Genomic DNA, 288,358 nt, shown 5'->3' on the forward strand with positions numbered 1-288,358 from the left:
CTCGAATGGGTAACCAACAAGGACCCACTGTATAGCACAGGGAACTCTACTCAATACCCTATAATGACCTATATGGGAAAAGAATCTAAGAAAGAGTGGATATATTTGTATGTATAACTGATTCACTTTGCTGTGCAGCAGAAACTAACACAACATTGTAAATCAACTATATTCCAATAAAAATTAATTTTAAAAAATTTAAACCTTTTAAAACTTTTGACTTAAAAAAATAATAAGGGAAGAGGGCAAGGGAGCCCCTGGGGAAAAGGGAATCAGAGAGAGGCTTACATGTCTCCGTGATGTCACTCAGCCTCAAAGTGGGTAGCCTCTGGGTCAAAGACTTCCAAGGGGCAACAAGGTTTTCGTTCTTCTATAGCCCCAGGGGTTTGTCTTATCTATAACTGGCAGATAAATCAGTGCAGTCCCACAGTCCCACAGCGCAGTTAAGAAGGCAACCAGTCTCTAAATGGCTATAAATATCGTTACTTGGGCTATGTTTAAAGCAATTGGATGTGTAAAAACTTGAGTCTGGCGCTGGCAAAATTTGAGCTAATGACCCTAGCCTGCTGGGAAGAAGTAACACCACAGGAGCCGATATCGGGGGCCATCTTAACTCATTTATAGAACACACATGGATGGATTTACACACACATCCGAGATGCAAATTGTCCTCCTAATATCCTGTTCTGGTTAGTTTTCATTTGTTGCCTGGATTTATTCTCCACCCTTTTCGGCCATCCTTTGTCCCGAGGAAGATGACCACCATAGAGAGTGTGCCCCAGCCTTCCTCGTTCTCTGGTTTATATTTAGCACTAGCAGAAGATTAAGGGTGGGAGGAAAGAAAGATTGGGATATAGCTTCTTTTTGCTCCTTATTGCCGCACTGTTTCTGGCATGGGCTGCTTTCTACAGTTAGAGCTGTTGTCCTTGCCTTGCCTCCATGATAGCTCCACCCCTTTACCCTTCCAATGGGACCCAGCAGCAGGGGTGCTAGTCCCTCAGTGCCTCACTATCCTCTGTCCAGTACCTTAAATCAACGGTCCCCAACCTTTTTGGCACCAGGGACCAATTTCGTGGAAGACAATCTTTCCACGGATTGGGAGGGGGATGGTTCAGGCGGTAATGTGAGCGCTGGGGAGCGGCAGATGAAGCTTCGCTCGCTGGCCGGTCGCTCACCTTCTGCTGGGCGGCCACTTCCTAACAGGCCACAGACCGGTATCGGTCCACAGCCCGGGGGTTGGGGACCCCTGCCTTAAATCGGCACATCTCTACTCGTGGTCCTTTCATCTCACAACTCGAGCTCCAGTTATCAGATCAGACCAAATAATATCTCTGTTATTGGTGGGCAAATATTTTTCTACTTAGCATTGCAAGCCATATATATGGGTTTAAGATTTTACAAAAATGTTTAAATAGTTATGTTCATATGGCTCAAAAAAAATCAAAAAACTATAAAAGATAACAACAACAAAAAAAGTTTCTTTCTTTCCAACCCAGTCCTTTATCTAGCCAGAACCTCCTTGCCTTCCACATAGAAATCTCTACTCTTAGATTCTATAGATCTTTCCAGAGTTATGCATATTCAATAAGGTAGAAATATAGATTTTTATTTTTTCTTATTTTATACAAAATATATATTATACCTACTCTTCTGACATATTTTCCCCACAATATAATTCCTAGGATTTGTTTTTAACAGGTACATAGTTCTCCACCATAAAAGTAAGCCATAATTTATTTAGCCATTCCCTATTGATGGATTTTTTTAGTTGATTCTAACCATTTACTATTATGCAAAAATGTTACTATGAATAGATTTGAACCTATAGCATTGAGCATATATATACAAGTAAATCTATAGACTAAATCACAAAAATCAAATTGCTGGGTCAAAAGCTATATGCATTTGCAATTTTGATAAATGTCAAATTGTCTAAAGGTCACACTAATTCACACTCATTTCAGCAATGAAGAGTGATTGCTTCCCTACGGATTTGCCAAAGGAGAATGTCGTCAAACTCCCTTCTCCTATGGATCTCTCCAGCATCATCTCAAACTCCAGATGCTGGGGCAAGAGGTTTACACACAATCGTAGGTAGCAAGCAAAAAAGCAGTCAAGGTAAAAAATATATATAATTAGCTTTAATTTAATAAGCTCACTTAAGTATTTGATACAGAAAAGGAGTTATAAATCACCCTTTTAATTGATTCCCACTACGTTGTCTTGATATTCTGCTTAATATTACATCCTTAGTCCCCCCCAAATATTTCATTTTCTTACCGTCCAAAGAGTGACAGCCAGTGAGGCAGAATTTTTTTTAAGTACCTTTTCCTTTTTTGATGAGTAAGACAAGCTCAAAGGGACATAACAAACTTATGAGTCCTTGGAGAAAACATGTAGCAGTCTCTTTCCTTGGCTATCTCTCAAAAAGATTAGTCACAAAACAAATTTATTTCTCTAGCTCAGAGCTGAAATATCTGGCTAGTGTTGCTGGTGGTCCCATGAGAGTTGTTGCAAAACATGAATAGAGGAAGAACAATTCCTTCCCTGTTCTAATGTGTTCACTGATTAACTTCCTGGTTGTGATTATAATGTTAGTGAAACATACTAAATTTGTCCCTACCATGATCTCTAGACTGGCCAGCATTAATATAGCAAACTATTAAAAAGATTGTGTTAATATGAGGCAGAAGTGCACTGGTAAATGTTTACAACATACTCTCCAGGGCCCACATTTTAGTATATGTCAACTTCCAACATTTATATATTTCTTCCATGACGAGTTTTAAGCTACCAATGTAACATCACAAAATACAGAACTGGGAAGAGAGGCACAGTAGCTCACCATTATATAGGCGTCCATTATATATTATTTCTACCTGTGATATTGTGATTTATAATAAAAAATACACATTTGGCCTTCTTCAGTTTCTGCCACAGAGCTCCTAAAACCCTTGGAATTTCATAACGGCTGAGAACCATAAAGGTGTCTCTTGTCACGTTAATGAAGTGACTTTTGGACCTCCAGTAAGGATGAGGGCTGGTTGCCAGAAGAACCAACCCTGTGATTAGAGGGTTGAAACTTTCAGATCCATCCCCTCACTTCTTACCCCCCACCCTCGCCACCTCTGGAGGGAGAGAGGACCTAGAGGTTGAATAAATCACAAATGGCCAATGATTTAATCAGTTAGGACTCTATAATGAAGCTTCCACAAAACCCCAAAAGGACTGGGTTCAGAGAGTTTCTGGCTTAGTGAACATGTGGCAATTCAAGGAGGGTGGTGCCCTAGGAAAGGGCATAGAAGTTCCAAGTCTTATCCCCATCCCTTGCCATATGCACCTCTTCCATCTTGGCTGCTCTAAATGAGATCCTGTTATAATAACCTGGTAATCTAGTAAGTAAAATGTTTATTTGAGTTTTGTGAGCCTCTCTAGCAAATTAATCAAACCCAAGGAGGGGGTTGTGGGAACCTCTGATGTATAACCAATTAGTCAGAATCACAGGTAATAACCTGGGTTGTGGCTGGCATCTGGAGTAGGGGGCTGGAAAGGGGCTGTCTTGTAGGACTGAGCCTTAACTTGTGTAATCTGATGCCGTCTCAAGGTAGATAGCGTCAGAATTGTGTTGAACTGGAGGACACCATACTAGTGTCGGAGAATTGGTGGTGGTGTGGGAAACCACACGCCCCTGCGTTAGAAAATGGGTCTCAGAACAACAGGTATCACCATAGATACAATGGATGTACATAACCTCAAGGGCATGGATGATAGTCAATTACAGTAAAATAATTAGAAATTTATCTGTTTTAAGTATTTATTAGCCTTGTTTCTAAGATAATTAATTTAATTCTGTTTATATTATTTAATTTTTAATAATGGCTGTTTAATTACCAGCTTGCAAAATGCTTGAAAATTTATCAGTTGGCCCTTGCAAGCTGACTCTAATGCATTACTAAAAGGGAAATATTGTAGTCACACAGAGAAGCAAACCACTGCAAAAGGACACATTTATTCTTGGACCTCCCAATAGTTATAGTCATAATAATAACAGTGAGAAAGACTGCTGGTTGTCTATCCAAATCCAATATTCCTCTTTTTTCTTAAGAACAGAATTTTAATTTTGTTAGGTTTGGCAATGCCTCCAGTTAAAGTATACTTCCCATCTCCCCTTAAAGAAAAGGGAAAGCGTGTGACTGCATTTAGGCCAGTGATGTTTGAGCAACAGTTATTGGTTGGGACTCTGGAAGAAATGGCATGGATTCAGCTGGCCTTCACCATTTTGCACAACCAGCTTTTTTCCTTCTTCTCCCTGTATGTGGTAGGTAGGATCATGGCAGTCATATTGTGAGCATGAGGTAGTTCTGAGGATGTGAGCTTCTGCTAAGAAGAGCAAAGCAGAAAATAGAAGCATTCTAAGATATTGATAATATGAAGAAGTCAATATGCCGGCCTTGAACAGCCCACCTCTCAACTCCATTGTGCGTGAGAGAAAATTTAATGTATTTTTAAGCCACTTATTGTTAGGTCTTTGTGATGCACAATCAAATACTACTTCTAAATGATGATTATAGTTAAGGTTTATTGAGTGTCTGCCATGTGCCAAAACACCATGTTAAGTAATTTATAAGTGTTACTCCTAGAAAGATAACACCTTTCTGTGCTTAATCATGCTAGTTTATGATACTTAGAATTATTTGTCCTACGAAGGATTGATTAACTTTAGATTTATAAATGTTCACACTTTCCCTTCAGCAGAATATACGTGTTCTGAGTCAAATTTATCCCTTCATGCTACGAGGGGTATTTACTCAATTTCTTCTCAAAGAGGTATTAACAATATAAAGAATTGTATTACATTTGAATTGCACGTGCTAGTCTAATGCTCAGTCCATTGTTTGCAATAGTAAAGGTCTATTCAGAATCACAAGAAGTTAAGTAAGACTGAATATAGAAAGCACTGTTCTGATGTTCAAGCTCTCTTATAAAGATTTGAGGTAACTCTACTCCATTTCTCCATACAGTTCCAAAAATTTCTAAAAATCATATTATTAAGTTAGACATAATATTCAGACATAGAATCCCTGCTGGAATTGCAGACAGAAGGAGCTAACATTTCTAGTTCCTTCCAATGAGTCTATGACAGCACCTCAAAATAACAACTCATTGAAATCAGCTCCCGGAAGGAACAGTTGATAATCAGCTAGAAGAATAAAGCCTTGGCATGCTAGTCAATCATATCTATTGTTGCATCCTATGAAGGAAGGTAATCAATTCTGAGTGGCATCTCTTAAGGAGGAAACCTGCTTTTATTACAATAAGGCTTTTCCTGAAATTTAACTTTTGAAAAACATCTCGATCCTTCTTTTCTGAAATACTAAGAGGACCATTTGAGGATTATTGTACTTTATTTTACAGTTCAGATTATACTCTATCTTTTTTTTTAATTCTGAAATTAAAATTGAGGGGGGTTTGTTTTGGTTTTGTTTGTTTAAGTCCTCAGAATGGAGCCGTTAATAGTTATTGGCGCCAAACAACTTTCACCGAATCTTTCTTGATGTCCTCGCCTTCACCCAGTCCCATCTCTCTTTTATAGCAGCAACAATGCATCCTCAACAAAGTCAGAATTCCTGGGGAAGATGTGGAGACTTATTCCAAGATTTATACTCCTTTTTTGAACCACCGTGAAATGTTTTTTAAAGGTAATCTTTCCTAAAATACCTCCATTTATTTCTTCAGTGTGTTATAATTAAAGGGAAAAAAAACTCCATGACTGACTTACACATTTTCTCCTTTGTATTTCTCCTTCACTGAATTATCTGTGAGAATTCCAAGGAAATAAGTAAATACCATGTATACACAAGGATTTAGGTAATGGGTTTTACTCCTGTTGTGTGCCAAAAATTTGTCTGGAAATTCCAGACATGTACGAGTTAACTACTTTTTAAAAAAATTATTGAAGTAGAGTTAATTTACAATGTTGTGTTATTTTCAAGTGTACAGCAAAGTGATTCAGTTATATACATAACTGAATATATATAAAGAATATGTATATACCCTTTTCAGATTCTTTTGCATTATAGGTTATTACAAGATAGTGAGCATAGTTCCCTTTGCTATACAGTAGGTCCTTTTTGTTTACCTATTTTATATATAGTAGTGTGTATATGTAATTTAGGAATTTACTTTTTAAAGTGACCTGTTGCTTTTCTGGTGTCTGTTCATAGACAAGGAAAGTTTGGAAGTTGGGGGCAGAGCTCCATGGGGTCTAGGGCTGTATGGACCTTTTTTGTTTTCCTGTGTCTTCACAAAATGCTTTATCCAGAGCCTGCCCTAGGTAATAAGTGACAGATAAGGCATACTGGGTCCTTAACTCCACACTAGGTACCACACTGAGCAGTTGACATGTGTGATTTCCCTTAGACCTCACAGCCAGCCTAAGAGTTAGTCAATGTTATTATATTTATTTCACAGATGAGGACATAGAAGCTCAGTCACAGCTTTGGCACAGCCTGAACTCAATCAGTTTGTCTGCCTCCAGGGTCTTTGAACTTAAATTCTGGTGCCCTATTGAGAACCTTAGCAGATATTCACTGCATGTGTGAAGATCGCATAGGGGAACTAAAGGCCTGCAATAAACACATCCCTTTCAAAGTACTCTGCCTCGAAAATATTTCCCCACTTAGTCCATTGATTAGTTGTACTTAGTTCATCAAACCTTACACTGCACAGGTTAAGACTTTTACCCTCAGAGTGAATTACTTTAATCCCATGGTCTCCTACCTGCTAAAGATAAGCACTTTTTGGTAATAACCATTTTGATCTTAGGGGAAGAAAGAAAGTAAGTGAAGAATGGAATAATTTTAGAGTGATGTTGACTTTATGCATGGCAGACCCTGTGTTGAGCTGTGAGGTCGCTCAGAGGCAAAGAAGGATACAGAAGAGAGAGTGAGAAGGCAACAGGAGTATATTTATTTTAGTTTGTAAATGTGCCTAAGGCCCTTTTGGCTGAAACAGATTCGCGTGCCACTGACTGTCACATCTGGTTTCTCAGCCACAGATTACTAATATTTGTTCTGGGCCTTGATGGATTGAAAGCTTTAAAATAATTGAAATGTAATAACAATACTATATATACTAAACCAAAACAATGCTGAAGATCATATTTTTAAGTCCATGATTCAAAACACACTGTATCTCAGATCGGATCTTACTGGATCTCAGAATAAATATTCTGAAAGCTATTACAAATATTCTCGTTATATATGACTTTTGGTTGTTTGCAGATACTCAGATCTACACAACAGAAGGACAGTGAAGGGGTCTTACTGCACGTTTTCTGCAAGAGAGGCTACTCTAGAGCCTGAAGTCTGTGCACACGAGCAGCCTTTCTAGCAGCCTCTTGGCAGATGTAGAGTCCCATGGCTTCATGGATGCTGTATTCGTTTCCTATTGCCTCCATAGCAAACTGCCACAAATGTAGTGGTTTGAAACCACAAAATTATATATCATACAGTTCTAGAAATCAGAAATCTGACACAGGTCTCACTGAGCTAAAATAAAGATGGTGCTCGGGCTGCTTTCTTTGCTTTCTCTAGAGGAGAACTCATTTCCACATCTTTTCCAGCTTCTAGAGGTGCCCATATTCCTTGGCTCAAGACCCCCTTCCACCATCTTCAAAGATGATAATATTGCACCTCTCCAACTTTTCTTTTGACCTCTCACCTCTGACAGCAGTTGAGAAGTGTTCTCAGCTCTTAGGGCACATGTGATTAGATCGGGTCCACCCGGCTAATCTCCCTACCTCAGGGCTGTTAACATCACATCGGCAAAAGTCTCTTTTTGCCATGGAAGGTAACATATCCATAGGTTCCACAGATTAGAGCCTGGGGATCTTTGGGACCCCTTATGCTGCCTACCACAGATGGCCTAACTGGAATATTTTGACTAGGACTGCAGCGGTCACCCTCCACGGGGCACCAAGGAAGGTCACTGTGCAGAGAGCCTGGCAGAGCCTCATCCTCAGAGTGACTCAAAGGTTAATCCTCTCATGGCAACCTCAGTGACAGCAAGTTCAAAAACAATTAAAACCTGCCAGGAGACTCCAGCTGTGAGCAAATTTTGTAGTACTGGGAGGAATAAAATTGGACAAATTAGCTTGGCTGATTTAACTTGAAAATTTTTTAATACACATTTAGAATATTCCTGATTTGGAGGTGAGGATAGAGTCAAATAAGTCATCAATTTAAATCAGAGAATCCCAGATTGGGATGAGATATCACCTTTTACTGTCCGGTGCTATAGTCCCCTCTACCACGTTCCTGACCTGTGAATGATATCTAAGCATAGCAAGGGCTGGTAACTCACTGCTCATTTGAATTTTGCACAGCTGTAATTGTTTAAAGGTTCTTCCCACCACTATGCTGAAATAAGCCCATCTGTCATGTTCACATATGGCTCTCTGTTCTCTCTTTTGGAACCACACAGCAAAAATCTAATTCAGCTCCTACTTGCTAACTGGTTTCTAAGAGGGCATATAGATCCATTGTAGGCCACTGTATAGATTAAAGAAACTGATAGTGACTTCCCTGGTGGTGCAGTGGTTGAGACTCTGAGCTCCCAATGCATGGGGCCTGGGTTCGATCCCTGGTCACGGAACTAGATCCCACATGCATGCCACAACTAAGAGTTTGCATGCCACAACTAAGGATCCGGTGAGCTGCAACTAAGACCCAGCACAACCAAATAAAGAAAGAAAGAAAAATAAATATTTTTTAAAAAGAAAAGAAAATGATAAAGGTTTCCTATTTTACAATTTGAGTCAAGAAAACAAACAAAAAAATCTAGCTTGTGCCATAAGTAATCACTTGTAAAAACAGTTAAAAGATGTATTATAAATCCATTAAACAGTTTTTAGTCCATATTATAATCTCCTTGTTCAAATTTGTTACAAGGGAAAAAAAATTCTACAATGGACTTTTAGCCAGACAGTTCCGACTTGACATTTATCTCCAAAATACTAAAAATCACTTCAGTCACTAAGACTAGAAAAACAATCTTTCATTTTCTTTATGAAACATATGAAATTTCTATTTCACTTTAAAATCATCTAAATAACATTGCCCATGCTCTCTTTTAAGACAATTTTACTTTATCAACAAAAAGAGAGAATTTGAAGATTGAAAATTTCAAGGAACGGAATAGATAAGGGTCAGCAATTTCCAGGCAGCTGTTAAATAGATGTTTCTGTATTCAGAGGAACTGTTCATGAAAAGCAATTAAGTACTGCGCCTTTTAGTGTATCTCTTATTTTTTTGGGTCATGTTTTTCTTGGTGTATTTCAAAAAAATTTTAAATCAATATTAGTAAATATATAATAAAAGTTAATGAAATTCACTCAAGTTTAAATAAACTGGCTTTGCTGCTTAAAATTTTTTAAAAAGAAATAATTCTGTCTAGTTCTTAAAGCTTATTTGTGTTTATAAGCAGTCAAGTAAAAAAAATAAATCCAACAAAAGACCATTTATTAGTGTTTTTTAAAAAGTAATAGTGAAAAACACAGGAAGTTAGGGGGGAGAGATTTTTAAATGGGGGGATAATCTTAATCATAGGAATGTCAACTTTTTGAAGTGACAAAAAGCAACATGTTCAGAAACGGAACATTTGATTGACAGACGAGAGTCTGCACAAAAGCTTTGAGAGTTTGATCCTGGTGTCTTTTGTGGAGTATTTGAATTATAAAAATAATGAACATACCATGTTGTTCTGAGGTATTTTTGTAATTGAAGTGTTATTTGGTTCAAAATTTCTTTCTGTGTTTGTTAAATATAATTGGTGTTAAAATATCCTTTATGTGTATTGGTCTATAGCTTAAAACTGAACTTCAAAATGAATACACTGCAAATGAAATTCAAATTTGCCATTAGAGCTCTGATTCTGCCTGGATGAATCTATATTCATTGAAATATTTCTAAATAAGATATAGTTTAGTTGAACGCTCTTTTTTCACCAGTATTTTTGGATAGTTTTAATAAATAATGTAAATAATATCAAATTCAATTGTACCATAGTAGTTCTATTACCTTTTTTTAACTTAAAACACTTTATTTATGAATATTCACTTTTGTGAGACATTTGTGGCTTAAGTTGTGCTCCCTGAAAAATAGATTCTGAGATGGAGATTTGGGTGTCAGAGGTTCAGGACTGCTTCTGGGAATACTTCTGAAGAGTAAGGGAAGAGAATTGAGCAAAAGGAGAGGTTGAACTGTGATACATTTGTGCAAGCGTGTTCTCAAATTGAGGCCAAGGTTCTAGGCCTTATTATCTTTCTTACACTGACATGTCATTGGATGTAACACACATAGGGGAAGGGATGTGCAAGGGATGTCCTTCAAAGGAAGGGCAATTCCCCAAATATAATGCAACTATGAACTCTAATCACCCAACACTCTCAGCAGCAGTGGAAATGAGTGCCCCTTCCTCCTAAAGGCAATGGGTACATTACACTATTTTTTCAAACTAAAACAAAATTCTTCCAGTATACCATTGGCATCATGACCACGATATCATTAGTATTAAAATTTAGACCTTAATAGAATATTTGTCATGATCAACCCCAACCCTCTCAAAGCACTAAGGAGGAAACAATGTAGATGATACCCTACACATCAAACCACTTCTAAGACTTTGGGCTAATGCATTCAGCTGAATTCCAACTCATATATCCACCTGCCTACTCAATATTCTCCTTTGAATGCCTAAATGGCACATTAAAATAAAAATCAAGCATTTGATTTTCCCCTGCATAAGTGTGCTCCTCCCCCAAGATTCCTCACTTGAGTAAGTGGCACAGTCATTCTTCCAAGTGTTCAAGATAAAATAATCTAATTCATTACATTTTGCTCCTTTTGGCACATGGAATCCATTAGGACATCATGTAGGCTCTTCCGACAAAACATAACTAGAGGGACTTCCCTGGTGGTCCAGTGGTTAAGACTCTGCAGGTCCACTGCACGGGGCACGGGCTCGATCCCCGGTTGGGGAACTAAGATCCCGCACATCACGCGGTGCGGCTGGAAAAAAAAAAAAACCATAACTAGAATCAGACCACTTACATGCTATTATTATCTTAGCATAATCCAATATCTCCACTTGGCTATGGAAGCAGCCTCCTGTGTGGTCTCTGCTTCCCCCTTACCTGACAGTATGTTCTCCACACATCAGACAGCGATGCTTTTAAAACTAAGATCATGTCACTCCTTTTCTTAAAACCTTTCAAAGACTCCATATCACCCTCGCAGTCCCACTCACTATCCATCTTAACCACCCACCATTTCCCCTCCCTCACTCTGTTCTGGCTACGCTAGTCTTGTTAGTCCCTGAACACAACCACCAAACACATACCCTCCCCCAGTGGCCCTTTCCCTTCCTGTTTTTTCTGCCTTGGATTCTGAGCAGATAGTTAGATATCTACATGTCCCCTCACTTCCCTCAGATCTCTGCTCAAATTTTGTCCATCAAAATTTTCTTCCTGCCCCTCCCTGACGCATCATCCCTTATCCATTTCCCTGACTTAGGTAGTTCTTTAGTGAGCTTTTCAACACTTTTGCCATACTGCTCTGAAATTAAACTTTGTTCTAATATGGCTGTCGATACTGATGGCAGCTTACTTTGTCTAAGGTAAATACCTATCACACAAACATGGTAGATGGAGAGAACAAAAAGATGATGACGGGGAAGGTAAATGTTGTGGCTTTGCTCACGAGAAGAGTGTTCTTAGTGACAGCTGGAGGGAACTGACACAAGAGGTGATTAGTTTCCAGTTTCTGGAGGGTGTCCTCAAGATGCTAGAGAATCACCTCCTGGTGGTTATATTCACAGAACTGGATTCTAAGTTGGTCAAATGAATCTCAATATCTCTTACATATCTGAGTTCATATGATTTCATTAGAATTTTAAAGACCGACCATTGTGTTTTACTGTTTTATGGACCCTTGAGATATTTTTATTCATGTTCAGATTTGACTAGGCGATCCATCTCAACGTGCTCATGGTTAGCCATAAAGATGACTCTTCTTGTAAACAAGGCAAAAAAACAAATTCCTCTTGCAGGATTCATTATGCATATGAGCACTTGATTAGAAATTTGGCAACGAGAAATAAATAATCTCTTGAAAGTTCATTACTAAATGATGCTATCATATTCTAAATAAGCACAGCGTGAATTTCAAACTGGTTCATTAATCATTAGAAGATAACTCTAATCAGTGGAATGTTTAGTGTAAAGTCTAACTTTACGGCAATTGTACTTGATTGAAGATAGCTGCCAATTAAGAAAAAAAATGCAAATGATTGGCAAGAAGGAAAAAGAGAACCTTAAAACCTTAGACATAATGACTCCACTGATTGCTAAAAATTGAATTGTTTAAAACCCTCAGATTGTTATAGCTGCCCTGAATTAATCCTGCACTATGCAGATTAGAGAAGTCATTTCTAGGTAGAGTAGAGACAGTTTTCATTCTCTCCTTCCTTAGTTTCGAGCCCCAGTTATATCTACAATGCATTCATGTAATGGACTACGTTTCCAGCCAACCACCTGTATGGTTAGCTGACAAAATTCTGGATAATGGGATGTAATTTAAAGTGTCTGGGGAAAATTCTGGAGAGACTATTTTATTGGGAGCTGACTCAGCTGGGAAGTATGTTTTTGTGCCTTCTCCCTTCCCCTTTCCTACTGCTTGAAAAATCAGATTTGAAGGATGAACTTCCAGAAGCCATCTCAAAGGTGATTTTGAAGAGGGAGGCCACCTAACTGCAAAACAGCCCTGGACATCTCTCTCTTTTATGCGAGAAGGAAATAAACTTTGATCTTCCTTAAGCCACTGTTTTGCGTTTTCAGATACACATAGCCAAATTGAATGTGATAATACTCTGCTGCATGATGTTATATTAGGTTCAGTGGACGTGCTCTCTGGAGCACAACAAAGTAGCAAATGCACTGAGTATGGTAGTTATCTGTCATAATTTCCTGCCCAGCATCTATTCCTTTTCTGTAATGTGATCTCAGCTTCTGTGGAGCCATCCTTCCATTACTGAAGGTTCTTTCGGTGAGACTATAAAACAAGATGCCCTCTTCCCTGAGCAAGAGGTACCCATTATCCAACCATGAATGATGGGATTCCATGTGCCCTAATCTTGAAGCTTGAGTGACAAAAAGGTGAAATCGCTGGAGCTGAGTCTTCTACCATCATCCTGAAGAGACTGCCCTTTGTTTCTAGCCAAATAGATACTGAGAACCTCTAGTTACTGTCCTTTCTTAGCCCTAGTTATTTATCTTTTTCTTCAATGCTATATTTCCTTTCTATATATATTTCATCTTTGCTTTCCTTTTGAGGGGTGTTGAGGCGGGGGTGGGGAGAGAGTGCTGTATTTTCTTTTGTTTTTGATTCAGTAAACAGAAGTGGTTTTTTGTATTCCAAGTTGTACTTAACACATGACCAAAATTGGTCTCATGATGGGTCAGTCAAACCCAACATAAATGATACTGATTAAACCTGAAGCTCATGTCCACTGCAGCTGTCTCATAGACTTAGACTGTTCTGATGCCAGATGACCACTAGGACTTCTGAGAGTCTAGCATTTGTCCCTGGTCTGCATGGGATCTTAGGTCACTATTACTTAAAGCAATTGGTTACTGTATAGTTTCTTTTTTTTTCCCCCAGGATGAAAATTTTATTACTTTATTTTTATACCTTATTATTAAAATGAAGATGACTATCCTCATATGCATATTTCTTTGGCATTTGAAGTTACATCATTGTAGACACAGTTAAAATTTATAATGCAAGATTAAACAGGACAAGGACAAAAGATGAAACAAGTAAAATAGGAAATGATGATATTTTTACAGCAATTTTTCAAAAGGCTCAAGGATTAAAGAAAGGATTTCACTTCATTCTTAAACATCTTTTGGGATTAGCTGAAAACTTTTTTCCTTGGGTATCTGGCAATAGACCTGGAAGAAATGATAGGCCTTCATAGTACCTGAACTCTGAGTGTGTGTAACACCAGTACACCAGCAAGGTAATGGAAAAATAGATCATATTACTATAGGAAAACCCTTCCGTTACCAAGTAAGATAAAATAATAATAATTTACATTTGTATGCTAGTTTTCAAGTTTCAAATATTTTCCAAAGTATCTCCAGAAACCTAAACTTCTAGAGAATAAACAATCTTCTGAAGCATAAAGGAGAAAATTTTAAATGACTATGTTTTATGACTCTGGAATGTACCCTTAGTCACAGCTAACCGTGTCATAGATGATGTCAGTGACTAACAGCATTATTTGGAGTGGATAAATTCATCCCCACTCCTAGAACACAGCAAATCAAAAATCACATAACGTAGATGCTAACATAGTGACTTTTGAACACATTTAGTACAACTCCAACTTAGTGCCATAGAGCATGATTACTGTGGCTAAAACTTCCAAAACTATGTTGAATAAGAGTGGAGACAATGGGCAACCTTGTCTTGTTCCTGATCTTAGGGGAAATGCTTTCAGTTTTTCATCATTGAGGACAATGTTGGCTGTGGGTTTGTCATATATGGCCTTTATTATGTTGAGGAGTGTTCCCTCTATGTCTACTTTCTACAGAGCTTTTATCACAAATGGGTGTTGAATTTTGTCGAAAGCTTTCTCTGCATCTATTGAGATGATCATATGGTTTTTCTCCTTCAATTTGTTAATATGGTGTATCACGTTGATTGATTTGCGTATATTGAAGAATCCTTGCATTCCTGGAATAAACGCCACTTGATCATGGTGTATGATCCGTTTAATGTGCCATTGGATTCTGTTTGCTAGTATTTTGTTGAGGATTTTTGCATCTATGCTCATCAGTGATATTGGCCTGTAGTTTTCTTTCTTTGTGACATCTTTGTCTGGTTTTGGTATCAGGGTGATGGTGGCCTCGTAGAATGAGTTTGGGAGTGTTCCTCCCTCTGCTATATTTTGGAAGAGTTTGAGAAGGATGGGTGTTAGCTCTTCTCTAAATGTTTGATAGAATTCGCCTGTGAAGCCATCTGGTCCTGGGCTTTTGTTTGTTGGAAGATTTTTAATCACAGTTTCAATTTCAGTGCGTGTGATTGGCCTGTTCACATTTTCTATTTCTTCCTGATTCAGTCTTGGCACATTGTGCATTTCTAAGAATTTGTCCATTTCTTCCAGGTTGTCCATTTTATTGGCATAGAGTTGCTTGTAGTAATCTCTCATGATCTTTTGTATTTCTGCAGTGTCAGTTGTTACTTCTCCTTTTTCATTTCTAATTCTATTGATTTGAGTCTTCTCCCTTTTTTTCTTGAGGAGTCTGGCTAATGGTTTATCAATTTTGTTTATCTTCACAAAGAACCATCTTTTAGTTTTATTGATCTTTGCTATCGTTTCCTTCATTTCTTTTTCATTTATTTCTGATCTGATTTTTATGATTTGTTTCCTTCTGCTAACTTAGGGGTTTTTTTGTTCTTCTTTCTCTAATTGCTTTAGCTGCAAGGTTAGGTTGTTTATTCGAGATGTTTCCTGTTTCTTGAGGTAGGATTGTATTGCTATAAACTTCTCTCTTAGAACTGCTTTTGCTGCATCCCATAGGTTTTGGGTAGTCGTGTCTCCATTGTCATTTGTTTCTAGGTATTTTTGTATTCCCTCTTTGATTTCTTCACTGATCAGTTCGTTATTAAGTAGTGTATTGTTTAGCCTCCATGTGTTGGTATTTTTTACAGATCTTTTCCTGTAATTGATATCTAGTCTCATAGCGTTGTGGTCGGAAAAGATACTTGATACAATTTCAATTTTCTTAAATTCACCAAGGCTTGATTTGTGACCCAAGATATGATCTATCCTGGAGAATGTTCCATGAGCACGTGAGAAAAATATGTATTATGTTGTTTTTGGATGGAATGTCCTATAAATATCAATTAAGTCCATCTTGTTTAATGTATCATTTAAAGCTTGTGTTTCCTTATTTATTTTCATTTTGGATGATCTGTACATTGGTGAAAGTGGGGTGTTAAAGTCCCCTACTATGAATGTGTTACTGTCGATTTCCCCTTTTATGGCTGTTAGTATTTGCCTTATGTATTGAGGTGCTCCTATGTTGGGTGCATAAATATTTACAATTGTTATATCTTCTTCTTGGATCGATCCCTTGATCATTATGTAGTGTCCTTCTTTTTCTCTTCTATTAGTCTTTATTTTAAAGTCTATTTTGTCTGATATGAGAATTGCTACTCCAGCTTACTTTTGGTTTCCATTTGATTGGAATATCTTCTTCCATTCCCTTACTTTCAGTCTGTATGTGTCTCTAGGTCTGAAGTGGGTCTCTTGTAGACAGCATATATATGGGTCTTGTTTTTGTATCCATTCAGCCAATCTGTGTCTTTTGGTGGGAGCATTTAGTTCATTTACATTTAAGGTAATTATCGATATGTATGTTCCTATTCCCATTTTCTTAATTGTTTTGGGTTTGTTATTGTAGGTCTTTTCCTTCTCTTGTGTTTCTTGCCTAGAGAAGTTCCTTTAGCAGTTGTTGTAGAGCTGGTTTGGTGGTGCTGAACTCTCTCAGCTTTTGCTTGTCTGTAAAGGTTTTAATTTCTCCATCAAATCTGAATGAGATCCTTGCTGGGTAGAGTAATCTTGGTTGCAGGTTTTTCTCCTTCATCACTTTCAGTATGTCCTGCCAGTCCCTTCTGGCTTGCAGAGTTTCTGCTGAAAGATCAGCTGTTAACCTTATGGGGATTCCCTTGTGTGTTATTTGTTGTTTTTCCCTTGCTGCTTTTAATATGTTTTCTTTGCATTTAATTTTTGACAGTTTGATTAATATGTGTCTTAGCGTATTTCTCCTTGGATTTGTCCTGTATGGGACTCTCTGTGCTTCCTGGACTTGATTAACTATTTCCTTTCCCATATTAGGGAAATTTTCAACTATAATCTCTTCAAATATCTTCTCAGTCCCTTTCTTTTTCTCTTCTTCTTCTGGAACCCCTCTAATTCGAATGTTGGTGCGTTTAATGTTGTCCCAGAGGTCTCTGAGACTGTCCTCAGTTCTTTTCATTCTTTTTTCTTTATTCTGCTCTGCAGTAGTTATTTCCACTATTTTATCTTCCAGGTCACTTATCCGTTCTTCTGCCTCAGTTATTCTGCTATTGATCCCATCTAGAGTATTTTTCATTTCATTTATTGTGTTGTTCATCGTTGCTTGTTTCATCTTTAGTTCTTCTAGGTCCTTGTTAAATGTTTCTTGCATTTTGTCTATTCTATTTCCAAGAGTTTGCATCATCTTTACTATCATTATTCTGAATTCTTTTTCAGGTAGACTGCCTATTTCCTCTTCATTTGTTAGGTCTGGTGCATTTTTATCTTGCTCCTTCATCTGCTGTGTGTTTTTCTGTCTTCTCATTTTGCTTATCTTACTGCATTTGGGGTCTCCTTTTTGCAGGCTGCAGGTTCGTAGTTCCCGTTGTTTTTGTTGTTTGTCCGCAGTGGCTAAGGTTGGTTCAGTGGGTTGTTTAGGCTTCCTGGTGGAGGGGACTAGTGCCTGTGTTCTGGTGGATGAGGCTGGATCTTGTCTCTCTGGTGGGCAGGTCCATGTCTGGTGGTGTGTTTTGGGGTGTCTGTGGACTTGTTATGATTTTAGGCAGCCTCTCTGCTAATGGGTGGGGTTGTGTTCCTGTCTTGCTAGTTGTTTGGCATAGGATGTCCAGCACTGTAGCTTGCTGGTCGTTGAGTGAAGCTGGGTGCTGGCCTCGAGATGGAGATCTCTGGGAGATTTTCGCCGTTTGATATTATGTGGAGCTGGGAGGTCTCTTGTGGACCAGTGTCCTGAAGTTGGCTCTCCCACCTCAGAGGCACAGCAGTGACTACTGGCTGTAGCACCAAGAGCCTTTCATCCACACAGCTCAGAATAAAAGGGAGAAAAAGTAGAAAGAAAGAATTAGTAGAAGTAGAAACAGAGAAAGAAAGAAAGAAAGAGAGAACAAAGAATGGAGGGAGGGAGGGAGGGAGGAAGGAAGGAGGGAAGAAAAAAAAAGAAAGGAGATAAAGTAAAATAAAATAAAGTAAGATAAAATATAAAGTTACTAAAATAAAAAAATAATTATTAATAGAAAAAAATTAAAAACAAAGTCGGACGGATAGAACCCTCGGACAAATGGCGGAAGCAAAGCTATACAGACAAAATCTCACACAGAAGCATACACATACACACTCACAAAAAGAGGAAAAGGGGAAAAAATAATAAATCTTGCTCTCAAGTCCACCTCCTTAATTTGGGATGATTCGTTGTCTATTCATGTATTCCACACATGCAGGGTACATCAAGTTGATTGTGGAGCTTTAATCGGCTGCTCATGAGGCTGCTGGGAGAGATTTCCCTTTCTCTTCTTTGTTCTCACAGCTCCCGGGGCTCAGCTTTGGATTCGGCCCCGCCTCTGCGTGTAGGTCGCCGGAGGGCGTCTGTTCTTCGCTCAGACAGGACGGGGTTAAAGGAGCCGCTCATCCGGGGCCTCTGGCTCACTCAGGCCGGAGGGAGGGAGGGGCAAGGAGTGCAGGGCGGGCCTGCGGCGGCAGAGGCCGCCATGACGTTGCACCAGCCTGAGGCGCGCCGTGCGTTCTCCCGGGGAAGTTGTCCCTGGATCCTGGGACCCTGGCAGTGGCGGGCTGCACAGGCTCCCCGGAAGTGGGGTGTGGATAGTGACCTGTGCTCGCACACAGGCTTCTTGGTGGCGGCAGCAGCAGCCTTAGCGTCTCATGCCCGTCTCTGGGGTCCGCGCTGTTAGCCGCGGCCTGCGCCCGTCTCTGGAGCTCCTTTAAGCAGCGCTCTTAATCCCCTCTCCTCGCGCAGCAGGAAACAAAGAGGTAAGAAAAAGTCTCTTGCCTCTTCGGCAGCTCCAGACTTTTTCCCGGCCTCCCTCCCGGCTAGCTGTGGCGCACTAGCCCCTTCAGGCCGTGTTCACGCAGCCAACCCCAGTCCTCTCCCTGCGCTCGGACCGAAACCCGAGCCTCAGCTCGCAGCCCCGCCCGCCCCGGCGGTTGAGCAGACAAGCCTCTCGGGCTGGTGAGTGCTGGTGGGCACCGATCCTCTGTGCGGGAATCTCTCCGCTTTGCCCTCCACACCCCTGTTGCTGTGCTCTCCTCCGCGGCTCCGAAGCTTCCCCCGTCCGCCACCCGCAGTCTCCGCCCGCGAAGGGGCTTCCTAGTGTGTGGGAACCTTTCCTCCTTCACAGCTCCCTCCCAGAGGTGCAGGTCCCGTCCCTATTCTTTTGTCTCTGTTTATTCTTTTTTCTTTTGCCCTACCCAGGTACGTGAGGAGTTTCTTGCCTTTTGGGAGGTCTGAGGTCTTCTGCCAGCGTTCAGTAGGTGTTGTGTAGGAGTTGTTCCACATGTAGATGTATTTTTGGTGTATGTGTGGGGAGGAAGGTGATCTCCGCGTCTTACTCTTCTGCCAGCTTCCCGGAAGCCTCACTAATTAGGTTTAAATGTTTTTCATTCTTTTTTTATATTGTCTTTTGAAAATTGTCTTTTTATATTCTTAGTCCTTAGGAATGAGCTCTTTATAGGTTTCTCTAGTGCTTAAGCAACGAAGAAATATTTGTAATCATTTTTGAATAATCAAGTGATCAACTTTTTAAAGCCCTTGTAATCTTCTGTTCAGCAGTCCTACTTGTTTTGCTCATAGAAACTAGCTTTTTACTTCTAGTTGCTGAACATAAGTTGAGCACATAGTAGAGATGACAGTTTACACTCACTACCTCATATAATTCTTTTTGTCAGTCCTGTGAAGTAGGAACCATTATTATTACCAGGTTAGAGGTGATTGGAGAGAACGGTAAATTGCAAAGGTCAGACAGCTTGTTAGAGCTGAAGCCCAAACTAGAGCCCGCACCCCACACGCTTTAACCACTGCAAGCCACCAAACACAGGAAGTGTTTATAAAAACAACTTGTCACATGGGAGCTGTCAGAGAATGACCTGATTCATACTGTCATATTTCTGACCTTTAGCTTTAGTCTTGTGACCAAAAAACACCCCCCAAATGGTATAAAGTTTAGCTTCCAACATGACTGAAGAGTGGGAATTATAGAGCTATTTTCATCTTCATCCATGTGAAATGACAAAAGGCACAGTGATGGTGTGAGAGCTGGGTCTTCCATTAATCCTCAGTCTCCCACTAACCCCCTGAGTGACCGTAGGAAGTTATTTAAGCTCCCAGAGTCACGATGTCCTCTTCTCTAGAAATTATCTTCATACAGCTTTCCTTGGATTCAGTGGGACTGTATATGTAATGGACCAGACAGAGTGCTTGGTACATAATAGATGCTCAATAGATGTTATTTTTGTGTTTGGTTTCCGAGGTTTGATTTGGATGTGTAGGTGTCAAATGTCTGCAAATGATTTGCTCCAGGCTCTGTCACTCCTGAGAGTTGCTAAACTAGTTAATTCTTGCCAAGACTTTAATCGGAAGAAAATAATCCATTTTAGAACTTCTAACAAGTACTTACACATTGGAAACTTTCCAGTGTAGACTAAATTACTCTTAGCACATCTCTGGACAATTCCATGTCCTCCAAAATCTCTGTACCTTGACTATATTCATAGTGTAAATTCCTGAAACAGGTTTAAATAACTGATTGAGGAAAAGAAGAAAGAACGTCATACCATTATCAAGATTGGATTCAGACTCCCACAAGCCTAATTACCTCCTTGAAAAGTACTCTTCTGTACTTTTTGGCTCCAGCCTCTTAACACAATTAGCTACAGCCTTGATTTTTGTCTCTGCTCATTACCTGTATGTTCTATCTTCAAACGAGGTATGCACGGTGGATTATTACTTTTTCATCTAACACTGATACAGGCACAATTATATGATATTAACACTTCCTCTTCAGAAGAAGTTTGTTTTGTAGAGGTCTTGATAATCAATTGTTCCTCATTTCATGATTTCGTTTAAGGACAGGCCCAATGAAACACATTTCTATTCTCCTGTTTTTTCAGTCTGTTGATTGCTGCAGGTGCATTGTAAGCCATTAGGTCCTTCTCACATAATCACAATCTTTCTCTTGGTATAACTGAAGTTACTGCATTTGTTACCTTCAAGAACAGTATAATTTTCAAAATGCATCACACTCAGTAGCTAGAATGATTTTAATTTCTTTTATTCACTGAGAGATGGCAGAAAGAATATTTGGGGTATGTAGAGACTAAGTGGGTTAACTACATATAATTAAGGCTGAGATTTTTGAATGACACAATGATTTTATTATTTTAAAATGCTTTGCAGTGCCTCCTCTATTGTAGTTATTGTCTGTTTGGGCTTTTAAAATATCCAATGCTCACCTGATTAAAATGGCAGTGCTAATTCTTATTCAGGCTGTTTGGTATTTCTGTTTCTACTGTGATGGATAAATCATTTAGAGGACATAACCCTTAATAACCTTTTTCTGTGTTTGTTTGCGGTACAAGGGCCTCTCACTGTTGTGGCCTCTCCCGTTGCGGAGCACAGGCTCCGGACGCGCAGGCTCAGCGGCCATGGCTCACGGGCCCAGCCGCTCCGCGGCATGTGGGATCTTCCCCGACCGGGACACGAACCCGTGTCCTCTGCATCGGCAGGTGGGCTCTCAACCACTGCGCCACCAGGGAAGCCCGCTTAATAACCTTTAACAAGATCTCAGACTGTAATCTGTCAGAATTATTCCCTGAGTACAGTTCTTCCTTCTGCTGAACATTTATACAGCAAAGAAATGTTAATAACTCCTAAGAGAGCTGGTAGGATTTTATTATATTTTAGAAGGAACAATTATTTCTCTGAGAGCCCAAATTGGGTTGTCTATCCAAGGATCTCAACCTCAGAGACTTCTCTAGAAGTAGAATGATCCAGAAAAGCCACTTTGGATAGGCTTTCAAATTTTCATCTTTTCTAGAGAAACTACATTGATACTGATGACATAAAAATGATGGGAAGTGTACCTTTCTTGACTGTCCTGTATAAAACAGGTGACTTCCCTGCATTTCCTCACTTATCACCCCACAAAACCCACATGTCTTTTTTCTTGGCCATCGTGTGATTATATGTCATAGTGCATCTGATCATAATACTTTGCCCATAAAATCTATCTACCTTGCACTAGAGTTAACAGAGGTAACCCTTAGGATTTCCATCTATAATAGTGCCAAGCTCAGTTTTGGTGTATAGATTTCAACATTAGATTTTATCTCATCTGTCTATTTCTGTTCTCAATTCGATGCTGATTAGAGACCCACAAGTGCAAGAACTTATGTTAGTCCTGCCTCAGTCCTCTAAGACTGCACTTTGTAGCAATGGGTAGGGCTTTAAAATCCCACTGAAACTTAAAAGAAAGGGAAAAACTCATGTGCTAAGTGCTATTTTAAAAGTAATTACCTCTTTTCTCAGAAGCTCCTTAATTTCCAAAATGATGTTTAGTTGCTTGGCTATTTACTATTTACTCAATGTGTGTCTTTTTCTTTAAATTTTTATTGGCGTATAGTTGCTTTACAATGTTGTGTTAGTTTCTACTGCACAGCATCGATGTGTGTCTTAAACGTGGACATGGGACAGTTATTTTGATTACTCAGATCTCCTTTCCTTTCACATGAGTTTTGAGATCTCTTTCTGATAGTAGAATTACAAGAAAATGTCCTCCATATAAATTCAATCCAAATCTAAAATCTAAATATATGTATACACTCAAATGTATATTCATGTGTGTTTTGGTCACTTGATAGAGGGAGAGGGACCTACACCCGGTATTTGGTTTGAATGTTGAGACTGATGATGCCACACAAGCACCAAGAGAATCGAAAAATCTTGTGAAATAATGAGGCTTTGGGGAGAGAGCAGGGTGCCTCCCAAGCAGTTCCAAAAGTCACTTGGGAGTGTAGGGAAAGGAGACTAGCTTGCGAGTTTTATGGTGGTTAAGAGGTGGGGCTGCTGTGGGAATTCCTGTGTATGGCTTGAACTTCCCGCAGGAGCCACAAGAGGGAGCACCAGCCTTGCTTGCCGTCTTGCCCAGCTGCGGGGCAAAAGGGGGAAAAAGAGGGGAGAGCCTTAGAAGCTGTCAGCAGGCAATCTCAAAAAATAGGGTCAGGGCATCCCTGGTGGCGCAGTGGTTGAGAGTCCGCCTGCCGATGCAGGGGACACGGGTTCGTGCCCCGGTCCGGGAGGATCCCACATGCCGCGGAGCGGCTGGGCCCGTGAGCCATGGCCGCTGAGCCTGCGCGTCCGGAGCCTGTGCTCCGCAACGGGAGAGGCCACAACAGTGAGAGGCCCGCGTACAGCAAAAAAAAAAAAAAAAAAAATAGGGTCAGTCTCTTACTACAGTATTACACGTGCATAAACACATAGCACAGACTTGAGTACACCTACCTACCCCTGCAGTCTCCTTTGCCTTATCTTCCCGTAAGATTTCTGTGCATTGCAAGGACTTACGTTCCTGTGATCACACTTGGCTCGTAATTCCTTCTCCCTTGCGATTCTGACTTGCATCTCATCTCCCAAGGCTATTGGTGTCTTTCCACTTGGGTTGATCAAGATGCAGAATTCAGACCTTCTACGTGACTGAAACAACAGCTAAAAGAAAAATGTCCCACTTCCACAAGACATTTGCCTTTGTGTCATACTATTGTAAAAGTTTGATATTTCAAAAGTTTTCTCTCAAGAAAAGAGAGTAATTGGTAGATTGCTATCCCCCCATTGGTGGGAATTCGCCACACCTCTAAGAAGGCAGAAGTGCCTGTGTGAATTTTTTCTCTATGACATAAAAAAAAGCTGTCCCCCTTTGATTATATGAGGTTATAAATCTAAGTAATCTAGTAAACACACACACACACACACACACCAGCACACGCAGACAAATGCTGACACATGGTCTGCTGGTCTTGTTTGTTTCCTTGATGCTAAATGAGGAAACTTCACACAAAGTTGTCTTAGACTCAGGAGACTCAGAAATTCCGATAGTCTCCTCTGGAAAATGAAGACAAAAATCACAAAAGATCTCTCTAAATTAAATGTTATCATTTGTATAAAATTCATAAAGTGGAGTTCTAACAGAAGGTACCCAAATTCTCTTTTCCTCTAAACTTCTTTTCTCAGGGGAAAAAAAAAACAGAACCATTTCTGTTTATTCCTACAACATGTATTCACATCTCACTTTCCCTAATGAAATGTGGAACTGAGAGGTAAATGACTTTAAGTACGTGTCAACTTAGCATTATGAGTTGAATTAATCCGTAAACATTAAGCTTCTGCTCCTCACTTGTAAGGGTGTCATTGCTGAGCATTTACCATGAGTGACAGGTCTGGAAGTTTCAGACGGCTGCTTCCTCCCCTAATCTAACTCCCAACAAGATTCCTACTGAAGAGGACAGGCTGATAAATGTACTGGCTTGAGCTTTGTCTTAGTTAGAATATAAATAATTTGGATGATTCAAATATAAATTTCAAGGTTTATTTTTCCCCAATTTTAGGACATATGGTTTTAGAAATAGCTTATCCATCTTTTATGGAAGCAAATAAATATTTTGCATGATGAAGCAGCTTCATAGTTCCTTCTAGAAAATATTCAAGGTTAAAATGAGCCTGCCTCACCCAAATTTGCCAAAATATTAGGAAATGACTTTATAGGAAAAAAGGTATAAACATCAGTTTCACATGTTAAATATAAAAATCAAAAATGTTACCTTGAGCTTAAAATAGTATATGTCAGTGATTAATGATGGATCTGTTTTCTCTTTTATTATTCTTTGTAAGTAATTTTTTCAGTTGATAACAATTAAATGACTAGAAGTGGTTTATTGCAAAATGTTCTCAAGGATCCAAATGAATCAATGAATCTTTATAATTAAGCATTTTACTTGCTCTCTGCCTGAAAAAGAAAAAATGATATTAAAACAGATTTTACATCCTGTTATGTCCTTTAACCCAAACTAATGCTGACTGGATAAACCAGCTGCATAATTTCTGTAAGAGTTTTTGTGGATTTAAATAATTGTGAACAAATTTATATTTAAAAAATAATAAAGAGTTATAAAATTGGCTAACCAGAATTTGAAATTGACTAAGACCAGTGGTATTTCTCTTGAGCATCCCAAGGTTTTCTCAAGGTCACCAGAGTCAGAAAGACCTCTTTTGAATTCTTGGTTAATTATTAAAGCTCTATTTGGCAATGTATTGTCCTCTCTGTGCCTCAGTTTCCTCGCCTCCCAAATGGACATAAAAATGCCTACTTCAATAGTTTAGTTGTGAGAATTAACTATAATAAAATGATTTTAAGAAAAAAGCAGAGCACAGTGCCTAGTTCACTGTGGCACTTAGTACATAGTACCTATTATCATTGTGGTATAATTGCATTTTCCGGCTGATACTAAAACTACAGGATATTTTTTCTTCACTTCTAAAAGTACACATCTTCTGAACTAATTATCAGCTTGATAGCAAGACAACTTTTAAGACTCTTTGGTTTGTACATGTCTGAAATATATCCTTTATACTTTATACGTACAGTATTCTCTCTTTCTCTCCTTTTAATGCTCAAATGCACATAATACAAAGAAGCTCTCACACACACAAAAAGAAAAGAATATCTCTTCTTCCTGTTCTGAGAATTTTTCATTGCAGGTAATAAAAGATTTTACAGAGAATTTATGTTATATATAAGTTGCAAAGCTTTTATCCCAAAAGATAAGCCAAATATAATTGAATTTGAGAAAGTTCCCCTCTTACGAAAGCTCCTGCAAACGTGAGTGAGGTTATCCTCACAACTTCACCAGGTTCTAGGCCAATTTTAACAAATGAATACGGTGGAATAATAATTTGAGATGTTCCTTTGGTCTAAGAGATATGATGAAGGGACGTCTGAAATTGAGGAGAGATCAAGAGGGAAACTCCTTAGCTCTTTGATACAACTTATCATCAAAGTTTGACAGGCTAATTTAGGAAGTGACCAGTTATCAGCCAGAGCTAGTTTTTCCTACTTCCATCCTGTTCCAGACCAGACAGGGGGTATATGCTCTATTTGGCAATGTATTGTCCTCTCTGTGCCTCAGTTTCCTCGCCTCCCAAATGGACATAAAAATGCCTACTTCAATATACCCATATACCCATATACCCTCTGTCATCACACATACACAGCTTGTATAAAGTGAGGAGGGAAATTGAGAGTATTTTGACATTGGTGGTTCTCTATGCCTTTCTTCCCATCTTCACCCCAGGATGTGTCTGTGTGGACTTTGGATTAGCAGTAGAACATCTCAGAACCACTTGAGGATGATCCAAGAGCTGAGGAGGACTGTGAATCATCAGTCCCTTATGGACTCTGGTGATTGCCAGCCTTGCTGATGTCCTCCCACCCAATGGTGTGAAAGCTAGAATCCAGAAGTCTGCGAGGAGTGTTGGAAACAAGTTGTAGCTTCAGAGCACCACAGAGGGGTGTGCGAGAGTCCCCAAGACTTCTCTGTGTTCAAGAGAAAGTGTCCGTACCTGAAACTAACACAAAATTGTCAATCAACTATATTTCAATAAAAATTAAAAAGAAGAGAAAGCGTACCCAAGGTGAATGAGAGAGAGAATAATTAATGTAAGCATGGAGTTGGTTCCTTCAGCCAAGATGAGAGGCTGTGTAGCAGGAAATGTGTGCAAAGCTGTCCTTGCCAGGCAGCACTGGTTGGGAATCCAGTCATCACAAAGGGATGCCAGTGTGGACTGGGCAGTGAAAGCTCAACCACTAAATTGACTATGTTTTTTTGGGAGCGACTAGACTTAGGTAGGTTTTATGTATTTTACATCAAGCAGAATGAGTGCTTCTTTCTTTCTTTCTTTCTTTCTTTCTTTCTTTCTTTCTTTCTTTCTTTCTTTCTTTCTTTCTTTCCTTCCTTCCTTCCTTCCTTCCTTCCTTCCTTCCTTCCTTCCTTCCTTCCTTTCTTCCTTTCTTTCTTTCTTTCTTTCTTTCTTTCTTTCCTTTCTTTCCTTTCTTTCCTTTCTTTCTTTCCTTTCTTTCTTTCTTTCCTTTCTTTCTTTCTTTCTTTCTTTCTTTCTTTCTTTCTTTTTCTTTCTTCTTCCCGTCCCATCCCTTCCTTTCTTTAGGACTTTGAATAAAGAAAGTTAATTTGTAGGAAAAATAGAGGTATATTTTTGCACATATGCTATTTGAAGAAGGTTAGTGGTACCTGGGCAAAAGAAGCCAGGATCCTTACCCAGGTCTTTGAACCCAGAGCCAAGGGTAGGAAAGGCAAGGTAAATCCCATATTTTCCATCCCCAAATTATACCAATTTTCAGAACTGAGGCTCCGAATAATTTAACTTCTGTTATTATTTTTCTGTATTCTCCAAGTTGAATGATTTCACCTACCAAACAAGTTACATATGTCAAGTAATCATTAATTCATATTTCAAATTTTAAACCAAAAGGTATATAGCTAATTTTCAGTGCTTCTCAACAGTGTGAGTTGATTGACTCCTTCCAGGGCCAATGAAACTTATTTGTGTTCACATCTTTCACCTTATCATGGCAAAGGAAAGATGATTTTCTCTTGGAACATTACTAGACTCCTAAAATTCCAACCACATTCTCATTTTGAATGTGAAGGAATGGTGAAAGGCTCATATGGTGGATAGATGGTACATAGCCAAAAGGAGGAGAGGTAAAGAGGCTCGATTACTCTCATTGTCAATAATTAGAATTTGAACGTAAGAAAAGAATTCAAACGTGTATTTAAAACTTTGCAGAACTGTCTTACTTATCCAAATACACATAAAGTAATAAAACAGGTAGGAAAACTGTGAAACGATTGTTGGGAATTTTTTTTTTTTAAGATTTAATTTTATTTATTTTTGGCCGCATTGGGTCCTCGCTGCTGAGCGCGGGCTTTCTCTAGTTGAGGCAAGCGGGGGTTACTCTTAGTTGCAGTGCACGGGCTTCTCCTTGTGGTGGCTTCTCTTGTTGCAGAGCACAGGTTCTAGGCATGAGGGCTTCAGTAGTGGTGGCGCACAGGCTCCATAGTTGTGGCACACGGGCTTAGTTGCTCTGCGGCATGTGGGATCTTCCTGAAGCAGGGATCGAACCCATGTCCCCTGCATTGACAGGCGAATTCTTATCGACTGTGCCACCAGGGAAGTCCCTGAGAATATTTTTAATTACATAACTCATTGTTCCCTATACAATATCTTATTTGACAAAATTTCTCTTCTGTAAAACCTTGGCTTTCTTTAGGTCACTGCTTTGTTTCTCTCTCTCCTTTTTTTTTTTTTGCGGTACGCGGGCCTCTCACTGTTGTGGCCTCTCCCGTTGTGGAGCACAGGCTCCGGACGCGCAGGCTCAGCGGCCGCGGCTCACGGGCCCAGCCGCTCCGCGGCATGTGGGATCCTCCTGGACCGGGGCATGAACCCATGTCCCGTGCATTGGCAGGTGGACTCTCAACCACTGTGCCACCAGAGAAGCCCTCTCTCTTTTTTTAAAGAGCAATTTTAGATTCACAGAAAAATTGAGAGGAGTATACAGAGGTTCCCATATACCCTCTGTCGCCACACATACACAGCTTCCTCCATTTTCAATATTATTCACCAAAGTGGTACATTTGTTACCAAAGATGAACCTACATTGACACATCATAATCACCCAAAAGTCCATAGTTTACTTGAGTTTCACTCTTAGAGTTGTATGTTCTTTTGGTTCGGACGAATGTATAATGACATATCCATCATTATGCTATCATACAGAGTATTTTCACTGCTTTAAAAAATCCTCCGTGCTCTGCCTATTCATCCTTTCCCACCCTCTACCCTGACAGCCACTAATCTTTTTATTGTCTCCATGTGTGTCATATGGTAAGAGAATGACATTATGGAAAAGGCAGAAGTATGGTAAGACTATGTTTAGTTTTGTAAGAAACCACCAAACTGTCTTCCAAAGTGACAGCCATTTTGCATTCCCACCAGCAATGGATGAGAGTTCCCATTGCTCCACACACTCACCAGCATTTGTTGTTGTCATTGTTCTGGATTTTGGACATTCTAATAGGTGTGTAGTGTATCTCACTGTTGCCTTAATTTGCATTTCCCTGATGACATATAATGTGGAACACTTTTTTCGTATATTTATTTGCTATCTATATCTCTTCTTCAGTGAGGCATTTGTTAAGGTCTTTAGCCCATTTTTTAATTGGGTTGTTTGTCTTGTCATTGTTGAGTTTTAAGCATTCTTTGAATAGTTTGAAGATCAGTCCTTTATAAGATGTGTCTTTTGCAAATATTTTCTTCCAGTCTGTGACCTGTCTTTTCTATTTCTTGGCATTGCCTTTCATTAAGCAGAAGTTTTTAATTTTAGAGAAGTCCAGCTTATCAATTATTTCTTTCATGTATTGTGTCTTTGATGTTATATCTAAAAAGGCATCACCATACCCTGGGTCATCTAGGTTTTCTTCTATGTTGTCTTCTAGGAGGTTTATAGTTTTGCATTTTATAGTTAAGTCTATGATTCATTTTAAGTTAATTTTTGTGAAAGTTGTGAGGTCTGTGACTAGATTCTTTTTTTCTTTCTTTGTCTTCTTGCATATTGATGTCCAGTTGTTTCAGCAGCACTTGTTGAAGAGGCTGTCTTTGCTCCATTGTATTGCCTTTGCTTCTTTGTCAAAGATCAGGTGACTGTATTTATGTGGGTCTGTTTCTGGGTTCTATTCTGTTCCACAGGTCTATTCTTTTACTGTAGCTTTATGGTAAGTCTTGAAGTCGAGTAGTATTAGTCCTTCCATTGTGCTCTTCTTCAATATTGTGTTGGCTATTCTCGGTCTTTTGCCTCTCCAAGTAAACTTTAGAATCAGGTTGTCTATACGTGTTTCTCTTTTCATGTGAGTAATTCAACTCGTTCAACCTTTTCACCTTGGTTGCCTGGAAAAAATCAATGTAAGGTATATTTGCTTATTCACTGGAATTCTGTTCATCCTTATGGGTGGAATTTGATTTTCTTCTCTAAGTCTTGTTTTTCCCCTTTCACTTATGTTTATTTTCTGAGTCATAATGAAATAAATATAAACATGAATCACAGAGTCAACCCAACTTTAATAAGCCCATCATTTACCTTCCTTACAGTGAGGAAGGCCCCCGAGTCAATCAACTTGGGAGCTAAGGGTCTGATTCCTGTTCTGTCCTTAAACCGCACTTCATTCTTAGTTGTTCTCACTTAGGAAAGGAGTCGGTCTTCTTCGCAAGATAAGAGGGAAAACAGACTGCTGGGTGATCAGCCTTTTTAAGTGGGATGTTGCCTTACGGGCTCATATTGACGAAATCCTCAGTAACCCTGATTTTCCCTGCATGAGCACTATTGTTGCACTGGAGAGATTCCTCACACTCTGCTCTTTGTCTGCCTTTCTCTTGGTGTGCTCTTGAACCTGAGTTGGTCCTTCACTGATAACATGTAAATATGATCCAAAACCACACAGTAAGACGTGCAGAACAGACAACTGCTTGAAATGCCTGTTTTGATATGGTCTCTATACTAAAGGACAAAGTTAATCTGCACAAATATCAAACACTGGTGACCTATTGGTAAACAAACAAACAAAGAAAGATTGGTTCACTTATTTTCCCAGTGAAAGACTGAGTGCCTCTACTCAGTGTCTACTTTCTTGTATATTTCCTCAAATTCCTAATGAGATAAAAGAGCTACTAATCATAGCTAACATTTTGAGCACTTACTATGTGCCACATACTGTACTATGTACTTTATATTTATTTCACTAGATATTCTTAACAATTCAGTGAAGTGTCGGTATCATTAACTCATTTTCAGATGACAAAACTGATTCAAAAGAATATTAACATTTTTCCCTAAATTATAATCTAATATTTGAAAAGCAAGGATTTGAATCTAGGTAGACTCTAAACTCTTAAGTTTGTGTTCTTAATCACTTATTAAAATGGCCTCTAGCCCCAAACTATTCTTAACTACTTGAATATACTTCACATAGTCCTCAAAGAATCAAGACTATGCTCTAAAATCACTAGTATTGAAATCATATGCATGACCAACATTCATTAACATTTCGCATGTTAATTATTCTCCGAAAACCTTTCCCTTGAAGGCTTATGTTCATCCTTCAAGGCTCCAAATTCCTTCCTCAATGAAGCCTCCCTGACTTCCTCCAGATAGTATCTGTTGCCCTGTCTTCTGTGCTTAGTAGCTTGTTCAAACCTTGTGATAGAACTTAACCCCATAATTACAAGACTTTCTTTAAGGCAGCTAGGCTGTTCTATTTCTTTGGTACCTGGTAAGTGCTAGATAGATTTTTCTAATATAAACACATTGAAATTCTTCAAGCCAAAAAAAAAAAAATCATCCTTCTGGGAAGGAATTCAGAGAGAAGAATAGATAGTGAATATACTTTTTGGAGCAAGAAAAAGAATAAATACATATAATTTATGTATAACTAAAACAGGTTAAATCTCAAAAAGATGGAAGAATACGGTTGAATTCAATATCTATTTCCTAACCTACAGCAACATACTTCCCACAAAATATCTCACAAAAGAGTAGAATTCTCCAGAATACCTCTCGGCTCTTCACAAGAACTGAGGAGCTGCACAGTACTCTCTTCATCTTCAAGGTCAGGCCCCAGGTTTGGAGGACTTCCTAGATCGCATCAAACACCAACACTGACGTCTGCTGGAAATGCACTCTGCCCATATTTCCTGCAGTTGGTTAAAAAGGAAAAAAAAAAGTGCACAGAAACAAACATAAGAAACTACCTAAAAAAATACCCCTGAACCTAAACAAAAAACTAATTTACCAAGAAAATGTAAGTTTGAACAATCTGGGGTATTTCTTTTACTGAGACTATACTCTTGACAGAAAATTTTTGGAGTAACATAGCCATAGATTTATGACTCTGGATTACTAATTCTTATATACACATCCTTTAGCTTGGCCTCCAAAATGTATTTAATATTTTTTTAAAAAAGAAAAATAAGATGCATATCTCTGCAATTAATTTCTACCTCACTTTTCATAAATAGCATGGTTCATGCTCTCTGGATCATAGAAAATACTAAATCATTTTGCAGCCTCAGTTTTCATGGATATGGAGAACGTAGTTTAGGCGAATAGTTTGTTGCTGTGGTTTATAGCATTCTAGCTGTTCTCCTAAGTTTTCTTTCTGCTGTGTCACTTGTGATACTAATTAGGTATTTGGGAAATAGTCAAACTGAAGAAGAATATACTTTCCTCCATTTATTTATTTATAAATTTAAAGTTAATCAGATGTGAAGTATTTCTTTCTACACTTATTTTTCCTATTTATTAAAACATTTTGGTAAGAGAAAAAATTCTGCAACTCAAAAAAATTATTTTGTTTTATTTTTCAGGAAAGAAATTCCAAAAACCTGTATGTTTAAAATTGGTTACCTATAAAAATTAAATCCTAGCTTTCTAGCATGAATCTTCCATGTTAAAAGATGTTCATGTTTTCTTCTAAATTTACCTCCTAAGTTCCTTTCTGGGGAAGTAAGGTACTTATTTTGTCCCTTTTTTGCTTTTCAGCTTTTTATCTCTATTGTAAGATATGATGAATATACAGAAAAAGCGTATAAAACACAAGGGTACAGCTTAACGCCTTATAATAAAATGAGCACTCACGCAACTCTCACTCAGCTCAGGAAATAAAACATGACCAACACGTTTACAAAAACCCTAGCTGCCCCTTCTCGGTTACAATCCACACCCTGCTTTTCTTTACATTTTAACTCCTAAATATACATCTCTAAACACTACAGTGTTGCTGGGATTTTAATTTTGTGTAAATGGGATCAGAGTGCACGTTGGCTTTTATGTTGGCTTCATTCAGTCAACATTCTGTGAGTTTTATCCATGTTGTTGCACGTAGCTGAGATTTGTTTATCTTTACTGCTCAACGTTATTCCATTTTACTAATATATCACCAATTGCTCATCCAGTCTATTGTTGGTGGATATTGGGGTCATTTCTGACTTGAGGCTGTTTCTGATTCTAATGCTTCTAAAAGCATTCCTATGTCTTGTGATGCATTTACAGGCATTTCTGTTAGATACAAACCTAAGAGTGGATTTGCTGGGTCATAGGGTATATGGGTCTTCAACTTCCATACGTAACCAAATCTTTTATTAAAGTGGTTGTACCGATTTGTATTCTACCCAGCAGTATATGAGTGTTTCATTTACTTCACGTCCTTGCCAACACCTGATAGGGTCAGACTTTCTCATTTTAGCCATTGGGGAGGGTTTGTAGTAGTATCTCATTTTGTTTTTAACTTGCATTCAATATCCTTTTTTAAATAAATTACCTACAGAAGTCCATTGCTCATTTTCCTAATGGAAATTTCTTTTTTCTTAGAAATTTCTAGAAGTGTCAGAACAACCTGGCAGCCTTGCAGCCGAAGTTGGACCACTGTGCAGTCCTGTGCACCTGCAGCTTCCTGGTCCAGCACCTGCCAGGCGACATCAAGGCACTCTTCTGCAAGCCCAGCAAGGTGAGTACAGCGAGGCCGTCCTCTTCCTGAGGGCAGCCCTGAAGCTGGAATCTTCCAACAAGACCATCCACACCAAGCTCTCAAAGCTAGTGAGGAAGCACGCCAACCAGCAGAGCACAGAGACCACCTTATACCCAGAAATGCTGGGCAACCCCACACAGCTGACTACCAAGTATCCTGCCAAGGGGGCCTGGTCCATCCCATGCAGGAGGCTTTTTGGGGGGAATGCTGTTGCCCTTGGGGGCGTGGCTCTCTCTGTGGTCATCGCTGCCAGGAACTGACTGCCCAGGTGGCTGCCACCTGCCACCGCCTCCTTGCACTGTGGACCCCACCCCATGCTCCCTAACTCTCCCAGGCTCCCTGTCCACTGCTCTCTCTGACCTGACTCCCTCCTCCAGTTTGGAGGCAGTAAAGTTTGGGGATCCCCTGGTCCAGAGCGCAGAAGGGACTGAGACCCTATAGGAGGAAAGTGAAGCAGAGCAGAACCTCACGTCCAGCTTGGAGGGAAGGGACCCTCAATCCTCCAGACACAATTCCCACCCCGACCCCATCCACCTGGGCATCTGTTTTCTAGAAGGCCCTAAGAATTCATTATCTTAATTCTAACCATCATGATGTCTCATCACCATAGCTGGTTTTCCTGTTGCTAGTTTTGCCTTCCCAAATCTTCTGCCAGTGGCAACCAGAATGCGCCGTCTGTCCATAACTGCACTCTGAAAGTAGAAACACTTTACTGAGGTTTCTACGACCCCATTCCGGCCTATCTCTCCAGCTTTCCCATTGTCTCTGTTCACATTTCATGTGATAATGACTTCAGGTCTGTTTGAAGCCTTTCGACTCATGCCTTGTCTTATCTCCTCTGTGCCTTAGCTAAGGTGGCCTTTTCTGCCTGGGATGTTCTTCCAGCCTCTTTGCCTAGATGCAATGGCTCATCGCTTGGCACCTCCCCTAGAGAACTTCCCAGAACACCCCAAGCTAGATTTTGTGCCTGATGCCACCAATCGCCCTATGCCTTAAATGTTCCTAGGTCTTACGTTACTGCCTTTGTACCTTTCTCCCCAACTGAACGGTCCTCCATCAGGGCGGGAATAGTGCCTCACTCGTTCGTCTCCATGTGCTTAGTGCTAGCACATGCTTAGCCTAGAGGAATCATTGGGTAAATATTTGGTTTTTTAATTGAAAATGTTAAACCCTTGTATTTCGTTACTTTACCATCCTGAGAAACTCTTAAAGTACGAAATAATTGATTCCTCTGTGCAAGTGTTTTGCAGTTATTAGAGGACACGTTATTTGTAATTCGGGGACTGACACAGGTAAAGCTGCGGCTGCCCAGAGTTTTCATCATTTTAGGATTATGGGAACTTCCAACAGAGGGTGAGCCAGAGAAGGAAAATAAGATTAAATCAAAACCAATCCATTTTCTAAGATAAGAACATTAGAGAAATAAAGAAGAATAAATAAATTGTTGAGACTAATGACTGAATTGATGTTTGAATTTTGTGGAGAGCTGGTTTACTCTTTCACCCATTCATATTTGAAATAAGACATAATCAAGCCTGCCTTTCAGAGTTTTGGAAAAATGCAAAGAGTTAAGCATTTAAATAATTTCTCTTACATGTATTTTAAAAATATTATCACGTTTACCCACGCCTGTGGTGAGTATGCACTTGATATTGGCAAATCAGAGAATTAAAGAGATATCCATCCACATTTATGCCAACACATCAATCAATTCAAGTTAAAGGAACAGTATCATTTGCTGGGGCCAAAACGTAGGGGGTCACATTTTGGACTCAACACACTGAAGGTTTGGGTATTGTGCAATTACAGAAGGCAAATAGTAGTATTCTTCTGTATCTCACGAGCATGATAGAGCTTGTAGAGAGGGGCACTTTTTAGAAAGTGGGAAAACTGGAAAATTGGGGAAGTTAGTGTTCCATAGACTCATCTTCTGGGCTCCTTCTCTACCATTGCTCCTTAGAGATCAGCGACCTTGCCCTCTCCTTTCCCATAGCAGTCTGCATAGTCCTCTAGTGTATCAATCATCAGTTTGAACTGCAGCGTTTTGTTGGCACAAATATCCTGCCAACTCTTCTTTGGGGTCTTTGAGCATGGAGACGGATTCAGATTAATAGTATTGTCCTCAGTGACTATCACAGAACAGGACACAGATTAGCATTCTCTAAATTCTTACAAAAGAAAGAACAGGGGAAAAAAAGATGAAGAAAGGATGTGAGAGAGAGAGGAAAGAAAGAAAGTAACATGAATTTAAGTCATTTTTCCCACAAAGTCTCTAAAGTATTTAAATCATCATTAACTATGGAATGAAAAATTTTATCTCTTATTCAGGGGTTGGTAATTAAAAGTGAAAAGGTGGGAAAATTGTAGGGGAATGAAGCAGCTTCCCAGACCCTTTTAAGTCACATCAGATGAAATAATTGTTCACTACACCTTTTCATAAGGAGGGTTCTGCTGGGAGCTGAGAGCAACAAAAATAGTGATCGGAGTTCAGTGCCTTGTGAAATAATGTAGAGGGAAGAGGGAGGAAGAAAAAGAGCCAACTAATTAAAACAAGATAAATATATTAAAGAGTATTCAGGCTGGAGGTGTATATTCTGTACAAATCAATTTCCACTGCAATTCTTATAACTTGTTTACAAGCAAATGGCTTATGTTCCTCCTATGTGCCCCTGTTGTTGCTAATTAACACAGGCTTGAGATGCCTGGGAAAAGAAACAAATACATAAATAAAAACCGTTCTGCGGATGATAGGGAAAGGCATCTGCATGCAAGGCAACAGACTCTCAGTTAGAAATATTTTAAAGGGTGTACAAAGACTATAAATGTATGTTCTCTCTTTCACCAAGATCCCTTATCAGAGTATGCTCATAAGCTATCCCACCCTACCAGAATATTACTTCCTACAGTCTCCTCTCCATAGGTAATGAGTTAGGTAATCACATTTTTGTATTCAAGGAGGGAGGAAAGCTTTAAACAAACACATTCTAAATTACTCTCTTTAGTGGAACAGTTCAAGGAGTTTAGAGTGGGCTGTGGGCTGGGAAATACCAGCTCATTTCTCCAGACAATTTTTCAAACAATGGAAGACATTGAAATGCCATCAATCTTTCTAGATACTCAGTGGTTGCATTGTTTTCATGACCTGAAAAGCAGAGTTAGGTAGAATGTTCCTGATCTGCATTTTCAGCGAGGATAGGAGATACATTTAATTAAAATTCAAGTAAACAAACCTTCAACCAGCACCTCCTAAATACAAAGCTAGTGCTAGGCACTGAATGCCACACACAGATGAGTAAGACTGGCTGGCTAATCCTGGTGAGAAAATGCCTTTCTTTGGGCAGATTCCAAGTTGTGATAGTCTTCCTGTAATATCAGGAAGAGTAAGTACTGAAGTGGAGGTAAAAGCAATCAGCCCTGAGAAAGTAAAGCAAGAAATAACTAATGTGTCTTTCATGTTGTCAGAAAGGAAGAGAAGAATGCTTCTAAAGGAAGTGGCATTTAATTAAGCAGAAAGGATGAGTCAGCATTCAATGCGAGAGATGGCTGGAAAGGATATGCCTCCAAGGTAAGAGGATGCTGCCTTACTCCATTCAGGTCTCTGCTCCAATGTCACCTCCTTGGAGAGTACTTTGCCTTAATCTCCTAGCTTAATATACTTACTTTGCTAGCAAATCTTCCTAAGGTATGTTCTGCACACTTACTTGTCTTTTCCACTAAATTATAATAAATATATATGAAACAATTTTGATGATTTAGAGTATTCTGAGGACAGGGAAGGTGAGGAAAACACCTAAATAAATTGATTGATTGGTTTAAAATAGAAATTTGTGCCATAAATAAAATGTAAATAGCGAATGATATAATCACCCAGAAACTAGTTATAATCTTGGAGAATTAAGACCAAAGATTATACAAGATTATGCTAAGAGTCTTCCCTAAAATAACATACATATTTCACTGATTCAGCAAGATATTTTATACAACTTTCAACTAACAGTGATAGATAAGTGCATGTTTTAGATAACACATTTTAATACTCTGAATTTGGCAAAAAAACTCAAATGGGTGCCTGCTCTAAGAAACAATTTAAATGAAGTTATCATAAACAGTAAAGGAAAAAATATGAAGCAATTTAAATGAAAAGCAATAAATGTTTACTAAAACGCTTAGAAAATTTGAAAACCCAGAAAATTTAAAAATAATAATCCTATAATCCTACCACTAAAGTTACTTTCCTATGTGACCAAATCATTTTTGAAAAAATCCTTTTTAAATACAAAACACTCCCTAATACTTTACTTAGTCATTTCCTAAGTACTGAAACAAAGACTGCTCTTGGTTTTTAATATTATGAAAAAATGCTACAGTGAACATATTTACTCATAAATATTTTTTCAATACTCAGATTACTTTTTTTTTAACATCTTTATTGGGGTATAATTGCTTTACAAGGTGTGTTAGTTTCTGCTTTATAACAAAGTGAATCAGTTATACATATACATATGTTCCCATATCTCTTCCCTCTTGCGTCTCCCTCCCTCCCACCCTCTCTATCCCACCCCTCCAGGCAGTCACAAAGCACCGAGCTGATATCCCTGCGCTATGCAGCTGCTTCCCACTAGCTATCTACCTTACGTTTGGTAATGTGTATATGTCCATGCCCCTCTGTCGCTTTGTCACAGCTCACCCTTCCCCCTCCCCATATCCTCAAGTCTGTTCTCCAGTAGGTCTGTGTCTTTATTCCTGTCTTACCCCTAGGTTCTTCATGACATTTTTTTTTTAAATTCCATATATATGTGTTAGCATACAGTATTTGTCTTTCTCTTTCTGACTTACTTCACTCTGTATGACAGACTCTAGGTCCATCCACCTCATTACAAATAGCTCAATTTCGTTTCTTTTTATGGCTGAGTAATATTCCATTGTATATATGTGCCACATCTTCTTTATCCATTCGTCCGATGATGGGCACTTAGGTTGTTTCCATCACCGGGCTATTGTAAATAGAGCTGCAATGAACATTTTGGTACATGACTCTTTTTGAATTATGATTTTCTCAGGGTATATGCCCAGTAGTGGGATTGCTGGGTCATATGGTAGTTCTACTTGTAGTTTTTTAAGGAACCTCCATACTGTTCTCCATAGTGGCTGTACCAATTCACATTCCCACCAGCAGTGCAGGAGTGTTCCCTTTTCTCCACACCCTCTGCAGCATTTATTGTTTCTAGATTTTTTGATGATGGCCATTCTGACTGGTGTGAGATGATATCTCATTGTAGTTTTGATTTGCATTTCCCTAATGATTAATGATGTTGAGCATTCTTTCATGTGTTTGTTGGCAGTCTGTATATCTTCTTTGGAGAAATGTCTATTTAGGTCTTCTGCCCATTTTTGGATTGGGTTGTTTGTTTTTTTATTATTGACCTGCATGAGCTGCTTATAAATTTTGGAGATTAATCCTTTGTCAGTTGCTTCATTTGCAAATATTTTCTCCCATTCTGAGGGTTGTCTTTTCGTCTTGTTTATGGCTTCCTTTGCTGTGCAAAAGCTTTGAAGTTTCATTAGGTCTCATTTGTTTATTTTTGTTTTTATTTCCATTTCTCTAGGAGGTGGGTCAAAAAAGATCTTGCTGTGCTTTATGTCATAGAGTGTTCTGCCTATGTTTTCCTCTAAGAGTTTGATAGTTTCTGGCCTTACATTTAGGTCTTTAATCCATTTTGAGCTTCTTTTTGTGTATGGTGTTAGGGAGTGCTCTAATCTCATACTTTTACATGAAGCTGTCCAGTTTTCCCAGCACCACTTATTGAAGAGGCTGTCCCTTCTCCACTGTACATTCCTGCCTCCTTTATCAAAGATAAGGTGACCATATGTGCATGGGTTTACCTCTGGGCTTTCTATCCTGTTCCATTGATCTATATTTCTTTTTTTGTGCCAGTACCATACTGTCTTGATTACTGTAGCTTTGTAGTATAGTCTGAGGTCAGGGAGCCTGATTGCTCCAGCTCCGTTTTTCATTCTCAAGATTGCTTTGGCTATTCGGGGTCTTTTGTGTTTCCATACAAATTGTGAAATTTTTTGTTCTAATTCTGTGAAAAATGCCAGTGGTAGTTTGATAGGGATTGCATTGAATCTGTAGATTGCTTTGGGTAGTAGAGTCATTTTCACAATGTTGATTCTTCCAATCCAAGAACATGGTATATCTCTCCATCTATTTGTATCATCTTTAATTTCTTTCTTCAGTGTCTTATAATTTTCTGCATACAAGTCTTTTGTCTCCTTAGGTACGTTTATTCCTAGATATTTTATTCTTTTTGTTGTAATGGTAAATGGGAGTGTTTTCTTGATTTCACTTTCAGATTTTTCATCATTAGTGTATAGGAATGCAAGAGATTTCTGTGCATTAATTTTGTATCCTGTTACTTTACCAAATTCATTGATTAGCTCTAGTAGTTTTCTGGTAGCATCTTTAGGATTCTCTCTGTATAGTATCATGTCATCTGCAAACAGTGACAGCTTGACTTCTTCTTTTCAGATTTGGATTCCTTTTATTTCCTTTTCTTCTCTGATTGCTGTGGCTAAAACTTCCAAAACTATATTGAATAAGAGTTGTGAGAGTGGGCAACCTTGTCTTGTTCCTGATCTTAGTGGAAATGCTTTCAGTTTTTCACCATTGAGGAGGATTTTGGCTGTGGGTTTGTCATATATGGCCTTTATTATGTTGAGGAAAGTTCCCTCTGTGTCTACTTTCTGCAGGGTTTTTATCATAAATGGGTGTTGAATTTTGTTGAAAGCTTTCTCTGCATCTATTGAGATGATCATATGGTTTTTCTCCTTCAATTTGTTAATATGGTTTATCACATTGATTGATCTGCGTATATTGAAGAATCCTTGCATTCCTGGAATAAACCCCACTTGATCATGGTGTATGATCCTTTTAATGTGCTGCTGTATTCTGTTTGCTAGTATTTTGTTGAGGATTTTTGCATCTATGCTCATCAGTGATATTGGCCTGTAGTTTTCTTTCTTTGTGACATCCTTATCTGGTTTTGGTATCAAGGTGATGGTGGTCTCGTAGAATGAATTTGGAAGTGTTCCTCCCTCTGCTATATTTTGGAGGAGTTTGAGAAGGATAGGTGTTAGCTCTTCTCTAAATGTTTGATAGAATTCGCCTGTGAAGCCATCTGGTCCTGGGCTTTTGTTTGTTGGAAGATTTTAAATCACAGTTTCAATTTCAGTGCTTGTGATTGGTCTGTTCATATTTTCTATTTCTTCCTGATTCAGTCTTGGCAGGTTGTGCATTTCGAATCATTTGTCCATTTCTTCCAGGTTGTCCATTTTATTGGCATAGAGTTGCTTGTAGTAATCTCTCATGATCTTTTGTATTTCTGCAGTGTCAGTTGTTACTTCTCTGTTTTCATTTCTAATTGTATTGATTTAAGTCTTCTCCCTTCTTTTTTTGATGAGTCTGGCTAATGGTTTATCAATTTTGTTTATCTTCACAAAGAACCAGCTTTTAGTTTTATTGATCTTTGCTATTGTTTCCTTCATTTCTTTTTCATTTATTTCTGATCTGATTTTTATGATTTCTTTCCTTCTGCTAACTTTGGGGGTTTTTTGTTCTTCTTTCTCTAATTGCTTTAGGTGCAAGGTTAGGTTGTTTATTCGAGATGTTTCCTATTTCTTAAGGTGGGCTTATATTGCTATAAACTTCCCTCTTAGAACTGCTTTTGCTGCATGCCATAGGTTTTGGGTCATTGTGTTGTCATTGTCATTTGTTTCTAGGTATTTTTTGATTTCCTCTGTGATTTCTTCAGTGATCTCTTGGCTATTAAGTAGTGTGTTGTTTAGCCTCCATGTGTTTGTATTCCTTACAGATATTTTCCTGTAATTGATATCTAGTCTCATAGCATTGTATTCGGAAAAGATAATTGATACGATTTCAATTTTCTTAAATTTACCAAGGCTTGATTTGTGACCCAAGATATGATCTGTCCTGTAGAATGTTCCATGAGCACTTGAGAAAAATCTGTATTTTGTTGTTTTTGGAAGGAGTGTCCTATAAATATCAATTAAGTCCATCTTGTTAAATGTCTCATTTAAAGCTTGTGTGTCCTTATTTATTTTCATTTTGGATGATCTGTCCATGGGTGAAAGTGGGGTGTTAAAGTCCCCTACTATGAATGTGTTACTGTGGATTTCCCCTTTTATGGCTGTTAGTATTTGCCTTATGTATTGAGGTGCTCCTATGTTGGGTGCATAAATATTTACAATTGTTATATCTTCTTCTTGGATCGATCGCTTGATCATTATGTAGTGTCCTTCTTTGTCTCTTCTAATAGTCTTTATTTTAAAGTCTATTTTGTCTGATATGAGAATTGCTACTCCAGCTTACTTTTGGTTTCCATTTGATTGGAATATCTTCTTCCATCCCCTTACTTTCAGTCTGTATGTGTTTCTAGATCTGAAGTGGGTCTCTTGTAGACAGCATATATATGGGTCTTGTTTTTGTATCCATTCAGCCAATCTGTATCTTTTGGTGGGAGCATTTAGTCTATTTACATTTAAGGTAATTATCGATATGTATGTTCCTATTCCCATTTTCTTAATTGTTTTGGGTTCGTTATTGTAGGTCTTTTCCTTCTCTTGTGTTTCTTGCCTAGAGAAGTTCCTTTAGCATTTGTTATAAAGCTGGTTTGGTGGTGCTGAACTCTCTCAGCTTTTGCTTGTCTGTAAAGGTTTTAATTTCTCCATCAACTCTGAATGAGATCCTTGCTGGGTAGAGTAATCTTGGTTGCAGGTTTTTCTCCTTCATCACTTTCAGTATGTCCTGCCAGTCCCTTCTGGCTTGCAGAGTTTCTGCTGAAAGATCAGCTGTTAACCTTATGGGGATTCCCTTGTGTGTTATTTGTTGTTTTCCCCTTGCTGCTTTTAACTTTTAATATGTTTTCTTTGTATTTAATTTTTGACAGTTTGATTAATATGTGTCTTGGCGTATTTCTCCTTGGATTTATCTTGTATGGAACTCTCTGTGCTTCCTGGACTTGATTAACTGTTTCCTTTCCCATATTAGGGAAGTTTTCAACTATAATCTCTTCAAATATCTTCTCAGTCCCTTTCTTTTTCTCTTCTTCTTCTGGAACCCCTCTAATTCGAATGTTGGTGCATTTAATGTTGTCCAGAGGTCTCTGAGATTGTCCTCAGTTCTTTTCATTCTTTTTTCTTTATTCTGCTCTGCAGTAGTTATTTCCACTATTTTATCTTCCAGGTCACTTATCCGTTCTTCTGCCTCAGTTATTGTGCTATTGATCCCATCTAGAGTATTTTTAATTTCATTTATTGTGTTGTTCATCATTGCTTGTTTCCTCTTTGTTCTTCTAGGTCCTTGTTAAATGTTTCTTGCATTTTGTCTATTCTGTTTCCAAGATTTGGCATCATCTTTACTATCATTATTCTGAATTCTTTTTCAGGTAGACTGCCTATTTCCTCTTCATTTGTTAGGTCTGGTGCATTTTTATCTTGCTCCTTCATCTGCTGTGTGTTTTTCTGTCTTCTCATTTTGCTTATCTTACTGTGTTTGGGGTCTCCTTTTTGCAGGCTGCAGGTTCGTAGTTCCCGTTGTTTTTGATGTCTGTCCCCAGTGGCTAAGGTTGGTTCAGTGGGTTGTGTAGGCTTCCTGGTGGAGGGGACTAGTGCCTGTGTTCTGGTGGATGAGGCTGGATCTTGTCTCTCTGGTGGGCAGGTCCATGTCTGGTGGTGTGTTTTGGGGTGTCTGTGGACTTCTTATGATTTTAGGCAGCCTCTCTGCTAATGGGTGGGGTTGTGTTCCTGTTTTGCTAGTTGTTTGGCATAGGGTGTCCAGCACTGTAGCTTGCTGGTCATTGAGTGAAGTTGGGTGCTGGTGTTGAGATGGAGATCACTGGGAGATTTTCGCCGTTTGATATTATGTGGAGCTGGGAGGTCTCTTGTGGACCAGTGGCCTGAATTTGGCTCTCCCACCTCAGAGGCACAGCACTGACTCCTGGCTGTAGCACCAAGAGCCTTTCATCCACACGGCTCAGAATAAAAGGGAGAAAAAATAGAGAGAAAGAATTAGTAGAAGTAGGAAGAAAGAAAGAAAGAAAGAAGAAAGAAAGAAGGGAAGGCAGGAAGGAAGGAAGAAAGAAAGAAGAAAAGAAGGAAGGAAAGAAAGAAAGGAGGGAGGGCGGGACGGTGTGAGGAATGAAGGGAGGAGGGAAGCAAGGAAAGAAAGAAAGAAGATAAAGTAAAATATAATAAAGTTATTAAATTAAAAAATAATTATTAAGAAAAAAAAACGGACGGATAGAACCCTAGGACAAATGGTGGAAGCAAAGCTGTACAGACAAAATCTCACACAGAAGCATACACATACACACTCACAAAAAGAGGAAGAGTAGAAAATCATAAATCTTGCTCTCAAAGTCTACCTCCTCAATTTGGGACGATTCGTTGTCTATTCATGTATTCCACAGATGCAGGGTACATCTAGTTGATTGTGGAGCTTTAATCCGCTGCTCATGAGGCTGCTGGGAGAGATTTCCCTTTCTCTTGTTTGTTCTCACATCTCCCAGGGGCTCAGCTTTGGATTTGGCTTCTCCTCTGTGTGTAGGTCGCCGGAGGGCGTCTGTTCTTCACTCAGGATGGGGTTAAAGGAGCCGCTGATCCGGGGCCTCTGGCTCACTCAGGCCAGGGGAGGGAGGGGCACGGAGTGCGGGGCGAGCCTGCGGCGGCAGAGGCCAGCATGACGTTGCACCAGCCTGAGGCGCACTGTGTGTGTTCTCCCGGGGGAGTTGTCCCTGGATCCCGGGACCCTGGCAGTGGCGGGCTGCACAGGCTCCCCGGAAGGGGGGTGTGGATAGTGACCTGTGCTCGCACACAGGCTTCTTGGTGGCGGCAGCAGCAGCCTTAGCGTCTCCCGCCCGTCTCTGGGGTCCGCGCTTTTAGCCGTGGCTCGCGCCCGTCTCTGGGGTCCGCGCTTTTAGCCGCGGCTCGCGCCCGTCTCTGGAGCTCCTTTAAGCAGCGCTCTTAATCCCCTCTCCTCGTGCACCAGGAAACAAAGAGGTAAGAAAAAGTCTCTTGCCTCTTCGGCAGGCCCAGACGTTTTCCCGGACTCCCTCCCGGCTAGCCGTGGTGCACTAACCCCTTCAGGCTGTGTTCACACCACCAGTCCTCTCCCTGCACTCCGACCAAAGCCTGAGCCTCAGCTCGAAGCCCCGCCCACCCCAGCAGGTGAGCAGACAGGCTGGTGAGTGCCGGTCGGCACAGATCCTCTGTGCGGGAATCTCCCCGCTTTGCCCTCCGCACCCCTGTTGCTGTGGTCTCCTCCACAGGTCCGAAGCTATCCCCCTCCGCCACCCGCTGTCTCCGCCCGCGAAGGGGCTTCCTAGTGTGTGGAAACCTTTCGTCCTTCACAGCCCCCTCCCACTGGTGCAGGTCCCGTCCCTATTCTTTTGTCTCTGTTTATTCTTTTTCCTTTTGTCCTGCCCAGGTACGTGGGGGCGTTTCTTGCCTTTTGGGAGGTCTGAGGTCTTCTAACAGCATTCAGTAGGTGTTCTGTAGGAGTTGCTCCACGTGTAGATGTATTTCTGGTGTATCTGTGGGGAGGAAGGTGGTCTCCGCGTCTTACTCTTCCGCCATCTTCCCCTCCGCCCCTCAGATTACTTTTTAAGGATAAAATGAGTTGGATAATGAATAGAGTAGTCATAGTATTGTATTCGAGAAGAGAGGGTGGTTTTCATTTAACCTATTCTAATCTATTTTGTGGTTCAGTTAAGGGCTTGGAGCAGGAGTGGAGGTAGGAAATACTAGATCCGTGTGTATGCAGTTGCCTATATGTCTTGTTTTAGTCATTGCCCTGTGAGGTTCTTGCCTTTCAACCTTGCATCTCAAGCCCAGCATGGTGCCTGGCTAGATTCTTTTGTTTGTTTGTTTTTGAATTTTATTTATTTTTTCATACAGCAAGTTTTTATTAGTTATCCATTTTATATATATTAGTGTATATATGTCAATCCCAATCTCCCAATTCTGGCTAGATTCTTATGTGTGTTTATGGAGCTGAGTCAGTGCTAATTTAAGCATCTAAACTAAACCTATGATGAAATATGATAACTATAGTAGTGCCACTCAAATGTAATTAGAAATATTTTGATAAATATAATAAAAACACTTTTAATATATTAATGACACTGTTTTCATGATCATTAAGGCATCCATTCTATGATTTGATCTTGAGCATGATTTAAGTAAAGGGGGAATTCAAATAGTTGAGTTTAGGTACGTCTAAAGGGTCGCTTTCAAATTGACATGGTTAAGTATGGTCTGTGATCATATCATGCTGGCTCATGAATTTAAAATATTCAGTGAGTCAGAAAGCACTTGATTCTAGTTTTGAAATGTTTGCTGTATTTGCAACAATGAGCAGGACCTGTTGTGGTGGTAAATAACAGGAAGATAGAGTTTCACTTCTGAACAGGAAGGATAGAATTAGAGATGACACAAATAGAGTATGTCCATGGCTGCTTTGAAAGGGATGTGTAACCTAAGAACTAGGATGAAAATTAAAGATTACGTGGAGTCATTGGAAAAATGGATAATGATAAAATAGCAATCATTGTCACCATGTATCCATTTCTTGCTGTATGCCAGGCACTGTTCTAAGCATTTTATATACATTAACCCAGTAGTTGCCTCCATAGCAATTACATCAGAATGTCTGGTGGAAGGGACCAAGCATCAATACTTTTTTAACGATGCCCCAGGTAATTCAGTCTGGAAACCATTCAGCAACCCTGCAAGGTAAATATTCTCATTGCTCTTTCTATCTTACGAAGGTGGAAACTTGAGTCCCAGAGAGGTGATGTGGCTCCGCCAAGGTCAAAGAACTGAAAAATTGAGACATGAGTCCAGGTGGACTGATTGCAGAGCCCTTGATCTTAACCACTTGCAGTGCCTCCCCCAGTGCTTTAATGCCATTTCTAATGAGTAGCTTTGATTTTTATGAGTTTAAGGAAGCTTCCAATGCATGTCTTAACAATAATCATTTCAGGAGGTTATACTCTTTTCCTGTGGTGTGACCAGCATCTGTGTTGTTGGTGGCCCTGGGTAGCACCCACCACTAACATGCACAAGGTTGTCAAAAGTGCCCTTCTCTCTGTCTCATTCCTTAACCCTCCAGATATTACTACTTATATCTATCTTCAGAGTCCACCTAAGCCCACATCTGGGAATTGGTTGCATTTGTGAAAGGAAGAGGCAGTGCCTCCCAGTGCCAAGGCAAAGCAGGGCAAGTGCTGACGTTCTTCCTGTTACTGAAGCCCCATTCACCGTGTCCAGATTTCGACTGTTAATTTGCTAGTTGTCCATTTCAAAGGCTTCTTTTGTTCAGCCTCTGCTGCAGGCTTCTAGTTCCTCAGATGTCTTTCTGCTTTCATCCGAAACCTAAAGTCAAGCTCCTCAGATGTCCTTCTACTTTCATCCGAAACCTAAAGTCCTGTTATATTATGCGACTTCAGGGGTCTCTCACCATAAGACTTTAGTCAAGAGGCTTATAATACTCTCTTCTAGACTAGTGTACTGTGTGCCGTTCTAAATAGATTTTGGAGATCTGCTTGACTAACTTTCTGGTTCTTTGGCACGGCATTGCTTTACATTTAAGTTCAAGCATGGACTTCTTCTGCAGACTGCTCACTGAGGTCCAGACCTCGAAAGGCACCACCACCACTATTTCTATACCCCTTGTGAACACGGTGTTCTCCTGTGAATGGATCCTGTCTGCATGGGTAATTTCGGTCACAGCTAACCTGGTCCAAGCAATTGCCTTTCAGCTATAGCTTGGGGGGTATATTTCATTATTTAATTCCCCTATAGCAACTGTATATCTAGTGTCAGAACAGATTTAATAAGCGAGGCACTTGGGGGTCTGAGGACTCATCCAGATGTGGAACACTTCTATGGAAGTGTTCTATGCTTTTTTATTTCCTAGATAAATTCATGACCTCAGCACACGCAGTGGTTGCAATAGTTAAAATTTCCCTCCAGTGAAATTGTGCCCTTTGCAGTGGAATCATACAAGCCCACCTGAAGCCGCAGTTGAACGCAGCCACCAGGCTCTGCTAAATTCCAAGGGCAGGGATTCAACAGCCCAGGCTCCACCAAGAGGCACCTGTGACCAACAGCAGCGGTCAGGATTCACATAACAACCCGGTGGCTCCCCTCCACCATGAACGAACCTTCAGGTTTATTCTCTACCTGTTAGAAATTCTGTCTTGTCATTATGAAACCCAATCAGGGAGAAAGAAACTGACCGCACTTGCTTCAGTAAATTTTTTCTGAAAAACCTAAATAGGTCACTAATAGTAACAGATTTTGTCTGTGTTCTAATCTGCCACTGCTCTTTTCTCCTAAAATGGTACACTCAAGGGCAGGCTATATTTTTTTCCCCAACATTTAATTAGCAAAAGAAAAATATCACATGAATAAAGAAAAAGCTCATACGACAAAAAAGGAAGAGAACCGAGGGGGCTGCTTCCTAAGACAAAAAGGAGTAGCTCTGACCCCCTTGGTTGCCTCAGCCCCCTGGTGGAGGACAGGTAAAGGGTAGGACAGGGCAGTTGAGGATGCCAGGTGTCCGGGGCAAGTGCCAGCTCTGAGGGAGTTTGGCTACAGGGCTTGGAGGAAGGAGAGTTCTCCAGCATCTCCATCGGCCCCAGCACACATCTAGATTTTGCTCTTCGGGAGTTCAGAACACACAGGGCCCTTTGAGATCCTAGAGTCCAACTCATAAGAAGTCTGGAGTTGTGAGCTGTGGCCCGGTGTGGCCTCACACAGCTACAGTCTGAGGGTAGCTTCAGATTTACTGCCCACCCCAAGTGCTGCATAGCTGGGACCAACCATAGCGAGGGCCGTATGCTGGAGGCTGGGCTGAGGCCAGCCGTAGCACAAGGCCACTTTCTAGTCACTTCAGGGAGGTTCAGTGTTTTTGAAAGGTCAAGAAAAGTCAAAACAAATCCTTTAACATTTAATTCTCCAACTTTTGCATTTTGTATCCCTTCATATTAATACGCGGACTTTGAACATTAAAGTGGATGTGTTCTAGGCTGTAAAAAGTTTCCAAATCTTGAACATTATAATTTTTCTCCAGAACATATAGTAGACTGTCTCAAATAGTAAAGTGACTGCCTCAGACTCATCAGTGAGTGGAGTAAAAACAAGTAGAAAGGGCTTCCCTGGTGGCGCAGTGGTTGAGAGTCCGCCTGCCGATGCAGGGGACACGGGTTCGTGCCCCGGTCCGGGAAGATCCCACATACCGCGGAGGGACTGGGCCCGTGAGCCATGGCCGCTGAGCCTGCGCGTCCGGAGCCTGTGCTCTGCAACGGAAGAGGCCACAACAGTGAAGAGGCCCGCGTACCGCAAAAAAAAAAAAAGTAGAATAATAGCAAAATCTCGTTGCTGACTGTCCCACAGGTTCACTCCCATGTTGAGTGACTATTTCCTGTATGAAGGTGCGCCTCAGTCAAATTTAGATTGTCACTGATCTTCAGGGTCATTCCAAGGTGTAAACTCCGTGAATGTCAAGGGTCTGTAATGAAATAAGAAACCAGACTTCTAAGACAGGGCCCCATCCTGTGAGCTGAGGACCCCTAGTGGTCCCTGCAGTAATAACTCCTTCTGAACAATAAGCATTGTCTGGAGAATGAGTATCTCAAATGACTGTTTTTCAGATGCATGTATATGTTGTTGTGATTAACAAAAACGTTACAATTGCTATTTGTTACCGTATTTTTTCAGTTAAAAGTTACCCAAAAGTACTATCACTAATTGGAGAGGAGCCAGATGTTTTGATGTTACTCAAAAAGGCTGTGAACCCCTGCTTTAGATAATCTCCCCCAGGGCAGCTACTCTCTGGGGCGCAGCACCTTGAATAGTTGAGTCCACTGAAAACAACAGAAGTGTTCCACAGAACTCAGCCAATAACAGAACTGTATTAATCATAAGTAATGCAGTTATTTTTATTGCAGTACGTTTTGGAAAACAAGCATTGACCTACAAAGGAGAATTTGTAGGCTCTGACCAAATAAATGTCAAGTGACACAGTCACACAGAGTAGCACTAAATGAGCAAATTTCTTCACATTGGAACTCTGGCTTTCACTGACTATCCGAGAAAACTGCAAAATGCAAAGCCATGTGGGATACCAGGCTTCACTTCAACAGAATTTTTAATTCACCATTTAAAAAACTCACACACACACACGCACACACACATAACCAAGAGTCATGTCATGGCTTGGTTCAGCTGTGTGTGTGCATAAACCTTTATCCCTCTGAATCAAGTGTCATCATTACTGCATTTATTGAAATATTCTCTCAGATTGCCTGATACCCAGTGCCAGTCTCCTGGGGCAGTCAGGCAAATAAAATTTCGTTTACAGAAAGAATTGATGAGAATTTCCTTTTTTCCCTTAGAATTTTCCCCGCCAGCATCTAAAATATATCAAACAGCACTTAAAGTGTCAGAGGAAAGGAGGAAGAGATTTTTCAGAGAACACTGGGCAGTGGGTGGCAATACCTCATGATTCAGATTCTCCCTCTTGGTCTGAGAGGCTAGTGGGGAAGATAGTCAGTGCCTTACTTGCCATCAGTTAACACCTTATATTGAATTTCTACATCATGATGTTCGTCAAGACAGACATGCATGGATGCTTGAAACGCACAAAAATAATTTACTCTTCAATCTCAGATACACAAATATACTTAAGAAAGAGAAGTTTTATTAGGGCAATTTCACTTTATTTTTCCATACAGCAAAGTCAACTACTGCAGTAATAATAAAATAAGCATAAAACAAATTGCAGCCCAAGACAAAATACATAATTTTAAGCAACTACAAGCAGAAAGTAAGTTGTGATTACATAATAGTAAAACCAAGCACATCTGTCCTTTCAGCAGATGAAAGCGTAGGGTTGCTGGTAAGTGCAACACCATAACCAGCTGGAGTGAAGGCTGGATACACTAATTCATTAAACAAGTGCCCATTATCACATTTGCTTTTTTGAGTGCTTCTGAGTTGAAAATTAAAACCATGAAATTTGAACTGTGTTTTATCTTTTTCACCTGCTGAAAGAACAGGATCCTACAGCAATTAAAAAACAATCACATAACAACTATAGCTACTGTGTGCTGTTTGGTTTGCCTGTTTATGGTTGAAATTTTGTGAAAGTCAATACTTGTTTTGAAGATTTTTTTCTTTTTTTTTTTTTGTGAACAATAAACCACTGAAATTGGCAGAAACTGATTTGAATAGTATATGTCCTTAGTATAGTTCTGTCTCTTTTTTGTTTTGTTGAAGTTTTAAACATGCAGTAGTTTTGAAAAATGTAAGGAATATTTGATCCATGATTTCACCTTAATGGTTGAAGTACCTGCTAGTTTTGGTAATGATCTTCAGGCAGATTTGGCCCAATGGAGTTTTTGTCAGTCATGAGATCTCGGAAGGATGGCATATCTTTCCAGCTGAAAAAATCCTGGCAAACTACAAGCTGTCCACAAAAAGCAAAGCAACATGTTTGAAGGGGTATGGAGTGCTAACTCTGTGCCACTTTTGCAAGCAATTTTGCTCAGTCTGTCATTGTATTAGCCTTAACAAAACTCCTTGTAATTATAGACGTTTTTATTCAAAATAAGATCTTACTATTATACAGGTTTCTCTCTTTTGACTATATACAGAAGTGCAAAAAGTCAACCTTCTCTCTAGACGTTCCAACATGCTAAATTGCAGCATAATCAACCCTCAAGAGTTTGCACACACGCTATAATTCTCATTACGTAAACTTTGAGTATTTGGATTATCAACAAAAAGTCCCTTGTTCTATTTATTGATTATGCAGCTTATTTATAACAAGGCCTGATATTCAGGGATTTCAAAAATATTAAACAATACTTTAACATTTGAAATGGATACAGTAGAAAATAAATTTTATTCTAATATCTAGGATCTAGATCTTCTTATAATAACTAATTACAAACAAAATAAATCATCAAAATATTACTCAATTGTCTGCCAGGATTGTTGCGATAGCAACAACTTAACTTCTTACTTAGCAATGATTATATATTTATAAGATATCCATATAAAAGATCTTTGTTCTTTTAATGAAAACTAGACAAGAACTAACAATGACTGACATTCTTACACTTTAATATTAAATCAGTAAAATATAAATCATTTAGTTAACAATAATACGAATATTCATATGACACTACATGTAATTCAAAACTGAGTATGTTATGAAGGAAAAACTACTTTAATTTTTTTTTGTATTTTGAAAAATTCATCGGTAAAATCTAATAAAACAAGAGTCTATAAACTGAAATGGTATTCAATTGTTAATAGAAAATGAAATCTAATAAATGTAGGAAATGAAAAACTACAGTTTAACAAGAAAAATAAGTAATATTCTATAATGTAACTAACTACAATAACATATGGAGTCACCATTACTCTCTTAACACGATTGAAATTACATTGGTATGGGTTCCAACCCGTAATGTAATAATCTAAGGCTTTAATAGATGTACAGTACAATCAGTAAAATCAACACATCAGTCTTATATTAGAAAGCATCTCTCTCAAGCATAAAAACTTGCAGTAAACTTGGAAGTATGGAAAGTTCTAGAACTGAACTTTCACTTCTCCCATTCCATACTAGAACTACCAGTGACCTGGCCCCTACTTCAGCAATTTTTAGAACTGCTGAACAGAGCAAAAATATCCTTTACTAGCTGCAACATCCAAACCACAAAAAAGGAATTCCTTTGGATGAATCCATTCTTAAAAACTGAATGCACATCTATTTTTTTTTTAATTTTGTAAAAGGCTTTCTAAGGCTATAAGCAGTAAATCTGAACAAAACAAAACAAAACAAATCACATATAAAATTCACCCATGTACTTAACCCACCCAGTGACTAGGTTAATTAAACATTTCCCATTTTCATATTTTGGTTTATCATGCATCTGATGAGTGCTGCTTTCTTCTTTGTTTAGAGTCACTATTTTAAATGTGACTGTGATGAAGCCTTTAAGCAAATGTGAAACCATTTTTGCAAAGCATTTAGAGTCTTCTGACTTTTGACAGAGCTATAAATAGAAGCAAAATAATTTCCTCCAACTTTTTTTTTTGTTATCGTGTCTCAGAAATGGCATATCCCTTTTGAATAACATGTTATACAGTATAGTATGCATAAATATTACACTACAATGCATTAAAATAATTTTATATATATATATCTATTATATATATCTCCAGTATGTGTGAGTTTATCTGTATTGAGAGAGTTTGTATTGTGCTGTCTATTTTGTTACTGTAAAGTTAAATCGGCCATTTCTGAGACAGCTTTGGTTTCCAAAAAAACAAAGGAAAAACAAAAGAATGGTGCCCTTTGACTGATTAGTACTAGCAAATAAGCAACAAAATGTGGCTCCGAAAACAATAACACTGAAGAAATAATACTCTAGTTTGATGTACAGTCTATGGCACTTCATGAGAATCCTTAACAACATGGTACTTAAAGCCATGATGTGCTTTAAAAGATACACAGTTGTGGTTTTGCTTGGCACATTCATCTCTGTCAGATCCCTCCCTCACCACATCTTAAAATCTACTACATTAAAAATATTACTCTTAAACAAAAATGACTGTGCATGCACGCTCTCATCTATAATGGCAATTTTAAATACAAGGTGCACCTTTGTTATTTGTAAACCTTGAAAGAAATAAACTTATTTTTAAAAAATTATATCTTGGTCTACAGACGTACCAATACATAATAGAATCATGGTTACACCATAGTCTGTCTTTTCAAGATGGCATGAATATATAGGAAACTAATTAGGTCTGCATATTTGAATGCATCACTCTGTGCTAGAAAAGAAAGACAATGTTGTTCTTTTAGACAGGAATATCACCTCAGCACAAATATCAATTAAATGTACAAAGTGTATAGGCAACAGTGTGCAGTGGATTTCCATGTTGTCTTGTCTTCTGGTTAACATGCAATATGCGGATGTCTTGTGGCTGAGGGGTTTTTGTGTGTGTTGCTTGACGGTATATACACTATGGCTAATGACCTCGTCCTTTACTCTAACCAAGCACACTGTCCTTTCCTCCTTAGCATGATCTGCAAGGGAAAAAGAGATAATCTTCGTTAAAACAGCCAATATCTAACAGCAGCTTCCAATATGCATTCAACATGAAAACTGTATTTCTTGGTTTAAAGAGTGAACACGTGTATATTGTATCTTCATGTAAAAACAAAAAACCCTTCACAAGTACAAAGGACCTACATTTGTTTATCATTTCTTCGAGAATAAAATGACATGCACAGCTTAATAAAACTGTAGCCTCTGAACAAATACCACCCAACACCAAGCTCAAAGTATAAAATACATTTGTCGAATCAAGGGGCATAATGTAGTAGAGCTCTTTTTACCACTGTCATTGTGGGGCAGAACTTACAACTCATTTTACTTCTAAAGGTTGATAGGTTTCAAGAGTAATGGTTTGGCCCACGAAATTAAAATCCATGCAACAATCCTGTTAAACACAATTTGCTCTCTTTGGGTGCTTGATCGGCACAGTATGTGTTTGGAAAAAAATAAAAGAACGATACTCTACACGACTGTTCTGGATAAAGTTTGGATTTTTCCCACTAAAGCAAGCAAATGAAAATTGTTCCTTATGCTCCTGACAAATTAAGGTTGAACTGATATTACAATGCACCTGTGAACTGAGTTCCAGTTTTTACATGAAATTTGTTCCCAGAGAATCTTTACATATTAAAATATGCTTTAGCACACAACCTAGAGAATGAAAGAAATCACGATTTTGCTGCACTCACTCAAAAACCAGTTTAAATATTGTAACTCCTCATGAAAATGAGTAATCATTTGTTAAACAGAACATTAAAGAGCCTAAGTTTCAATACACACAAATCCACTGTTTTGCTAATTGATGAACTTACGGCCATTTGCTATCATTTTTTTTCAACCTGGATTATTGCTAAGAAATAGAACGTAGTTACAGATATACATATCAAACACACCCAACTGACTATAAAAGCTTGAAACAGTTTTCTTTTAACATGTCAAAAAGACAACTCTATTTCCAAACCTACAGACCACAAAGCGATGTGCTTATTCAAAATGTGGCTATTGTTCAGAATAATAAACATTATCAGAACTGCATTGAGAGAACTTACGAAACACAAAAATCAGTTTCAGTCATTTAATTCAGGATTGCAGCATGTCTCTGGTAGTACTTCTCAGATTGAGTCTATTTCTTTCTTAAACAGCTCTCAGATTTCATCTATACACTTCTCCTACATGGGTTCACCCTTTGACCAGCTGTTGCTATGCTCAAGGGCCTCTGAACTGCCCCATCTCCTGACTCAACACCCCTGTCCCTTCTTCTGTAAGGCCCTGACATCTCCCTTCACTCTGTAACAATCTTGATTGTCCAAATTCAGTTAATTTCTGACTCTGTTAGGAAGAGCTGCTCCCTCATCTTTGCTCCAAGAGAAATGTGTTCACACCTCTCTTATTTTAATGTAGAGTGCTGAAAGTTACATCATTATCTCATCATCTACTCATCTTTATTTCCTGGACCTGGTAATTAACACACAGCAGCACCAAAAAATCATTTGTAAATATGTTAATGAACAGATAAATGAATGAAAGGAAGCAACAAAGAATGATCACCCCTCTTATTTACCAGACTCAGTTTTAAGCATTATGGCTCTTTCTAAATATAAAAATAGATACTTAATACACTTCTGAGCATGTAGATAACTTGAACACATGCATACTGAATAAAACATATGCTCTATGGATGAAAAATGGTCATCTTTGCAAGTATCTAGGTCAATGTGTCTGAAAGTAAACCACAAGACTTTCAAATCATTTGAGAAACGACAACATCTTTAGAATTATATGATCCTCCAGGGTGACTATTCTGAAGTACCTAAAGTTTACCTGGATATATAGGGGTGTGTGTGTGTGTGTACACGTGCACATACGTCCGTGTGTGAATATATTTATTTAAATCAGACTCTTCATATTCTAATGACCCTGTGTGTGGCGAAGCACGGGGTAAAGTGGGTACATGTTCTCATTTAGGATTTAGCAAAGCAATTTTTGAATAAAATAAATGCTGACCTACACCAGGGATCAGCAAACTACTGCCTGTGAGCCAAATCTGGCCTGCTGCCTGTTTTTGTAAATAAAGTTTTATTGGGACACAGCACACCTTTTAGTTTACACGTTGTCTCTGGCTGCTTTTGTGCGACAGTGGCAGAGTGGAGCAGCTGTAACACAAACGCTATGGCCCACACAGCCAAAAATATTTACTATCTCATCTCTCAAGAAAAAGTTTGCCAGCCTCTGATCTATGCCTTCTATTTAGTTTTAAGTTGCCTTTTTTCTTCACCATTGTGTTTATTTCTAATATGAAATAAAAACAAAATTAATATATCCTAAGTATTACACATATTTAAGTGACATCAACATATTTATTATGAATTCACATGATAAAATTCCTCATAACCCATCTAAGATAAAATTGTGAGCTCTATATAAATACTTTCTTTGAAATTTTATAAAATTTTCTTAAGTGCATTACACAATTGTTATCTTAAAAAAAAAAAAAACTACCACGGATATACACTCTATATTACACAATGAACTTACTGTGTAGTGATGAAAATTCTACATCTGGGTAACATACTTGTGGCTAGTCAGATGTTCGGCAGATATTATGGGTATCTAGCAAATAAAAAATTATTTAATGAATGACCCATGCAAGCAAGCCAACAACCAAGAGATGAAAACATTTTAATATTAAATTTTTTAAGAAAAGTGAAATTCAGCTGTGAGGTGACAGTCCTTATCTGGTCAACATAACAGTAAGTTAATGTAAACTTAATGCCAAAGTAGCAACTCATTTTTAAAAATCTTTGTGTTAAATACTATTCTATAAATGTTATCAGTTTTTAGGAAGAGAAGTAAAACTATCAAAAATTCATGCAGAGCAGTAATTGAAAGAAGCCCTTTTTGTTGGCCTACACACACACACCTGTGGTTTCAGTTATTCAGTAATCCAAAAAGTAAAGTAAGAAATGTCTTGCCTATTTTTGTGCAACCAGTTTCTACATTTTCATTCAACTGATGGTGTCTAACTTTTTTTCCAAGTTAAAAGTACCAGGTAAGAATTATAAAGGAGTATTTCAAAAGAACTGGATAACAGTGTTAAATCTACTTCAGAACCCATTTCTGAATCCCAATTGCACATTTTACTGTATTTTAAATGGGCAAGAGAATTACAAAACTTGAGAGAAAATACAATAAGGAAATACAATAAGGAATATAGAGGTGACTTGTTTCAATCATCCCAAAAGCCAAGATCTTCCAGTTTGTAGCCTGATTCTCCTCCAACCCAGAAGTATGACTGCTATCCTGGGAGACAGATGTATGACATCTATCCTATAGATGAAGACGATCAGAGGAGTGAAAGCACGGGTTCTAACACTAGTGATCCATCTCCCGGTGTGTAACCTTGAGCAAAGCACTTACTCTATGCTTAGGTTTCCTCATCTCTAAAATGGCCCGAATCCCATTTCGGCAAGGTTGATGGGAGAACAGTAACATCACATACATGAAGGCATTTTGTTGTTGTTTCGATTTAGTTGTCCTAGACCAATTCAACATATTACAGTCCACAGTCTGGAGTGTAAATTAATTATGTCTCTATTTTATTTCCATTTCTCAGATGATATCTTTACACAATTCTACAGCATTGGCAAATGGCACGAAAATGTGCTCCAAGCATAATGAAGCTTCTCATACCATTTTTCCTGCTGCTGCAGGACAGGATGTTGCACCCAACAGTGTAGAAGCATCAAGGATGGGGCTGTCGAAACATACCAAGGACCTTCAACACCAATCGATGCAGATGAAGGGCCAGCTATAAACTTCTGCATGCATGCAGGCTGCATTTTGTGGCATCAGCTATTTCCAGCATTGCTACTGTACTGTAGGCATATACATATGTATGTATATGTAGATATAATATATGTGTGTATATATATATCCATTCCCTTTTCTTTCTTTTGGTTGTGAAACAGTATGAAGACCCAAGATTATGCATGAAATGGTCACAGCACAATGCAAAAAGTAAAGTGTCCCCTACAACCAAGGTGGCCAGGGCATGTTGAAATTTGCTTTGCTGTACTTCTGCTTACACCAGCAATTCTATAGTCATACATGGTACACACAAGAGAGTTCAACATCATTAATCTGCACCATCAACGGATTGCATTGACTCCATTAAGAAATTTCTACCATAGATTACTTACTAACATGCCACAGATGCACAATCTAGCATTCTTGTAAATGAGTCTGATGTGTGAGCATAAATCCAGGGCTATTTTGACAAGCTTCGGAAAAACTAACGATTCTTTGCCAAGAAATGTTTCAAGCTTGTCTGAAACTTTAAAATACATCCATTTTGGCATGCTGCTTTTGAAAGTTTTTAATGGCTATACTAATAGCTTATAGTTCTTCTTCAGCAGTACACGGTGCGCTACAGAAACAAGGGTGGCTACTCCTTATAGCAATAACTGCGAATTCGGATGGTACTTAATTGTTCTTCTTTTCCCAAAGGGGCAACATGTTGATTCCCATCTGATACTGGTTCGTCTGAGAATCATTTGGCTACATTTAACCTTGGTCTGGGGGTTATCCGAAACTTGATTTGCCTCTAGATTTTTTCATATGCTATTAACCCTACTGAACTTTACGTTCATAACAAACATATCTATATATTCAAGCCCAAACCTACTTTACATAAATTTGACTTTGATTCAACCAGTATTTTCTAGAACATAATTTTAAATAGGAGCAGAAAACGCTGGTTGAATCCATGCAAATTTTAAAATGTAAATATTTTAATAATCAATTTCTTTTGAATACTCACATCATAAAGTTTAAATTTCTGAAAGAGATTCCTTCCACTTAAAAATATCCTGTGTATCTGTCACTCCATAAACTTGTATGGAACATAGAATGACTCAGTTTGCCATACTGGATGCCTTTTTTTTTCCTTCATAACCCTCCAACGTTTATGCTGAGTAGTTACAGAAATAAGAGCACTTAGGAATTTTATTTTTTCCCTTAAATCATTGAGAATCAAAACTTGGACACAAATTTAACTTATTTTGAATATGCAATCTGCTTATTGAATAAAACTATAATGAATTTATAACAAACTCTATTTACAAGAGTGGTCATTTGTGGCATAGATAACACATTTAAATATTTTGCTTTTTATGAAGAATTTGGGCAAGAACTAAGAAATTGTATGTATCAAATGCTTATAACAAAAACCTTAAAATCACCTGTATTTTTAAAATGGTAAGTTTCAGGTGTGCCGCATTGTAGTTCAACACCTGTATACACTACCCTATATAATTTCGATTGGTCGAAACACCTGCGTGATGGATTGAGCCCAACTGAGAATTGCTTGTGTAAATATCATTTTAGTAGCTTTAGAAATGGAGCTGCGACAACTTTGGAGCACTTATAAATGGCATAAAAGCATTCTGCCGCTCATCAGAGAGAATGTGTAGGCCAACAAGAGGTATCTTTGAAACCCCATGCTCTTAAAGCACCCTCTACAGCCCTCACAGACACGCGACTCCCACGGACCTCAGTGGGAAATCCACGTGCGTCAGGGCTGTTGGACTGAGCCCTACGAGAGTTGGTTTTTAAGAAACAAAGCTGTAAATTAGCAAACCTGGTTGGCTGTGGCGGTTGCAGCGAAGGGAACACTTGTGGCAGATGTTGTTGCTGCGGACACAGTGGCTGGCGTAGCACCGTGCACCATGGGAACTTTCGGAGGGAAAATCATATAAGCAAACATACAGAAGAGTGTAGCAATATGGAAACCATGGCAACATGGAGGAGATAATTGGGCATGGTATTTATCACAGCAACAAGCCGTGTGACGGGGCATCATCACCAGTGAGTGACATGCAATCACAGCGCAAAGCAGGACAACATTCCAAGGAGAGAAGGGGAAGGGGGATGAAAGAGAAAAAAAAGGGGAAAAAAAGCTTGTTACCATCAAATCAAGAAAATTGACACAAACAGGCTTAATTTGCTAAGTCAAAAACAAGAATTTTATATAGTGTTCATAGTCAGACATTCAAAATCTAAGTCAAAATACAGGTATTTACTTCATATATACAATTATCTGTTTGAATAAAAGTATATTTTCTTATTTACTATTGTAAAAATATACAATATATTACTTTTATGAGATAGTTTTTTTTTTTCTTACACACCAGAACTCATAGTCCAATCAAAATCCACTAAAGGTGACTAAAGGAAACTTGTGTGTAAAGAAAACATTTATGTGAGTCCATGTCAATTAAATAGAAAATGGCATTTAATTGACAGGTGTTAGTAAAAAGGAAATGGACTTGCCCAATAGATATAAGTTAAACTTAGCAGTGGATTTTGAGGGGCTGTGAGGTGCACCATAGGTTTAAGATAATCAAGAAACAAAGCTGGCACCTACCAACACTTGTAGCGGGTGTCATGCACAATATTGAGCCTGCCCATCATGCATTGCAACAGGAAGGTGGATTTGAAAAGGGAAAAGAATTAAAACATCCCATCACACGTGTAATTAGGAAATTCATTTGAACAAAGAAGAAAAATTGTTATTATGGGAACAGTGGCATGTAACTGTCAGCACAATCAAATCATACAATAGCATAGTGATCAATTAGAACTAGTCTCAAGTGAAGAATAAAAGCCAGTTTAACTGTGTGCTGGTACACGTTGTTTCTCCTAATTGCTGCCTACAAATAAAAGTATTTTGAAAAAAATTGAAACCTGCTTAATTCTTTTAAAAATAATACTGCAATTTGTTTTGTTTTAATCTGGTTACTAGCCATCTGGTAGCTTTGCTATTTCTGACTTTAACCTATGAACTGAGCACATGTTAAATCATTAGGGAAATTTATTATTAAGATGCTAAATAATTCAACGCACAAAACTGACTTAACAATGTAATGAAACCAAAACATTCATTTTCATTCCTTTGGTCTTATTTATTTCCCTGTTCACTGTAGCGACAACAACACAGGCATGGAAGGGGTTGTGATCATTCATACAGGAATTTTATTTGGAGGGGTACCAAGCAATAAATTATGCATAAAGCGAAAGTGAACTTCTGCATTGCCTTAGTTGGGAATTTAAATGTAAGGAAAACATTGAGATGGGATATACTTTCGTATAAGTCTCGAACTGATTTACTTAGTAGGTATCTGGGAAAACTGACTGGTTTTCACTGCTGGTTTAGACCCTCAGGACTTCTTGGAATAGCAAGTGTTCTACAAAATTTCACATCCAAAAAATGGTTGATTAGATTTCAGTAAAAACCCTGAATGGGAGATAACGAAGATATATACATCGCATATGGGGTGTTAGCACTGATGTTCACAATGGCTCCACCATGACGTTAAAATAAATATTACGTATATAGTCCCTGTTCTCCTTGACATATAAACATTGAAAAATCTAACTTGTTTTACCAAGTACAGGGCCCTTTCCCACATACTGAATTACTGTTCTTTCTATGAGATTAGTTTAGGCTTCTAGGTTTTAAAATATCAAATGATTTTATGTTTCTATCTGAATCTTGGTGCATCCTATTTAAATACTAGCAGCATCTGGGATGAACATTTGTTAGAAAAGTATCTGCCAATTTCGTCTCGTCAGAGATGGCCCTGTAAAACAAAGCTGCCATTGAGAAGCACAGATTACTTAACTGGCATCCTTGTAACAGCTGCAATTAGACTGTTATCACAATTAGACGGTGGGCACAATGATCAGTGATTAAACTAGGTAATGGAGCTAGGGAGGCATCCTCTCAGGTGGAGTACTATTACATTGATAGGCATTATTTAAGACGCTTGAAGATCTCTGTCATTTGCTACCACTACTGAGTCAAAGACTTGTGAAAGACAACAAAAACAAACCAGTAATAACAAAGACGGTAATTTGAGACAGTAGAGCAAGCAAAATTTAATACTCTAGATCTTATGAAATCATTATCCTATAATAGTGGGGTGGGAAGACTGAGAAAGAGAGGATGAAAAGATGAATGAAAAAGAATGTGCAATTTGATAAACAGTCGTTTTAAATACTGTACAGGTTATAGGTTTTAAATTTATTATTTATTATTATGCTGCAATTTGCCTATTGTATTTCATCCCATGCATAATTGAGGCTGCACATGCTGAAAATGAGTTAAATTTACCCTATCTCTCTAAAACTCTAAAGCATTTATGATTTGCATTTCAGTTTGAGTTATCTTCCTCATTAACATTATAACCAATGCACACAGTTTTGAGAGGGGTTTGCAGCAAATAAACATAAGGCAGCAATGAAAATACTAGCCAGGGTGCAATAACTCACGAATATGAAGACATAATGCTGTAGGACCCACTTACCAAAAACAAAAAATCACTTTTGAAATGACCATAATATCCATCTTTACATCAGATGGGTTGATTTATTAATAATGATTGTACAAGTAGCCAATTAAAATTTTTTTCTTCAGTTTTCAGCACAAGGCAACATTTAAGTGAATGTATTTGTCAATTTCGAATTTCCCCTACAAAGGTATTTGCAGAGCAGAATGGTGTGTTTCTGAGGAATGCAATACTTTAATTACATGATATTCATATTAAAATTTTAAATTGATCTGTATGAAGGTGCAGAAAAAATTACTAGGAAGGTAAGTTACAAATGAGACGTATGTGTAGGTAAAATCAGTTCAAGGAGAAAGGAAGGAAGTAGAGAGAAAAAGAATTATAATGGAGATTTGGTTGGAGGTTTGAATTTAGATATGGTAATTCAAGCCTATTTAGGTAGATTATGATAGAAGTATAAAGCTGATTTAAAGTCTTCTAAAAATAATTTATATCATTTCAAACTAAAAGTTCACAATCAGTTGAATTATTCTCAAAATCGATATCTAAAGAAGCAACAGCTCCATAGAATTTATTTCTGTTTCTATTCAATCAATCGAATTCTATTTTATTGCACTACTGAGTTGGGAAATAATAAATAAAACTCAGTGCTTACTACATTCCAGGCTTTATTCCAGACTCTTAGACTTGTCTATAAAAGTGCTTTAAGAAAATGTTTTTATCAAATATGTTTAGAACTCACTTAAACACAACTCTGAAATAATTACTACTATTATCCCCATTTTATAGATGAAAAAAATGAAAGTATAGGGAAATTATATCTTGTGGTACAGCTGTATTTAAACTTCCAAACCAGATTTGTAATCACTATGCTAAGTTTCAGGTAAACCGTCTGCATTAATTTCATTAAGTATAATGAAAGTGATAAGCTGGAAATCTTTGTTTTTCTATTCTTTCTGTTAAAACAACCCCATCCCTCTGCAACTCCCCTCTCACTCCAACCCCTCAGGAAAGTTTCTTGGCCTTTTGTTTCCTTATTTCTGGTAGTGTTGCCACGCATGGCGAAGCTGAAGCCGTTTACAGGAAACTTATTTTTAGGTCTTTTGAAATCATAAACCTAAACTGACTGAGGGCAATATGCCAGGTCAGGAGAGAAGAGAGATGTGCTTCTGAGGATCGCATGTAGGCAAAAACTGTGAAGGAGGGCAGAGAGAAAAGTTCCTCCAGACCCTGGAGAGGAGGCGGGCAGTGTGCAGCGTCCCTGGGTAGTTAGGCATGTGGCGTGTTCTTTCACAGCAGCCCTGCAGGCAGCAGGCTTTCCAAGGAATGGGCTGCTAAGGGAGGGAGGCTAAGGGGCTCAGGCAAGGATGCTTGTACCCAAGGCAGGCATAGAAGCCCTGGAGTACCTGCCTTCAAGAGATCTTGTGGGCTTCCCTGGTGGCGCAGTGGTTGAGAGTCCGCCTGCCGATGCAGGGGACACGGGTTCGTGCCCCGGTCAGGGAAGATCCCACATGCCGCGGAACGGCTGGGCCCGTGAGCCATGGCCGCTGAGCCTGCGCGTCCGGAGCCTGTGCTCCGCAACGGGAGAGGCCACAACAGTGAGAGGCCCGCATACCGAAAAAAAAAAAAAAAAAAGAGATCTTGTAAACATGGACATTGAGGATATCAGCAGTGACCAGTGCTGACTGAGGAATGGAGAATGGGTCGCCTGTCTGAGACTATTGGACTGCACAGGACCTCTATTTGAGTAGAGACAGAAAGAAGAGGAGATGTGAGGAGGGGGTTCTGGAATCCCAGTGACGCCGCCTGATATTTCTATCCAACACAGTGAAATTGGAGTTTAGAATTGGACTTAATTTCAGTTCAGGAAAATAAATCTGATGTAAATAAAAGTGTTATTTCTTACACACTCTAATTTCAGGGGTGAAATTTACAACTACAACATAAGTAGACCCTAGGTTATGCATAATCTGTATAAATAGTGAATTTAGTTTTAAAGGGTAAAGGTTAAAAAAAAAAAGGACTATATATCTAAAAAAAAAAAAAAAAACACCAAAGCTTCAATGTGAACTTAATCCAAATTACTTGTATTTATCTTTAAGTGAGATGGACGGTGTAAAAACAAAAGGCCAGAAAACTTTCTGGGGGTGGGTGGGAGGGAGATGCAGTGGGATGGGGTTGATTGAATGAATGGAAAGATGGATGAATGGACGAATGGATAAGTAGACGGATAGGTGGATGGAAAACAGGGAAGGAACAGAAGAAAGAGAGGAAGGGAAGGAGGTAGGGTGAGAGAGAAGAATAGATAGATGGTTAGAAGGATGGATGGATAAATGGCTAGATGAATGCATACACGGATGGATGATGGATAGATGGGTACAGGCCACGTAAGTCCCAGTTTGTTCTTAAAAGTTACGGTATATACTAATTTTTCTTAGCTAGCTAGCTGGTTTGCCACTGAACCCTGATATTTTGCTAGCAACTTACTCTGTATACAGAGTTACCTGCTCTAAAGATTTAGCCAACCATGCTTCATTGTAACTTCAATGAAATAGACCTGCGTGTCCCTGAAGTTATGATTGAAGCAACAGACTACAGAGCTCTAAGACTCTAAACTGCAAAAAATAAATGACTTCCTTTTTCTAATCAGTTCCAATAAAGTCTTCAGAATATAACTTCCAAATTATAATACTGTGGTTAGATAGGATGCTCTGATCATATAATTCTTCTATATGTCTGCAGAATAACCTAGACTTTGGAAAATGACTTTTTCTCCCAGGCGTTATACATAAGATGACATACGAATTTGTGGTAGGATGGATTTTCTGTAGTTCTCAAAGTATATTTAAAAACTTAAATGAGTTGAAAATATTTCAAAATTGAGAGATTTCACATATGAACCTCCAAATGTCCAGAATATCTGGAAAAAAAATCATAAGATCTGGCAACACTGGACACCAGGGCCGCTGCATTAGGTTGCACAAGTTTGTATACAACCAACCCTGGGAGGAACAGACACAACCACCCCTTGTTCACGAAGACTCTGACGTACATGGAACCACAAAGGGTACCGTGCAGTGCACCATACCCACTAGGCAGACAGTCCTCTAAGGCAGCAAAGGGCTAAGTCTGAACATTGACCGACCCCTTTAGACTGGGCCTGTGCTCTCCAGTGCCTCCCAGACCCCACAGCTCCTACTTTATTTCTTGCTCACTTATTCACGTTTCCTGCCTGGCCCTGAAGGCATTTGGGTTTCACATTCTCTGCCTTAGATTTCTTTCCTTTCTGGTTGTCTGATAAAGTGGTTTGGCAGAAGTATAAATGGGCTATCCATTTTCACTTTTTAATGCCATACTGGCATGCAGGTACATATGACAATGAAAATTTTATTTTTGGCTGCGCAATGCGTGGCATGCAGGATCTCAGTTCCCTGACTAGGGATCGAACCTGTGCCCCCTGCAGTGGAAGCGTGGAGTACAAACCACTGGACCGCCAGGGAAAGTCCCGACAATGAAAATATTTTTAAGGAATGATGGAGGCAGTACTTACTTCTGATTATGTGACTAATAAAGGTTAACCTGAAGCTTAAGCTCTTTAAAACTGGGTTACAAATAACTCTTATTTGATATTACTATTGCAATAATTTCATAGCATGTTGACTACAAATATCAAGAACAGAATATTTCTGATGCAAATTCATCATAAAAATGCAAATGCATCTTAAAAATTTCAGCATATTTCAATATATTGTGGCACACTTTATTTAAATTAACAATGCTTAGTTTCTAGAACAGAGAGATAAGTATGATTCTGACTTATGAAGGTATTTATTGTTTTTCTCTGACTTGACCTTACCTATCATCTTTTGCTCTATCCTATCCACAGACTAAAAACCATTCCAGGGAGAGACTATTGTCATAAGTCAGAGTCATGCATATCATGCAATTAATGATTATACTTATTTAGAAAAATCTTCAGTCATTTGAATGTTTTTGGAGAAACTGATGCAAAACCCATTTGATAAAACAGATTATTTTAGGTTTCTTTAAATAATTTATGGAAGAAGTTAGATTTGTTTTTATTTTTAGATTTTTAAATAGGGAAACTGTCATTTCTAGTAGTAAGGTTTTATTCAATGAAATAAACTGACAAAAATAATTTTTAATTTCTTCAAAGAGATTATGGCAGTTACCTACTTGAAACTTTGAAACTTTGTTTGAATCCCCTGAAACTTTGTCTACTGATCTGACTATAGAAAAATTGATAGATTATCTGTTGGAGACAGCATAAATCCAGGGGCGTGGCAATTTATACTAAAGCAAAAAGATCCATTTCTGGAAATCTCTGAAAAACTGTATACGTTGAGAAGAAATTTTTTAATCTTATAAAACTTAAAACAAATGTGACTTTTCCCTCAGAATGCAACAAATACCCTACAGATCAACATGATTTAATTTCTGTTCTAAAATGGACACACTGCAACTTGATAGACACTATTTCATGAGTAAATATCATTTTATCTGTGGTTCTAGGACAGGCTATTTCAATTAGTGGAATATTCTAGTTCATTGAATGTTACTACATATTCTACATAGGGATGGCTAGTTTTCAAAGATGCGCTGTATATAAAGTTGTGCTTAGCAGTAAAAACTAATGTGACTATAATTTATTCTCATTATTCAAAAACAAATTATCACATTCCCTCATGGCATTTTGAACGTAATGCCCTGTAAATACTGTTAACATAGTATTATATACTAATGGGGCTGGATCTCTGACATACACATCTAGTCATAAATTTATCAATTTAATTAATAAAATTATTGTATTAAATAAATCTCTTAACACATGGTAATTTTTTAGAAAGATTAAGAGGTAAAGAGGAAAATAAGATTAGAGTCTCTGGTTAGTTGAATTCCAGATTACAAGAAGTGTAATATGTATTTTTCTGAAGTAAATGATGAGTGAGCAAAAATAATGAATTTCTAGGTAACTAATTTTCTGATTATTTATGTTTTTAAATTATATATCTTTGTGTATAGTTCTAGAGTATATTTATTTGACTAAGTTGTAATCAACTGAAACCACAAATGTATAACTCAACAATAAATGTTAACTTCACTGGGCACTTAGGGCTACTTCAATATTAGCTCAGGAGCAACAATTTTAAGTGATATATACTGATTGGTACTGATAAGAGCACTTTTTAAGAGCTCTGGAACACAAAGTCAGTTTTTTATTCTCCACCTTGAAAACAAAAAGGCTGAAAAATAAAAATCAAGACTGAAAAGTGTCATTTCATATAATTCAAATGAACTCTATGGAATCATGAAGGCAAAGGGGTCTTACAGCAGGAAAGGGTCATAAAATAGCTTGACAGACATATAATGGTGTAGAGGAAAGAGGAAAAAAAAAGAAAAGAACTCTATTTCAATTCCAAATTACACAAACAAAAATAAATATATAAAACATCAATGATGTCTAATCCATCTTTCATTAAGCTAAAATTCTTAGTTTTTAAGGAAAACCATAGGAGATACCTCAGACAAGTTTCCATCTTACCTTCCACCTGCTCTATGCCTAAAAACAACTGGGGGTGTGGCTTATCTGCTCTACCAGTAGCACTCTACAGGGATCATCAGATTCATTTATTAATAAACTCAAACCCCTTACCTGGTGGGAGAAATGCTGTATGCTGTTGTAACTGCATGTTGGCTAGAGCCTGTTGGTATTGGAAAATACCAGTGTTAAAGACTGCGGTGGCACCGTTGGTTTTTTCAAGAGCAGGCCTCTTTGGTAATGGGGGAAGTACAGCTTGAGGAATTCCCTGTTTAGTGAATGAGTATAAAAAACAAATACCAGTAAAAAGAGAAAAAGAAAAAAGAAAAATCAGTTGAGGGCTAAAATTGTTAGGAAGCATGAGCAAGCAAGCAGCAGAGCACTTAACTACCCAAGGGGAAAAAACATCCAATAAACAAAAATTTAAAGGGAAAAAAAAAAAGCAAGATAAAAGCTTTAAAGGAAGCATTATTTTTGTCTTGGGGGCGGGGGGAAAAACCCACTAGTATGAGAGCACATGTTATAATGTGTTAAAGTGTTTTAAGTCCCATAATGCTTCAGGCTTTCTGGGAGAAGCCATTGATTTGGGAAAAGAAGAAAAGCTGCACTGCGAGCTCCATGAGGACTGACAAGTATAAGCAATGTTAATAGTTAATTGTACGGAGTGACCGAAACAGGTAAAATAAATATCAGTCCCACTCTGCCCCTCCCCCATGTCTACCTAAACATGCACATGTCCCAGAGCATGCAAGTTTTTTTTTTTCTTAAAACACTGAACTAGAAATATTAAAAAGTCAATAATTCTATCACTAAAGCCATGCTAACCAAACAGGTACATAAATATACAGTCCAAAAATACATTTTTAATGTCCTTCAAGTATTCCATTAGAATATTCTACAACGTAGTTAAACTGAATGTGGACTGCTGGGCTTTCGGAATCTTTCATTGTATGATATCCGTCCAGGGACTTGTATTACGGTCTTTCCGCTAATTTTGTCAGGAAACCACACTCAGTTTTTCATTGTACTTTACAACTTTATAACAGAAAAAGGAATATATATTTTTAAATAGATTAAAAAAAAAAAACTTGTATCTACAATAAAGCTACATGCCAAGCTAAAAGGTGAAAGGTCATAGTACCAGGTCAAAGGTTGCCTCGAGGGGTCGCTTCAGTGATTTGACAGCCGACTGAGTCTTAATTAGCAGGCAGCGAGCACATGATGGCAATGGGCCAGTGGGGTTCAAGCGCATTAACATAAACAGCAAGCAGAGGTGCATCATGGGGGCAGCAGTGCATTTTTGGGTAGGTGAGAAAAAACAAATAAAAAAACAAATCATCGGAATGCCATATACAACGAATAACAAGACTAAGCATGCACAATAAAGGCACTACTGAGTTGTTATTGGGAGGATAACTCCTCTTTGTAGTTAATTACAAACAAGATACTCTAACAGAAAAAAAAAAAAGAGTGAAAGGAAGAGAGGAGGAGAGAGTCTGCCTTCTGTATTTTTGCTCAAGTATCCATAAACAAACACAGAAAAGACCTCTCTCGTGATTATTTTACTGTGCTATGAAATACCACAGTGTTTTTTATGAATATTTTAAAGATTACGTCATATATTTATGTAAAAAAAAAAGGACAACATTACAACAGCTAAGCAAAGAACAAAAATGGACTCATTAAAATCAGCTATTAGATCACATTAAAATTTACCTTAAGTGTATAGGTATCTGTTCTAAATGATCCAATTTCTAACTCCTCCTTGAGTACTGCTTTCGCCTTTCTACATAATGGCATAGGCAAGCTTCTCTAGTTTTACAGTTCTGTTTATGCCACAATATTGCTTAAGATTATCTAGATAGCAAACTGTTCAAAATCTTGTAGCTAATCCTAAAAACAATTTTGTTGAAGCAATTCTCCTAAATAGTTCCAGATTCTCTTATGGTTAAAAGCAAGATAATGTAGAGAAGAGCCTTGATGTGCGAAAGAACACACCGAAGGAAAACAATGGCTGATTAGGTGGCACACAGAAATAAGAGGACCGAAACGGCAGTATCGTTAAACCGAAAAGGAGACAGGTGTTCTGTACGAAGCAGAAATTTCAGAAACCCTATATCCAGAATAAGACACAGTATTAAGAGCTAGGCCGAGGGAAGGAGCAATCTGAACCATTTGAGGAGTTACTCTCACTTCTCTGAATGGTAACTTCATTAGGTATTGTCTGGGATACCTGAACAAACATATCTTAAGCAAAAATTTTTTTTAAAAAGGTTAATAAATGAATAGCTTGTCGTCAGATATAGTTGTTCACTTTGCTTTTTTGACGGTTAACGAGGATTGATCTGAGGTCTCTAACTCACCATGGCAGCTGCGGTGGCTGCAGCCTGTGCTGCAGCAGCCTGGTTGACCTGGTATTGGGCAGCCTTGATCTTGGCTTGCAGATGTGCGGGAGGATGAAAGTATTTGCACTTTTCCCTAGAGCATCTCCCTTTGATGTAATCCATACACACGGTGACTGTGTTGTCATTGGTGTCAATCATTGTGCTGTCAGCAGGATGGGCAAACCGACAATCGTTTTCTCCTCTGTTGCAATTGCCACGCTGGTACTCTCGACATACCTGTGGGGTCATTAAGTGCACAGGGGTCAGTCCACATGGACAAGTAGAAACTTTCCGAAGATTTTAACTTAAAGTGCAAGACTGGTGATAGAAGCCAACAAATGAAAGGGGAAAAGATAATTTGCAGAGGAAGCACAAAATAACTTGAAAACATTCTTAGTTCGGTATACAAATTATAATCCCATTTCAGTAAAATGTCCATGAGAAAGAAAACACATTTATGATACTAATTATGGTAAAATATCTAATTTAAATTATGTTGATATATTTATTCATTACCAAGGGGGAAAACAGTAACTTTATATAGTGAAGAACCCTGGAGACACCGCTTTAATCAAACAAAGTTAATATCACCAGTAATAAAGACATAATGACATCATGTACCTACTGATATGATGCACTGAAAAAAGGATACAACATTACATTTGTTGTATTACTGCTGAGAACGCATAACCTGAATTTATTTAATCATGAGGAAACATCAGACAAACTAAAATGGTAGGATGTTTTACAAAATGACTGATCAGTACTCTTCCAAAGTGTCAAGGTCATGAAAGACAAAGAAAGATTGAGACACTGTCACAGACTGAATGATCCTGGAGTCAGAGAAAGGAGGTTGGTAGGACAACTGGTGAAATCTGATTGAGGTCTGTAGATTGGCTAATAGCAGCTTATCAAGGCTAATTTTCTGGTTTTGTGAGTGGTAACATGGCTATGTAAGCTGTCTATTTAGGTAAGCAGGGTGAAGGATAGGCAGGAACTCTTGGTTCTATTTTTGCAACTTTTATGCTAATCAGAAATTATTTAAGAAAGTGTAAAAAGTAAAATGATAGCTTTTTCATAAAATGTTTCGAAGAGCTAAGTTTTTGATCATTAGAGATTTACCTGGTAGGTATAAAAAGCAGATGGAAAAAGATTAGCTTTTGTTACTGTTTCTTTATTTTTATTTTTTTGCGGTACACGGGCCTCTCACTGCTGTGGCCTCTCCCGTTGCGGAGCACAGGCTCCGGACGCTCAGGCTCAGCGGCCATGGCTCACGGGCCCAGCCGCTCCGCGGCATGTGGGATCTTCCAGGACCGGGGCACGAACCCGCGTCCTCTGCATCGGCAGGCGGACTCTCAACCACTGCGCCACCAGGGAAGCCCTACTGTTTGTTTTATATCTATTAATTTTGGATGGGGTCCCTGGGGAAAGGTGAAAATGGGTTATTTTTCATTCATCTGCTCGATTTTGACTCTTACTATTAAAGTTTGTCATGGTGCTTGCTCTAATCAAGAGGTTGCCAGCGCTGTCTTCAGTCAGAATAGTTTGACCTTTTTACCACAAGAGGGCCATCTAAACACAGAATGTCCTTATATTTTTATGCTCTTACTTCATGCTTCAAGGATGTTTCCGTTTTGTTTTTCACAAATCTTTTTACAAACTGAGCGAATGCAGACCCTGAACACTCAATTTTGGAATTCATCAAGGGGAAAAAAGGGGGGCAACCCCATTGTGATTTAAAAAAACAAAGATTTTCTTGGATTTAAATACATGAAATGATCACATTTAATTCTAGGCATTTCCCCCTTTTACATCCATATCCCATTATTGAGGAAAGTGCTTCCTTTTAAAAAGGTCTCTATAATTTGTATCGTGGTATATCTTAGAAATAGCATTATAAACGACATCTTGCACCATTTGGAAACCTCAAGCTAGCTAAAGCATTGCAGTCCACATAGCAATGAGCCAACTCTATTCATCACCTCAATTTATGTAATTTTTAAAAATTATTAAATAACTACTCTGTGCCAGACACTCTGAGAGATATTAGGAACACAAAGATGACTTAGGAAGTTACAGAAGATCCTTTTTTTTTTTATCATTGCATTTATCTTCTTGAACAAAAGAAAACAAGGATATCCAGGAGTTTATAATTTGAAAAGCAAAAGTGGTAAAGCTGTTATCCACAACTATTGTCCTCCACTCTCACTGAGGACTGGAGTCAGCTGTGTGGCTTTCTACACCACAAATCCCCACTTACTAAATTAGGCTCATCAAAATAGGAAGAGAGGAACACTTAAATGAGGATAAAAACTCTTCACGTATGTATGCAAAATTATGCTAAACTTATACCACAGCATAAACAAAAAAGTTACTTTTCTGTTCAAACAAATCTGTGTCAATGCAGCCTCATCCAATAGGAAACCATCTGTGTTCGGACACTACTGCTGTTAGCTCTTCAGTAATTCCTGCTTTCTCGAATATGCTCGCAAAGAAACTGGCAGCAGCTGAACCAACACTCTGTTTTCCAATTTCTCTCGCTCTTTGCCACACTGACAAGAAAGAAGATCTGAAGGCAGTCTATCTGTAGGATCTTGAATCACTATCAAAATCAAAGATTTGCAATTTTTCAAAAACAATTATGCCAGTGCTGAGTGCCAGGCTGATCTTGACTTTTTTATTTCTCTGTCCATCTCAACGTTCTTTTTATTTTCAGGGATGTGAGCTTAAAATCAGGTTGCATAAAGATGATCACTCTAAGACCCCTTCTCGTCCCTCTCCGTTTGCTTTATGCATGTGTCAGTGTGGTTTGTATAGGTTAATAATTGGTTTATTACAGTTTTGTACTCTTTACTGCCTTGCAGGATGCATTGGGGGAGAATTCTAAAAAACATTTAAGCAGAGCTGATAACTAGCAGTTAGCTCAGAATTTTGTTCCTAAATCCAGCCTTTTCTGATGTTCCAAGAACTTAGGTAACTGTTTCTGCATGATATACATTTTTGACTGTTTTATTTTTTTTTCCAACTTAAGGTTCCTCCTGACAAGAGAAATGGAACAGAAGAAATATACTGAAATAGCTGTTCTCCTATTATTCTTGCCTTTGAAAAAGATAGAGAAGAAACTGAAAATCTCTTGTGAAAACTTGTACTGGTGAGAGCTACAAGGCTAGAGGGGCTAGAGAAGTTTGCCAAGCTTTGCTTGTATATATGGATTGCTGGGTACCTATCTGAACAGAACAAACTTCCCAAAGCTTTTCAAACAGATTTTTCTCTACTAATGACCATCAATAAAATGGGATCTATCCCTTGACTGCTGAATATGGGTTTGGCCTGATAAACTCAAGCAAACTTTAGACTGTGTTGCTTCCCCAAAAGAAATCTCTTAGTTGTATGTAGTATTGTGTTACCAAATTATAGTTGACAGACAAAATTTCAACAAATCTAACCTTATAATTCAAATCAGGATAAGAAATCGCACAATTTACCACACAGAGAATTTGGAACAAAGAAGATAAAATTAGGATTTGAAAATCCTAACAACATTATGGCTCTTTTTTCTATTCTCATCCAATCTTCTGCACGAACATATTTTTCAAATAGTTGTAACTATAGTATGGCTATTACTTGGTGATCTGTTTTTGCTCAACAATGTAGCATAAGCTTTTTGTTTGTTTGTTTTACTTAATAGTGTCCAGAGTCATCATTTTTGCTGGCTGCATCAAATTCCATAAAACAGATGTGTATAATATAGGTAACTCTTTCAGAGAACATCTAGATTATTTCCAATATTCCCATATTACAAATAATGTTGCAAAGAGTATATTCATGACCACACTCTTTAAAAAAACCATTCTCTAAGGATAAATGTGCAGAAATGGCATTAGTGGGTCAACATATATAAGTACTTTTTACAGTTTGGTAAGTGGTTTTCAAACCTAGATGAAAATAATTCCATCTATTGATATTAGCTAAACACATAATGTGCTTCAATCAAAAAGAATGTTTGTAAGTATAAGTACTTATATGTACTATAAGTATTAAGGCAGTTGACCTATACACACTACTATATATAAAATAGATAATTAATAAGGACCTACTGTATAGCACAGGGAACTCTACTCAATACTCTGTAATGGCCTATATGGGAAAAGAATCTAAAAATGAGTGGATATATGTATACATATAACTGAGTCACTTTGCTGTACACCTGAAACTAACACAACACTGTAAATCAACTATACTCGATTAAAAAAAAAAAGTATTAAGGCAGGATTTGCTTTGGAAATCAGGTAAGTTTTGTAAACTTTCATACAAAATGGATAAGAGGTTGCTTTTACAGTAAAAACCGTCATTTCAATAAAAATATTCACTGAAAATTCCATTTCCAGAAAAACACCTTTGGCATATAAACTTTAAATAATCAAAAGAAAAAGCAATCAGAAAAACTTCCCAAGGAAATCTAAATTAATTCTTCATAAACCTTCTTTTGTTAATTAAATAGCAGTAGTAGGGTGGAAAGAGAATAGAGTTTGAAATCAGAAATTTTCGCTTCTATCTAGTGTTTATATTTACTAGCTCTGGAATCATGAATACTGAATAAGACAATATACAGATAGCTTAAAACACACTATACAAATCTGATTAAACAGTTGTTATTCGATCTCAATTTCTATAAACATGACAAACATATTTCAAAATGGTCAAAATAATAATAGGTTGTATAAGTAGTATTAAATTCATCATTACTCTGCAAGTTAAGGCTTGAGAGTCTAAGGAAATTAAGGTCAATGGATGAACTTATTCAAAACTAAACAGCCATTTGCATGTTCTTTAAGAGACATTCTATGTTTTGTGCTTAACATAGTTAGTCATCTTTAAAGACTAACATTCAAAGCAGGAAGAGAGGGCTAACTATAACAGGGAAGAGGGACTCTCAGGGTACTTTTTTTTTTTTTTTTTGCCGTACACGGGCCTCTCACTGTTGTGGCCTCTCCCGTTGCGGAGCACAGGCTCCGGACGCGCAGGCTCAGCGGCCATGGCTCACGGGCCCAGCCGCTCCGCGGCATGTGGGATCTTCCCTGACCGGGGCACGAACCTGTGTCCCCTGCATCGGCAGGCGGACTCTCAACCACTGCGCCACCAGGGAAGCCCATCTCAGGGTACTTTAATACTCTGGGAAGTCAATTTAAACCTAATGACCAATATTAAGGAGCTTATTCAAAGACACATACATACCCGTTGTTCAACAGTAAGCAACATGGACTTTATTAAGTTTGAGCTAACACAACACTTTAAAAAAGAAATACTGGATAATCAATTTTATCAAAGAACCCGAAGCATTACAGGTCATGAATATACAATCTAATACAAAGAAATTACCTGTGTTTTCAATTCAAAAAGAATTCAAATATCCACATCTTAAAATTCTGGTGATTAGGGGAAATGATCTTAGTTAATTGTTTGTAAAATTACATTCCCAAGATAAATATCTGATGATGCGATATCTAGTTTCAGTCTGTTATTTGATAATTGTACAGATTTGGTCTACCTGAACCTCATTTTTTAAAAACTGAAGAAAAAGACATCTACTTTAGCTACCTCAGAGAATTTCTGTTAAGATCAACTGGGAGTTTTCTTTGAAATCTAAAAGGTGGAACCTATCATTACCACCAGGCCAGTGAAGACAAGCATATTTCTATAGATGATATAGCTAAGAATTTGTCATTTGACCTTATGTAATTAAAAAAATCAAATCTGAATATACAGGAATGACCAACTAAATAAAACTTCCCATTAAATACACTGCCAGATTTTCATTTACTCATTTCTATGCATGACAGGACATCTGAAACAAGCTCATCAATATGCCAAATGTTCAGATCTATAGTTACCTTTATTACTCCTTCTAAATAACTGCAAAGACAGGGGCATTTTAGCTTTAATTTGTATGAAGAAATTGGTGGAAAAACAGCAAATATGAGTTGGCTGAGCCAGGATTAGCAATTCCCTTATTTTAAACAGTGTACAACTCTATCATCTCTAAAACAAAACTCAAACTAATCACAGACAGTAATAATCGACAGAGACTAGATGTTTTAAATGGGGGGTGTGACCACATTTTAGAGAGTCATTCTAAAGCCTTATTACAATTTAAAAAAATGTAGACTACATAGACCTGTGTGCATAAAACTCAATATTTCTTGGTACTTTTCTAAAGAAATTAAAATATCATACAAGCAATAGCCAAACACTCTCTACAAAAATACGGAAGTAAAATAATTCTATCAGTAAGCCTTTCTTATATTATTAAAAGCATTTGCTTTTCTAATCTTATTTTGAATTGCATCTTTTATATGCAATAGATCATGACAAATCCATTCAATGCCTATAATAATGTCATGTAGGAATGCCTTTCACTATCACTTGAATCCACATTTATCTTTAAATGCTCTTTTTTGTGTAGGCAGTAGGTATCATATGTTTTTATGTCTATATGAAAAAAGTCACTAGACTCTTCTGTGTCAGTAAGTAGTGGAAGCATTCAGTATCCAGTGGTCTGAATTAGAAATTCATGTCATGATTACCTCAGTAGAATAAAACTTTCGGCACATGAATACTTTATTTTAAAACAAACTTTAACTGAAAAGTATCAGAAGCCTAGTGGTTTGCTCTCCTTCCCTGGAATATGTCATATGTTTTTGTCATACAGACTATTGATATAAAAATGATGTAGTTCACAAAATGGCAATCTAATGTCTCCATCAGCATATGAAATATGTGGCCACTGGTTTGTCTTTTGTTTGGTTAATGCTGTTATGCAGTATAAATTACCCTAAAAATTATCACCAATTGCTTAAAATATTTCATAATGCTGTACATTGTGTTCTCAGCAATTTCACAAAATGTAGAATGCTAAATGCATTGGAGGAGGAAGATTTTTGTATACAAGTAACTGTACATGAGGTAAATGATGAAAATTAAGACTTAAATGACAGGTGCTGGCATCCCTGGAATAGGTATTTTATAGACCATTTGCATTTAGAATCACCTGGCAGATCTGTGCAAAGGATTTCAGAGACCCGCTAAAGACCCACTGAATCAGTCTGTGGGGATGAGGCCCTGCATTAAAATTTTTTTTTTTTAGTTTTTAATTTTTTTTTTTTTTTTTGGGCTGTGCTGTGTGGCTTGTGGGATCTTAGTTCCCTGACCAGGGACAGAACCCAGGCCCTGGGCAGTGAAAGCCCCAGTCCTAACCATTGGACCGCCAGGGAATTCCCAGGCCCTGCGTTTTTCACAACCGTCCCAAGTGATTCTAATCACATTAAAGCTTGAAAACCATTGCTCTAGGACTAGGGGCATGAACTAGATGCCACATTTTGTAGCTGGAATGTTCAAAATGTAAACATGTTCTCAAGAAGAATGCTAACACATGTTTAAAATGTGTCATATTTTATCTCTTCTGTTACATTACCCTAAGCTCTGAATAAGGGCATGTATCGTTCTGTGATTAATTAATTGATTAACTGGCTGACTGACGCATTTATTCCTTCACTGGCTAAGTTACTGGGCATCATTTATGAGCTTGGCACTATTCTGGTGGACCTTTGCTTGTTGTTAATAACACAGCTGATAACCTTATAAGGCTTCAAGATATGCCTTCCAACAGTTTTTACGTGTAAGATGTTCAACAGTTCTTCATTGGATATTGTTGAATAAACGAGAGTATAAATGCATTCATGGATCCTTCTTGCACCATAAAAAAATTATTGTGTGTCGTGAAAATAAGTCAAACAGTGATTTCCTTAATTACCAACTCTTTGTAATGAAGCAAAGATATGACTAAAAACCTCAGTCCTTTCCAGTACCTACAGATTTTTAACAATTTCTTAAAATAATCATTGAAAATGACCGCTACTTGAAAATTACACAAGGGCATCCCAAGGTCACAAAATGGAATTTTGAAAGCCTCATTTCAGTGACTGATATTCGGGAGACTTGCTCCTCTTTAGAGAAAACCATGAAGACTGAATTTTACAGCACAGAAAGTATGCAGCTACAAGGTCTTTTAAAAGATATCCAACAAAGAATGGACTATATGAATAGTGATAGAAAGCTTAGGGGTGTGTGCGTGTTATTTATGTGTTAAATACCTTTACAGTAGTTTGTGGCTGGCATTAAACACAGGAAAATGACCTAAATTTCACCTAGAATGTCCTAACTGGAGGTGATCTTAGAGATTGTCTGGTATATTCCCCTAATTTAATATGTGTGGAATATGAAGCTCGGAAAATATCAAAAACTTGACCTATGCTTACTCACCTAACTAGCAAAATCACCAGCACTAATCCTTGGATTCGATTCCTGTTTTTCAATTTAACATTTTTTGTAGTATCACACTGGGTGCTATAAATATAAATATGTGTTAGTTCCTCTAAACAGAACCAGAAGGCTGATAATCTACCATGTTTTTAACTTCTTCATTGTCTATTTTGTAGCCAAAGAGAGAAAGAAGTGGCAAGAAGAATTGGCCAATATTTTAACTGATTCAAAATCTGTTCACCTCAAAAGGAACTCAAAATTCTAAAATGTACTTGGGAGTTCCATGAGTTAAAAATAGAGTATAGATTTAAACCCCAAATAACTAAATGTGTAAATTAAGTGTGTGCACTTACTGCCATGTCTTTTAGACTCCAAGATGTAGTGCAATTAGCATGAGAGGAAATACCCTGAAGATAGGAGTGTCTAAAATCACAAGTGCTAGGAGAAAGGTGCCCCTTAGCTTCACATTGCAACATCCTAACAGGTTGTAACTGTGACATTGAGTCAGATCCTGTGCAGGAGAATAAGGAAGCTGCCCTACCATCAGGCATTTAGATAAGTGGAATTCAGGTTAAAAGGAAATGACAGTCATTGCAACAGTAGCCATTTGTTGTGACTATGGGAAAGGAAGACAGACAAAATACTCAAAGTAGCTTCTTGCAAAAGAAAAACAAAACAAAACAAAAAGACAGAAGTCTTCATTTTAACTAAACACCATACAAAATATAACCAATTACAGACTACCTAAAATTGTGGGAGGATTAGTTTAAAAGAGTTCTGACCACACAATCAGCCTTTTAAAGAGATTCTTTGACAGAGATTTAAATAGAGACGTTCTCAGCTTTAGGAATATTATCTATTAATAATTAATTCCATCAAGTTATCTCAGACTGCCTATTTGGTTCCCATTAAACAATCAACAATTACACATTATGAACCCAGGGTTTGCTTCAGAAAGGTCGGTGGGTGGGGGGGGGGGAGGAGGGATGATTCATACGTTGAGCACATCTAATAATTTTTAAATATTTAACATTTCTTAAATTTCCTCCCAGTTTATCTGCAAACAGCATTAGTTAATCAATGAGCAAGAACAATTGTGCAATGACGAACCACCCACAAGTCAAGGTGTTATCTCTAGCACACAGCAGAGTCCTTGGTGCATAGAGGGCGTGCAATTAAGTCTCAATATCCTTCCTGAGTTCTCCTTGTGGAACTCTCGTAATTAGTAGCTTTTCCCAAAACGTTCAATGAAAGGTAAAAAACAAGCCTAAAATAAACAAACGAATGAAAACTCTAAAGGGAACACACAAGCCAAAATTTACTGCCTCCTCTTTGTACTATCACCTGTATGGGAAGGGAGAGTAATATACTAGTGTTTAAAAATGTAGTTCTGAGTTCATTCCCCACCAGAACATCCTACCCACGTGACCCTGAATAAGTTACGTTACATCTCTCTCCATAAATTTATCACCCTGTTAAATGGAGTTAATGATAGTATCTTCCTCATAAGATTGTTTTGGGGATTAAATGTGTTGCATATGAAGGGGTAACGCTGTGATTGGTAGATAGTAAATATCCAATAAATATCAACTATTGTTATTACCGTCAAAAAGATGGTGGCAGTTATAACTATCTGAGATCCTTTGTAATGCGTGCAATGAAACTTAATAAACAAAAAATTGGTGCTTATTAAATAAATTCCTGCTAAACTGATTAGAGTCAATTATGTTCACACAATGGCCTTGTTTTTCCGCTTTCTCAGTAATTAAGACATGTAAACGTTCTCAGCACTAAGTACTGCCTCATGCTAACCAGGAAACAGAGGAAGAGCTCATTTGCTCTTTATATGGACACCAATGCTAGATTTGAGAGCTTCAATGTACAGTAATGTTGCCATTTTTCCCCTTCATCTAGAGTTTACCAAGTTCACTAATTTACAGCCATGCTAAAATTCTCAACAACCACTTCAACGTAAGATTTATATCTTTAATTTCTTTTCCATGTAGCAATAGCAAAGTATATACATCTGATCATCCTTGACTCTAAGACTGAGAGCATCACCCAATTTACAATTTAAAAACTTATAATCACATTTCACAAACAAGGCTGCCTTGCTATTCCGACCAAAATATTATGAGGCTTATGAGGAAACTTGCAACGATAAATTTCAAAACAGTTTGTAGAGAGTAACTGAATAACATCTTTATGAGGACCAGGTACCAGGGGATTGACAGAATTTGTTAATAGCAACAATAACAAGAAACATTTAGGAAGCTTCTGCTGTGTGCCAGACACTGACTAATTCTTTGAGGTAAATGCCATAGGTTTCCCCAATTTGAAGATGAGGAAACTGAGGCACAGTGAAGTAATAAGCCGTCTGATCCCAGAGTCCAAGTTCTTACCCATTATTCTACATGCGGATGCTGTGGCTTCTATAAATGTTACATTCATCAAGTATAGCATATCTATATTCTAGACAAACGCTCCAAACACTAAACCAAAATCTCTGCTTTGAATTGTTTTTAACCTTTATGGCCATGGAAGAAATAAACAAAGAGCACACTTTGAAATTTAGAATGGAACACAGAAAGACACCAGTGAATCACTCCTACCTCAAGTCTGTCTGTCCGCATTAATTTCTGTGCAGCAGCTGCAGCAGCTGCAGGTACAGGGACCCCAGGATTCCCTGTAACCAACATTGGTGCAGTCGGCAAGATCTCTGCTGGAACCAGGCTTGGGGAAACAGGTCCCAGGTAGGGATTAAAGGCTGCTGATGCATTGGTGGCTAAGCTTGGTGCAACTGAAAACATTGGCTGCAAAATAAAATACAAAGCAAAATTTAATCGGCAGGTCTTGGTTCAAAGTTGATATCCTGCATTATATATCTATCCTCCATCCATGTATCCATGCATTCATTCATAACCCATTCTCCCTTTGCTTCCTCCTTCCCTCCCTCCCTCTCTCCATTTAACTGTATGTTTATTTACTCTCATTTAGGATAAGAATGTTTCTTAAAACAAGCATTCATCAAATCAACGTTTTTCTAAAATAGAATGGGTAATTATCCATTAAATTTTCCACTGGGATTTTGAAGCTTGGGGTCTATAATACTTGCAATTTCTTTTTGAAAAATAGCTCAACCATTCAATACAGAAACTTCTTGTGGTTACCTAATCTCCACCTTTGTCCTGATTTAATCCTGGAAACTTGTCTAAGAAATACATTTCATAATTGCTATGTCAGATGTACTTAAAAGATCTGCTTACAACTGTTAATAGGTTGCAAGTGTCCTATTATCTAGAATAAATAAAGCAGAACTCACATGGACAGCAGAATTTCACAGTCAATGTAAACTGTGAATAAATCTTATGGGATACGTGAAAGGTGACGATGACACCATTTCTTTTGAGCATATAAGATAAAGTATTTGGCATATTTGTTGCAGGTTTTCCTGGGGAAATTATAAATCTCCCACCAGCCTATTACACCTTCGTGAGGCACTTAACAAATTCAGCTTACTAGGGAGAAACTATTCTGAAATGTGAAGTCTGAAAAAGAACACTTCTAAAGAAATGCATTATGATTGTTCAAGGAAATACATATAGTAGCACTGAATAAAATGCTACAAGATAGATTTTTTTTTTGCCAGGAATGCTTTCATGAATATATGAAAATAGTTTCTATTTGTTGATATGAAAATTTTCATATCAGGAAATACGTGTTTTTGAGTAAAATTAAATAATTTACCTGAAATCTATTTTAACAACGTGCTTTTCCAGTTTTCAGAAGCTAACCTAGCACAATTTTCCACCTTATTGGTGGTAAATTTTCAACTTCCTAATTCAATGGAGTTTTCATTCTTGATGTTTAATGCTGTGTGTGATAATGTTTGTTTCCAAAACACAAAAACAAATGGACAAAATGGATCCTGTTCATTAAGGTAATTTTAAACAATTTGTTATCTTTACCCTGTAGTAAGGAACAGAATCACAGAAATTTCTTTTAGAAAGAAAGGGACATGAGAATGTAGATAATTCTTCCCTCTGACAGCAATAAGAAGTTAGATGACCCCAGAGTTTATTTAGTATTCAAGAGAGTTTTGGTGTAAGGTTTTATGCAATCAAGATGTATATGTTACAAAAGTAATTCTTATAGCTCAGAAGAAATATCTTAAAAAAAATAAAATCTATCCTTTATCTAATTTGGCCCTGACTCATCCTGTATTTAGAAGAGTAAAACAGATTTCAAGTATACCTTTTTTCTTAGGGCAGTGGTTCTCAATTATGGGTGATTTTGCTTCGCAGGGGACATTCTGCAATATCAGGGGACATTTTTGGTTGTCACAGCTGGGGATACCAGCTGCATCTAGTGGGTCGAGGCTGCTAAGTGTCCTATAACACAGAACAGTCCCTCGTAACAAAGACTTATCCAGCCCCAAATGTCAATAGTGCTGGGGTTGAAAATGCCTATCCTAAAGGATACAGCCTTCTCGTGACTTCACAAATTGTTTTAGGACAAAATATTTGCAGCTAGCATATCCAGTCTTACTAAGAAGACCATGTAATACAGAGTATTTAATACATAATTTGATTCACTTGGGTGAATAAACAATATACCATGGATTCCATCGATATTTTCAAATTAAAATAATTATTGTTCCTAATGTGTTGGTTTGAATGCCATGGTTAGTTGCCCTGCCTGGTTCATGGCTCTTGATGAAGTTGCCTAAAGTAATACCTCCAGTCCCCAGTTCCATCCCTGCCCAAGGCAGCTACCCACGCACAATAGGAAACTATTGGGGGTTCCAGATATTAACAATCAATAACCTGTCAGAAACTGGGGCCCAGAGCAATCTCCATCTATCAACAGTTACTTATTCAAACAGCAGCTGATCTGTTACTGCTTCACTGACTACTGGTTGCCAAGGCAGCAGCAACACAAGAGTTGCCCTGTATAGTAAATACATGTTGAACTTGGATCTCTATTCAGAAATATTCAGGTTAAACTTACACTGTTACATACTGTCGGACACAATATGTGACATTTCAGCCAGAAAAACACCCTAATTTTTCTCTTATTTAAGAATTATAAGAAATTTAGCACAGAAGACTAAAAGACTAGTTTAGAATATGGAGAACAGAGCTGGTCAATGTTAATTCTTGCTATGAATTAATATGTATTTCCAGAGAGGGCATTTTAAATGTATACTTCAGAAAGTTATTGAGATGTTTGTGTCACTCTGCACAACCTACTATAATTATTTAGAAGCAGAGGTCCAACTGACAAACTGATGGAGGGAAGAAAAGCATTCTTATTTTAAGAAAATAAGATCAGTGCCCAGTAAAATTCAGCTTTGCTAAGTATCACCGAATAAAATAAATTTATAATCTGCAATGCATACAGTGTAGCAGTTGCATATTACAGATAAAAGAATACTTTTATGAGACAAAAATACTCATCTTATTAACTGGAAACAATTTTTCCACTAGATTGTTTCTACAGAGTCGTCACATGAATTAATTTTCTGACAATTCAGCAGAACAAATTCAAATCTGAAGAACTTTAGGGCACTGTCCCCAAGTAAAATCTGTAGCAGCTTCTAAAATTCTAAAACATCAACTATTCAACAAACATTATCTCAAACTGCTCCCTCTCCAGATAAAGAGTTATTTGCTAAACAGGCAGACAATCGATAATAATAGCTCTGTACTTTGAAACTGGATTCCAGTAGCTGCCCAAAAAACCCACTGAAGTGCAGCATTCCTTCATTTCTTTTGAATTTCTGTAAATTTGTTATATCCCTTTTTCAAAGAGCACCTTGCTAGAGGTAGGTCATTGCCAGCCCCATCAGAGTGCTCTAATCAGATTAGTGAAGCACGTGAACTGTGGTACTGCCAATTCTCTATTCCAAATGCCATCCGAAAGAGGATTCAGCAGAATCACAAAGACGGATATTAATACAATGGTATTATCAAGCAGTATCCTATTTTCTCCGAAGTAACCACAGGATAACATAGAACTATGTAATTGGTGTATTTGATACTGACTATATCCTTGTAATAATGATTTACAGATACCTTTGTTCCCAGAAGGCATAAGGAAGGTTGGTTTATGATTGCCTTTTTGCCAGTGACCATCCTAAGCAGAGAAAAACAAATTGCAATCTCACTAATGCTGGTGCATTTATGGGCTAACCACTTGTTTGTTTTAAATGAGACATTTGATTCCATTAAGGTAATCAGGCTTTATTATGAATGAAAATGTTATTCAATTTCACATTATGACCCTCGTTAACTGTGTGCCAACATGACTATTACAATAATTCTATTTATTGTGTGCCAGGCATTGTGCTAAGTGCTTTACCTATGTTATTATATTTAATCCTCATAATAGAGTATAAACTCCTTGGAGCAAACGAAAGCAAAAACTCCACTGCTTTTGTTACAAGGAGGAGGGGATACATGTTTAGTTCACTACTAAATTCCCAGAACTGAGAATGATGCCTGGCACACAGTAGGCCCTCAATAAATATACACTGAATACGTGAGTGAGTGAATGAATGAATGAGAGTGTGAATAAATTACAGCCTTGTCAGGTGGATATTATTAGTTTCATTTTGCAGATAAGGGAAAGGGCTCACAGAGATTATGTGCCCATGGTCACAAATGAGTGCATGGAAGACCTAGGAGTTAGACATTGGTGTGTTTAATTCCAGGTGGTTCTAAAACCAGTGGTTCTCAGTGCTGGCTGTCCAGCAGAATCACCTGGACGACTTGAAGCCCGGAACTCCCTGGCACTCTCTACTCATCAGAATCTCTAGGCAGCAGTAGTTTCTAAGGCTCCTGGGGAAATGCTATTCCATATACTATGTGGTCTTCTACTATTTAAATACAGAAATAGGTCCAGTTTTCAGGTTCTATGTGAGGTCTCTAAGTATTTGTGCCTCCTGTGGCTCTCTGCTTTTGAACATGGTTTTCCCTCCACGGTGAAGGTTGCTCCTGTCCAGCCCAACTGTTTAATTCCTAATTAGGCTTCAAAAATCAGGACTCTTTCTCAAAGTTTGCCCTGATCCACGCACACCTCCAACTATGAAGGCGCTTTTCCTACCCTCTGTTCCTACGTTAATTCTTCGTCACTGGAGTTCAGCATTGATCACCAGGTGTGTTTACTTAACCATCTCTTCTACTTGGGCTCTCAGAGTGCAGTCTCAGGCACTGTGCTTTGTCCATTTTGCACATCCTGCACTTGGCATCTACACAGGTCCTCTACAAACATTTGCTTAAAAATGTATTTATGGATTTGCTGTTTTTCTCTGCCACAGAAACTAACTAGCAAATATAGTAAATATTTTCTAGTATACATATTTGAACATTAAAAAAGATTTAGTGTTATTTCCTCTGAATCTCAAATTTTAATCATTAATTTCTTTAGTATGCTTATTTAAAATTTAATTTATTTTATCTCTGATTGTCACTTTTTTCATATTGAACTAAGTTTCATTAACATACTATTACCATGCTGTAATCTTGCAAATATCATAGGGATTCTAATTTATTTGAAAACACTGTGTGAAACAGTGTTTGTTTTGCATATAATGTTCGCCATTTTTAATAAAATAGAGGGCGTATATAAAACAAATAATATATACTCAGTATGTGCTGGGATTTACAGAACACAAATTTTAAGTCAGACTTTTCTAGATTTTACCTCTGTGTGTGTGTGTGGCGGGGGGTGGTGTGTTTGTGATGGTCAAACGTGTAAACAGGGAAAAATTAAGCTTTCTAAAAAAATTTACAGCACAAAATCAAGGTATATAAAACCATGTTTCTGGGTAAGCACAGCCCTGTACAAGAGCTATAAACAGTCTCTGTAAACAATTATTTTGAATATAAACATAGAGCCAAAAGCTAACGGGAATTATCAACAAATTTACATTACAGTGTCTTTTCTTCTAAGAAGGTAGCCCATGACTGGAATAAAATGAGAAATACTGTTTTAAACTCTGCTTCTAGACTGGCTTGCTGACTGGGCAAATCAAATGACCACTTACTTTATTCTTAATTTCACATTATACTTCAAGTGACTTTTAATGAAGTAATAAACATTTAAATAAAGAAGACTCACTTCTAGCCCTCCAAGAAGAAAGGTATCAACAAATATGGCCTGGTGCCTAAGATTCAGGGCCCATTCTCATGCTGCTTGAGGAAGTAGAGGTTCCTTGACAGAAGCAGGCAGTAAGATGGGCAGGATGGATGAAATAAGATTCAGAGTGACTGACCTGGAAACATTTTTACCAGAAACACTTGGGGATAAAGCAGCCTTATCTCAACCACTAGTTGGATAAACTGGAATGTAAAGCACTAAAAAACAATTTAAGAATTCTAGGTGTTCCTGGAAGTGTGACAAATGATGACTTCAAAGCTTTCAGGAACCAACTGCCCAAAAAATGCTTGGATATGAAGTGACAGCAAAGGCAAGGCGACAGGAGCAGCAAAGGAGCTCCTAAGACTTTAGCTAAATCCAGTAACTTCGAATTTCTCTATCCCTAGCCTACTTCAAGTTCACGAAATGCATAGGGAATTCGACATGAGTTTTGTACCTCGAAGTAGCTAGTGTGTGTACCTTCAGGGCAGCTGCCTTGGGAAATTATGGATGGCCAAGGCCAACCTTTGGGCACACAGGGAAAGGCATGGGAGGGCACTGCTAGGGGACCTCCAGAGCTCAGATACACTCTTCAAAACACTGCTTACGCAGACCTCTTCAAGGGCAACGCCGAGAACCTGGAATCAACAGGGTTTCTGAAAAACATCTTTCTGGGATGGACCAAAGAAATACACCAGATGCCTCTAAGTTGTGAGCCCCTAGATGCAGTGTATCGTTGGTTATTTAGTAATTTCTTGTTAGATTACCTTTGCATCAGATAGTGTATGGCAAAATAATAGTACTTTTTTCAGTACTACCTAGAAAAAAAATCCAGAAATTTTATTCTTTTAATTTGGATAATTAAATACTATAGGTCCTCTATTTATCTTCAAAGATCATACAATAAAGCAAAAAATGCTCTTTTGCATTTTTATTAGTGGTTTAGAAATGATAATAGAACTAACACCAATTACTTGATAATTTACTATGCTAAATTTTAGGAAGTAGACATATAAATTCAATTATTTATTTTCAACTACTTATTTTCTTATCTTATGAAACTAGAATAATTATAAGATTGGTAGGACCTTTCAAATAATATATCTTAAAGTTTTCACTATATGCTGAAGAAGGTCAGGGTTTTTAAATGAATCCACCAAAGACCCAGAGTTGGTTGGTGGCACGTCTCCATTTAGTGTTTCCACAGCATGGACGCCAGAACCTGAACGGCCTGGGTGAAAATCCTGGCCCTGCTAACTCACTAGCTATGTAACTTGGGCAAACTAGTTACTCTCTGAACCTCTGAGTCTTCATCTCTAAAGCTGGATAATATTCCCTACTTTTATAGGACGGTTGTGAGGATTTATGACATAAAATGTGCTGAGTGCCTTCAATGCCCTCAGAGTACTGTAATTACCCCCCAAATGTTATGTTCTTTTTCAGATTCCTGGCTTGGTACATTTCATTACAACATAATCAAGTCCATGAAAACAAGAAATTCGCCTATAAATCCCTGCATTTCCCAGACCAGCCCAGTGTTATGTTCTGGAGATCTTAAATTTATAGACCCGGTCTCTCAAAATTTATGAGAAGATGAGAACCCAAACTGGGCGGCATGATAGCTATTTCCTGGTCCCAACAGTACCCTCATCAAGTCCCTGGCTGCCTCTGCTAACAGTCTACTAATAGGTATCCACCTGTACTCCCCATTCGATGCTGCAGTCTATAATTGGGCTTGTGCTCTGGTTCCAGTTATAATTCCTTTGGACTCTGGCACGGGTAAACTACCCTGAACCTCTGCCTGTTCGGGAAACTCTTTGCTTCATTCTTTCTTTCACTTATCAAGCAATTTTTAAAATCTCTGCTACATGCCAGGCATAATGCTAGATGCTTCTGAATTTGATTAGACCTCACTAGCCTCTTCCCCTCTTCATGTTTCCTCCAGTTATGGTCTGGGGGCCAAACTGGCTGGTCCTAGAGAACTAAGATGCTTTACTTACTTGACTAAAAGTCCAGTCACTGCTCAGATATTCCTGATACTGCTGAGGTTATGAATCTGCTCACAGTATTATCTCCTTTGCTATCACTACTACCTGGGTTGGATCCAAGTTTATACCACGTCTTCAAACACCACCATCTATTCTAGTGGCCATCCTCCTCTGAGTGGCAACCCTTTTCCATATTAGTCACCTGGCTGTGTTATAATCCCTCTCTGTAGGCCCAGCACTAAAGTTCCAGTAAACAGCTGGTTATGACCATCTCGTTTATTTCTGAATTTATATTCTGATATGAATATACATTTCCATATCATTATCCTCATCAAAACAGGGCTGACTACAAAAAGGATCGAAAAGTCTCAGGTGGGGTTTTGAAGGCAAATTTCCTGGATTAAAGCCTTCTCTACAGTCATTAAAACCCTAAATGCTTTAAAATTGAATAATTAAAATGACTTCTATACTCAGTACAAAAACGTCACTCTGAATGGAGTCTACTTTTAGACTATGATCTCAGGATGCCTTTAGCAGAAGGGTAATTCCACATTCAAATCTAGACATATCAGGGAAAATTAACATAAAGCCTGAATGGGCTCACAACTAATAAAAATAAATGCTCCGTCTAAGCAGAGGATTTTCCAACAATAACACCAGAAAATGAGGTAATTTTTCTGATGGTTTCAGAAATCTGTGACTTGTTGATTTTTTTTTAAACAACACATATTTGTTACTAGCATTTCAAACACATGAGCATAAATGGTGTTTAGAGTTTGTCCCAGGATTACACATACGATGACCCTGAAATGGCCTTGAGAGTAAAACTCAAGGACTAACTGAGGAGATGGGCCAAGACTTCACAGTGAGGAACTCACTGTCATGACCTGTTCTCTGCCATCTGGGAACCACACTTGCTGATCTCAGAGGTTCTCCCAGTCACCCAGAGGGTAGAGTCTGCCGGTCAGCACGCTTTAAATGTTTAAGTGGAACAAAGTGTCTCACATCAAGGAGAGATATTATATTGACTATCGTAGTAGCCGCCCCAAGGATTTATCAGATCTTTGAAACCATATGTGAGAGTCGAGTGTAAAAGAGAACTCTTGTCCTATATTTTACGCTAGAGACAATGATTAAACTTTTTTTTAAACCAAATGGAAATCTTCATGCTATCCCAACACAGACATGTGAAATTAACAGGTGTCACAGAAATAAATTTAAGATATCATATTTTTAACTGAGTCCCCAATAATGGAAAAAATATATCAAGTTAAAACAGACAGAATTATAATATTCTCTCACCTCAACTGTATAGTATTGATAATTGGTATCACTGCCGATTGGATTTGGAGATCCCTCCCACCTCGAAATGCAATCCCCCCCTCTTTTTTGGAATGATTGGTTCATTAAGTTCTAAGAGAGAATAATAATTACATTGAGTTCAGGGGTTAAAATGTATCAGGAAAAAAATTAGTTAGCATACATGCTACAGTTAGCTATCAGAAAAATGTGGGTCTTCACGTTTCCATGACCCCATAATATTGCATATAAGTCAGTGACAGGAATATTCCGATCATTGCAAATTTCAACATGCATTTAAATACAGAATTACTATATCACAATTAACATCAGAACATTTTTTGTAACCTAAAATTAGTTACGATATTAATCTCTCACATTTTTGTGGATAAATGTGAGTAAAGGTTATTAAAGTCATTTGTCACATACACCCTCCTCCCAAATCCAAACAAACAAACAAACAAATAAATAAATAAATATGCTCAGAATCAAAGGTTACGTACATACATGGCTCAGTAAACATTAAATCCATATGACCACCTACAGTTTATAAAATTTTGCTCTTTTCTTAAAAGCTCGTGGAGTTTCTGCCTCTCCTGATTAGGTCTCCTTTGATGAGACTTCGAGGTCCGTGATATGGATTCGTCACTGTCAGAATTTTCCTAGCATTTGTAACTATAAACTAGTTTCAATTTAAGTTTAAAAGAATAACGAAGGCTCCTTTTCAAGAAAGAGAACTGTATAGATTCTCTTTAAGGAGAGAGGAAAGGGAAACATTTTCTCAACATTAAAGATGATATACACCAATTTTTAAAATGACTATTACTGCTAAAGGTAGCCTGAAAATGCACCTTGACTATACTGATGAGTTTAACGACCATTTAAAAAAAGACCATTTAACGTCTGCAAGTCACAGGATTTAATTTGAAGGGAGTTTTGAGGGACAAACATGCTGTAATGTAAATTTCCACATGATTTAGCCAGAAGATGAGTAACTTTACGGTGTGAAAATTGTTTCCAGGGTTTGACTGCTAGTTTGGCTAGAAAATGCTAGGTAACTGATACTGTTACCTATGTTCAGTTGATCTAGTGCAATCACCACTTTAACACTGAAAGTGAGCACTCAGAATGACAAACTTCAGGAACGAGAACTGAGGACACGCTTACCACGGGTTGCAATGGGGCACCGGGCATCATGGCGTTGGCTAGTTGCATTTGCTGGGCCAACATGGCCATGTTCTTCTGCTGAATCAAGTTATTGCGCCCATTTATCTCCAATTGCGTTTTTAAGTGGGGGGGTGGGTGAAGATATTTGCAGTTCTCCCTGGAGCAACGACCCTAAGAAACAAAAGCAGAAAGTATCACCTTAAAAAAATAATAAAATCCACAAATCTTAAGAAAATCATAATGACGCAAACCCGTCACTTGAATCTACTGTGGGTCTTTCACACAATGAAAAAAGTCCAAATCACTTTATTATACATTTCGAGTAAATGATGAATTCACTCTAGTGTATTATCAAAATGAGATATTAAGACATGTGAAAAAAGTTTCAAGCTTAAAGAAGCTCCTGTATTTTAATATTAGCACTAATATTTCTAGTTCCAAGTTCAAAAATCTACAAACTGCCAGGGGAATATTAAAACACAGAATTATCAAATAAAATGTTAGGCTCCTTCCATAACATCTTCTGGTTAACTTTAATGAACCCAAAAGAATGATGAAGTTTTACCATCTATTTTTACTTGTACTGAGTCGTAAGGGAATGAAATTAGAGGACTCAAGGCACACTGTTATCTTCAGTAAAACACCTTTACATGTATCTCACAAGAAGTAACATTAAAATTACTACTAAGCGTTATAAGCCAATATATTAAGAAATGTACAGATGAAAAGAAGAAGATTTCCACACATTCCTCACTGTGTATAGAGATTAGTAAGTATAGTGAAATATTGGTGAAAAATGTAGCCTTTAACCTTCCAGTGGTAAATCTAGTCTACATCACCCAAGAATTATACAACAATAGAAACAGACATATTTACCCTCCAAAAAACTTAGAGTATAAAATGGAGAAAAAAAATAAGTTACTATAAAACAAGAAATGTGAATATACCTTTCTTTTGGGATGATTCTTCTCATCAAAATATATTTATTAAAGTCTGTATTATGCAATATTGTCAGGGATTGACCCATATTATTATTGACCCATATTATTATTGTCAAATCATATTGATAGTAACTTATCTCATGAATTACCACCTTGACAACTTCTTTCACCAATAAATCTAATTAGAGCTGTTTGTGAGGGTAAAAGAAAGATTTAATTGAAGCCATCAACCACCTTCTTGAGCTTTCTTTGATTTTTCTAAGAAAAATCTATTTACCATAATTTGACCTTGTACTGCAAATGGACGCAGAAAACTTATGTTTATATTTGTGAGAAAATCTGTCACAATTCTAACTTGAATGATTTATTTCTGGCTCGTTTTGATTAAGCTTTTTAGGAATAAGTTCATAAGTTTATATCACAGGATACTGCCTTTTATTTTAACAAGCTTTATGTAATAAAGCTTTACTAATAATATTTTAAGTCAGGAGGCAGTAGAGAACAGTGGTCAATAGCAAGGATCTTACAGGCCTCAGGACCTGGGGTAGAGGCCTAGCTCTCTCACTCATCAGCTGCATGAATTGCATAAAAAACTAACTTCTTTAAGCCTCAGGGTTTTCATTCATTTCAAAATTGCTATATAACCTACAAAAGAATAAGTTTATTTTTAAGATTAAAGAAGATAATGTCTATGTCACACCCTCGGTACTGCCTGGCACTCTCCAAGGAGCAGAGGAAGGTCAGAAGCTGCTATTACCACCACTCCCAGAGCATTTTAAATTGTATACACAGTAAGAGAAAAACAAAATATTGGCATGAAGGTAACTTTTATAATATTTATTAGCTATGGCTATTGATAAATTCACAAGTAAAGTAACATTTACATATCTATGACCTATTCCATCTGAAATCATCATGCTTGTCATCTGTTGAGATCGTGATTATATTAGCGTAAAAGCATCTGGATGCAAAACAACTTTCATAAAAACAACACTTCGAGTCACAAGATAAACCACAGGGGATGACTGGCCAACATAAATAACTCATGGATGACACATGGTCTGATTTCAGGGATATCCAGTTGGGGTCTTTTAAAGAAAACCTGCTTTTTCAGTACAAAGAACAACTTGTCTCTAAGAGAAATTCTGCTTCTCAGTATCTCCACATCACATTTCTTACTAAGATTGGATTTATTTAAGTGCAGATAAGCAGGGTTATATCCACTCTGAAGATTCAGTTACTGTCCATTGACTCAGATCAGTTTCTAGAGTTCCATAAATAACACAGAGACAGCCCTGGGCCCTGAACCCTGCTTTGTCAACACTAACACTGGTCTTCCTCGCACTTCATTCTAGTGCCTCCCTTGAACATAAACCACCAGGGCTCTCCTGCCTAGGAATACAGCCTGGATTGAAATAACGAAGGAGAGAAACCACGTGCAAACCACCATATATTCTGCATCCCCGCATCTCAAAACTTTTCATAGAAACTCGGACCTTGGGTTTTCGTTTTGTCTTTACTACATCTACTCAGGAAAAATGCCATTCTGCTACACTTCCTACATAGGCCACATTTCCATGCTTAGCTTGATCTGACTGGATTGCAGCCTCACTTTCAAAAAGCTATGTTGCTAAGAATCATCAACTGAGGACATTTTGTGGCAAAGTACACAGACTACCAAGCCTCCTCCACAGAGTTTGTGGCAATAGGTCTGGGGCCCAGGGATCTACATTTAACGGTATTCCAGGTTATTCTGATATAGCAGAAAACACTACAGAACACAATTATGCAAAGCCACGTGAATTTTTCATTGACACGTATGGAAAAAATAACTGAGTAGCCTCCGCAATTGATATTAGATAAACTTAGCTTCTTAGGAAGGTCAAAACGTGTTTAATGCTTACTATGCTGCTGAATAGTTGTGGTTTGACAAATAAAAAGGTCAAAAGCAAGTTAGAATAAACATCCTCTTCCAGAGAATTGCCTAAGCTCTGAGGAAAACCACCAGTAGCAACCCTTCTAGAGAGTTCAGGTAAATACGACATTGGTACCTCTCCACATTCATCCATCTCTTGAGTTCCCAGCACTGTACCTCAATAAGCATTTGCAGAATGAATGAATGAACACTTCTTACTAAATGCTTAAAGATGAATTCTACTGTAAATCCAGTCTGGAGACAATGAAGATAACAGAATAAAAACTAGATCTAATACCAAGTTTGGACTCTGAGTTGTACTAACCTAAGGATGCTTTTATTCAGAGGCCAGAAATTTGAACACAGAATTAAATAAAGCCTGCCACAATAAAAGGAGAAAAAGTAACATGAGGCCTGCAAGTTTCACTAGGGAGGAAGATTTGTGTAGGGATTCAATGTACTTGGCATTTTAAAATCTATACAGTGACAATACATTCTAAAAAATCTAAAAACAGAAATTCAATCAGTATCTTGTACTCACATATGCAGATTTTTGTATAGGAGCTACTACTCTACATCATCAGAGATTTCACCCCAAGATACAATAAACTGGGTTGCTAGGATTAATGCAAAAACATGAAGAAGTTTCTATTCAGTTTTGATTGCTACATGCAGTTCCCCTTATTGCCATATAATCGTACATCTGACCAAACACAGCTTGGTTCAAACAACAGCTTTGTTACTTACTTGCCGTGTGACCTTATGGAAGTTAGTTAACTTCTCAGAGTGACCATAGCTTTCCTGTAAATAGTAACAATACCATTGACCTCACGGGTGATGTATGAGGATTGAGCGAGATAGTGGGCCAGCCTCATACATGGCTCCTGGTATAACAGCCTGGCAATAAATATTAATAATTTCTCTCTCTTTCCGTAAGTTCTCAAGCTAATAACAAGCAGCAGTTGCTTAACCTAGGACCCTATCTGTTAACGGTACTAAAAATAATACAAGTAGCAAAACTCAGTGACAGTACATGTCAACCATCAATAACATAAGCTTTCCCCTTAATCATCATTTTCTATTTGCGACATCCACTAAGGGAAAATGCCCTTCGAATACATTTCTCACAATGTTATGCTTCTGCGGTTTACTTCTGTTGATCGCACCTGAATCTTATTTTCAGTGAGCTGGCCAGCTGACTAGCAGGCCACACTATACTGCCTATACCACAAATATCTTAGACTCCATTCAAGGAGGCCTTTTATAAGTTAACACAACACAGATTCCAAAGACATCATTGTAATGCATATACTGTATATTTTAAGGAAACGGAGGAAGTTCAATAAAATATTGATCCAGAATGAGTCCATTTTTCTCTAATAATTTTTCTACCATCTTTAAATATAAGTAACCTGCCCAGAAAAGTAAAAAATGTCCCCTTGTAGACCATTTGAGGCTAATGAGAGATTAAGTCATCAAATCCTCAATTTCTGAGGTTACAAACTGTTAAGTTGTGAATTGAAGGATTTTCTCATTAGCCTTTGAAATTGGTACAAAGCATGTGATTCTAACAAGGGAAGATGTACATTTAGATTAGTTGAGTCTCAAAATAAATGCCTGATTAATTTTTAAATATTATAGTGTAATTAAGTGTACTTTAAAGTGATTACACACATAGTACAAGCATATATAATATATATCTAAAATGATATGTATGTGATGTATATAGTGAAGTATAAATTGTAGAATAAAGATAAAAACTGAATGAAACTAGAGATGGCAATTTAGACACATAAGAAACTATTTCTCTGCTATTTCTAATATTTATTTAAGAACTAGCTAGCAATCAAAAATAAAACATCTTACTTAGAAGTTGGCCAAACTTAGTAAGACAAAAAAAAAATCAACATTATATTTGAAAACTGGAAACACTAATTTCCCATTTTTAATTACACTTCTTCCATCTAAAATAAAAGGACTATAGTGACCTATGAGGTCAGAATGTAAAAAGTCACCTTATTAAGTTGCCAATGGTAACTATGTGGTAGGATGAAAATTACTGAGTCACATTTGCATAGACTCTGAAAAGAAAGGGGCAATAAAAAAATTATAGGGGTACCAGCTAATACGCATATGTCTTTTCCAACTTTCATTGGAAGTACTGGTTTTCTGGTAGACTGTTCAAACTGCAACCATTTATTTCAATTGTTAAAACTAATATTTCCTATGGAACAGCTGATATATGCAAATGTTTTGAAGCACTTTCTGAAGATATTCACTGCTCAGATATTGGCCAGAAGCTCTGGCAAAGGAAGCTGGGAGCTTCCTGTTGAAAATTGCTACTGGATTGGTTGGTTTTGGGGGTTTTTTCCTGCTAAGATAATACAACTATCTCAGAAAAATTTTGCCAAAGGGGGAAAGAAACCCTTTGCAGTCAAGAAATAGTTTCACGCTTTTCCAAAATGATTTTTTTTATGGTTCTGCCATGCTTGCAAATGATCAATTCTAAGGCAAGGGTGAGTAAATTTACATATATATTTATTTGAAAAGTATAAGTACCTAGTGGTAGGAAATGTACGGCAGTTTAAAAGGTGATTAAGAAAAAATTATATTTTATACACACACAAATATGCACACACATGCATATATGCTCAAATGTTTTGTTTTCATTTAGGGAATGATATAAGTTTAATTAGCTCTAGGAATTACAGCTTATTGGCTTTTGCAAATATTGAAAACAAATTAATTGCATCTAACACACAGGATATTGTAGCTCTTAAATGTATATATCTCCTTATGATTCACTTGTTTCCATAAAGGACTTGTGTCAGCTTAAATTATTTTATTATATTTATTTATTTTAAACATTTTATTTATTTTTTGGATGCTTTGGGTCTTCGTTGCTACACGTGGGCTTTCTCTAGTTGCGGCGAGCAGGGGCTACTCTTTGTTGCGGTGTGCAGGCTTCTCACTGCGGTGGCTTCTCTTGTTGTGGAGCTCGGGCTCTAGGCACGTGGGCTCAGTAGTTGTGGTGCACGGGCTTAGTTGCTCCACGGCATGTGGGATCTTCCCGGACCAGGGATCGAACCCGCGTCCCCTGTACCGGCGGGGTGATTCTTAACCACTGCGCCACCAGGGAAGCCCCTTGTCAGCTTAAAGAACATACACATCCTAAAAAGAAGTTCAAGGTTTCTCAACCTCAGCACTATTGACACTTGGGTGGCTATCTTGCCATTGCCATTTCGGTGGCCTAGTCTCTGTCGTGGGGCCGTTCTTGGCCTTGGAGGGTGTTTAGCAGCAGGCCTGGTCTGCTAGATGCAGACAGCACTCCTGCAGTCCGTGATGACGGTCAAAATTATTTCTTGATATTGCCAAAACATCCCTGGGGGTCAGGGGCAGGCAAAACCATCTCCAGCTGAGAGTTATCCACTGCTTTATACCTAATGGACTTTAATGAAGGCCGTATTAGTCTGCTCAGGCTGCCATAACAAAATACCATAGACTGGGTGGTTTCAACAACATAAACGTATTTTCTCACGGTTCTGGAAGTTAGAAGTCCAAGAATAAGGTTCTGGACAATTTGGTTTCCAGTAAGAGCTCTCTTCTTGGCTTGCAGACAATCCCCTTATTATTTCCTCACATAGCCTTTCCTTGGTGCATGCACGCAGAGAGCTCGCTCGCTTGCTGGTGCCTCTTATAAAGACACCAATTCTGTCAGATCAGGACCCCACATCCAGGACCCTAACCTTAACTACTTTAACGTTCATTATTTCCTTAGAGGCCCCATCTCCAAATATAGCCACACTGAAGACAGGATTTCAACATACACATTTTATGGGGACACAAACAGTCAGTAAAAGGGGCACACATAATTTAAAACCTGCTAACCTGAAGTTTTTTGTAAGTAGCTTTAAATATTTTCATTCTTACATTTAAATGGTATGATCCTTTATTCTGGGAATTTCCTCAAACATAAGATAATGGATTTGTACTATAAAACCTGGCTCTAAAGGAGTGGGTGGTTGACCAGTTATTCCTTCCAATTTTGCAAAATTCTAATAGCTGCAGCTTCCAAAAACTTTCAAAGTAGGAATATGTGAAGTTCAGTAGTTGTTTGTTTTGGTTTTAAATAAAATTATTTTATTTAAAATAAAAACAAAGACTGTGGTATATCAAAGGCTAAATAATTAAATTCCAAAATCATATCAATAGCTCCATTCACTTGTTAACTAGAATACTGAAGAAACTGACTTTTTTAAGGGCAAGCAACATTTTCTTGATTTCCCAGAAAGTCTTTTCAGGAAAACTAAAAGTTAGACATGTACCCCCTCCTTTGAAAAAGAAGCTATTGAGAAAGATAAATTAAGTAGCCAGAGAACCCAGAAAAATAAAGCTTTCTGACTGCCAAAATAAAGATTTCTGACTGCCAACTGCCAACTGGAATTCTGGTGGACCCATTGCATAGTGTAGTTTTTAATCATATGTAAATGGATACATGTGTACATATGTAATTATGCATATACACACCATATATGTTCACCCCAACTGTATACCTATTTCTAAGATCAGTGTATGCACTACAAACTCAGACTTTGCTTTTGTTGCAAATTTAAGAAACTTAAGATATATGACTAAAATTTTTATTTCATCCTTTATTTGAGAAAACACATGAGGACTTTTAGGAACCTATAGAATAAAACCTAAAAAGAGGGCTTCCCTGGTGGCGCAGTGGTTGAGAGTCCGCCTGCCGATGCAGGGGACATGGGTTTGTGCCCCGGTCCAGGAAGATCCCACACGCTGCGGAGCGGCTGGGGCCGTGAGCCATGGCCGCTGAGCCTGCGCGTCCGGAGCCTGTGCTCCGCAAGGGAGAGGCCACAACAGTGAGAGGCCCGCGTACCGCAAAAAAAAAAAAAAAAAACCTAAAGGAACGCTGTACTATCATTTAGTCGAAATTCTTAAAGTAGTGAAAACAGATATCTTCATTTTTTTTCTTAGAAAGTCTCCAGGGGGATTTCACTGGTTTGATGTTATTGTTTGTTTGTTTTGTTTTGTCTTACAAATAGTATTCTATAGTATATCACAAATGAGATGACGCTTGAACAATGCAGTGGGCCGGGATGGGGGGTTGGTTGTTAGGGACACCAATCCTCACGCAGTTGAAAATCCAAATATAATCATATGGTTGGCCCTCGTTATGGGAGGTTCAACATCTGTAGTTCAAGCAACCTCAGAGAGTGTGGCATTGTTGCAGTATTTATTGAAAAAAAATCTGCATATAAGTGGGCCCGCACAGTTCAAACCCATGTTGTTCAAGGGTCAACTGCAGTATACACATTGTTAATATGTCAAAACTATCTATTTACTATTTTTAAATAGTATGGTATACTACATAGTAAATAGATAGTATTGACATATTAACAGGAATTTTTTTTTTTTTTGAGCTACATTTTTGGTTTGTTTGTTTTAATTTGGCTACATTGGGTCTTTGTTGTGGCAGGCAGGCTCTCTAGCTGCAGCATGTGGGCTTAGTTGCCCTGTGGCATGTGGGATCTTAGTTCCCCAACCTGAGGTTGAACCCACGTTCCCTGCATTGGAAGGTGGGTTCTTGACAACCGGACCACCAGGGAAGTCCCTATTCATTTTTTATTCTCAAATATTATGCCTCTTTAAGCCAGATTATAAGTGCACCCTTGTACTTATTTCAGAGTTTTACCATCTAAAAATGCTACAAAATACTCTTTAAAACAAACACAATTTCTGTTTTAATTTCCTCATTGGACTTTCAGGTAACACCAGGAACAAATGCTTAGCATCCCCATAGAACAACGGAGAAAGGAGTCATTTCTCCTCTTATTTTGCTGGGCAGTTAATCTCTAGTCTCCTAAACTTAACATGAAGTAAATACAGCAACATTAATCAATATTTAAAGCTTAACTTTCTAGGTGTAAATTGCTATTTCTTCATCCAATCAACATAAGGACAAATGCTTGGAACTCAGGTCAACGTAAGACCTGAGAGAATTTTCTCCTATCAGTAAGAGAAAAAAGAAGCAGAAATTTATAAATGTATTTTCACTGAAATATTCCCTATTTCTTTATTTTATTTTACTACCGATCTGAAGTGCTTTCAAATGAAATGCAATATAATGCAAATTTTGATTTTTTTCCTTTTCCTGACCCCATAAAAAGTTCATCTTTACATATAAACTGTGGCTTAACAACTATTGAGACTGCCAGGAAAAGAAAGAAAAGTACTAACACACATACACATCCATACACACAATCTATTGAGTTTAAATTTGTAATTTTACCATGGCCTGAAAGGATATAAAGGAATGTAACAGACACTGTTTCCTGGGCATTAAACTTTTTCACATCCAAGTCTAATCTGATTTTAGGGAAGCGATTCTTGGTTAGACTTTTCTAGCTATTTAAAGAGGCCTCTCCAGTATTCAAATGTTCTAGGCACTATTTTATAGAACATTCCTAAGTTTGATGACGACGATTCTTGGACACGAAAACCAACAGTGACATTTACAAGACTCCAAAATATCCTCAATGCTGACGCAATATCAACGCACTCTAACTCAAACATCGGGATACTATGACTTTTTTCCCAGAGAACTTAGGAGCTTTAATTGCACAACTTCCATTAATCATCTTGAAAATGGCATAACTGAAACTCTACACGTCTAGATAAGTATTACGTAATGCAAGAGAGTCGGGTTAGCTGCTGCCGAGGAGGTGGAGAAAGGGAAAAAGGCAACAAATCACACACACATTCTTGTTACAAAAATACCACTCCTTTCTCCAGCAGCTTTTGTCTGTGAGAGATCAGATATACATACAACTGTGACAGCAACAGTTATATCAGCACACAATTTTAGCTGATACTCATCTGAAGAAATCTTAGCCTCCTCAGAGAGGGCCCACAGGGATCTTATATTTAGAGTTGCTTTTGATGGGATGCTGTAAGAAGAAACGGTCTCACTTTTTCCTTCTACTCCTGGCCTCCTCTATGCCACAGAATCCCACAACAGCGTGTAGCCATCTATGAAGTGCTATAAAGGGTTTAGCTGGCACCTATGGTCTGCCACTCTTCCAGTCTTCCTGGGCTCCAAAGATGGGTCTGGCCAGCATCCCTAAGCCAAACCAGAGTCTCCAATGACCTTGTGAAAGCCCAGTGACATTTGGTAGGTGCCAGTATCATTAAACAGTCCAACATTTGTTGGCTGCTTTTTTATAGCGTCATAAAATTGGAAATGCCAGATCACTATGTTTCTATTGTTTTTTTAAATTGCTTCATTATTTTTTTCGGTACAGCAACTGTCAGACTTCTAAACTGTTTGGAGCAGAAAGACTTCTGAAGTTTTATGGTATCCAAATCAGACAGTCTTCAATCTTGGCTAATAATTAAAAGCCCTAACATTTACATAATAAAATTTAGAGCTCTATTTGTAGCGCATGCCTTTCAATTGAGAAATACAAAATGTTTTACAGATAGTACCCCATTCATCATCATACCATTATTAGGTGGCTTACAGCATGACTGTCTATATTATATTTCTAGGGCTTTCCTGAAGGTAAAAAGGAGGTAAACTTCTTAAGTCAAAAGTACATAATTTTTTCCTCAACAATCTCTTGGAAGACTTGTTTAAGCAGTTCTTTATAGAACTATTCTAGCTCTTAGTGCACTGATAAAGCAAAAGCTCTCCATCTTTAAATACCTCTCCAAAGGAGAAGGAAAGGGGTCCTCACCCAAGTACACATAACTGAACCCAGACAGCCCAACTACGAAGCTGGAACTCTTCGCCATTACACTAGAGGTAATGGTAACCATTACACCATCACTTGATCATCGTTACATGTGCGTGCTTTTCTAATCACTGCTCACACCAAACACAGAAGACTTTATCCACAATAGGTCAGAACCAAACGGATGCTTCAACCCCCTTGAGTTCTGCAAAGCAAAAGATGTTTCACAATATAAGCAACTAATCTTGGAGAAGATTAATCCACATAGTATTTCCGAAGTGTAATGAAAAAACTTAGAATAACTTCCAGTTTCTCTGTCATTCTTTTTTTTTTCCCCCCTCAGCAGAACCTGTACTATAGGATCAACAGCAGAAAAGAAAATAATTGAACACCATAAAGTTAAATTTCTGCTTCACATTATCCATTTCAACAAGAGCCCTAGTGAGTCAAGAGGTTCTTGGACTATCTATGGATTCCACTGACCTGGCCTCTGTGATTTAGACAGATCACAAGTAAAGAAAAGGTGATTTTATACAGAAAAAGAGAATACATTATATATATTAAAAATAGGGCTTCCTGGTGGCACAGTGGTTGAGAGTCTTCCTGCCGATGCAGGGGACACGGGTTCATGCCCCGGTCCGGGAAGATCCCACATGCCGCGGAGCGGCTGGGCCCGTGAGCCATGGCTGCTGAGCCTGCGCGTCCGGAGCCTGTGCTCCGCAACGGGAGAGGCCACAACAGTGAGAGGCCCGTGTACCGCAAAAAAAATAATAATAATTAAAAATAAAAAACAAAATTAGACAATATAGAGAGGCTTTAAGGGGCAAGTCTTTCATTCAGCAACAGAAAAGAAAGTAATGGAAATCAAAGAGGTAAAACATTTTGATGACGTCAGCTCAAGAATAATAACACCATTGCTTTTTATTTACATGAAGCATTTGCTATATTTATACCTTCTAGATCCTACACATGCCTACAAATATAGGAAAGTAAACCCTATTTTTACATCTCTAAAGTAACATTTATTATTGGTTATGATAAACCTTTAAGTATAATATCATGCAATGTTTTCAAGGTCCCATTTCAATATTTCCCTTGTAAATCTCCCATCAAAACCCACTAGATTGGATAGTGTATATTATGCATATGACTGGTGCTTAAATAGTTTTCTAAACTATAACAGATGTCCAAAATTTTGGCTATCAGTTTTATATAGAAATTATTAAATTACACTGCTCTCCAATCTTTTAGCGACATCACTGACTTTGCCAAATAACAAAGACCCTTCCTTTTCCCCAATTTTTCATTCCAAGTCCTCTGTAAACCTCTGAGATTCCCTAACTGAAGACACACACTGTCACTAGCTTCCTGACCTCACAGATTCTGCCTCAAGTCCAGCCATTAAACACTACTGCTTCACGTAAACAATGACAGAGCACAAGGCAAAAGTGAGGTGACAGAGGTCCGCACTACTGCTGACCACTGTCTCCTTCAGGCAGATCAACTTCGTACTTGAACAAAATGTGCTCAATGCCACTGGCACTGCCCCCGTAGGGAAAGCACTCCCCTCCCCCCATCCCCATGACAATTTGCTAAAATTGTGCACAGTCATCAGCTCGCTCTCTCTCTCAGACTTCAGGCTGCAGCGAGGAGAAAGACAATTGGCTCCCGGGCCCAGAACACGTCTCTATTGGATGCTGACTGCAGCAGCATAGGCGGTAGGGTGAAAAACAATCTCTTGAAGTAAAAAAAAAAAAGGCATCACAACACAGGTTATCTGAGCCTGTCTCCTCCTCTGCCCCCACCCCCATCCCCAGAGACTTCCACTGGCTTTCTCAGGCAGGTTCCCAAACATCTAAAGGAGTGACCGTGAACAGAAGTTACTTGAAAATTATCTCTGGGAATAAAACAGGAAAGTCTCCAAATTTTGAGAAAGAGTTCATATATTTCTGCTATTCTGGAATAGCTTTCTGGAAAATGATCCACTTTAACAATAAACAAATAAAAAGAGATGCCTGTGAGCTATGGAACTCTTTCAAAACATCTATATGATGAGTCTCTTAAGGCAGAAGGGTACTGAAGTGACTTAAACAGAGGCATTTGAAAAGCTTAATCATTACAAGGTGTTCTGTTCTAAACAGCAATCAGAAGCTGCGGATGTATTCTTAAGTGCTTATTTAAGATGAAAAGTATGGAGATGTTGGGCCTCACGGGAACCTCAGCCATGGCAACACTTTTATAATAAGTCAGAATGCGAACGTAAGAGGGAAAAGCACAGGCGGCTGTCACATGGTGTTTTTCTCCTGCTATCACATCAAAAACATTTAGGCTGAAAGCCCGGATCTGCTCAACACCGGGCTTGGGTGTATTAAGTGAGTAAAGCGACGTATCTGTGAATTTTACACTCTCTACCTCTGGCTAAAGCAGGTGGCTGTTAGCAGACATAGTTGTTTCACGTTCCTTGGCACTCTGCACATGCCTTCCTCCCAGCAGGGCCACAGGGCTTTACTGCGCACTAATTTCTTGTCTTCCTCCCGTGCTGATGGCCTCCAGAAGGAGGCTGTGCCTCAACCTTGTGCCCACAGCGCAGCCCAGGCCAATAAGCCTAATAAACGTTTGCCAAGTGAGTGAGTCCTGACTTTATTTCAGAATACAAAATATTCCGTCCAGAGAAAGAGAAATATAGTATGACATCACTTACATGTGGAGGCTAAAAAAAAAAAAACGATACAAATGAACTTATTTACAAAACAGAAACAGACTCACAGACTTAGAGAACAAACCGGGGGAAGGGTGGGGGGGAGGGATAGATTGGGAGTTTGGGATTGACATGTACACACTGCTATATTTAAAATAGATTGGGCTCCCCTGGTGGCGCAGTGGTTAAGAATCGCCTGCCAATACAGGGGACACGGGTTCGAGCCCTGGTCCGGGAAGATCCCACATGCCACGGAGCAACTAAGCCCGTGCGCCACAATTACTGAGCCTGTGAGCCACAACTACTGAAGCCCGCGTGCCTAGAGCCTGTGCTCCTCGACAAGAGAAGCCACCGCAATGAGAAGCCCGCACACCGCAATGAAGAGTAGCCCCCCCTCGCCGCAACTAGAGAAAGCCCGCGTGCAGCAACGAAGACCCAACGCAGCCAAATAAATAAATTTATTTTTAAACTTTTAAATAAATAAAATAGATAACCAACAAGGACCTACTATATAGCACAGGGAACTCTGTTCACTATTATGTAACAACCTAAATGGGAAAAGAATTTGAAAAAGAATAGATACATGTATATGTATAATTGAATCACTGCTGTACACCTGAAACTAACACGTTGTTAATCAACTATACTCCAATATAAGAAGTTAAAAAATAAACTTACAATAAAAAAACCTTCAGACACAAAAAAGAAATTAACACATTATAAATCAACTATACTTCCATTAAAAAATAAATATTAAAAAAAATTCTGTCCGATAAAGTAGTTCTCAAAAATATTCCTTGTGCATCTTCACCCAGACCTCTGTCAACTCACACACTGTGGCCTCATCTTCTCTCAATTCAATTGTATTTTCCTTCTCCCCTAGTCTCCTCCCATTTGCTCCATTTCCTGGTAACTTCTTACTACCATCATCCAGCCACAACTTTGTACTCTGACCCAAATAAGCAATATGGCCACTTGCTGGATTTCTCTGTGCCTTGAGCGTGTAACCTTCTCCTCTAGAGGTCTTGGTGATTTTCACACAGGAACTGTCCCAGGACTTGACATAAAAAAGCAAGGTCAGGACTTCCCTGGTGGCGCAGTGGTTGAGAGTCCGCCTGCCGATGCAGGGGACACGGGTTCGTGCCCCGGGCCGCGAAGATCCCACGTGCCGCGGAGCGGCTGGGTCCGTGAGCCATGGCCCCTGAGCCTTCGCGTCCAGAGCCTGTGCTCTGCAACGGGAGAGGTCACAGCAGTGAGAGGCCCGCGTACCACAAAAAAAAAAAAAAAAAAAAAAAAAAAGAATACCATCCTAGGGATGGAGTGACTGTTAGGTGAAGGCAGGAATAATGGCCCTTGATTATGCTCTGGTACTCAGGGGACGGACAGCCCTGGGTCCCTCTCACTCTCCTAGCACATTCTTCACATCTCTGGAACCTTGCAACCCCTGCTTCCTGTCACACAGTCCCACATCTCTGGTCACGCTTGAAAGCGTTCCTTCTCCTTTTCCTTCAGCCCCTGTTTGACAGTCCTTCAGTTCACGGTCAAGTTAGAATCTCTTTTAATGAACTACTAACTCCCACTAAGCCTCTAGTGGCCAAGGATGGCAAATTTCCAGTCCAGGGGAAAAAACACTTCTCCAGGAGCCAGGGAGCCCTGGCTTCACTACAGCTCTTTCAGCCACTAGCTTTGTGGCATCATACAGGTGCTCACCTCCTAGCCCAAACAGTGCCTTCATTTGTGAAACTGTAGCCAAGTAACGCAACTCCTGAGTGGCTGTGAGAAAGCTTTCCCAGTGCCCAAAGGCTGAATCAACTAATGCTCATTTCTCTGACCATAAGGAAACTGGGCATCTGTATTTTAAAAGGGGTTGATAATAAAGAGGAATCATTTTCCTAGGTTAAATTTGATGATGAGAGGCGGCCCTTTTCAAGTGTCACTTTCCTTCGATATTTCCTCTTTCCCTTTCCCCCCTTCCTTCTCTTTCTTGTCAGGTAGGATAAACTCACAGTGGTGAACTCAGCACCAATCAAACTGTATTACAGGTAATTTTTACAAGTCTGTCTATCCCTCGAGATTAAGAACTTGTTAAAAACAGGACAAACTCTTAACTTAGCAACCTAAGTACTTTTAGTTAATGTTTGTAGAATGAATAAGCAATTTAGGAGACAGGAGGGCATTTCTGGGGTCCCAGCTATCACACCACTGAGACACCCCTGTAAGGTTTAAGCCAATGGTCCTTAATCATGGCTGTACATTATAAATTAAAAATTCCTATACCCAGCCTCCATTCCCAGAAATTCTGCTTTAATTGATTTTGGCTGGGTCCCAGGAAAGCTCTCAGACAATTCTAATGACTGCTACTCTGAGGACCATTGGTTAGTCTCTATATACTAATGCACATTCTCATTTACACGTCAATCACAGCCCTTTCCATAGTTCTTTTAAACCCAGTGTTTGCCAGTGACTTCAAGATAACCACTAATGTTATCTGTCAGTTAACTGATACTTGTGTTTCTAAACGGTCTCCTCACAGCTCCTTTCCTGGACAGTGGGAGAAAGGGCACTCAGGGCAAGGGCGGGCACAAAAAGAGCCACTGCCTTTTGTTCCCTTGGGCATGTCATCTTGGGCACACACGCAGGCAAAAGAGAAAGCAGAATGGAACAACGATTCATTGTCTCCTCATCTAACCCAAAAAACAAGCTAGAAGATAGGAAATGAATGGATGAGGCCAACAAGTAAAATAAAATAGGCGGTTTTGCCTTAAATATGCTTTATGCCAAGTCTTAATATCTTCTAGAATAACTTATTTATACATTTATCTACTTGGTGAGACTACTCATGTGCTGAGTGCTGCAGGACCGCGGAGACACAACACGAACCGGACACGTAGTTTGCAAAGGGGAATAAGGCATGCACATAAACGGCTAGAATACACGGACAGAAGACAAAAAGGGTCATAAGGTCAAAAAGACATTCCGCTTAGAAAAATCAGATAATAGCTTTGAAGAAGAGGTAGAATTTATACATGAGCGGTTACAAAAGATATCCAGGTAGAGGAAATAATCTAATTTGAAGCATCAGTGACAAGTAATAAGTCTGTAATAAGAGGAGTGGGAAATAAAGTTTGCAAAGTATGCTGAGTCTCGCTTGGGGACAGTTTTAAAAACTGAGTTAAAGACTGTCTACTTTTCTGTAGGCCAGGGAGAGCCACTGAAGGGAACCAGGGATGACAACAGCAAAGCCCTTGTTTCATGATTTCATCAGACAGGAGCACAAGGGGGCCTGACACGGCTGACAGCCTGGGGAGGAGAGACCAATTAAGTAATTATTTTAATAGTCCAGGCAAGAACTAACACAGACCTGACCATTCTCCACATCATTATCCCATCTTTGTCACAATCTCCCACTCCACCCCTATTCTAATGCACACTCACATACTCATTCTCTCTCCCTTTTCCTTTCTCTCTCTCTCCCCAGCCATACTAAACTAAACTACATTCAATCCCGTGTACAAGACACTGCTTTGTCCGTGTAGATCCAGTTCTTCAAAGAGTTCGCCTTCCCCCCATCTTTTTTGTTTGGCCTGACTAATTTCCAGTCAGTCTCCAGTTAAATGTTGCCACCTCCAGGAAGTTTGCTTTAAACTTCAAGCCTTTGTTTAATGCTCTGTTAGTTGGTTCCAGAGCATTCGTTACACTTTATCATAATTGCTTGCCAGTTGCCTGTTTCTTTCACTAGACCAGGAATGAGGCTTGAAAACCACGACTGTTTATTTTCCAGCTGTATTCCCCAAACAAGAACATCCAGAATAGTGTCAGGATCATAACAGGTATTAACTCACTGAAGGAGCAAATAAGTAGTCTTTTAAAGCAGAATGTATATTGAATAATATACATATATACTAGACATGTAATACACACTCATATATTAACTGTATATCTAACTTTTAAAACACAACTAGAACAGGGCTTTTTCAAAACCTACTAACGGGGATTCCCTGGTGGCGCAGTGGTTGAGAGTCCGCCTGCCGATGCAGGGGACACGGGTTCGTGCCCCGGTCCAGGAAGATCCCACATGCCGCGGAGCGGCTGGGCCCGTGAGCCATGGCCGCTGGGCCTGCGCATCCGGAGCCTGTGCTCCGCAACGGGAGAGGCCACAACAGTGAGACGCCCGCGTACCGCAAAAAAAAAACAAAACAAAAAACAAAAAAAACCTACGAATGTTTTGAGAATGTACTTAATTGATTATCTGCCACATTAAGCTTGATCATTTTCCAATTTCTTGCTACTTAGTAACAAATTTCTGGTTCAATCATTAGTCTGTTATTCTATGTTCCACTGTTTCCTTAATACCAAGATAAAAACTGGCCTCCACACTACAGTCCAATCAGAAAACAGTAAATAGTAACTGTAATCTGGATTACTCAGATTAGAAAATGTTACTTAGAAGTGTCAATATGGTAGGTAGCTTGGCCAAAATTCTGAGGCATTGCTCAAGGGATATACCAATAAAATGAAACTAAAAATGTTTTGGTTTTTTTCCTGTTGTCATAGTTCTTGTTAGAATAGCAAGAAAAGTGGTTGATAATCAAATGGACTGATTATGCAAACAAAAAGTAACTCCTCCTAAAACCAGTATTCCATGTTATAAACTGGCAGGGTTTTGCTAAAGCATACCGGCTTCCGTGGGGTGGGGGGTGAGATTACCAGAGCACACCTAACACACAGCAAGAAAAGATTTACAATGTATTAGTCAAGGAGTTTATTTTAGGGAGAGATTAAACGGAGAAGCACGTAAGGACTAAGAAATACTTTAAACAGATTCAAGTAAAAGTTTACAAATTATCCATCGCCTTATTATTTACACTTAAAACATGTTATCAGTCATTTGAGTCTGCGCGGTCCTCAGAATACCAATGTTCTTATCTCCCGGATTTTCTGAAGTGGGGGAACTTTCAGACGACACCCTCCGTTTTTAACACATACAGTCCTGCCAGCTCACTTGCTGTGGATTTGCTTTCTGTCATCTCTCCTTTTGTTTTTTCCAGTAATATACTCAAAAATAAGCTATACCCCCTGTGTTTTTCTTTAATATATGTCTATGGGTCCACTATGTAAAAACATCTGTTAATTCACCACAGGCCATTTCTTATACCTCACTTTTCATAAATAAAACACTTTGCTCACACAAATGAACAGACAGTTCATTAAAATAAACGGGTAATCCCCAAACTTTCTTTGGAGAATTTTAACCTACATCTTTCTCTTATCGGATTACCTAACGAAAAAGAAAAGAAAAAACAGAGTGAGGCAGACCATAAATCATAACATAGGGTAAATTTTAGAAAACAGATAATCAATACTATGGAGTGTCCTGTGACACCAAGGGGGAGCAAGTGCAGAGGAAAAAAAGACCATTTTCAATCAACCTCACAATGACCATATGAGCAACTGGCATTAACTCCATTAGGCTGACGGGGAAATTAAGGCCCCCAGAGGTTTAATGACTTGCCCAAAAGACCATTTTCAATCAACCTCACAATGACCATATGAGCAACTGGCATTAACTCCATTAGGCTGACGGGGAAATTAAGGCCCCCAGAGGTTTAATGACTTGCCCAAGATCACAGAAGTAGCAAATAAAGTTTAAATCTAAAATCGAGGTCTGATACTAAGTCTCAGGATTATGTCCTCTAGAGCGCAGCTGGCTTCTCAGGAATCCAAAAAGCCAGGAGGTTCTACTAGGTAAAACGGTAGCAAGTAACGCCACACAGGTGGGAACTTCAGGCTGTCCAAAAGACAAGAGATAAACCAACCTGGCTGGAACGAGGGCTTTGTTCAGGAGAGGTAAATTCAGAGAGTTAAGGCGAAGTAAGTGGAAGTAACTAAATACCTGGTTAAGAAATCTAAATATAAGCAAAGAAAACCCATCCATTGAGTGCCTTTGCGGAGACCAACCTGAATTTCAGGAAGATACTGCATAGTGAAAATAGCCCAAGTCATAAGGATGTAGAAAGACTGCACTCATTAAGTTCAAGTGGAATGACTGTCTGGTTATATTGTTCCTAACAACGTAAGACAAAACAGTTGCACTAAAATGTTTAAGTGGGTTAGCATGTCAAGCTAGCACACACATGTCCTCTGTGAAATGTGTTACATACCAAAATGGCAGAGAAGAGAAACTAGACTTAAATGATGATCAGGACTATTATTTGATATTTGAGTTTAAAATAATTTACATGACCCTATGAAGAAATGAAAAGGTACCTAGTCACTCTATTAACCCTGAAGAAATAAGATGCTTGCTTCGCAATCTTAGATTTAAAAACAAAAACATTTCTCACAAAATAAAAACTACTTATCTATATCTTTTTAAAAAAATTATGAACAGTTTAATACAAGGTAAGGAAATTAACCATGGATGATGAGGGGAAAAAACTTTACCATGTATTTATTGTTTGTGCTCTTCCAGAGAGAACAGTGGACATAATCAACTCAACTAAAGTCCTCCTAGAGCCAGGCTCCACCTGACACCGCTTCTGTTTATTCTCTTCACAGCACTGGTCATACCTGCAACTACGCTGCTTATTTATGTGTTTCCTTACTGACTGACAGGCTGCACTAGGGACCTAAGATCCATGAAGGCAGGGCTTGTTTCCCAGAGCTTGGAGTGAGTCACAGTGTGGAATAAAGGAAAGAATAGATCTCACGTAATCCTCCCCACAATTCTATGATGGGAGTACTGCAATCTCCACCCCCATGACCCGGTGAGGATCAGGGATCCTGTGAAATTAAATGATTTGCACAAAGTCACAGAACAATTAAAGCCACAGAGACCCATCTGCCTGATTCATATGTACTACCGTACAAACAAGTTTGGCAGACTATGTTTAGAACTAAGACAATATCAAGTTGAAATTCAAATAGTCAGTGTTTAAAATGTAGCAATGAAAAAAGAACGATCTCCAGAGGACTCTTTTCATGGTATATAAGCGCAGTCAGACGTACTTCTCATAGCTGTCACCACAGTACACATTTAGTTATACTATGGATTTCACACAAATTGATATGACATTTTGCAAATCATAAACAAAGTTGTTGATGTCACCCTTTGGGAAAAAACTCAATTTTGCTCCAAAGTATTTGTGTTGCCACTACAAAGGTCTCAGTGGTTCTCACTTGGGAGAAAATTGTGAAGAAAATCTAGCTGATAATCTTATTTTTAAAAGCTGTAGGTTCATCCTGGAAAACCATGTAGGATGAACTGAATGTCAGTGATAAAAATAGATTCATACTAAATTGGTTACTCTCAATAACTGTTAAAAAAGCTCTATAAATTAGACACCATTTTTCAGTGAAATTCTTAGAAAAAAATTATTTAAAATACTTTCATACCTCCTACTAAAAGTGATAATATCCATAAGGACTGAGAAATGACTCTTTTGAGAAAACAATTTCTACAAACAACTGGTGAACTATATATAATATTCAAATTCACTTAGCCAACTACTGCACATACACAGGAAAGAGGAAACTGTACCCACAATTTTGCTAATAACCTATTTTTTACATCTATCTATTAATAAATATATATTGGGTGTCTATTAGCTTATCCTTATGCTGGATGACACAGGATAGAAAAAGAAAGATAAAATGTATCTCTAATTAGTAAAGAGAGTCAGATGTAGGAGACATGAGTGGAAGCTGTCTTCATGGGAAACATCCTCAAGATGAGGTATGAATAAAGTTGGACTAAAATGGTCGAAGGACATTGTCTCAGCCCTGACAGGCTTCATGCTCCACCCTCCCATTCATTCTCTAGATAAGGTGCTTTCTTACCTACTAGTTCACTAGGGTTCCAGAGACTTCTGGCTCATTGCTCACCATTTTGTGGTGGTTAAATCTCAGAAGGTGAAAGGGCTGGGATTATCATGCCCATTAAAAGTACTCTGGATTGCTTCCATGTCTTGGTTATTCTAAGTAGTGCTGCTCTGAACACTGGAGTACAACAAAAATGTCCACCGACAGATGAATGGTAAAGAAGATGTGGTATATATATAGGATATATATATACACAAGCATACATACACAATGGACTATTACTCAGCCATAAAAATGAATGAAACAATGCCATTTGAGCAACACGGATGGACCTAGAGATTATCATGCTAAGTGAAGTAACTCTGAAAGAGAAAGACAAATATCATATGACATCACTTATATGTGGAATCTAAAAAAAAGAATGATACAAATGAACTTATTTACAAAGCAGAAATAGACTCACAGAGATAGAAAACAAACTTATGGTTACCAAAGGGGGAAGGGGGGAGGGATAATTTAGGAACTTGGGATTAACAGATAAACCTATCTACTATATATAAAATAGATAAACAACAAGGAACTACTGTGTAGCACAGAGAACTATACTCAATATCTTGTAATAACCTATAATGGAAAATAATCTGGAAAAGAATATATATAACTGAATCACTTTGCTGTACACCTGAAACATTGTAAATCAACTATACTTTAATTTAAAAAACAAATAAGGGAAGGGGAAACAAACAAACAAAAAAGCACTCTGGAACCTGGGATCAGTTTTGGATATCAAAAAATCCTCTAGGATAGATTCTAGCCGCAAGATAATTTGTGATTCTAACCTACACAGCAGATTTAAAAGCCATGCAATGGCCATGAGCCCCTCCTATGTGAATTCTAGTGGGAATGCAATGTTGCCACTTTCTTGGATCTCAGAGCTATACAGGCACACATGGGGAAGGGATTTGAGGGAGGGATGACATAAGACAGGGAGACAGACCAGTAAGTGTTAGGTGGGAAGGATAGGGATGTTTATGTGTAGGAGTTCTGTTACCCTCCTATGGCATCTAGGCAAGAGATGTGGACCCCTTTTAGGAGGTACCTCAAAGAGATACGACAGAACCACTCTAGAAACTTAGGATCTAAGGCAATAAATTATATACTGCATTAACATGCTGGAAAATTCAACAGACCATCTGCATAGGCATGTTTCCTGTTAAAAACAGAAAAAAGGGGCTTTGGGATTTTCTACTCAAATGAATTCTCAGGAATATTTTTACATCTTTTATGAAGTTTCCCTTACATTACTGCAAAAAATGAGAGTAGCTACCTTTCAAAAGAATGTGATGGTACTGGCAGAGCACTGAAATATTCTGAATGGCTACTTTTATAATGTATGCTCTTTCTTCATGTGTATCTTTCCCACCCTGAGATTATGGCTCACCCAGTTAAGGCTATTACATAATTGTGACAAAAATAGAAAGGGATTAGTTAAGAAGAAATGCTAAAGAAGACATATATTATTCAAAAATTAAAGATTAACACTTTGAATGCTTTGTACTTCTTGTTGCTACTTAACCAATGCAGAAATTCTGCGGCAGTTGTTTATTCAAAGAGGCAGAAGTAGGAGAAGTATGCCGATTTTCAAAAGCATTCCATTCATTTTTTGAGTTTTGAAATGGCACATGAAATGTAAATATGTACAAAAGGCTCAATTTGTTGAACTCTGTTCCCATTAACACCACTGCAATGGGTCTCATATCAATTTTAGTTCCCAGACAGATGCTCTGAAGTTTTTAATAGAAGCATTATGTAGCAATAAGAAGTGGACTGCATATTAACATGGATACAATATTACCCAAGTACTAAGAAAAAAATAAGGCCCATCTTTAGGGACCTCTTGTTGATATTTCTGTTTATATTGCATTATATGAAGAAAAAAGAAGTCTTTATGCCAGTACTTGCTAGTTATAAATCTCAACTGCCTCTCCACAATGTAAATTTCTTTTTCCAAAAATGACAAGACTGAATGATGTTCCCTGTACTTGTAACCCATGCTCAGTAGAAGAAACTCTTAAAAACTCCGCAATACATTCAGATGATAGAAGCTAAGGGAGTGCCAATACTTTATTAGCAATTCCTTGAAAACTCAGCCTTTCCCCCCAGAGTAGAATTGGAAACCATTCATAAGAATGTTTAAGGGCTTCCCTGGTGGCGCAGTGGTTGAGAGTCCGCCTGTCGATGCAGGGGACGCGGGTTCGTGCCCCGGTCCAGGAAGATCCCACATGCCGCGGAGCGGCTGGGCCCGTGAGCCATGGCCGCTGGGCCTGTGCGTCTGGAGCCTGTGCTCCGCAACGGGAGAGGCCACAACAGTGAGAGACCCACATACCGCAAAAAAAAAAAAGAATGTTTAAAATGGGCTTCCCTATGAGTTGGGGTGGGAAGAGGATAGACACACAGATACTGCATGCTTGTATGTTACTTCTCACTGCTACCAATTAGGATGTCAGCACTTTGCTGATCAAATCTGATTTTTCATCTCTGATGTATACTCCGTTTTTCATCTTGAATTATGCTAAGGTGTTCGGTATAGGAAGTAGCACTGCGATAATGCCTGACATATGTTTAGCAGAAGGCTGCACAAACAAAACCACGGCAGGCAGGAGCTAGATGCACCGAGGGTGAGGAAGCATGCAAAATTAAGCCCCCAAATAGGGTCAGCTTTCCTCCCCAAAGTCTTCTGGAGCTTCAAGAAGCATTTTGGTTCCCCATGTGATTTTCAGGCAAGTTGTGTGAACCAAGTTTTCAAATGCAAATGACAAGGTCAAAAGAAGGAAGGTTTACAGGTATGAGGATCTGGAAGAAGCAGTGGAAATGTGGGAAGAAGGTCAGGAATTTGAAGGGTAATGTCAGAGATCTGTGAAGGGAAGCTGAAGCAGTTACATAACACATCTGCTCCTAGCTGTGAAGACTTCACACTTCAGACTTGGGATCGTCATTATCCATTCTAGGAAAGGTTTACATTTCTCCAAGTAAGTTCACCTTTATGTGTAATATTATGCTGTGAAGTTCCTTTAAAACTGATAAAGGAGACAGTGTTTAAAGGTGGGAGCTCCAAAAGGGAACGGATATCTGTATGTGTGTGGCCGATTCATTTTGTTGTGCAGTGGAGGCTAACACAACATTGTAAAGCAACCCTACTCCAGTAAAAATTAATTAAAAAAAAAAAAAAAGCGGGAGCTCAAAAAGCAAAAAGATACATTCAGGTTGAAATCCCAACCCTGCTACTTACCAGCCCTATGACCTTGTGCATACGGTTTCTCATCAATAAAATGGGAATAACTATACTATCTACCTGATAATGTGATTTAAGAGAATTCAAATGAAAATTTATGTAAAGCCAATACCTAGCACCTAGAAAACACCAGTAGAGTGTAGTTGTTTTTCTTATTTTAAGTTTATCTTGATTCGTTAGATGAAAGTTTTCTAGTCTCTCTCTACTCTGAGTTCATTTTGAAGGCCTAGGTTCATTGTTCTGGTAAGTAGGGCCTTTCTACAAAGGTCTCTGCCACTCCAGACTGCAGGACAAGGGCATTCTTGCCTGTGCCCTGTGACCCCTCTCGGAATCAAGTATCCTAGTATTAATATTCCTGCTACCTGGGTGTGCTTCTCCACTACAAGAAAGCAGGCATAGCATTTTATTTCCAAAAACTTGATCTCAGGGCTTCCCTGGTGGCACAGTGGTTGAGAGTCTGCCTGCCAGTGCAGGGGACACGGGTTCATGCCCCGGTCCAGGAAGATCCCACATGCCACGGAGAGGCTAGGCCCGTGAGCCATGGCCGCTAAGCCTGCGCGTCCGGAGCCTGTGCTCCGTAACGGGAGAGGCCACAACAGTGAGAGGCCCGCGTACTGCAAAAAAAAAACAAAAAACAAAAACAAAGAAAACTTGATCTCAGACTAATTCACCTTTTGTGTGTAGAAAGAGAGTTACACATACGAGATAGATGAATATACATACATATATATGGGGTATGTGTATATACAGAGAGATCCATACACACATAAAAGGCATATATGGAGATAAATCCCCTTTCAAGATCTATGGAATACTTCATGTGAACTTGGCAGGATTAAATAAAAGTAAATTAGGCTCTAACCAGAAAAAGTCCATTATTAACCTTTATTAACAATATCCACATTCATCTTCTCCAGTAATCCAGATATTATTCCACCAAAACCTCACCTTCCTTCCTTGCCCTTATTTTAGAGCATGATTCATGTAATAAAGATTTCTTTCAGTTAGTGAGTTAATTTACCTATATACCTGTGTAATAATTTACATGTACAACATCAGATATGCTTAGTGGATACCTACGAAATACCATCCATGAAGTTTCTGCATTTCCAGCTCTAACTTTCAACTGCTAGGTCCCTGAACCAGAATCATTGGCCTTTTTCCAGAAAATTCTGTGCCTCCTCTGTCCTACCATTTCCCCCTAGTGTATCTAGTCATACACCTTCAAAGTCATAAACCCTGGACTGGATGCAGGTAGGCAGACAAAAGAACTGAACTCCAAATCAGGAGCACCCATGACCAAAACAGATGCTCTTAGTATAGGAATTGAGGGTAGAACGGAGATAGAAGAAGACTATTCCTCCACTCAATTATGAGATTGGAACTTCGAGAATTATAAAACCTGAAGATCTGAAAATGATAACGAATCTTTGTTACATTTTTTCCACTTTTAAAATTCTATTTGTACAGCCCTGATATGAAAAGACCCTTAATATTTTAAAGCTCGAATATGCCCCCATTTCATCAGAGCCCCTGTTTATGTGAAGTCAGCAAGGACATACTGAGGCAGGTGGCCGACTAGGTGCCCTCTCCAGCTGAGGTGTCAAGCCCACTTAAAGCACGTGACTTACATTTCCTCCCAAGAACCAACACAATCAATTACATGTCATGAATCTTTGGGATTGTTCCCAAACAGTCAAACACTGCAAGAATATATAGGGTCTAGTGAAATCCAGTTGGCCCACAAAACAGTGTTCCAGGGCCTGTGGCTCAAAGAACAGAGCATCGTACAGGGAGCTGTAGACCACCTAATTTCTGTTTTTACTTTTTACTTTTCTTGTTCATTTATGGAATGGCCTTGGTAAGCTGATTTATCACTCTTTATATAAGTTAATAATACCCTTTTGATCACTTTTCTTAGGCTACTGGAGACAAATGAGATACAGTCAAATCTATCTACAAAGCATGTATGTATGTGTGTATACATATATGTATATATACATATATGTATATATATACACACACACACCATACATATAGACAGATAGCAAATATATATAATTTGTTTTCTATCTAAATGTAATTATAAAATTATGAGAATCATATCTGCTCAGGAAACAGACATGGATTAGAAGGGTAGACCGGCACTTTAGCAAGGTAAGTCTGAACTACTCAGAAATAAATGCTTCCTGTGACTTCTGATGAAAAGAACAAAGTCATCTGTTAACCAAAAATGCAATGACAACAATTTTAAGAGACAAAGATGGTATATGAGAAAGGAACACTTTCACAGAAAATCTGCAATAGTGGAGAATAATTAAAAAGAGTGACTAAACATATTTTAGTTCTTGACTGTATGAAATCACAGCTTTGAAGGAGGAAATATACAGCATCATTTACTCTTTTCACATTTTAATTTTTAGAAGACAAATTTAATATTGCAAGTCTTCAATGTAGACAATTTCTTTCCAAGGATCTGCTTTGTTAGCTTTCGTTTAATAACAGTTTTCACATTCAACACCAACTGCATTACTGTCTTGTGCCTGGTGCAGGGTTATGCTACTGCAGTGATATAAAAATAGCAAAGGCAAAAAAAAAAAAATACACAGCAGACTGGAATAGCTTAAAAATTGAAGCTTTTGGATAAAGCTCTCTGAAATAATTATAATAGATACAGCACCTGATCCTTTGCTATAAAATAGATCTTCCTTCATTATATAATATTAAAATTACTTAGGGATTCATATTTCTTTCTCTCTAGACCTATAAACGATTAAAGTTATACTGGGTTTCAGAAGAGTTCAAAATCCAAGCTGCACTGGCCTGCTGTGTCTGTTTACTTAATCTATTTTTATAACACTGCAGTAGCCAAATCCAACTTACCAAATACCTGCTTGTGCACCACATTGATTCAAGAGATAAAATTTATGAGAAGCTAGCTGCAAACTATGTTTATTTCTAATAAATCAATCTACTCTATACTATTAAATTCAAGGCCGTAAGGAACCACAGATACACTGCTTTGAAGTCTGAAACACGGTCCAAAAGGATTTAAATTTTTTTTCAAACTGTTTGTTCGGCCAGGTAAGATAGTTGCCTACTTCACCTGTGTGAAATAACACAAGTTGCTATTCTTAGTTTGCAAATCTGAGTTTCTGTACCAATCCTCGGCAGGTTTTTTGACACCTAACTGGGTGTTGGGATAGATATATCATCTCTACAGCAACCTACTACACAAGTATATTATAGCTAAATTATTTAATAAAATAAATCCTCGACCTTGAACATCTTTCATGCCAAAGAACAATGCCAAATCTAACTTACTCTGTGAAGCATTTCTAACAATTCAATGTACCCAAGAAAAATAAGCTTGAGAGTACTGACAGAATGGGATTTGCCAATTAAAAGTTGTTGCCATAGAAACAGGCTTTAATATGTTCTATGAAAAAAAATGAACATGTTATGCTTTCTCTTGAGTCATTTACATTTGAACATAAAATGTGAAAAACACAATTACAGAGAAGGGTGTAGCTCCCTAAGGGAGCACCGAACGTATTCTCTTGTTCGTGAAAAAATAAAAGTTCCTTTTCTTAACCAAAAATGAACACACACTCTGTTTTCTTGAATTTTTCATAGGTTATTTGACTAATATATCACTTCGGTGTGCGGGGTGATTTTCTTTCTAGAACTGTGCCTTTTTTTTTTCCCAAAGTACTCTACTAGATTTATATTTTCTGAAAGTCTTCAAACACTGTGCTCTTTGAAAAATAACTTTAAAAATATCTTTTGAACTACTCAAGGGGGAGATCATTACAAAGGATCCTTTGACATTCTAAAGACTCTAAATACCACATGCTAAAAAGTATTTTAAGTACATCATTGAATGTTCCTGACTGTTTACTCAAGGGATTAATATGGGTTAGACTCTAGCCAGATGACCATAACCAGCTACAGGATATAAAATAGTGAACTACTCTATCACTTTTATTACTGTTTTACTAACACAGCCCATGACAAGAATTCAGGACATGGTGCTATCAGTCTTCAGGTGGTGACCCACAAGATAAATATTAATGTTTTGTAGAAATTCTATCAAGCAGTTCCCAGACTGTACCGATTTCAATACCACTCTAAAAAGCAAATGACACATTTAAAATTTGTTTTTTGAAAGGATCAATCTATTATGATGTGACTTGATTCGTTATATATAAAAAGAAATCATCCTATGACCGATGAAAATTTTAAAGTCTATATACCTTCATCAGTTGAAGGTAGAATGATCTGCTATGTGGAAAAGACACTGAATAGAATACTTAATTAATACATTAATATTGTGTACCAGTGATTATCCAGAATTAGTATGATTAGATACCATTGAAGTGGATGAAGATTTTAATGTAGTATACTTAAGATGAAAGAAAGTAGTTGTTAAGAAAGAGGACGATATTTTAATTATAGAAGAACTGAACCGAAACATTAAAACGTACATGACAGAACCAGTCCTCTACATTCCCTCCTTCCTCCCCTGTGGGCATTCTCTCTGCCCTCAAAGAGGACTAGAGAGCACTTTGCTTATTTAAGGCCACAATGGCTCTTAAAGAACTTAACTTAAAAAAGGTCTAAATACAAGAAGGAGATATATTCTCGAAAGAAAGCATATATATAAAAATACCTTACAACTCATTTTTTAAAAACCTTAAGCTATTTGTCTTTCAAACTGCAACAAAGATGCAAATCACATCTCAAAACGAAGTATTGTTACCAAATAGAGTTCTCTTTCTGTGATTTCTACTACAGATGTGCAACCTCTCTTGCATTACCTAAAAAGTATAAATAATTCTGAAAATGACACCATCGCTATTTGATCTTCCTTTCAGGCCTGAAGAGTAAATAATAATTATCCAAACAAGTTCTATGAGAACATGCGCACTAAAGAAGTAAATCTGCCAGATAAACAACTGGCCAACTGTGGACAACAGCTTATCTTAATGGTACAAAGTTTGGAATTATAATAAACTCCTGACAGCACTGGTTTATACAATTAGACATTTCCAAAGCAACACAAAAGGATGTCTGTTTGATCAAGCAAGAATGTCCTTTGCAGATTTAGATTTCAAGTTTCAGAATCGAAAGTTGGAAAGCAAACATCATAACGAACTCCACACCTGCCAGCGAACGTTGCAAAGGACTTGCTTCGGTGCCCTTCCTTCTGATTTGGTTCAACAACTAGCACAGTATCAGGCTGCCTGAAAGGATGCTAAATTACTATGACTGTAATCTATTTGTTGTTTAGTTTCTTTTTCTAAAATATGTTGTTCAGAGAGTAATGTCAGGACGTTTTATGGTTTTTAAATTGACGATGAGATGTGTTTTCAAAAAATGTAACTTTAAAAAATCAATTTGAATTCAGTCTGGATTCTTTTCAAACTGTCCATTTCATTTGCAGTGATTTTTCTATGATCCTCTAGCCAGGCAAAAACCCAGCAGCAATATTCTCTGGGGATAAAGGGTTATTTGATATATGAAAAAGACTTTTTAAAAAGTTTTTAATATACCCTAAAAATGGATAAAAAGTATAATGATTAGTAACTTCTCCAAGAAGTATTTCCTCTAGGCAGAGTTTGCTATAGCTTAACTCCATCTACCACCCTCTCCCAAATGTAACTCTTCTTAAAATAAAACATTATAAACTTCTGCTGTACACTAAGCATATGGGGTCTGTAATCATTCAAATACAAATTATTTAAATTTTACATTTTGAAAAGTAACGTGGAAATGTTAGTCACTTTGTTACCGAAGTAACAGGTTACAAACTCTCATTTAATCTAAATATATAATAAAGCTAATAAACAGTAAATCTCAAACTCCCTTTAACTGTACAGATTTTACTTAGAGGCTAGAGATCTGCTGAATGCCCATGACATACAAAGGGGAATCTGAGGCGAGTGAAGGTGAACTCACTAATTCTCTTAGTCAGAGATTAAAGGTACACTCTCCAAATTCATCATTTTTGTTAGGTGTTATTTTTCCAACATGACAGCAATACAGTTTTCAAGGCAAAAGGACCCTGAAATATACCACAACACATCTACATTCTGAAAAGTGTTCATGTCGCTGCCTCAGTATCAATACAATGCAGAACTGCCCAGAGGATTCCTCCAAAAACAACCGGAATAGGGTCACTTGGGAATTAGCTCCATGGCAGCTATTCCACAGGGATAACAAACCTTTGTTGATCTTGTTACAATGGCTCCTTTACACCAGCTCATCTAATCTAATTTAATGTATTCTCTATCCATGAAACAGTATTGCTCTATAACCAAAGTTTTCAGATCTTTGCTATTTTCAGAATACTTTCTGGCTCTGTACAGGGGCATATAAACAGCTCTTAAGCTGTGGAGGCTCAGAGACATCCCTGTATGCTATGGGCTCACTCTTCAGGAAACCGCACATGAAGAATTAACATAAAATATTAGGGCCTCTGAATGTCTCCATTGAAACTGTGAACTCCTTCAGGAGCTCTGTGAACTCTGTAGACTTCCTGATTTAAGGTAGAATTCCAAGCTCCACCCGTTGTAATAGCTGTTACAGACTACAGAAAATAGGACTCATCTAAGCACACAAAAGCAAGTCCATGTGCACAAAATCGTTCTCTGCAAGCTGTCTGATGGAGAGGCTTTTAGTGGGTAATAGAAGGAAATTCTAGAGAAATTTTGGTAGAAACTTTTATCAAAGCAAAATGCTAATAACACCTTAAAGGACAGCCCTTGTCTCCTGGGCCCCTTGAGTCCAGAGGTGGGATCGGGCAGGTCTTCCCTTTTCCTAGTTTTGAGACTGGAAGGATGGCCCCACTCTCTCTCAGGTGAGAACCACTCCTTGAAAGAGATGTTAACAGGAGACCAATAATACGCGGAAACACCCTGATTAAGTATGGAATGGGAATGATAAACAAAGCAGCTATGGAACTAAGAATGCTATGACAAAAAAAACCTGAAACCCAAAAAAACAAATCACCACCACCACCACCACCAAAATAGCAACAAAAAAAACAAACAAAACGAAGTTGCAGAAAGTGTTAGGATAACAAAAACTGAATTTAAAAGGTAAGAAAAATAAGAGATCACCCCTGCCCGATGTAATAAGAAGAGAGGACAGAACAGAAGGACACCTATCCAACTCCTACTTACATTCTGTCATTAAGGACAAGTATCTTTATTTTTTTATTTTTTTTGGTCTCACCATACAGCTTGCAGGATCTTAGTTCCCAGACCAGGGATTGAACCTGGGGCCAGGGCAGTGAAAACACCGAGTCCTAACCATTGGACCACCTGGAAATTCCCAAGTATCTCTAAACTGAAAAATATGAAAGCTATAACGCACTCTGCCTTCTTGCCTGGGATACGTACCCGGCAACATTCATGGACAGGAGAAGTACTAGAAAAATGAAAAAGAGCCTCTAGAAAAACACATTTTCCCATTTATTTTGGATTTCCAAAGTTTTATTTTCTGTTTCACACTTCGAATTACTTGAAGCTTTAGGGAAAGGGCAGGATAAGTCTTACTTTCATTATCTCTCTAGTTCCTCTTACTAACACAATGTATGACTTCTCCAGCTTTTGTGCCTTCTTAAAAATGTTATGTGGCCTAACATACAGCAAGGGACAAAGATTCTATCATAGATTCATAATGTCCTCATACTTATGCGTCTCCATAATGATTTTAGGAAAGAAAAATGTTTCTTTTCCCTTAATCAGTCATTGTCTGAGGGGCATTACACTTAACTAATGCATAAGACAAACAGGGTAAGAGTAATCAGCTAGTTTTCCATTTGACTCTTACTACTGCCAAGTGGGTTTAAAGGCAAACTATTTCATACTTATATCTGCTTACTTGATTAAACATTACCGCCTCTGCTTACTAAACAAGTCTAAATATACCCTCCTTGGGGTAACTAAGGAGTGTGTTATGACTTAGTGGAACTGTAACTTAGTTACACTAAGGTTGTTTCTAAATCAATTGACAGATATCCCAAACACCTAATATGTCCCTGGCCTCAAAAAATATGATTCCTGTACTGAAGCAGGTTAGGGTGTCAAAAAAAAAACAGTTAAAAAACAAAGTAATAAGTCAATCAAACAATTACTTGACATCAAATAACTAACCCGTTCAAACTTTTTGACTGGGTTGATTATGTTGAAACAAAGGTAAGCATTTTAGAGGAATGCAAATTTTAGTCTTTTCTCACCCTACTGAGTTACAATGCTAAACTAGATAACATTTAACCAGAGAAGTAAAAAACACACCTTTTATAGAACAACTTGTGAAAATGAACATATGTGAATAGAAAGAATAATTATTTGTATATTAACTTAAGAGCAACTTTCATAAAAATATGGATGTGGGAAAGTAAAATAAAATTAAATTTTGCTACACTATACTACATTGTCTCTGAAGTGAATTTTCTGATAAGTGATTTTCTAGTAAACAACACTGAACGTATTTCCCTATTCTGCTATAATATTTCAATAAGTAACCCATCAAATGTCTTCACCTTTTCATGTTGTATTAAAATTCTAAATATCAGGGCTTCCCTGATGGCGCAGTGGTTGAGACTCTGCCTGCCGATGCAGGGGACGCGGGTTCGTGCCCCGGTCCAGGAGGATCCCGCGTGCTGCGGAGCGGCTGGGCCCGTGAGCCATGGCCGCTGAGCCTGCGCGTCCGGAGCTTGTGCTCCGCAGCGGGAGAGGCCACAACAGTGAGAGGCCCACGTACCGCAAAAAAAAAAAAAAAAGAAAAAAATCTAAATATCAAACTATAAACAGGAATTTTTCTTAAGAAAATAGTGTGCATTTATGGGTAGAATTTGTTTTTATTTTTATTTTCTAACAAGTTAGGATACATACTAACACAATATGCCCTGGGCTTTTTCTATGTCCAGCCTGAAGTTTAGGGTATACATAAAGTACATAGTTATAGTAAGGAAAACTATAAACTTCTGCTACCTTCACATATAACCATATTTGTACACACTTCCCCGAATCCAGACATGTTCATCTTTCAATCCCAGCTTTGTTACAAATAATTCTGAATATGGGCAGAATTTATGACTTTTACTTAATTGTAATATAAGAATAAAACTTGTTATAATAAAAACATCTATTATAAAATCTTAGTTTGGGGAAAGATGTATGATTTTTGCCATTCGGATTTGTCCAAAAACAAGGAATTATTTTCTGACACAAAGCCAGATTATTCTATCTCACCCCCTGGCCTTGTTTTATTTACTGTGTACTTCTCAAATGCTATGGTATAAGAACTTGCCATATTTAAAAAAATCTTAACTTGTAATTGGCTTATGACTGTCTTGAGCATTCGGAGTTTTCCTGTATAATGCCAAACAAAAGCATGGGAAAAAACAGTCACCCAATGCTTAGAGAAATAATGCAGTGGAATATATACACACTTAGAGCACATAAACACTCATAAATTATTAAAAACTAAACCCAGAGCAGGAAAATGTGTAAAAGCCATATTAAAATATAGCATGTGAAAATGTAAATGAAAAGTTCCATATGAAGGGCTTAACATAATGTACTAAGGTATCAGAAATATTACTTATTCAAGCTCACAATACTCAGGATATATTTAGCCAAGCCTTTGGGGACAAGCATGATAAGGCAAAAGCTATAAACCCTCTTGCAAAACCTCTTTAGAGGCTTATACCTAGTAATCGATTAATAATCTGAATGTTCTTTCATCCATGTTCTTGTTTTTCTGTCCATTGCCCTTATCTTCTCTTTCTCTCCTTTCTATCTGGCTCAGTGCCAGTTAGACTTGAAGACCTGAAGAGTTCATACAAATGAAAAGTGTCTGATTTGAGCAATTTGGAAGGTAAGGAGTGTCAGATTCTTAAATTATCCCACTTTCTTCCTCTAATAATTTCAGGCACTGTATTTTAGGCATTCAAGGACCAATATGTTCTACAACTGTTAATTGGTGAATTATGTGAGCACATCCTATTTTTATACTTTCTGACGCATCTTTTAAACTTCAAATCTGTAGCAAAAGGAGACCTCTCAACCACAGAAAACATAGTAAGAGATGAATAGTGAAGGAAAATTTCTTGATCTCAAGGTTATAGAGCCTGAAATGTATGACTGAACAATAGTATAAAAATCTTCATACCTAGAAATCTCTAAGAAGAGACCTTTGTGGTTTAGAATATAAACTCCTCATCCAGGCTGGGAATAGCTGTCTGTGGTTTTAAGCTGTTTTACTTTTAGAAATTATACCTCTTGTGAAGGTCTTTAATTGCCTTCTAGTCTAAGCATCCTATGTCATTAGCCTCATGTATCTTAAGGAAACTGGAGTCCTTCACCAATTCAGGTGGAGCAGAGGCAGGGTACTTTAAACCATCTTCATCTGAATCTTTGACCAAAAAAAAAAAAAGAAAGAAAGAAAAAGCCAAAATAAAACAAATTTTAAAAACCTCAAAACAAACAATCAGAAAACAAAATAAACAAAAAACCCCCAACAATCCTACTACAACCTCCTGGTTCTTCTCTGCTTATTTGTAGCAATTATTAAAATGTCATTTAGAAAATCTGTGTTCCAGTAAATTTAATGAAGACAATTCTGAGCAATCTGGAATGATCCCAGGAAAGGAAACTACATCTTGCCAAAAATATAAAGTACAATCAAAACAATAGTTTGAAAGAAAAGCTGCAATGATTTAAATATTTAAGCCTCCAAGAAAAGCTACTAAGCCTCCTCAGTTGGTTTCTGTGCAAGGCAACATGCTGTAATTACCCAATATTAATGATTACTAGTTGGCAAAAAATGAGATATTCTGATAGAAGTTTTCAGAAATAACCATATTCGCAGTGAGGAGAGAGCTACATGTACAGGAATTCCTGCTTAAGTGTTCTGTCAATTTGCTATGGTCATCAATGAAAAACTCAAGGTTAATTGTCAGAAATATCAGTGGCAACCTCCCATCCAAGTTTTTATATTTAATTGCTACTGTTTCCAACCTAGATTTAAGTTATTCAGCATGTGTTAAACATGCAGGATAATCAAATTATAAATCAAAAGAAGAGTTGATATTCAGTCTACTACAAACACACAGTTTTAAAACTACTCAAACAATGATGTAACATAATATATTGGGTATGAGTTCTTGATATAATTGGAATTATAAGAAGATTCCAAATTTTTCAAAGAAGAAACCTTTCATAGGAAAAAGCAATGATATAGGCACATTTTACAACAATAGTTTTGAAAAAAACTGTCTAGTTATTATATAAATATCAGGAAGGCATATGCTATTAAATATTTATATAAATTTGGAGAGGTAACAGCATTAAAAACAAGCATTATATTATACCTATTTCCTAGTAGTAAAATGTGAGTTTAGCTCTCATAAAACAGAACAAGTAAAACTGATAAATATTATAGGCACACGTGCACTCCTACATCTCATTTGGATAGCAAGAACAGATGAAATAGTCTTAAAACACTCTGTCCTGGTTCCCAGAATTTGACAGCTGTATGTTTTATCAAACAATTAACTAATGTGATAGCTCTGATTTTAAAAGAAATTTAAGGCACTATAGAAGATACTTAATTTACTCAATGTTAAATAATTCTAAACAAGTAACTGCCCAAAATTCTGAATCATGAATGTGACCTCCAAATATATTGATGTATATCAGAGCATACATTTTATTTCCATCAACAATTTGTCTTTGGACACATAATGACAACTAACATTTATCAACATATAATGTGTGCTAAGCACCGTTCTAAGTGCTTTGTATGTATTCACTCTTTTAAGCCCTTACAATCTTATTCAGTAGGCACTATTAATATCCCCAGATAAAAGACGAGGAAACTGAAACACAAACAGGTTAAGTAATTAGCTAATAGTCATGTGGCTGACAAGTGGAGGTGTCAGGGTTTGCACTTCTTAGCTTGGGATCTCTAACCACTCTGCCAGCTACAGTGTGTCTTCTACACTAGCTACAAGTTCAAGTCTCTGCAGATGGTCTCTTGCCGTACCGAGCAGCAGAGGAGTATGTACTTTTAAATCAACCCAGATTCAAAGGCCCACATAAAAACAAAGACCCGGCCAATCTAATGTTTAAAAGCATCATATCTGAGCACAATTCTATTAAAAATAGTAAATGTCATCTTAGCAAAAAAGGAAGACACCTTTGAAGAAAGGAATGAATATAACCATTATTAATAGCTTCTTACTCACAACGCAAACCTTTCAACTACCTGGCAGAGACTCACTGTTATTGCTGTATTTTTCTCACTGCCATGGCTTTGGGGTTTCGTATTAAAGTAGCAGGAAGTTGGCATGTGAATCACCCACCACAACCCCTACCCCAAATCACATTTTGAGTATGAGGAAAGAGAGGAAAAGGGAAGGTAAGAGAAAAGAGGAAGTGAGGAAAAGGGAAACACAACCAGGAGAAAATGGGGAACCGAACTGGCATGCAGACCCCGAGGTGAAAGAGCAGAATCAGAGTTCTCCAAGAAGACATATAGGGCTGCACCGCTCAGATCATCTGCTAGGAGATGTAACTGGAACAAATCACATGAGGTTTCTGTTGTGAAGTATTCTTCACAACACGCTCTTATTCCTAAAAACACACCATTTGCCAACAAAGTGTTATTTTAGATTCCTTGGTTTTTGGCTCTCCTCTCAGCTAGATCTAATATATGATCATCTACATAACAATTTGACAAATGGTAAGTATCCAACAACTATTAGTCAGCAAGTCTTATCTACCATAAACATTTCATTCTGCTTCTAAAACAGCTTCATATTTCAGGTGTGAACCACAAATAACAAGAGCACTTTCAAAGACTCTCTAATTTAAGGGATTCCAACTGAAAAGCTAGAACTGTATCACTGTATTAAACGAAAGAGTGCAACAGTAGAGATAAATAAAGTGCAGTTCAATTTATATGCTTTCAAGACAATATGTGAGAATATTTTCTAAGACATCCGAGTCAAATATTTGTATTATCTGAACAGTTTAACAGAAGAGTCCTACGGAAAAAAAAAAACCTATACTTCTAGTTTTAAATATTTCAGTCATTAATTTAAAAATTATTTTTGAAATTTAAAAGACTTTTGTAAAATGTAATTCATATTACATTTCAAACTATTAATCTATAAATATGTTGATGTGTCCTGTAGCAAGAATATAAAAATATGTAGAAATTTCTCTAGGAAACAAAGGGTTGATATCTAAATTTAGATTTTCTAAAGTCTAAAGGGAAATAAATGTGGCTAACATTGCATTGCAAATACTTCTTACCCTTGTTAAAATTATACCATAGTATTAACTCGTAGGAAAATACTCCTTTCAGCATTTGAGAACTACATGGAAATTTGAGTACTATGTCTCTATTATTATAATTATTATTTATTTTTATGAATTCATTACCCAGGATGTTGTAAATATTTATATGCAAAATTCAGCGGTAATCAGTGGTGTTTATCTTGACTAACTGATAATCTACAGACTGCAGTGCATTTATGATTTCAATGGAATTAATCTTCAATTCTCTTCACTTCATTGTGAGAAGAGCTATAAACAGATTGCCAAGAGGAGGCTTTTAGCATCGAAGCTTTACTTGAGGAAGAAAAGCAATTCCTTTGGGAGCAAACCCATCTTTATTCACTGCAGAGTACAAGTACTCTCAAAAGGAGCTAATAACCTCAACTCCTTATAATATACATATTTAAAAGATATTTTCTTTGTCCAAGATATAAGAATAATAGACACGTTCCAAGAAATAACATGATGAAGTCAATTCTACTTTGTCCAAGGGAAAGAGGATTACTCCCACTTCACAACTCCTCTTTTGACCTAAGAGAACACAAAGGATCTGTGGGCAGTGGGCAGGAGATGATGGGGTGGCAATCTGCCTTGCTAACATCCAACATCCCTGAAGCCCTCCTCTATTTTTCCAATTATTTTTCCATGTTCAAATCCACACTGAACACTTCATTCTTGTTTGGTAAATTTTATGTAGATTATTCCACAAGGAATACATCAATTTCACTTTCCTGGCAATCACACCCTGCCCATTTTCAGCTGGCTTCCTCTGACTCCAATTTGATACCCTGGATTGAATGGTCATGCCACGTAAGGGAAATGCCAAGGCAAATCTGTCAGCTCTGTGGGTTAAAGCCACTGTAGTGTGGCTACTTAATGATTTATAATAGAGCTGGGAAGTAGTCACTTGCAGTGCTGCTGGGAGATGCTGGTGGCTGACACCAATCACAGAAAGTGGTACAGATGTTTTCCAGCTGAAGATGCCTCAGAGCATTTTGTTTTTGTCAGATCACTGCATATACCCATTATCCAAAAACTGAAAGTGACCCTTCTCTATCCAACCCTCTCCTCTCACTGCACACACACACACACACACACGCACACACACACACACACACACACAACACTAAAACTAAAAATGTCTTTCATTGGACAAATATTGGATAATTTTCAAATAATAAATCACTGTACATAGTAAATTTAAAATAAAAGCTGATTTCATAAGTGCTCTTTCTATAGCTGAGCTATTCTTCTCTAATTTACAGTTATCTTTAAACTTAAATGTTTCTACAGAAGAAGAGATATAAGAGATCCTCATCTTTTAAAGTCTTTATATGTAAAAGATTAAAGCATTTACACAAAAAGTGATATGCCATTTAGAATTTGCTTTAAAACATTAGAGCCCACTGCCTATCCCCCCTCCAAAAGCGGAAGGATAGAAGCAACAAGATTAACAAATATTGAAAATTGCTGACACAAAGATTACAGTATATTATTCTCTCCACTTCTGTATGTGTTTGAAAATCTTCACTTAAAAAACTTATTTAGAAATAAACACGGAGTTTTGCATTAAATCACCACTTTTCCTAAATCAATCAAATCATTTTAGTATCATTTTAGTCCATCTTTGCTACCTCAAAATATTAATGTCTAATAATCTGCAAACTATTACTTGACCATTAATTAAGGACAAATGCGATGATCTGTAAAGAACATCTGTTTTAATTCACTATCCAAAATAACTGACATTACTAAGCACTTATTTTGATGTCCCTCATTTTCATAAGGAAAGGTAAAACAACAAAGGATGACTGACATTCAAAAGCTTGCTCACCTTCCTACTTGGCTGTGATATTTGTTTCTTCATTATGCCTACGTATTTAAATTTCAGTCTTGCACCTGTCACAATCTATCCTCCCAAAGCATCGGGTTGCTACATTTCCAAAATATAATAATAAACTGAAAGATTCTTTCATCAATCTTCCAACATGGACCACTTAAAAGTAAGTGAAGCATTATAGCCTAATTCAGTTAAATTTTCCATAGCATCTACATTCAAATGGAAATGTATCTGCCAGCTTATTAGGTGCTGAGGATATTACACTATACTCTGCAGAGCTTGGCAAGATGACTCACACAGCAAAATAAGAAGAAAAATGGATTGAAACGGAATAAAATTAAGTGCTATAAAAATCAACTGGTAAAAAGTACACGTGGTAAGAGATGTGTGCTTTCTCTAAAAATTATGTTTTTAAATCAGAGATATATTGGTCTTTTAAGACCAGAATAAGATGCTTCTGATGGTAACTAAATTCAGGGTTGGAAAGTTGTTACTCAGTATTCAAATAGCAACAAATCCTCTGGCTAGGATTATAAACCTAGTTAACAGCTTTTATACTCCACTGTGATCACTGAGACTACTCTTCTTTTTTTTTTTTAATTTTGTGGTTAATAAATAATTGTGGAATCTTAGAGTTGCAATAGAATTTAGAAATAGCATTAAGTCAACCGCCTGATTTTGTAGATAAAGAAATGAAGGTTTGCTCATGGAATGTCAGTCTTGCCTTCCTCCTAGGTTGTAGCAAATTTAGCATTCTTTTACATGTTTGTCCTGACACAGGCTGCTTTGTTATGCTTTTGTCCAAAAATTTACCTTCCTCCCTCCTCCCCCACCGCCCCACTGTCTCTCTCTATATATACACATACATGTATATCATATATATGTGATGAAGATATCTTCCTCTTTTAAGCTAATAGAATATCTCAGAAGAAAAAAAGTCCCTTGAAACTATCTTGGAATTTCCAGGGGAAAAAACTGCATACATTTTCAGCCTTTTAAAAGATGTTTAACAGAATTGTATAATTAAAATGATGTAGCTCTGTTATGCCAACCTCAAGGCTATATCAGTTGTTCACAAACTGTTCTTAAGACAAAGTAAAATTAGGCAAAGGTTTCTCAATTCTATCTTCAAATTCTATTTCCTTTTAAAAAAATTAACTGCTTAACATCACCAACTTAATCTCTAATAATATATCTTTTTAGCTATCTCTATTTTGGGGAAGATAATCTGAGCCTAAAGGCTCAATTACGTTCATCCAATTTGCGGTATCAAAAGGTATCAAAATTTGAAAATGAAAGGCTTTAAGACATCAGAGAACGAAGGATGACAGTCTTAATACATACATGAGTTGTTTTGCCTTATCATGAAGCAACGTGGGAATAGCAAACATTCAACCATTTTATCTCTTTGTTTGCTGGGACTTGAGAAAAGTTAAGTCATCCAGTAATTTTTCACTAGTTAACCAAGTGATTAAAGGAACTACGAATCTATAGAATTTATCAGAAAATTGTTTGAGCTACATACCCATTTTACTTTCAAAATTTACAAACTGTCAAACAGTACAGTTTTCGGATCACTCTTCAGAAAATTTATCTCAATACACATTTTACAGGTGTTAAGTTCATTAAAGATATGACATGCGTGTATTTCAAATCTCTAGCATAGTTAAATGCTTTCTAAATAAGCCACAACCATCCTAAATTGGGTGGTATAGATTTCGTGACTGGTATCATCTAAAGAGCTTCCCAAAAGAGAGGCTTAGTTATAAAAGGCTGAACTCAGAGTGATGAAAGATAGCTCAGTGTTCGGACAGAGCAGTCCATTTCCATGGAGCTGCTAGCACATTTGTAGCCAAGGTCCTAACACGGTCTGCCCTTGATCTTTACTTACAGCTTCATTATGCCAAGAAAAAGGTAGGACAAGACACAAAATAACAAATTGGATTCCTTTTCATCACTGTAGTAACAGATCTACTTTCTGTTCTTTTGCAATCTCTCTCACCGTGTCTGACTGACTTTTTTTTCCCCAAGTTGGAGGCTTTTGTCAAAACTAGAAGTAACTGATTTAAAATATTTTATGGGAAACTAAATCATGTTGGCAGGACTGGGTTTGGAAAATAGTCTAAAGTTATAAATATGTTCTGAATAAAATGTTTTAAAGATACTTAGGTTTTTAAATTGAAGTCTGTTCACTAATGGGTCATTCTGGGTCATAAATATATAATGCAGTTAAAGCTTTTGTTTCACAATTTAGAGGACATACCTGGTTAATGTATCATCTGGGATGTCAGATAGGTTTCAACTTACACATCAGTTCTGAGTGGGTGAGTTTCTGGAGTGGTAGCAGGCATGTAATGAATTTATCCTTCGTGACCTCTGCCATGCTGTACATATGCTAGACATGTCAAAGCGTGCAGTGTTTTACTAGAAATGACAAGGGGTACATTGTCCCCTTGCAAGTGATCTCTTACTGAGATAACAAAAACACAAAGTTATTGTAAGCCACACTATAGCTATATTGTACACAGATGTCTCTTGTTATAAGGAATTTTAAATATAAAAGATGCAGGCACTGCTACACAATGATGATGCTATAGTCTCTACCGATTATATAACTTAAGTGATCAAATTAGAGAAAGAAGGTACTCTATTCCAGGAGTTGTACATGAAGAATAAGGGCATCTTTAATTTATAATATATTGTGGGAACAAAAAATTCACTTCACAGATATTCTCTTTACTGAAAAGGTTTTGATGCAATGTAGTTACTGGATCAACACAGGTTATGTCCCCCTGGGGGCATCAACTGTGTGATGGACGAGTCTCATTACTGACTATGATTCAGAAAAAGCATGAAAAAGAATGAAACGTGAGGGCGATCTGATGAAGACTATTATCTGTAAAAGGGCAGGATGTGACATGTTTTCTTCAGCAGAGAGTATCTGGCACTTTAGGTATTTCAGGTGCTCGTTGAATATATTCGGTTAAAAACGGGTTGTAGCATATAGGCCCAATCTCTGGTTCTGATATTAACCAACTACATGATGTGCACTCAAGCATTTCATTCTTAAGTTTTCTCATCTCTAAAATGGGACTATCAATACTTGCCTCAGTGAGCAGTTTTACAGAATGAATGAAATCATGTAAGTGTAGTCACCTAGCTTGGCACCACGATGCCTGACATATAGTCAGCACTCGGTAAAAAATTGTTTTTAAAAAATGCTATAAATAGTTTAATAGTGGGCTTATTCCTGTATCTACTTCCTTCATCCTCCTTTCCTTTGAAACTTATTGGTCTCCTATGAATATAGCTAGAAGAATTCTAACACCTCTGTTCAACTTATTGATAGTGGCACATCCCTACTAAATCCTTACCTCAACACCCTCTACCCTGTATCTTGTGGCTCAATCTATAAACTTAACATTGAGTTCTTAACATTTTAATAAAGATTAGGCTCTTAAAATGGACTTGAGGACATGGGGAGGGGAAAGGCTAAGCTGGACGAAGTGAGAGAGTGGCATGGACATATATACACTACCGAATGTCAACTAGATAGCTAGTGGGAAGGGAGATCAGCTCGGTGCTTTGTGACCACCTAGAGGGGTGGGATAGGGAGGGTGGGAGGGAGACGCAAGAGGGAGGATATGGGGATATATGTATACGTATAGCTGATTCACTTTGTTATAAAGCAGAAACTAACACACCATTGTAAAGCAATTATACTCCAATAAAGATGTGAAAAAAAAAATTAGGCCCTTTGTGTATAAGGTATGTGTAAATTTCCATAATAATTTAAATTTATATCTCTCAATTCTACTACTAGCATTGAGTAGTAATATTAGTAATAACATATTTCAAAGTGAAGAAATACTAAATTTGTACACAGAAATGAAATCCTAAAACAAATGTATAACTCCAATATTGTAAACCATGACTGAAAAGGACTATCTTTTGTGGTTATGTTCTTACAGATTTAATCCTAATTCTGCTATTATTGCATAAAAATATAGAACTTGTTATGGAACTTTGTCTATATAATTTGATACAAATTTCTACGGTTGTTTCCTTTCTCTCCCCATTAATTTTTAAAATATGGGAACCACACACATATATTAATTTAGACAATTCTACAGATTTGTTCATCCTATGAAATATTCTCTAAATAAGCACTCAGCAAAGCGCCAAAACATAATATTTACACATTTACCTACATCTATATAAAGGTAGCAATCTACATTTGAGAAATGAATAAATGCAATTAGCCCATGAGAAGGTTCACTGAACTACTTTTTAAAAAAATTGTAACCCTTAAGTGTCTACATCTATGGCTCTGAAGCAAGGACAATTTTGCCCACCTGGGGACATTTGACAGTTCGGTTGTCAGAACTGTTTGGTTGTTTGGGGGAAAGTGCTACTGGCATCTAGTGGGTAGAGTCCAGGGATGCTGCGAAGCACCCCACAATACACAGGACAGCCTCAGCCACAAATACTTATCAGATCCAAATTGGTGGTAATGCAGAGGCTGAGAAACTCTGGTCTGCATAAAAGTCAATTAAATAACATGCCCTTCAGAAATCAAGTTGATGTACTCTTTTGTGGCATTACCCTTGAAGGGAGAATTATGCTTTCTGCCTGTAGGAGTTTAAAACAAATGCAATGTGCGATTTTAAACGAATACAGCTAAGTAAGTTTCTTGAATCTAGGTCATAGACTTGAAACATCTGCACAAGCGATCCCTAGTAACGCAATCTTGAGGCCCGTTGATCCTGCAGTGGATCTGTGGTGCAGGGCGCACTGGGAAGTGAAATGTGAATGATGGGTGCTTGGTCAGGGCTGCTGAAATCTGCAAGTCAACCATGTGGAACGGGCCCAATAAACAAAAACATTACATCAATTATAAAACCTCCAGAATCACTGTCATGTTTTCATTGATTAATTCCCACTCATTTACTCAACTGAAAGAGTTTTGCAGCAAGGAATAAAATGCTTTAAATGATATCCAGTCCCCTGCAAAGCCAGGTGTCTAATTATCGTGACTCATCCTTTCTGCTCTCTCTCTCTCCCTCTGTCTCTTTCTCTCTGTTACGCAGCAATATTAGCTGGAGAGACTACTAACTCTTTGCTGTAAGAAATACATTTAAAAAAAATTTTAGATGTCCGTTATCTTAGGAGAGAATGTCTGAAAGAAAATAAAATTGGCTCTCGGCTAAGAGACACTGGTTGAGGTATAAATAATTTGGTTAACTTCTTAAATGCACAATAATTACATACCCTGCCATTCATTCACTTTTACTCTTTGGGTTAGCTCCTCTAACAGCAATATCTAGTATCCCCAAATTAAAAATATTAAGATCTATCCTTATCATAGTCTTTTTCAGGACAAAATTACTAAAACACAAATCTGGTATCACTATCCCACCTAAGTTATTCAATAGCTGGCCCTAGCTCTTTTTTTTTTTTTTTTTTTTTTTTTTTTTGGTAGTACGCGGGCTTCTCACTGCCGTGGCCTCTCCCGTTGCGGAGCACAGGCTCTGGACGCGCAGGCTCAGCGGCCATGGCTCACGGGCCCAGCCGCTCCGCGGCATGTGGGATCTCCCCGGACCGGGGCACGAACCCGTGTCCCCTGCATCGGCAGGCGGACTCTCAACCACTGCGCCACCGGGGAAGACCGGCCCTAGCTCTTAAGTGAAGATTCAACTCTTCCACTGAACTCACAAAGTCCTTCATAACCTGGGTTTTAGCATTCGGCCCTGTGCCTTCCCTTTTCTCATAACTGCCCGTTGGCAACTGCCACAGCAGTTACACCAAACTGCTAGCAGTTCCTGGAACATCCCATATTTTTTCATGTTTCTTTGACTCGAAATATACTGATGCTTTGGTCTCAAATGTGCTTTCTCTCTTTTCATCTGCCTCATTTACTCCTTGTCATCCTTCAAATCACTACTGAAGCATAGCTGGAACTCCTTAGGAAGCCTGCCCTGCCCACCCCCCCCCCCCCCGGATACGATGGACCCGTACTATGGATACAGGTCCATAGTGCCCTGAGGACCTCCATCAGGGGCATATTCCACTGCGTCTGATGATCTTTTCTGTCTCCTATGTGAGACTGGATCCTTTAAAGATAAGAAGTGTCCTCTGTGAACACTCAGAGCCCCTGGCAATGCCTGGCATAGAACAGACAATAAATGTCGGTGACTCAATAACTGGTGTCAATGAATGGATGAATGATGGTAAAGTTCATAGATCTGGGTATATGGGTTCCTTTCTCCACTTACAATAGTAACATTTTATCCTCTCCTTATAATCTAACCATCCTCAATTGTACACATCTTCTATAGTCAAGCTATCTCCTCATTGAAACCTTCAAAGTTCACCTTCAAAGTTCATCTGCTACCTAGTAGCTGTTTCATAAATATCTGATTCATGAACAAATCAAGAAATAAATCTTTTAAAATGATTAAGTAAAATTAGTCCAAGGACAGGAGGATTTCAGTAAGGGCTGACCAACAAAAGGAGTGGATATGTGCAACTTATCTCCTTCTGGATTCAAGGGAAAAATGTGTATGAATACATAAACCTATTTGGGAAATCTGCTTGAATGGCATATGGGTATCTATGACACTGGTATTGCAATTTCTGTTGGGTCTAAACTTTTTCAAAATAAAATTTGGGGTGGAAAATGCCAGCAATTATAATAAATGTAGAAGTACTTACAGAAGGGTCAACAGAGTGCTATGGAAGCCCCAAGGAGAACAAGAGAGGAAACCTAGTTAGGTCTGGGAGCAGAGAAGCCTACTTAGAGAAAACTTCACAGAAAGGGTGATTCCTGAGATGAATCTTGAAGGACAGAGAGGGAGAAGGAAAGGGAGAAGGAAAGGAGATTCCAGGATGAGTGAATGACCTAGATGTCATAAGCAAGGAAGGATTTGTTTATATTGGATCCTATCGATTTTAAAAAGTTTAAAATGTGTATCAACATTACCACAGATAATTACTGGATGGGTGTACGATTTTCAGCTATCACTAACTGTAACCATCAACTGTAACCATCACTAACTGTAACCATCAGGGCCGGGATACGGACGTGGGGTCTTGTTGTGGTTTGTCATGTTATGGTGTAACACCGGAGCTGCCTTCGCTTCACATAAATGTGGAAGATATACTGGAGGAGGGGAGACAAGTAACGGAATGCTAATCTGACTATAGGCATAGGCCAAGGACCTATTCAAGAAGTGTTAGGGCAAAGATACTAAAAAAAAAAAAATGACAGAATAAGCATATCAGAAACTAGGGAGAATTCAACATTTGGAAATCATTAGGGCCCAAGCCCAGGTACTTGGTTGCCATGACAAAGCCAAAAGAATCAACTGAAAATTTGACAAGAAGGTATCCTGGGAGAAGCTGAACAAAGAGGGAAAAGGCCAATGTTTTCAAGAGGCAATAAGATTATAATTTTCTATCTCTCTCGGGAATATGCTCTGAGTATCATTCTGCTTTGAGTCTTAGAGCGTGAGTCTGATCTGACTGCAAATGAAGCAAAGGTAGGTAACCAGGGATGATATATTTAATGTCCGAACCCTCTTCTAGCTTTTTAAATTCACCGTGAATCACTGAGGAATTTGCTATTTGTATAAAAGAAGGAGTCTGGAGCAAATAGCTACGCTCACGTGTAGCATCGCACTCACTAATACCAGTAGAGATGTCTAGAGCCATCCTTTATCTTTCATTTCATGCCTCCCTCAAATTTTAGAATGGAAATTTTGGTTTTGTGGAATGCTGACCCCTCCAGGGGTGAGCTGGTCCCTGCTTGCACTGGCCAGCCCTAGCTGACTGTGTACTTCTCTTCTATAATCTACATTCAGTGACCTCACAATGGTGCTTGAAATCAGTCATGGCATTAGTATTTCTACCACAGAAAACAGCAAACAGGACAAATCAAGGTGGCTTGTTGCTTTTTCCCCTCTCAGGGGGCAAATTATTAAACATTTACCAGGATACCACTGGATCCATACATCCAATCTAGACAGTCAGAAACCAACTAAGCATCTCATGATAAATAATAACTGAAAAAAACGGAATATTATTTTAAATAAAAAATACATGAGACATGGAGAAAATTTTTGAAATTCACTTCAGTAATCTGTTAGCAAGCAATCAGTTGGGATTGCTCTACGAAAACAAATGATTTGAAACTTTCAGTGTCATCTCTCCTCCCCAAGTGATGAGGTCAAGATATATACGGTTCCTGCTAATGCCAACTAAGAAGGAAGCAACCATCATGTCTTGCTTATACATGTAGCTGAAGTCAAATGATAGAACATGTGGACGAGTTTAAATTGTGTTATTCTGGGGAGATAAAGTTTGAATCTCCAGCGGAATAATTAGTCTTTGTTTATAAGTACCAAATGCAGCTTTTGAAAGAGTCAACATATTTTCCTTTCAAGGAAAATTAACAAATACAAGGTATTTGTTAATGTACGCTTAAGCGACTGATATCTTTCCATAAAATATGTATGCAGTTCTTTAAAAACCAGATGATACCTTTTATAATTCAGAGATTAACCAATATGGATCACTCAGTTCCTTTGATAGAAAAGACAGCTAAACTAGTGCTTTCTTCTGCAATCCATAAACAGAAAAGAAGCAAAATGTGTTCTATCACTATGAATAGAAGGAAAAATGAAAAAAGAAGAATGCCATCACTTAGATATTTCAATTAATTCTCTTCATTCCTGAGAGCAAAGGAAAGATATCTATTTAAGAAGAAAACTAATTGAACTTGGATATTTAAAAGTGAATTACATGTATATTTTTTTCAAATAGCTTTTGCTGTCTTTTCTATCCTTTATTCTGATAAGTCACTTAAATCCCAAAAGGTAATTTTCAACTCTACTTTTCTCTTTAATCATTTGTCTTTTTTTTTCCCCATAAAACAGGCTTACACAATTCTTTTTTTGTTTTGTTTTGGCTAAGCAACATATGGGACCTTAATTCCCCGACCAGGGATCTTACCCGTATCCCCTGTGTTCAAAGTGTGGAGTCTTAACTACTGGACTGCCAGGGAAGTCCCAAGGCTTATACAGTTCTTAAGAAGCCAGTGGTTGAACGCTACACTTACTATCTTCAACACATCTATGTTTAAATATGAATAAATTTAAAAATATCTTTAATAAAATAGATCAGTAATAGATCAATGATAATGACACATTTATATATCATGAATAACCTTACATATGACTTTAAAGCTCCTTGAATCATAATTTGTTTTTTAATAATGCTTTCTTTATACACACGTTGACTCTTCATGACATGCCAGAAACTCACTGATTTTCTGGCATCCCATGCCACTCATTGATGTGGCATATGAAATTTAATACTCTAAAGCTAACAAATCCTTTTCTTTCTTAAATACAGCCTACATAAATACTCATTCCTTAATTAACACACATGCGCGCACACACATACACACCTCTACCTTCACTTTTAACTTCTCAAGTGTTCTCTGCTCTGTGGACCCTGGGGATCCCCATATTTCTAATTTCACTATGAATTCTCTTTGTTCCTCTGCCATCACCCATATCTGGACATGCTGACCATTGGCCAACCTTTTTTTTTTTTTTGCGGTACGCGGGCCTCTCACTGTTGTGGCCTCTCCCGTTGCGGAGCACAGGCTCTGGACACGCAGGCTCAGCGGCCATGGCTCACGGGCCCAGCCGCTCCGCGGCATGTGGGATCTTCCCGGACCGGGGCACGACCCCGTGTCCCCTGCATCGGCAGGCGAAGTCTCAACCACTGCACCACCAGGGAAGCCCCCCAACCTTATTTTTAACTCTGCATCTCATTGCTTTCTTCATTTTATGTGATCTTGTTGCAGCTCAGATTACCCTGATCAGTAATGTCACTCATTCATATGTCTATAACCAGGACCCACGGGAGTAGTAACATACAGAGGCAAGAAGAAGGTGGGAAAATGAAAGGCACCATTTGAGATTCAATTTCTCTGACACTGTTCTCTACATACCCTTCTCCTGTTCCACACGCCCACCCCCGCCAAGAAAACACCACACATACCCTGAGAAACCCTCATGATCACATTACTGAAACAAAAGTAGTCTTAAAGCATTCCTCCCACAGTCACTCTGGGTGACTTCCCTGCTCCTCCAAGGCTCCCTCTCAGAGACGGGAACTTAGTACCAAAGACAGTATGTAAAAACTACCACTGTTTATGTTTATAGAACAATTATTATTTTCCATAGTCCTCACAATGGTCACTTGACATCAAGGCAGATGCCACTACCTTATTTTAAAGGTAAGGAAACCAGCTTTGAGATGTGAAATGCCTGGCCAAGGATCACAGAATTAATGGGTAGCAGTGGTTTTGATGACAATCAGGGCTTCTGAAAACTGACCAGCCTCCTTCCTTGTATCACTTTTCAGGATATAAGATAATATCGCTAATCACATCTACCATTCCTGAGGGCCTCTGTGAGCAAAGAGTTGTACTGGGCTCTCTACGAGCACATTCTCCCAGCAGCTTGCAAAGATACACAAGGCATACTGTGTAATTCAGGACTGCATGATCCCTACTTAGAAAATGTGGAAAATGAAGCCCAAAAGCCACATCAATAGTAGATGGTGAATCTGGGGATAGAACCAGGCCTTCTCATTCCTTGTCTGTCTCCCTACCATAGCAGTGACTACTCTGGGATTGCGAGCATGGTAATGTTACAGGGAAAATGTAGGACTCTGCGTTAAAACATATTGGGGGAAATGTAAGAGCATACACATGCGCGCACACATACACACACATACAATACACACATACGTACATATACACACCTACTGTGGGATGGAGAACAAAAATAATTGTATTTTTATAATTTTTAAAAACTAAGAAGAAAATCATTTCTGCAACCAAGTTAATGTTCGGAAGGTTAGAGTAACATTACTGTATTCCACATAATTAATTTCGATTTTCCAGGTAGCATACACTTCCAGACACACGCCCTGTTGGATGGCTCCAGTTCTACCAGAGGAGGTTATCATGAACAGCTGAACTTCTGACCCTTAAGAATCACAGGGAAAAGATGAGAGGTATCTGTATCTTTTAAGGATGTCCTTCGTCAGGCAAACCTGGATTACTAGTAGCTTCCTTAGCTGGCATAGCTTCTACGGATATTCTAGGATTCCACTGTTTCTTTTAAGGAGCAGATACTGGCAAAGTTATCTTATAAAGGGTAAGAGGCTTACCTCAGAACAGCTCAATGCTGTTGATGACACATAAAAACTGAGAAGGACATTAAGTCTAATCAACCTCAGAAAAGAACAGAGTAATAAATTCTTTGGACAGTCTTTATATATAGCAAGTGTGCTGGGATATCTGATTATTTTAGTTCGAGACTATAAAAACTGCATCTGAGCATAATAAAACATAAGTCAGGGAGACTGTTATCTTTCTTAGCACCCATTTTAATGAATCAGAAAATGGTTTCACAAAACCACGAAAACGGATGCTTGCCTCATGATTATCACCAACCCACGCTGTTCTGCTGTACCAGATTACAAGGTGTATCATTCAACTGAAAGCAAAAAGTCTTTCCACTTCACACAATTCTGGAATTCTTGCTGCTTCTCATGAGACACAAGTGTCATGAAATTGAAGCCAGAAGCAGTTTTGTATATATTTAAAAAAAAAAAAAAGGCAGACTCTTCTTGTGCTTTGGTAGCTGTGTGGCCATAATGGTCACTCTTATTATTGCTGTTTATCAGTTCACACGGGTACAGGTACTATGTTAAAGGAACAGCTCCGTGGTGACTCCCCCGTATCTGGGGATGACTCAAGCCAACACATGGCAAAAATACATGATATCGCTGCTTCTCCACTCTGTGCTTTTGATTAAATCTATCAGAATACTGAAATCACCTGGAAGCCGACTAAATTCTTAGAAATAAAGTCATGTTAGTGAATAATTTCCATATTAAATTGGTTTTGAAATATACATTCTTTAACAGAACAGTAGGTGAATACTCACATTCAGTATATTAGTCTAAATTTTGGACTATATCTAATAACATAGGTATTAGCCTGGCAGTGTCCCATCCTCTGCTCATTAATTAATGATGGCATTTTTCTAACTGAATGCTCATTTGACAAGGAAAGAAAATTAAACCGGGAAGAAAAGTCTAATTCTATAGTCTTATAAACTTGTTTTTAAACTTCAAATTACCTTAAATAAGTTTGCACTTAAATATTTTATGCTAAAACTAAAATGTGAATTTAGTCTCAATTTCTAGGATTATCAAATGCATAGTAATAAGCCAAAGTTTAAAATATTTTGCTTCCTTTTATTCAGTGTCAAATGATATTCACTCTCTAATTGTTATCTTAGTAAAAAATTTAAATATTTATGTCCTAATCACATAATCCTTGTGGTTTAAATTTATAAAGCAAAATTAAACTGGACATAGGCTCTGCTCCAGGCATTTGCATATACAAACTCATTTAATCCTCACATGAACACTATAAGATAAGGAATGTTATTGCCAAGTTCCCTGATGTAGTGTGAGGTCAAGCTAGTACTTGAACCAAGGAAAGTCTCTATGATGCTATTTTGCCTCTCAGACACTTGCGCAGGGATGGAGTGTCATTCTTTTATTTTTTTTTAATACTTTCATTTTGTTATTTGCTCATTCCTTCACTGAGTAAACATGTACTGAGCACCCAAACAAGTGCCAGGCTCTGGAGGAATAATAATAAATAATATAGAATTTATGCTTTTCAGTTATGTTCCAAGTCTGGTGAGACTGGAGAGCAGACTTTTGATGAAATAATTAAAATCTACTCAGAAAAATGCTAAAATGACAGGTAAAAAATTTCTATAGAAGCAAAGACTTGGAGAGAACCATTTAAACAGTCTGATTCTCAATGTCTGCGTCTGAAAAATGGGTATGAACAAGTATTTCTTTCTGAAAAGAAATAATTCTAAAACCATGAGTAAATTATGTGTCAACTTGATACTAACTTACACAGTATACACATGCCCTGCTTCACTCTATAAATGAAGGACTTTGAGGCATTTACTTTCCATATGGTAAAAAGAGGTGAAATTACAGTGAAGCAGTTGAGAATATAAAACTCCAAATTAAGAGGTTTGCTTTATAAAGAATGAAGGGACCGTGAGTAGCGAATTAAGCTATGGAAATCTCTTTTAGTCTTTTCATTAATCTGTATGGTCCTCAGACTCAAGTATATACTTTAATAGAAAAACACTGACTTCTCTGTAATGCAACCATAAAAAAAACTGACAATTTTAATCCATTTTTCTTTTTTCATTTTAAATTTTTATTTATTTATTTAGGGCTGTGTTGGGTCTTTGTTGCTGCGCGCGGGCTTTCTCTAGTTGTGGCGAGCGGGGGCTACTCTGCTGTGGTGTGTGGGCTTCTCACTGCAGTGGCTTCTCTTTGTTACAGAGCACGGGTCCTAGAGCACATGGGTTTCAGTAGTTGTGGCTCGCAGGCTCAGTAGTTGTGGCGCACAGGCTCAGTTGCTCTGGTGGCACGTGGGATCTTCCCGGACCAGGGCTCAAACCCATGTCCCCTGCATTGGCAGGCAGGTTTTTAACCACTGCGCCACCAGGGAAGTCCCCCATTTTTTAATAAAGCCTCATATAGGACAAACTGGCAAGAGACACCATGAATAAAAGGAATTTGCATTCCCCATCAGCTGCCTGACTCTCAAGCATGCTCTTATCAACAATTCTATCTACTGTCGCATCTCTCTCCTTGAATGAATCTATATCTAGGTAGCAACCAAATCAGCTCCTCCATTCAACCTGAGGGACTAAAGCTTTAATTTTAAAAGGTTCCTAGTATTCACCTAAGGCAGGAAAAATTTACGTTTGTGCTGATTTCTCACCTTCTCCAATACTTCACTCATCAGTGAGTGCTGTCCGGGCACTCTCAACACTGAGAGGACGATGATGGGTGGGCTGCAGAGATTTCATGAACCCCTGAATGTGCCTGCCTGATTTTAGGGTTAAGTGCTGATGTGCACTGTATCATAACTTTCATCAGATTCTCAAAATGGACCACCAGCCAAAAAAATTGAGGATCTATTGAGATAGACTCTTCCTCAGAAATGAATACACATGAGATGTAACAAGTACTCAATAAAGAGCTGTGGAATTAGTGTTTGACACTTGAATTCACCCAAGGGTGTCTACCTCTTACCCATCTATCCATTCCATCATGCCCAACCCAAAAAAATAGGAACATAAAAGACAAAGCAAAACACAAAGCAGCTTGGTCAACTTCTATGCACTGTTGTCTCTAAGTACCCCAAAAGGCTAGCTTTCCCAGCCTCTGTTGCAATTAAGTTGTGCCATATAACTAACTCTAGCCCAGGAGTCACACGGAGGAAAATGGAGCAAACTTAGATCCCTGAGTCACTGGATGAAGGGCCGCACCACTGACTTTACAAGAGCAAGAAATAACTCTTTGTTGAGATAAGCCACTGAGATTGGGGTGGTCTGTTGTTGTTGTTTGTTGCTGTTGTTGATAATCACAGCCTATCTTCACATCCTCAAATTTAAGATAAAAAGTCTATCAGACACAGTTTAAATCTCTCTATGCATTTTTTTTTTTTTTTTCGGTACGCGGGCCTCTCACTGTTGTGGCCTCTCCCGTCGCGGAGCACAGGCTCTGGACGCGCAGGCTCAGCGGCCATGGCTCACGGGCCCAGCCGCTCCGCGGCATGTGGGATCTTCCCGGACCGGGGCACGACCCCGTGTCCCCTGCATCGGCAGGCGGACTCTCAACCACTGCGCCACCAGGGAAGCCCTAGCAACTTTTTACTTTGCACATTTTGATCTTTTCAAAATTATTTTCTTTTTCAAATGTTTCCACTTTCTATAATGAATATGGTTAAAATTTTTATCTAGCTTTGAAGGTATCTATTTCTGGGCTCTAAGTTATGTCTTATTATGTTGTAACTTTCTAACCAGGAGGGGGAAAAGAGTATCATATTAATAACCTGTCCCATTCATTTGAAACTGAGGATTTGTTTTAGAAACAGCTTTTGAGGTTCACATAGGTAGCTAAATTAGCCCTGTATTATGATGCACAGTCCAGGCTGCAAAACCATTCCCCTGATAGCATTGGCTTTGGGGATTACTGAAATACATTAGGGACCACATGAAAAGGGAGCTTATTAAGAAATTTATATGCGGTTATTAAACAATATACACTTTTCTGCCCTCACAAAATTTACAGTCAAGGTTGGACTATAAGGCAAGAAGAGTTAAACTAAAGGATTTAAAACACATTACATAATCGTGAGTGTGAACAAGGCAGTGAAACATCCAGACAACAAACAAGATGCAACTGAAGGTACAGAGGGGATGCTAGGAGAGTAGTCTCCCTGGCTGAGCACCTCCTCTTTGAATCTGACTCTCTGAACTCGGAAGTGCTTGGTACATCTTCCTTTCTAAGGTCAACCTCCCTACCCACTTTTTTGACCCTTTCTCAGCTTCTCTGATATATAGCACTCCCCATTATCTTTATTGTAATGAGTATTCATCTTTTCCTCTCCAATGACTCCTGTATCTTCCTTTAGCGGGAAAAACATGCTTCCATTGGACCCTCCACTCTTCTACAACGATCTCTCTTCTCTGAACTCTCCAGCTGACACTCACTTCCCTTCATTTTATTACCGAATTTCTTTATAGAGTTGTCTAAACTTGTTGAGTTCTCATACATATCTTCCAGTGACTCATCTTCGTGGAATCTGGTTTGCAATGAGGATTCCACCTCCTCCCTCCCAGCCCTACTCAAACTGCCTTCTCAAAGGTTACTGGTGCCCATTTAACTGCCAGAATCAGTGTCCTTTTCTCATTTCTTGTCCTCTCTCTAGCATCTGGCACCACTAACTACTTCCTTCTTTTCTCTTTTGCCTTTCTTGATAATGTACCATTCTCCCTCCTTTTCCCACAGTTTATTAATCTGCTTGTTCTCTGTCACTTTATTTGATTTTTCTCTCTTCTGACTGCTGATTATAGAGAGATGCACTAAGACTGTCTTTATATCCCTTCTTCCTACAGTACATTCCCTCTCTGAATTCAGCACAGCATTCTCTTGTAACACCGCACTATCAGTTCTATATGAATGATTTTCAGATGCTTTTTCTGTAAATTCAACCATCCCCAACCAAATCGGTTATCTGCTCCCTGCTTATTCTCCCTAAAAAAAAAGAGAACACATCAATTCTAACACCTATATTTCTTAACTTGGCTAATGGCAATGCCTCATCCCTAAACATCCAAACGATAAATGTCAAGGTCATTTTCAGCTAACTTTCCTAGATACACATGGAGAAATAAGTGATAAACAGTAGCATAATGCAAAACATTTACTGTGTCTCCTTTTAAGTACAATATTTTTTCAAAGCATCACATCCATTTTCCTGAAATATCTTTGAGTGGGCTCTGTGATTTTTATTGTTCAAGATGGACCACTATGAAAAATATGAACTAATAAATAATTTCCCATTATTAGGATGACTAAGAGATTAGTCAGAAATGATATTCAGCTTTTCTAGTTCAGTGATTTCCTCTAGGCTTTGTAGAAATAGTAAAAACGTTCTCCACTAAGGCTCAGATAAAATCAAAAGCTAGTGTTTTGATAAGCTGTTCATTCAGAAGTCCAAGTTTCTATTCTTTCTCTTTTTTTTTTTCATTTTTCAACATGCCATGAATATAATGTTACATTCAACTATTCATTTACAAAATAATAAGAAATAAGTTTCCAGCTGTTTTATTCACTGACTAAAGCCACTGATGTTTGCATTTTTCTTAAATGTTGTTTATGTACTTTTTCAAATGATGAAACAAGACGCTGTAGGTAACACAAGTCAAATACTAGCTCTATAAATTGGTACTAAGATAAATAAATGCAACAGCTATAAATAATTACATAGTAACCCCTGAAGAACTGTTATTCCAGCATTTCTAAACGTCTACAGTGTGTGTTTACATAAGTACTCTCCGTAGCACAAGGGATACATTCCTGGGGAAGGAGCCCCAGGACAGGCATGGTAGCCAGTACTTATGCTGATGTGAGCTCGCTTCTCTATCAGCCAAGGCTCTTCCTCTCTCTTCAAATTCTCAGCTCAGTTTATTTCTGCAACCACTCTTTCTGTTCCCATGCTGTAGGAAGGCTCATTATGCTGTCCATAATGTCCCAAGACTTGTGAAAAGCCTTAACTTCATACTGATATTGAATGTTTCCCCTACCTTTTTCTCCAACAGTTAAAAACCTGCCATGATAGTATCAAGCTCACTGCTTTTTTTTTTTTTTTAATTCTTTATACTTTTGGGTGTTACTGCTGCTGACTAAATGTTTAAAAATACATAGTGCATGGTGTTCCTTTAACACAATTACTGTCAAAGCTAAATAAAAATAGGGATAGAAAAAACCCTAAATTCTTCTAAACCACTGTAATTTTCTTAATCCATTTCTATTTATCTTATTTAGGAAGTAATTACATGGATGAATGTCTATTTTTAGAACAGTAGGAACTGCCCTTTTGCTTATTTGTGTTTTCTCCTCTACTGATTCCCAAAAGCCGTATAAATGCAGGTAGGGTAATTCAACCTGCATAAACAATATCTTATAACCTAAAAGTTCTCACAGTACTGTAATGACTGGCTGTTATCACAAGAGAAAATGAGGAATTTCACCCAATTACTTTCAATGAATTCTTTATAGTACTTTAAAATAAGTATTGTTTTCTAAAAATAATAAACAGGAAGAAGAATGTGTTACCACTAAGTTTATCCATTCATTCAACCACTAACTCTTTTTTCACTAACACACTGATTTATTCAATAAATACATGTTGGCTTATCCAGCTCTTTGAGGATATAATATATTTGATGATATAGCAAATTTTATATTCTCTAGTGTTTGTTAAAAATTCATTTTCTCCTTGAGGGCAGATGCTTGTTTTCTATACCTGAACTCTCACCATTATATTCACCTTCTCTTTTGTAAAATTATTTTGGGCAACAGAAACAAGTCTCAAAACTGCAGAAGAGGGTGGCGCGGTGGTTGAGAGTCCGCCTGCCGATGCAGGGGACACGGGTTTGTGCCCCGGTCCGGGAAGATCCCACGTGCCGCAGAGCGGCTGGGCCCGTGAGCCATGGCCGCTGAGCCTGCGCGTCCAGAGCCTGTGCTCCGCGACGGGAGAGGCCACAACAGGGAGAGGCCCGCGTACCACAAAAAAAAAAAAAAAAAAAAAACGAAACAAAACTGTAGAAGAAATTTTAAATGTGACCTTGACTTTTTCAATGTATGACTTAGCTTTAAGGAAAAGAAGAGTTTGGACTCTTTTTCCTCCCACCTCACAATTCTTCAAAATAGATTAAAATTTGTACTACCAATTGTATTATAAAAACAATAATTATGTTTTCAGTTTTAGGGTTCACGAGAGCAATATACAAGTGCATCCATCATTAGTGGTCAGATTTCAGGAAAATATTTACTACTCACAGTATACTTTTGAACTTGCATTTATATTACTTTTCAGATAAATGAATTCTTTCCCAAACAAGATGAAGCCGAGTTTACAAAAGGTGCTGGGCTATGCATCATCCCTATCAGATCTCATGTGGTCCAGGGAGGAAACATGGTGGGTATGCTTCCAAGGACACATGATACACACAAGGTAAAATGGTGATTAAATGGGGACCTGTCACAAGAAACTAAAAAGCCAGTGCTTCGTCCCAGTCTTACATGATTTGTAGTCTTCTTTGTTGTAAAGCTCCTGACTTCCATTAAAAATGCCAAAAGCAAAACAAACTTATGGTTGCCAAAGGGGAAGGGGGAGAGGATAAATGGGGAGTATAGGATTAACAGACGCACGCTACCATATGTAAAACAGATAATCAACAAGGATTTAATGTATAGCACAGGGAACCATACGCAATATCTTATAGTAACCGATAATGGAAAAGAATTTTTAAAAGAACATATATATATACACACATATAACTGAATCACTTTGCTATAATCTGAAACTAACACAATATTGTAAATCAACTATACTTTAATTAAAGGGAAGAAAGAAAAAAAACACCAAAAACTTACAAACATGAAGTAGAAACTGACCTGATTTCCATAAGGACTGGTATATTTGAGTTACAGGTAGAAAATGGTCTATTGGAAGACTTAACCATGAAATCTAATTTTAAGATAGCTCTGGAATGGAAATTCATAACAAAAATAACTAAAGGATAATTTTAACTCAATTTGAGGTTCTGTTATTAAAAATAAAGTGTCAACTGAATTAGTATTTTTTAAATAATTAACTTTATTTTTCGATATGTTACTTTGCAACCCTTGTAAAGATATTTTAAAATAATTTTGGTTGCAAATGAACCTAAAATTAAACTTTCCTCTGAGTTGAGACGTCCTTTTTAAAGAGGTCTATTTCCATGTAGCAACCTTAATATAGCACATTTTAGGTATCCTTTGTTGTATGAAATGTTTGCAAATTTGTCAACACGGTTTGTCAACACATGTTTGCAAATTTGTCAACACGGTTCCAAAATCATAAATACATAAAAGAAAGTACAAGCTCAATCCCTCAACCCTAGACTTTGGAAGTACAATATAGATTACTTATTTTCTAAAATTAAAGTGATTGTGTTTAGAGATCTGGTGTAGGGCCTCGGACAGTGTCACCACAACCTTTGTGATAGATGGGTCATGAGAAGTTTCGAACACTTTTGTGATTCCTGATGGGTCAGGAATCACGAAAACGGCTTCTGAAGTCTTTGTTATTTTAATGTTTTTAATTGGAGGTGCTCTGTACTCTCCTCTTGGGCAACCTTGACTTTCTGCTGTAGATGATAATGGTGGCTTTAATTAGCCTAGGCAAACTTGGAAAACAAAACCACAGGCCTGTATTTTCCTTCCTTCAGAACAGTAATGCAAAGTCTAATAGAAAAACTGAAATGGGAACTGTCCCAGGAAAATGTGGTTATGCTGCAGTACAGCATCCTTCTGAGGGTCATCAGGTTTAGTCCATAAAATACTATCTTGCATTAATCCCTGTAAAATAAACTCTTCTCAGGAGAATGATGGGACAATATGGAGAAAATCAAGAAGAAAGGAAGGGAAACAATGAAAGTTAAAAAAAATCATAAACCTAACCTATTTATGTGAAAGGTATGAATTTTTTTAAATAAGGAAACTGGTTTAAATGGATATTGGTAAAAATTTCTCACTATAAGACACTGAAATGCAGAACTGATGCCGACACATTTGAGGATTGTTCTCTAAGTCTTCCAAAAGGGCACTATCGCCAAGCCCCACCTCCCAATGACATAACTTCAGATTATTCTGAAGTGTAGCTCCCTCCCATCAATCATCCGTAAGTTTTCTAAGTTTTGGACCCCACACTACCACATGAATTTGTCCTCTGGCAGCTGACCTCTTGGCTAGAAAACACTCTCGCGGACTCTCAGTTTTACCTTTTTCTCACATTGTCAGTTCCCATCAGCCCTACATCGTAAAACAGGAGGCTAGATAACCACTTCTGTTAGAAACTAGTCACAAAACAGTACAGCAAAATAATAACAACAGCTTATTGAATATCTAGTGTGTGCCAGGCACTGCTCTAAATGGTTTAAATTTATTAATTTATTTAATCCTCAAAACAATCCTACAGTCCCATTATTATCTCCATTATAAAGATGGGGTATCTGACGCTCAGAGAGGTCCAATAACTTATCCAAGGAAACTTACTTATCCAAGTAAGTGGTGGAGCTGGGGTTTGAGCCCAAGTTATCTGTTATCTGGCTCCAGAGCCAATGCTCCTAACCTCCAAGCTATACCAGCATAATTGCAATTCTACTTAGAAATGGTGTGAGAGTACCTGCAAATTACGTCTAATAAATTATACATATACATATATATACATACATAGTGGTTTAACTATACAGCTGTCCATCTTAATAAAAACAGTGTTTTTAAAATATTTGTTTGGCTTGTACCATACAGCAAATTTCTTTTTAATTACAAAAGTCTTTAAAAAAATTCATACATCAAAGGCCAACTGCCAGATAGGAAATCAAGAGTGACAACTGCTGACGATTACCAAGCACCGTTCACTTTATTTACATTTTCTCTCTTAGCGTTGACACTTCTACATCCAACGGCAAAACTCTCCTCAGGAAGAGATACCACTAATTTTATTTGTACCACTCACTGCCTCTTATGTTATGAAACGGGTAAAACAGAACAGATTAAATTGCCAAGAACACATCCGGGGCAAAGGTTGGGAGGAGAAAACTGATACTCAGGTATCTAAGTTATTTCATGTGTAAAGGATTTTATGATGAGCTTAACTTTTGTTGTTTACTACATACGGTTTCAATAATATCTCAAACTTACTACCTAATTAAAACTCACATGATGAATTGACGAAATAAACTAAAAGCAGGCATCAGGAAATGAAAAACAGAAAAAAAAAAAAAAGGCACTGCCAGGGTGTTTCCTCATATAAACAGTATGCTACACCCAGATATAATTCAGTGATGCATGGCCATAAAAGCAAAGCAAATGACTGAAGAGAATTACAGAGATAACATCTTGCAATTTGTGTTCTGGTGTAAATCTTTTATGGTATAGGCTAAAGTAAGTGTGTGTGTGTGTGTGTGTGTGTGTGTGTGTGTGTGTGTGTGTGTGTGTGTGTGTGTGTGTGTGTGTGTGTGTGTGTGTGTATTGCTATCTCTATGTATACATCTCTGTATATGTCTCTATGTATTCAGAGAGAAACTGGGAAGAGAGGGTGAGTTTACACAGACACATTTGAAAATAAAAGCAGGGAAGGACCCTACTTTCCACAAAATAACGTACTTGTGTTAGTGATGATTTTTCCATTTTCGGACTCAATTTTTTGTTTACCTTCACATCAGTGTGTGTTTTCCAAAGCAAAATTTTTTAAATGTGAAATGACTTCGCTCTTGATTTAAAAGTTTGTTCTTGAGATACCCTGGAAAGTTCCACACTATCTTAATATTATAGAAGTACTGCTGCAGCATATGGTCTTTTTCAAATTAAAGAGACACAAATGTTCATGGAAACATTTGATCTGATTTTAACTCTCAGCTGAAGTTTTCTAAACAGCCATCCTTCAGGCGCCAGCACACAACATCCTGGGTGTGAATGGAAGAAGCAAATGTGTCTAGCCTACATATATCATGCCGAATAATGGGCATACCTGTTTGGTTTACCTAGAAACACCTTTATGGCAACTTAAGTATCAACATAAATTGTTAGGCTTAACGCTAAGCAGAGTTAATTTTCTTTTTAATATGTTTTATGTTCTTAATGCAAACTTTGATTGAAAAATGCTTTCATCTTATTATTTTGGAGAACACACATCAAAAGAGGAGTTAAATTTATAATAAAACCCCAAAGTTTTGCCAACCATCCCCCACAAATATTTCAGCTTTCATAATTACACTCTGACTTCTCACATCATCTGCATAGGCTCTTCATTTTACTCATAAATTACGAATTACAATTTTATAATATTACGTATTTAAAAACATATTTTGATAACTTCTTTATGTAAGGGTATATACATTAATGATGTATTTACATCAGATATATTTTTCTTCCAGTCTCTGGCACCAAAATTGAGTTTTTAATGCCAGAAATATCATTTTTAACTGTATGAAAAATGAATGTAAATAGATTCCAGTAGCTTTTAATTCTTTAAATATGTCCTTGCTTGAAAAGTTTTATAAACAGTTTAGAATATTTTATTCCCACATTCATTAATCAGGCTACATTAACAACTTCAATTCTGCTAGGTCACCAAACCTGTCATTACAAAGATTATATACATTCAGCTCCCTGGCCCACCTCTAGGATGTGCTTTAACCCTTCTCTGTCCCTGAGGGAGCCCCAGGACAGCCTAGGCTTTCTGCACTGTAGACTTGCTTTCCAATCCCTTTGGCGACCATGATATCCTTAAATGAGTTCTTCTGTCCCATTTCCAAAACTTCTAGTCTTTTATTTAATTGTCAAACATGCATTGAGTGTCCACTATTTCTGAGACCCTGTGCAAGGCAATGCAAGTAAATACAATAAACATCCCCAACCTCAAGGAGTTGAGAATCTAGTAAAGGAGGCTAGACAGGTTAAGCAGCAAGAATTCAAGAAGTCCCTGTTCTGACTAGTGTTCAAGGCTAACCTCTGATACTCAGCTCAGTCCAAGTTAACTCTCTCTCTCCAGAACTTAACCCCACCTGCTGGTTTGGGTTCTGTTTCAAAAGGGAAAGAATACAAGAATGATAATAGTACCTACCATCTGCTTAACCAGGACCATTCCCACCATCTGGTGACCATGATGCCTGTCACTGACACTGCCCAACTGAGAGAAGTTCACCCACCTTCCTGATGGCAAAACCACCCCAAATTTGGGTCAATTCTGATCTTTGATAACTTTTCCCCACCTTTCTCTACTGGCCTGCGACTGAGGAAAAATAGCTTTGACAGGCAAATCATATCAGTTCTTGGAGAATGGAAGATCATTTAATCACCAAGATCCTGTCCATCTCTGATTTTCATAAGCCATGCATCTCATTCTGTGAACATACTATATTTTAAAAGAAATATGTACATCTCAATCAATTATTAATAAAAGTCATTTATTGGAGGAGCTCTTTAATCATTTACTGTCCATAATAACCCAATATAATGGAATAATGATATAATTATGAGCTTTACATATAGGTAAAGAACTGTAGAGGGGTTATGTAACTTGCCTAATATCAAACAGTTTGCAAGAAATGGAGCTAGAATTCCAATTTTTGGAAGCCTTTCTTTTAGAGTTCCCCTGAACCACTAAACTATGCTACTTTTCCCAGCAGCGTACGTGACATCTTGATTTATTCATCATAAAAGGTATGGTTAGGGATGAGAGAGTGTCGGAGTGCAGAGAAAGCATGAGTTTTTGCTTTGTGGTTACTGTTGTTATTGCTGTTGTTTTGTGGAAAGTGTATATGCGTGTATATGTTCCTGTTTTGTTTAGTTTTCCAGTCAGACAGACTTAGGTCTGAATTCTAGTTGTATGAACTTGAGAAAGTTACATAATAGCATCAACAATTTATTGGCTATTTTCTATATGCTAGCCACTCGGCTAAGTGCTTGGCATACTCTGGCTTGTTAAATTAAGTTAAATTAAATTAAATCTTCATAAAAAGACAAGGAGATCTTACTCATATTTCAGAGCGCGTGTGACTATGGCTGAAAGAGGATAGTATGTAACGTTTTCAAGGTCAACTAGCCAGTGATGAACATAGACCAGACTGAGTTGGGAGGAGGTTTAGAAGAGAGCGCTTTGATGGCACTGGGTCATGAAAAGAGGCAGCACTGAATTTAGAAACTAACACTCACTGCCAGAATTGACAAGTAATAGGACCTCTGAGTGTGGACACTGGAGCCATACAACCTGTGTTTGAATCCTTGGATTCAGTTGTGACATCTTGGGCAGGTTATTCAACTTCTCTCAGCCTAATTTGTAAAGGTAAAATAATAACACTACACACCTCCAGGTATTTTTGGGAAGAATAAATGAGATAATTATTGTAATGGCACTGGAGGTAGTAGGTAATCAATAAATTACAATTAACGAAAGAGATACAACTTAATCTTGAATGATTCTGATGCGATAAACTTTAATTTCCACACAACAAAATGAGTAATGAACAGTGTAAAACTCCCCTAAAGGATCAAAAATGTTAGTATTGGGGATCATTCCCTAGATTTGTCCCTTCTTTTAGTTGCTCAAACCAAGTGCATCTTTTCTATATGGGTACGTCTAATGAGGCTGTGAACTTTGATTTATTTGTTACAACCATGGAAATATATCATAAAAGGCTCACATTTGACATTTCTCAATGTCGTTTATAAATGTTCTGCTCATAGCCCACCAGTCTGAACAACTCTCATACTCTCCAAGAAGGGACAAGGAATAGATGGGAAACAGGAACCAGTGGGAATTGAGAGGTATGAGTCGTACGAGCTGAGTGATGGTAGAAATACTTAGGGATTGTTACGACTTGGATTAAACAGACCTTATTTTGCGAACTAGCCCAAGACTTCTAAGACTTGCAGTGAATAAGTACTTCGTATTTTTTTCTAAAGTTAAGTTTTGCAAACTCCCGTTCCAAAACTACTCCAATCCTTAAGTATTTTTCAAATTGAACTTTCTAAAAAGAGAATTCAGAGTTTATATTCTTAGTTTTGTACACATTTTTCTCCTAGGTCCATCTTGGTTAGTGAGCATCTTGGGCAACAAGCAAAGGGACTGGATTACAATTATACCTCCCCAAGAACCACATTAAAGGAGCCTAAGCATGGTCTTATTAAGTGATGATAGCTATATGGTAAAGTCAAGGAGAATTTGGATTTTGAAGTAATAATTCCAAGTCAGACAACCAGAATGCATTTAATTAATGAATATATCAAATAATTTCACACAAATATAATTATTGTATTACAGAGAACGTGCATTCTTTCCACTTTTATGATACCACAAATAAACAGGTATCTTTAAAAATACAAGTTGAGGAATTTTTTAATTTTGGAAACAATGAAAGCCAATTAAAATTTTTGCTTAGAAGCAGAAAATATACTGCCTATCCTTGAACAATCTTTTCAACTCTAAGAATTTAAATTTTCAGAAAATTGCCAAATTTACATAATCATAAACTGAAATAAATGGCATGTCAGAAGTTCTATACTTTCATCAAACAAAAATATTTTAATGATCCTTCCAATGTACTTTTCAAAATCCTAATATACTGAAAGCCACACTAAATAAGACAAGAAATAAAAAAGAAATTCTAAAGGCCTCAATCATGCTACATTGTGGAAGTGAGCCCAATGTTTATCAGCCATGCTCAGAAACTCTTAATACTGAAGAAAATCTCTTCAATTCCTAGAATCCATTCATTGCTCTGCTGACATTGGCAAATTGGCCCCTCAAATGTACTGCAAGTTTAAGAAACAGAATCACATAGAGGCAAATGCACTGGGTTAGAATTCAGTGACTTGGGTTCTGGTCTTGGCTCTGGGCTTAAGAAACTGTGAATTAGCGGTCCTCTGTTTCCTTATCGCCAAAAAAGTCACTCTATTATTTATTCTATTTATTTACTTATTACTATTATTTATTCTATTCAGCTAGCTGCTAAGATCTTCATGGTACCACTATTTTATGATATGTACATTTTCTATATGCCTTAAAAAAGTCATCACTAAACTATCAATATTACTATATTGTGTCCTGCTTATATGAAGTTACTTTCTCCATAGAACATTAAATACAATGCATATCACTAATTAATTGTGCTCCACTTAAAATATTTTTAAAGTAATTTTAAAATTGTAAGGTAATTTTATAAATGGCCATAATAAGTTCAATCTATCATTCTGTCTTAACACTTAATTAAATCATTTTAAAATTATATATATACAAAATTTTATATATATGTAACTATATATATATGTATATATATATATTCATTTCTTGTCCCAGAAGAATATAAGAATTCTAGATAAATAAAACAGGGAAAAAGCACTCTACAAGCCAACTTGAGAATAATGCAAACTCCTACCTTGAGACTGTGCCATACATTTTTTAAAACAGTAAACGCATTATAAATGTTAAGAATCAAAGTATTAAAATTTCCCTTTTCTATTTTTACATATGAAATCAATTACTCAATTTGATGTACTAGAAAGACAGCAAAACATTCCATCTACTTATGCTTCGAGGTCTAGAAGGAATAAAACTTGGATATTTGCAAGTGTAAATAAAATACTTTGTTGAACATCTTTTAGTTTTAAAAATAAGCATGCTAAAGTAAGCACTATCAAAGATAAATCTTCGTTTTCGTTTTGTGCAGCTATTAGTCAACATTCTTCTTTTTCATTTTTAAAACCTGTTATATTTTTGGTTATTGAGATGAAAGTGTTTCAACGTGACAGTAAGCTAATAATAGCCTTAATTCCAACCATAGGGAATCAATTAAGAGATTAAGTCCTTATTGAAAAGAAAACAAAGGGAGAAAAAAGAAGATATGAATTGATAGTAAGGCCGCCAAAGATCTCATATTAGAAGAGGTGTGTTAATAACACTTCCGAGAATAATGTCTATGAATGGAGGCTGAGTAAAGAATAAAAGTTATAAATAAATAACAGTTGCCACAAAAGCTATTCATGCTGAAGAGATGATCTGGGTCGTTCACTCCGAGATGCTGCTGTGCTCCCTCCCAGCCCTCACACACACACACCAATACCCCACGTGTATCTTTCATCCTGGTTTTTACATGCAAATGGAATAAAATTTTTCCCCCAAGAAATAGGGGCAGGGAAATAATCCCCTTTAAAAAAAAACAACAACAAAACCTGAACTTAAATCCTAAAAGAAAAGAGACTGCTATATTTAGAATGCCAAGCAGTATTTTTGACAACGGACAATAACGTATTCTAGCACTACCATGATCTGAGCTGCCTTTCCCATTCCTTCTGAATTAACTATGGACATAGGAATTTGAGTTTGAAGAATTTGAGGATATAACCATTTCATGTTTGTTTCTGGTTTTAAACATGAATGGAGAGGTAAATAAAATACAGGCATTTGGAAAGATAAATAATTTCTAATTTATTTTTAACTGTTTCAATTCTCAGCAAGATTCTTCTGACAAGATACACAAAGCCAAAAGGTGCTTCATGAATTCCACTTCAAAGAATGGAAAAAATATTTTTAAAAATCTATTCAATGCCAAGTTTAATCTAAATAAAATCAAAGAGAAATGCGATTATCACACCAAATTCCTAAAAGCAGTGTTTTGTTTTGGCTCTATCATCAGATACAGAGTTGCCCAAGGATACTCTAGCTATGGAGTCTACGTTAAATTAATGGCTGTAGGTTTTTTAGCTTCTAAAACAGCTTCCTAGAGAAATCAGTACCTTACCTTCACATATCTTCTGGAGAGGTTTCTTGGTGCTTTGAAAACTCCTGAGGTCTATGTCAAACGGCCATTCTGTTGCTCCCAGGGTCTTAGGGGCTTGGAGAGATCCCAACACCTGCTGCTACCACTGAGCGTCGAGGCTAGGAAAGCTTCAGGGTTTTGACAGCAGGATCACTGAGCCACAGCCAAAGCTTGGGAAGCCTTAACAACTGAAAGCAAGTGTAGAGGGCAACGTGGTACCCAGCACGCACAGGGCGCTCAATCGTAGCAGCAGGGGGAGGAATGTTCCCGCCCTCACGAGGGTTTAGAGGCAGCCACCAGGGAACCCAAGGGTCTGTCAAAGGACAGAGCCAAGGAAGTGGAGACATGACCACACAGCACGAGACCCTAAGAGGACAAGGGAACGGGAACAACTAGCAGAGAGCTCAAGTAGCACTTGAAAAGAATCATCAAAATTCCCCGACAGGACACAAGAAGCAATGGCAAAATGCAACAAAATACATGGAGGTAGGCCATTCTAGCATCCCACAGACAGCCAAAAACACAGTTGAGGGGGGATATGGAGCTCTAGTTCTAGAAAGAAAAGTAAGGAAGACATATTATAGTATGCCTACTAGATGTGAGGTTAAAAATCTAATGAGTGGCATCAAATTCCTAAGTCCCATCACTATAATATTTACATTAAGATAAGGGAATTTGCAAATATAAAAAGTCACAGAGTGAGGATCCACAAGGCAACGGAGGTTAAAAGGCAAAGTTGTCCATTATGGGAGGAGAAAATGAAAAGACAGAGAGAAGGTTAAACGCAGTTGATTTTTAAATGGAGAAATCATTAAAATGGCTTTTTAAATACAACATATGTTTTATCAAATACATCACTTTCTATTACGATCAGATGAGGGAGACTGAAGGAATTCATGAGGTAAGAAAAGAATATGAAGAAGAAAAGGAAATGGACAAAGTGTTCAGAGACGAGTAGAGGGACAGATGGAAAAAAGAAAAGAAAAAAAAAGGAGGAAGAAAGAAAAATGAGATTAACTTATTAGGTTTTAATGCATTGTCAGATAACTACTCACTAAGATTCTCCTAAATCTGGGCTTCACAAGGTTCTATTTTCCATGGAGATGCTTATAGCTTGTTAACCACTATTCGCAGCTCTTCAACTTCTCACAAACCCTCAGGAACTTATCTTGAGGAGCCAGCTGAATATTAAGTAGTAAACAGCTACAAGAGACAGACCCTAAGACAATTCTGCTTTAATGAGCTGGGTAAACTCAAGCCAGGGACCAAATATAAACTCTGACAGAACTTTAATCATCCCTAATATGAATCAAAATTAAAATGACCAGGCTCATTTAGGAACTGTCACTTTTTCAAGCCTAGAAGCAAATTAACCACGCATAGTATTTTATATTGTTTTAGAGTTAAATGAAAAGAAACTTTACTGCCTAATGGCCATTCTGTGTGTGTAATTCTTGATTTCAGGTATTTACTTAACGTATATTAAGTTCAGGTTAACTAGAACAGTAATAATAATCTATTTTACTTGGTGTCAAATAACTCAAATAACAAGTGTTGGGAAAGGTTGACTTCCATCCCTCACCTCATATACATGTGGTTATGTTATGTTGTATATATTACGTTAATAATCTATACAATAAAAGCAGCTCTTGCTTGGGCAAACATACTTATGTCCAGAAAGTCGCTATGGGCCAGATTTTTTTTTTTTTTTTGCGGTACGCAGGCCTCTCACTGTTGTGGCCTCTCCCGCTGCGGAGCACAGGCTCCGGACACGCAGGCTCAGCGGCCATGGCTCACGGGCCCAGCCGCTCCGCCGCATGTGGGATCTTCCCGGACCGGGGCACAAACCCGTGTCCCCTGCATCGGCAGGCGGACTCTCAACCACTGCGCCACCAGGGAAGCCCTGGGTCAGATATTTTTATAAAATGAAATAATCCTTAAACTACAAAATAGTAAGTACTGCCCAGGCAGCTAGTATTTTAAATTTGAGAGAATTGAGATTTTATAAGAGGATGAGGAATCTAAATTTCCCTTTAAAAATACTTCTACTGTATAAACGGTGCCTAAGTGTAGATGTTGGTTTGAACTAAAACTTAATTTTTTGAAACACAATCATGTCGATAGGATAGGTTTGCATAACGAAAGATGGAGTCCCTATGGTAGAAACTAAATGGAAGCTGAGCTTTCTTTTTAGTGTAATAAGTCTGACTTTAAATAATACATTAAAAAATCAATTACAGTTTGTTTTCTGACCTCTGTTCTCAAGCCCACTCATGAAAATCAGTTTCAACAATGTAAACAACAAAAACTAAAACATACAAACAAAAAAATGTGGAAGAGAAGATAAGAGACTGAATTAATGTTGCCACTTGAAATGGTAGAGTCCATTCAATTATAAAGCTCTTCAGACAGAATGGTATGTCAGGATTGTCAGTGAAAATAGAAAAATCAGTACTAGCTTTTTAAAAATAAACATTACATTGCTACTAAAGTATCTTCCTAAAGTAATGAGATAATCTAAATCAGTGTTTCTCTGTTGTTAAGCATCACAAAGGGAGAAATTTTTGACAAAGGTGCTTACAACTGTATCCCTGCACCTAGTTAACCTTAACCTGGCAACATAGTAGGGGCTCAGTACATATTTACTGGCTGAACAGTGGTGCCACATGTGGAAAGGCACTTCTCAAAAGCATGGGGGTGGGAGGGGCGGGTTATAGTCAGATAGAGTTCTTAAAAATTAAAGTTAAACAGGGGTCTTCCTACACGGCTTGTCAGAACCTTTATTATGCTCCTGAAAATTTCTAAACTTGATTGTCAACATTTTTCATGGAATACCTATTAATCATAGATTAATTATTCTAGAAAAACTTGGTCTATACCTCTATGGAAAACTTGATATTTCTGCATCTTCTAATCTTTTAATGAAAGACACAGGTGAACTATAAATTGGCACATATTCATGTTATAAATTATAAGGTGGAAGAGATATCTATGTATTTCAAATCTCATAGTAGGCTTATCACAAATGGCTGCGGCTTTGGGATAAGGAAATTTTAGAGGAGAATATTTTGGAGTGAGAAAAATTGAGAGAGCTCATTCAAATTATTCGTTTCACCAATGAAGAAACTTGCTCAAGGAAACTATTATACATTGTGTTGGCAGATAAATACATTAGCAATGAAGTTTCTTTATTGCTAATGTCAAAGATTCATCCTGTGCAACTATCTGACTAATATAAACCATACCTTACTAATTTGCTTACATAATTATCTTGAAAAGAATATTCCTGGCAAGAATTTGTGTATTAAATAATCTCTTAATTTAAAATTCTATACTCTATTGTGCTGAAAAAAAAAGAGGGTCTCATTTACAATCGAAAGGGAAAATAACTGCTTTCATATACTAGAAAGTTATTATTTTTTTTAATTACTGGGGGTCAAATGAAAAACAAGAATGAAGATTAAATACTGCCTGAGAAATTACATGGGAAACTATACTCCATTTACTGAGATAGCTAGCAAACTTCAGGATTAGTATCTTCAAGTAGTAAAGCTGGAAATAAATATGTTTATTTATGGAACATACACAGGATCACAGATCAGGTCACCAGTGTTAAAACTATGATTCCTTTCTAAAACAATGTTCTGATATTCAGATTATCAGATGCCATTTTCCCACGGACGCCACCTCAATCCTTGACAGAGCGAACCTGCCCAAAAGGTATCTTAGTAAACTGGCTCCCCAGTTGCCTTATTCACTCACCAGCATCCATTAGCCAACTCCATGCTTTATCTTCAATAGATAAGATACGGCTTCTTCTTGCCATGGTGCCATGAAAAGGATCCAGAAGGTTCCCTTAAACCACATTTCCTGAGTGACTGCTGCAGCACCAAGAGTAAAGGATATGCCAGGTCAGCCACTTTTCCTTCCCAGCAATATTAGCAGCAGCAGCAGCAGCAGAAGCTGGAGCAGACCGTTGAGACCCAACTCCTTGCAGGATGCTAGCCAAAGCACTCTTGTATACTCTACACCTAGACAGAGTTTGCCCGTATGTTTGCACCTTCCCCACAGTGTGTCAAAACAGGTGTTTTCCTGTGATCATGCTTTAAGTCTGCTCCCCAAACAAGGTGATAAATATACTGTTACTATGAAATTCTAAGTTTCTAATTCTATGGAAAACACATTCTTAAAGATTTACTTTATCATAAGGCAGCCTTGATGAATCCTTTTTAAATTTTCATTCACCTTTCCCACTCCTAAGAAGCAGGTAGACTGCCCTAAAATTTCCTGTTAATGAAAACACGGATGTTACCATATGAAACAAATGCCATCATGCAATTTTGGTCATTTCTTGCATAATATTCTATCTGCCTTCCTGGCACAGAATCACGTTTCACAAATGCTAATGTTTTCATAATCTTTACAACACTCCCAACAGATGGCGAAATATCAGGTCTCATGAACTTTATTTTACAGAAGCAACGTCTTTTCTGCCTCTATCTTTCACTTCCTTTTTGATGTTATTGATGAGTTGCTTTTCTTCCCAGTGGTGTTCAACTTAATGAGTGGCTAGAATATGGCTGGACAAAGAGAAGGTAACATCGCTAACAAAGCATTTACTTTACTTAGCCGATTCATCCAAGCTCAAATCCTACAGGTTAAAAAAAGCATCTACAGATTTTTTTAAAAAATCGAAACAGTCCAACAAAGGATAAGTGAAAACCAGATTATTATTTTCCTAACAATTAGAAAATAATTATAAACTCCAAGGCATGTGTTCTCTGCACAGTAGAAAATAACGATTCTCATTAGCAAAACTGAAACCCTACATACACAGATTCTGAGTATACCATGTTGCTCGTGTATTAATACTTCATGTGTTCACTTCAACATCAAAATAAAAATCAGAACAGTAGTTAACACATATCACATACTCAAGTAACGCCAGGCACTCAGTACTTTACATGTGTTATCCCGTTTAATCTTCACAGCAACTGCAGATCAGGTATTATTACGGCCCCACTTTGCAAATGAGAAAACTGAGGCTCAGTCAAGTTATGTCACAAGTTTAAGGTCACAGGGCTCGAAAGTGATTTGAACCCAGGTTGTACAGTTCCAGACCTGGAGCTCTTAAACATCTTGTTAAAACTGCAGCATCAGTTCTGGTTTTCATTTATTTCTGTACTGCAAGTTTACCTAAACAGCTAATATGTATACAGTACTTATTGTGTGCCCTAAAATTCCGTAAGTCCTTTGCATGTATTAATTTCTTCAAGATTCAAAACAAGCCAGTGAGGTAAATACACTCCTATTTAGTGGGGTAAGAATGTTAAGGAAGTCGCCAAAGCTCATTGGACTACTAAGCAGCAAATGTAAACTTTGGATCCAGGGAATGCAGCTCCTGAAATTGTGGTTTTGTGGTTTTGTGCCTACGCCTACCCTCTACTGCCTCCTGAAAGCTGACTGCATGTTAGATGAAAGGGGATAAGAAATGTCAGGTCTGGCCAGAACCCTGGTGGAAGGAGGATGTGCTATCCCGTCTCTTTTCAAAAACATATGTATAAAGTACATGAGCTTATACAAGACACAATTCTATCATTTTCCTTCATGATGCTTACTAACTTAAGGAATTAGCAAATATTTTATGTGATTCTCAGATTTTAAAAAGTCAAGGACAAATGCGGCTTTCACATTTTATTCCAATATATCATATCTTCAGAGGCACTAACAGGACAGTAACATTATTATCATCACAGTGTCAGTCATTCTGTTTTGGGGAATTACCATTGCTGACGGTCATATTTATATTTTATTCCCATCATTGGCAAATAAATGTAATTATGTGCAGGGCCAAGACAATAATTGTGAGCTTAGAGGAAGCTTCAGGAATCCAAGGTTCATCCCTTGAGATGATGGCTGCAATCAACCTTGGGCCAAGACACCTGCTTGAATATTCAGCAGCTGAAACGACCTTCTTTGAATTAGCTCTTAAGGACACAAAGCCATCTGGGGAATGTCAGACAACTCAAATCAAGCACCTAGGGTCCCAGGTGTAAGTCTGAAAAACCAATGAAGAATACTGAGACCAAGCTATTTCTTTAATTTGGCAGCAAAGCCTAACTCTCAGGATGAATTCTGGCTAGCTTTAGCTTTTTTGGCTTTAACCTGACATAAATTACCGTAAGAATCCATGAAAAGTTCAGAGAGAAAATACAGTTATGGTAAGGTGTCTACCCTCCGTCAGAATTTAGCCACCAGCTGTAAGAAATGCAGCCATTTGGCGACATTTAGCAGAGAGAAATTTACATACCCATGTGGCATAGCCTGAGGTGATGCATTGGAGTCTATTTACTCTCAATTATTTTTACAATCAGAAGTTTCCACAGAAGGAAGATGACAATTCTTTACCCCATTTCTAGACAACTACCTTCTCTGTAGAATTCCTTGGGAAGTGATATTACATACTGTACCCACATAAGCTTGATTTACTCTTTGGCTGACACCAAGATTTAAATTTATCTCAGTGCCCAATGTTAACACTGAATTAACATAACAGCTATTCAAAAATTTTTCAAAATCGCATTCTGGAATTTTTTGGGTGAGAAAAAAAATAATAATTCCATAGGCTTTTACATAAGGCAGAGCATAACAAATGATTTTATGACCTTGGCACTACTAAGTGATAGACTAGGAAGATCATGACTCGTTTATGAAGTTGTCCAAATTTTATATGAGCATATATATGTATATATTCATTGCTTGACTTGTCTATTGAAGTTACAGTTCTTACTTCTTGCTGTTAATGACGCTGTAATTAAAAACACAGAAATATGATTCTGATTTTTTTTTTTTTTTTCCTTTCAGTACGCGGGCCTCTCACTGTTGTGGCCTCTCCCGTTGCGGAGCACAGGCTCCAGACGCACAGGCTCAGCGGCCATGGCTCACAGGCCTAGCCGCTCTGCGGCATGTGGGATCTTCCCGGACCGGGGCACGAACCCATGTCCCCTGCATCGGCAGGCAGACTCTCAACCACTGCGGCACCAGGGAAGCCCTGATTCTGATCATTTTAACACACTACTTTTAGAAAGATATCAGTCAATAGACATTATATTTGTAGATGAATAAATTAACTGCTTCTTATCCATCAACTCCTACTGGGTCTACTCTCTTTTATTTAATTCCTTGAACTTGGCTTTATCTACAAAGAAATATGTTAATAAGCATCAACTCTAGCCTGTTCACAGATCAGAACAGGAGGAGTTGCAGTGAGCTTCCCAGCTTCTTCTGGAAACTAAACAATGCACCAACTGTAACCAATCCTTAACTAAGTCGGCTAGATATGAACTGGTGACCTAAAAGTGAAAAGCTTTAATTGTGCATTACAAATTTCTGAGTCATTTTGTCCTCACAACTTTATGCTTTAAATAAACCTAAATGCTGGCTAAAGAAAATCTACAAGTATGACTTAGTGTTTCCAAACCAGGAAAAGGAAGGACTTTCAGTGTTTGAGATAAGGTTTGTTTTCTGGAGTTTGGAAAATAAACATTTCCTATGCAGTTATGCCTGGGAGTGTGTGTGTGTGTGTGTGTGTGTGTGTGTGTGTGTGTGTGTGTGTGTGTGTGTGTGTGTGTGTGTGTGTGTGTGTGTGTGTGTGTGTGTGTGTGTTGTAGAGTGTCTACATTTGTGTGGGTAAGGGTGGAGTGTGTGTGTGTGTGTGTGTGTGTGTAGAGTGTCTACATTTGTGTGGGTAAGGGTGGAGAGGGGCAGAGAGGGAGGAGAGAAGAGAAAGGTAGAGAGGACAGAGGGAGAAAGAGAGAGAAGTTTTTAGCAGTATTTGGTGTTCATGCAAACTGGTTATTTTGTGCTGGAATTAGAATTTACCTCAGGAAGTATGTGCACATGTGCCATGAAAATATTGAAATTTATCATAAAATCAACAGGAAATGCTTACCTGACTGTATAACGCATTTCTATGAATGCAATGATACAGAATATGTCCCATATAGTTGCACAAAATTCTCTCATAGGAGAATAAGCAAATTTTGTCCTGATGCCGTGCTTATATAACCTTAGAGATATCTACTTTCTCAGTAATTTTTATGTAATTTATTGTTTACTGTAGTTACTAAGGAATGGCCAAGGGAAGTAATAGTGTCATATTTGTCAAGTATAGATACATTTGTAACCTATCATATGACATTTTAAGTATCAAGGCATCAGTAAGAGCTTCTACTGCAATTGTACATCTTCCCATGTGTTAGTTGGTTAGTTGGAAATGCGTCACACAAGCCTGTGCTCAATATAAGGATACAGGATTAAAATTAGAAAAACAAAATGCCACTTCCGGGTCTGTGTCTACCAGTTCACTTAATCCTCATTACACAACTCTGAGGCAGGTATATTATTATTCCCCTTTGACAGGTGAGAACACTCAGGGAGGCTGAAAATGTGTCCAGCAAAAGCTGTTCCATGAATGCCCCTAATAGAAATTAGGGATTAACAGGATTTCACCAACACACACACACACGCACGCACGCACGCGCACACACTTGTGGTTTCCTGTTTTCTGTTATAGGGACTGTTATATATATTTCATTTGATATATAGAGTTAAAATTTATACTTTCGAGAATTTATAGAAATAATTCTTAAAGTATTTGGAGATTGCTACTCCTTCAGTTTACTGTTTATGTCAGATAAGTAAATATATAAGTGAAAATTATTTCAAACCAAGTAGCTTACATATTTTAATATGTCCAGAATGCTTTTATTTTGCCCAACACTTGAAAACAGTAGAACATTTGTTTTAAAAGAAAGCCATTTTCTTTATGCACTTGGACAGTGCTGTCTGACCTAAGCCAGTCAGCTTAGCCAAGGAGTAAACATCACTCTTTTATTTCTACAGGGTTCTCTTAATCCCTAACAGAAAAATTTCCCCACTTGCGCTTTTGTTCGTTGTTAACGTAAAGACTATATGTTGTAATTACATGAGACCAGTATCATCCCTTTTCTTTAAAGCCCAGGTTCGCCCTCTAATGAGCTCCTGTTTGTTATCACTGGTACTTCCAGTTCCACCTTCCTGTTTAAAATATTTCTTCCCCCGCTCCCCACTTTTTTTTTCCTTCCAGAAATGACTAATCTTCCTGTTATTCTACTCTGTCCATTTTTCCCCTGGTATTCTTTTCATGTTGCATAACATTTAATTTTCACCAACTCCTTTTAGAGGTTTACTACTATACCCTTGTTGCTGGCCTTCCATTTTCTACAGATTAAAACAGTCAATATTTATGGATGAGCACACTTGTTGGTCAACTTTCGTGCTATTCAGATTAAGCTATTTCCTCAAGTCAAAAATGCAACTATTCTTTCAATTGACATAATACAAACAGCAATTTTGATCTTCAAAGTCAAGTCAGCTTAATCCTCAGTTACCAGATATCACAATTAAAGGGCTTAGTTTTTTGTTTCCTTTCAAATTTCCTGATAAGGTAGATGCTAGAAAGCAAACCTAATATCACTGCTTTTAAAAATCTCTTGCCTCCCCGCACTTCTCCATAACATCATAAAACACATTAGCATAGACTCATATAGTATATAGACTCATATAGTATATAGCAGAATGTAGTATTTCTCTATCTTTCTGATTTTCAACTGCAAAAAATACTTTTAATGATATGCCAGGAATCTGCCTTTTACCCTAATTTCAAATAATCATAACAGCTATCTCATACTGTCTGAACATGAGTGAAAGAGTAGATCTGAGAAGAGTTTTAGAATTACAATGGTCATTTAAATAATACAATCTAAAATTTTACAACATTAGTATCACATGTCTAACAAAACAATATAAATTATAGCCTCAGGTTTACGTAATACATTTTTCTGGTGAATTCAACATTATGTCGTATTCACTGTCTCACAGTCACAGAATCCCTTAGAGAAAAGAGTGTCCTACTAGTCCCATTTACACTGGCTATTCATACAAGAAGATGTTCACAAAGCTTTAGAAGTTGTATGTTTTCTAAAATCCAAAAATGCCTTAAAAAATCCTGACAAAACACATTTTAATTATAGGAGATAAAGACAGCCATAAAATGTCACCCTCGGTTCCTGAAAATAGAAGTCAAATTAAGTTCAAATATTTGCTTATATTAAAATAGCACAGGATCTTACCACTCACTTTTGTCTTGGGGAGGTCCCCATTATTCCCTCTTCTTACCTTTCCAAATAATAAAAATAAAAACTTCCTCATTTGTCACATACAGTGCCCTGTATGGAAATACTTCATTTTTCTTTGGGTCAGCAGTCACAACTTAACTTTGAAATCTCTTTATTGTTCCTATTTTAGACACCAGGGCCAGGGTCTCTAAAATCAGCTAAAAATATTGTTCATTAAAATGTATAAATAGGACACCAAATATGATAGTAAGCAGAAACAGATTCATATACATGCTTATTTTTTTTAATCATATCATATTATGAGTAGAAGAAAAACCCAAAGTATGTATTCTGTGAAAAAGCAGGGCTAGTGTCTACACCCCTAGTAGCTAGCCTAGCACAGTGTTACCAGAGAAAAAGATGATCAATACATATCTTCTGAGTGAACAGATTCGATCATATAGAGGTATATTTATGGTAAACAAAAAAGGAGGGAAAGGGAACTTTCCATGGGAAGTAATGTTATCAAAATGCATTCATCAAAAAAAAAGATTAGGAGAAATAATCCAAAGAATTTCCTCAAGGGAAATTTTGTAAAAATCTGTTAGAATCCTTTGAATAACTATACTATATTTAGATCTTATATTAGAAGTTAATGTCTGATTCTGAAAATTGGTAAATAAGAAATCACGCAGTTTCTCCATCTTTTTGCTATAAACTGTATTGTGGAGTTGCCAATCAGATACTAAGGAAAAGCTCTTTACAGAAAGATTCCAGATAATAAATGCAGCAGGAATAATATAGTTAGAAGTCAGCGTTTTGCAATCCCTAACAAAATCACGGCGCTATGAAATGATCGACAATGGAGTGAAACCACTAGATCCAATTTTGATGGAGAACTTTATAGGGATTGGCTCAGGCTCACCTGAACTTACTGATAGATTTCAGCATCATTAGAAGTGGAGAGAAATGAAATTATTCCCTCCTGATGTGATGCAATTGTAAGTACACAGCACCATCTGGGAAGTATTCTCACCAAATAACAGTAAGTAGCACTAAAATTAAACTCAATTCTAGCTTTAATTCCTAGTCTACAGGAAATAAGGGTGATAGAGGAACAAGCTAAATGATACTACTATAGGGAAGCAATTAGCTAAATTCAGAATCTCAGATGTTCTCCAGGACAATGACCTGATGTTTTCAACTAATAAAGACATGAGGTGGGTGAGTGGGGAAGAAGCAGGAATTATCATAGATTAAAAGAATCTTAAAAGACATAAAATCCAAATAGATGTTGTTTAGATGCACATCTGACAATTTTATTTAGATGCTCATTTGAGCAATCTACCTGTAAAAAAGATGTGCTGTGACAACTGGGAAAAGTTGAATGTAAAGTGGGAATTAAGTGATATAATGACCATATGACCCAGCAATCCCACTACTGGGCACATACCCAGAAAAAAACATAATTCAAAAAGACACATGCACCCCAATGTTCACTGCAGCACTGTTTACAATAGCCGGGTCATGGAAGCAACCTAAATGCCCATCGACAGATGAATGGATAAAGAAGATGTGGTACATATATACAATGGAATATTACTCAGCCATAAAAAGGAACGAAACTGGGTCATTTGTACAGACGTGGATGGACCTAGAGACTGTCATACAGAGTGAAGTAAGTCAGAAAGAGAAAAACAAATATCGTATATTAATGCATATATGTGGAACCTAGAAGAATGGTACAGATGAACCGGTTTGCAGGGCAGAAACAGAGACACAGATGTAGAGAACAAATGTATGGACACCAAGGGGGAAAGCGGTGGGGAGGGTGCGGGGATGGGATGAATTGGGAGATTGGGATTGACATGTATGCACTGATGTGTATAAAATGGATGACTAATAAGAACCTGTTGTATAAAAAAATAAAATAAAATTCAGATATAAAAAAAGAAACAAAAAAATGATATAATGAAATTATTGTCGATACTGATAGATTTGGAAATAGAGTTATACTTAAAACAAGCTATATTTAAAACAAGTTCTTAACACATAAAGTTCCTACATACATAAAAGCAAACTGATAGGACAGGATGTCTGAGATTTGCTTTAAAATACATCAGGAACAAAAGGTATGTGGAAAGTAATATGTGAAATAAGACGGACAAATGTTCACAGAATGTTCACATGGATACATCCATAGAAAATGCAGATTGATACATACACAGAAGTTGTTACAGTATTTCTCTAATTTTGTGTATATTTAAAAATTACCACAATAATTTTTAAAAGCTACAAAAAAAAAAAAAAAAGGAAAGCAAAAGAGAACGGATTGTTACTGTCTAGAAGAATAACCAAACTTTCTCTTATATTTTTAACTCAGAGTCACAAAACCTGGTTGACAAGCTAGGCTTTGCTTCTTCAAATCTGATCTGGCTGACCTAACTCAATTCATTTATATCTGTGAACATAAATATCTGTATCTGTAACAGGGAAAAAAATGATCTTTCCTACTTCAAGATCATGTATAGATGAAAATAACTTGTAAACTTAATTTATATCTATACAAATATAGATATCATTATTAAAATGCTTTCTTGTTCACCTTCATGTCACACGTGTATATTATCATCTCTTCAACGAAGTAATAAGGTCTTTATGAGCAAAGTCTCTAGCTTATTCCTTCAACCAACAAACATTTGCTCTTTTTCTATGGGGTCTACTATGGAACATGTATTTCACTAAATGACGAGAACACAAAGGTGGTAAGTCACAGGCCATGGACTCAAATCCAGAGAGGGAGGGAGACGCATAATTTTGATTAATGTGCCAAAGACAGTTATAGGGATATGAATTGGGTGCATTACAGAAACGAGGAGGCAGGACAATAGCATGGCCAGGGCTGGAGTGAGGAGAAGCTTCCTAGAGGAGGTCATGTCTAAACGAAACCTAAATATGAAAAAAGTCTGCAAAACTCATATAGGAAGAAAAATGTTCTCAGCAGAAAGAAACAACACCACAAACAAAAATAGAGGACATTAGGTTGGAAGAGCAACAGAGGAAGGCTTTTACCACAGGGCACTATGGCTAACACTCATTGTTAGAGGCCGAGTCTCAATCAGTGACCCACTGGACTCAGAAAAATGCTAAGTACTTAGTAAGGGATCTATCAATATCTATTAATTAAAGTACAGAGAGATAAATGGTAACGCTACTTGAGTGCTCATTGTACATCAGGCATTTTGCTAATATACTGAGATAAGTGTACTTCTTACTCAACCTCACATCAGTCCCAGGGTGGGTACTGTTACTATCCCTCTCATACAGATAAGGACACTGGGGCACAGAAAGGCTAAGTAACCGGCCCAGTCACTCAATTGGCAAGTGGTATAGAAAGAAAAAATCTGGAAATAAATAAAACAGCAGAGAAAGAAAATATCTGGAAATAAAATTCTACATGGATATTCCATATGGTCAAACAATTTTTTAAAAAAGAAGAGACAATTCTATAAACAGTGGGTGCTGCTAAGTGTTTAAGAAGTAGCTCTCTGGGGAGGGAATTGTAGCATTTGCCAATTTCCACAGTGTAAATCCTCCTACCATGGCCAATTTTAAGCTGCCAATACGACATCACTTAACCTGGAGTTGGGAACAGGTCTTATGTAAGCCAGTCCCAGCACTCCACTGGCTGCAGCTTTCAACAAGCTATACAGGTAGAGAGTTAAATTAACAGGCTAATCATATGACCAGGAGGTAACAAGTAAATCAAAGAAAAGGTGCCACTGCTATCTCTGTTATTTACAGGACTCTTGTATATAAGGAACAGACAATTTATATTTGAAATTATTGAGCTCCTAAGGAGTATAATGAAATATATGAAAGACAACGAGGATGAACAAGTAATTCATAGAGGTTCCTCAAGGAAACATACATTTTATATGAATGACAGAGTTGACATTAAAAAAAGTATTCTTTCTATGTGATTAATGAACAGTAATTAGTAAGTGATTCCCTGCTAAACTATTCCTCCCTCAGGGAGCACACAAGAGGATTTATTTCTAAGTAGAGAAGTGGAAAAATGAAAGCACAGTTTAAGGAAACTATTTGATTTGGGTCAGCAACAGTCATTGCAACCAAAAGGAGGGGCGGAGGATTATTTTTGCATACCCTGTGCCTTGCAACCTACCTATCATATAAAAGGGGTTGAATGATACTGATAAGGAAAGAGGAAAAAAGCCAGTCCCTCACAGATCTAGATCTAGATCCAGATAGATATTTCTACACACAGGTATGTGTACAAAAGGGAGTCCAAATTATTAATATTAGTGTATGTACACCACTGCTTTGAAAACATTCCTTTAGGTTATCTATTTAACAAAGCATTGACTAAATAAACATAGTTAGATGAATTTTATATTTATATAAAAGAGTTAGAATTATTAATGTTTATCTATTGATCCTACCTCCTTATAAAGTTCCTTTATCATTTAACAACTGTGTCCAATAAATAAATATATCTAGATAAATTATAAATGAAATATAAAATCTATTTTTCACACAGAATGCAAGTATAATGCTAAAGAAAAGCAGCTGGTGATTAGCAAAGCAAAAAAGATAAATTCTACACAAATTTGTTTAGAGGTCTACCAACCTTAAACCAGTATGTCCCCTTTTTTTGGCATGTGGCATGTTACTGAATCTGGCTCTTATGAATCCGCAGCCTATCTATTAGTTAACAGAATCCTGACTTAAATAGACTCCCTAGAAAAAACTGCAATTCATTAGTACTGTCTTTTGCTATTTAATACATATGCAAAACAAAGGCAAAAGATGCTTCTGAGCCTTGTTAGAGTCTATATAGGTTGCTTTCTGATGTTCTTCCTGTCTCAATAGTAGGTCCCAGGCATCTTTTATTGGGTCAATTTAACTATTGATTTCTACTCATAATGCTTACCAACAGCAGAAAAACGTCACTTTTTCAGTCCACTGCCTTAGGGCAGAAAAATTCACAGAATAAATGATTAAAAATGAAAAAAAAATCAATCAGCAACACTGTTATCTAATACATAAAATAACTCCAATAACCAATTTTGTTACTTAACTAAACTGACATTTTTCAGCCCAGTTAGGAGACTGGCATGAGACTACGGGTGTATATTTTTATCTTTGTGATATCACAATTAGTTGAGAAGTGAAAATTCAAGTCAAGTGATTTTAGTGTTCGACATACAATGCTAGTTTTCATTTCCCTTCAAAGAGATGACTGTGTCAATTTTTAATGAAATGTGTGGTCTAATTTACAACTGTAATGACTATAATTAGCTTAATTGTCTTTTGAATCTTAAGGGTGGGGCAGGGAAGGTCATGGCATGGGTCAGGAGCTACTAGTTCAGCTGCTATTCTGCATTTCGTCCCATTTTAAAGTCAATGCAAGTAAAGTAATATTTATTGGAAGCTGACCATGTGTCAGGCCTATGGGTAGGCACTGGAGATTCTAATAACTAAGGAATAGTCTCCGCTTTCAAAAAGCTTCCAGACAGAGGATGTGGAGGTCAAAAGCTAACTACAATGGTCTATCTATTTTAGGAGTATGACAGAGTTCTAATGTATCTCTCCTGTCACTGCGTTTTTATGCAGTAAAATCACCTAGGAAGTAATGTGTGTGTTTTCATATTTCTGTGCCATGGTTAATACTACGTGGCTTACTAGAATCATACCTAAAACCAGAATGAATAGGCTTTAAGTTAGGGATTAAGCGATTGTTCCTGGTGATACTGGTTCCTGGTAAAATCTGATCTGTCCAGATTTACAAAAAAAAAAAAAAAAACTCAAGATAAAACAAATATCACCATCTCTTCCAATTAGTTTAAAAGTAGATCCAACTACGTGTTCTTGTGAAATTAACATGTTACTGTGTGTTATACAAATAAGAAGCAAGACTTGAAATACAGATTTACTGATTTTTAAAAAAAAAAAAGCTACTTAATGTTTTGGTGATGAAGCATGGCACACCAGGCTCAATCGGCCGTCTCTTGAGCATTTTACTTACTTCCCAACTTGCAAGATTAGGACATCAAACTAGCCTCATAATCATCAACAAATACAGTAGATGTAGTACAAGGGTGTTCTCTTTTGAGCACCATATGAAGAGGCTCACTGATGAAGACAGTAAGTATTGCTTATGCCGCGGGAAGATGCTCTACAGAGCCCGTATCTCTTTAAGATGATTATCAAGGCCTTACCTTCCGTGAAAGCACACTTTGCAGAAAAGCATGCGAAATCTAAAAAAATGGGTCAGCAGAACTTAGTCTCCAAGGAGACAACATTTACAAATTGTGAAGCTCCTTGAAGAGGGCCACTATGTCTCAGGAAGTGACTGTTGAAGTGGAGACTGTAGCATTTGTTACCAGCTACATAATTACTCCACTCTAACCCTAAAGGGCCTGAAGTACTAAATTTTTAATCCCTCCTAATGATTCTCTTCAAAGTGGATAAATGTAGGTTTCTCCTCAAATACTTAATTGCTAGGACGACTGGCATCAACACAATCTGGATTGTTTTTGACTCTCCAGAACTTTTTTTAAATAGCTCGTCACACAGCTCCTCAAAGAATTGTTAGAGGGAAGAAATAATGAGCAAGGTAATAAGTGGTAGGGCCTAGGCATTTATACTTTTTGGAAGCTTGGACTCTCTTTTCTTCTTCAGGTTTAAGATATGCAACACTGTACAGGTTTCACACTGGGAAGCCAAAAAAATTTTTTTCCCTAAAATTGGAGTGTGGAGAAATTTAAGTGCAACAGAGATACATGATCTCCAGACAAATAACCTGTGTCTTTGTTACTGTTATGAGTTCTACAATAAAAACAACAGTAGTTATAGTTGCAGTCTGGATCCCAGAATGTTCCCCTCACAATAAACACCAACGCTAATCAATGCTTTTCTCAATATTCTCAGCAGAGTGAAAGAAAAAGGAAAAACAAAACACCGATGATGTTGCTACCCTGGTAGTATTGCTTCTCCCCATTCAACCTTTGAAGAATAAATACTCTTCTACCTAAGCGTGATACTTTCCCAACAAAGCACTCTTACTAACAGTGAGTTAATATTGTTACAAAAATAACTGTGTATTGTGCCACTGCCCCGACCAATTATCACTCCCCTCTGAGACATGGCCTATCTATAAAGCCACCGTTATCAGGAAGCCTGACCAGGTCCCTATGTGCTGCCTGCACAAGATAACATACAAAACATGGCAGGACAGCAAATAAAGGCCTGTTCCAGAGATTTCCATCAATAGAACATAAACAGTCCATCAGAGTGTCAGAGAAATGTAACTGGATGAGTCCTACTATAAATGAAGGGTGCTGGATTCCTTAGAGAAATAGTTTATGAATGTTTATATGTCACTATCCAACAAATGTCCCATTACATGAAAAAAAATTCTCTACCAAATTTGAAAGCATATAAAATCTGCTCACAATTATCGACCATGGTCAGGAAGAAACACTGCTTTCATTTCAATGAACACTGAATGCCAAGGACATTCAAAACACCATACATAGAGAGGTGATGAATGTAAGCCTCCCATTCTTAAGGAGCTTACAAAATAGTGGGAAAAAGAAACATGAAAAATGAACTATAAAATCAGGTATAATGTGATTTATTCTGTAATACATAAAATGGTAGGAAAATGTAGAGAAGAAAAGTTATTCATGAAGTATGTCTCATCTGATAATCACTGTATAATGAGGGCCTCTTATGAGTAAGAGCACAGAGAGAGAACTAATAACTCATCTGTCAACTGCAACCACAGGTTGACTTTAGATGCAAGTTTAGCCAAAAAAAAAAAAAAAAAAAGGATTCTGCAAAAATCAATTGGCTAGGGCTTCCCTGGTGGCGCAGTCCGCCTGCCAACGAAGGGGACATGGGTTCGTGCCCCGGTCCGGGAAGATCCCACATGCCGCGGAGCGGCTGGGCCCGTGAGCCATGGCCGCTGAGCCTGCGCGTCCGGAGCCTGTGCTCCGCAACGGGAGAGGCCACAACAGTGAGAGGCCCGCGTACCGCAAATAAATAAATAAATAAATAAGGCTAGTAGGTTATATTCCAAATTTTAAATATTAACCTGATACTGAAAAATCATAATAATCAAGGGTACTTAATTAGCCAGGATATTACAATTTGAAAGCTGGCAACCATCTGTGAATGACCATAGAGTGCTTTTTTTTTTAAGCTGTATTGATTGTATTTCTATTCTTCAAATTGACATAATAGCTACTCATGGCTTAGAAATGAGATTTGCAGCCTGTCCTTCCAAAGATCTATGCAGTAATGATAAACCCAGTAGTTGGAATCCATCAAGCTCACACTGAGCACTGTCACTGGCAGAAAAGTTGCTGCTGGACAATGCATCTTTTCAAACCACCTGGAACAGAATCTGTAAATCCACAAACAAATGATTTTCCATCGATCAAGTCCTATTTTCATTCACATGCAGTTTAGAACCACAGAGTGGAATACATTTGTAGCAACCCGATAAACCTAAAACATTGAATCTTTAAGTTTATGATGATGCAGTTTTATATGTGCTAATGGAATTAAAAAAAAAAAAGTTCAAAAAACAGAATGGCCAACGTGCTGCCAAGGTGATGGAGTTAAAGTATGTAATGGTGTTAAATAATTTCCCGTCGAATTTCAAGACCAACATTCATTAAATAATTGGAAATGTATGAAACAGAATCCTTTTAAGGAGTTTTGTCATAAGATAAACACATCTTAGTGATCAAATCACTTCCAGAATGCTGGTAACTTGAGATTTCATTTTTCTTCCAACAGTGACCTGTTTTTCTCTAGAACAGTTACTAAGAAAAATATTTTTCAGCTAGTCATAAGAATGACTTCCTTAGAAGCCCTTTCCTTTGTACTATTAAACAGTCTGGAAAATTGCTTGCTTGACTCATTCATGCTGTCAAACTATACTACAGGCTAAGGCTGGCCATCAGTTTTCCCTGTTTCCTAGAACAACGCATATAATTTATGCATGAAGTTCTAAAGTAACGGCATCTGGAGTTTTAGCATCACTTTCATGTACTGATAGTTTATAAAACTGTATCCACCCAGGCTAGTCTAATCATTTGCTGTGCCTGAGGCTGCCCGTAATGCAAGCAAAGTTTCGTTCATTTAAATCCACGATCAATCAGAAATTCAAAGAGAAGATATTAGAATTATTTGGAGATTACTCTGTTTGCAGTTGCTTGGAGATAATGAGATGAAATAAAATATGCAAAATACGAAATTCTTTACAAAAATAATTATGAGGTCAACCAGGTCATCACTGGAACTCCACATTTGTTGATATACATTGTAAGAATCTTAAAAGTAACACTTATTCTTTTACCAACTGTCTATTTTATTATAATTAATAGAGGCGATAGAGCAAAATGGAAGATACGTAGCAAAAAGGAACCGTGCTAATTACAATCCATTTTTTTTTAGGGAACAGAAGTCATAGCGAGTGTTATTTAGAGAGAAAAAGTTATTTTTGAATCTGAAAGCTAGCAGGGACATTAATGAAACAGAGTGACTCCACTCTACCTTCTAACTATGAATAAGAAATTAAGTAGGTGAGCAGGTTATTTCATTTTATTTTTTTAAGTCGCGTTTTCAAATTTATCGATGGTGCTAATCAAAAAGCAAAGTCAGCTCTATATGGGGAGTCTGGAGCATGTGAAGACGTCCAGATGGTTTTATCCTCAGGAGAAAAATACATCTTCTATATGGACTGAGAAGTCATGGCAAAAATACTACCTTCCCTGAACCTCTCAGCAGTATTCAAAGAATGGTTGTTAACCATGAGCCTACAGCTTTTGAAAATATATACCTGGCAATGTCTCTTGGTTTAGAGATTCCAACTGAGTAGGTGTAGGTGGTGGGGCAAGTGGTAGGGGTAGGGAAAGAATATACCTGCCAGGTCTTTTTGGCTTTGCGCAGAAAGCCTGGAAAAGCACCTGAGCTGCTCTCTGGCACACAGCAGGCATGCCACGCACACTGTTGACCCACATGGAATTAAGTGGGTCCTACTGTTAGTATGGTGGATAACTAAGCAAGGGAAAGGTTTGAGTCTAGCAGGTATTCGTAGCCAAATGATCCAACTGGCACCATCTCTTGTACACTCTCTACTTTCAATGCTGAGCTTTCACAGTTCTACAGAGTTCCAAGCTGGTAGGTCCTTTGAGGACAGGGTTTTAATAGGCATTTCCAAAAAGCCAGTCATAATTGTTTATGTTCCCTCATTTTTCAACAATCGTATGCTAGGCAAATAAACCAGAGGTGACAAAAGGTTACAGAGCAAAGAGCCCTGGAAGGTATTAACACGGGGAGAAAGCAGTCCTCCTTCGGTCACCCTGAAGCAAACGCGTTTTGAAAAAGTAAACAGATTTAAAATTTGAGGCCATACTGTGACTAGGAAGGATTAATAAGGAGCGCCTTTATTAACCTGAAAGTTACTATCATTATCAGTATTTTAGTATTTTTTTTCCAATCTAATATTTCCATAAGTGGGGCGGAGGGGAGGGAGAGAGAGAACACACAAGTGCATGCTCTTTGACTACTGATGTTATCTGTAGAAACTTGTCTGCTGGAAAATGTTTCTTTAACGTTGGTTTGGCTCCTATCTTGGATCTGATGGGAAATAAAAACTTTTCCGTGGATTAGAGCCAACTGAGCCACTAAAACAAAAGGTAACATTCATTAGAGGACCATGGTACCATGAGCTCAGTCTGAAGGTTAATTCTTTTTTCACATTAAGTATGGATTGTCTGAAGTTTGGAAAATTCAAACAATGTCAAATAAAATAAGTAAATATCAGCCCTACCTTAAATGTTATTGTTTACATGAAAAAATATTTTTCGCTAAGAAACAAAAGAGTAGATAAAAAGAACTCAATTGATTCCCAGCTTAATCATTTAACTTAATTTCCTATCTCTGCAATATCCCCCAGATGTGAGCACCTACACACACATACACATCCCACTTGCTATTTCTACATATATCCAATAATATGCGATTTCAATAGGAAACCATTCTTAAAAAGACGTGACTTTTTCTCAATAAAATGTGAGCATCTAAGGGCGTTAGCTCCCTTGATTTTTAAATGAAATACAGGGGGGAAATCCCAGCTTTTACACATCTGCTAACTAAATATCAATTGACCATTTAATGCCAGGAAGGACTTACTACACAATTTTTGGCATCTTCTAAAATGCTGAAGGGACTTGCCTGGTGGTGCAGTGGTTAAGGATCCGCCTGCCAATGCAGGGGACACGGGTTCAATCCCTGGTCCGGGAAGATCCCACATGCCGAGGAGCAACTAGGCCCGTGCGCCACAACTACTGAGCCTGCGCTCTAGAGCCCTCAAGCCACAACTACTGAGCCTACGCGCCTAGAGCCCGTGCTCTGCAACAGGAGAAGCCACCGCAATGAGAAGCCCACGCACCGCGACGAAGAGTAGCCCTCACTTGCGGCAAGTACAGAAAGCCCGCATGCAGCAACGAGGACCCAACGCAACCAATAAATAAATAAGTAAATAATTTTTTTAAATGCTGAAAACAAATTTTATGTTTCCTGCCTTCAGAGGTCCTCCTGTACTTTCTCCTAATTGTTTCACAACATGTTAAAAGCCTAAATAGCCAACTCAATTAAACAGGCTACAAGCGTCTCCTTCAAACATATTTGATCCTCTTTCAACATCAAGTAATACAATTAACTCACTGCCACATACTAAATCAATACACAGCAGAACAGAATGAACAATAACCAATAGCCTTAACAAGAAGGCAGTGGCATGGCTCAATAAATAAAATAGTAAGTGCACAACTCATATTCAGAATTAGAATATAACAAAATTTATACAACTGCAAAGGAAAACCCAGAGCTAGCCACAGGAAACTACTAGGCTATACTAGCCCTGAAAAGACAATGAAATCAGGGAGCTGGGGCATTTTTCCCCATTCGCTGCAAAAAGTATATACTCTCATTTCTAACTAAAATAAAAAAGTCTCAAGCTTGTGAATTAGGCCAGCATCTTTAAATATCTTGAAGCAAAAGAGACCATTTTACTGGGTTAGAATTGGATTCCTATCAATTCTGGGTAATATGAAAGGGGGAAAAATGAGGATGTGATAAATGGAATATCTTGGACTTGGATGCCCCTTTACACCTTTGAGGAAGTTAAGTGGTAGATATTTTACCAGCTAAGTAAGTTTATACAGGTATAAAAAGAACAAAGTAGGGATACTGCAAATCATGAAAAAATAGACTTTAATATCTAACCTTCTAGTCTGTGCAGGTACTTTACTGAATAAACATTAATTTTATTTTTGAAACAAAGTCCTAGGTAAGTCTTTTAGGAAGAAATTTACATAAATAATATACTATTTGAAATATCAAATGTGAACTACTTATTTTAGGCCAACACAGAGCTAAAGAGGCATTAGTTTTAAATGAAATTAAATTTGGAACAGATGGTCACAACCACTTTTCCAATCATGGATAACTGCATTTATGAAATGGGTTTTTAGGCACAGACAATGATATGAATACTGACTTATTTTATTAATACTACCCCAGTGAGCTTGAAGTCAAGTGGTACACGTGCTAGAGGTTAAGAGATGTTTTCTCTTGATAACAGGTAAATGAATAAGCTAGTGTGTGATAATGCAGAAAAAACTCATCTTTAAATCTTTAAATTAAATCATGGATAAATACCTGTAGTACAGTATGCAAAATAATGCGACATTTCTTCTGACCTAAGGAAAGTTCTTCTCTTAAGGGGAAGATACCTTAGACTGAATTCCAGCATTCAGACAAGAACACCACGAGCAGCTAGCTACTAGGTATGAAGTGTTTACACTGAGAGAGATGTTGCGTGGAATGACCTATATTATGGAAATGATCTCACTGAATTCTCACAAACATTCAAAGCAGGTATCATTAGTCTCATTTTATGGAGAAGGAAACTGAGACTTCGGGAGGCAAAGTGATTGGCACAAAGTCACTAGGAAGTGACTGATGGAATCAAACCCATATCAAGCTGCATTCATGGTTTTGGCTCTTAACCAGGTCTTACTCTTTGCCATGAAAAGTTTTTTATTTACACATTTTTGAATATGGCTTTTTGCAATCACTCTGCAGATGCTACTTTGAGTAAAAACTCCAAGGTAGCATTGGGACTACGTGAAAGCCATCAGTGGCTACATTCTCGTTACTCCTGGCACCGATATATTTGCTATAAAATAATATTTTATTGTAGATTTCATCCCAAGGAAAAGAGCAAAGAGGCCAATCTAGACACTCAGAAAACACCAAGAGGAAAAACAAAGCAAAACTATAGCTAAAGCAAACTAATGAAGAAAATGCCCAGAGAAATGAAATTAAAGGACGAGAAATACCAGCACTCTGGTATACTCACCTTTCCCTGTGATCAATTTGGTTCTGAACACAAAATAAGTTTTACTTCCATACCAAGTTTGAGTTTATATATCAAAAACAATTTTGTTAACAACGTTTCTAACTGGCTGTTTGACTAAACTGATGCATTCAAGAAAATGGCCAAAAGGCTCTGAGTTTCTAATCGTTTAAGGAAAGGATCCTTGTAACACTAGCTATTGATGTTAAAGGTTTTCTTTTCCCTTTTGTCCAAGCCAGCATTCGCCCAAATGAAAAGCTCTGTGAGGATAATTATATGTTTCTCATAGAGCATTTTAAGTCATATAATGAACACTAATATTTGGATACCTCTTTTAAAAGTCCAATTTAAACTAATATTTACTAAATACCCGGTAAGCCCAGGAATCTGACGTCCTTAAATCCATGTTTTTCTGAGAGCAAACATGCTCTTTTTGTCATATCATGAACAAAATGCAAACAGTGATTCTTATATTTAGTCATTTTTGTTTCAATTACAAACAATGCAAAAGTCTTAAAAACAATGTCATAAGCTATTTTGAAATTAAATATTCATGTGAAAAAACCCTCCTCTTACTAAAGATAAGTACTATACAAATATACAAAGACTTAAATTACCTACTAAAATATTTTTCCTAGCTAATTTTTAAAATACAATCTTAAAAGTTAGCATAAATACTTAAGTGTGACATGCAATAGGAAGACGTATTATATAAATCATTGTCAAAGAGGTGGGTGAATGCTTTAATCTAGATTTTAATTTCATATAGTATAACTTACAAAGACTTCGAAAGGCTTAAGCACAGTTTTTTGTTTCCAATATTATTATAAATGCCCAGTGAAACTCATGAAATATGAAGGAACTCTCACCCATTTAAAAAAAAAAAATGCCTCATGGTTCTATGCATTAGAAAAGTACCAATTATACTACTTCCTTGAATAAGAAAGGATATTCTATTTTATGCAAAAAAAAAATCATAAGGATAATTATGTAATGAAAACCTCCTTATCTGGTGCCCCATACTTCACTTCCAAGCTTTGTCTTAGAATACTGAAACTCTCATTTGTTTTTTTCTCAGAACAGCCTATTATTCTGATTTTCTATACTGTTCCCAGTCTGGCATGACTTTCAAAATTCTTCCTGACCTAAGTTTTAGATTCTCTATATTATCAAACTTCTAGTTAAAATTTAGTATAAATTTTCCATTTTAAATTAAAAAAAAAAAACTTATTAGTGATTATTCAGGGATGTTTTTCTGAATTAAGAAAAAGTGTGAGTGATCATGTTTTAAAAAGTATAGTTGTCTTAAATTCAGGCAATTACAGTGACTCAACAAATATGCCTAAGTATGTCTGTCACTCTAATATGCAGGCTCACTAATAATTAACACTATAGTTTTGTATGCATAAGGTTGCTGTGTAGTGCTTCATTCACACTTTGTCAGCTTAAACAAGTTAAACTCAGAGCATAGGCTCTAAAGGTTGAAACACAGGCTCTAAAGACAGGCTGCCTGTATTGAATCCCAGTTTGACCACTTCCAGGCGATGCAAACTTGTATAGGTTACTTAATCATTCTGAGCCTCATCATTTTATATAATCAACAGATGATGATCAAAGCAGGGGAGTAAAATTAACCATTTCTATGTGTTACCTAAAAATCAATCTGATTCAGGTTTATCTTGCTAAATTTTGGAATATGACGGGTCTAGTATAAATCTTTTACCGTGTAAACACACTCTACTAATACAAGCACACGGTTTCTCTAGCAGTACACATAACCAGAGCTGAAATTCACCTGCTCTTCCCACACTGACTACTTAACGGTTTCCAAGTTTTTCATGACAAACCTCTCAGACACACACAAGGACATTTAATGCCTACTTACATTTTACATGGGCAAATTTGTGTTCCACTGGGACATTTTAATATTAAAGAATCGAAGAGTTAAAACAATGTTTTATTATTCTAAGTTTTTTTTTTTTTTTTGCGGTACGCAGGCCTCTCACTGTTGGGGCCTCTCCCGTTGTGGAGCACAGGCTCCGGACGCGCAGGCTCAGCGGCCATGGCTCACGGGCCCAGCCGCTCCGCGGCACGCGGGATCCTCCCGGACCGGGGCACGACCACGCGTCCCCTGCATCGGCAGGCGGACTCTCAACCACTGCGCCACCAGGGAAGCCCTCTATGATCATTTTAATCTTCATTATACTTCTCAGAAGCTGTAGTCTATCAACAACCTAACAGGCTCTGTGTGTTATTCACCCCACTGCCTATTGCAACGTCTAGTACACAGCAGGTAATAAATGATGAAAAGGGGAGGAAGAATGGATTCTTTTCCATTAATTGAGATGCAGAGGTGGCAAATACTTTGGTTTGCCATTTTTTTAATTCCTAACCATTCAGCATAAAAATATGTGTTTGGGGTGAAAAACTCTCCTCCAGCATTATTCATCCTTACGGGAAACACAGAAGCCAAAAGTAGCCAATAAAGATTCTAAAACATAATAATAATTTTGCATTTCTCACAATGCATACTCAACCCACTATATGTATGTTACATGTTAAGCTACTATATGTTAATCATAGTTTAAAGGTTGGGGGGAAGCTACTTAAATAGACTCCACTATGCAAAAACTTGCAATGTAGATGACTCTTCTTCAATGTGGATATGACTTTTAGTTTACCTGAGTTTAAGATGAGTTTGTGTTTGGAGTGTTCTTTTATATATTGGGTATTCTTATGTGTACATTTGTCTCCAATTTATTACTGTGCTATAATTCATGGAAGGCAATATCTGGCAGTAAAATTTCATAATAGTGAGAAAATTTTAATAAAATCATGATGATAATCTTTTCTCGTGGCTAGATTTAGATTTCATTAGTTTCCACTTAGCCATGAAGAGTTATGAGATAATGTGAAGAAAGGTTCATTCAGAACACAGATCTTTCTTAACAGGATTCTTTATAAATAAATGAATTCTTTAGTTATTTCGTTCTTCATGGTTCATTTCTCAGTTGCCTCCATTAAAGAATTGTTTTATGAAAAGCAACGTCGTCTACCAAAGAGGAATCTTATTTTGGGCATGATAAATTTGGCTCTGTTTTTCTCTAAAACCTTTTTTTTTTTTTTAACTTGGCCCATTTGGTAAGCTAACACTGTTTAGTTATAAAAGCTTCATGGGACTGGAAGATGTTACTAGACTTATTTTCAGTCTATGAACGATTTTAGAATATTAGATGAGCAAAGATATCTGAAAGCAAATTATCGTCTGAATGCAGTAACATGGAAAAGAATGAATTACAGATGTAATTTATCCGTCATGAGCAGATCCTAAACACTGATTATGTCCGTGCTTGTGCAGAAAATTGAAAATGATAGAAAAGCTTCCCAGCTTTTCTAACTTTAATTTTCCATGTTTTACTTTATGTAATTTACTGTCAACTATTAACAGCAGATGCTTCCTGCCTTATTTGAGAATAGCCTGGAATTAAGCATAAGTGATTCTGAAAACCAGAAGCCTTCACACCAAGTCTGAATTTTGTGCAGAGAGATAAATTCTAAGTTAAGATGCCTGGGGTCTTGAGAAAACAGTTTTTGGATCTCAATAAATAGTGAGTCTCAATCTAACATGAACTGCAATTAAAATATAAATATTGTTGAATAAATTGAGATAGCATCAGGGACCTCCCTGGCGGTCCAGTGGTTAAGACTTCGCCTTCCAATGCAAGGGGTGCGGGTTCGATCCCTGGCCAGGGAGCTAAGATCCCACATGCCGCACGGCCAAAAAACCAAAACAGAAAACAGAAGCAAATTCAATAAAGCCTTTAAAAATGGTCCACATCAAAAAAGTCTTAAAAAAAAAAAAAACTGAGATAGCATCAGAAGAATCCTTCTGAGCCTAAAATTGTTATCTAGGGTTAAAATATAGGTGGTTCCCAATAGACCAACGGTGATGCAGGGAGAGCTGCCCCAGCCTGGTGGCCTGTGGCTATGGGAACTCTCTTATTGGGAATTCCCTCTAGTTCTTCTCTTTCTACTTGTGGTCTCAGAATTAGTAGTTGTGAGAGGGAAGGGAGGGAAAAAAAGGAAAGATAAACCACCGGACACATTTCTCTCTCTCTTCCATAAGTTTCTCTTCCACTGACCCTCCAATTGCTATGGAAAAGTTCCACCTCTGAACTCCACCACACCACCTAATATACTGGTCTCCCTGTTAGCAATTTGCCCCTGGAGGGCTGTGTTTTTAATATCTGCCTTCCCAAAGTTTGACACAGGAAGTGTTTAAGTTATACTCCTTGAATTGTGAAATCCCCACCCCCTATCACCTCCTAGATGTCTTTCTTCTCATATCTGGTTCTTTATTGCTGATTCCTTGACTATATCCTGTGATAAAATGGCCAGAAAACAAAAACAAAAAAATCTTAGTTTGATATTTTCACTATGCACCTATTTTTCCCCATTTCTACCAGTAATCAGAAGGAAACGGTATCAAAACAAAGCTACGCTTTTGATAATTTTAGAAAGGAAAGAGAATGGGAAGAAGCTGTTCATCAATATGAAGTTCCACAGTGGACCAGACTCAGAACCAAAAAGCTATACATTTGAAAAGGAAGCAGGTTGAGACCTTAGCAAAAAAGAAAGGTTACTTGGAAGATATATTAACAAAAAAGTCATCCCACCCAGGGGAAGCTTTTGACATAGCCCCTCATTCCATACCCTGTCTTTACTCCCTATGATTCTGAGCCCTACCCTATTGAAAGCCAGCTCTGGGGCACAGGAGTAGCCCAAACATGGAGCTGAGGAAACCTCTCGCACCGGCTTGCAGATAGTGTCTGCGAGTTTAGGAAAGGCTACCTTCCCTGCATTAGGCCCGGATGAATTTCCAGAGCCCCAAACTGAAACTTGAAATGTACTTTTCCCATCGAAACAGTTTAACAAAAGCAGTTGGGGACCTATGACCCTCATATTACTTAAGATGTATGATGGGATAGTACTCATAATGTTTCTGGGGAGGCTCCTGGGTTTAATTAATAATCAGAGTTTCCAGGGTACTCTTTGTACTGAACTATAACTCAAGCATCCTATGGGTTACTTAGGCTTCCCAGGGTTGGACTAATGACTTACCCACACTGCTTCTGTGGAAAAATGCTTTCTAGACAATTAAAACTTTGGAATATTTTTTAATATACATTGGGGGACAGCTACATAGTTTACACAGTGACTCCTTAAGATGATAAATTTAAAAAGTTTTTCCTACATGGCCATACATTTAAAACAAATATATAATCTTTGAAAGTTGGTGGAAGCAATTTTTTTCATGTGGGACCTTCCCGGACCGGGGCACGAACCCGCGTCCCCTGCATCGGCAGGCGGACTCTCAACCACTTGCGCCACCAGGGAAGCCTGGTGGAAGCATTCTTGATGCTATTTTGTGTTTCCTCATTGATTCATTTGTTGACTTAAAATATAATGTTTTGAGTATTTATTGCTTTAGGCCCTATGCTGTAAACCTGCCTGAAATATTAATTTTTATTCGTAAGCACTGCTGGTCAGGTATTTTCTTTGCTGAATCCTTGGGATGTGGATATGTAAATTAAGAAGCAATGTTTTACAGGAAAGTGGTTAAAAGTGCAGGCTGTGAAATTAGGTTACCGGGCTTGGAGTCCACATTTTACTGGGTGAATGACCTTGGGGACATCACTTAACTTCTCTGTACTTCAGTGTGACCATCTGAGAAATGGCAGTGATACCAGTAACTCTTCAAAGAGTTTTTGTGAGGACTAAGTACTATGAAAAAAATAAAAGCACTGAAAATACTGACCAGCATAAAATAATTTTCAATAAATATTAACTCATTTTATTTTGCTTCCTACAGAGGAAATAAAGTATTTTTGCAGAAGCAGCAGAAATAGGCATCAGAGTAACTACAGATTCTTTTGTCGAAATCATTGAGACCTGTTTTTTATGACATACCTTCCTGTTATATTCCAGTTATAAATATATAACTGTTTATATAAGTATGCACTGGCAATAGGAAAATCAAAAAAATAAAGAAAGCAATTTTTAATTTCTGTATTAGTAAAAATCAATCCATTCATGATATGCCATATTTTATTGACTAAATATATCATGATTTGAAAGGAAAAAAAAAGGCAACTCTAGTTAACGAGGACAGGAAAAGTGAGGACAGGTTTGCCAAGATAAGAAGATAAAAGTTTCTCTTCAGAAGTGATCTCCCCTCACACCCAGATGCTTTTCAGGGAGAGATACTTGATTCTGGAAGTTTTCTGGGGGGAAAAAAATCTCGCTAACTCCCATCCCAGTAACTGCCCTCTTGAACATCCATTTCCCCCTTCTACCTAAACTACCCAGAGGCATGGTTTCAATTAGGGCGACAGTTAAGTACATAGTTTCCAGCTATCCTTGCTGCCAATGAGAAACCAGGATGAATCACTGGGTGAAGCTTAGAGGACTTTTGCTAAAAGGAGCCTAAGTGGGCTGGGCTGCGGCCTCTTTTGCCCATGCTTCTTCCTGCTTCCTGGAATGAAGATATGGTGGCTGGCACTGCAGTGGCCATCTTGCAATTTTTAAATAAACCTATGGTCGGAAGTCATGTGTTCCCGAGGACCTAAGGGTGAAGAAACCTAAGTTCTAGTGACTGTGGAGTCATCACATAGGCCTGGACAACCTACTGAAATATAAACCCTTAATTTGTTTATGCCTCATGCTGGGGAGGAGAGGTGTCTCTGTTACTCAATACTGAACGTAATGCCTTAAAGACAAAATGTCTAAATCATTTCTGTATGACTCCAGAGAGAAATATAGAAAGGGATCAGAACCAACAGTTCTGAAGCTGGGCAGTTAGAAAGCTGGAAAGAACTCAGGGAGAACACAAGAAGAATATTACTGGTCAGACACGGCCAAGGCCCAAAGGTATCCAGGAGACAGCCTTTCAATCAAATTATAATGTATAAGGGCTTATAACTATCAGTATCTTTAAAACACAAGTCCTTATAATAGAGAAAGTTTTATCTCTAACAACAAATCAAACCATCTCAAAGTGAAAATCTTTCAAACATGTACCAGAAGAGTATAAATAATGCTGTAGGTGATGTTCATTTGATGTTTTCTGTATAAGAAATACAGTATAAGATAAAAACTCTGTAGTTGTTTATCATAAATAAATATTAGAATAAGATGTCCTCACCAGAATTATTCCTGTTTAAGGTAAAATTCACCAAGAAATCACTATTCTAACCATCTGTTCTACTTCAAGCAACTAAGTATTTCTAACAAGCCTTTCCAGTTGCTTTTACTGAAATTTCTGCGTATTAATAACTATCCTCAGGGCTAAATCACAGACCATCTACTTAGTTATCCATTTCCACTGACATAATTTTTGGCCTTGTTAACATAGAAATTGCTCCCTTATCTACAAGCACAAAATGTGCTTCTGCTGAAGTTTAAAAAAAAAAAAAAGAAAAAACACTCAAAATTTGCTCAATAGGATCTCTTTGTAAGAAAATAAGAAGCTTTGTCTAAGTCTGTGGGAAGGCAGAGACATTGCTCAGCATGAAAGGTAACAGATTAGCGATGTTGATAGCTGAAATCCTCTACTTATCCTTGGCAAGGAAAATGACAGGATAAGCTTCCCAAACTAGGTCCCTAGGTGTCTGTGCTGAGTCTGAGAAACATTCAGTTTCTCACCTCTCGCGTGAACCAGGCACATGTCACACACTTCTGGAATACAAGATTCACACCACACTGCACAGGCTCTTTTAAGTCAGTCATAGCTGTCAGCAACAGCTTCGTACGTGGAATTGCTTTGAGGCCATTCGTGTGGAATCAGAATTTTGTGTATGTTTAGAAGTCTGAGTTACAATTAAAGTTTGAACTCGATTCTAAGTGCCACATTGCTTTAGGTTTAAATTGTTTTTAGTTTGCCACAAAAGTTGAAGCAAGGTTTAATGCGAAAAAGAAAAAAATAGAAGCAGTGTACCATAATCTTATGAAGAAAAAAAAAAACTAGCTCTAGAATTAGTGCCTTAGGTATCATGATTCAAAACACAGCTTGAAATTTGTCCAAAAGTTTAAAAAATCTTTACTCCTTTAAAAAATATTATTCTAAAAAAAGTCTAACCATAGAATATAGATAGGTAAATGAATAAAGTTGTAAGTATAACCAAAGCAGCTGCGGCTACTGAGGATTTCATTAAAGAAACGTTTGTGTCAGAGTTGATGACATTACGCCTGGCTCATTCACAGGATATTCTTTACAAAGTTGTGACGTTTCTGCTTAGAAAATACAATTTGAACTTTCGTATGATACACAATGCTACCCAAGTTATGCTAATAGCTCATCTCCTAAATCATTGGGGGAAATGAGGAAGTCCTGTGTCAACCTGTCACTGAAAGACACACTGAATATGTACCTACAGAGCTACACGTACATACAATACTCTGTCAGAGTTTTCATATCACATGGGAGATGCGCTTAGCAAAACAACAAACAACAATGAAATTCTAGGTAAAAGTTATTCCAATTAGGAGCCTACTAGATCCAAGTTTTAATTCAAAAGTAGATGTTTAGCCTGAAACTTGCAGATACCATTTTGTCAGGATTATCAGCTGAACTGGTTTAAAAGATATTATGGAAAGACTATGCTGGGACTTACAGTAGCAGCAACACAGGCAATTGTTAAATGGAAGATAAACTGTGCTAACAATGGAAGATCTTCTAAAGTGTAACTGTCAATACCTTGAGACCACTTTCTTATGTCCAGTTATGTCACCCTCTCCCCACGTAACCATCTGGAGACTTGGTTTATCTGCGTTACTAACTATGAGTTTTCTAGTTGCTCATTTACCTGGATGTTTACCTATTTGTGTCTTCTAATAGCTGGTTTTATTACTTCACATATTCCGCTAAGTCTTCAGAGGCACTTTGAATGTGTTCGCTCATGCCCTTGATTCCACCCCACTTTGCAGTGGAATCTGGTCTCTGATGTGTCTATGATAAATTTGATCAGCTGGGCTATCTATATACACAAACATGTATAATAGTGAAATGAACAATTATTTATCTTAAACAAAATTGCCAAATTTGGTAAGAGAACACGGTACTAAACTTTTCAAAGGTAAAGGTTTGCTAGATTTTTGGAAAATAGATAGTAAACATAAAGGTTATACTTCTCCTCCCAGAGCACCTGAAAAATAAATGGATATTTGAAAAAGAAGAATTCAATAAGCAAGTCTCTTTCTGCTGATCACAAGATGAAAGCTTATTTTTTGATAATATAAATAACCTGGCATCACATTCAAATACAGCCTGTAGGCTTTCTTTATATCAACTACTTAATTTTAGTTAAGAGATGATTACTGAAGAAAATAGGTCACTTGCCATTAACGACTCTTTGAATCATCATTCCTGAAACATGATATTCTAATAGCATCTTATAGTGTTGACATTTTTCTTTTGATATTTTTCTCTTTGGGTATCCCTTTCATAAGCCGTAAGAAAAAAAAATCCTCTCCAGCATTAAATAAAACACCTTTTCTAATGTTCAGTATTTCTGAAGTAATAAAACACTCAAATCTATAATCTGTGAGCAATTTAATTCTCAGTATGAATATACTCTTAGACTGTTGGAAATTAAGACTGCAAGTGCAAAAGCAAAATTAAGGGAGAAAAATTAAGTGCTTAAAATATTGTTTAATTTATAAATTATAAGTCATTATTACATCTTTTGTTCTCTTACTGCCATCATTCTATTTCAGTATATTCATATGTACGTATATTCCTCATTATTATATATTCTCATTTTACTTAGCAACACATTTACTGTGATGCAGAATTCTAGGTTTCCACGTAGTAAATGCATCTAAGTTAATTATTTAAACTTTAAAATCACCTATATGCAACTAAAAGACTATCAGCTGATTTTCTTCCTATTTCCTTTAGTATGCCAATTGATTTCTTTTACATAAATACTTTCTTGAACTGTTTGACTTCTGTTTTTAATGAAATGAATTCTCCACCTCTATGTAGAAGTCTGCTATAAACCTAAGTCACCTGGGAGCCTGGCCAAAGTCTGAAACAGCACAGCTGAAGGGTACAGCCATTTCCCAGGGTCCTCTCAGAGAGTATTTGCTTTGCTTTCCTAACTTGCTAAAAATAGTAGATTACACAGTCTACCTCCATCTCAGGGCTCAAGAACTCACAAAAGGCCGGACTATGGATTGTAGCAATATATAGAACACATTTTATTAAAGAAGTCAGGATATTACAAGTTTTCTAAATTCCTTCCGTTTACTCTCTGAAACAATACAAATGATTTAGCGGTTACTGGCATGGAAACCTCATAATGCTCCCAAATTTCAGAACTTCAGGCATGAGTCATAGAATTACTTTAACTGTTTTAAAATATGTTTTTGATCTATTTTAGCCACAAAATTGAACACAGGAAGACTACTATCTAAAAGGTGGGATTCTAAATACTCTATAAAGAATCACATGTGTTAGTTACAAACACACACACATATATATGAAACATGGCTTTTTGAAACATGAATACTTAATTACACATTCAAATTTTTTTAAATTACTTCTTAACATAGTTCCCTAACATTTAAGGAGCTGTTGTTCTGGGGATGAAGCTCCACCAGAAATAAATTTGTGTTTATTTTTTCCCTGTTATTTAAATCAAAATATCTTACCACATTTTAGACACTATAAATTAAATTTGTTTCTCTTAGAAAGACAAAGCATATGGACAACGTTTGCATTGATCAGCTGCTACAACAAGCTGATTTCAAAAGTAAACTTAAAATCTTGAAATTATTTGTTATTAAAAAAAAGTCCTTGATGTTGATGTGGCAGTTGAATCCTGTTACCCACACAGCATGTCATTAAGCAATGCTGCTGCTTTACTCAAAGGGGGACTGTTCCATGGCCACAAGTGAGCAGCAACTAAAAAAATATTTTGAGATGGAAAAATAGCAACTGAATTTTAATGTTTCATAATGTTTCCAAATGCTGTGAAAGCAGGTCTTCTGTGAAACCACTCAGTGTCACAGCCAAGTTTAAGGTCCTTCATTTTACAGCTACCAGTGCACCATCAACTGTCTGTGGGATTAAAAATTGGATTAACTAGTAATTGGGTCAAAACAGGGCTACTTATGGACACAGCTGGTTACAGACAAGTGTAATTAGCCCTTTGCCCCTCATTTTATGGGTCCCAGTCTCTAATCACACCTAAATTCAGTTGGCAGGAATTTAGGAAGACACATTCACAAGGTACAACCACTGTGCCCTTCATCGATGCCTTTCAAAGGAAAGGGAAAAAAAGGCCCAGTGGTAATTTATAACTTTTGTTTATTGATCTTTAGCACTATGACACTAAGAACAACCTAACATTATAAGGTATCTTTGTTGTTGTTAATACCTTTTTTTATATTCTACTTTGAAGATAATATCCTTGAGTCTTTGGTGAAACTTTAGCAAACTGAGCTGCACACACTGGACCAAGAAGCAATTTACTGAAATAGTTAACTCACAAGTTAACTCATAACATTGGGGTGAGTTATGAGTTAACTTACATGTTAACTATTTCAGTTAATTCACCCCTATGGTATTAAAGAAAGGTTACTGTAGCACTATTTTTTTCTTTTTGCAAAAGACAAAATGGATCTATGAAACCTTCACTTTTCTATATATGTTGAAAAAACAGCGACTCCCCTCTCCAAGGTTCAAAGAGTGAATTAAACCAGCACATTAATATTCAAAGGCAGTTCATTAAACCAAGTATGTAGAAAGTACCCAGGAATCTTCACACTTCTAGTCGACCTTGCACATCAAGATTAAGACATGTATGCTATCTTTTAAAAGACCCACTTTCAAACTTGATACCTGAAATACGAACCCAGTGACATTTCTGAATGTCGAAATATACTAAAGTGAACTTGTTGGTATTATGGTGCCCACAAAAGCTAACTGTGAACACCCCTGGCTGAGACTGTTACAAATAAAAACATAATAATCAGGAGGTAACAGAAAATAAGCTGCTAAGTTACTTCACATTAGAATTTTAGAAACTTAAAAAATCCAATTAATACTACTACTCAAGCGTTTCTACTGAATTATAAAAGTCACATTCAACAAAGTTTATGCCTCTGATAGGGTACTGTAGCAGCAGCCCAGAACCTTACTTCTAGTTATGTTTTCCACAAAATACATTGCTTCTGGCCTTAAAATAACATGCTCATACAACAAAAAGGAACTCCACAATGTCAAAACATTAATATAAAAAGTCTATCCAAGTTTAGCTGACAGAATCTGCTATACTTTTACAACGGTACAGCACGTTTTCAAACAAGCAAAAACAAATCATCCCCATCCAGCTAGTGCCATGGCCTTGTATATCATCTATGCACATGCTAACACACACGTGTATCTACATTTACTGTTCCTCTAGATAGGCACTGACTTAGCTACTATTAAGTAAAAAGTAGCCTGACACCTTCTGCTCTAGGAAAAAAAAAAATCACAGCATTAAAGGACGGAGAAAGTTATTCGTAACAAAGAAAGTTTGGCCAGACTTGGTTCTACTGCTTCTCAGTAAAGTCCCCCACCTCAACATCATCAAGAACACACCGTATAACTAAAACTATTAACACAGCAATCCATAATTCCAAACTCAGTGGACTGTATGTCCATATCCCCTTTATTCAATTATTGCATATCCTTAAAATAATATAATATTTACTCACTTTCAATGAATCAAAGCAGGCGATTACTCGTCCATTTTCAACTTGGCAGCTTTTCGAAGGATGTGCAAATTTACATTCCGTGTCTGGCCGTGAGCAAGTCCCCCTTTGGAACTCTCTACATACTTCCAGTGTTAGCCATTTTGTGTCCCGAATTGGTGTGACACTAACAGCCATGTTTAGATTTTACAGGTAGTTAAAATTTTCAGTGAAACCAACAAACCCAACCCCCCCCAAAAAAAAAACAGTAACAACCAAAAAAAAGAAAAAACTGAACTGATAAAACTGTAAAATGATGATGAAAATCTCTCCTCCAAAATACTTTTCCCCCACTCCCTGCTTTAAAAGTACATGGAAAATTGTGTTGTCAATATCAAGGAAAAGATCTCCCACTAGAAATTCACAGCATGAAACTGTTAATTCAAAGAGGTTTTGGTTTTTAGAGAAATACTAGGATCGTAAGTAGATGAACGTTTAAAAGGAGGGCCTCGAATCAGCCTTGTGCTCTCAGTAACCCCTTCCCAGTGCCAATTTGGAGCCCAAAATGCAAGCATGAAAACGTGGCAGACCCTTTGACACCGAATTTCCAAGCTGCTTTCAGCAAAGTTGTCTGAAAGGGAATCTCCTCGCAGCTGAATTTGCAATGGAGTTTGGTGATGCAATCGGTATTGATTAGTTTGGCATAGACAGATGCAGCAGTTTAGAGCAAAATCGAGAAAATGATTTTTTTTTTCCTCCTTGATTTCCTGGCAGAAGATATCTTACTTTTTCAGCAAACTTTTCTTTTAAAACTAAAGCAGCCTAGGGCAATGCCAGATACTTAGAGCTTTTCTCTTGATTATAAGTAGAAATGGGGGTGTCTGGGCTAGAGGTGGAGGGTGGATGTGCTGTCGTCACAGTCTAGCTGGCAGCAAGCAAGGCAAAAGCAGAGACTGCTCTAGAAGCGGTTCCAAGCAGCAGAGACGTCAGGAAAGGCACTTCTTAGTACCAACCTGTAGAAAAAAGAGATAGGTTAAGATTTACTAAGTAGCTCTTCACTGATGTCCTACAGTATCACAACCTTGCCATGTGCTACCAGACTAAGTAGTATTCAAGTCAGCCTCTCTCTCTCCCTTTCTCACACACTCACACACACACACACACACACACACACACTCTCTCTCTCTCTCTCTCTCTCTCTCACACACACACACACACACACACAATACTTACAGTGAGGCATACTGCAGCCAGCCATCGTAGATTTATTAAAAAAAGGGGCCGTTTCCCCTTGTGAAGCAATGCATGATAGAGAGATAACCAATCACAGATAGTGTTGCAGCAATATTCTGGGCAGAAAGCCAATAGTGTGGGTTGTCTTATGAAAGGTCGCGCCTGTCAGATGTTCATTACTATGCTATAAGCACAGAAAATGTCCATCAGATGTGACTTATTCCACTGCAAGAGGACGAGCATGTGGGTTTTGAATTTACCCAACATGCAGTTAGTGGACTAAACCATGTTAGTTTCAAAACAGCTTCTCAAACAAGTCCAAGCACTTGAAGATCATTATCAGGAAATAAAAAGCAAGGTTTAAAAACTACAGCTGACTTCCAAGCTGCTCTCCCTCCGGCTCTGCGCAGGCACGGGCACTGAACAGCCTGCTCCTGCTGTCCTGACACGTGAATAAAAAAGGAAAGGGGTGTTTACAAATGGTACATTCTCCTGACCTATCCAATTCACTTCCTTCTACAGCCCAAGTCCTGCCCCTCCACTGAAAGCGGCACTCATACTGTAAAACTATTCCATTCAGCCGGCAGACACTTTGTCAATATATCACAGGGAGGCGAGATACGAACAAAAGCATCCTTTATTCTAACATTTTTTAAGCATAAGTTGAGGTCATGTGGGGAAAATAAGGAGTGCAGTGTTGTCAGTGTGGCTGGCAAATCTGAAGTGAACCTCAAGGGAGAAAGTGAGTCCATCGCAGAAACATGAAATATTGAAGTGAACAATTTGATTTGGGCAACATGATGCACTTCAGAGGTACGAATGAAGCTGGAGGGTGGGAGCTGGGGGATCCCCTGTTGCCTAACGATCTATTAACTCAGACTGCTCTCTACAGTGGGGCATTTTTGCTTTTAACAACTTACTTTCTCTTTCAATCTAGATGGAAAAACTTTCAGAAAATGCTCAGTAGTTACCAAAAGCATACACTTCTTTCCCCCATTTTGAAAGATACCAAAGAAAACAAGGCTTTAATAACTCTAAAAGTTTCACACTCTAAAGAGCAATGACACAGTATAATATATACTGTTAGGTTACACTTCTTCAAGGGCCAAAAATGGCCAACTAGCGTATATTTCTAATGTGGAAATTAGAATACAGAATATGAATATGAATATATATATACCTACATATATATAAACCATGGATATCTAGCCGAAATTTTTTAAATTTATTTTAGAACTAATACTGTCATTCTTAACATTAATTTTTTTAAAACTCCCAGATACTAGGTTTAGAAAATATTGTAGTAAGACTACAACTTTTGGAAAGATTTAAAAAGAAAAAAAAAACTCATACTGATGCTCCAGAAATATTTTTGTTTTTAAAAAATTTTCCAGTCCTATTTCCTGGTTCTGTAAAAGCAAAGCCAAGTTGGTGACAAACTCTTAAGATTCATCCACCTTCCTTAATGTTTACTCTGCATTCAAAATTTCTCAACTTCTTCATGCCTTGCATAGGTACCACATCTGTGGTCAACATCTCTTTTGTCTTTCTGGAATCTTCAAGAGCTTCACCTGCAACCCTTACCTCCTTTAGAAGCTGGCTAACATGTCACTTCTTCCGAGAAGCTTTCAGGATGTCACTTCCTCCGTCTCCACCCACCCATATATTAACACTGTCTCCTCCCAATTACCTCTGCTCCCCTATACAGTGTTTTATTTGCGTACATGACTGACCCACTAGCCTAACGTTCCCAAGGACAGAAACAATCTTACTCATCTCAGTAACCCTAAGTGCCTGGCTTAGGGATGGAAAACTGATGGAGCGCCATAAACTTGGCAAATTAAATGATTGATTTCTACATGCGAACTGGAATTCACTTTACAGCACATAAATACACAAACACATGCCGGAACACACCCATATAAACAAATGTGAACACACACCTGAAAACACACACACACACTCCTCATTGCCTCTATAAATTTCTATATTCTAGGGTCACTCAGACCTCCCACTGTCTAGGAATCCTCCCCCTGGCCCTGGACAGCTCCCTCTCACACTCCAGCTCTTCTAAAACTTCATTACTCTCAAGTCCCTCCTCCTACATGTTGCTCTCACTACCAACAGTAGATCACCTCATATGTCACAAATATTTCATAGTAAAAATAGTGGCCCCCAGGCATGGACTCTCTCTCACCTTCCCACCACCCATCTTTAAACTATCTTTCTGCAATCTTTCTTCTCAGTCTCCCAGGAGCTTTCCCTTCTCCTGCCCAAGGTTAAGCTGCCACCTTGACTGGCTCCTTCTCGAGACTTCTTTCCCTCTAAACTCCCTCTATATAGGAACACCTGCCTTTCCTGCAATTCCTTCTCTTAGCCCTCAAAGTGCTGAAGAAGCTCTAAACTGGAAGGGGGGGCACAGCAGGAGGAAGGGGACCTTGCCTAGTTACACACCACCTCTCCCTAATGCTCGTAATCCATGCTTCCCAAACAAATGTCTGAAGAGTCATCTACACGTGCTATTTTCCTGCTTCTCCTCCATTCACGCTTGAATCTGTATCAGTGTAACCTCCCTAACTATTACTTTAGTGCTCAGCGACAGTCGTCAACGCCCCCAACCAAGCCAAATCCAAAGACTACGTACGCATAGTCCCTTGTCATTACTTGACCTCTAACGGCCGGTACAACTCCTTCTTTCTTGCCCCCTTCTCCTTGTCTTGAATTGACACATTTTATCTTTTTGGTTTCTCCCAGCGCTGCACCTCTATCCTCCCTGAGAGAGAGGAGCTGTGAGGAACTGCCGAGGTTCTTGGCATATGTCATACCGTTGTGAGTTCCTGGGACTTGTTACATGCTAACCCTTTGTTTGGTTTGACACATACTTCTTCACCCCTTCAACTCGGCAAATCCCTTCTCCTTGTTTAAACTGCTCTTCAAATATCACCTTCCGTAGAAGGCTGGGCCAACTCTGATAAACATTATTCCCTTTCAGAATATTCTCAGTACTTTGTAGCTCTTGGTACTTTTGCCCCCAAGGTTATAAACTCCATGACAATAGACTGTATTACCATTTTTTTTTAACCCAGTCCCTGGAATATAACAGATGTTCTTAAAGTGTTTACTAAAAGAATAGGTTTTATTCAACCTACTAGGAATAAACATGTTTGTGAGAATGTGTGTCCAGTTCCGAGGAAAATTTCATCATGATCTATGGGATCTAAACAACATGAGGACAGACAATGGTACCATTAGAAATATCTTCACTGCTTGCTGGTTATGTCTAAATACAACTACTAAATTAATTTCTAGGGTTGATTATTTTTCCTTTCTACAATGTTACAGGTTTAGTTCCACTCAAGTACAAAATATACTTTAATTACTTAAATGCTTATAAATGGGTGTCCTGAGTATTTATATTTTCTGTAGCAGAGAAATCCTATTTACATCAAAAAGTATCACTGAAAGAATTATAGATAAGTATTTGTAAGCTGAAAATACTATTATAAAATGTATTAGGCAAGGACGATAATCAAAATATTTAAAATTAGCCAGGCATGGACAAGTGAGCAACCAGATAGGACCCCGACTTTTATGAAATAGTCCAGCTGCACCTGATAATGTGTGTTCCAGCCTTTGATACAGGGCACTGGGAGTAACAAACTCAAACTTTATCCTAAAAATTGGTTTGACTAAATTGCTGATATCAGAATACTGTCTTGTAACCTTTTTCTTTTTCTTTATTGAAACGTAAGAATTTCAGAGGAGACTAGAAATCTTCATAACTGAGTGCTTTGATAAATTAAGATTTTATAGGATTCGGGTCAATACTTCAAATGGCAATGGATTTTTGTTCTACAGATAGAGACAATGTTTAAAAGTGTATGGGTATTGTTCAGATTGCAGGAATTCTTGCAAACGTATTTACTCTAAAAATATGTGTTGTTTGTAAATAATTACTGAAAGAAATACTTCTACTGTAAAAATATTTACTGGGCTTCCCTGGTGGCGCAGTGGTTGAGAGTCCGCCTGCCGATGCAGGGGACACGGGTTCGTGCCCCGGGCCGGGAAAATCCCACATGCCGCGGAGCGGCTGGGCCCGTAAGCCATGGCCGCTGAGCCTGCGCGTCCAGAGCCTGTGCTCCGCAACGGGTGAGGCCCCAACAGTGAGAGGCCAGCGTAACGCAAAAAAAAAAAAAAAAAAGATATTTACTAATAGGTAAATTGCTTCCGAGGTAAATTTTTGACCAATATTTCAACGTATTATAATAAACCTCCCTAAACAAAAACGAACAAAAGAAATGATTGGGAATACAACCGTTTTTCAGTGAGAATCAAACTTTTAAAAACCTGCATAACAACAAGCCCTCTTTTACCTGTTGATCAAATTCCAAACACTAAACTGTAGTGTTCTTCCTATCATGGGACATGTTCTACATACAGACAGGCATATTCTTCCCAAGAACCGAGACCAATCTCTCCTTGAGTGATATCAGAATTCACATGTATTTTCTACTTTAAGATAAGAGGAGGTAAATAGAAAGGAAAAGAAGAAAATGTAAAGATAGAGGAAAAGAAACCAAAAACAGGATAAAGTTTAAAAAAAAAAAACCACGGGGAATTACAAATAATTACTCTTACAGCAATTGATATATATTAGCATTAAAGTAACAGTGGATGGCTTCATATAAATATCTATTTAAGGGTTGCATGGACTCTGCAGTAAAGGATAAACAGACACTTACAAGGTATAAGACTAAAATTCTGTTTTGGAGAACTGGATGGCCTCTATAAGCAAAGTTAAATTTCTTAGTCATATATGTTTACTAATCAAATATAGGCAGATTGGTTCTATTACAAGCCAGAGTAGTTAGCTGGGAACTTGGGGGACTTTTTCATAACTTCTGATTTTGAAATAAGTTACATATTGAGGAAGTTAACTTAGTAATTATTTGAGGTTTTTTTACTTACTAAGACAAGTTTCAATCTAACTGGAAAAGATGGCCAACTTCGCTGTGTATGTTTGGAGCTGACAAGGAGAAGCTCGTCGTCCAAAACAGTTAACTTTTCCCCCTGGCTCACTGGTGTCGACAAGTCCATAATTAGCAATGCATTACTTTAGTAAACTAAGTTAGCTCACAGTACAATTTTGCTCATGGCTTGTCCCAAATATTAACAGAGATTTCAGTAAACAAACAACTAACTAAGCATTTCTGGAGGCTGTATAGTTCTTTCTCTACTCACTAAGGTACTAAATAGAGTAACAAAGTTATTTATTATGTGGGAAAAACTGTGGTCTGAATGGGTTAATGCAATCTTCAGCAGTATTCAACTCCATATAACAAAAAGCTGAGATCAGTGTTTCTCAGTGAGGGGTAAGCACACTACTGGTAGCACCCATGGCGATTTTAAGTGATGCAGAAACAACATAATTCTAATAGATGCATCGGAATGCTAAAACAAGTTTGTCAAGCCTGTGGACATCATAACTTAGGAAGAGGCTAAAGTATAATAAAAAGAATTTAAAGAATAAGACTACGTAAATATATTGGTAAAAATCATGAAGCAGATATGCAAATGACTGAAGTTTTAGAAACACTGCTGAGAAAAAAAGATAACTTTCAACCACAAATCCCCTGGAATGGCACAGCGATGGACAACGTGGCCTACTGGTCTGACGCTCTGCACTGTGTTTTGGGTGACAAGCTGCTAGCAAGGAAAGTAAGATTATGTTTACCAACTCAAATAAGTAATCGAAGGTCTATCAAAGCATTCCTTTAGAATTCTGATAGGTTTGATTACCTAATCATCAAGTGGTCTCTTATTGAAGGATATTGAAGGAGTGTTGGTTAGGTGATGCACTATTGCTAAAGATTTGAATTCCAAAAGCAACTAACTAAACGGTACTCAAATTAGAAAATGACTCTTGTCCCTTAAGTATTTACATTTAAGACAAAATGAAACATGAAGCCTCTACTCAGACAATGATTAAAAAGTTAATTTTGAATGGATTCCTATATCAGGCAAAATTTTAAAACTTAAAAGACATAAGAATCCTTAAAAAACTACAAACAGAACTACCATATGACCCAGCAATCCCACTACTGGGCATATACCCTGAGAAAACCATAATTCAAAAAGAGTCATGTACCAAAATGTTCATTGCAGTTCTATTTACAATAGCCCAGAGATGGAAACAACCTAAGTGTCCATCATCGGATGAATGGGTAAAGAAGATGTGGCACATATATACAATGGACTATTACTCAGCCATAAAAAGAAACGAAATTGAGCTATTTGTAATGAGGTGGATGGACCTAGAGTCTGTCATACAGAGTGAAGTAAGTCAGAAAGAGAAAGATAAATACTGTATGCTAACACATATATATGGAATTTAGGGGGAAAAAAATGTCATGAAGAAGCTAGGAGTAAGACAGGAATAAAGACACAGACCTACTAGAGCACGGACTTGAGGATATGGGGAGGGGGAAGGGTAAGCTGTGACAAAGTGGAAGAGTGGCATGGACATATATACACTACCAAACGTAAGGTAGATAGCTAGTGGGAAGCAGCAGCATAGCACAGGGAGATCAGCTCGGTGCTTCGTGACCACCTAGAGGGGTGGGATAGGGAGGGTGGGAGGGAGGGAGACGCAAGAGGGAAGATATATGGGAACATATGTATATGTATAACTGATTCACTTTGTTATAAAGCAGAAACTAACACACCATTGTAAAGCAATTATACTCCAATAAAGACGTAAAAAAAAAAGACATAAGATAAATATCAGAACGACTCACTGCATTTTGTAGACTGAGCCACTAGTTTTGTTCCTAACTGTGCCTTCTTCCAGTCCCTACAGCAAAGTTATCTTCTTAGAAGCTTTTCCCGCCCACTGTCAAAAGCATCCAAACCTTCTGTTCCTCTCAACACCAGCCCCTTATCCTGCTTTATTCTTCTTCACAACAGCTGTTAATATTTGGCATAATACTATGTACCTATTTCACTATCTGCTTATGAGCCACAGTTTAAAACACTGAGATGCCACCTTTATAACTGAATGAAACCACCTGCAAACGCCACTCTTTGGAAAGAGCACAAGGCAGTGAGGTTAACATAGAACCATATTTATACACCTCCTTCACTGTGAAGTTGATGGAAGTTTTTTTTTTTTTAATCCACGGAATAATTTGAAACAGTTACACGTGGCTTTGCAAATTTAAAACATGTAAATAATTATCTGTGAATTTCTGACAGAATCAGTCTTCAATTCTGGCAAAAGAAGGGAAAACTTGCCTTTTTTCCTGATGATATTCAAACAGGCAATCTTTTAACATTTCCCTCTATTCCATGAGAAAGTCTAATAACACTACGAATGTTACTTTATCATTCTTCAAGATGAAATACTAATCCTATTTACTGTTTTATTTATTCTACATATTACCCAAAGAAGTTGTTATCTTGTTAGGCTTAGGTAGTCATTTCTGATCTGTCCATGTCATTTAATATTTCAAAATAATAATTAGGAAGTCAGAACACAAGACTACAATAAAATTAACAATGTTGATATGTGCTCAAAGAGCTAAAAGATAGAAAAACCAAATCTAACCATTCTGGCAGTTTTCAGGAAGAATGGTATATTAACCCATCTGGAATCTACCAGTGTGAAATAAGCATGATAAAACTGTGAATGTTAAATGGAATGTAATACATCGTGATACTGTTATTCCCAGGGCAATGCCATGATTAGGGACTTTGATTTTAAAGTTTACTTAAATGAGTTATAGTTTATTTGGCACAGTAACTAGGGGCCAAAATCTTAGCTTTAATTTTCCATCTTTATATCTTCTGAACAATATCACCTAGCTTCTTACTGAGGTTGGTGGTACCTCCACCTAAAACATGTTTAAATATTATCTTCATTGATTGAGGAATGGTAGCAAATTCATCCATGCTTCCCTAATAACATTACTGTACAACTCAAAAATAAGTATAAAGTTGATTAACGAGAGACTTGAGGAAATATTCCCACGGCACCCTGTACATCAGTGAAATCTGCTGCATGTGTACCTCTTTGCCCCACTGTTCCAACTTTCCTTCCAAGGCAGAATCATTCTCACAACAACCAGTGGTCATTAAGAGCTTCTCCATAATTAACCTATGCCTGTTTTCCATTTGAGTAGGTTCAATCGAGCGAAATTATAAAATCAATATGTAAAGAAGTGACAAAAACAAAACAAAAAATTCTGACCAAAATATAAAGCATATCTCTGTTAGAACAAAATAATCATAGTTGTCACACTTTCCCGAATTTCTAAAATTTTATTGTAGCAATAGCCCTCGTTACCATCAACTATATGTGAGCACAAAAGCTTGATCTTAGCAGATAAACCTTGAATTTCCAGATGTCTGATTTAAAACCTAACCTAGTAACCTCAACCTGGGAAATCTTATTGGCTTATTTCTATAGAAGACTGCCCAAAATCTGTTGCTTAATTATTAATCATTATGAGAAAAATATGTAAAATCTATGTTTATAGTTAAAGAGATCTAAAATAATTATTCTTCAGAATATAATGAATGATATCAAATATGAATATAGGATTGAATGCATCCTAATTAAATGAATTATTGGACTTCTCATGACAAAACACAATACATACATAATTCCTCCTTTCCATTTAATCAGTAAAAGTCCCCATCACTTCACAAATGTATCTCTTATTGCAAACTTTACAAATACTCAAGCCACAAAGGTACCACACAGTTTAACGTTTCAATCCTAGGGATATTTCTATTGATTTATATATTTGACCTTAAAGATTACCTTTTTAACAAATACACTCAAACATACTTTTAATAATATACCAATGTCAACTGAATTTATTCCTAATAAAAATAAAATATTAGAATCTCAGTTTGACTTGAGCTTTTCTAAAAAAAACCCCACAAATTCACATACACTCACATGCAAATAAGAATTATGTTTTCCCTAATAGTGAGTCAAGACCTAGCTGTTTTTCCCTAGTTTAAAAAAAGAGGAAGATATGTTATAAAACAAAGACATGCATTAATAACTCATTTTCACTTCAATGTAGCTGAAGTACCTTTTGGGGAACGTTCCTAACAAATATACTAAACTAGGTCTCAGATGCTGAACAAAACAAATTATGCTAATATTATTGCAACTGCTATAGAATAAGCCAGTGCTTCAGAATGTATTTTGCAGAAGACTAAAATTTCCAAAAGCAGCTCCACAGTGACAAAAGGGAGGCACATTTTGTTTGTGCCTACCTCAATATTTATTAATTACGAGGCTTAACTTACAAAAACGAAAAACACACTGAGAGACTCTGCACGTCTTGAAAATATAAGATTAACTGGATAAAAAGGTAATTTGGCTCCCCGATAACTAAATTTATATTTATACATAAATCATTTACCACACTTTTGTGCCACAAAACATACTTAAGAACTGAAATCTCATTATATGAGCATCAAAGGACAATGCAGATCTAGAATCTCTGACTCTTTCATTCACAGGAACTTTTGCAGACATACATGGAAACGCACGTCTCATGGAGCTCACATTCAGAAAAAGATGTAAAATAAAACAAAGAAAAAACCTACCATGTGGTGATTAGACGGTGAAAATAAAGTATTCTCAGATTTGAAATGTAAAGCCTCAGGAGCAAATTAAAAGTTGAACTAAATACTGTTTATTTAAATTTTGAGTTTTTCTCCTCTACACTTCGACTTTCACATCTCCAGTGACTACAATAACCTGAATTATTTCAAATCAAAGAATGAACAATTTGCACTCTTAACTATGGTTCTCCCTTGTTTTGTGATTGAGAAGTATGGGTATAAACGATAAGGCTATTACCTACATAGATACTACTAAATAATAATGGAAGAGATAGTAAAATATAAATTCAAATGATGAACAGAAATCTCTAGCAAGCAATTTATATGAATCATGTACATTAACTCCATGTATTTTTTCTTTCTATTTTGGGGGGGGGGTTTAGACGTTGCTAAATGAATGCATTTTCACTGTAATAAATTTAAACCATACAGAAGGGTTTTACTGAGAATTCTCCATCCTTCCATTGCCAAATCAGACCCCCTCTAAACCCAAAGGTAACCACTATTATTAGTATGGTGTGTCTAGTCCTTTTTTCCATGCATTTCTCATACACATACACACATCTACAGATACAACATACACAGTTCACCACTTTTACCAAAGTGATGGAAACATACTAAAGCATATTATTCTGAGGCTTGCTTTCTACAATATATGTTAATGATCTTTCTTTATCAATAGAAATAGATCAACATAAATACTTTTTAACAACTGTGTATTACTTTACTATATGTCCATGTCTTTACCAGTGGTCACCTAAATTGATGCCAGTTTTTCATTACTTTAAGCAACGCTGCAATTATAAATACAAAACTATGCTTCCATTTGAGTGGTATTAATAACATAAGCACTTAGAACATAAAGTATATGCATATATTAACTTTGAACTAGAACAGCAAACTTCTTCCAAGAAAACATTTATTAATACCTGCTTCTACCAACAATTAATAACGTGCTTTTCTATATTTATTAAATCTATGCTAGACCTAAAAAAGATACTATCCTTAAATCTAGATTGTATATTTCTATTGTAGGAACAGGTTAAAGGTATATGTCTTTCTTCCCATAAATAGAACTTAAAGCCTTTCATTTCTGTTTTGCAAAATATTTTCAACTGTTAGCACTTACATGGCAGTTAATCAATGGAAACATTTGTAAAATCAGTTGTTCAACTCCTGTTATTTCAAAATAAACAATCTAGTTGCTAAAACAATTACAAAATTTATATTTTGCAATTATTTGCCAAACAACAGGGGGCTGGAAGTCTGAATAAATGTTTCAGTTGACAGAGTATCAAAATGCACAATATACAGGTTACTATTCTTTTCTTATTAATAACAACAAAATGTGTAGTTAACAGAGTCTGCAGGGCATGTTATATTAGGAAAATCTCTGACAGCGCAATGTCATATGATGAAGGGAATGCTTTTTTTACACATCATTTCTACAAATGTCAGAAAATATCCTGCTTCCCCCCTCCTTTTTTAGACACTAATTGACTAAAGGAAATGGTTTCTGACAAGTGCTATAAATAATGCAATGCGTTATCAAACTAGCTAAGGCACAATAGAACTCTGGTGAACTCATGTAGGCCCAAACACATTTCCCTGTGTGGTTATTTCTCCTGAGGCCGGGGCTCCTCTTGCCGTGGAGTGGAGCATTCTCCTGGAGTGGCATGCACTTCCAGTCTAAAGAACCGAGATAGGTATACACTTTTGTATGATTTTGCCAGTGGACATACCTCCCGTTAGAAAATAAAACACTCTCCTCTCACTTTACCCTCCTCAAACTCTTTCTCGCTTATTAAGTAACAGTTCACGGAATAAAGAAGAACCTCAAACTGGATTTGCAAAAGACTTAAGTGTGGGCATTTCTAATGCTTTTATTCTCTTTTTGACAATGTGCTTTTACCATGTTGTCAGAGTATAAATAAAGTCTCACTTCTCAGGAGATAAGAGCAAGATTCTATTCCTAGGATTTTGTACTTTCCAAAAGAGCACACATACTGAGCACACTATGAACAAACTAACATGGCAACTTGAGGTTTGGTTCCTTTGCTAAATAGAAAAAAGAACATCCCTTTCTTAAGTATTTTAATTGCCCATAAGGTTCTGTGCATTCTGGAAAAGCTGTAACCCATGAGGAAATCTGAAAAGTGGACTACACCCTCCTAATGAGACAGTGATGAAATCTTTTATGTTTTTCCACCAGCATCACATGCACTTAAAAAGCAATGACCTGCTTTCCATGGCAAATCACAGTGCATATGATGTTGATGGAAGTATATGCAGTTTACCGTGTGTCAATTACATGTTAACAGAGCCTTTAAAAAAAAGGCTAAGAACAGACATTTGTCTCAACAAATAAATGTAGCAAAGAACAGGAAAAAAAAAAAAAACCATATTCCTGGGACCTACCCTAGACCTACAGAGGATAAAGACCAGTAATCTACATTTTAAGCAAACTTCCCAGGTTATCCTTAATCTCATTAAATTTTGGCAATCATAATCAACTAAAGCTAAACTACTACTTCCACGAGAGACTGTTTACTGCATTTCTACCAATGATTTCCCAAAAGATGCCTTATTTGAGATTTGGCATTGTTGCTTTCGTTGTGGTCATCCATTTACAATGCTTGGTGTCAGTTTATATATCTCTTGTAAAAATAAAACAGTGTGTGTGTGTGTGTGTGTGTGTGTGTGTGTGTGTGTGTGTGTGTGAAAAAAATAAAATAAAAAGTAAAAAAAAATGGTTAAGATGAGATTTGGTGACATGCTTTTTGATTATATTCCATTAACTACTTTAGAAAATAGACATACCTGCAAAATGTATATGAAGTTGTTATATTCGTTTTTTAAAATATTATTTTAAATCAGGCACCATACATGCCCCTCCATATCATTCTTATTTATAATAAGAATAATTTATGTAGTAAAATTATTTTGCAAAAAGATGAAAAAACAATTAAGCACCTATTCAATCACTACAATAAGATAAAATAAATTGTTGATAGTAGGGATAAGATATGAAGTAAGGATTAACGTATGTATGGGAGTGTAGATATGCATGTATGTGTGTTTGTGTGTTTGTGTCTGTATGTGTATCCAAAGAATAAGGAAAAACTCTGCATGGGAATTAGTCTAATCATGTTCTTCATACATAACTAAAACCTAGCTTTTTATTTAAATTCAAGTAAAACCTTCGTATTAAATTTAATAGGGGGAAAAAAGACTTAAATAATGCTTTAATCTTCTTCCAGGAAGAACCACTTTATTTTGGATAAAACTATATAAACTATGCATCTTCATTAAAAGCCCGTGAAGAGACAAACTTTTTGGGAAGTTGGCTTGTGCTACATTTCCTTTTGATTTATATATAAAACCTGCAAGGTGTTCATCTTGTTCTTTAATAAAAAGTTTCTACTGGAGGAGCCACTTGGAAAAATTTACTTTCCCCCCAAGAAAAATTTACTTTTCCCCCAGAACTCATACATTCTATGATTATGCAACGATAGCAAATAATATTTGATATATTGGTATACAATTTACTTTCATCTGAATTTTGCCATTTGCTCCTCAGGACTCTAAGAGATGGTTATATTATCTCGCCCATTTGTGAACAAATAAATTAAGGCTTGCACGGCTAAGTGACTGGCTCGCCAAAGTCTCCTAAGCTAATTAAATGGAAGAATCAGGACCCAAAATCAGGTCTTTTGATTCCAAATTTAAAATTTCATTCGCAACACGTGCTAGTACTTTAACACCAAACTTCGTAGAAATGGCCTTAAATACAATAGAAGCCAAGAAACAGAGAGATTGGGGGTAGAGTGGAGTATGGTGCAGCAGCCAGGACTACACCCCTTGTGGTTTGCTCTGAGAGGTAAGTGAAAGAGAAAGCCCTGTGTACAGATCCTGAGGGAGATACGATGGCCTCTTCACACAGCTGAGAGATGGATGTTCTTGTCCTGGTATGTCCATGGGGTATATACTGGACACTAATAACGTACACTTAGAAATGTGAGAATTATACACTCCAGGTCTATTAGTTTCTTCTAGGATTGTTAACTGGTTTTAATCTAGTAATTTATACATTACTGGGTTCTAAATAGTAACTGATGTAAAGATTAATTGTAGAGGAAGAGGTGCTTGAACATGATTTTATTTTTATTTGTCTGCTTTCTGAGCAAGAGGCTACATTTTCTTCAGAGCTTTCGAGGAGCTTAGATTTCTACCAGCAGAAACCTTCTACATAAGGAGCAAGGAAGGCTGCTCTAAACGCATACAACTGAATATATGCTAAGCAAGTATGCTTACAGTAAGACTGATCTATATCAGCCACTAAAACAGTGTTTGAAAAGCAGTGAAGGAGATGGAATAACTGTCTGAAACACTTCTAAGCCACGTAGAGGCAGATAGATTTTTTGACGGCTGTTAAAGCCATAGAAAAGTATGCTAGAGAGAAAGCACAGAGGGTTTGAAATGGTACAGCTGGTATTTTTCTTTTACGTGTAACAAACCTGTTCTCTAATATATTAGTTACCTTATGGCACCAAAAACAAAAAAATGGTAAATGTTAAGCTGCTTTCTGATAAGAAAACCCAAAGTCAAAACAATAAAAAAATGACAATCTCAGTTCCACTGCCTCAAAATTATCTCCTTTGACAAAAACTGCAAGTGCTACTCCTCTAATTGTGCTCTTGACTTTTTTAGTTCTCTTTCTTTCTTCTCTACTATCCTAGGGGAAGAAAAATGTTTCCTTTAAAGAAATCCAAATACATTCAACACACAACAATAAACTTTCTGCGCCACCAGGGAAGCCCAACAATAAACTTATTAAATGAATAAATATATTCATTAAAGGTAAACAATACTTAGATAACATAGTACACATGCATTGATTATATTAGCAGTTTATTGATGTTATGTATGTAGCCTAGACATAGGGGGAATACATGGATGCAGCTTTGAAGAATTTACTGCTTAATCAGGGGACATAAAATATACAAATAACTGCACATAAGAGAGAAGGTGGGAAGTACACAGCACAGATAACAATAAAGCTTGGTGACTAAAAGAGAGAGGTCAGGGGTGGTTTCTTGATGGATAAGACATCTAAAATAGGCCTGGAAGGATGGGTTTCACTTGGTTGGAGACAAAAAGGAATGGCACTCCAGACTGTAGGAATACAGAGAACAAAGGCAAGGAGAGGGAAAAGCACAAAACATGAACACTGGGGGAATTGGTCTGTGTGGATCACCCATGTGCAACGGGGCTGGCAGGAGATAATCTGGGGCTGGAACCAAATCAGTAAGGGCCTTGAAGGCCAGACTGAAGATTCCAGCCTTCACTTCTTAATTAATTGGAATTCATCCATTCCAAGATTTCACTCAAGGACAGAGTCAGAATATTTAACTAAATACCCTAAGGGCTAAGAATAAGACTGTATATGGGATACAAAGAAATCTTAATAAATAAACTTGGGATTTTTCTACTTCCTAAAGCCTTTGCTTTGGTTTCCAGAAAGCTGAGAAATTTAGCTCTCAATTTCATCTCAAGTACTTGTTCCGTCTCTTTTCCTTCTAACTGACTTGTTATGTCTCTTTTTCACAGTCCTGTTTTATACGTGCACTTACTGTTGCAAGCCAACCAACATCCTTTTCTGATGGAGCATACATCACACATAAATAAAATTATATTAACATTTGTCCTGGTACCAGGTAAGGTTGTAGATGAAACACTTAAAAGTTTCAGAAGAGAAGAGACATATTAGAATCCAACCATCAAGTAAAGATTGTTCCTCTATAAATATTTCAATGAAAGATGGCCACATCGAATTCAGATACCCAGTTAGCATAGTGGACAATTATTCTAAAATCTACAACTGTTGGGTTCAGCAACCTATCTTCTTGCCTAGCTGTCCAGTTTGACCTTCCCTGCGAATTAGTGTTTCTACTATGATGCCAAAATGACCTTTTGAAACTTACAAGGCGTCCAAGGCTGCATATATTTTCAGCTGTATCAGCCCTGGCTGTCACAGCATTCTGCATGATACTGAGTGGCAAAACTGGAGCATACTGTACTAGCCTAACCTTTTAAACTTTACAATATTGTACGGCCACTCAAAATTGAGTTTTCTCTTTCTGCATTACCTTGTAATGCTACTTCTCTTGCTTATTTGTAAAGCAGTGATTCTAAGCATAAAATGGTACTTTTCTTACACGAAAATAGAATACTTTACTTATACACAGTAAACCTAATACTGATAGAGGCTTTAAAATAAATATTTACTGACATCTACAAAGAATACTTTTTTAATTAATGAAAAGTATTTAAATTCTGTGGCAATGGGAACTATAATAATATGTCATTATGTCTGCAATGGCCAATCTGAAATTTGAGAGATGTCTCAATTTTATAATTGCACTTTTATAATTGCATCTCTTTATGTTAACCATTATGTATTCAATGCCTAGCACAGTGCCTAGAATATAAAAGAACCCAAATTAATATTTAAGTGAATGTTGCAGAATCTACATGTTTAATTACACTTCATTTATCATAGAACTATTGCAATGAAACATAGGTGCTAATTTTCTTAACAAAAAATTAGTACATTAGCATAGAATATTGATCTTTAAAAAAATACGCCTGAGAATTCTTGGTACACAAAAGGGAAAATATTTTTCAAATCCATTAATGTCAGGTCATTTACAAACAGAAAACTGTTACTGTGTGAATAGGATAAAGTTTAACAACAGTAGGAAAAAAAAGCAATAGAAATCAATTCATTAAGACACAGTTAAGATTCTTAATAATGATATCTATCAACTGTTTGATCTCAAGCCTAATAACTATTAGAGAGTAATAATAAATTTAGATTTACACATGTATGTCAGAATATCTTTTGTTTTGTCACTGACATACTATATTTTCACAAGTCCTACTTGTAATCAGTGCAAAGAACCACAAAATGATATTAATATAATATTTCAGAGCAAACTTATACACTAACCTTATTGGTGAATGCGTCCCTTAGTTTCATATATTTATTTTGTTCCTTTTTCAGCTATAACTTATGGACTACTTCATAGTCCTTTATGGAATACACATGTACATATGGATATAACACACATATGTGTGCACATCACACACACACAGACATGCTCTAATTACTCTGCTAGGACTTGGGGGAAGTGAGAAAAGTTCATCAGAAATCTCCAAGTGTATGTCAATTCTCAATGACACGTTTGATTATTTTCATGTTGGCAACAGATTTCTATTTTTTAATGATGAGAGAAATGAACTGAATTACCCTAATGCCTTCAATAATGCAGCTGAATAAATTAGAAGAGCATTTGCAACACTCTTTTATGGCTCAAGACACTTCTTAAACTGTGCCACTTAAAGCCATCCAATGAAGCAATTGGCAGAATGCTATGTCATTCAGAAGTGACACCAGAAACTTCACAGGTGGTAATGATTTTGAGTCTAAAAGTAGATTTTGCTGATCTTGGCGAGCGCTGGGGCAGAGGGTATTAGGTGTGAGTAGAACTAATACCGAGCAAACCACACAGGCAGATTAGGCCATTCGATACTGCCCTCCTCTCCAAGCCGGGGAAACTTCGAAGTCCACTCCCCCGTCTCTGCTGTTTTATGACCACAATGCTTCAAAACCCGCCTTTCACATCCTGCCTCCTTTACTAAGTCTTTCCAGAACTAACCTGGACTGAGCCTCAAGTCTACATTGCTGAGTTTGTTGACTGAAGTCATGCCATCCTGATGGAAACAAACAGGCAGACAAACAAACAGCAAAACTGGGCTGAGAGCTCAGCACTCACAGTACCTTGCTACATGACCCTTGAGCAAATCACCTGACCTTAACCTTGCTGAGCCTCCATTTTCTCACCTGTGAACCAGAGTCAGGGCCAGCAATGCATAAATCTCACAGCGCTGTGTAAGAACTAAGTATGGTCACGTAAGTAAAAGAATAAGTGCCTACCAAGTAAGAAGCTATTTTTATAATTATTATGATCGCTGATGGTATGGTCTTTTGTAGTTCTTGTTTTGTTTTCATTATTTCAAGATGAATGGATCTTTTCCTTTGGGCCATAAACTTCAGAAAAGAGGACCTATATCTCTAATTTCTCCTGAAAATTTCAGCCAAAAATCTTATCGTGAAGGTTTTTATGCAGTGGGCTTTAAATAAATGTTTATGATTGCAAATGAAGAATGGCAAGCCATACAATAAAAATTCTGAGTTTTCCAACCTAGAATGCAGAATAAATCCTGGAAACAAGGAACAAACACTTCACAGCTGAATGGGGTCTTATAGAATATGCACAGTTGCACTTTCACCATTTGAAAGTTTGGAAACCAGCCTACAAAATACAGCTTTATTTCCTGCAAACAAAGGAAAGCTGGAGGAAAAAGAGCTTCGTGAGCGTTATCTAAAACCTTTTGTCACTAAAGTTAAATACAGCACACCTCTCTTTTATGGATTTTTCTTTTCTGTTAACACAAAAGTTGCAGCCTCTGAAACCTGACTCTCAATACTGAGTGTTTTCATCTCCTAATCAGGGAGTTAGTATGAAGAAGCTTCAGGTGAATTATGTCCCCATCTTTCTACAGAAGTGTCAACATCTGAAACAAATTAATCTCTTCTCTCTGGTCTAGAATCACCCTACATTTGGGTCATGCTTATTTATCAAATACTTAAACAGAAAGATAAATAGCTTAAGTACTGAATCATGTAATTTTAACAAATTATGATTTGATTTTTGTCTTTTCTCCAATATACAAAGTATACAAAGAGTTAAGGTGTCTACTGGTTGGTTTTAGGCAAATTCCACACTCTGCCCACAAGCAGCCTATTCTTGGCTCTTCCGTGCCCACTTTGTTTTGCCCGTACATTACTTGTGAATATTTCCATCACTACACTGGAAACTACCCTGAGAACAGGGCGTATCTTACTCACTTCTTTATCCTCTGATAGGTGGATAAAGCATGAGAGGTGGCACATGGACAAGTATACTCAATAAATATTTCCTAATAAGAGAGCTTTCCTCTGAGGTCAAAAGCAATGGCATACAATTCTTCCATCTTCCTTCTCTAAACAATATATAATTTTATTTGGTATATGTTCAAAATACCTCTATGAAGAGAGGAATTTTTTAGCAAGTGACAAGCTCCAAGAGAACCAGTCTTCAATTAATACTTTATCTTTTTTAAGTCATTAGGCTATGCCACATAATGACAGAGAGTACAGACTGGTGTGTGAAAATGATGCAACATGAAAGCATAAAATGACCATATGAAGATGATAAATAAATTTAGCATGTGTTCTGGAGGCTATGCCTATCATTTCTTGGTGAAAATTTTATGGCATTATGTTATTGGTGTGAAAGCACATTATCTTCGCAAAGCTTCCTCTGATTGGATCCCAGATGGCCCAAATGCAATGTTATAATGGGTCACACTACTGCATGCCCTTACCATATCTGCTGAAGACAGGAGGCTCATAAACCTAAGAAGCAAAGATTACAAACAGGTGTAAAACTCTATGCCATTTGTAATCCAATGTCAAAGCAAAAGAATGAAATGTACTTGCCAGCCTTTTAACTCAAATTTATACCTTCTTGAGCCCTGTCAATTCTATGGGTGAAGTTTTAAAATGACTGTATCATAACTATACCACATTCATTCTCAGCAGAATCATAAAGGGGAAAGAGAATGCTGGTTTTGAAGTGAGAAGAGACCTGGCCTCAATTCACTTTGGCTGCTCACCAGGCTGTGTGAATTTAGGCAAGTAGGTTAACCTCTCTGAGTTTCAGCTTCCTCATCTCTATCAAGAGGATGGTGGTTCCTGCCACACAAGCCTGTTCCCTAATTGTGTAGCACTATGGTTCTTTTCTGGAAAGAATGTCTCACGCAGAGAAGGTGCTCAAATATGGCAGCTAGCCTCATTCTGTTCATACTGTTCGTACCGTTTCCCTCTATTTTCTGAAAAGATTGCCTAACCTTCAGCCTATGTCAGGCCCACCTCCTCCACAGAGCATGCCCTAACCATTCAGTTCCACAAAGACTTCCTTCTTTGAATTTCCTCCTTTGGTACTCAGCTTTATGGTGCCAATACTGACTGTACTGTTAACTTTTCATGTCTTTCTCCCCAACTCAATTACATGTCAAAGAAGAATAGAAACTATGTAATTCTCCTTTGAAACCTCTTCTCCTGACCTACTACAAGCCCTTACTTCCGATAGGTGCTCAAAATATGTTTGTTAATTGATTATTTAGCAGAGCACAAAGAATGAATTGATTTCCCTATATTGCCTATTGTTAACATAGGAACATAACTTTCTAAGTGAAAAGACCTCAGCACATAATAAACTTTAATCCATTACTGAGAAACAGACACAATAATCGCTTCCTATGTTAACAGCTCCCAAAACAATATTTACTTTTAAAATCCAGTCCTCAAACTATATTCCTCTGAGAGAGTCATTTCCCACGGACAATTTTCAGTGAATGTGGTCCCCCAGAAAGCATTACGCAGAATTCCATTTGAAGTACATTTTTTTCAATAGTCTCAATTATTGTTCTGGATATTTCAAATTAATTTTTGGAAAGGTCCTGCAATACCTCAGAGAGACTCTACACCTGGGTTAAAGATTTGCTTGTATTCCCTGTTGTTCACTTTCCCAACACTCATCAAATCTCTCAAAGTCTTCTGATAAGGTATTTAAGACCAACTGCCTTATATGAAGGCCATTAAGTTGACAATGCAGCTTTCCCTGAAATTTTCAAATAATGAAAATTCAAATAATGGCTCAAAATAATTTGGAGTAAATTTGTCTAGTTAAGATTGGCCCAGTGAATAGAGAAAGCAAAGAAGAATTTCTAATTTTAGTACTATTTAATCTTAGTTACTTTAGGATGAAATTTTCTAAGCATTATCTATAATTCAATAAAAACAGATTTTTACCATATCTTTGTAGCACAAGGCCAAAACCAGATAAGAAAAAAAAAAGTCTAATAATAGAAAAAGGCATGTTCTGAGTGTGATTTTCACATAATACTAAAAGGCACATAAACAAAAGGCAAAATGAAACAGTTAACATTATTTTCTCTAGCTCTACATAAACACATTTAAAGACATAAACAGTGCAATTTTAAAATTATTTTCTGTGGATATAGACCATCTAAATAAAGTGGTAAATCTTTATAAATAGAATCTTTTTCTTGAAAACTGTCTTGATTTCATAAGAACTTCTCTATGTGTATTAAATACAGTCATTGTTCTGACATGCTTTGCTTAAACTCTCTTAAGCCATTTACTTGTAACAGGCATGTAAGTGCCTTATGTAAAAAGGCCTACGAGTACTCCTGCAAAGCTTTCTATTCTATTTGAAATATAACTATCCTCACAACCCCAGGTAACTGTTAACTCAATGCAACTGGTTATTTATTCCCATAGGTAAATAATTCTGTTTATAAGAACGTCTGATTATTAAGGATCTTTATTTCCAGGAAAAAGAATATCACAGTTACACTGATACCTTCCCTAAAATAGCAAGGTCTGAGAAGTATAAATGTCAGCTACATTGAGCACATTGCAAACTTGTTTTATCATGTATCTATGTGCCACCTGGTTTATCATTGAGGATCATTTACACCAGTGTTCTGCATGAACCTTTAACAGGGGACCACAACTGCCCAGCCGTCAATGAGACATTTCTTAGCAAACAACATACCCCTAAAGATGAAATTACGCTTACTTTAGAATTACCAATTTGGAATAAAGAATTTAACAACCTTGTCTTTTAAAAGAGCTTGACACAGAAATGAACTGTTTTAAAAATTTAACAGGTATCTTCCACTTACCCAAGTTATAGGTCCTGATAAAATATAATTTTAAGTGTTTTTCTCTGATATTTTAAAATATAGTTCTTTATACTAAAAGAGCTCACAAGGAGCAACGTGATGAACAGGGATAACATTAACAAAGCTTTTAAAATTTTGGATGAAAAGTTTTAAAAATTCTTACCATATTTTTATTTTTTTATTTTTTATTTTTTTGCGGTACGCGGGCCTCTCACTGCTGTGGCCTCTCCCGTTGCGGAGCACAGGCTCCGGACGCGCAAGCTCAGCGGCCATGGCTCACGGGCCCAGCCGCTCCGCGGCATGTGGGATCTTCCCGGACCGGGGCACGAACCCATGTCACCTGCATCTGCAGGCAGACTCTCAACCACTGCGCCACCAGGGAAGCCCTCTTACCATGTTTTTAAAATCATTTTTAATACCTCCCATCACCTTTAACATCCACATCTAACACTTGCTACATCCTGTGGACCCAAAGCCTGTCACTTTTTCCTTAGCACACATGGCCCTTTCATTCTCCTGTCATTGTCCTTTTTTAGTCCCTCATCTCTATCCTACAATCTCCACTTCATCCTATGTATGTCCTATTCTTCCTCTAAAAAATGTCACTAAAACACAACTCCTGTACAGTTAGTTACTTGCCAAAGCAAATGTTTCCTAATGTTCCCATTGTGAATCAAACTTACTACCTGGTCCTCAGTGCCCTCCAAAGTGGAGCCCCTATCTCCCTTTCCCACCTGATTCTTCGTTTCTTCTACCCTGTTAACTGCCCCTCCCTAGGCCTTTTCTCTCTCTCCTCTTACTTTCTACTCATTCTTCTAGCGTCTCCTCAAATGCTGTAGTAAGTTTTACTCTTCTGAATTATTCCAAATGTTTACAGTTTCCATCTCCTATCAGTACCCAACACAAGTGTTTTTTAAATTTTATTTTTATTCTTTGACGTACAAGCATGGGTTCTAGAACTGGACTACCTTGGTTCCGCTCCTTGTTGTGCCACTTCCTAGTTAAGAAACCATGGGCAATTAACTTTGTGCCTCAGTTTCCCCATCTTTGAAACCGAGATATTAACAGTACACATCTCATAAGGCTGTTCTGAGGAATGTGTGAATTAATTCATAAACTTTACCCTGGCACAAAGAAAGCAGTTCAAGATGTTAGTAATCATTGTTAAAGCTATTATCCTCATCACCATTCTTTGTACATGACTGCAAGCAAGACAAAAAAATGGTTAAAAATATGGACATTGGAATAAAGAAGAAAAAAGATCTCACAGCTCTGCAAACTACCAAAAGTGTTTTCTAGTCATGCTAGTCATCTTTAAGATAAAAGTCATAAGGGATATTTTACAGCTGTCGGAAAGATTAAATGAGATATTTTGTAAAGAAATGTATAGCAAGTGGCACTTCTATTAGTAACATGTTTATAATTTCACAGATGTAAGAATTAAACAATAGAAAGAGTAAATAGTTTTTCCCAGTCCACACACCTAGTCACATCTGGTTTGGTGAAATAACATCTATACATTGTGAGACTTTTGTGCCCCACCTCCCAAAGTCTATTACTCCTTTCAAGATGTAGACAAAATGAAATAAATATATAAAGATACGATAATTTTTAAATGATAATAATAACATCAGTATCACCTCTTATATTTACAAAGTGTTCCACTTCTCAAAACATGTTACCCCCAAATGAGGTCTGTTTTTGTTGTTCTACCTGCACTGCAACAAAGATTGTACTTTCAAAACAAATTTAGATATACTGTTTATAGAAACTGATGTATCATTTCATAGCATGGCTTTTTGAAACTAAAATTTAGTAAACAGAAATATCAATGAGGGAATCTTTGTGCCGAATACTGAGTTTGCAAACTCAATGGCTCAGAGCTTTTTTCTCCAACTCCCCCCCCCCGCCCCCCCCCCACTGCAGCTAGCCATTTGCCCTCCTATTATATCTGTGGCCTGTGGCCTAACTTGACTATCACCATCCCACCCCATATCCTATCTTTCTACTAGGATAAGAGCTAGCCACCCACATAGAGTGCTAAAAGGTCATTGTAAAGGTAATTCTTTTCTTGTAATCAGATAAGACAGAAACAAATAAAATGTTAGCCTATCATTATTACTATCATCAACAATGCTGATAAACAGATTGTTGAATACTGGATTAGATTAAATTTTTGGATGCAATAAGCTGTGTATGGTCTGTAAGTTTTAATACTAAGTCAAGTTCAAAAAGTATCTTTAGTGATGTTCTAAATATGAATATGAATTGCTTAATGCCTTATTTGGCATTCTTCTTATTTAACCTGCTTTTGACGTGTTTTGACTATTAAACTGTAAAGTCTTTCACTGTTTAGATTTCCTCACACTCCCACTGCATATACTATTGTTACCATACATTTTTCGAATTTTCTTAAAGAGTCTATTCAGTCATAATCATTGTAGACAATGTCAGTATGCGGGGATTTGGAGTACAGTAAGTATACACAATGTTACCACATCTTTCACAATCATGTACTTAAAATATTCATGAATTATTTTTAAAAACCTACAAAATTGTATTCACAATTGTGACACTTCTACCAGTGCCTGAAATCATCAGCTATATCTTGTTTTTCTTTTTTCACTTTTCTTCTATTCAACGTCACATTAAATTGTATACTCTGGCTGTCTCTGATTAAAATCTCCCTGCTAATATATAGTTCTCTCATTGCTGTTCATTATATATTATACATTTCCTTTCCCAAAATGAAATCACTGGGTTTTTGGTATATTTTAGTATTACTTCCACTGCTTAACTTTAGTATATAGATTTTTTAGCAAACAACCTTGTAATTATCAGCTTACTTTTAACCTAGCTTTCTCTTGAACAAATTTTCTACATCCACTGTTCACCCCATTTACCCACTTTGGTTTCTGATACATTTGTAACTATCTGGTGACTTCAAAAACTGATATTTTATGGTATTCAACAGTAATACTAATGACAAAGCTATCAATATTTTAGTATAGGACGTTTGGAAATCTATATATTTCTACCAGCAAAAGGAACTAAATAAATGAACTAGAACATGTATGAAAATTATGTCTGGATGTTAAATGTATACATATGAACAATATGGAAATATCACTAAATAGATATAATTAATGCTGCTTTAACAGAATAATATTTTTATAATGTTAAAAAATAAAGAATACCTTTTGTTTTCCACTATTAATGCGTTAGAACTGTTTGTTCCCTTTATTACATGTATTGGTCAGAGCTACATTAAGACGTATCTTCCCTTATCTCAACTTCCATACCATGTTACCTAGCCTCTGCTTATGAAATATCACTTTCCACTTTACAGTTATTTTCAAAACTCTTACTTCCCCTACCAGACTGCCACCTCTTTGAGGAAAAGGTATATCTTAAGTTTGGCAAATCTCACTGAACATAGCTTGCTATTTTTGCCAAAATACGTATTTTCCTATGAATCAACTTTACAAAATAAAATAATATCTCAAATCAGCATGCAATGTTCATTTCACATGATTAAACGTGTTCCCATGATCCTAGAATCTTGTTAACTCTTTAAAACAAATTTATTCTTAATTAAGAGCTTCCCGACTATTTTAAAAGTGGAAATATAGCGAAAATCCAGTCTCAAGATAAATTTTTTTAAGAATCCTTTAGAGGAAGAAATATTGTCATTTTGTGAATTCTGCTAAAGAGGGACTGGAATGGAGTTGTTTTTTTTTTTAACATCTTTATTGGAGTATAATTGCTTTACAATGGTGTTATCACAATTCTTTTTAATAATATTATGTTATTTAATATCCACGTGATTTGAATAAACTGGCATTGCCTTGGGAGAAGTTTTATCTTCTAATATACATTCACACACAAATTGTATCCACACTTGATGGGACTATGTACCTTATTAGCTATTATTCACCTCTTTGGGTATATGAAAGATACACTTCTCGATTTCTTAAAACAATGTCCAAAGAGATGACAGTTTTCTCCTTTGGAGCATATACACTACTTGAAGCATGATACTTATTTCAGAAATACCTTCACCTTTTAAAAATAATTGATCTCAGTGGAAAAGTAATTTTCCACTCTATCCAATATGCCTACATTTCATCTTGAGATTAATATATCCTGAACTCTTTTTGACAAAGGATCGCCACAGAATCCTAGAGTAAGATCTCAAAAATAGTGGGAAAAGTAACAAATACAGAATGCCTAAAACTCTAACATAAATTCTTCAAAGGATTTTTATGGACGTCACAGGCAGAAGTGATAAGATGCCTCTCAGAAAACATGAATAATTATCTGACAGAGATCTAATGAAATCATTAAAAGACTAACAATAATATGTAGAAAACTATAATCTCGCATTTGCTAAGTGTTTTTCCAAGGATATAGCTGTAATGCTTATATAAATGTATATTTTTATAATATGAAAACACTACTACATAAACCCCGAGTTCCCTACCTCAACTCTAAAAATACAAAGTACGTCTAGAGACTTTTAGTGCCCTATGTCAATAGCTCTTCTTGAATCCTCTGCGCTGTGATCAATAATTCTCCAACCATTAGTGAATCTGCTCCATGACTCATCAGAAATGATCTACAAAGTTAATGGGGATGACTGTCCCCCGCAGGTTCCACACATGCATTGACACTAATGGCAGTTATGCCTCCTGTAGGTGGGGGACAGATTCAAGATGGCACCAAGCCGGGAGGCAACTCTTCCGAGATTCTCCATAAAACTTGCTCCCTTCCCCGCCCCACCCCCACCAAAGAAGAACTCACTGCATCCAACCTGTCTTATATCTTTGGTATCCTTCAAGGAAATAAAAGTAAGCGTATGTTATATGGATGCAAAAGAACCACGTTTTTTTTCAGTTTAACACTCACTGTGCATGGCAAAATGTACTTCAGTTTTGAAAATATCTGAAAGGAATGTTTCCAGGTCCTAGGCCATTGTGTTTTGTTTACCAGTCAGATGCTTTCTCAAAATGTGTTCATATTATAAAGACAAGGTCTCTGTGTATAGGATTCCTCAAAGCCCAGAACATTACTACAGAAACGTATTCTTACCTTTCCTAACATTCAAAACAATGCCCTCTTCCCTCCAGGTGAAAAATCTTTCTTTCTTGTGAATTCATTAATCCTCGATTAACATACAGTCAGGAGTTTGGACTTATTTGGGGTTTTATTCTCTAAAGGTGGAAAGTCACAGCAAAGGAAAATATATATAAAGCATTTGAAGATAATTGCTATTTACTGAAAACTCTATTTTAAAATTTAAAAATAAATTTTAGTGACTCGTTTGTGTTTGGTAACTTCAGGACAATGATAACTATAGTGTCTCTAAATGTTCCTAAGTAGCAATCATACTCTATTCTGGCCTTTGAGAGGTGTTAAGACTCATCCCCTAATTATAAGCCTTTTCTCTGTTATTACTACCTCGCCATTAAATCTCTAAACTAAATAGTAGTTTTGAGGATACAAAAATAGATGTTAGGTGGTGTGTTTTCTCAAATTTGGTTACAATGGATAAGAAAGATGAGGTATTCCTATGTATAATAAACTTCTTTAGCTTGTAAAAATAAAAATCCTTTTTATTGTGTTTTGACCAGCAAACTCCTTAGGCTTTCTACCAGAATAGTGCTTTCTTGCGTTATTCTAGAACAGCCCTGTCCAATAGAAATACAATGCAAACCACACTTGTTATTTTAAGTTTTCTAGTAGCAGTATTTTTTAAAAAGTGAAAAGAAACACGTGAAATTAATCTAACAATATATTCTACTGAAACCAATATATCCAGAATATTATCACTGCCACATATAATCAATATAAAAAATAGTATCAGATGTCTTATATTCTTTCTTTTGTACAAAGTGTTCAAAATCGAGTACGTATTGTACACTTAGAGCAAACCTCAATCCAGAAAACCACATCTCAAGTGCTCAATAGTCACATGTGGCCAACGGCTACTGTACTGGACAGCACGTTCTAGATTCCAAAAATATGAAGCTTTTTGGCCTAAAAGGCCACACACTTTAAAATCTCCCTATGTAACATCCTCTGTGATCGGTATTGCCATTAGGATTTTATATTGAACCAAATATTTAAGTGACTATATTTCACTTCCTTCTTCTGCTCCCCTGACCTTCATATCTACGGCCCACCCTGATGCCTCAGAGTGTAAGAAACCCCAATCACCTATTCTTTTCATCTTCTTCTAAGCAAGATCTGAGATATTCTCTAATCTCTGCATCTTCTATCACCAAGCAGAAAGCCAGAAGGTGCAGCAAGGCTATTCTCTCTGTTTCCATAAATAGATATATCAAATACAGGCCTAATGTATGGCGACAATGATAAATGCAAGGGCGATTTTTTTGCTTACAGTAAAGACAGGAAATTTTATATAAAAAAGTAATACACCCTTCCTCAATCAGAAATACGATTTTACTCCCTCCCTCCCCCACCAGGAGAAACCTTGAGATATTCTGTTCTTGTTCTGGAACAGAACCCAGTGTTTCATTTCATAGGAATTCCGTGCCCAGAGGAAGAACAGAATGTTGGAATCAAAATTTAATGAATTCAACTTGGAGTCTAAGCTTGCCCCAAATGTGGAAATGTAAACACAAGCAATAATATCTCAAACCATAAAACACTTTGGATTCTCTGTTGGCATGGCTGCATAGAGTATCACACACGATGTGTATCTGCACACAAATTTGTTCTTAGTTACGTGAGGAAAAAAAAATTAAACTAGGCACATGTGAGGTTTTCTGAGTCTCTTAGTAATAATACAACCTGATTATTACGTCTTTAGTGACACTGTAATTATAGACGAATGGATAAACAGGTTTTCTGGTGCTGACCCAACTTGTTCCTTAAAACACAAAAGGCAACTTTTGCAAGGAAACCCCCCACTGAACAAATAAAACTAAAAGCTTTGTCTACCTTTTGAAAGAAGGCCTAACAACACGCTAGTAATCCAAAAAAAAATTCACCCCCGTGCAAATACACAACACTGATGAAACTCAGAAAGCTGGAGATTTCCTAAAACACATTTCGGAGCTGTAGTTGTCACCAACTTTAAGAAAGCAAAGATACAAGTGACAACAATGTGCTTTCACAGGCTACAAAATAACTTTATTCAGAGTCTCCAGCTATAGCACCATATCTAAGACATTCTAAGGACTGAACTAAGTATTCCTGGGATAAATTTTACAGTCTTTGAACTTTCATTTTAACTTGTCTCAGTGATAACATTTTATCTCAACAGCAAGACAGGGAGCAACACCAACGCTCTCAGGAACCCACAGAGATAACATGGAGTGGCTCACTTATGCTGGTATAGAATAGTTATGTACTAACTACCCTCTGGGTATAAACAGGCACTGTGTTCAAACCCAGGAGGGGGGAACACCGTGTCCACTGGTGTAGTATTTCAAAGCACATTGCAGACGGCCTGCAAATCCAAAGGCATTAATTATGACTTCTCTCTCACTGTACTAATTTGTTTGAGAAATTCCTCCGAGTAGGGCAGAGTTTACCATCCATTTGCTATCGGCTTGTGCCTGGGCTGGTGGGCACGCAAAGTAAAGGCAGTGGCAATAACCTTTCTGGCAGCTTCTTACTCAATCTTAATCCTAGGGAAGTGCACTCCACGGAAATACAGCACAGAATCCTAGTAGCCGCATATTCTCCCGGCCCAGGAGAGATTCAAGAACACAATTACTCTTCCAGCTTCACCACTGTAGTTGTAAAGTGCTGTGAGAGGGGCAAGCATAAGCTCCACCATATACCTGCTCGTGTTACAGGCTCTGGAATCAAAGTATTCTCACATGACACATTACTACCAATAACAGATTCCGGCTCCGTTTAAAAAAAGAAAAGGGGTGGGGGGGGAGGCCGCGCTACATATTTGTCCTGCTTTTGTCTAAAAAACCAGAACCCAAGTCCTAACTACTTTTCATTCTTTTCAACCTTTCATGAAAGCAATTCAGTCCACTAACTGCGGCTCCACCCTGAGAGCGCCTATACTTACTTTTCTTACAGTTTTTGAGTGACGCACTACAAAACGATGGGAAAAAAAAAAAGAGCCCTCTCATGCAGGGCTTCTTCCGCCCTGTAAACTTGGCAAAAGGCAAACTGGACTGAAATACAGCACTCTCCATATAAGGAAGCCCAGCTAAACATGTCATGCGTAATTTATGGGTAGCAGGCAGAGAATTAACCTTTGCGTGCACATATTTGGCCCAGATGAAAACCGGGCTGGATGGCAGCCCCAGGGGCAGGGATGCGGGATCTCTTGGGAGAAACCGTGGCTCCCATCGGATGGACTCGCATCTCCCCCCGACAAAGGTCGTTAAGTTGTAAGTACACTTCCACGCACCTGTTTCTTTTATCCGCCACCACCACCACCACCCCCCTTCTTTCTTTCTCTTTCTTTCTCTTAGGCTGCCAAGTGGGAAGCTGGCAGTGCTGACAGTGTCCGCAGAGCCCAGGGAAGGGCTCCTCGCAGCTGGGCTGCAGCTGCAACCTCCCGCTTTCCCTCTAGCTCGAGATGGTGTGTGATAGGAAACCATCCAGCGTGCTGAGCCGGCCCAAGCGTCCTCTCACTTCCTCCTTCAGCCATGTACAGCCCCGAAAGAACACGAACAATGCAGAGCAGCAGACCAGCGCGAGCAAACTGTGAAAATGGAAACTTACCTCTCACATTTTTTTTTCAGAGGCAGCCCGACTGCCGAGCGAGTGCCCAAGGCATTGTGGGAGTCATGATTCCAAGAGGCCCACGATTTAAAATTGAACTTGTCAGTTCCCGGTCACGGGAGCATTGTGAGCGCCACAACTCATTCAGCTGCAGTGAAAAGACTGTTGCATGTCGCTGTGCAGCCTCTTATCGCCGAAGTCTGGTTTCCGCTGCTGCTGCGCGGCCCCTCCCCCGCCGGCCCAGCCCCACCAGGAAGCCCTGGGCGGACTCGTCGAGCCCCGGAACCCACGCGGCGGCGAAAAAAACGCTCTTCAACTTTCCGCCGCCCCTCGGCTCTGCTCCCCCGCCACCTCGTCGCCCCTCAACCAAACAAAGTCCGCTGGGGGTGGTCGTTGCCACCCGCCGACCGGCGCGGAGAGCAAAAGGAAACCCGAGCTGGAGCTGGCGAGGTGCATCCCCGCCGCCTCCCGGTGGTATCTTCCATCTTATACGTTCAGCATTATAACCTCCGAGCTATAGTGCAGAGAGGACGCACCGCTACTACTTTCTGCTCCTTCCGACTGGCTGAGCCGACAAATCGGTTCGTTGTTGAAAGAGGCCCGTGGATGGGACTTGGTAAGGCAGCCGGCAAGGTTAGACTGAAGGTGAGTCTCAAAATCAGGATAAAACAGTAGCAGCTGGTGGGGCTGCCGCGTTAAAATGCACCACACAGTTTTTGAACCTGATGGCCCACAGGCGGGAAAGACATCCGCACGACTGCCAGTGTGTATCTTTCTCCAGTAACAGGGTGTCCACGGTTTTGGAATTCCTTAGTAAAACTTACTGTCACACAAGCACGAACACTCACATACCGGCTTCCCATCTACTTTGTAAATAATATTTGGAATGTGAAATCCCCTTCCTTCCCAACTCTGCATTATATGATTTATAGAAAGAAGAACCCCCTCTTTCAACATAAAATATTCATTTTCTGAAATACTGTAATAGTCCAAGGCAAATAAGTCATATCATTGCAGGAACAAAGGAAACCACAGCCCCAAATCATAATTCACTGGGTGTCGTAAGATGGAACTTGCCTTCACTTTGAATAGAAAGAATCCTGGACTATCGTTATGTGATCAAGTTTTAGAGATTGGCGCGGGGCGGGGGCAGAACTTCCTTTGGATTTAGGGAATAACTTGTTCAATGACGATTCTAATTAAAAACATTTTTTTCCATGTTTTGGACACAGTTTAGGACCAAATGCTAGCTACTGTGCGATGTACTTCCTACAAGTTTGTTAGGCTGTGTTAGAGAGGGTGGGGACAGCTTCAGGAGGAGAAGGAAAAACATCATGAAAGGTGCTAAAATACAAAAATACTTCTAGAGGCATTAATAACAGACTTGCGATCTCGACCCTTGGCTAGGTCCACAAAACACTGAGTTAATATTGTGCACTGCTCCCTTCCAGAACAAAGAAATTAATTAGATGGTGCCACTTCTCAGTGTTAATCATTGAAAAGTACCCAAGTGCACACACAGTGGAAGCAAATTTAAAAGGAAACCGACACTTTCTCAGAGAACAGGGATGGGCATTCTCTATCTGCCAATTGGTAGCTACCCCAAGCTATGAGGACTTCTTTTCTTCTAATTCAGCATTCATTTCAACAACTACATCAAGTGCCTGCTATGCCAGAGATTCAAGAATGGATAACACAGAGTTCCTACCCTCAAGGATAATACCTCTACCAAGGAAGAGGCTACTGAAGAGAAAAATAAACCAATTAATTCCACCTGAAGGATAAATGCTAAAATGATGAAGGCAAGCCCAAGATGGGCCTAAGTAGATTCAAGAAGGCTTCCTGGAAGAGTGACTTTAACAGGTCCCTTGAAAGGTGTGTAGCAATTAGCAAGATAAAGGGAATTGAGTCCAGGTCCACTGGAGAAAAGAGCCTGGCAAATACAGTGGACCTGCCAGTCTTTCTGTTAGAAGTGCAAGCCGGATACTTATAGGAGAGTGGCAGCAAATGAGCTAAAAGTAGGTCTGTGTTAATCCAAGGGTCTCAACTTTACTCTGAAAACTGTGATGATCTAGATGAGTTTACACAGCAAGGAGATAGGTGAAATTTGGACTTGCATTTCAGAAAGATCCTGTAGCAGCAGCTTGGAGGGTGAATGGGAGTGTAGGGTGGAGGCCGATGGAAGAAGGGTGAATGGGTGTGGACAGACTGGAAAAATGACTCATGCAGGGAATGAGGAAGGGAGGAGACTCCCAAGTCCCTTGCTAAGCCTACTGGATTGTTTGCTACTTGCTTTTTAATTTCTCCAGTTTGCCTCCATTCTCCTTGACAATAGACCTTGACTTCTGAGCTGGGCCACCTATGCCTGTGCCGGCAGGTGGGTGCCCTCACTGGCTTCCACGTGCCTCTCCTCAGAATGTCCAGTGAACCGCTGAGGGCTAATCCTGGTTGTAGGAACTTATTTTCAATTGTTCTCAGACCCTTGCAGACTTCCAGGTTAGAGCTTTGGTGTTCTTCTTTCATGTGGGTTAGAAAATTCGCTGTTGGGAGCAACATGGTGAAAAACAAGACTTTGAACCTGTGTGGTGCAAGAGTGGAAATTATTTTTCCACTTCAGCACTGGAGGAGGGGAGACGTTCTGGGAACAAAAGAAAAATTGAAGCCGAGACAAATTTTCTGCTCCACTGAACAGAATACAAAGAAATACAAGAAAGACCCTTGAATGTTAGAAACAGTAGAATAAACATCCTAGTAAATGACAAAGAAGAGAGGAAAAAATGTTATTTCACATAAGAAAACTCATACAAAACAATGGTCAACCTAGGACTCCAAAGTGAGTCAAAATAAATGATGATATAAAACTTCATTGCCACTGGTTTACCTTAATTTATTATCATTGATAATACTATAACATGAATAATGACATGTAACATTTTGAAGCAGTGCAGCAAACACCAGATCATATGTTAAAAATATTAAATCATGTTGCCAGCTTTCAACTACCAGTGGCATTCTAACCACATTTCAAATTGTGGAAATTATTAAAAAATCATTATAGTAATAAAAAGTAAATAGTTCCCATTTATAATACCAATCATATTCCCTCAGTGCTAGGATAGCATTATGGTTTCTCTTCTATGAAGTGTAGTGTTCATAGTTCATAGGCTCATGAGTAAGTATATCTATAAGTGTAAAAAGAATGTCATTTGTGGGTGGAGAGGGAAATTATAGAAAACAATTTCAGATGAAATAAAACTACATTTTCAGATAAAGGAAAGAATATTCACTGCAGTTTCCTGAAATATTTCAGACCATTCAAGTCTTAATTATACCAATGAATCCCAATAGAAATACAGTTAAGGAATATGGTTTTCAGAGATAACATCAGGTACCTGGTTTACAATAACACAGATAAAGGAAATGGTAGCATTTATCTTTTTCATTCAAATGAGAGTCTTTATGGCACTGTGTAAGCGTGTGTGTGTGTGTGTGTGTGTGTGTGTGTGTGAACTGTATCTTTCTTGTCCTACATACCACATTTCTTTTTTTACATCTTTATTGGAGTATAATTGCTTTACAATGGTGTGTTAGCTTCTGCTTTATAACAAAGTGAATCAGTTATACATATACATATGTTCCCATATCTCTTCCCTCTTGCGTCTCCCTCCCTCCCACCCTCCCTATCCCACCCCTCCAGGCGGTCACAAAGCACCGAGCTGATCTCCCTGTGCTATGCGGCTGCTTCCCACTAGCTATCTACCTTACCTTTGATAGTGTATATATATCCATGCCTCTCTCTCGCTTTATCACAGTTTACCCTTCCCCCTCCCCATATCCTCAAATCCATTCTCTAGTAAATCTGTGTCTTTATTCCTTACACACCACATTTATAGCTCAGTAAGCTCTCACTGCTGTCCAAATATTTGCCTTTTCTGCCCCTCCCCCAACAAATCATCTAAATGAAAATATCCCAAGGTATGCTTCTTAAAACTCGAAATATGGAAAGGTCTTGAATCACAGATCTAGGAATACTGTTATTATACCAGAGTAAAAAGAATCCATTACAAGATAGTGTCAAAACTGGGACCCAAATTCAGGCCCCATGATTTTTGACCCATGTTTAAATATAGATGGTTAAGAGAAGAAGCTGCTGGAAGGCAGTGAAGAATTGGAAACACTTTCGTATGATGAATCTATTTTAAGTACATGCATTAAATGTATCTCCATTCAGTTTCACAGCAGGGAAGGGGGTGGAAGCATTCTTCTGTAGCCTGGATTCAAACTTGTTCAGATATCTGAACAAATATACTTGATAGAATTGTGTGAATTTAGTTTATCTAAATTTAGTTTAGGACCTTTATATATTTCACATATCAAGTAAGTTTTTAAAATTATGCCTAGTATTTAAATATAAATAATATATATTCTATTGTGTGTATATATAGTATGTTATATAATAGAACATATTGCATATATAATATATATACCACTTAATGTACAAAACACATAAATGTAAAAATATATAAAACCAATATATTTGTCTTAAAATGTTTATAAAGATTAAAACTGAGTTAAAATATTAATTTTATCATGCATTTTTCAATTAACCTATTTTACCTAAAAGTTGAATCTAAATCTTCATTATAATCATTTTAGTATCTAGAAATAGGGAAATAGAAAGCAAATACATTTCAGAATTAAAGGTTTAGAACCACAGAATTTTAGTAGAGAATGGACATTAGAGCCCATCTGGCCCTGTTCCCTTGTTAGACCAGAAAATACTGTATAAGTAAATTGGAACCATGACAGAGAAGAGCTAGCATCAATGTCTTCTGATTCAGGCCATTTATTTTCATCATTTTCTTAAAGACACTAGGACAACAAGAATATAGGCATAAGTGCTCCCCAAGTTTAATGTGAAGAAGAGCCACATTAGATTTCTAGGAATATAATTCTTTCCTCCTCTATTTCTTCCTTGTTTTTTCTTTTTTTCTCCTTTCCATTTTTCCATCCTTCCTTCCTTCCTTCCTTACAGAAAACACATTCACACAATGCCTCTGTTTCACAAATGTTCATGGAGTATCCACTGTGTTAAGTATGTCCTGTTCTAGGCAGTATGGTTACAGAAATGAACGACACATCCCAATCACTTCCTTCAAGGACTTTACAGTCTCTTAGAGGGAGACAGGCACTAAACAAGTAAAGAATAAATATGTAGAAAAAGATAAATATCTGAGGCAATTTCAGATGGAGGTAAGTACTATGAAGTAAAAGAAAGCAGGTTGAGGGGAAAAGGAGGGGAGGCTGTGTTTGTTAAACAGGATAGTTGGTCAAGGATTGAGATGGTCAGAAGTAGGCAGAGTCCTCAAAGAAGTGAGAACTGGGGAAAAATCATTCAAAGCCGTGGGAACTGTAGGTCTAGAACCTTGAATCCTGAGCTCATGCTAGGGCTGGAAATCCCATGACTGATAAAAAACGAATGGGATACCTAACCTCAAGGAGTTTACAGTCCAGTGAGAGAATCGATGAATCTTAATAAAATTAATCACACTCAAAATGCAAAGCTCCAATCATGATAATTTTGCTCAGCGGGAACCATTGACATGTTTGGTTATATTGGAGTTGGGGGGGCCAGTATAATTGGCACAGGATCCAGATTTGCTTTTCACGGAGATAACTAGATTATACTTGACTGCTGTGTACAGGAGCCTGATAGTCTAATCGCAGAACAGAACACAGGCGATACACCGCCGCTGAGAAGGAGAGCAAACCAGAAGAGTGGGCTCTGGCCAGGACAGCAAAGGCAGCAAATGGCTGAAGACCTGAGAGAAGAGAGTGATTTAGTTGCCTATAGCAGTGAGATACGGTAAACATTAGAATCTTCCATCTCAGAGCTGAAGAGAATCCATAAGATGACCAGCTCCAGGCCTTGAGAGAAGTGAAATGTGTGTGTGTGTGTGTGTGTGTGTGTGTGTGTGTGAGAAAGAGAGATTTATTTCTTCCCTCAAGTCAACACAGGATAGAAAACTCAAAATTTCTGAAGACAGAACATTTTCATAAAATTCAGCAGTGATTCCAGTTCCCAGAAATAGACACTGATAATATTAGTTTACTTATTTCCAGGTTTTCCTCAACACATTTTTTTACACAATTGTTATTGTACTACATGTACAATTTTGTGCTGTTTTTTTCCCCACTTCACCTCATAATATAACTTTATAAAGCAAATAATATCTCCATGTCATTCATATTCATTAATAATCCTCATTTGTCACATAAAGTAACAGAGACTGGAGAATTGACCCCTGACCAAAACCTCACAGTTAATAAGGGGTCAAGCCTCCTGCCCCACAGTGCAGCATTTCTGAGCCTACGTCCCAGATCCTGAAGTCATGTGTCTAATGTGTAATACATTTCTATACATTCTTATCTAGGATATACACACTGTCTTCTAATACAGACTGTCATTAAGGAAAAGAAAATGTACACTAATGGTCTTTTAATAAGTAAAAATGTTACAAAAATAATTATGAAACAGATACCAGAAGGTCAAAATGGACATATTACCTATATTATGTTACCTTACAATATATAATTACATGTAATATTGTGAAATATTTTCTACCATCTCATAAAATGGTGTGCTGTGGTTTAGCAGAGAGTCTCCTTGTAATCTTTTAAAAACAGTATCTATTAGATCTAACAGTATAAATGTTATAGTGTAACTATCTTATGGACTGTAATCCAAACATTTCTACATGTTAACTCTGTTCTATGTAGAATAAAAGCATCTGGAAAATGTGGCCATTGCCTTATTTCTTCCTAAATGCAAAAAAAAAAAAAAATTGAAATTGTCAATAGCAAGGTTGATTTTTCTTTTTCTAAACATCCACTGTATCTATCTACTCATTTATTTCTGAAGTTCCTTTCTTTTGGCTTCTATGATATTCCACATCCTTCTTTCTTCTCATTCCTTTGTGTGGGTTTTCTCTCTCTGGATGTTTTGTCGGCATCTCTTATTCCTGCTTCCCCTTCTGTTTCCAGAAATTACCTTCAGACCATGTTTCAAGTGATGTCCTAAAGCAGGGGTCCCCAACCCCTGGGCCACGGACCAGTACCTGTCCATGGCCTGTTAGGAACCTGGCCGCACAGCAGGAGGTGAGTGGCAGGCGAGCGAGTGAAGCTTCTTCTGTATTTACAGCCGCTCCCCATCGCTCGCATTACCGCCTGAGCTCCGCCTCCTGTCAGATCGGTGGTGGCATTAGATTCTCATAGGAGTGTGAACCCTACTGTGAACTGCGCATGTGAGGGGTCTAGGTTGCGCGCTCCTTATGAGAATCTAATGCCTGATGATCTGAGGTGGAGCTGAGGCGGTGATGCTAGCGCTGGGGAGCGGCTGCAAATACAGATTATCATTAGCAGAGAGGTTTGACTGCACAAACACCATAATAAATCCGTTGCTTACAGACTCATATCAAAACCCTATCAGTGAGTAGCAAGTAAAAAGAAGCTCAGGGCCCCCACTGATTCTGCATTATGGTGAGTTGTATAATTATTTCATTATATATTTCATTATATATTACAATGTAATTGTATAATATATATATTATTAAAATGTAATAATAATAGGAATAAAGGGCAGAATAAATGTAATGCTCTTGAATCATTCTGAAAAACCATCGCCCCTCCACCCCTCCCCGGCCTGTGGAAAAATTATCTTCCACAAAATCAGTCCCTGGTGCCAAAAAGGTTGGGGAGTGCTGTCCTAAAGGGACTTCTGAATAAGAACAACTTTTGTCACATGAATAAATGGTGGGAGCTTCGTATACACATCTTTTTTCTCTTCTTCCCTCTTTGCCTTGTCCAGTAGTGTGGGAACTAAGCAGTACGGTCATAAATTAATTCTAATGTCTTAATGTAGGCATCAGGGTGCACCCGGCTGCTCCTTGATTCATTCAACAGATATTTACTGAGCATTACGTCTCAAGAGTTAAACGGCACTGGGGACATGGAAATTAAGATCTCTTCGAGGTGCTCACAGTCTAATCTAGTAGAGGGGGATAGACCTAGGGAAAAAACCCCTGCACATTTGGAAAAGAGTGTAGCAAGTGAAATAATTCAGTTAAACCCATGTGCCAAGCAGATGGCAAAGAGGATAGGGCTGGGCAAGGCCTTGCTCCTCATAGACTTCCAACCAGCCGGCAAATGGTATAATTACCTGGCACATGTTAAGTGCTTGACGGCAGAAAGAAAGACACCGAAAAGTCAGGAAGAGCCATTAGACAGACAAGCGACCTGACAGTAGGAACACTTTAACAAATCATTGCCCTAGCAACGTGAGGGGAAGTTTTTCTTATTTTTCATGCTGCCATTATGTAAAGCCTACTGAGTGTCAAGTCTAGTTCCCAGACGCTGTGGCTGCAGACAGGCAGGCTTCCTCACCCTGCCCTCAAAAAACTCCAGGCCGCCCTTGCAGCCCTTGCAACTCTCTCTCTCTCTCCTTGTTTCCCCCAGACCTTCAATAGTAAATCCCCAACTAGGTGATAGGAGATTATCTGATTAAAGTCATTCACACTAAGGCGAGAATGAGGCTTAATCCTTCAAAAGTGTTTGCTCTGACAAAAGGATAGCTTGTTAACCCTAATGAACTGCTAATAGGCAGAAGTTAGAGGGCTCTATGGATCTCTCCTCCTCACTTTCCCAGACTCCTCCAACCCCACGTCCTTGGCTTTCTATTTCCCCTCCTGAAATAAGGGAAACTGGTGAATTCAGCAATATGATGGATTCCTATTACACACATTATCTCTTTGAACCCTCACAAGAGACGTGTGAGATAGCATTTGTGAGGCCCTCCTAGAAATGAGGAGACTGAAACTAGGGCAGTGGTTCTTGACTTTGGCTACATTTTGGATCTATAGAGTGCAACCGTCTATCTCTGGGTTGCAATTAAATCAGAATTTCTGGGAGTGGCACCCACGCAGCATTTTTTTTTTAATATCCTCAAGGTTTTTATTTATCTATTTTTGGCTGTGTTGGGTCTTCGTTGGTGTGTGTGGGCTCTCTCTAGTTGCGGTGAGCGGGGGCTAACTCTTCGTTGTGGTGCATCGGCTTCTCATTGCAGTGGCTTCTCTTGTTGTGGAGCACGGGCTCTGGGTGCGCGGGCTTCAGTAGTTGTGGCACGTGGGCTCAGTAGTTGTGGCTCGCGGGCTCTAGAGCACAGGCTCAGTAGTTGCGGTGTATGGGCTTAGCTGCTCTGTGGCATGTGGGATCTTCCCGGACCAGAGCTCGAACCTGTGCCCCCTGCATTGGCAGGAGGATTCTTAACGACTGCACCACCAGGGAAGTCCCCACCAATATTTTTTTTAAGTTTCTCAGATGATCCCGCTATACAGCCAAGGTTTCCTACTGCTGAGCTAGAGTTTATGAAATAAAATCCCTCAGAATCAGTGGCAATGTATGGACCTGCTCTGTTCCCTCCCCTTGGCAAGTTTGTCTGGCACGATAGAAACAGTGTTCTCTGCAGGAAACATTATCTCAAATCGAGTTTAGGTTTGCCCACATGCATGTAGAAATGCAGGAGGCAGGCTAGTTGTGGGGAGGTTAGATGCTGCGGCACCTTTGTCATGCACCTGGTTGGACATGATGCTCCTTAGGCCACCAAAATATGTCTCACTTTGTACCACGTAAGCATCAGTGACCTGTGGGCTTAAAAACAAGCTAGAGAAACAATCAAGCCCACACAGAGGATAATCCTACATGTTCTATAAGGCTTAGGTTGCTGTTTGCTTAAAATTCTATACCCTGCCTCTTTCTAAGAAATTGTTGAGAATGACATCAGGGCCTCTGAGTATCCTGGGCCACTTCCTTTTGGGTTTATTTATATCAGACTAAAGAAAAAAATATATATTCTAGAATATATACATATATGTTTGTGCATACCTATATATGAAAATGTTATATGAATATATACATATATATGTATATATATACTTTTTAGAAATAAAAAGTCTTTGGCAAATTTTAGTATGTTTTATAAATTCACTCAACAAACTAACATAGTTAAATCATAAATACAAATAAATTAATAGGACATTTCTCATTTGAATCTCATTTGCGGGTAATGTTACAAGTCTTAATTTACTGTCTTTGTGAATGTGCCGTCAGCCAGAATGTGGCTCTCCTGGCCACACCTGGCTGGACTCAAATGCCTGTATTTCTGTCACCGGCTTAGCAATGAGTAACTGCTGACAGGACCTGATCCCATCTAGCCTTCTCAGTAATTTATGTATTTCTAGACAATGTTGAACATTCTTCTCCCTTTCAAACTTTTCTGGCCGTAGGCCACCAGCTCACTGGTAACTGCTGCATTTTCCCTCTAAGTCGTTTTGCTGTCAACTTTCCTATCTGGTCCACAAATAGTCACTGAGCACCTGGCATAATTCTGGACTTTCCTGGAATCTGAGGCTACAGGGTGTGTAACACTGGACCCCAAGCCTCTTGAAACATACAGTCCCACAGGGGCAATAGATATGAAATAATAAGTAATTATAATCAATTAAGTAAACAATACAAATTTGCAAAGTGTAGTGAAAGGGAAGGAAAAACATGTGAATAGGTGAATCTAAACTCAAGACAGACAATTATTATTTTTATGCTCTCCCCTTTATTTCACTGAATTCAAACATCTGAAATTATAGCTCTGTGAGAGCCATCACAGTACTTAAACTACACATCTACACTGCTTGAATTCCTCCTCATTTGTAAGACAGAATTCTATTACTGGTTGTGTGAAACAGTGACTTTATTTCTGTTAAGATGAAGGGTGTCCACCACACAGCCCCCGAGGGCAAGGTTTAAAGAAATCTCTGACTGATCATTACTACTCTGCCCTTGCTGTGTTCTTTGGTGTTTACTTTCATTCATTTCCTGGGTTTAATCTTTTAAGGCTATGACATCTACAGACAAAGCCAGCTTCTCTCTCACACTTTTGGAGAGTATAGTATGTCAGCTTTTGAATTAATATATGAAAATCCACTTGTATTATCTTTGTTTTTGTCAAAGTTACAGGACTTTTTTATCCTTGTTTCTGATGTAAAAATTTTCTTTACTATTGCTGGATATAAAAGGTAATATGTGCTTATTTTAAACAATGTATCAAGTGCCTTTGATAGGAGTTTATTAATTCTGTTCAGGTGCCACCGTAAAGATGTTTATGCATGATTATTCTAGACTAGCAATAGAGTGGTGGTGTACAACTCCTACCCACATGCTTACTCCCATGCACAGTGTAACTTCCTTCCACAGCTTCAAGACGCCCACATTCCTGCAAAAAAAAGCACTTTCCTACCTGTCATTTAGTCTTTACAATTAAATAAAGAAAAAAGTAACTGTATAAAAGAGGCTGGCCACCCAGAGCCTCTCTGTTCATAAAGTCTTTCTTCTCTAAAGATACTCTAAATTACAGACTTAGCCAGAACAGTTTTTCTCCTTGTGATGACTTTGAAGTCTGTTTATTCTTACAATATACTGGTAGGTCTTTCTTGGAAGAAGCTGTAAACACTTCGTCAGGTCCCTAAATACTGAAAACTCTACATGGTCCCTGGGAAGTTAACTCAGATTAGACTTAAGCTTGTAGAAAAGGGCATATTTGTCACCAAATATCCAATTTATGTGAGGCACCCAAATTATTAGGAAAACGGAGTACATGGATGACACTTGGCACACATTTGTTTATCTTCCTTACCATGATGGAAGAAGACAACTGAAGTAAGTCCATTTCATTTATGACTAACTTACTGGGTGACTAAAGGGAACACACTGTCTACTTTGGGGTTATTGGCAACAGGTATATACATGCCAAATATGACACATGGGCCAGTTTCCACTGGCAACAGTCACGGCTGCTGCCACCTTGCCCCTCTGCCTGTGCTGTTGCATGCTCTTGAAACAAGGCATATCCATCTCCCCAGCCTCGTGCAATGACCTGTGTTTGCACCACACTCTTTAGAAGAATCAGGCTAAACAACGGGGGGTAATTTTTCCAAAGCTGCTGCTCTGCCCATGACCTTGGCTCCTGTGAGATAAAAGAGTCTTTGGAGTCTACTAGACATGAGATTCTGGACAGTCTCTCCAAGTCTCAGTTTCCTGTGAACTTAAAATGTCTACCTCATAAAATTGTGCTGATGAATGACTTCATGAGAATTAACCTAACATGAGTGAGGCATTTGATAAGTTATAGCTACTGTTATTATTTTAAGTGGATAGTAATTACAAATTTAAAAATCTAGAATATTTAAAGAACAAGCTCAGTTTAAACTTCAAGTCTTTTCAAAATATGGTGATTAAAATCACATTACAACTTTAAGAAATTTACAGCTATTTTTCACAAAATGAAAAGACAGCTCCTCTTACAGTTTTTTGAATAGACAGGTAGGATGTAATTAAAAAGGGAATCCCAGATGTTCCCTGGAATGATAAACAGGCACTTGAGAAACATCTCTCTTAATTGGCCAGTGAACAGCTTTCATTTGTCCAACTTTCCCCACCCACTTTACAAGGGGAATCATAAGAAGGACAAGCCAAGCCAAGCAAAAGGCATCTACCACTTTAGGGACTTCCCTTGTGGCGCAGTGGTTGAGAATCTGCCTGCTAATGCAGGGGACACGGGTTCGAGCCCTGGTCTGGGAAGATCCCACATGCCACGGAGCAACTGTGCCCGTGAGCCACAACTACTGAGCCTGCGCGTCTGGAGCCTGTGCTCCGCAACAAGAGAGGCCGCGATAGTGAGAGGCCCGCGCACCGCGATGAAGAGTGGCCCCCGCTTGCCACAACTAGAGACAGCCCTCGCACAGAAACGAAGACCCAACACAGCCAGAAAAATAAATAAATAAACAAATGTGGGGTTTAAAAAAAAAAAGAGAAAAAAGAATCCACCTGCCAATGCAGGGGACAAGGGTTCGAACACTGGTCCGGGAAGATCCCACCTGCCACGGAGCAGCTAAGCCCGTGTGCCACAACTACTGAGCCTGCACTCTAGAGCCCGTGAGCCACAACTACTGAGCTCGCGTGCTGCAACTCCTGAAGCTCGTGTGCCTAGAGCCCGTGCTCCACAACCAGAGAAGCCACCGCAATGAGAAGCCTGTGCACCGCAAGGAAGAGTAGCCCCCTCTCACCACACCTAGAGAAAGCCCGCGCGCAGCAATGAAGACCCAACGCAGCCATAAAAAAAATAAATAAATAGAGTTTAAATTAAAAAAAAAAGACATCTACCACTTTAAAGAACAGTTTATATGCACAGTTGCATGGAAACCACTTCCTTTGGAACCGTGCGTGAAATTGTGATTTTTTTTTTAACCCAGTCAAAGCTGTTGCCACAGGATAAAAATTTCGTTGTCTACTTGCTTCTTTTAAGTAACTCTAGTCAAGAGATCCTTTCAGACATAGCTTCCCCTTTTTCAGATTTTACTCCTACCTCCCTGAAAAAAATATATCTCTCAACTTCATCAGAACGAACATGCTCAGAACTCTATGAGGAGAAAATAATGATTATGTGTTGCTAAGTACTATTTAGTAACAAAGGCTTGGACCACAGGAATGATGACATCACCCGCAGAAAGAGGAACATTTACACTTTTGAAAGAGATTCTTTTCCAACATGATGGGTCACCGTCAGAAGAACAAAGCCAAATAAGGCAGGAGGAGAGTCTGCTTGGCCTGGAGAAAGCATTCTTAGCATCCAATTCTGGACAACTATCCGCCCCAAGTTAACTAAATAGAGTCACACCCCAAGCCCACGTGTTCTTTCTGTGCTTCCCTCCTGAATCTTGTTCACGTCAGCAAATATGTACTATTCTTATTGCAGAAAACCTGCAACTCCATAGTTTCAGTAGCTTTGCTTCTTGGTTAAACTGCCCAACTATGGTACGTGGCAGGTCAGAGAGTGGCTTCATGTTTCAGGACTGGTCTCTAATATTCACACACTGCAGATATTCATGCATTTATTCGCTCATGCACTTGGGAACCACACACCATCTCACACTTTGCATTAATCCAATAACATGGTCAGTCATCACACCCACATATTTACGTTATAGGATGGAATGCACTGCTTAAATAGCACATAAGTCATTTGCACCCCTCCACACTTCTCAAAACTGGTAGCATAATGGTTTTCTATTCAGGCATTGTCAGGAGTACTCAAAAGTTAGCTTCTGACTCCTACAGTATGATGTCTGCCTGCCTTGGGGAAATTATGATTGTGTTCCTCTCCACCCCACCCATTGCCATCCTTCTAGGACATAATCAGCTCAAGGTCAGAAGTAGATTTTTTTCTTTGTCAGCTCTTAACCCAAACCAGACAGAGAAGCAGCCATACTAGTTGTAATTCATTTCTTAAGTATAGGGGGAGGCCAATCGTTCTTAAATATTGAGTTTGTTTACTCCATTAAAAAAAAAAAGAATATGTCCTTTTCAGTAAGCTAGCTTATATTCCCTTCCCAAATCATACTCCACCTCCCACCTCCCTCAAAAAGTTGTGTCCAACTAACTCTAGGATTTAAGTGGTAGTAATTGGGTCATTTAGAGCTCTTGGGATAATAAAAATAAATCAGAGGAAATTTATAATTACCATGGAAAATGCAAAGTAAGTTACTACTACTTAGAAGAGGAACAGGTTGATATTGCAAGGGTCCCTATCATCACTGGCACTGTGATTTAGGAAGAATAAACAAAGGAACATCTGTTGTCTCCAGGCACTGGAAAACAGCCTTTTCTCTAGTCTTTTCTGCTTTAGATCCATGCAGAAACGAAGGTACCTAATGACCCCATTACCAGACATCAGTGAACCTATCTTCAATGACCACGATTGGGGTCAGTTAGTCCATGGCAATCTTGCTGAAAAATCTTAAGTTGACAAATTTAAATGATATTTGAGACCTTTTCACTTTTATCAAACGTCACACCTATTATGGAAATGAAAAGGCAAGAAAATGTAGTTAACCTCTGAAGGTAAACTTAGCTTATCTGAAATTTATCTAAATATAATAATTTATCTCCTAAGAAAGCTTTTGACCTATGTAGTAATTCCTGCTTCTCTTCAAACAACAGCCTTTCCTGGCCTGTGTTAAACATAGATAATGAATGGGTCATTCATGTACTCCTCTACCCAATACACACATGTGCATGTCCTTGCAAATATTTGCTCACACTGTACAACTCCTTTCCTTGGCCTAAAACGTAGGTTCCCTGGCCCTTTGTTCACCTCAGTTCTCCTTAGCTTCATCTTCCACTTCCCTCCGAGGACTGGACTCTTTCTGCTTCTCAGATATGCAGATATGCCAAACTCATTCCTGCCTCTGCACTTGCCCTTGCCCGTTACTCTTCCTGGGCCACTCTTCCCAGAGTCCATGGTTCTCTCAGCCTTCTCATCATTCAGGTCTTGGCTTAAATATTACACGTTCAGAGAGGCCACCTCGGGAGGCCAGCTGTCTCTCTGTCCTTCTACTTTGCTTAATTTTCTTTGTGATGCTACCCTCATCTGAAATTCCCTTTTAAAAAATTTACTCGTCTATTGGTTTACTCATTGTCTCTCCCCACTAGACTGAAGGGTAGAATGTTGAGTGTAGAATCTTGGTCCTGTCCATCACTGTTCCCCCAGCATCTAGAACAGTGCTCAGTGCATGATGCTTGATGTAGGAATACATGAATAAACACACTTCAAAATGAAAACAGAGTCTTCTCACAAGAATTAAAAATCTTCTCTTCACATAACCCACTTCCTGAGAAGAACCACAAGGTCAGGGTCACCAAATACCTCGTGTGGGAGGACCGTAAAATAGAAAAAAAGTTACCCAATATTAAATTCATGTGATATTAACATTTTTTTAGTTCTTTGAAACTTTTCTGAAATTTTCCAAAAAATTTATTATCCCTTTTCTGCCGATTAAATGTTGATGGTTCAACTTTAAAGCTGATTCCTTCAGGAAGCCTGTGCCATCACTATACCCAGAAGTATAGCTTTCAATTATTTTGACGTCGCAAAAGGCATATAATATATCTTATATATTTTTCATACTGGGTCTCAAAATCCACTTCTTTTAATATTTCATCTACTAGATTGTAAGATTTCTGAGGCAGGGATTATACCACATAGTCTATAAATTTCTAACAGTATCTAAGCCACAGCTCTGCCTACCTTGCTTCTCAGTAAATAAGTAGTAGAGGCAGTATAATACCATGATAAAGACCCAGCTTAGAGAAAGACACACCAAGATCAGTTTTGTGACCATTATCAAGCTACCTCTCTCTGAAGCTCTCTCTCTTTTTTCTCTTAAATCTGTAAAGTGGGAATAATAGTACTAATTTTACAGTGTTGGTGAGGGTATTAAATTACTCATGGGAAGCACCTGAAATACAATAATATTTTTAAATGGTACTAAAAAATAGTACTGAAAAGTGACATACAATGTTACTAAAAACTGGTGCTAAACGTGTAATAAAGCTATTATCAGCATCATCACCACCACTGTTATTTGGAGCCTAATAATCTCAAGAACCAAGTTTTATGTTTATAACCTTAAACTTGACATTTTGCACAGGCAAAAAAAAAACAAAAAACAAAACCCATAACAGTTTTCCTAGAGTAGCTTTATAATCCACTTCAAGACCAAAAATAGAACCAGGAAATAATTACAAAACAATATGTGAATTGCATGCATAGCCATGAGGACGGCACAGCAGATGGTTCATCAAGAAAGTATTCTGGAAGGAGATTGCTCTTCCATCTGGCCTGAAGAAAGCAATGAACCCTAACTGGCCAAGAAGAACGGGCGCATGTTTTTCTTGGTGGTGAGGGCATGGGCAGAAAAAGTGTAGAAGCCATGGGGCAGCAATGCACAGCAACTGCCCCTCTGGATTCTAAGAGGGTAGTGGCAGCCGCTGTGAACTCATCTCTTTTTAGCTCAGTGGAAAAAAGCCAACACACACAAAAAAGAGAACTTCTTGGTCCATTTGTTGTCTCCAGGGACTACTTTTTTGTTTCAGTTCCTTTCACTCAATGGTAACAGAAGTATCCCCACCTGACAATTGCATGGCAGTTTAGAGCACTATCATAACCTTGGCTTCTTCCAGACAACCTTGGGAGATAGCTGTTATTTTCTTATTTTTTTTGTTTTATGCGGGCCTCTCACTGTTGTGGCCTCTCCCGCTGCGGAGCACAGGCTCCGGACGCGCAGGCTCAGCGGCCATGGCTCACGGGCCCAGCCGCTCCGCGGCATGCGGGATCTTCCCGGACCGGGGCACGAACCCGTGTCCCCTGCATTGGCAGGCGGACTCTCAACCACTGCGCCACCAGGGAAGCCCAGCTCTTATTTTTATTATGCCTGTACATGAGGCTTAGAAACATCAAAGCCTTTTGCTTAATGATTTATTTGTGTACCTACTATACTCCATGCAGTGTTCTAGATACTGAGGATATATCATGAACAAAACAGACCAAATCCCTACCCTCATGGAACTTACATTCTAGTGGGAGGAACAGACAATAAATAATTGAATAAAGATGAATATTTTATTTAGTATTAAGTGCTATCTAGAAAATTTAAATGGGAAAAAGGATAGAGAGTGACTGGGATAGGGACACTACAATAAAATCTTCGGTTGGTTATGGAAGACAACCCTTTGGAGGAACAAACATTTGAGCAGAGGTCTGAATAAAGAATGATTGTGTCACAATAATACATGTGGGAAGAGCATGCCATGAAAAGAGAAGGAAGAGCATGTGCAAAGTCCCTGAGTCAGAAATGAGGTTAAGATACCCTAGGAGCAAAATGAAGAGTGGAGTCAGAGCATAGTGAGTGAAGGGATGAGAAGTAGGATATGAAGGAGGAGATGTAGGTGGAGGACAGGACATATAAACTATCAGGAAAAATTTGAATTTTATCCCAATTAAAATAGGAAACCATTGAAGAATTTTGAGCAGCGAGTTATATGATATGATTTATGTTTTAAAGAGTCATGCTGGCAAGGATGCATGGGTAGAAAAAGCGAAATTTCTCAGGAGGCTAGAACAAGATCAGAGATGCCTTCAACAGAGATGACAGTGTCTCACATGGTGCTCAAGATGGCAGAAGGGGTAAGCCTGATCAGTGCTGGGATATATTTTGGAAAAATATTTTAACAGACTTGCTGATAAGTAGGATGTAGGTGAGGCAAAGAAAGAAATTAATGATGCTTTTGACCTAGATAACTGAGTATAAGATGGTACCATTTACTGACCAAAGAAAATTGGGGACGGAGCAGAGAAGGGCAGGAAATGAGGAGATTTTTTTTTTTTTTGGACCTGTTGACTTTGACATATCTGTTAATACCTGAGTGAAGAAGTTTAATAATCACTTTGAGGTATGAATCCAGAAGTTGGCAGAAAGTTAAGGAGGTATGGATTTTTTTAAATTTAAAGGTATGGGACTAGATATCTGGAGAGGGAAGACAAGTAACTTATCTAAGATCCAAAGTCAGTAAGTGACAGAATTGAATTTGAACATGAATCTTTTGACATAGACCCACTTGCTCTTGCTGCCACAAATATTAGAATGTATTCATAGTTATAAGCACTGGAGTAGAATATGGGGAAGGGCTGGGGGCAGGAACATTCTAGAATCACTTATATTGAAGGGTGAGAATTTTTCCCGATGTTTATGGACTACACAAATTCATGGTTACTTCTTATCTTACTTTCTTTTCTAATTATTTTTTGTAAATGTGGTGATATATATACAATTAACTTTAAAAAAATCTCTGGAATGATAAACTCATAAGGTTGGCCAAGTACTACAGATATCTACTTTCTCATCTGAAATGGTCACTTTTTGCAATACGCAAGAGAATAACTGACTTTAGACTAAACGTAGACTGCACAGAATTGAAATATAAAGATAAAAGTTCAACCAGCAACTCGAATAGGTATTTCTGAATTGTATCATAACATTTGAATTAGGTTGTATCAAGCTTGCTTAATAGAAATGTCCCCAGGCAAGTAGCAATTCATCTCCATGGCTTAAAAAAAAAAAAAGATTAAATCAATTCAAAAAATAAAATAAAAGCAAAAAGAATGCAAAGGAAGAAAACTTAAAACTGGAAACAAACTGAAACAAATGAATCTAATTGTATTTTAAATGAATATTATAACCCTGACTGAAAAGGAAAAGAAGAGAGAGTGAGGGATGGAGGGAAAGAGGAAGGAAGGAAGGAAAATTTATCCATCCAGTAATTTACAAATACATTATTTGGTTGGGTATGGGTGTGGGGGAGAGAAGTGCACACAAACTCTGCCCTCTTTTTCAGTAGGTTTGTTTATTGTAGTAGTGGTTTTGGTAAAACAATTTAGAAATTATTTTAGAGATGTATCATAGGGTTGAGTGCACGAGTAAGCATGTTGATGTTAGGATCCAGGGCTCACACTGTGGAAGGAGGAGCACACAAATATGGAATAGGGAAGGGCAAGAAAGAACCCTACAGGGAGAGATTGGAATTGGAGCTATCAGATGAACTCATGATGTCCAAAAGAGAGGTGTGTGTATACAAAAGTTTTTATGCATAAGCATTTGTGAATGCATACTTTTGTGTTTATGTCTCTACATATGTATGTGCATTAACATATTTCTCCTGAAAGAGTCAAGAGGCAAAAATATTCAGTGGCAGTGGATATGCTACGCATCCAGATCTGAGCCTCTAACACCGTTCCACACTAAAGGAGATGAGAAATGAATGATTCCAGGGGTGAAACAGGATGGGTACCAGACCAGCCTACAACATCTTCTTCTGCCAGAAAGTACTCACTAACATGATGGGGAGGTGCCACAGAGGCATCAGAAGTCAGAAAGAGAGGGCTCCATTGGCTAAATAGGGACCGTTTGAGCACCAAAATAATTAAAGCAGTAATGAATTATAACCATTGAAAAGACAGAAATTCATGAGTTCACACCAGTAACAGATAGACACATAAATTAATAATTAAATAAATGGGAGAGAAGAGAGCTCTTTTGCTTAGAATGCGCAAGACTGACGAAAATGTGCAGGGAGTGCTGGAGTTGGAAAATCATCATTTGGTAACCATTATAGTACAGATTGCATCAGATGAGAACACCAGTTAATGCGAAGCCCAACTGGAAATTTTTTCACTAGGAGCCTTCCTAATAAAATGGAGAAATTAAGCAATACCTTGACTAGGTGGCCAAAATTAACACTCCCAGTGTGGGACAGATGAGCATCATGTGCCTCTAGATGTGATAGCATGAGAGGAACAGTATCACCTATATGTGTAGTATTCTAGCAGAAAATGCATAACCACAATCTAACCATGAAAAAATGTCAAATACAAAATGAGGAACTTGATGTTAAAAAGAATAGAAAAAAGAGTAGGTGGATAAACTGTATTCTTTAAAATTTTCAATTCCATAAAAGACAAGAAATAGTGTGGAAATATTCCAGATTAAGGAAGGCTAAAGAGACATTACAACTAAATGTGATTCATGACTCTAGACTGAGTTCTTTACTGGAAGGGGAAATATTATAAAGGGTGTTGTTAGATAAATAGCAAAATCGTAATATGAACAAATATGAGATTAAAGTATTGTATCCATGTAAATTTATGAAGTAGATAATTATATGTAACTGTTAAATAAGAGACTTCTATTTTCAGTAATTACACACTGAAGTAAAGGGTCATGTTGTTTGTAATGTGCCCTCAAGTGGTTCAGGAAAAAAAATGGAGGTAGAAAGATAGAAAGAAAGAATGAGAGCAAATTATAAAGCAAATGGGGTAAAATATTAAGATTAAGCAAACCTGGGTAAGAGTATGTGGGAGTTCATTATACCATTTTTATTTTTACAACTTTTTTGAGCTTGAAATTATTTCTAAACAAAAAAAACTTTTAAGTAAATGAAGTATAACAAGCATTTCTAGCGAGCATTTTAAAAAGTCCACTGCCATCAGCTATCTGATTTTATTTTACTCAGAAAGCCGCCTAATTGCACAGAGAATGTTTTTGCCTTTCCTCTAATTCAGATCTGTTCACCAACACAGGAAAAGAATAAATGTATCTCTTTATATTTTTTCTTATAAAAAGGAAAAATAAATTGAACTAAGTTATACTTAAAGAAAAATTCTACTAAGTTTATTTTCAGAATCAGAACTGGTGATGTTTTTGCAGATCATATTACTATTTACATCAATAAGAAGAATTTTGAGAATGTGATAATGACTACATACATAAAAAACTAAAGGCTTATGATGAAATATCTGTAAAATAGAATAATAGATTTTCTTTAAATTTGGATTTTAAAATCCAAATTTAGCATTTTCCTCAATAATACTGAAAAATTAAAACTTATTTCTTGTACACGCATGGAATAATGAAAACATAAAGCTAAAAGCAACTTGGAAAACATCAAATCTAACTGCCTGATTTTAGTTCATGTAAAATAATAAAAAATATCAATGATGTCAGGTAAGTGTTGGAAATATAACAATAATGCTCAAAAAACAAATTTTTTGCATTTTAAATATTTTAAAAATTAGCAGTTTAAAAAAATTTTTATTGGAGTATAGTTGATTTACAATAAATTAGCAGTGTATTTATTTTCTACAGTGCAGATGTGTAAATTAGACTGCACTTAACATATTGTTTTAAATGGGAATACTCAGAAGTATAAAAGGACTTGCCTTTATTCTTTATATTTACGGAAATTATTTCTTATATGGAAATGAGACTCATATTCTATCTCACAGACAACCCATAGTTCCACAGTGCATATTTTTGGGAAAACAAGAACTTTCCGACTTATTTAGCACATATTTTTATTAATAAAATAAATATGAATAGGCTACATGTGGCACTTCTTTGGAAGTCACATACATTAAAAATAAATAGAAGATCAACAGATGTAGGTGGACACAAATTTGGTTTTAAAATGCTGAAAGACCCACGTTACCTAGATTTAGAGTATTTTTGTTTCTGAATTTAAAACACTGCGTCCTTCTTAGTCTGCGCTTAAGCCATAATCTTTCTTTCAGGCAACAAACTTTCTTGTCTTTGCTTTTTTTTTTGCAAATGGGGAAATAGCCAAAAGGAGGGAAAGCAAAACAAACAACAAAGAAATGTTTCAGTGTTTCAAAAGTTCTTTTGCAAATCCAGTTATTTATGTCGAAAACAAATAACGTTGTTTCAAAGTAAAATTATTATTTGAAAGATGATATATTCGGGTGGGATAGAGCCCTCTGTTAGCAGCATTCTCTTCTACAGGTGGGCAGTTTTGGGAAGTTCATACTGCGAAAGAGGAGACAGCCAGGGAACTGTGAGATTAGCTGGATCAACCCTGGGTCTCCATAGTCTAACAGATCTCCAGCAAGATCACCCACAGGTCACATAGTCAACCGTGTCTTATTAAGACAGGTATAAAATTTCACAATGCCATACAGCGGTCATCCAGTTTTAACTTTTATTAGATTCAATGAAAATTTATGTCTTAGATAGTGGGTCACATGAATGTAATCCTAACGAAACATAGTAAAATATGTGTCTATAGTGCAAAAGTCAAAATTTGTGTTTTCCAGAAATGAATTATTTACAATATTATATCTAATGTCACTTAAAACTTTTGGATGTGTGAGCAGGGTCTAAATGTTTGTTGTAATAACAGTATGTGAAATAAAAAGCCTATGCAATGCATCCAGCTGTTTTCCTAATAATGCCAAGAATATCCCCTTCAACAATCTATATGATTTATGCAAACACAGCCATATAGGCGCTAATTTTTTTCTGTAGATATAATTTTCTCAAAGGCAGAAAAAATTCTAAGCTTATTTTGCATAGTCTAGGACTAGACTGTTCATTCAGAGACTTTAGTAATTCTCAACAACATCAACACATCTGTCTTGCTGGCAAGATAGCATTTTCTCTACTTCTTTAGCCTTCATTTGTGGTTCTGAATTTGCAGCGGTGATCAATTTAGATTGTAATTTCCTTGGGTTATGTTTTCTCTTGGTTGTTATCAGTTATTCAGCGTAATACCACACCCACAGCACTTAATAGCTCATGATGTCAAAATATCTCATACTTAAAATTCTGGACATTTAGAAATACTTCCATCATTTTTTAAAAGAGAGGGGCATTAAAAATGGTATTGTTGCAAATAACATAACGAAGTCCTGATGGAAGTAGTGTTTAACTAGTGTATGATACATAAAGATGAAGATGCACAATTTTAATGGATTTCTCAATACTAAAATGTTGATCTAGTTAAGGATGTCAAACTTTATACTTTCTGAATTTATAACACGAACAGTCTGTTTTTAACAGTCTGTTTTTCTTCTCCCTATAATCAAAAGACAGCAACTCTTGTTACAGCACATTGCATGAAAATAGTTTAAAAAAAAAAAAAAAGCTTTTTTCCAGGTAATGTAGTAGAACCAGTATGACAGTACTGTTTACCAAAACAGTAAAAATTAAATCCATTAATTGATGGAACAATGTAGACTTTCTCTTTTGGAAGCCATGTGAGTATTCTAATTAAAAAGCAAACCAAATTAAGTAAGCATTCAAATTATTATTTGACTATATATATTATTTATATGTATGTGTATATAACTGCATTTTTCTTTTTAAAGATGTATTAAAATAAATTGTAATGTTTTGTCAAAGTACATAGAAACCAATTGTTTTTAAAAGGAGGATTTAAAAATTGCTATATAATGAATACAATTGTATAAAATTATATTAAATACAATTCCTATCTAGTGAATACAATTGTATTAATACAATAAATTAATGTTAATATGTGTAAACATTACTCTAGATCAGAACAACAAAAAAAAATATTCTGCTGGATTTAGATTACTTTAGAATTTCTTAATGAGATCAGTTTCAGCTTAGTTTGACCTCCAGTTATGAATGCAAATGGTCTTACCTTGTTTTAGTTCTTGTTCCATTGCTAGGCATTAAACTGTAATTAATCTTATTAAGACAAACATGAATTTCTAAAATTAGATTTACTTATTTAAATTTTTAAATCATATCATCTACACTACAAACTGCTCCTAAAGTATTTACGTATTGCTGCAATGTGATGATAATGAAAAATAACACTGAAATGTCACATTTTAATTAATACAATATATTTTCACAGTGGGTAAACAAATGCAAGAATATCTTTTCCCTGTAAAACGTTCAACTAATAATATGCAAAATTAACAAGGCAATATATGTAGGAGAATTTACAAATGTTAGGAATTTGCTAGAGCTGGGGAAGAAAAAAGTTCTCAAAATTTATTATTAATATAAAAGTTCTTTTAGCACTAAACTGTGTACAAAATTATGAAAAAAAGAGAATGTTTTACTTTGTAGTTAAAATAATTCAGCTATCGATAAGAACTTTTAAAATTTCCAGCTTTTTAAACGCTGTATGAAGTTGAAACGTAAATTTACTAAACTTTTTCATTTGAAATATTGACTACTTACTTGAGAGAGGTATCGGTTTTATCTAACCTACTGTTATTAACCTACTGTTATAGAACTGTTATTCTATAAGTAGCAATCCAAATAAAATGAAAAATAACAAGTAACACTTTCTTCTTACCTCTATGTCTTATTTACAGTTGCTTGTTGAGCTGCTTAAATAGTTGAGTTAAACTATCGACACCTCAAAGAGCTCTGTTCTCTGCTCCGCTCTCTTCTCTAGACACATTTTTTTTCCCTCTGCAAAAGGATAGTCTACCAAAAGAGGAAGTTGTGAAACACCAGAGTCATTATGCTTTATAAATTCTATGGAGAACGGAAAATTATTCACAAAGCTTACACTTGAAATCATGGTAACAGGCTATAATTTATGTGTATACATACATAATTAATGTATACACATATTTATATGTGTAAGCAAATTTTAGAAAAGTTATTGAAATCTATACTTAAGTAATGCTCATTTACATGAGGAAACATTTCCTGTGTGACTAAATGATAATCATAGAGGAACAGAAAATACTGCTCTGTGTGGAAGAAAATTATCAAGCTGATACATGAGGAATAAACTTGTTTTTATAAGGCTAATTAATGTAAAGTCTTTAGAGTATGACCTAAATCCTAATCTGACTACAGATATTTTGTAAAAAGAAAAAGAAAAAAAAACTTCAATAATCAGGCATTTTCCTGGAATCTGAGTAGTGGTTTTTTACCTACAAGTCTTAAACTTCCTTTCCCATGAATAGTTGCCTGTTACATATAGATAAAGCATTGCAAAACTGAAACTGTTGCTTATTCACGAGCTATGGTCTCTCTCAACTTCAGCCACAAGAATAAAAAACAGGTGCAGATTCTGCAATGTTGAACATTTAACTGGTTAAGTTTCTAACAAGATGGGGCATTAATTAAAAATATCTATAGGACAGTAGGGACAATGTTTGAAAAGGACATAAAAACAGTTGAGCAACACAAATACTATTGCCAACTTCAAATAAAAAGAAATACTCATGTATATACTCCTCCCAGGTTACTGGATAATAGAAGCAAATGGGTAGCTGCAATTTGTATGTGGCGGTCTCTCCCAACCTCCCTTGGTCGCTGGGGAAGAGGAAGGGGGTGGATTGCAAGAATAATTAAGTAATTATGTAAACCTCCACAGATTGCAAGAATTACTTTCTGGACTCTAGAAACTACCACGCTCTCAGGGTATCACACTCTGCTTTTTAGTTAACTATATTTTCAAAGAGGCAATAAAAAGTAATTAGGGGATGATTAAAAAATGGAAACATTTTCCATTTCACCTAAAGTCATACTTAATGTGAATTTGCAGTAAAAATAAATGAATAAACAATACTAAGAAAGCGGCCTCCACTCCCACACAAAAACCATAAAACCAAACCAACCAAACAAAACCCCCCGCATAGCATCACCAATATAAAATCTGATTTGAATTCTCTAGTGAGATAATTGTAGAAAAACTTTTGAAGAAAAAGTTATTATTGATGTGATTAACATTGCTTAGATTCTATGTGTTTTTTGAGAAATGTTAAATATTACTGTATATGAGTATTATTATAAAACATTAAGCCCATCTGCTCCCCAGAGACCCAGGTTCACTCCTGGAAGCATAGTGTTCAATATCTGTGGATGATTTTAATGTGCTAGCTCAGTATTTGTGTCCCTTTTACCAGGTGGTGGATGTGTATCTCTGTTTCTCTAATAATCCTTTCCAGGCTGGTGAATATGCTCAAAGTTCCTCCATCTTAAAAAATCTCCTCTGACTAAAGTGCCCTATTACCTTCCTTTTTGAGAAAGTTGTCACCATTGACTTCCTTCAATTCCTCATACCCTCTGTATGTGTGTATGTGTTTGTGTGTGTGTTAGAATATATATAAAATAAATTGACCATTATTGTCATTTGTTAAGCATATAGTCCAGAGGAATGAAGCATTTGCACACTGTTGTACAAACATCACCACCATCCATCTCCAGATCTTTTTCATCCTCCCAAATTGAAACTCTGCACTCATTGAAAAATAAATCCCAGTTTCTCCTTCTGCTGCCCATTCCCTGGCAAATACCATTCTATTTTCTGTCTCTATGAATTGACTCGTCCAGGTACCTCATAGAACACTTGTCCTTGTGGCTGTTTATTTCACTTAAGTTCATTCAAGTTATAGCATGTGTCAGAATTTTCTTCCATTATATGTATCTACCATAGTTTGTTTCTATTCCATTATATGTATATACCATATTATATGTATATACCACATTTTATTTAACCATTCATCCTTTAATGGATACTTGTGTTGCTCCACCTTTTGGCTGTTGTGAATAATGCTGCTATGAACATGAGCGTACAAATATCTGACTCTCTGCTTTCAATGCTTTTGAGTATATACCCGGAAGTAAAATTGCTGGATCATGTGATTATTCTGTTTAAATTTTTGAGGACCTACCATACTGTTAAATACTCCTATCTTCCTCATGCTTCATCCCTCCGCATTCTGGTTTCTGTCTCGCCTATACACAAAGACTCTTGACAAAGTCACCGAATGACCTTGTTACCAAATCCAAATGACACGTCAAAGCCCTCGTACTTGACCTCTTTGCAACATTTGCCACTGTTGACCACTTCCTCCTCCTAGAAGTGCTCTTTGTGCTTGAATTCTGGACTTCACCTTCTCCTTCTGATTATGTAGCAATTGCTTCTTTGACTTTCTTATAGGGTTCCTTAACTGTGTTCATCCACTGAAGGTTGCCATTTCTCAGGACTCTGTTCTGGACCAGCCCCTCTTCTTACTCACAATCTCCTCAATATATACGGTTATATATTATAACCGTATATATATATATAACGGTTATATATATATAACCGTATATATATATATAAACCGTATTATATATAATACGGTTTCAGTAGGCAAATACTTACTGCTCCCAAATCTGTCTCCAACATAAATATCTCTCTAAAGAAGTTTTGACCAGTGCAAAATACAAGATCATTTTTACTTGTGATCTAGAGAAAAAAATTTTGCCTGGAAGCTCTAAGATCAACCTGAATTAATTTTCACCTCTACTATTGTTTAGCTTTGCACATGTCAGCCATCATTTCTGAGCCCTTTCCTCATCCATAGAGTGGGGCCTTAAATGCCCTCCTTAGAGAATCATTGGAAGATGATTTTGTTAACATTCAAAAAATTATGAAATGAAGAATACTTAAATATTTTATTGTGTTTATAGTATAAAAATACAGATAAAGCAAAAGTCTATTCTATTTCCCTCTAACATGATTCTCCTCCCCCAAGGTAACCAATGCTATCAGTTTGATGCATATCTTTGCAGACCTATTTCCTGTGCAGTTATATATGTATATATAATATACATATACATATATTATAGCACATATGGAATTAAGTAATTTTTTGGGTTTTTAAATGTACATAACATCATACTGTATGTTTTTCACTGTGGCTTTTTTTAACTTTAAAACATAGCTCAAAGGTATCTCCAAGTTATTCTTTTTTAAAAAAATACATTTATTTATTTATTTATTTGTTTATTTATTTTTGGCTGCGTTGGGTCTTCGTTGCTGTGGGCGGGCTTTCTCTAGTTGCGGAGAGCAGGGCTACTCTTCGTGGCGGTGCGTGGGCTTCTCATTGCGGTGGCTTCTCTTGTTGCGGAGCACGGGCTCTAGGTGCGTGCGCTTCAGTAGTTGTGGCACGCGGGCTCTAGAGCGCAGGCTCAGTAGTTGTGGTGCATGGGCTTAGTTGCTCCGCGGCATGTGGGATCTTCCCGGACTAGGGCTCGAACCCGTGTCCCCTGCACTGGTAGGTGGATTCTTAACCACTGCGCCACCAGGGAAGCCCTCCAAGTTATTCTTTTGAACTGATTCATATATATCTAATTCTCCTGTTGATAGAATTTGTGTAACTTCTTCACAATTAAAAATAGAGCCAGTCAGCAACATTATGTCTCTTTAAAAATATGTGCAAGTCTTTCTTTAAGGTAGATACAGGAAAGCAGAATTGTTGGTCCAGAGTGTATATACATTTAAAATACCAATTGTCACTGCCAAATTGCCCAGTCAAGAAAAGATTTACCCTTTTAGCTTCCAACATCTCCTGGTTTTTGGCTCTTTTGTCGGTATTTAATACACTGAAACTTTTAAAGATTTGCCAATCTAATGGACAAGAAAATGGTGTCTTAATGTTTTTAATTTATATTCTCTGATTATTGTGGAGACTGAACATATTGTAATGTTTGTATCTCACTTTTTATTTCCCGTTTGTAAATTGTATGTTCTTTCATTCTAGACATTTGTTTATTGGATAAATGTCAACATCTTATTGATTTGTAGGGTTAAATTTATCTTGTTTCACTGCATTGTCATCATTCTTCTTTTTCAATGCTCCAGTAATTGGCTACTCTAACTTTTTGAGATGACTCCAATATTCTTTGATAATACACTTGCTTTTTGGAACAGCAAGATGACCCAGGCTTATTTTGTATATTTCCTACCATAGGCGTGAACTTAGTCATTTCTCTAAAGGACCCTGGTTCCTTTTAGTAGGACAGGGTTTTTTGAGACTACAGTTTAGACCTTAATAGTGTTTGTTGCTACAGAGTTATCACAAGCATTAGAGTTAGTGAATAAAATGTCAGCTCTTTCTACATGCCAAGTAGCACTTAACTGCAAGATATATTTAAATATGTATTAGAAGTTTGTGTTAATATTACATATTTTGCATTAAGAATAATATAGGAATAATATATCTGATATAAGAAAATACCTTTTTAAAATAAAAATTGGGCGCTATTTTCTTATGAAAGGATATTTTGATAAAGAAAGGCAATAGCATAGTAATTGTCATAGTTTGCATTCAGAATGTTCAAAATACCCTTCCAAAGACATTTCAAAAATCGTCTAGATTGGAAAGATATTACACAGCTTTCATATTTTCCATTATTTTAATCCGCATTTATCATTATGATTCTCAATCTCTGTTCCCTTCAGTTTTTCCTGCTATTATGCCTTTACCACTTAAAAGTAAGCATCTCTGCATATGTCCCTGAAAACAGACTTCAATTAAAATAAAATATATTCATGCTTTTAGCCACTATTTTTTCTGAAGACATATTTTCATGGTCACTTGAAGACTACAGAAGTAGCAATATTTCAATTTCCCTCCGCATATCTTAATGGTGAGAGAAGTACTTCTGATTCACTGATTTTATTTTTAACTTCCTATAGAAATGCCCTTCGTATTTAAGCATTCATGTAATTTTTTCTGTTGTGTTTTCGTGCAGCTAGAGAATCGAAGAGGAAGGCATTGTCTGATCATTCTCAAATACCTTTAAGGCTCAGTTCCTTATCTGAAAAAGGGGATGAGAATACCAACTTCACTGGGGTGCTGGAAGAATTAATTGGATATCCAGGTAAAGGGCAAAGCTGAATAAGTTTCCTGATGAGTATGATGCTGATAATTTCCAAATCTAATTTGAGAACACACAATTGGACAAACATTTTTCTTCTAATTTGTGAATGTATTTATTTATTTGCAAACATTGCAAAAGGTTTACAAAGTAAATCACATCTAGTTCCACATTTATATTACATTTATTGTATTCATTATGAAAAATGAATGAAGAGAGCCAGGAATATAGGAGATTTGTGGAGAGTCATTTATTCATTCTTCTGTTTAAGATTTATTATCTGCTATATGTAAGGATTTATACTAGGAGCTGGGAACACAAAAAGAACAGCTGGACTCTGCAGGTTATTCTCTGTTTCACTCTTTCCTGCCCTGCTTCTTTGCCGAGAAGCTGATCTTTACTCATCACACTACTAAGCTCCCTTGTCCTCTTCCTTCTGGTTGAATTCAGCCAATGGATGTACCAGCATAAGATAGAGAAGAGAGAATTTGGACTATTTATTTTATCCCCTTCATCCTGTCAGGGCACAGTTTAGGAAGTAACAGGATTCCTCTCCCTGCAGCTGCAGATCCTCTCTGCCTGTTTTTCTTCCTCAGACATAGCACTGACTAAGTTCCAGTAACACGGTTCTTCTTGCCTTTCAGGTCTAGAGGTGGCAATGGCTTCCTACCATCACCAACCTATAGCTGCTTTATTGTACCTGGTTGGTTCCTAATTATTTCAACACCTCTCAATTATTCCTTCATTAAATCACCTGAAATTGATCCTTTCAAATGTACCATCTCAGGCAGACCTTACTCTCAACATCTACGTTAGTTCTGTCATGCAAACAGATTATACATGCTAATTTGAAAGTGACATATTAGAAGGTGTACAGTTTCAGAGGGAACACAAAAGTGGAAAATTATAGATGTCCTAGGCTAGGGAAATCAAGAATCATAGCACAGAGGAAGTGATAATTGGACTGAGACTGGAAAGAAGAGTAGGACTTTATGGGTATTTAAAAGAGAGGTTGCAAATAGAAAAGGCATGGAAGTCAGAGGAAGAGATGTGACCTGGAAGGGCTGGGAAAGGGGATGGTGAAGGACTATAATAGAAGAAGCCAGAGAGAAGGCATCAAAAGATGACAAAGGGCACCATAAGTAATGGTGACTTGAAATATGACTCCTGAAGAAGAAAAAACACCCACTTTTTTAGCATGGCAAGCAAGTCTTTCAGGTATCTGTACTTTTTCTTACCCACATTACCGATCCTTTTTCTTCTGGAAACAATTTTCATGGTTTTTCTCTGAGGAACAGGCTCACCCTTGGTATCAGCCCATGTAAAGTAAGTGGCATTGACTGTCCTCACACTCTGACATTGGTGTAATGTGACCAAGGTCTGGCAAGCAAGTTTAATCCTTTTCCTTTGCTACGGTGACTGGTTCAAAGATGGGCATGTAACTCAAGCCAGCCAATAAGACTTACTCCTGGACATTTTAAACTCTGCTTTTGCTGAGATTGGCTATCGAAGAGACTGAGCTCTGATGACATCCTCTGAGTCCCTGACTCCAGCTATGCCTGAACCCTTATCTCTGTTCTTTTCACTTACTGAGCCAACAAATTCTTAGATTTCTCTCACTTGCAGCTACAGAGTCTTTTACATCAGGAGGGAAACTCTGGAGGAGGAAGCATGTTTTCTTGAAGCATAGAATATCATCAGTAAAAGAAAGCTTTTTCATTATTGCTAGACCAGGACTGTTCAACAGAAATATAATACAAGCCACATCTATCACTTAAAATTTTCTAGTTATTACATTAAAGAGAAATAGGTAAAAAGAATTTTAATAAGGTATTTTACTTAACTCAACATACAGAAATATTACCATTTCAGTATGTAATCAATATAGAAATTGTATCATTTCATTTTTAAATAATTAAAATTTTAATTGTTACTTAAAATTAAATAACAATTAAAAATTCAGTCACACTAGCCATATTTCAAGTGCTCAGTAACATTGGACAGCACAGCCCTAGACCAGATCCTAGAGTACAGGAGGAGTCAACAGAAGTCCAGTTGAAACTGAGTCTTTAGTCAAAGTTTAGGGTCTTAGAATAGGGAGATAGTTAATATTTTTGAACAGGGAAATGATGTAAGCAAAACAATGCTTCAGTAAAAATAATCCGGCAGCTACAGCATCCTTAAAGCTTTCCTGATTTCCCAGTCAAATTAATGATGCCTTTTTCTATAATCCTCTTGTATGGAGTTATAAGGACATATGTCAGATTCTCTAGGGGCAGAAACACTTATTCACTTAGAGTAAAGTAGCCAGGAAAATAATCTGGTGTTCAGCAGGATTCTTTCAAGACCTTGCTATGCCTTCCTTTGTCCCTAATGAGATTTGGAACATTCCCATGGCATTACGTGGTGTGCCAACTTCTGAATCCTGCTTCTAGACAATCAGGTACAGTGGATTGATGGAATCAAATGTATGATGAACAAATAATTAAAAGTTTTTTCCCTAATGTATGCATTAACTTAGAGGTCAATCTTGATTTGAGACCTATTCAAATAGGAAACAATAAGAGTCTTAGAGTCAAGAAAATATACTATATATTGTCAGCTCCAAAGTGGGAAAAAGTTTCTTTACTTTGCTTTTATCCCATCCCAGGTTCTTGGCCATAACAATTTCTCAAAAAAATGTATTTGGAACTAGTGAATTATGAAATACAAATAATAGTCTTTCAAATTTTCTTGGATAAGTAATATAAAACAGAGCACTTTAAAAACATTTTTCAATTTTTAATCTATTTAACATATTTGAATAACTTTTTGATTAAAATTTTCTGATCAACATTCCATTTTCTTTCCATTTTTCATAAACAAAATGATTTAAAGATATAATACTTTTCTTTCCTGGAACATTCATTATGATTTTAATCAAATGATTATATGAATTCTAAGAGTCTTCATTTGCTAGCAGATGAATTACATTAACAAAAAACTGTTTTGTCAGAAACACTCTTTTTCTGTACGAACATTTCAAATTCCTGAGCAGAGGCATTTTACATGGTTAGTGAAACACTTTGTTTCTGCCAACTGGGAGAGGGCTATGTTTGTTATTTCTGTGGTGAAACAAAGAAAGGATATGTTCTTCTTCAGTGGCACAAAACCGCTACAACAGAGGAACATGTTTCAAAATGGGGGTCAGGTCAGGAAAAGTAGTCCCCAGAGGAAAACTGCTGGGGACTGGCCACACCTAAAACTAGAGAAAACAGTGCAACAGCCATTGGTGGTGACTGCAGCAAATCACAGCCCCTGTGAGATGACTCTGTGCCCTTTGTAACAAGACTTCCAGGGAGCAATGATGTTATATAATGTTGGAAGCTCTTGTAAAATGAAACATTGGTGTCATTTACTTGCTTTTTGTTTGTTTTGAGCAATGATGAGATATATATTTGAGAATGTCGTGGGGATTCAGTTTGTGGGACTGTAAGCATCAAAAGAGAAGAGGTATTTCTTTTTTTTTTTTTTTTTTTTTTGCGGTACGCGGGCCTCTCACTGTTGTGGCCTCTCCCGTTGCGGAGCACAGGCTCCGGACGCGCAGGCTCAGCGGCCATGGCTCACGGGCCCAGCCGCTCCGTGGCATGTGGGATCCTCCCGGACCGAGGCACAAACCTGTGTCCCCTGCATTGGCAGGTGGACTCTCAACCACTGCACCACCAGGGAAGCCCAAGAAGAGGTATTTCTTAGTGGGATTTAATCTCTGCTCTTTGGAGGTGGCTGTCTTTGTCGATACAGTTAAATATTTTTTACTTTTGGAGACTAGTTCTGACATTTGTTGGCAAGTGTGGATATCCATTTGGCCACTACTGACTGAGCCCTTGGTGGTCATATTATAAAGCTTTACAATGTGCCTTTTGTTACAAAACATTTATATGGCCTTAATGCATTCTGTTCTTCCCAAAAGCCAATTACCAGCAGTTACTCAGCTTTTAGAAGGCTTCAAATGAAGTCACTTATGTTTCATAGTGGCTGAAAATTTACAAAAATATCAAAGCTCAAATCCTTTATTCTGTGTTCTCAACTGAATCAGTGGTTCCCAATGTTTTCTGAGTGTCAGGACATGAAGCACTTTTGATTCCTGGAAATACTGTCTTTTTTTTTTTTGATAGATAAATAGCTAGATAGAGATGTAGATATATGTATACCTATATGTATATATACATACTATGTATATAAATGGATTTTTTTGGTGAATGGGAGTTACAGAAGTAATAAGTGATTATCATAAAACTATGAGAATAAAACTAAAAAAATCATTTTTGTTTCAATCAGCTGGGGATTATTACAATTCAATTTTTATATATAGCCTTCCAGATCCATATATATATATCAATTTTTCAGAAATGGATTACATAAAAATATAGCAGACTCCTATATAACTGCATTTCTATATTTATTATTCACAGACTGGGAAAATACTTAATGACAAAGCTACTATACATTTAATAACACTTCTTATTCACACCATCACCTCCATACCTTTGAACATATTCTTATAGAACATATATATCCAGGCTACTGAAATAACTGTGGATGTATGGTTTGGAAATCTTTCATAAAAAAATATGTCTTTCATATTTAGAACCACTGATTGAAATCTTTTCACAACAAGCCCATCTTGTGTGGCTGTGCTGATTGCTCTACATCCAAAGCAAGTTCACTTGACATAGCTTCTGTTGTTGTCAAGAAACACACATGGAATAGTTGCTACAAACCAGAATAGGCCTCAACTTGTAAGAGAGAGGCTTGGGAATCAGCCTGTCTGATTATGTAGTTATATGACTTCAGGAATTAATCATTAATGGTTCTTAGGCTAAAGGTGAGTGAGATGCATCCATAATTTCTTTCCACAAAACCTGGTAAGACTTCTAAAAAGAGAGAAGATCTGGAAGAGGTCTTTAAAGAAGGAGCTATAATACTTGAGGAAGTTAGTTGGGCAAATGAAGCTTTCAGGGAGATGTACAGTCAAAATCCAAAAGAAATATCTAGTGAGTATTGTACTGAGGATGATCAAGAGATCAAAATTCACAAAGGAATTTATGTTAGAAGCAGCAGCAGTCATACTTAGAACATGACAAATTTCTTTTTAATTTGGGAACAAAATTCAAAATAAAGGTAAGTTCAGAAAATAATATGATGAACAACTGTGTAACCACTATCAGAATAAAAAGCTATTAATGCCTAGGTATCTTTTGGTTAGGTAACTTTTCTTTACATAGCTCATTTAAAAATTAACCTTGAAGTACAAGGAGTGGTTGATAAAGTGTTGGGGATATTATAAAAGAGAATGGAAAGGAAAAAGCACCTTTGGGAGACATAGCTAGTAATGTACATGACACACACTCAAAAAACTTTTAGAAAAATGACTCACTGGAATTACTTAAAATTGCAGAGACTCATCAAAGATGGGAGGTTAACTATGACATGATTTAACATGTTCTAAGTTCCTTAGTTTCCACAGTCATTTGATTATAACTCTAACTGATTAATTTCAGAAATACAGACAGACTCCAAGTTTAACTGGGCTGTGATCCAAAAGTTAATTTGTGTCTTAGTTGTTTGAATTTGCTCCCCCATAGTTACAAGGTTATATTCTGTTGTTAACTCTCCTGACTGGTTCATAAAAGCCTATTTAACATGTCAGCCAAGATTACCAGCTCCTTTAGGACCCCTCATACATCACATATAGGAAGCAGTGATTGTTAGGTCCGATAATAGTAGGGTGGTTATATTTAGAAAAAAAAAAGATTAGTTTTCTATGGCTGTGTAACAAATTATCACAAACTTACCAGCTTAAAATAATACGAATTTACTATCTCACAGTTTCTGTGGGTCAGGAATCTCATACAGCATGGCTGAGTTCTTTGATCAGAATCTCAAACTGCTGAAACAGTTTGAGATTCAGGGTTGCTATTCTCATATGAGGCCTAGGGTCCAAGGTCAAATAGGTTGTGGGCAGAATTCAGTTCCCTGTGGCTTTAGGACTGATGTCCCCATTTTCTTACTTGCTGTTGACCAGAGGCTGCTCTCTGCTCCTAGAGACCACATTCTTTGCCACCTGGCCCCATCTGTCTTCAAGCTAGTAATGGAGGGTATCTTGCACATCATATCCCTCTCATGTGTTGAATCTCTGACTTTCTCTGTCTCTGATCTCTAGGCCTAGTTTTAAAGGGCTCATGTGATCAGGCCAGGCCCGCCTAGAAAAATCTTCCTATTTTAAGGTCAATTGATTTAGAATCTTAATGACTTTTGCAAAATCCTTTAAAACAGTGCCTAGGTTAGTGTTTGATTGAATAACTAGGAGAAAATGTGTACATATCAGGGCCCAAGAATCTAGGGTCACTGCCTTAGAATTCTGCCTACCACTAACCCTATCAGTTAGAGATACATACTGACATATGAAGGACAGAATGACATGATGCATGGGATTTGCATTGAAATAATCGAACAAGAAAAAAAACTAAGTGAGAGATAGATGAAATAAAATTGTCAAAATATTGAGTTGTTGAAATGGAATGATGGGTATTTAGGGGTTTATTTTACTATCCTTTCTGCTTCTATTACATTTGAAAATATCCACTAAAATTTTAAGTAAATAAATAAATAAACTTTGATGCCATTGAACTGTAATCTTGTTGAGTTTAAACTCATAGCCTCATTCCTTCCTTTCTTCCGAATCCCTTGTCCAACCATTCCTCAGCATTTTAAATCCATGAAAGAAATTGGGACTAAGTGCATCCCTGGGCATACCTGGGATGGCCAGGACGGTAAATGTTAGTGCATAGATAAGGACTAGAGCATTTGTTATGCTGAAGGTGAGGAATATGTGTGAGACAGAGATCTCTGGCCAATGGGACAACTGTGATCAACTTTACGCTGGTTGGAAGGGGTAAGGAAATAAGGAGGCCTGAAAAAGAAGAACTGTCTTCCATACAAATGTCAGCAATAAATGTAGAAGAAATGATAGAATTAGCAAATTACCATTATGCAATCTGTGATGTAACAGGAAATTTAGACAAGGATATCAGAGATATGAAAATCAATTGGTGAAACTTTATAAGAGAACAAAATATTCACAGTTTTAAAATATCACCCTGTGAATAGCTTTTTCTTTTAAATTACAAAGGGAAAATGGATCTTTATAATGGATCAATCATGCAATTACTACCTTAATAGAGCTGTCTAATTTAAGATAACCAATAGTGAGACAATGTCATTTTATGATTCCTGATTAATGCAATGAGAGTTAATTGCTTTCACTTACGCAACATTTTTGCCCAAAATTTTTAACTTGAATACAGTCATAAGAAAATAATTATCCAATCTAAAGCATGGAGTATTTTACTAGACAACTGGCCTGAACTCTTACAAAATTCAGTGTCATTAAAAACAAAAACTAAAAGCATAGGGATTGTTTTAGATTAAAATACTCCAGTGAGACTTAACCAAATGCCTTAAATGAGCTTTGACTGGATCCTGCTTTGAAGAAAAAGTTTATGAGGACATACTGGAGAAAAAAATTTGAATGTGAATAGAACATTAGATGCTATAATTGATTTACTGTAGGTAATGTTGAGGGTAATAAAAGTATTGTGCTTTCATAGGAAAATGTCCTAATCAGGAGATATGTTCTAAAATATTTAGAGATGAAGTATTATGATCTTTAACAGAAAGTTTAATATACATACACACATGGACATATGTGTGGTGTGAAGACAGAGGGAAGAAACAAATTTGTCAAATGTTAACAATTGGTGAAGATTATATAGGCTTTATTGTACTATTTTTCAACTTTTCTATAGGTTTAAACTTTCAAGTATAAAGGAAAAAATCATACAACCTTTAAAAAAATTTTTTTAAATTTATTTATTTTTGGCTGCATTGGGTCTTCATTGCTGTGTGCAGGCTTTCTCTAGTTGTGGCGAGTGGGAGCTACTCTTTGTTGCCATGCACAGGCTTCTCATTGCGGTGGCTTCTCTTGTTGTGGAGTACAGGCTCTAGGTGCATGGGATTCAGTAGTTGTAGCATGCGGGCTCAGTAGTGGTGGCTCACGGGCTCTAGAGCGCAGGCTCAGTAGTTGTGGCGCACGGGCTTAGTCGCTCCGCGGCATGTGGGATCTTCCCGGAGCAGAGCTCCAACTGTGACCTCTGCATTGGCAGGCGGATTCTTAACCACTGCGCCACCAGGGAAGCCCCTCATGTAACCTTTCCTGACTTTAGTTTCTATCTACATCTGTAAAATGAGGGGGTTTGAATAAATAATCTCTAAGTTCTTGACTATTCTTTGATTAAATGTAAATTGAAACAAAGGACAAGGCAGCAGCTGAATTATTCAAGAATTTAATAAAACAGGGCTTCCCTGGTGGCGCAGTGGCTGAGAGTCTGCCTGCAGATTCAGGGAACACGGGTTCGTGCCCCGGTCGGGGAAGATCCCACATGCCGCAGAGCGGCTGGACCTGTGAGCCATGGCCGCTGAGCCTGCGCGTCCGGAGCCTGTGCTCCGCAACGGGAGAGGCCACAACAGTGAGAGGCCCGCGTACCGCAAAATTAAAATAAATAAATAAAAAAGAATTGAATAAAACAGACCAGAATGATAAGAAATGTGATGCTGATGACATGGGCAGTTAATTTAAAACAATTTTTTAAATAGCATGTAGTCCACTGCCCTGCACATAATTAGTTATGGTTTTTTAATTTGTTGATGGAATTACACAACACATTGATTCTTTCAAAATATTAAATATAATAAAAGGCCCAAATTATTTCCATTTTGAGGATAACAGTTATGTGGTTGATATATATAAGGAGTTCTACTTATTTCATATTCAGAATATATTTTTTGAGAAAAATAGAATTTCATTAGTAATTATCTGTCAAATATAGTGGAGAAATTTTTAAAACCATAGAAAATTTGTATGTATGATATATTATTCAAGTACTAAACATTATTTTCTACTATTAATTCTTAAGGAAATAATTTTATTTTATTTTTGAAATTAAGGAATTTATTTTAAGTAGGTAATACTTTGATCATCAGGACATTTTCAGATCTATATTTATTCTGGTAGCTAGGCCACAGTATTCCCAAATGATTAACTTTCAGAATATAAACAATGCTCAGACAATATGACTGTGGTAGAACAATACAGAGACATGATTATTCTGTAACCTTGTGTATAAGAGAGACAAGAACACTATCAACACACAATCACACAACTGAAAGTCCTCTTCTAACATGAATGATTAGTACGTCTTTACTAATGACAACTCTCCTCCCACCTTCTAGATGAAGAGTATGAAGTTAACCCAGTTGTCCCCACTTCCTGACACCACTCATTACATAACTGGCTTCCACATCAACCCTCTATAGAATCACACTGGCAGTCTTTGGCTAGTGGGCTTGGACAAGTTATTGTCTATCTGCACTTCCTCCTTTCTCCCTTTACTCTCTTTCTGTATTCTTTGTCTTCCTTCCACCCTCCCCTCCTTTTTCCTCACCCTTCAGGTCCTGACATTAGGCATCTTGCCTCTTCAGGCCTCTTACTACTATAGTCTTTGAGTTTTCTCTTTTTACCATTTCCTATTTTATTTATTCATTTATTTTTAAAAGTTACTCATATCGATATGCTCCTTCTCTATTTACTTTAATACCTTAGAAAAATAAGCAGGCTATAAAATATTTTTCCCTTTAAAATAAAGTTAAGGAAGTAATTTTAATTTTTCGTTCAGCAGACTAAATATCTTCGTTCTTTAGCAAATTAGAAAAATTAACAATTCTCAGTTGGTGAGCATCAATTAAAAATTATATCTTGTTATGTCACATTGACAATTAGGTAGCAATACTAAAGGACAGAAATATGTTAAAGTATACTCTAAATGTAAGAATTTTAGCTGTTTTACTTGAAAATTCCAAAAATGTTACCCAGAGAGCCTAAATAAAATGTACTGAATTGTTGATGAATCATATGCTTTCTCCATGGTGACATAAAATATTATTTGAAAAGGTAAGAAGGATGAAGCTTCTCCTTCAGTTAGAAAGAAAACTGTAAATAAATAATGTTTCTTAGATGATTCCTTGCCTATACTGTAAATATTAATCAATTTTTATGAATAATTTTTGACATTGTCTTTCCTCTAATGGTTTATTTACATTGGAGTATTTTATTTAAAATTATTATACATCTAAATCTATCATAATTTCTGTTTAAAACTGTGTTCAAAGGGAAAAAATGAAGAAAATTTATCTAAAGTTCAGATTTTTTTACTCTTTATTTTACTACATACAATGTATAGTTAAGAATAAAAGCAAAACTGATACAATAGGATATGATATATCCTGGTAAAGTTTTCAACAAAGTATCAATATTAAAAGATTTGTCCAGAATATCTTTTTTTAAACACATGCTTCCTGTTTAAACATTATAGATTCTTGTTAACTAATATGAGCATCTTTCCAGTCTGCCTTCATATTATATCTAGATTTTCTTGCCAGCAAGAACATCACAGACCATGCACCTATGCATCAACTGGCCATCTTGTCTTTGACTAAAACTTTGGTTTGTCTCCCTTGGTAAAATCCAAACTGATGGGTAAATTAATTTTACAAACCTTGGTTGTGTTGGTACATTTTTAAGTGATTCTTTTTTCTTGTAAAACGCAAATGTAAATTGATTGTGTTAAAAATGAATTCTGCTTTGTTGTGTACTGATGGAGTCTTGCTCTCACCTAACAGTGAGTATTAAGATGGCTGCATTTTGATCAGATGTAATTTGCATCCCCTACGTCACTTAATACAACATTATTTACAGATATATATATATATATATACATACACACATATATATATATATATATATATATATATATATATAAACACACACACACACACACATATTCAGTAGATATTTGTTGAATGAGTGGTTCGATGAATGGACTACCCTGGTAACTAAGAAGGTGCTTAAGGCTATGGGATAAGGTTCCCATGTAATAAATAATTGTTTTTAAAATTAATATGAGCATTTGCTCTTAACACTTTGAGATCTGTAGGTCTTCCTATTGTTTAGTAGATTTCCCAGACTTTGGTATCATATTTCTGCCCATTCCTCTCCTACTTTTTTTAATGCTTAATTTATTACAAATTTCAGAATTGGCAAAACGTAACAGTTCTTACTACTAAAGCATTACCCCTTGTTCACCATAACAGAATATATTTAGCATTGCTTAACTAAACGAGGAAGAAACATTAATTCTACCCTCCATCTACTCATATGCCAAATTCACATCTTTGTCTGATTTACTTGCATCTGTTTTATTTTAGCTTGGTCAAGAAAACAATACCGTCTTGAACTGTATTACAAAAGACCAGAAATGTGACTGAATCAATGAATCACCATCCATTACAACAGTTATATTTGAAAGAGATATTGTTAGAAAGAAGTCCTATAACTATAAGGGACTATAGTCCTATAACTATAAGAAAACACCTTGAAACCTATGTGCACAGTGCTTTACAGCTCTCCAATTTATAGATTTCATGTTGGATTAAATAATTTGCAGCACCCTGACTCTTTTCAGGAAATTTTCCAAATTATCTAAGGCAAACTCACCACTGTTTATGCTACTGAATATTTGAAGTTTAAAAAAAGTCACAGGGCTATTGCACTTAAATGTGTTGCATAAAGGCCTTTGCTATTTACCTGAATAAGTTAGTAATTTTACTTAGGATGACTTTTACGCATAAATTAGTATTTTTAAAAAAATGTAATTCTATGCACTTATAAGATTTATGCTACCCAACATTATTATTAAACTATGAATGTCCCTGAATAAAGATTTATGTCAATAACAAAAAAATCAGTTGAGTATTATTCTCCCTCTAGGGCCCACAGTACATCTTAATTATGCACTTAAAAATCATTTTTTCAGTTGAAATGTGTTATAGAGATATGAATAATGATAAAAAACTGGTACAATATAATCTTTGCGCCACTTGCATCCCATAAAATCTGTGAATTTTTTTATTCAAACAGAACAAAGTTATTCAGTTATATGTTCACTAATGCTTCATGATGATGGTTACATTAAGAACAATTTTGGTAATAGTTCTATATTTCTCATCTTCTAGGGTAAAAAAATATGACAATTTCTGCCTAACTTGATCTGCAGCTACTTCCTTTTCTGGATTTGGAATGAATAGTAATTGCCTAAATTCAGAGTTACATTTAAGACCAGATTTCAAAAAATTTTAATACAAAACCTTTCTGTCACATCATCTTGAGTTTTACTGAAAACCTAGAGGTGCATATAACACCTAGAATAGGAAACAAAAGTCAACCACGAAGAGAAAATCTCTTCTTTCAGTTACCTTTTATTAATTAATTGTGATAAAAATCTATGTAATTTTCATTTTCACTAACGTTAAAAATTCATTTTTATGGTGGCTTGCAACTCCAGATACCACCCATGATAACTGGAACTGAGAGCAAACAGGACCCAGTTCTATCTTCTCATACCTCTCCACCTGTTTATCCAGCTACAGTACAAATGTCTCTTTTTCCTAAAGTGGTATCATATATTCAGTCAAGAATTTAGATGAAAAAATATTTTAGAATCTCTTGAGAGGAGATAAGAGCAACAACATAAGAGAAAGCAATCACTTATGCAGGGATATTTTATTTGGCACATATATAAGCACAGTGGTGAGAGAGGATATTGTGTGTTAAAAAGCAACTGAAGGGCTTCCCTGGTGGTGCAGTGGTTGAGAGTCCGCCTGCTGATGCAGGGGACACAGGTTCGTGCCCCTGTCCGGGAAGATCCCACATGCCACGGAGCAGCTGGGCCTGTGAGCCATGGCCACTGAGCCTGCGCGTCCAGAGCCTGTGCTCTGCAACGGGAGAGGCCACAACAGTGAGAGGCCCGCGTACCGCAAAAAAAAAAAAAAAAAAAAAGCAACTGAAGTAAAATCACAAGCCTAAAAGGAAGTTGTGCTTGAAAAGCAGGATATTTCTGCTTCTGGCCATAAGGGAGTCACAGAGTCTAGAACTGCCTTTCATCCATAGACAACTAGAAAACTAGGCAAAATATAGAATACATCTATTTTCAGAAACTGGACCATACGCAGTATACCTAATGGTCCCTGAGAAAAGAAGCAAATGAATTGAGCTTCTTGCTTGGAGGTAATTTCTGGGCTGCAGTATAGACATAGGGAAACCAAAATGAGCCTGGAAATCTCATTGAGTTGGGGCATAGATGTCCCAATTTGAGGAGGCTGCAGCAGTTAGAACTTGCAGGACAAAGTATCTGAGATAAAGGAAGTGTGTAGAGAAAGAACTCTAACAATCTGACTAGGGATTCCTATGAGTCTTTGGCTAAGTACCAAATATACATGAATACCATGAAGACTCATGAGTCCAGACTGGGAACATCTTCCAGTGAAAAAATAATTATATTGGAGCTGTAAGATGAACAATTCCCAAAACTCACACAGAGCTGGGAATTATTTGAGTTCCCATCAACCAGAGTAGAGATGCCTTGTTGGGTATTCAGTAGAGTACACAGAAGAACCTGTATCTTAAAAGTGGGACTAAAATAGCCAAGAGAAAATTTCATTCTAGACTTTCCCTAAAATGACTTTAAAAAGAGCCTAAGGAGTTCTCTGGTGGTTTCATGGTTAGGATTTGGCACTTTCACTGCCATGACCTGGGTTCAGTCCCTGGTCAGGGAACTGAGATCCTGCAAGCTATGCAGTGTGGAAAAAAAAAAAAGCCTTGAAACATCAAAGTTCTAAAATGTGCACCCAGTCTAACAATCTTTAAAGGAATATAACAAAATCCAGCACTCAGCAACCTAAAATTCACAATGTTCGGCAACTGATATAAAATTACTAGCTATATGAAGAAAGATAAAAAAATTTGACCCCAACCCAAAGAAAAATCAGTCAGAGGAAACAATCCTAGAAATAAAAGGGATGATAAAATTGGTGACAAGGACTTTAAGATATCAATATAAATACGTTCCACATCCTCAAGGATGTAAAGGAAAACATGAACATAATGAGGATACAAGTAGAGGATATAAAAGAGAAAAACTGGAACTCTTAGAGATGAAAGTTAAAATACCTGAAATTAGAAATTTACTAGATAAAATTAACAGCACTATATTCATTTCAGAAGAAAAGATCAGTAACTGTAAAGACATAGAAAAAGAAGGTACCTAAAGTAAAATATAGAAAGATAAAAGACTAAAAAATATAAACAAAGCTTCAGTGACCTGAGGGACAACAAAAAGCAGTCTAGTTTACAGAAGACCCAGAATGAAAGGAGGGAGAGCAGGGGACACAAATAATAGACAAAATTCTCCAATTCCATGAAGCTTACAATCCCAAAGCAAAATAAACACAATGAAAACTATCCCAAAACATAACACAAGCAAATTGCTGAAAACTGCTGTTTGAGAATGGAGATGGGTATAGGGAAAGGGAAGGAGATGGAGTTAGGGTTATGACTGAGATAAGCCCCAGATAACTGAAGCATTCCATTGACCTCTCCTTGAGGATCCACAACAAGCAGGTATAAATACTTAACATTGACTTTAAATACTGGCATAATTTTTTTTTAGTCTGACATTAAAAGTGAACAAAATCAAGAATACTTAATCCAAAGCTGAGAAAAATATACACACTACACATAGACAAAGATATTAATTGGAGATATATGGGGGGTGTGGGTGATAGCAGAGAGTGGGGTACAGGGAAGCTACAGATCATTTGTCATTTATTGTAATTTTTAGCTACCCCATCAGAAGTGTCTTCCTTGTATATGTGGGATAATGCTATGCTTCTTTAGTATGACATTTGTATTCAAGCCCTCTCACTGTGATATTTTATTCTGTAAATTCTCTCCTCCTCCACCCTCCTCTCTCTTCGTCTGCTCTTTATTAAGGATATAGCATGATATTGGAGAAAAGAAAACGGAGAATACGAAATTCTACCCAAACAGAAGGACAACTAACAGAACTTCTAGGGAGTATAAAAGAGTCAGAGAGGGAAATGAAGAGGAGAACCCAGGGTTTAGACACTTGCTGGGCCCCAGAGTTGGGGATAATAATTTGATGAAAAGATGAAAATGCATGGGTAGTTGGAAAGATCTCACAGGATAAAGGGCTGTAGCCTGATTCCCAGAGTTTATGAGAAGGGCCACAGGCCACCAAAGGATACCTTGGTCCACTTAGGTTCATACTGTGGGCCTGTGGTATAGTTGAGCAGAAATATCTTGAGTTATAGTTGCCAACTTTTTCTCAATGGCAAGTGGCAGACACAAATCCCAAGGTTCTTGCATTCTCTTTGGGGTGATGAGACACTGGCCATGAGGACACTGGTGAGAGTTGAGGTAGGAATATACCATCATAGTGAATGGACAGACACAGGACTTAGGCGGCTATTGTGAAGAGGACTGGGAAAGATGGGCTTATGTTAGCAAGGGAGGGCCACAGGGCCCTGACAACATTAAGAGAAAAGATTAGTAGTTCGCTAGCCATGAACTAAGCAGGACCTATCAACAAGACCCTAGCAGGCAGGTGTGTTTAAAGAAAAAAAGGAAGTTGATTGTTTCTACATGGTTGACCCTCAAAATATTTTAATTAGATTAATAAAATAATGCCTGAAATAAACTATATTCTAGGGGTTTTAAGTGGCTCAACACATCTTTGATAATTTTTTTTTTTTTTTTTTTTTGCGGTACGCGGGCCGCTCACTGTTGTGGCCTCTCCCGTTACGCAGCACAGGCTCCGGACGCGCAGGCTCAGCGGCCATGGCTCACGGGCCCAGCCGCTCCGCGGCATGTGGGATCTTCCCGGACCGGGGCACGACCACGCGTTCCCTGCATCGGCAGGCGGACTCTCAACCACCGTGCCACCAGGGAAGCCCCAATATTTTTTTGATATAACCATAAATTAACTATAAGTTGCAACTAGTTATAGAAAACTATTTTATCTAAAATACTTTATGTAACATGATTTTTTAAAAAACTAAAAGAAATACAGATTTTAAGAAAATGCATTCATTTTAGAATGTGTATCACTAATATATGTCACTTCTTCTATTTTTATGTAGCACTTCCACCTGGCTCAAACTTGGTGGGAGACGCTTACTTCTTGGTAGCGGGTAGGGTATGTTTTCTAAAGAGACAGCGGGGAGCTGGGCAGTGTATTTAAGATAGGACATATTTCAACACGGAACCTTGGAAAGAACATGTGATGCATCACATTGCCAGGTGTCCAGCCTCTGGTCTCATTATCCACAGAAGTATATGAGTCTTGTCATCTCAGACTCTGATGAGATCGCTTGGAGTATTAATTGTGGCTGAGGTGTCAGATGGAGTGGAGAGAGCTCTGAATGGGGGAGCTGGGGGTACTGACCTCTGCACTGGTTTCAGCCATCAACCAGCCATGTCACCTTCAAACTGAGGCTTAGTTCTTCTACTTATAAAAGGTTGGGGTCGGGACTAATTATTTCTAAGATCTTTGTCAGCTCTAATATTTTTTGAACGTTAAAAATAATTTCTAATTTCATAAACCTAGAAAACCATATCATCAATACCAAGGTTCAAAACTTTCAAAACGTGATGATATTTAGGAATGAACAGGGCTTCCCGGGTGGAGCAGCGGTTAAGAATCCGCCTGCCAATGTGGCGGACACGGGTTCGAGCCCTGGTTCAGGAAGATCCCAAATGCCGGGGAGCAACTAAGCCCATGTGCTACAACTGAGCCTGTGCTCTAGAGCCTAAGAGCCACAACTACTAAAGCCCTCGAGCCTAGAGCCCATGCTCTGCAACAAGAGAAGCCACTGCAATGAGAGGCCCATGCAACCCAATGAAGACCCAATGCAGCCAAAAGTAAATATGAGCAAAATGAGAGTTTTTAACGTATCATTTATTTGTACTCTTTATGTAAAAATTTATGCCCTTCTCCATTGACCCAGAATTCTTCTCACTGTATTAAAATGAAACATAAAATACCAGATGTACTTGCGTTGGATATAACAACCAACCATCAGTAGAAATAATCTGGAGTTTAAAAGTAAATCAATCATTCATTCTTCTGGTGGTATTATTATAAATACTAATGGTAATATTACTCGTGAAGATTGTCCAAGGGAGACACAAAATCTGACTTTATTTTGTCCCACTTTATAACTCACACATCTCTAATTTCTTTTTTATCCCGATTTCTTCTTTGCAGGTATGTGGCACAAACCCTCCGAAAACGAGAAGTCGTCTGCGGCCTCTCCTTAACTTCCACCCAGCTGCAATTTTTTTTCCTTTCTTTTCAGAGGTTCTTCCCTAAATTTACATTTCCAGAATAACCTATTTTATCCATTTTTCTCTCTCCTCTTAGAAGAAAGCATCTAATAAACTCAGTAGTTCTAAGATATTAGTGACAATTATGTGATTCATAAGGAATATTTATTTTTAAAAAGATGTAGTAATGCCTACCACTCCCCCATACACACCATTAACTCCTAGTGATATCTGTTAGTTGTGGACCACTAAAGGGACATCTTTTAAAAGTAATTAGTATGTTTTCTTAGCTCATGAAGATTTTTAATTTTTAAAAAATATCACTTTTTTTAGTGCTTTCAAATAGGAACCCTAGTAACCTATTGTAAAAGGAATAGTTAAGCCACTGCATAATGAGCCATAAACTACATCAGAAGCACAAAATGAAATGAGAACTACCATGTCAGGCACTGTCACAGTCGAAAGATTTATAATTTTTTTCATCATGAAGATGTTGGGTAATTATTCTTACTGTGCAAAAGCTTAATTACATTCATATATAGGCATCTCTGCACCATTCACTCATTAAACATTCATTGAGCACCATGTTCCTTGACTAGTTCCTTGACTATATGTTAGTATTTATGCAAAATATATAAGGCACACATATTACTAGTTAGGTTATGCCCCTGGCAGCCACCTAACTTAGAGGCTATGAGCTGGTATGCAAATAAACACTGAATAGTAGTTTACATAGGAGAAAAATTTGCATGTAATAATCTCCAAATTCCCACCCCATAAATACTTGTACTAGTTATAACTTATCCTTATGCATCAGAACTCCAAAATATAGTATTTTGGTTAAAACAAAACGTTTTCCCCGTTAAAAATATTGGATTGACGATCCTAGATTCAAAGGGTACTGGAACTGAAGGAAACTGTAGAAATCCTGTAGTACTGTGGTGCTTGAACTTGCTTGAAAGAGGCCAGGTGGCTGCCTCAAGCGGGTTGGAGGAGTGGCATGCTGTTGGGGACAGACTGGCTGAGCAGGTGGCTCCTGGAATAACCAGAGCAGTAAAATCCCTGGGGCGGGGGCGGGGGTCGGGCAGCGCCCTCTGCTTCACACTCAGCCTGACTTTGCAAGTCACATACTTACATCATATGCCCTGGTCCTGTAGACATTTGAGTTTGCAAACCCTACATTATATCCTTCTCTTTCTTTTTACTCATTCTTCCTTTCCACTCAATGTCTAATCACTAAGGAATGAGGTTCGTGTCACTGGCTGATGTTTTCCTAGAGAGCACATTTTCCCCTGGCACAAAGGGAACCATCACCTTAAATAATTTTTACTTTAACTTATGAATAGCCTAAACAATTTTACGTAGATGAGTTGCATGCTCTGTGGACAGGCATTATTAATGTATGTCTGTGAAATTATTTTTATTTTAATAACACTATGAGAGCTGAAGTGATGGATCCAGGCTTGGAAGCCTGATGCATCTCACTCACTTTAGATGTCTCACAGGTAAAAGCTAAGTGGTACTACCTGCAATATAACTCCGAATCCTTCAGAATACTTAGAAAAAATAAAAACTTAACAAAAAATCATCATGTTTAATTTGACGGGAATGAAAATCGGAGATATGGTTTCAGTTTCTATTTTGCCTGCTGCACTGTCCAATATGGTAGCCACCGGCCACATCAAGCTATTTAAATTTAATTGAAATAAAAAAATAATAATTTTCTCAGTAACACCAGTTATATTTCAAGTGGCTAGCAGGTACTTCACTAGACAGCTGAGATATAAACAAATATCCATCATTACAGAAATTCTGTTGGACAGCACTGTACTAGAGAAATACCGTAAACTGAAGAAAATTGCTTGTCATCTATTAAGGAAACTGTTACTCTGAAAAGAATACCTAGTGCATTTGTTTTCCTTCTGACATTTCTTTCAATTGTCATGTCCCCCTGTATGCCTTTTACTTCTAAGGGTTCATCTTTCCTGTTCAATCCACACATTAAACACGGAGACATCAACCATTACCATCCATAGTCTTCCCTGGTAAATAAAGTAACTCTTCCACTATCACTAATATTAACTATAAATTGTTATCCTGCAACTAGAAAAGATTAGATTGTACAAACTTAAGGAAACAGCTTTATGCCTCTGATGGATCTCCAGTAAATATCTCTGCCTCAAAATACCTTCCAAGAATCTGGTCACAGTGCCTGAAATCCCAGCATGTTCTGGAAAAATTTTAGCTTGTCTACAGTTTATTACTAAAATGCAAATTCCTGGCTGCTGTGTATCAATCTGGTTTCAGTATGTAGCTATTTGCAACCCAACAGGTTAATTCTCCTAGGTTTAGAGCCTGGAAGGAAAAGGGCTTTGGCAACTAAAGAGAGGAGTTTGTCAGGGGAAGTTTTCACGAAAATGCCAGGTTGGTTCTGAAAACGTAGACCCCCTTACAAAGAAAGGAGACCAGAAAACATGAGGATGCTGTTTGCAGCACTATGGGATAAACCTGGCTTTGATCCTGAGTCTGTAATGTTCTCTTGTGCCATTGGACATACTTCTTACCCTCTCTGAACTTCAGTTTTATGTCCTTAAAAATGGGTCTATAAGTAACTTATCAGGATAATAAATGATGTGTACACATAGGCCTAGTTCTGTATAAAGCGCATATTGGGAGTGACAAAAAGGAGCTACTGTTGGAATTACCTGCCACCCTTGTCACTTTTTTTTTTTTTTTTGCGGTACGCGGGCCTCTCACTGTTGTGGCCTCTCACTGTTGTGGCCTCTCCCACTGCGGAACACAGGCTCCGGACGCGCAGGCTCAGCGGCCATGGCTCACGGGCCCAGCCGCTCCGCGGCATGTGGGATCTTCCTGGACCGGGGCACGAACCTGTGTCCCTTGCATTAGCAGGCGGACTCTCAACCACTGCGCCACCAGGGAAGCCCCCCACCCTTGTCACTTTTAAAGTTTATAAACCTTTGATTTCAAACTAAAAATGATGACCATATTCAATGTCCTTTCCTCTCTGCCTTAAGTACTTGAGAGTCAGTCAGTCAGAGCCAGGAACTGACTCCAAAAGATTGCAAAGAAGGTATAGAAGGGAACTTCCATGGAGGATGTGATGAACACAAAGAAATGGTTTGCCTGGAGCAGAGAATCATTAAATCATTATCCAGAAGTGCTGGAAAAGGAGATTGGAAGGTTGGGATACAGACAAGATGTAAGGCTTGGCAGAAGTTGTTTTTTTGTTTTTGTTTTTACATAGAAGGTTCCCTCAAGGACTGGAACCAGAAAGTGTAAATTATTCCTAATTGTCTCAGTTTCTTGCATCTGTCTGGGTTTATACTGATCTTAAATATTCTTTTCAGTTATAACCAGAAGGTATTAATAAGTGCATATTGGGTACCTATTTGTGTCTATAAAATAGGCATATCCTATTTGGATATGTTTTTTTTAGGAGTTGTTTTTAGCCTAGAGGGGCTAGGAGTTGTTTTAGGAGTTGTTTTTAAGCCTAGAGGGGCAGATAGATTTTAAACAAAAATTTCTATAAGACAACATGATATGAACCATGATATAGGGCAGCGCAGGGTACAATGGGAGTTGCAGGGGTATGTGCTCAGAAAAATAAACTTCTCCTGTAATAGCTAGCAAAACCAAACACTGAGTGGATGTCATTTCCTGCAGCCATGACTCTCAAAATACAACAGTTACTTTATTTAATGTTTTGGGATATTTTCTCTATGTCCTTCCTATCATATCTTTTAACATAAATCACATAGAATCAAATGGAAATATTTAAGTTTATGAATGTCCCAGAAAATTACAGTAATAGTCAACTTAATCAGAAATCCTTATTCAATAACCTTACCCATTGGGAGTCACTATAAAGGATACCAATAAAATACTTCTGGGGCTTCCCTGGTGGCGCAGTGGTTGAGAGTCCGCCTGCCGATGCAGGGGACACGGGTTCGTGCCCCGGTCCGGGAAGATCCCACATGCCGCAGAGCGGCTGGGTCCGTGAGCCATGGCCGCTGAGCCTGCGCGTCCAGAGCCTGTGCTCTGCAACGCGAGAGGTCACAGCGGTGAGAGGCCCGCGTACCAAAAAAAAAAAAAAAAAAAAAAAAAAAAATTACTTCGGATGGCTACATGGCTGCCACAAAGTATTCTTGAAGATCATCATTTATATTGACTTTTATTTTATATGCAATTGTAACACATTTTTTTGTGTTCCTTTCTTGTTTGTTTTGGTGGTCCACACAGGCTGACTAGTGATAACAAATGAGAAATCTGAAGAAATCACGCACTTTGGAAATAGAAGTGGCAAAATATGAATCAGAAAGGAATCTGAATTTTGAACAAAAGGCATTAAGATTTGAATAATACTGCCATTCCAACAGCAAGCCAATGGGGAGTGCATTATAAAAGATTTCCTTCAAAGTGATGGAAATGGAAAAAGAAGGCATCTAAAGTAATAAGCTTCCATTGTTTGGAATTTTTACTTATATGGAATATTATTTTTATTGGTGATGATTGATAAATAAGGTGTTATAAAACCTTTAGACATAGTATTTATGTCTTCAAAATATTTGCCTCTGATTTCTAAAGCCTTGCAACAAAGCTATTAAAATCTTTTCTCTCTACACTCTGGTTCCAGTGTCAGAAAAGCCTACTCTTTAGGAAAGATGTTAAGGAAGATTAACATCCTGTCTTAAGTTTATGTAACGAAAAATAGAAATACTGTAGAAATTAAAGGGTCTGGACTTATTTAAACCAAGTTATTAAAAATTTTATACACTTAAATAGTGACATGTGATTTATATTTAGTTAAGTACCTTAAGAGAGTAATCAGGAAAAGTAACCTAAGGTCTTTATGAACCAAGAACTAAATAACTAAAACCCTAAAGAAAAAAAAAGAATCTGTAGATCAACATTTCCAACCAAACTCTACTCTAAAAATCTACCTTCCAGAACAGTAATTACAAAAGGTTTCATTTCTTTTTTTTGTTTGTTTGTTTTTGCGGTACGCGGGCCTCTCACTGTTGCGGCCTCTCCCGTTGCGGAGCACAGGCTCCGGACGCGCAGGCTCAGCGGCCATGGCTCACGGGCCCAGCCGCTCCGCGGCATGTAGGATCTTCCCAGACCGGGGCACGAATCCGTGTCCCCTACATTGGCAGGTGGACTCTCAACCACTGCGCCACCAGGGAAGCCCCTTTCATTTCTTATGTAACAGTTAATTTCCAAAGAACTGAACACTTTAAAGACCAACAAAATTTATGTGTTCGATGTAGAAGTAATAATAGCAATAGTACCTTTAAGACTGTGAAATTAAAACAGGGTTCTCTTCTCTTGCACTGTTATAAAGCAGAAACTAACAGACCATTGTAAAGCAATTATACTCCAATAAAGATGTTCCAAAAAAAAAACCCCATAAAACAGGGTTCTCTTATTAGAAAACAAAGTTCCAATTTAAACTAGAATGCAAATGAATACCTCATTCCCACCACCCTAGTTCTGGGCCCTGGTTCAGCCCTTTGTACTATTTCAACAGTCTGATAATTAAAAGATCTCCTTATCTCTAATCTTTTTTCTTCCAGCTTATCCTATTCATTGATAAGATTAATCTTTCTAGAGCAGTGCTATTCTGTATCATTCCCACACTAAGGAGCCTTCAAAGACTCCCATTTTTAATTGTGTTAAGACAAACCCATCAGGCTGTACTCCAAATCCCTCTATCCCAGTGATTTTTCAAATGAATTCTCTGGAATCCTAATAATTCCAAGATGTGTTTCAGAAGTTACATGAAATTTTGGTCCAGTGCAATGGATGCTGAGGCTGCAACTATTGTCTATTACCCTGGGGTTCAAATGTCTACATGTCATTAGACCAGAACATTATAGGAATAATTGTGCTAAATTTGAACTGATAGACTAATTACTACTTTGAAAAATTTTACGTATTAGGGCTCTGCATAAAATTTTATTTGAAAAAAATTTTGACCTATTAAAAGAGTTTGGGAAATGTTTTATAGCATGCTATCATTTTATCTCCCAACATGTCCCAGTTACCTGTATCTACTATGATGCCAGTTCTTTTACTGGAAATTCCTTCCTCTTCATCTCATTCCCCATGTCCTCAGGTTAAATTTTTTCATGACCATCAAAGCCTTTACTGGTCCATCTATCCAACTTTCTCTTCACTTTGTGCCATGTTTACCGCACCCATTGGATTTTCTTCCCTGTGTTTTGTCCATACCCCACACTAAGTTTATTTTTCTTGACAGTAGGAATTGTGTCTTACTTTGCATTTATTAAGTGATCAATATTTCTTAAAAAAGAATTGAACACCAAGATTCTGAAAGTAAAAATGACTACCACCACCACTGTTACCACCATATAAATTCTATAAATTCTCTGCTTTAAGAGCATTATCTTTTCAAGAGCCTTGTCCAATGACAGATGTTCTCTAATTAGTAAAATGTATGAAATATGATACTTTCATAGAACATATGCAAAATCAACAATATTTTAGAGTGATTTGACAATATGAGAAAATATGATTAGTGATAACAAGGATAATGAAAATAATAGTTTATTGAATGCTTATCATGTGCTAGATCTGTCCATGTATCTTCTCTTCTCATTCTAACAGTTCTCCAAAATGGGCAGCATCTCACTTTTCTTTTTTTCTTTTTTTTTTTTTTGCTGTACGCGGGCCTCCCACTGTTGTGGCCTCTCCCGTTGTGGAGCACAGGCTCCGGATGCACAGGTTCAGCAGCCATGGCTCACGGGTCCAGCTGCTCCGTGGCATGTGGGATCTTCCTGGACCGGGGCACGAACCCGCGTCCTCTGCATCGGCAGGCAGACTCTCAACCACTGCGCCACCAGGGAAGCCCAGCATCTCACTTTTATAGAAGAGAAAATGGATACTCCAAGAGGTCAAGTCACTTGCTCAAGGTTATAACTAGAGTAAGTAGGAGAGTCAGGATTCAAATATTGTTTGTGTGGCCCAAGAGTGAATGTTCTTTCCAGTTCATCACATTATCACTCAGAGTGTAAATAAGGAAAATAATAATGATACTGGCATATGTGTGAATTTTTCACGCAAGAAGCTTTGAATATTATTCAATCATGGAGTTTGAGACTTTTTTACGTCTGTTACAAAATTCTAGCTTGAGGCGTTTCCCAAGATAACACACCCACTTGGTCTGAAAACTGTCTTCCTCAGTTACTGAGCATTTCACTCGTCTTGGCTAAGATGAAGACCTTGCACCAGAACAAGTGACAACAAAAGAAACAATCTGAAAAATAGAAATGTTATATCCTTAGTTACAGATGTGAACTTACAACGTATGCTGCTTTTGATGGTAGAATAAGAATGAAGAGAAAATGTGTACAGCATATGTTAGTCAAATATGGATTTGGGAGCAACTCTGGTATTGCTAATTGAGTAGCGATTAAAGCTAAATAAACAGAGGCAGACTTGCTATCATAGCAGAATGGATTGGAGGTATTGATCAAGATGCTCTTGAAGTGTGTGGGAGTTTCAGGCTTTCAGCTTGCTCCCCAGCTTGACTCTTAGCTAGAATAAATGTCAACAGTGCCAGTCTCCATGAGAGACCAACTGCCTTCTCACTAATGCAACCAGGTATCTTCAGTCAGCCCTGTTTTTAACTTCTCTTGCCAGTTGCCAGTCTTTCTGATTTCAGTCTTAGCTTTAAGCCCATGGACTGGCTAAAAACTAGTTTCCTCATTTCACCATACTTAGCAATTCCAAACTTATCCTTAGGTCATTGAGCTAAATTTTACTTTGGTGATTCCTAAGTAAACTTAGTATCTTTCATAACTTTCCCCATAGTTTCTCCTTAATTGTGATTTTACAGTGTTTGAATTCCTAAATTATAAGTAGTAAAATAACACTAGCTGCAGGTATTTTGAAAGTAACTCCTGAGACCATCACCTTGAGACAACCCTGAGATTATTACTAGGAAGAAAAGAGTGTGAACAGCAGGGGTGCCCAGTGGAGGTGGTCTCTAAGGAGGGGAGAGCAGAGGTACGATAGTTAATCAGCCCCAGTGCTTGAGGGTTCAGTTCCAATTACCCAGAAGCCAGTTGTCCTAAGCTGTTTACAAAGCTTCCCTCTCCCTCTCCCTCCTTCCTTTTCTACCTGCCTCCCTCCCTTGCTCCTCCACCCCTCTCTCCTCCCTCGTCATCCTTCATCACTGATTTTCCTGACCTCATCTCCTCTCCGATCCTCTACTGATTGATCTAAAGTATGACTTTTAAGTTCATGAGAACCTTTCTCCAAAGTCAGAGTGAGCAGAGCCATTTTAGACCATGATACTATCAAGATAATATTTTTAATGTGCAAACAAGAAACTCTGTAAATAGAAGATCATTGTAATTGCTGCCACTTACAAGATGCCACTTTTATTGAGAAATTAAAGGTGATTTATATCTATTAAATGCAGTCACCATTTTGTTTCAAAGTGGAAAAATTATAGCTAACATTTATCAAATTCTCATTATGTGTCCGGGATAAGTATTAACTAAGTATTTTATACAAACTTTCTCATAAAATCTTTAAAATCAGTCCCTATCAAGCAATAGGTACTAATATTATCCCTACTTAACAAGTGAGGGAATTGCGACTTACAGAGATTGAGCAGTTTGTTCAAGGTCACACAGCTAGTAAGTATTTAGACTCAGGATTTGAAACCAGATACTACTAATTAAAAAGAAAAAAAGAATTACTCTTAATCACTTATACTGCCAAAGATTTTAAATTATTAATTTTAAGCTATATCGGATACCCTTTTGGTCAAAACCACCTTTCCTAAAGCTGTTACAGAATATAATGAATGAAAGGCAAAAAGCAGACTGGTCAAATTTCACATAGAATTAGTTTGGGTCAATAATAGAGTCATTCCAACAATAAACTCCACTTGTATTATATTTCACCATATTATGATAAAAATGCCTTTTTTTTTCTTTTTGTAGAAATATTTTCAGATAGCATGGTGAGATGGTCTAAAACAACATATATCAATTCTCCTGTTAATTTAAGTCTTACTCCAGAAATGTTCTTGCAACTGGATAACAAAGATTTGCTTTTATTTATTTTTTTTTGGTGGGGTATAAACTTTAATGAGAACATCTCCTTAAGAACATGGAAATGATGTTTTTTATTTTATTTTATTTTTTTGGCGGTATGCGGGTCTCTCACCGTCGTGGCCTCTCCCGTTGCGGAGCACAGGCTCTGGACGCGCAGGCTCAACGGCCATGGCTCACGGGCCCAGCCGCTCTGCGGCATGTGGGATCTTCCCGGACCGGGGCACGAACCCGTGTCCCCCACATCGGCAGGCAGACTCCCAACCACCGCGCCACCAGGGAAGCCCAGAAATGATGTTTTTACATACAGTACTGTGCCAACCTTTGGGCTCATATTTGGAGCTGCAGTGTTACAGAGGATTTACTTATTTAACATAGTTTTATTGAGTTTTATTGAGTATCTCCTGTGAACAAAGCATCTCAGACAATAAAAAGGTTACTGGTGTTAGACCTTACTTGCAGGAGCCAGGCTCACCATGATAAAAGAGACTCGCGTATCAAGATAAACCCCTCTGTTCTTTTTAAAATTTATTTTATTTATATATTATTTTTGGCTGCACGCGGGCTTTCTCTAGTTGCAGTGAGCAGGGGCTACTCTTTGTTGTGGTGTGTGGAATTCTCATTGCAGTGGCTTCTCTTGTTGCGGAGCACCGGCTCTAGGCGCACGGGCTTCAGTAGTTGTGGAGCACGGGCTTAGCTGCTCCGTGGCATGTGGGATCTTCCTGGACCAGGGCTCGAACCCGTGTCCCCTGCATTGGCAGGTGGATTCTTAACCACTGTGCCACCAGGGAAGCCCCAACCCCTCTGTTCTTGAAGCAAGCTGATCAGGAGTGAGTATACCAGGAGCGTCTCCCTCACCTCAGGTGGAGAAGCAGGCAATTACTTGTGTAGCCTCAGATCAAACTAAACAATGATTTTAACCTATGACACCGTAATCTACCTGACTTCAACTATCATCACCATCTGCAAATGCCTACTGCTATTCCCTATACACTAGACTGAACCCCCTGTATATTTACACTAATCTAGTCTAGGTTCACAACTCTTCTTAGGGCACTGTCATTTGGGGCATTGATATTTGGGGGCAGCTCATCTACTTTGAGGATCAGTTCCCTTAGCCACAATCCCAACTGGTCCCACCAGTTAGAGATGCCAGCATGTCTCAAGCTGAATCCATTTAATTATGACACATTTGTTAGAGCTGGAATGAGACTTAAAGATCCCTTGGTGGTTTTTTTGTTTTTAATTGAAGTATAGTTGATTTACATTTGGTGTTTTATTTTAATCAATAGATCCACTTCTTCAAGTGGAATTTAATGGAGAAGCTCAATTAAAAAAACTAAATAGAACTCAAGGTGCAGTTGAAATAAGAGTACAGAAATGAGAAGGTCCAAGATTCCTCCCTCCTCACCCACCATAAACACACCTATTCAAGATGTTTAGAGCACAGCCTTAACATTCCTGATTTAGTCCAACTAATCCTGAGTTCTAGGCATCTTGTCTGAAGTCACCCAACTAGTAACCAACTAGTAAGTCTAGGACCTAACACTCAAAACCAGTGTATTAGTCAAGGTTCTCAAGAGAAACAAAAACAATAGGATGTGTGTGTGTGTGTGTGTGTGTGTTAACTGGGGGGACTGGAAAGTCTGAAATTTGCAAGGCAGGTCAGTAAACTGGAGACCCAGGGAAGAGCTGCTTTTGCAGCTCAAGTCTGAAGGCTATCTGGAGGCAGAATTCCCTCTTCCTTGGGGGACTTCAATCTTTTTCTATTAAGGCCTTCAACTGATTGAAGGAAGTCCACCCACATTATGGAAAGTATCCACTCAAAGTCTTCTGATTTAAATGTTAATCACATCTAAAAAGTACCTTCACAGTGACATCCAGACTGGTGTTTGACCAAATATCTAGGTATCATGGCCTAGCCAAGTTGACACATAAAATTAACCGTCACATTCAAGGTCCTTAATTCAAGATTGTATGCTCTTTTCATTCCGAGTAACGGTTTATGATCCAACAGAAGAGAAAGGACAGTGTAGCATATGCTGCCTGTTGCTTATCTAACACCCATTCTCCTCTTCCCCTTCCTAACAAAACCTAAAATTTTTGTGTGAAGGCCAGTGAGCCTACCTAGAATATTAAACCTTCTAATTTTTCCTAGCGTTATTTTTGACCAGTGAAATGTAAGGAAAGGTGACTGGGTGTAGTTTTGGGAAATCTCTTTAAAGAGACGAGCTGATTTAGCTGGTATGTGGCCCCTTGGCCTTTTCCCCGTCCTCCTTCGTCTTGCCTGGAATTTGGACCTGAGGACTGAAGCTACAACAGACACCCTGTGATCACAAATGTCAAGAAGATCAGAAAGACCTAAGTCCTAACATTTTTTGAGCTGATGAACCAGCATCAGTAACTCTCTCCAGATTTTTTGTTTCATGAGAAAGAGAAAAAAACCATTATTTTTTTCTATGCTCTGTTAAGATTGCTATGCAGTCTCAGTCCTTAATTGATACAGACGACGACACAGGTAATTATGATGAAAATCTTAAAAACTGAACAATGGTGGAAACCTTGAGACTGTGTCTAAGGCAGCAAGGCAGAAGAAACAGGGTTGATATAAGTTAGACATCATGAACACATCAAATACTATGAGAGACCATTAGGCAGGATTTCTGGGAGACTGAACAGCTGCCATGAATTCAGCAAAAAGGTAAGTGGACATGAATAGCTATAGGAAGAAAGGAGATAGATATTTAAAATAGTTAAACTTTTTAGCCACAAGCCTAGGAGAGTCACTGGAATGAATTGCAGTAAAGCTGTGTGACTTTTTTTCTCTGAACCTTTCTGGAAAGCGATAGGACAGGAGAAGAGCAGGAACAAATTAACTACCCTCATTAGTAATCTCCACTGTAATTTGTCTCCTCCTGACAGACCCTTTGAAGAGCTTATCTTGACTGGTTTGTCAGTGGAAGCACCTCTTCATCCCAAGGTTTTTAAAACAAAGACAACTGATTAAACTCTTTAACTTGTAACTAAAACTGCCCACCTTGCTGCAAGAGCTGAATCACTTTTAGACATGATTTTTCAGGAGTGTGGGGTGGGGAAAGAGAGATAGAGAGGGAGAGAAAGAGACTTAATCTGTTTGAGATGATTAAATTAACTCCTGCTTTGAGGCAGAGAGATAGCTCTGAACTTTCCATAGCCATCAAGAACCTTTCCTAAAGATACTCTTCTTATGAGGGTTCAGTTTTATGGAAAGAATGAGGGGTTGTGCAGTAGTGATAAAGGTGTAAGTGGGAGGATGTGTGAATTGAATTTTCTCGAGTTGAGGTGGGGAAGCTTCAGTCGGTGGATGACCTTGGGCACAAAACAATCATTGGCTGGAAGTGAGCACATAATATCTTTGGGGAAAAGAGAATAGAGTAGGGCAGGTTCGAGTCAAGTTTGAAGGCAGAGATGTAAGTGAGAATCAAGATGTATCTAGCAATACACGGTCAGGACAGCAAAAGAACTAAGCTGGAGGACAAGAAACAGGTGGTTAGCAAACATAAGGCTGGAATTGTGGCTGAAAATCCTGACAAAGGGAGACTTCTCCCCTACCTCCCTTCCTCCTTCCTTCCTTCCTTCCTTTTTTCCTTCCTTCCAGGGCATTAGAGGTACAGGGCTCATTTTCCTGGCCGAGCTTATTCCCTCCTGTTTTCTCAAACCCCAGTTCACAGCCAATGGAAAAAATGGTCCTCATTCACAGTTCACCTTTGAGAAGTCTTTCGGGAAGCACTGAAATTCAAGCATGTTTATTACACCCCCATCTGTTGTCAGGAATAAAAAAATATTTTTATGCAAAAATACAGCATTAGGTGTGATTTTGACACGGAAAAATACTTCTTTTAAAGATTTCCAACACAATGGAATATGAGACTCAAATCTTATAATGCATCCATAGGGCTATCCAACTTCTTCCACTGAAGCAGTATTTTATTAAATAAATAGATATATTCCTAGCACTTTCTAAATTAATAAACATACATTTAAAATATTCTGAGAAGAGCCTATTTAATTCTCTGAGTAAAAGGCATCTGAAGGAATTTGGTTGGTGGGATGCAACTCTCTGTATTTTCTTTCCTCCCTCCCTCCCTCCTTCTCTCCCTTCCTTCCTTCCTTCCTTCCTTTCTTTCTTTCCTTTTGGCCAAATATCAGTCAGTTAATTGGAATCTAATATTTATTGAGTACAAACATGGTCTAATTTAATGCTCACAATAAGCATTCCAATATTTTTTTAAAAGATTTTTAGCCACTTGTTCGAAGTCACTAGTTAAAATAGTAGAGAGTTTTCATTTTCTCTGAAATAAATCATCAGCTTCAAACAAACCTTACTGAACGATGCTAATTCTGTACACTCCCTCAAGTTATTTTCAAAGGTAGGGGAAGTATAGGCTAGAGTTAAAACTTAGAGTTGTTTTGGGGACATATAAACTGATCTGAATAGACTTATTATACCAATTTGAAAATGAATATCTGGAACAAGAGGAGCTTTGGTAGTAAAATAATTAGAGAAAGTGAAACATTAGCATTTTAGTTTAGCAACTTTCTTTCAGTGTGTGGAGAAGTATTGGTTTATAAAACAGAATTTGTAGACGTGGTGGATTCAGTTTACAGTGACTCAGTTCATGGAGTCCTATACCCTTTCTTGGCTCCTTGTGATGTGGCAGCCACACACCTGTGACTTTACAAAAAGGCAGAAAAGGGTAAATGAGCAGGTAAATGGTTACTGTTTAATCATGAAACAGTTTTCCTGCTTTTTACCCAATAGGAAAATTATATGATAAGCAAAAATTGCTTTTCATATACACCACAATGAAGGACTATATTTCAAAACCATTTTTCTTTGATGGTTCAATGACTTTGTTTTTTAATTTACAATCTCCTGGAAGCTGAAAATAAAGTAAATCTTCAGATAATATAAAAACCGCAAAACTTTTAGAAGTTTCACATAAGACATTAGAGTTATGCTCTACTTTCTACCCAAAGGAACTAATTTCTGAATATTTATTTAGTTTATAAAACAGAAATAATTACAGGCATGACAGACACAAACCTATGTTTTCCAAATCTTCTCAGAGCATAAATACTTACATTAAAATGAAGTGTTTTAGGTTAAGACTTATGTGTAAGAAGTCATAAACAACCTAGTTTCATTATATTTAATGTTCTAAAACAGCATTATAATCTTTTAGAATTGTTTTCATGTTTGAACCATTTAAATATATCTATTAATAATAAGGTTAAAGTTCAAAATAATCTATTTTTTAAATGCCACCCAATTTTCTGATTATATTTAAATATTATTTGCATACTTATACTAAATGAAAAATAGTTTGAAATCTCAGCATTCTTAAAAAAGGAAATATTCTTTGATGACCCCTCTGAGCATTTTTGGT

General features: G+C 37.5%; 1 protein-coding gene and 1 pseudogene across 14 annotated transcripts; one reads left to right on the forward strand and one right to left on the reverse strand.

Moving 5' to 3' along the window:
• The first annotated feature begins 26,648 nt into the window (after positions 1-26,648).
• LOC132520803 (peptidyl-prolyl cis-trans isomerase FKBP8-like) lies at positions 26,649-33,839 on the forward strand (annotated as a pseudogene).
• Positions 33,840-50,345: 16,506 nt separating this feature from the next.
• On the reverse strand, positions 50,346-226,767 carry MBNL1 (muscleblind like splicing regulator 1). Of its 14 annotated transcripts, XR_009540626.1 has the most exons (13): positions 226,540-226,767; positions 195,085-196,073; positions 91,012-91,182; positions 89,848-89,958; positions 81,028-81,228; positions 70,076-70,333; positions 68,854-68,907; positions 67,827-67,980; positions 60,229-60,264; positions 59,443-59,537; positions 57,495-57,558; positions 56,340-56,414; positions 50,346-53,773 (listed from the first exon to the last, which is right to left on the reverse strand). XR_009540626.1 is itself a non-coding variant. In XM_060149594.1 (12 exons), the coding sequence occupies exons 2-11, from the start codon at positions 195,256-195,258 to the stop codon at positions 56,358-56,360; spliced, it is 1,311 nt and encodes a 436-aa protein (XP_060005577.1). In that variant the 5' UTR covers positions 195,259-196,073; positions 226,540-226,761; the 3' UTR covers positions 50,346-53,773; positions 56,340-56,357. The 14 variants fall into 14 exon arrangements, 13 of the variants coding, with proteins under 13 accessions (XP_060005577.1, XP_060005578.1, XP_060005587.1 ...); XM_060149594.1 differs by lacking the exon at positions 57,495-57,558 and having other exon boundaries at positions 226,540-226,761; XM_060149595.1 differs by lacking the exons at positions 57,495-57,558; positions 226,540-226,767 and adding an exon at positions 196,294-196,698.
• Positions 226,768-288,358: the final 61,591 nt, after the last annotated feature.

This window comes from Lagenorhynchus albirostris, chromosome 5 (genome assembly GCF_949774975.1).
Source record: "Lagenorhynchus albirostris chromosome 5, mLagAlb1.1, whole genome shotgun sequence".
Classification (NCBI taxonomy): domain Eukaryota; kingdom Metazoa; phylum Chordata; class Mammalia; order Artiodactyla; family Delphinidae; genus Lagenorhynchus; species Lagenorhynchus albirostris.

Bases quoted from the DNA above. Each gene is read 5' to 3' on its own strand.
- MBNL1 (XM_060149594.1), bottom strand. From the start codon at position 195,258: ATGGCTGTTAGTGTCACACCAATTCGGGACACAAAATGGCTAACACTG. The intron at 70,334-81,027 runs GTAGGAGTGATT...ATGACCCCACAG, and splicing joins TGCGGACAGACAGACTTGAG to GTATGTCGAGAGTACCAGCG. The intron at 59,538-60,228 runs GTAGGTGCCAGC...TCCCTCCGAAAG, and splicing joins GACACCCGCTACAAGTGTTG to TTCCCATGGTGCACGGTGCT.